A 210,420-nucleotide genomic window follows, 5' to 3' on the forward strand; every position below is an offset into this window, starting at 1 on the left:
CAATAGGTTTGAAATCAGATCTCAGTTGGTCTTTCTCTTACATGTTCAATTGGTGTGACCCCCTCCCTCCACTGAAATCCTGCAGGGATATATTTCAGTGAGCTAATTATAAATTCCCTCTGTCTTGCATTAGCTGGATGCAGCATGCCTGGTGGCATGAACCTCCCCTCCTTCATTTGTGTTGTGCACCTCTCTTGCTGCAGGCAAAAGTAATTTCCCCAGCCTGGAAATGTGATTTAATTTGACCTTGTTCACACAGGTTCTGCATCTTTTACATTCCCACCCGCAATGATAAAACAGAATCAGAGGAAATTGCTATGATTCACAGTGATGCTCTGCCTCAGCCTCCAATTCTTCTTGTTTCTTCCTCTTCCCCCATCCTCTGCTCTGCCTACCCACCACAGCAGTTTTCCTTACAGGACACTTTTGACTGTATGTGTAGGATGTAAGAGGGATGTGAAGGTGTGAAACCACACGCTTGTGTCACATCTCCGCTTCCAGGAGAGGCAAATTGCTTGTCTTTCCTTATGAAACAATTTGGAAGTGAAAGAAAAAGAAAAGGAGAGTGATAGTATAGAGGGAATATTAACAGAAACCAGGGGAATACTCTAGGGCTCTTTCTCAATCATTTTTGTAGCAGAGCTTTACTTGAAAGAATCACCCATGGTCCCTGCCTGCCTTGACCTACTCCTTCAGTGCACCGCTGCCTGCCCCACGGCTACAGTTGGGTGCCCATCTGGCCCTTCCTACTGGCCAAGGGCTGCTGACCCCTGGCATTCCCTTTTGCTCTTTTTTTTTGGTGATTCCAAGATGGTCAGAATAAGTTGTATAACTTAAATACCTCAGCCTTCGGCTCCCTAATAGGGGAGCATCTGTAGAGGTCCTTGAGGTCTCCTTGCCCAAGTTCAGATCTTGTTTGTGGAACTCCTTCTCCCTTGTTATGCATTTTGTCCTCAACAGTGAGACTAAACAGTGCATTTTGCTAGTGTAGGCTGTCTCTTTAGTTGTGCCACAGGAGTATTTATAATATAGTTGCTGCTCTGTGGAATTCCAAAGCATACAAGATGCTTGGGGAAGCACTCTCTGGCTGTGCATTGGTTGGCTCCACCAGTAAATTTGGGCATGGGAAGAGCAAGCCATTTTACACCAGCTCACAAAATCCATAATCCATGAGAAGGAGTGCTGGCTATCTGCTGCAATAAACTGCACAGTGCTATGGAAGCATGCTTACAATACTTTTCCAGTAATGGGGATGGCATCAATTGTCAGTGAAGCAGACAATCTGGCTGCACGTGTCATTCAGACTTGTTAGTGTTCTGCTTCTCCTCTGCTGGCTTTCCCTTTTGTGCTGAACCGTTACTAGAGCCTTGGAAAATCTGCTGAGTTCAGTGCCAGACTGAGAGGATTCTTTCTCTCCCAATGTAAAAGATCTTAATCTCATTTTAGGTGTGTAGGACTGTTACACTTTACACTGAGTTTCTGAAGGGGGTGAGAAATGTTTTGAGATCCCTTAAGAAGAGATCAGACCTATATTTGATATTGCAGTAGCTTTATCTACAGAAGGTCATACTTGCTCTTTCTATTTCTACTGCAGAAATTCATGTCAAAAATCATATGGTCTAAACAGGTTCTGTCCACCCCCAGGTTGTATTTGGGCTTCTTGACCAGATAGGAAAGACCTCAGGTGGTCTCTAAATGACTGGAGGTGTTGAGCTGCAAGCGTTGAGCTTTTGCAATAAGAAAAGAATGGGAAGGGGCAGAATGTAGGAGAAGGAGAAGATGTCCTCTTATCAGTACTCTATGCAGCTGGGAAACAGCTGCCAGAGCTGGAGACCACAGTGGAAAAAGCACAAGACAATATTTTAGCCCAAATTTAGACTTAGAAAGAGTCCAGTGGAAGCTGGTTGAGGTCCTCCAGAGTGTAGACTTTAAGGACATGTCATAGTTTGACCCCAGCTGGAAACTAAGCACTGCTCAGCTGCTCACTGAGTCTTTCTCCTCCAGGTGGGATGAGGAACTGAATCAGATGAAAATATTAAACTCATGGGTTAAGAACACTTTAATAACTGAAATAAAATATTGTAATAATAGTAATGAAAAGGAAGATAGCAAAGAGAGAAACAAAACCCAAGAAAGGCAAGTGCAATTGCTTACCATCCACTGACCGATGCCCAGCCAGTGCCCAAGCAGCAATCAGGCCCCTACCAGCCATCTTCCCCAGCTTATATATTGAGCATGACATCCTGTGGTATGGAATACCCCTTTGGCTAGTTTGGATCAGCTGTTCTGGCCATGCCTCTTCCCATCTTCCTGTGCACCTCCTTACTGACAGAGCATGGGAAACTGAAAAGTTCTTGACTTAGGATAAGCACTACTAAAAGACCACAGTGTTACCAACCTTATTCTTACCCTGAATCCAAAATGCATCACTGCACCAGCTACTAGGAAGAAAATTAACTATATTCCAGCTAAAACCAGGGCAGACCAGAAGGTTCAGCCCTGAGCATGGGGTAGGTTGTCTGCATATTGATGTCCTGAGCAATGACTCAGTCCAGAGGCACAGACGATGGAGGACTTTGCTTGTTCTCCATCAGCTTTACCCTTTCTCTGCCAACCAAAACAATATGCCTTGTTCTGTGGAGCTCTTACCTCTCACACAGAGAAAAAGGTCCACCTCTACCAGCCAGGCTTTAAGAAGTGGCAGTAGGAGCTCATTCCTGGTTAACTGGAGCTTTGCAGAGCACGGTTCAAGACTGCCCATGACTCAGTGCGATCCAAGCACTGCCCACTGCCAAGGAATGCTTCTGTGAGTAAGAGACTCCTACAAGCCATTCACGGTTTCCATTAAATTTCCACCACCCTCCCAGCTAGCTTGTGTGAGCCTGAGCAAATGCCTTGCTCTTTCTGCCTGCACCTAGACTCCCCTTCGTTACCGCACATTTTTGCTTGCTTTCTTCCTCTTCTGTTGTGAGGAGTTTGCCTCCATCCTTCATCTTCCAGCGGGCACGAAGCATGCTGATGCTCCCCTCCATCCTCTCACTCTCTCTTGTCTATTTAAACTGCAATGTTTTAGGAGCAGGGACATTAACCCTCGTCTGGATTAGCATCGCTCTAATGTAAATAATATTAGTTACATTATAGATGTTTCCGTAATTAGAGTTCCTACTTCTGCAGGCATTTAAACACCTCGTCTCCTCATTTGACAGTTATGTTGTTTGATTTGTGTTCTCCTGATGTGGAGATCGGTACAGAAACTCTTTTATCTCTTCTGACAAACGGGTTCAGACTATGATTGCGTTTGGTTTTCTTTGTAGCACCACGTGTAGGGATGAGCCCACAGATACCAGGTACGATTTGTGTAAGGTGGGGTACTGCCACAGAATATGAATGGAGGTTAAACAACGTGGCCAGAAGCAGGGTTTTAAACAGTGGGTGGTGGTTGGTTGTTTTTTTTTTCCAAAGAGCATGAGGTAAGGACAAAGCCTTTCAAAAGCAGGGCACTAAAAAGAAGAAGAAGGGAAAAACAAAGAGCTAGTCTGGGCATTGAAACCTTTTAGGAAGAAAACTTGGGCTCTCTGTCCCCATTTGCCTGCCTTTTGAATGGTTTGCTGGTACTCCGAGGGAAGCCCACTCATTAAAAGGTTTACCAGAGATGATTTTATCAGAGAGGCTTGCCTTGGCAGATGGCTGTGTGTTTTAAATTTGAACAGAGAGGCATAAATAGTAGAAAAGAAAAGGAGGTAATAAGAAAAATATTAAACTGCCCAGTGCAAATCCTTGGGGAACTTCTATTGCAATAACTGACCTCCCATATAGCACCATTTATTTCATACGCTGGCAGCTTTATAGGTGCTTGTACAGCTACAGACGAACACCAATTTGCCAGTGCAGTTTGTTTTGATAACTGTTGTTTTCAATAAATCTATATTAAAATCAAAGGGAAAATTAAATAGACCGAAGTCAGTGGCACTAGAGATAACGTAGCACATTACCACGCTGGCCTCTTCAGCTGGAGGAGCTGTCTCTACCTCCAGCGTGGGTCACAGGTGTGATGAATTTGGGTAGGCTCAGCTGGGCTTTTTGATGGCAGTCAAAATAAGTGAGAATATCGGGGGGGGGGGGGGGGGGGGGGGGGGAGGAAGGAATGATAGTATTTCAAAACTCAGCTACTTCAGATCTGTAACAATGGGGGAGGTCCAGGTGAAGATGCACCACTCATCTCAGGCTCTTTCTCCTGGGTTTCAAAGGACACTTGTAAGCACAGAGGCCAAGACTCCAGCATTTTGACCCCTCTGCGCTGTCTGCAACAACCTCTTTGGTGTTCCCACCCCTGTACTGAAATCCACATAGCTGATACCTGCAGATTGAAAGCAGCAGGACCTGCAGGACCTGCAAATGGTCCCCAGGCAAGTGGGATGTCTGTGTTTCAGCCTTGTCTAGACATGGCACATCCTTCTCCTCCTTTTCCCTGGCAGACTAGGTGCCTGCAGCAGCAGAAGAGGAAGTCCTGGTGAAAGAGAGGGAGGAGGGATGAGAGAATAGAAACTCCAGGAAGAGAGCTGAGAAGCAAGGAAAGAAGAAAGAAAGGAAGGAAGGAATGAGCTGGGGGCAAACGATGGGAGGAAGAGAGAGGCTGGAAAAGGAAAGAGGGTCTCCAAACACTGGAGAGGAAAGACAAAGAGGCAGAAAATAGAACAAACAGAAAGGGAGACGATGGGGAAATTAAAGCAGTGTAGACAGAAGGTATGTGAGAGCAAGGGTCTGATTCTCAGCCCCTCACACTAGGGAGTAACCCCTTATGCACCTCCCTTCTGGAGAATGTAGCTGTCCTCTGGAAGTGTGTGGCTCTGAAAAGAGAGGCAAGAATTTAAGTTTGGTGAAAGGAGTCACTTTGGCTTGACATTTAGGAAATACTTAAAAGATCTGGCCTCTGGACACTTGGAGCAGAAGTGGCTAGTGCTAGCCAGGTAATTATTTAGTTTCTATGGGGCAGTTTAGAGGATTTTTGGATCCAGGAAGTTTTGTATAGCCCTGAGCATTGCAGCTGAGTCCAAATAAATAATGAGCATTAGAAATTTCATGGTAGAGCAGATCAATTCTTCTTTTTTTTTTTTTTCCAGGAGACTACTTTTCTCCCACAAAATGCTGATTGGAGTAACTGAAAACATTTCCTAGGATGTATCAACATTATCCATGTTTTTGCTGAGAAATTCACCAACACGTTCATATGTTGGGTTTTTTCCTCACATCCTTCTGACTGCATTGTTTTATTCCTGTGTTGCACATTTATGTGCCTTTTGGTCCAACTGCTTGGCCAAGAACATAGGGTTTCCTGAGCTAAGGGAGGAGCCAGGTGCTCTCTGGGTGCAATATTTTTCCCTCGTGAAGTTTTGCTCCCCTGCCCACGGCAAGAATCAAACCACCAGTGACGATGGGCTTGTGCCAGGCCACTTGCCTGCCATCCATCAGCCCAAGAACTAGCTCAGCTTTTTTTCAACAATCATGTTGCCTCAGCTTGTTCAGGTCGTGTTGGGTGCCTCTCTTCTTCCCAGCTGCTCTAGCCTCTTATTTACATCTTTTACAAGCACTTTGGCAAAATAACTGTCAAAACCCATCATCCCCCCAGCCTGAGGACCTTTGTTGGATTTGATATCCAGTTTCATGAAGAAACTCAGCTGGTTTAATAGGGGGCTGAAAAAAAAGGGTACAGATTATGCCTGTCAATGTAATGCAGAGCATAAAGGAAACATAATAGCATGGTGTAGTGGATGGTTGGGACTTCCAGAATTATGTAATAATAAAATACAAGAAATGTCAAAGTAGTAAAGTGAAAAGAAACATACTATTTTTATTTGGGAACAGGTAATTAAATGAGGGGGGAAAAAAAAATCAGCAAGCAAAACTTTTTGTCCCAGCTTAAGTCAAAAATCACCTTTTCTTTCTTTTCTTTTCTTTAAACCTCAGAATTTCCCAAGGGACACAAATTCCTTTGTTATTATTTTTGGCCAGCTGTCTTCCATATGACTACTCACGAGAAGTATTTTATCTTGAGTCAAAAAATCCCACACATAAAAATATCTCTCTACCTTCCAGCAGGTGTGCTTGTCCTGTGGGAAGGTTTGCTTTATCAGCAACTTTGTTACTCCAGGAGAACTGCTTAATTTGAGATGTTTTTTCCATTTACACTTAGAGTTCAAGACACTTGAGCAGTGGCTCAGTATTGGGTGGCCTGTGCAGGCGTCAGAACCCTTCCTTTATACACCGCAACCCTACTAGCTAAAATACTGGGAAAGAGATTTTGGTGAAGTGGGTTTGGTTTTGGTGGTTTTGGTTGGTTTTTTTTTTTAGTGTCCCAATAAAAATGTTTAAAATGCTTTAAAATGTCCATATCACTGCTGGTGATGCTCTCACTTTGAAATACAGCTTTCCCATGACGACATTGCTGTAAAACACATTCAACTTTTTGGTTTTTTAATTATATATATATATATATAATTTTTTTTTACTAGTTAGCAGTGGAGTTTTGCTATAGCCATTAAAATATAAAAGAATAAACTGCACCCAACTGCACAATATATATATTTATATTTTTTTTACCAGCATTTATAGTGACAATATAAACTGTGAGGGTTAAGCCTGAATTTTTTTGTGGATGGCATTGGAATATCAAGATTAAGTCTACAGGGCGAGCACAAGGGGTTTATGACATGCAAATAATGTAAAAAAGGTTCTGTTTCTTTAGCAAACTCACATCACTGTTTGTCCTTCTTCCTTTGTACTTCCTGGGTTGCATTTTTAGGGGCGAGGTGGAAAAGGCATGGTAGATGATTCAGTGCAGCTCCCTTGAACCAGAATCGGGTTGGCACCAACGGAATGTTTTATGGTGCTTTAAGAGGCTGGTTTCACGGTTCCCACTGCTCCTCTCGGGAGGTGATCCCACAGTTTAATGCATTGTAGCCTCAGGAAATTTCTCCTGATGTTGGCCTATGTTTTTCATCAACCAAACATCTTGTGGAAATGCTCTGATGAATGGTCATTTTATTTTGTGCTTTGGTGCTGACAGCTTCCTGACGTGCACAGATAGTTTTTCTGCTCATCCTAAGTACAAAGCGGGGGTAAGAAGCAAAAACTGGATTCACTGGGCACTTTCCACCCTCCCTACATACCCAAGCCACTTACCCAGGTGTGCTCCTGTTTTCTGAAGCACACATACTGGTGGCAGTCTTGTGTCCAGTGCCAAGCCCCACGTGCCTGGGGCATTCATACCAGACCCATGCGAGAGGGGAACCGCAGTGGCGTGCAGCTGAAGTTACACAGTTGCTTGTGTTTGCTTTGCATTTCATTGCATCCTCTTACCCTCTTGAATAATGAGGGGTTTTGGGAGACAGGACCAGCCTGTCTGGCCAGGTTTGTACAGCACTTCGCATGTTCAGCCAATGTGATGTCCAGCGGAGACCATCATGTCCAACCCAGTTAAAAGCAGGTTAGAGAAATGTAATGCTCGCATGCATCAAACCCCACAGACCAAATCCAAGCCACAGGAGATATCCTACAAAGATGCCCTGTCCTGATTTGAAATGCCCAAGACTCCCTGGTTCTCTGTTAACATAGCCAAGTCAATAGCCACTTTCTGATGTTCTGCTACATTTTTCTAATGCACTTTATTTCCTAGACTGCCAAAGGCTGTCCCTCTCACCTCTGTTTTAACTGGGAAAGGATTTCCACCCCATGGCCCTGATTCCCGCTGAATTAATGGTTTTTGAACTGAATCAGCACATTTGAAGTTAAAACAGATCCCCACTGAGTCTGTACATTTTTATTACTGTGCAAGGAGTGCTTAGGAAAATAAAAGGAACAAGAAAGCCCTGAGACTGGACCACCCTGTTGAGGGGGGAAATATAGAAATCAAGCATGTTTATGTGAGTGATATTTATAGGGTCAAGTGACAAATATTGTATGAGGCCTTAGAGCCCAGCTCAGGAGTACCATGTACTGGTGTGGGCACTCATGCTCAAGAAAATTTAATTGAAACAGGAGCAGGTGCAGAAGAGGTCTACTAAGATGATGTGAGAAATGGAAAACTAAGGTGGTGAGGAGACACAAGAACAAAATGATTTGTTTAGCTCAGAAAACAGAGATGGCAAAGATGACCAGGATGTGAGAGATGCCTGTAAATACACTGCGGTGGGGGGAAGAAAGAGAGGATGGGGGAAGAGAGTGGAAAGGGCAGGATGTTAATCCACAAGTTAATCAAAGGGTCATTTTTCCAGAGTAAATTAGTGTAAACTAGCTATGAAGACATTTTATCTGGGAATTAGATAGGTCCCATACATCAGCCAGAGAAGACCTGAAGAAACTTTCTACTGGGGTTAGCATGGACAAAAAACCCAAACATATTTGAAGATGGAGGTGGATAGATTTATTGGGAAGTTGGATGGGGAATAATATTACAAGAAGGAGGAAAATGGCTTGGTATCCCTAGGACGCCTTTGTTGGCCCATACTCCTACATGTGGATTACTGTTGTGAATCTGTAATCCTCTTTTGCCTTTCCTTTGCTAAGGACATGAGCACCTTGTAAATCTCCGGTCCTTATCACCCAGCAGCCTGTAGCCCAGTCACACCCGCCCTGTGCTCATCTGCAAACCCGGCCCCACAGCGCTGCCGTTGCTGCTGCTCCCAAATTCATCAAGGGGATCACTGTCAAACAATGAGACACACTTGCTCCCACTGGGGTTAAACGAGCTGCTTTCTTTCAAAATACCCTTTAATTGACAGCTAGGAAGAGCTTTCTGTGATGACAAGCTGTCATGGGTATCGTTCACCAGAACGATACCCCACCCAGTGACAGTGTGTGTGTTTAGACAAAAAGTGTGAGAGAAATCCTTTCCAAACAAGCGTTTCAACAGAATACATGAACCGAGCTGTGGTTTCAAGAATGACAACATGAATTTTAAAATGTACGTTGTGAATATTAGTGTTCCCTTAAATATGTGTTCACGTTGGTTAATGAGTCCCACCGGTGGTGTTAGTAACTGCAGGATTTGGGTTGGCACGTTATTAACTTGTTAAGTAGAAAACAGTGATACAAGACTACTTGTCATGTGTATTGCAAGACATTTAAAAGTTGCATTTGGTGTCAGTAGCTGAAGAGAACTAAAGGAGCTGCCTTTTAAAAGGAAGGGGTGTTTCTGTATGTCATCATGACGTAAAATCCTATTGCTGTAAAAGGAGCCGTGGTCGGTGAGTCCTTGTGATTGAGGCACCAGGAGCAGGATTGGGCAGGCAGTCAATGGCTCCCTCCCTCCTGCTCTCTGCTGACCTAACAGCAGGCAGTGCCCCGGTACTTCATCCTGGGCTAGGGTGGGCACAGCCCCTTATTCACAGGGACGATCCCCTGGAGCTGCCATGCAGTTGAGGCAATTGATTCTGTATTTTCTGCCCGACCCTGCCCCACTGGTTTGCTGCCTTCTTACAAAGCCCTGTCCATTTGCCAGCCCAGACGTGGCTGCACATCTGTGCTGAATAAAATAATGCTTTGTTAAGAAACGGTTTCGTTTTTAAAACAAATAAAACTTACAAGTAACTCTAGACTAAGCTGCTGCATTTGCTAGCAGCAGCAGAGGGGATCCAGCCATAGGAGGCAGGAACAGCTGGAAGCTCCAAGCTGCCTGTTCCACCCAGGGTTTGAAGACAGTCCTTGGTGTAAATCAGGACATCCCAGACACCACCCCAGCATGGACCCTGTTTCCTCTGAGCTGCTTCTAGCCATCCCAAAATCTCTAAAGTAGGACAAGCAATTAAGACAATAGAGCTGTTCCTGAAACACACTCCCTTGCTCTTGAATTGACAGAGAGGTGATTCTGTCAATCCTGAGGCAATAGGGTAGAGGGACTGGCATGGGCTCTGCTACCAGGAATTAACCAAGTGACCCTGATCAGCAGTCATCAGCCTTCTTACCCACTTTTCCCCACTTGCATGACCCAGTTTCTCAGCATTGCTTGCCCAGGGTCCCATGACAGTTGCTCACCTATGCATTTCTTAACTCTGCCACTGACTGTGTCCCTTGGGAGAGGAACTGTTCCTAGTGAGGATGCTAGAGGAGCCATGTGCATTGATGAGGAGGCCACAGAATTTCTACTGATCACGCTTACTCATTTTTCCAGAAGCCTGGAATGAGCCAGATTAATTTGTAGGTGACATTTTCAGTGGCTGGCAGTGTTCATTTGAGACATGCACACTCACATAAGACAGGCTCACATATGAACACTACAGAAATAGTGACAATATTTAATAAAATATGGCTCTCCTCAAACTGGTTTGGATGCTTTCTTTGGCAGCTTATAGCTGTGCCAGAAAATAAAATCTCTTTCAACAGTGCATTTGCTGAAGGGAATCACATTGCTGTCCTGCAGTCTTTAGAGGACAACTTGTATGACTCTCACAACGGCCAGTGAGGCTGGCCCCTGGTTATTGCAGACACTCAGATGGGAAAAGGGTTTTCCTGCCCCCACAAAAAAGGAGGAAATCTCCTGCCTGCTGTGCTGCCTCTCCAACCTGGGAAACAGCACGGGGCTTGGCTGGTGAAAAAAGGACAGGCACACATCAGTGAGACAGTCATTGTTTGTCTAGACTGAGAAAAAATATTTTGTACTGCTAGATGCAGAGGTCAGCAGTGAAAAGGCCTCATCTCTCTCATCCTCCTAGGAACACAGGCAGGCTGTGAGCCCTAAATTTCAAGCTTTGGGGATGCAGTGTAATTTCAAGCACATCTCAGCCAGTTTCCATTCCTGATAAGGAGGGGCAGAGACGGATCACTCAAAGAACACACAGCACAAAGACCCTCAATTCTCTTTCTTGGGCTCCTGGCAAACCATGCATCAGCCACCAAAGGCTTGACAAATCACAGTGATACAGCTAAGCTTAGAAGTAAAACTTCACATTATCCTTGCTTATGTGGGTGGGAGACTGAGAGATGCCAAATCTAAGAGAGCTTAAAGGAACTCTTTCTATTATTAAATGGTTTACTGTTGGTATTTTTATAGCTCCAACATGCTACTTTCATGGTTCAAGCCTCCCAAGTTCAAGGCTTCATACAAAGAAAGCAAAAAGATGAATGCAGCCTGAAGACTTGTCAATGCAGCTAAAGGCAGGGGAACCAGGCAGATCTGGCCAGGCAGCCAGGGAAGTGTGAGCAGCTCACCTTGTGTGGAACAGCAGTCACTGATCTTCTGCACTTTCTTCCTTTCCTTTGTCTGTTTAAGATATGGAGCCAGAGGACAACAAGATGGTAGAGAGGTAGGACTGGGTGAGGTGCTCTCTAGGATCTCTCACAGTCCTGTTCATGTGAGTCAGTGACTTTGAGTTGGATCTTCACATGTGTGGAGTATCAGGGATGGTGCAAAGGAGCTGCTGTCTTGAGATGTGGAGGTGTGAATTGTTGTGGAGGGCAAAGAAGGAAGCAAAGTGTGGCATGGCCCTAGCTAGTATACTGGTCCCGGCAGCTGTGCTTTCCAAAGGTTATGGATGTGGCAGCAGGCTACAAATTAGGTATCATTGCAGGCAAAATGTGATTGTCCTGGCTGAGTGTGCCAGTGATGTGCATGGGGAGAAGATGCCATAGGCTAGAGGTGTCTATTAGAGACTGGGAACAGTCCAGTTACAGGTTAAGGATCAGAGATCTGCATTCACACAGAGAACTGTAAGATAGGGACTGATGTCCAAGTGAAGGGGAGGAAAGACAGCCCTAAGCTTGTTGAGAGACCTGACTTTGGCTTAATCCAAACAAAATGTAAGGTAACTACATACTAGCCAGCATCAGCTGCAGTTACTGGTGTGGCCTACCTAGGCACTGTTAAGAACAAGAGAAAGTTACCAGTGCTGGCAGCATTAACCTAATCCAGAACAAAATGGGGCCATGAGCCCAGCAGTGGGAATGAGGGGAGACCCATGCAGACATGTGGTGTCTCCCCATTGGAGCTAATGTGAGCTGTACACATTTATCGTCGGAGATAAATAATGTGGTCAGCACAATTAGGGAAGTGATTGTGACCCTGTACTTGGAACTGGTGAGGCTTCATGTTGAACACTGGATTCAGTTTTGGGTCCCTCACTACAAGGACACAGAGGTGAAGGAGTATGACCAAAGAAAAGCAGCAGAGCTGGCGATGGGTATGGAGGACAAGTCTTGTGAAGAGTAGCTGAGAAAACCTGAGTTGTTTAGCCTGGAGAAAAGGAGGCTCAGGGGAGACTTCATGCTTTATGACTACCTGAAAGAAGGTTGTAGTGAAGTGGTGGTTGTTCTCTTCTCCTAGGTACAAGAACAAGCAACAGAGCTTTCTGTACAGAAAGAGTGGTCAGGCATTGGAATATATTGCCCAGGGAGATGGCGGAGTCACCATACCTGGACAGAAACATGTGGACATGGCACTTTGTCACATGGTTTAATGGCAGTGGTGTTTGGACTCAATGATCTTAAGAGGTCTTTTCCAATGGAAGCAATTCTATCATTCTGTGACAAGAGGATATGGTCTAAAGTTGAGCCAGCAGAGGATTAATTTGGATGTTAGGAAAAATTTCTGCACCAAAAGGGTTATGAAGCACTGAATAGGCTGCGCAGGGAAGTGGTGGACTCTCCATCCATGGATGTATTTGAAAGACCTTTAGATGTGGTTGCTGGAGGGGCATGGTTTAGTGGTGACATGGCAGTGTTGGGTTAACAGTTGGACTTGATGATCTTAAAAGGTCTTTTCCAACCCAAATGATCCCATGATTCTCTGATTCTTTATTACATTTGCAGCAGATGCTGAGTTTGCTGAAGGCTGGTGTTGCAGGGGCCCGGGCTCAGCATAGAGAGGCCTCAGAGGACAGAGAGAGGTGGCACTGAGGGACAAGACAGGATGGGCCCTGGGAACACACATAGGGACAAGGGGTAGGCCCAGGGACACGGGGATGCGGGCCGGTGGGGAGGGGAAAGGGCGGGCAGTGGGCAGGCAAGCAGGCGGCCACAGCGGGAAGACAGCAGCAGACCCGGCAGGGCTGGCGCGGCTGCGGCAGCGTCGAGGCGCGGCCACGCGGCGCAGCAGGGCGAGAGAGGGAGGTGTGGGGGGGTGGGGGGTGGGTGGTACGGCCCCACCAAACCACAAGTCCCAGCGTGCCCCGCGCCGCGGCCTGTGGCGTGCGTCTGCGCCAGGGGGTGAGGAGGGGAGGAAGCCCCGCCCCCGGCGGCGGCAGGCGGCGCTGCGGTTGGCCAGCGGCGCTGCCGCTCAGAGCAGGGTCGGGGGTCAGAGTGCGCGGAGGTGAGTGGCGGTGTTGGGGACTCGTGGTGCGGAGTGTGTGCGGGGCGGGGGGGGGGAGGGACGGGACGGGGCGGCCCCCGCCGCCGGGGGTGGGGGGAGATACGGCGCCGCCGGGCAGCGGGCGGAGGCACGGCCGCGGCGGGGCCCGGCCGGCGCGGGGGCCCGGCAGGCCTGGCGGAGGCGTGGGGCCGTCGTGGCCCGGGGCGGGGGGTGGAGGCCTGGCCCGGTGGGGGGAAAGGGGGGGGCGCGGCCTTGTCCCCTGCGGCGGCGATGCCTGCGACGGGGCGGCGGCCCGGGGGCGTGGGGTGGCGAGGCGGGCTGCGGGCCGGGGCGGCGGCGGGGGTGTGGGGAGGCCGTTGGGGCCGGGGTCGGCCTCGGCCCGAAAGGAGGGCGCGGGGCGACGGTGGGCAGGCGTGGCGGCGCCTCTCCCTCTCGACGCCGACACTCGACGGGTCTGCAGGAGCTCGGGATTGCCAGGCCCTCCGCTCCCCGGGCTCTGTCTCGCGTGGAAGTCTAGAGGGTGGAGGTGGCAGCGGTCCTCCAGGTCCCAGCTGAAGCGGGATCAGTTGTTAGAGCTTGAGAAAGGGAAAAAAGGCCCAGGGAGCAGAGGGGTGCATGGGGGGACCGAGAGCCAACATGGGCGAGGACTTTTCGTGATCATTTTTGGGATGTGGAGGTTCATAGATGGAGGTGATGGAGAAGCAGGAGGTTTGGTTTATTATTTTTTTCCCCCCGTTTATTTAATCTTGTGAGACTGAACTTGTCTCCTGCCTGATCTAGAGACTGAAGTAAACTTGCGAAGGGTTAGAAGAGCAGTATCTGTTTACTTGTTTCCTGACTGGCAGTAGGAATTTCTTGTGTGCCTTTCTTGCTGCTGTACGGTTACAGGTGTTTCTTTTAAACTGAAATGTATGAAAAGGTGTTGTCATTTACTTCTTTTGTTCTGTCTTTACGAGTCCTGTGTCTGCTGAATTTACATGGTCATTGTTGGTCTGTTTGCTAATAAGTCTGACATTTGTTTTACTGCTTCTTCACTTATCTTTTACTGAGCTTTTGGTTTCAGAAATGAGTGGTTTGGCAGCTGCTGCTTAGTCTGAACTCTTATTATTCTTTCAGCTGTGATGTAAGGGACCAGCAAGCTTTCTTATAGGTTAAGGCTTGCACTGTGCCTTGGGAAAGATGAGCTGCACGGGTACATCTCAAACGTGCTTTCCCCATCAGATGCTAAGACAGTTGTTTGAAGTTTTCTATACATTTTTAACGTGACTTGAATTTATTTTGTCATTTAGTTGCTCTTTGCATCATTGTGGCATCTCATATCACTTGATGTTAAAGTTGGCGTTTGAATTTTTACTTCCAAGAAAATTTAAGAGTAGTTCAATGTGTCAGAAGTCTGGTTAGTTGCTGTTCAGTGTGTGGGCTTGGGAAATGTGATTTCAGGTATTTTTGTTTCCTTTTTCAGGTACTGACTCCTGGCCTTTGTAACCAAATTTTCATGTTAACTTATAGTGTGGACTAAATACTTGTCTGGTTACACAGAGTGGCCTTTTTGCGGTGCTTGGTCGTCTCAAACTTTGGATTGCTCTGCATGAATGGTGTGTTGGGGTTTGTTTGGTTTTTTTCTGTTACTGTTGGGTTATTTTGTTTGGTTTGTTTTGATTTTTTCAAAAAAGTTAGTGTATAGGCCCAGACAGATTGGAATGTTACCAAAATCCAAAAGAAGGAACTAATAAAGGAGTCCTTGGGTTGAGTATGGAGAGACATGACCTGAAGTTTCTGCTCTGCAATTGAGAGAGACTTAATTCCTTTAGGAGACCAAATTACAACTGGTTTGGTGCTCATCTGTGTTGACTTTGATAGATCTTAATGTTAATTATTTTATTTTATTATTTTTTTTAAAAAAGTATTATTTTTCCCCCTTAAATTTTGGAAATGAAGTTCTGGAAGAAACTTAAGTGTGCAAGGTTTTGTACTTGACTTTATCCCTGTATCGATCCAGTAGTGACCTCCAGTAAAGGGCCACAAGGCTGGTGATGTTCAGGTAAATGTAGGACCAGCCACTGTGGCTGTACTTGCAAGAGAACACTGAAGGCCATTGAGCAACCATGCCATTGTCATAAGCCTGTCCTTGGAACTGAAGCATGAGTATTGGTGGAAATGGTCATCACAGAGAATCCAGGTGTTTTACTGCAGTGGTGCTGAGCTATTGCACTAGCATGGTGCAATGGCAAGCAGGGGAATGAGGAGAGAAGAGGCTTTCAAAGTGTAACTTAGAGGTGCTACCTGTTTCTGCTATATACCATTTGACCACTTATTCTTTCCCCTAAAAGAAGTTAACTGTGCTGGCCAAGTCCCATCTCAGAAGTTGTATTCTCTATGATTATGTTGCACAGATGTACCAACAAACAACAAAGTGTGAGTGTTGGGTTGGTTTTTAATTTCAGCTGTATTTGTTACAGTTGCTATTTTTTCTGTGGCTGAATATTAAGGTCAGCATCTTCCCTGGTTGGTTTTCCAGGCACACGTGAGACTGGGTTGTGTGGACACCATGCCCCATTGTAGCTGCTGCCCTTCTTGAAGCATTTGCCGGTCTGGCAGGATAGAGCTTTGGCAGAATACAGGCATGCTTGTAACACTTCTGGAGTTAATTTGTGAAGATCAAAAGTGATCAGCACACTGAGCAATGCAAGTGTTGTCTCCTAGAATCCAGACTGAGAGTCATTTGGCACTCTCAGGCGTTAGCCTTCAAGTTCATTTCTCAAATAATGAAGGTGTGCAGCTGTATAAGTGGTTTGAACAACTATGGCATTCATGTGTATGAAAATGAAGTAATTATGCATGCTAGATTCCATTAAACAAAGGGTGGCCTGCTATGTCTCCCTTCCACTAAATTAGGCCAATATGCAGTAGTAGGTTTTACTGACTAGAAGCATGGTAGATACAAACCTCTTGCTCCTGGCTCTGGGAGTTCTACTGTGGATTGAGAGCCATAAATGTCAGAACTTGCTCTGAAGACCAGAGCTGGGAAAACTTGCGTGGAGACGACGATGTGTTAATTTTTTGACAGCGAACGGACTGACCATTGGAACAAGCTGTCTGAAGGCAGTGGGGAGCTTCTGTGCTTGATGCTGCAATTCAAGCCCAGAAACTTTTCAGAAAGATGTTCAAGCCTTTGGGCTCAGTTCAGGAGTAATTAAGTGGAAATTTCATGGCCAGCGTTATATGAGGTTCAGACAGGATGTTCCAATGGGCTTTCTGACTCGAGTCTTCTGTGTCGGTGCTGTTAGAGCCAAGACACCTTGTCTGTTTCCTGCAAAGTGCCATGCACACCATGCCAGGTCTGCTGTGTCCTGGTTGGAGTACATGGTTGGCTTGGTGAGTGGCTGAGCCCCAGTGGCTCATCTCCCTCCCACTTCTGCCAGTGTGGGCCCATCCTTTCCTTTGAGTTTTGGCACTCATCCAGCCTGGCCCCAAGTTGATTAGTCTCACTAAACCAGCAGGAAACTATCTTGTTTTAATTGTGTTTTATTCAGCTGCATTAGTCCTTTTATGGGTTCCTGTGGTTGAATTGGCTCACAGAGGGGCCAGGCAAGCTCAGGAACTGGTGGTGTAAGATAATCAACAGGAGATTAAGAGAGAGGAGGACATCAGGCCTGCCTTCTTTTGGCCTCCCAGAACTATTGGCTTGGTTAACCCCATTTTGTGTAGCTTCACTCCCGTACATTTTCTTTTGGCTCCCACACAGAGGCAGGAGACCAGAGGGAGGGTTTTTGGTCTGATTCTCTGTGACTATTATTTTCCTTAATGCAAAATCTGCTCTTACACTGCAGCTTCCCAGTCTTTTGCTGTATGCATCTCCACTATTGCCTCTTTGGTTTTATGTTTGTTATTTCCTTCCTCAACATTTCCTGTAAGTTGCCCAGTCCTTTACTGGGTGGAACTTTTTTCACACTCCAGCTTAGACCCCTTTGCCTATCCACAGTTACTCTTGAGAAAGGTTTAAAAATACACAGCAAAGCTTGTCTTAGGAGACCAGGCAAGGAGCTGACGAAAGTGGGTTGCCTAGCGGAGGTGGCCTAATAAAATTGGAGTGGAATTGTACAGTGCATCTTTGGGATGACTTCTGGGTGATCTGTTGGGACGAGTTTGTGTCCTGCTGGTGTGGAGTCTCCAGCGGGTTTCACTGTGTTGCCAAGTGAACTTAGATGTGTTTCTTTCCCAGTTTCATAGGGTGTGATAGCCCCAGCAAGTGCTTGCCTAAGTAATCAGTGCCTTCGGCCTCGCTCATTGTGATCTCACAAGCTATCACATCTGTGATGTCACAATGGAGGAGGTTCTGGTGCGCTGACGTACCTGGTGGTGCCTTTGACGTATCAGCCAAGGAATGCAGCGGGAAGAATGAGCTCAAGAAATGAGAGAGACGTTCCTTACCCCGAGGGTGCCCTCCGTCCGTTAGTCAACCCTTTCCATGTTCAATTGTCACTTTCATAATGGCCATGTAGAGGGGAGCCTGTGGAGTCACCATCCCTGGATGTGTTCAAGAGGGGATTGGACGTGGCATTCGGTGCCATGGTCTAGTCATGAGGTCTGTGGTGGTGGGTTGGACTTGATGCTCTTTGAGGTCTCTTCCAACCTTGGTGATACTGTGAGTAAATTATTTTTTAATTGAGCTATCAAGATACACGTGTATCCTGGATGAGCAATTGCCTGACTCTGCTCCTGTAACCCTCATTCTTCTCTGCTGTTACCCTCACTGGTTGTATTGCATCTACTTTTAGCCTGTAAGTTCTTGAGAACAGGGACCTCTTCATCTGTAGTGGGGAGATGCTGGATGCGATTGCGGAGTGCTGTAAAACCAAAATGGTTGATGCCAAGTTGTATCTGAGCTGGATCATGATGGGACAGTGGTATAGGCATCCTGGGGCAATGCTTGGGGGAAATTTTTTAAATTTCTTAATTTTCCAAAAGATGGGCTTGGTTGTCTAGCAGTGCTGGAGACTAACCCTGCCAGAATTGCAGGGAGTGCAACTGTGGGAGCGTACTGGATTCACGTTCAAGGGGTGGTACTGTGAGCTCAACAAATGAACGAAGCAAATCTACCTGTCTTGAAGTTGTTACATTATTAAAATGCTTCTAAAAGCTTTCTGGTTTATTGTTTGTTTTACTTTACTTTTTTTTTTTTTTGGTCTCCCCAGATTTGGACAGTGGCAGTGGATAAGCTGGTTTTGTTCCTAGTCTCTTGTTTCCTGCCTTGCAGGCTAGCCAGGTGTTGTCCTTTTTTGGGCTGTAGTTTGGCTAATGAAATATTTGGCTTTACATGAAGGTTGATTTTTTTTATTATTTATTTTTTTGAAGAAGGGGGGAAAGTGTTCTCTCTATTGTTCTTCAGTAATACCTTCACAAAACTGCAGTACAGACTCACATTTGACTTCTGAATATGCATTTGAACAGCTACCAAAATGGAAGTCCTGCATTTTTTTTGTTACACTCCATTCCAGGTGTTGCTACACACATGCAATTTTGCTCCACAAAAAGCATCTTTATTACTCTTTTTATTCCTTATAATTTGATAAGACAGTGTAATAAAAGAGAAACCTGACTTACATTTTGATTTGTTTTTCATTGCTTAAGACTTGAGTTCAGTTGTCTTTTGGAAGCTAGGAGTCACAGCTGCCCCTACCCAGGCTTTGCACTGGCATAAATTGAAGCAAATTAATCCCAAAGCTTGCTTGCATGAAAGGCAGGTCCTGCTTGACCAACCTGATCTCCTATGACCAGGTGACCTGCCTAGTAGATGAGGGAAGGGCTGTGGATGCTGTCAACCTGGACTTGATTAAAGCCTTTTATGCTGTCTTCCACAGCGTCGTGCTAGAGAAGGTGGCAGCTCATGACTGAGATGAACTCTGCTGGGTTAAGAACTGTATGGCTGAGCCCAGAGGGTGGTGGCAAATGGAGTTAAATCCAATTGGCAGCTGTGTTCCCTGTGGTTCAGTTTTGGGGCCAGTCTTGTTTAGTATTTTTATTGCTGATGAGGATTAGGGGATCCAGTGCACCCTCAGTAAGCTTGCAGATGACACCAAATTGGGTGGGAGTGTTGATTTGCTCAAGGGTAGGAAGGCTCTGCAGAGGGATCTGGACAGGCAGGATTGATGGGCTGAGGTCAGTTGTATGAGGTATAACGAGGCTAAGTGCTGGGTCCTGCACTTGAGTCACAAGAAGCCCAGGCAACACTATAGGCTGGGGGAAGAGTGGCTGGAAAGTTGCCTGACAGAAAGGGACCTGGAGATGCTGGTTGACAGCCAGCTGAATGTGAGCCAGTGGTGTGCTCAGGTGGCCAAGAATGTGAACAGCATCCTGGTCAGGAATAGTGTGGCCAGCAGGAGCAAGGAAGTGATTGTGCCCCTATTCTCAGCAGCAGTGAGGCTGCAGTTCAAGTACCATGTTCAGTTTTGGGCACCACAATATGAAAGAGACACTGAGTTGCTGGAGTGTGTATGGAGAAGGGCAATGAAGCTGGTGAAGGGTCTGGAGAACAAGTCTTCAGAAGTGTGCCTGAGTGAGCTGGGATTGTTTAGTCTGGAGAAGGGCAAGGGGAGACCTTACTGCTCTTTACAACTACCTGAAAGGAGTTTTTAGTGAGGCGAGGGTGTGTCTTTCCTCTCAAGTAACTAGTGATGGGACAAGAGGAAATGGCCTAAAGCTGTGTCAGGGGAGGTTTAGATTGGATATTAGGAGAAATGTCTTTACTGAAAGAGTGGTCAGTCATTGGAACAGGTTGCCCAGGGAAGTGGAGTCAGTATGCCTATAGGTATTTAAAAGTGCGTAGATGTGGCACTTCAGGACATGGCTAGTGGTCATAGTAGTGTTGGCTTGATGGTTGGACTTGATGATCTTGGAGGTTTTTCCCAACCTTAATGATTCTTCTAGGAGTTTTAATTTTTGGTTTGTCTTGTCCTTTAGATTAGTGTGGGATTTTTTTGGTCAGTTTGGTTTTTTGAATATGCTGGTGGGCCATATTGCCATAACAAAGTAATTTAACATGTAAATGGAGGCTGTGGTATAACATAGCATATCTTGAGTAACCTTCCTGACTGTAACTTGGATGTTTGTCTTCTTGCCCCCTCCCAACATCAGCTTATGAAACTAGACAGTGAAGGGAAATATTTTGGGGTTAAATGCAAGCTGTTAAAGTTAGGTCTTCTCTTGCTGCCAAGTTGTTTTAATTAGATGTGGTTGTAAAAATGAAATACTGCCCTTGTGAGCTCAAGTTCGTGGGCTAATTTTGCCGTCGATGAATTTGAATCCCCTGCAACTTGAGTTGTGGACAGCTCTGTGCATGGCTACAGGGCTGTCCACTGATGAGGAGGAGCACTTTTAATGCCCTGTTGGCACTGTCACCAGTGTCCTTCACATGGCAGGAGTTCCCCAACTTGTTCCTTGCTGCTTGTGGTTGTCCCTGAGTGGCTTTCCCGTTGGAAGCCTGGAGTGCAACAGCCGCTGGTGCAGATTCTCCACTTTGCACTCAGTGGGGCTCCTGGCAGGCTGTTGGCTGCAGCTGGCACTTGTCTTTCTCCTGGCATTCCTTATTTCCTGGTGACCAAACTGTTGTGCTTTAGAATTGTGTGCTTGGGCCACTAACAAGCAAGAGTTACGGTCAGCCTGAGCTTGGAACTCTTGCCTGCAGCCAGTGTCTGGAGATGAATTTTTTGGTTTAGTTATTTTTAAAAGACATTTTCTGACTGCAGCCAGCGAGGTCAGGAGTGGCACGTGCTGTTATATAGCATTTCGTGGAGCCCACCACACATGGCTGTTTCCCATGTTACTGGCTGTTGCAAATGTAAAGTCCTGTCACATTTTCCTGGGTTTGTGTACAATCTGTCAAAATAATTCCCGAGGTCCAGCCTCAGTTCATGGTCCCATTAAGTTTCATACGTATCTCTGTAAGGAACTGGAGCTGTGTGATATGAAATATTAACCTAGTAGGGTTGGATGCCATATGTGACAGCTTGCACTGTCTGAGATTATAATCTGACCCTGTGTGCATAAGGAATATATATGTGGTGTTTTATCTAGGGTTGGAATTGGAATCACTGAACATGTGGTTTTATATGGGTAGAGCCAGGTTTCTAATTTTTGAAGCTGTGTGGCTTGTGTTGTGGTCTGTTGGAAGAAAAAAAGGCAGGATAATTACTAGTGCTTCACATTGTCATAGCAGTTACAAATGCTTTGCGTGGCTTCTAATAAAGTGTGTTTGCTCACCAGCTATCTTGTGCTCTAAGGCACTCTGACCTTGCCAAAGAAGATGATGTGAGGTCTTCCCAGGGCACCTAGAGCAGTGGCTGGGTAAACATGCAGTTAAAACTTCATTTGGCTGAAGGTGCAGAGTTTGCAGTGGGGTTGCTCTTATTTGTATGCTGTCAGTGTAGAGGAATCGGCAGGCGATACCCACTAGTGCACCTTTGTTCAGAGCGTTGCTCCCTCTGCTACCTGGAAGAGTGGAAAGGGAGGCTGCTTTGAGGTTGGGGAGCCTGATCCTGTCCTTAGAAATGGTCCACCTGCAGAAGGTGTTAGTGTAAACAGGCACTAGATGTTGGCTGTTGTTTCCTCTATGCTGCTGTCCCATGGACCTCCTGGGCTCCGGAGTAGTGCTGCCATGTCCACATGGTGCCATGTTTGTCTCTTGCCAAGATGGCCAATTGGCCTTTGCCATGTGGACTCAGGAGCTCGAGAACTGTTGCAATGCTGTGTGTGGTGCAGGCCAGCCTGAAGCTTTGTGAGGTTCATGTCTGATGCCCTAGTCTTGCCAGTTAAGGTACATTAAGGAAGTACTGATCTTGCTGTACGTGGGTGGATAACGTATGTTTATTGCCTATGTTTGATACAGGGGTTGGAGCCTGTCTGCCTCCCCCACTCCAACTGTATATTTTACTTTTTGCAGTAGGCTAAAGACCAGGTTTTACTGCAACTAACTTACAAGCTGCTTTATTCTAAGCTATTATATTTGCTGTGATGGGCCTTTAGATTCATAGCTGGTAGCCTGAAGATTTAAAGCATGTATATCTTAAATACCTCTTATCTGGGGCAGGTTAGAAGTGAATATAACTAACTTCTATTTGGCTGTAATGCATTTATTAATGACAGTAAAAGCTGTAGATGGAAAAGCACTAGGTAGAACTGAGCCCCTTTAGGATGAATGCAGTGTTGGACTCCTCATTACGTTTTTGTGACTGGAGTTTTCTGGGTACCTGCTGCCTAGCACACTGCTTTAATAATGCAGGCAGCCCCCCAAAACGTGAAAGGCACAAGGTGAGGATGCATTTATGCCATGGAATTGGCAGTATGGGCATTGGCTCAGTCTTGAACATCTCAGCCCCTTTGATTTTTGCCTTTCACTCAAAACCTTGGGAAGGGAAGGTTACCAAACGCGTGTTTACTCGAAGCACACAACCTGCTCAGTTGCAATTATCTCCTAATCTGGTCCTGCCGAGTTTCTCTGGTCTCGCAGGTAAATACAGATTTAGCTGTTATTCAAGGCATATTATTTACCTCATTAAGTGTGTGTTTTGGCACGTGCATTATTTACCTGACGGACTAACGGATGGGAGAGAGCAAATGCTGTCTTTTGTGCAAACAGCGACTTTGTTCGCAGGCGAGGAGTCCTCTCGTTTGCGTTGCCTGTTTTGGCTCCATGTCTCAAGGCAGCGGAGTGAAAAGTGAGTGCAGATGCAGAGAGGCCAGGCTTTGAAACCAGGCAGGTGGGGAGCTTATGATGCCATGGAGCTTTTGCCCAGAGCCATGAACAGTAGGACCAACCAGGGGGATGGATTTCAGTATCTGTGTAGCAAGGGGTGTGTGTGTTTATATTTACAGTTAGAAGGGGTACTCATGTTGTTGTTCAAGAGGAATGGGTTGTTGCAGTTCACCTGTTTTTCCATACATAGCTGTACCCAGCTATGTAACACCTCCATGAGTTGGATCTGCATTCTCATCCAAACAAAGCTGCTAACAGCCCCGAGGTTGACTCACCTTGGGCAGAGACAGCCCTGTAAAGTTCTTTGTGCAATGTTTTAAAAGCAAAAGGGTGGAGGAAAATCCAGGTAGACTCATATGTAATTTGTTAAATAGCATTCATTAAATAGAAGCATCAGAAGGTGATGACTGGGTGAGGGTTTTTTTTGAGAGGGAGATTGTAAGCTATGGATTCCTGCTTGCATTTTACAGTTCCTGCAGTCCCTGTAGTTCACGTGGTCTTGTTGAACTGATACCCTCCTCTGATAAATACCTCTGAAATTGAGTGTGGGATTAGAACCACATCTCTGAGAAACCTCATACACAGAGCAACTGAGAATTTACTTTGGGAGGAACCTTCCAGACACCAAAGGCATGGATTTGCAATTGAAGTGGGAGGTTTTGGTGCAACTAACAGGTGTCTCAGGGCCAAGCTGTTTGGACGGGTTGTAGTGTTGATATGTGCATTGCTGTATTTAATTCCTACCATGTATCAGGTGTTGTATGTGAAGAATTGAAAGGCCTCCTCAGAAATTTCAAAAAGGTTTAGATCAGATTTTCTGTGTAAGTGGTTTGTATTGTGTTCTGCTATGATGAGGCTCATCAGGGGGATGTCACCTGGAGCCATGACCGTTGCATGTCTCATCGCTCTTAATTTAGAGCCGTTGGCAGAAGTTAATTTCCAGGTGCCTGTGATTCTGGACACTATGAGCGCAGTCTAAATGTCATCTGTTGTGCTTAGAGCAGGTTACTGTGTTATTTCAGGTTTGTGATGCTGGAACCTCCAATGGGAGGCACAGAGGCAATCCCTGTCAAGAGGAGGACAGTGAAGAGATACTAGCAGAGATGAGATGTATGCGTGCATGAGTAACACGAGTCTCTCTTCAGTTTCAGATGCCTCTGGATGTTCAATGATAGCACTCCTCCATACTGGAGCAGCAAAGTTTCCCCAAAACTTACTTCCAAGGGCAAGACAAACTGTGCGCTCCCTCGTCCCTGCTGCTGTTCTCAAAGTGTACAACTCCATTGTAAGCAGGAAACTGGCGTCCCACGGCTTTGGAGCTTGCATGGCAGCAATGTCATCCTTCCCTCCACAGAGATATCACTACTTCTTAGTGCTGGATTTTGAAGCTACATGTGATAAACCACAGATTCATCCTCAGGTAAATAGTCAATCCTGTTAATTATCCCCTTGCAAGTTGCTGCTGCTGTTCTGAGAGGTGGAAGGAAAAGGCACACTTGCAAGTGCTGGCTCGCTTGTTTCCTCTGGTTTGCCCCACTGCCTTCCTCTTGCTGGTCCTGCAGGGCTCCTGCCAGCTGCCTGCTCTCTCAGGAGCAATGCCATGACCATTCAATGGGAATGAAATAAAGGAGCCTGATTCCATCAAGGAAGTGACAATTCATGTGTTATCAAAAGCATCTTTAAGTCATGTATGCTTGTCATCTGCCTGAACTGGGGAGGGTCTGAACATTTTTGCCTGGGAACCTGCATTAGTAGAGTACATCTAGGAGCTGTGCTTGATTCTGCAAGGGAAAAGGCTATTGGTAGCCAACAGTTTTAGGGAAAGAGTCGTTCTGTTGTATTTTAAACTGGTCAGCATCTGCTTGCTTGCCGCCTTCTGCCTTGGGGAATGAGGGAGAGAAGTGGGGTAAAGGTAAGGAGACTTGTAGGTTGAGACAAGAGCAATTTAATAATTGAAATAAAACAAAATATGGTAATAATAATAGCAATAATAAAATACACAAAGGAGTGACACACAGTGCAGTTGCTTGCTACTTGCTGACCAATGCCTAGCTTATTCCTGGCTAGCAATCCCAGAGGAGAGAAAAATCTTGTAACTGCAATCCCAGAAGAGCCTGAGCTTCCCAGTCAGCCCTCATCTATATACTGGACAGAAAGCTGTTTGGTATGGAATATTCTATTGGCTATACTCCCTTCCAGCTTCTTGTGCACCTACACACTAGCAAGACATGGGCAGTTGAAGTCCTCAATTTCTTAGCAACAACTGAAAACATCAGTATATTACCAACATTCTTCTCATACCAAGTGCCATACTGAATCCAAACCAGCATTATGCTAGCTGCTAAGAAGGAAAATTAGCTCTATCCCAGCTGAAACCAGGACAAGTTTGAATGACAGGGGTATGTGCAACACAATGGTGTTTCTAAGTGGAGAAGAGCAACAGTTTGGAGTTCTGATCTCGCTGAAGTTATTTTGTCTGGGTGTTAACTCTGGAGTGTAATGAGACAGGAGGTGTTAAGATTCAGAGATTTTTCCAGTGCCCTACCACCTGAGATGCAGAGATCCAGATGAAGTACAGAGGTTTTTCTGCAGTTTTTCCATAGTAGTGTAGAGCATATTAATAAAGGTATTTTCAGTTGCCAGCAGTATGGGCTTGAGTTTTTAATTTAAATTAGGAAACTGCTAAAAAGAAGGAAAACAAAATAATGATGGGTTGGTAACAGACAGGATTTCTAAGGCTCTAAATTGAACATGGACTTCTCACACTCTGCCAAAGCAATTGACCTCTTATGGCTATAGCCAGTAATATTTGCACTGGGTCAGAACAACTTCAGCTTGCTTTGTTTCAAATATACTAAAGGCAGAGTGGGTTTCAGTGTTCATTTTCCAGGGCAGCTGTGGTTTCCCCTGGGCTTGTCCTTTCAAAGGGAGCTGTGAGTTGGGATCAAATTTGACTTCTCTGTTCCCCAGTAGTGCCTTGGTGAGTGCTGCCTGCCTCTTGTTTTTCTTGAGAAATGGACTCTAAATTCCCAACTCTTTTTCTGGGTATTTGTGGAAGGCTGTTGTGGCTTTGCATCTACTTCTGCTGGCAGGATCTTAACCATTCTCCATGTGAGATGTGGGGCTATTTCTCGCACACTCTGCCTCGGGTGCACAGACCTGTCAAAGCTGTAAATTGGATCTACCTTGTCCCTTTGGATAGCAGTTTGGTCTGTGCACATTTTGATGCAAAACCATGATGCATGTGGAGCTAGTTTACAGCTGGCAGTAAAAAGGAGCATGAGTGGAATATGATTACTACTGTTTTAAGGAGCTTTGTCCCCAAGTCCTTGCCAGGGAAAGTAATGGTCTGGGCCAATGCAGATCCGCTATATATTTTGTTGGTGAAATAGCAGCTTTAAGGTGGAGATGTTCTTCAGTGTTGTTTTTCCAGTCTGCTGTGTTCAGCGCTTGTCTGCATCATATTGTGTGTGGAAAGGACTGTCAGCCCATCACATCCTCACCAACAAATTAGATTGACAAAGGGTTGGCCCTTGCTCGGTGGTGATCAGTGTAGCTGGAAGGACCAAAGGTGCCTGCCAAAATTGGGCAACTTTCTAAAATGAGACAGGAGTCAATGCCCCCTGTACCTACATCTTATGTTTTTGCTGACCAGCATGGCTTTTCTCCACTGCTGGGCTATATGTCACAGTGAGAAGTCTGTGCTGTGTATTTCAGTGATGTTTTGTGCAGGTTTTAGTGGCAAGATCTTTAGCTGTAGCACTAGCAGACAGATTTTAGATGTTTGGGTTGAGTACAGACCTGGGATCTAGGAATAGCCAAGTGCTGATCTTTGCTGTGATCCTGATCCTTTTTCTGCTCTTAATACCTGCAAAATAGAAGTCTAGATACAATGAAATCAAAATACATTGGGATTTGATGAGGAGACTGCACATACAGAGTTAAGCTGTGGTCCAGGTTACTCTCAGTGGGTAGGCATGGCTGTAAATTTAGCTAGCCTAGCCTAAAGGTCTTGCAAAGTGCATTTGCCACTGTGCAGCACACTTCACGTTTCTCACTAACTGCTCTTCAAAAAACATTCTGGCTTCAAACCAGAATCTGGTGGAAGAATTATCTTTTTATTTACACTAAGGTGTGTGATTGCCACATGGGCTCCCCCTCCCTCTGTATTTACCTGTGCTTTTCTGCAGCTAGCAGCCTCACTGGCTTTATCTGGGGAAGTCCTTCATGCTCTTTTGGGAGCCCTGAAGATTCCTTCATTGCCATTCTCTTTAACACTGCCTGGTCTCTCTCCAAGGTCTTCTGGTATGGCCTCAGTAATGGGGATCAAGGAGGGTCAAGGACAGTGATGTTCTCCTGAAAAACTGTCTGCATTGTGGCTTCAGTGGCTGGGACTGCTGTCTGAGTGCCTTGTGGCTGCTGCCCTTTGCTTTTACCACTTTGGGGTCAGGCATGGAGAGTCATTCATATTCCCTTTCTCTGTACCCACAGAGAAATGATAGCATCCTTTCAGTCCTGACTTCTGGTAGCTTTCAACAGATATGCCCCTAAATCAAAGTGCACATTTATATGCACAAAGCAGCAGCTTAGCTTTAGCTTTTGGTGGTTGTTTTTTGTTTGGTTTGTTGTTGTTTTTTCTGGGCTGGGGGGATCTATTTTTATGAGTAGTGAGACCATCCTAGAGAGAAAAGGGTGGAGGGTTTAAGTGCATTGCCCCAAATGGATAGATGGGATAACCTGAAAGAATAGAGTCGTGGTCTGTGTCATGTAGTGTTTTAGCCAGCCAAAGGTCAGTAGGGGTTGGCAGTAAGGGATGTTTATGGCTGTGCTCTTGCATCTCTTTAAAGCTTACCTTGTGCATTTGGAATTTGATCCAAAGCCCAGTAGGGTCAGATGGGAGCTGTCATTGTGTGGAGGTCGCTGGACCTCGGACCATGGCGCTGGTAGTGTGCTTTATTTTTCAGCTCTCATTCTGACTTCTTGGGGTTTTTTATGCTTTACTATCTACTAAGAGCTTATAAGTACCTGCTGCTTTCATATGCTGTCAGCCTGTAGAGCTGGCTGCATGTAGTTCTTCAGCTGCACAAGAAAAGATGCATTAATAGTGGGAGTCTCACTCTTGTGTCCTTTTGTCCTTGCATGCACCAGTGTTTATGGTGGTCAGCCGCTGTGTTAAGGAGCTCCCTAGGCTCAGGTCTGTGGCTGCCTGTAACCTTATTTTATTATTGCAGTGAATGGGTGTGCCTCTTTTGGTCAGCAAGCCAAGTATCTGTAGATAGACAACTTCAGTGGAGAGGATGAAAAACAATGATATTTTTAAGTATTAAAAGTGCCGAGGTAGGAATTGGATTTGTTCAAAGCCGAATTTGAAATTAGGCTTCTACATCAGATGGTAATCTCTGTAGTAATCTATTAAAGCCACTTAAATGAAAACCAAATAAAATTCAGGCTTTGTATATCTGTGACCTGGAGCTAGACTTAGGAGTTGCTAAACTATCTTTTGATAATGATGAAGTTGCTTTTTCTTCATGTAATTTTTTTTCAGGTACTTGACTTCAGTCTCTCAGATTGGCTCAAATTTGATAATCAGTTGGGAATTAGAAATTTGCCTCTTCCAAACTCTCTGTAAGACAAAGGTATGAAGTGTTCTGATCTTCTAACTGCTGAAGGAAGTTGTGACCAGAGGCAGAAGAATAAATTGTTTACAGACAATACTTCCCTTGTTTTCTGAAACAGCACACTTTGAATAAAAATATTTCTGTTTCCCTTCGGTGTATCCTATGTATTTCAAGTTTGTTTAGCACACAGTTTGGTTGTTATTCTGGGGGAATTTTGACTTCTAATTGCTGTCAAATGAAACTGGACAAACTAATAAATACAGGATATCACTCACCATTTCAACATAAACCCATAAACACTAAGACTAATGAATAAGCATGTCACTTATTTATTTTTTCTTGTGTACAAACAAATTTGAATGATCATAGTACATTTCCTGATTGCAAGAGCATATTAAGATATGAGTGCCAGGCTTTCTGTAAGATAATGTTACATGCAGATGCACAACAAGGTTATGTTGGGTTTAGGCTGTGTTTCCTTTAGTGCTGCTGTGAAAGAGCATTCTTGAAGGTGTTTTGCCCTGAACCCTCTGCAGGGAGGTACAGCTGGAGTGGCTTCAGTCGTTGCTACCTCTTCACTGCCCATTACAGGGACAACTGAATGGTGTAACCCTGTTCTTGAGATGCTGTGATTTACAGACTGGCCTTGTAATAGGAATGGATGTTGATTTCTACCATATTTAAGGTCATAGCAACAGACATGCAGGCTTCCTGAGCTTCCTGTGTAGGATGAGTAAATAGAGGATAAGCAAGCTGCCATGGGAGCCATAGCCTGGGCTCAGAGGACTTAGATTACGGAGGGACTGCTGGTCCTCTGCAAAGTATATTCTGCATACTCTTCAAGTGGTGCTCTGTGGAGCCTTTATCCAGGCAATCCTACCTGAAGGCCAGGATGGGAATACAGGAGGTGGCTCACACAGTAAGAGAGATTGTCATAGTCCTAACCCAGCAGTGAGTAACGGGCATATGCTTATGTCTGCCTGTTCTGTCTGGTCATCTGCTCTTGTGAGACCCCACCTCAAATGCTGCATCTAGTTCTGGTGTCTCCATGGTAAGGACACAGAGCTGTTGGAGTGAGTCCAGAGGAGGGCCACAAAGACACTCCAAGGGCTGAAACACCTCTGCTGTGAGGAAGGATGGGCTGAGGGAGCTGGGGTTGTTCAGCCTACGGAAGAGAAGACTCTGGGGGAACCTTATAGCTTCCTTCCAAGACCTGAAGGGATCCTACAGGAAGGCTGAAGAGGGACTTTTCATCAGGATGTTTAGCAGTAGGGCAAGGGGGAATGATTTTAAGCTGAGGGGGAGTAGGTTTAGACTGGATCTTAGGAAGAAGCTCTTCAGTATGAGAATGATGAGACTTTGGAATAAGTTGCTCAGGGAGCTTGTGGATGCCAGGTTGGACAAGGCCTTGAGCATCAGAGTCTAGCTGAGAGGCATCCCTGCCCATGGCAGGGAGGTTGGAGTAGATAATCTTTAAGGTCCCTTCCAACTTAAGCTATTCTATGATTTTATGATCCCTGTGTAGCATCTTTCTTCTTGCATGGCTTTTTTTTCCCCTGTGTGGCTGTTGAGCTCAGCGCATTAAAAATCACCTGCCAAAAGCTTTATTAAGGACAATTGTGAATTGCTGAAAAGTGAAGAAATTCAGGCTTGTTTCCCATGGCAACTTTAACTCAGCACTCTTGTGCATGAGTATTACAGTGGAATATTAATCTGCAATTACCTGTCTTCATGCAGCTTAGGCTTGGGTGTGGTTTTCAATACCTGGTTCTCAATACAGCTCCTGACAGTTGTTGCTAGAGGAATGCTGTTGAAAATGCATGTAACACAGTGACTCTTTCCTTTTTAAATTATTTTTACTAAAAAATGTATAAATGTATATTATTTATCTATATCTATTAAAAAAAAAAATCTCTTTGCCCATTGTGGCAGCTGTTATGCCATTCTTCTTATGTTGAAGTGGTTTAAGTTCCCAGAGTGGCAGGAAATAGTTCTTTATAAAAGCCATTTCATATGGGTTTTTCTGTCTGCATTAACTTTTGAAACAGACTCCTGAAAAAAAAACTCTGTGAGGCCTTGTAGCCAGTTCCTCTGCACAGTGAAAAATTTTGCAAAGAGCACATGAATATTCATAGCTCAAGGCTCAACAAGGTGCATCTGAAATTAAAGAGATGCCGTTCTATTTTAGGAAGGTTTTCCATTTCCATGTGCTACACTGCAATTCTGTTGGACTGTTTGACCAATATGGAGAATCATGTCTCTGTTTTGAAAAACAGAGAGAGGAGACTAGTGTTTCAGGGAGGATTCTGCAGGGTCTGAGACACTAGGTGTGGTGTAACCCTCAAAAGCTGCACTCTTTGTGGCAGTCGTTTTGCCTTGGAGGCCTCTCTCTTTCTCCCAGTAAGTGGGGACAACCTTGCTGTGACCCATATGAATCTGACAGGGTGGGTTATGGCTTCAGGCAACAGAATTAGCTGTATTTATTTAAAACCTGATGAGCTGAAGAACATGAGCAGTTACTGAACCCAAGTCTCCTGGAGAGCACAACCACAGGACCACCAGGCAAGACATCTGATGTATGGGGGAAAAAAAAAAATTTCAAAGCAATTTCTTATTTAAAGATATAAACCCAGCATTATTCTAGCAACAAGCCTAAAATACCAAGGCACTCAGGTGGCCAATTGCTGCAGTCCTAACCTGACCCAACCTGCTTAGCTTTTGGCTGGTTATTGACAGGCCGATGAGATGACTACTTTAAAGCAATCAGTCATGTTGCCCTTTCCCTCGCAGCGTGCCGAGACCCCACATCAGTTATGCATCCCGGCATGCAGTTCCCCACCTGTGCTGTTTGAACACTGTATCCTTAGCTGTGCAAACATTATACATCGTTTAGGTGACAAGTTGCAAAGTTAAGTAGACTTGTTGTTACAGCAGAAAGTAGTTGAGCCGCAGTCACCCTGAAAAGCAAAGATCCAGGCTATCTCAGGAATGTGCAAGTCTGCTGTATCGTGTTTAAAGGTTTGTTCGCCTCTCCATCAAGGCGCTGCTGAGGGTAACGTGTGCTGCTGGAAACGTTCACACCGTGGGGATTTCTAACGTCAAGGCGAGGGGTGGACAGGCTTGCCCTGCGCTTGTCCTGCCGTGCGTATGGCCCTGTGTGGTCAGTGATGATTGGCATGGGCCTGGGCCTCTTGTGCAGCGGGGGGCTATTTAGCATCCCTCCCGGCACGGTGCTTTGAAAAAGGGGCAGCATTCTTCTGTGGCATGGCATCTATTTGGTGCTGCATGAGGACATTGTTTTTTCAGGCTGCTGTGGTTCCTGGGGAATGGGCTTTCGCTGAATTCAGGTGATCTTTTCTTAGTTTTGAACAAAACCTCCCTGATGAAGTGCAGCTTAGCTCTTTCGGTGAGGATGGCACACGACGTGCCCGGGTCGTGTGCTTTTCTTCCCCTTTGTGCCAAGCAGGCTTTGCAGCCATCCCTCTGTTGTCTTTGTTGGTTTGTGTGCTTGTTAGTTAGTTGGCAAAATAGCTCTTCGTGACGTGACTTAGTTCCTCTCTGCCGGGCAGAAATGCGCTGTCACCGGCAGCTACTTGCGATGTCTGTAACACCCTGGGTGTTCATTTACATGCATTAGCGTGCCCTTTCTCCCCATCCCAGATGTTTTAGTGTTGCTGGGAACATTGATCGCTTGTGCTACTCAATACCAGGTGAAGAGGTTGGATCTTGAAATGATTTGATAATTCTGCAACAGGGACTGCACAGGCTGGTTGCCTGCACTGGAAAGGAGCAGATGTGAGAAAGGACATTAGTGTAGTTGTCATCCTGCAGTGGAAAGGTAATACTTGGATATGTGTGCCTGCTGCTTTTAACCTAGTTTAAGTAGTAAACTTCCCCTAAACTGTCAAGCTTAAATTATTGTTGACTATGTCAGTGGAGATTTTCTGGGTGGTTAAATATATGTCAGTAGTGCTGGAAGAAACGATCTGAAGTGTTGATGCCTGTTGGTTTATATTTCTCATCCCAGGTGAGGAATGAGGAGAGAGGTTCTGCCTTATTCTGGAGGTCTGGGTGATGTTGGGAAGATCAGAATAGCTTTGTGGGTTTTAGCAGGTGAGATAATGCTGATGGTGAAAAGCAGGAACCAGCCTGAGAGCAAATGACTACCAAAAGTTTTGGTCAGGGTGGCAGGACAAGGGTTGTAAACCAACTTTCAACATTTTGGGTATCAGTGAAGGAAATCCCAAAGACTACAGCGCTAAGTTTAGAGGGGAAATGTCAGGGACAAGATGTCATTTGCAAGGCATGTGAATCCTCCTTTGCTTGGCTTATAAGAAAGGATCTTAGCTGAGGAAGTGCTTCACTTTGGAGTCTGTGCTTATTTGGAGAAAAAGAAAGAAAAAGAAAAGAAAGTTACAAATGAGTGTGACCAGGAGCTGTGAGTGCAGGCTGGATGGTGCTGGTATTGTGTTTAGTGCCCTGATGGTGTGGGGGGGTGTATGATGGGGTCTTCTGTTGCAAAAATGAGAAAGGCAGTGTTCTGGCCTGTGTCTGCTGTGGGTAGGAAGAGCAGTCATGAATTTAAACAAGGGAATGCAAGGGAAATTTTGATTAGACATTAGGAAAAACTTTCCAATGATAAGACTAATGAAACAGGAGGATAGAGTGCCTGGGGAGCGTGCGAGTCTCTCTTATTGGAGTCTGTAAAAACAGCCTAGACAAAGTCAGAAATTATTTAGGGGGAGGTGATGCTGCCCTCAGGCAGGTGCATGGACTAGATGTCTCTCTTAAAGCTCAAGCTCCTGGAGGCATGTGATTAGATAGGAATTTCAGCTTCTATTAAAGAAAGAGAAATGGTCTCTCACCCTCACAGTTGTAAGGAAGCACCTGGAAATAAGAGGCAGGCTTGATGCCAGTGCAGAGCCCAAAATGGATCTCAAAATTTATCTTTGAGGAAAGGGACAGAAGGGGACTTTTTGCAAGGGTTTGCAGTAATAGGACAAGAAGGAATGGCTTTAAGCTTATGGAGGGTAGATTTAGACCAAATATTAGGAAGAAGTTCTTTACAGTGAGGGTGGTGAGACTCTGGAACAGATTTCCCAAGGAGGTTGTGGATGCCCCTTCCCTGGAGATGTTCAAGGCCAGGTTGGATGAGGCCTTGAGTGATCTGGTCTAGTGAAGGTGGCCCTGCCTGTGGCAGGGCATTTGGAGCTAGGTTATTTTTAACTTCCCTTACAACCCAAACCATTCTATGGTTAAATCCAACATTTGACACGGGCCTCCAGTGCCTGACTGTTGGTGGTAGGTAGTGAGGTTCTCCTAAGAGCAGGGGAAGGAAGAAATCTTTGATACTCAAATCTGAGCAGCAGAATTTGTCTTCACATCATCTTCTCCCAGTTTCATGCGGTTTCCATGTGCCTGCCAGTTCTCCTGTGGTTTGATTTTTGATGTGTATTTCATGCTTTTGGGGGGATCTAACAGTTGTTTAAATGTATGAAATCGTTGTGTGCATGCACATGTGTACTCAAAGCTAGGTAGGGATGGAAAAAGACATTTAGGGGTCAGCTGCTTCCCCAGAGGGGTTTGAGGTTTTGACAGGGTTAATCAACACACAGAGTAGCCTCTCTGGTACAGAAGTGCTGAGAGACTCCTCACTGTGTGTTCAGGTAGGTATTCTTGGGAAAGCCAGCGTAGTCCCGGTTCAGCAGAAGTCCTGCTGTCCCCCACTGCGGAGGTGTTGCCTGTACGGTGCTTGTTTTGGTTAGTTTAATAAAAAATTTAGAAGAGGGGCAAAGACCCATGAGGTCATCGAGGTTACTGCCCCTGAGGGCCAGTGCAAGGCTGCTCACTTGGAAACTGCTTTAGTTAAAATAATAATTAAGGCAGGGGATGGAAACTGGGGAGGCAGATCTGTTAGGCTAGTGTTGTCCTTACCGTGTCCCTTTTCGATTTTAATTGCCTCGGAAAAAAAAAAAACGGGGGGGGGGGGGGGGGGGAGGGAGGAAAAGAATCACAAGGCTTTAAAAGCTCCGATTCTTCCTGCTCTTCAACCCCCCGCCCCCCTCCCCGATCTGGGAGGCATCAACTCTCATCTGTCAAAGTGTAAATCAGCAATTAAAACACAAACAGTGAAATGCCAAAGATGACCCGAAGCACAAAGCAACTGACAAACAAGTCCGGACAAATCGGCGGATAATTTATAAGCATTGCCCTAAAATCTAATTATTTGGCAATTCGAATTTGCAGCCAGCCAGGGCTGTGCAATAAATTTAACCCGCCATAAATTATTTAGGAGCAGCCCGTGGTGTAAATCAAAACCACGAGTGTTTGTTTAAGAAATAAGCTCCTTGTGCATAAAATGACTTCTTCTCCCCCCCCCCCCCCCTTTTTTTTCCTTTCTTTAAAGAGGTGGGGGGAAAAAAAACCATCCCTGAACGAAATGAGTTGATGCTGAGGCTGTGTCCGTCCCCCCCCCGCCCCCCCCCCCCCCCCGAGACTCCATTGCCTCTTCTGCCCTTACCTTTTTTGAAAGTGTAAAGAGGTCTTTTGGTAGGAAGCTTTATGCTTTTCCTTATCAGGGAAAAAAACCCCAAACCCAACCTTTCTCTCAACAGCCTCTGCTTGTTTCTATTGCATTTTGAACAGTCAGCTCTGGTTTTTATGGGCCCCTTTTATTCTTGTGTTTATTAAACTTTTTTTGCATGGGGGTGGGAGTAAGAATAGGATAGAATAGAATAGAATGGAGTAGAATAGAATAAACCAGGTTGGAAAAGACCTTCAAGATCATCATGTCCAACCTATCATCCAACATCAACTAAACCATGCAACCAAGCACCCTATCAAGTCTCCTCCTGAACACCTCCAGTGATGGTGACCCCACCACCTCCTCAGGTAACCCACTCCAATGGGCAATCACTCTCTCTGTGTAGAACTTCCTCCTAACCTCCAGCCTAAACCCCCCCTGGCGCAGCTTGAGACTGTGTCCTGGATAAATTATTCTCTGGTAGTTTTTTAATTGAATAGGGCCACGCAGTCTTCATCAAATATATAACTTCAGTGTCCCAAGGTGTCTACTTCATATGTGGGCTTCTGGATGGAAAGGTTTTGAGAGCCAGGAAGTTCTGTACAGTCCGTACACTGTATTCTGTTCTTTTTTGTCTAAGGATGTTACTGCTCCCCAGATGCAAAAGGATATAGATTCATAGAATGGTTTAGGTTGGAAGGGATCTTAAAGATCGTATAGTTCCAACCTCCCTGCCATGGGCAGGGTTACCTTCCACTTCTCTGAACTTCAGAGGTCTGGCCATTGCAGCAAATTATTTAGCAAGTATGCTTGTTCATTTATCAGCAAGAAGATCAAGACAGCTGAATTTGTGCATGCCTGCTCCAGTGCTAAAGAGAAGGGAGTTTCATTTAGGACTATTACATTAGGAGGGACTGGGTTGATAGCAGGGCTTTCACACACCCATCTGAATTTTTCAAATCCCTCTCTTAAGAGGGAGGTCCTTAGTTACCCTGCACCCTTTCCACCACTGTCCCTGGGACAGCCAGGGACCTCATATTTTTGGGGAATACCTTTTTTTTTTTTGGTTAAGGCAAAAGTTCTGAGCAAGCTGTCACGTAGATTTGCTTGAAGTACCACGAAATCAGAAATGCAAGACTGGTGTAAAAAGTGGACCCGGTGATGGATCTGCCTAAGCCTCCGGCTCTGTAGGTTCCTATTGTTGCAGCGTTTGGGGGAGCAGCTGAGGGGAGGGCCAGGGTGCCGATGCCTTTTTCTTTAAGCGTGTTAATATTGATTTTAGAAGCTCTGTGTTCCAACAATATAAATGCAAATGCCTGTAATTGGGAGCCGCGTGCAGAATTTCTCCACAGAAAAACATGCTCAACTTTTCACGACAAGGAAAGGAAAATAAAAAACAGCTTATTTATTGCTGGTGGTTTAAATCCTGGATTTCCTTTCAAGTTACTTTGCAGTGCTAAATAAAATACCTAATTGCAGTGCTCGCAAAATTCAAATGGGTACATTTGTTCTTCTGGTAGCTTGCGGCTATTTGCAGCCTCTAGACACCCTCAGCGTTATTTCAGCACATCCATAACTTCTGGTTGTGCTATAAGGAAAAGCTGGGGCGGGGCGGGGCGGGTGGGGAAGGGAAATACTTAGAAGCCCCAAACGCTGCTGGCACAAATCACTGCTGAAGTTGGAATGTGTCCTCGGTGTTGGAAGTGGAAATGGCTGAGGATATCAAGATAGTGCTTATGGGTGATCAGGCTCTGATAAAAGAGAGGAAGTGGCAGGGAATCTCTCCTTTGTGTTCCTCTCCTTGTGCCGCTCTGCTCCACCTTTCCCATCTGGGGAGAAGCGGCGAAGGCCCTTTGGTGGTGGAGATTGTGCTGAGCTGGTTGAGCTCACTGGGCTGCAGTGAAATGTGAGAGAGTGCCCGGCCGCCTTCCTGCATCAGGGTCTGTTGGGGGGTTGTGTGTGTGTGCCTAAGTGCTCACCATTTCATAATAATTACTAATGAAATTCTAGATCTGTAATAACATTTTGGATATCTAAAACAAACCATATGCTTGTAAAAGAAAAAAAAAAAAGAAGTGGAAACAGATCAACTTTAAGCCATAAATTCTTGGTAATAGAGGCCTCTTCCCACCCCCTCCTCCTTCTGTTTATGTTTGATAGATATTTTTGTTTCTGCAGGAATGTCAACTCTTAATTTCATGATGTATCATGGGCTTAAGAAAATTGAATTTAATAACGGCAAAAGATGAATGGCACCTTTAAAGGTCCCAACACTTGTCTTTATTAGCAGGACAAACTGCAGGGTCTCCAAACACTGCTTCTCTCCAAATGAAAGTTTAAATGAAAAGTACAGCAGTGTCACAGGTTAAATTTCATTGCAGGACTGGCTAACGTCGTTAGTGAGGAGTGGGGCTGATTTCATGGGGCTGGTATCTGTTGCCTTAGATACCAGCGGAGCAAACACTGCCAGAGACTGGAAAAATCTCTGCTATAGGAAGCGTGCAGATAAATGGCCTTTGGGGAAAGATCCCTTGCCACTTGCTTCAAAAACTGACCAAGTAAGCCCAGAAGAGTGGCTGTGCTTGCTCCTTGAGACACCCAAGTTGCTCTTGGGGTTCCACCCCCACTTCTGGCTGTGTGCTTCCCACATCCCTGTAGCAATTCTGCATATTGTTAAAATTTCTACTTTTAAAATTTTTTTTTAGTATGCCTTTTTAGTTCCTTCTTCTGTCTTAATCTGCCCCTCCTGGAAGTGCCTCTTGCCTTTGGTTCTGGAAGGCGAGCGGTGCCTCTGTGTATCAGATCAGCAGCAGGGCTGTCTTTCAGTCTTGCTCTGCATCCAGCTACTTGATGGCCCCTAAGGGTGTTTCTAGTCCCTTAGGACAAGTCCTGGTGTTGCAGCACAGCCCTGCTGTGCAATCCAGCCAATGTTTATCCCTCTCTGGGAGGGGGAACACTTGTCTTGCCCTGCCGTGGGCTTGATTCCATGGTCACCCTTTGGGTGGGACGCCGACCTAAGGGGCAATGATCCACCCCAGCCTTGTTTGAGGGATGGTGGTGTTATCCTGAGGTTAAGCCTGGCTCTGTTTTCATGTGCTGTCCATTGACTTCAAACTTTGTAGGCCATTTTCCTTCTGAACAGAAATTTGCTGCTTTCAGAGCCTATCTGTGGTAGTTCTTTTGAGGGAAGGATCGGCTCTGTCCAGCATTTCTTGCTCAGATTTTCTCGTTTCCACAAATCACCCGGGGTGGCTGCAGCCAATCAGTTTGGCTGCACCACAGCAGGCAGTCTGGGCCATCAGGTGTTTTGTCTCTATGCCCTCCTCTCCTTCCAGCTTACGGGTCAAGTTTCATCTCTTTCCTGGGGAAACTTCGTGGCAGCTGGTGGGGTGGTATGGCTGTGGGGAGGGAGATGCCCAACCCTTCGTTCTGCTTTAGCCTACAAAGCACACGCAGAGTGTGTCACAGCTGACCATGGGGAAAGCCCTGTGTCCTCTGTAGCTTGCCTGCTCAATGTCTACACGTGAGCAGTTCAGCACTGTTAACACTTCAGTTATTTTTTTTCCTGACTTTCCATCTCAGCAGCACATGCTCCCCACGTGCCCCACTCTGGGCTGTATGCCTAATGCTCCGGGGAGCTGCTGTGCTGTGCCCACAGGCTCTGCCCGCTGTGGAAACTGGGTGTTCCCCCTGGCTGTTTAAATTATTTGTTGTTTCCATTTATCCACCCAGCTTCTTGCCTGCCTTCTGCCTTGCTGAGGTGCTGATGTCATCAGCTTATGTCTATGACCACATGATAATTTCCATCTGCGGGTCATGAAGGTTGCAGCCGGGGTCTAAAACCTGTGTTGGTTTCTCTGCAACGACTGCATTTTCCACATGCTAATTTTACACACAGGAATTGGATATTTATTTATTTATTTATTTCTTATTTCTTATTTGTCTCTTCCAGATGTTTTCAGGCAGGGTGGGGTGTTTTGTTTTTTTTTTGTTGTTGTTGTTTAAACTAATTCCCATTCATGTTTTAAAAATGTATGAAAGCGCTAATAAAAATGTCAAAGTGGTAAAAATGTTAGCTTTTTTGCCCTGCTTTGATTAAATTTTGCAAACTGTTTTTGAATATTAAAAAGCAATATTTTTTTTTATTCTCTCTCTCTCTCCCTCTCTCTCTGTTTCTCTCCAGAAGTGATTTGAGAGGCTTGTTGCACGGATATCACTCAGCGGGCTCATTTGCACTCCAGAACCTTGGTGCCATGCATCTCTATTAAATAACATAGACAAATTATTCTTTAAAGACACCAAACAAATTGTCACTTCTCCTCTTGCATTAAACTGGAGGGAGGAAAGGGAGTGGGGAAGGAGGGGGGGGGGTGAACACAAAGGATTTTACTGCTTTTATTCAGCGCTCTTCTTCTTTAATTTCATGTATATTTTTTAATAATTGAGGAATCCATCACAGCTGGATTTGTTTAAACTTCTTATTAACAGGTCCATGTAAATTTTTGATTGCTGATTATACAAATAATTGAGCATTCTTCTGATGAAGGAACATTTTTATTTCTCTATCGGCGTGAATTGGCTACAAAGATGAAAAGGAAGCAAGGCTTGCTACTGTGCCATATTCCATAGGGATGGATTTGGGAGTGGCCTCCAGCTCCTCACTGCTGAAGGAGAGCGGTGCTCCTCAGCCTCTCCTGGGAAGGAGGAGCTTCATGAAGTAGCTTCATGAAGTAGTAGAAGAAAAGGCTCCAAGGAGACCTTATTGTGGCCTTCCGGTATCTGAAGGGGGCCTACAAGAAAGCTGGGGAGGGACTCTTTAGGGTGTCAGGTAGTGATAGGACTAGGGGGAATGGAACAAAACTAGAAATGGGTAGATTCAGATTGGATGTCAGGAAGAAATTCTTCACCATGAGGGTGGTGAGATACTGGAACAGGTTGCCCAGGGAGGTGGTAGAGGCCTCATCCCTGGAGGTTTTTCAGGCCAGGCTGGATGTGGCTCTGAGCAGCCTGCTCTAGTGTGAGGTGCCCCTGCCCATGGCAGGGGAGTTGGAACTAGATGCTGCTTGAGGTGCCTTCCAACCCTAACAATTCTCTGATTCTATGTTGTCTGTCTGGTGCTGTCCTCCAAACAGATGGCAAGATGGTTAAGGTGGGACCACTCTTGGGGAGGGCACAGCTTCAGGGATGTCCTTGCTAAGCAAATGCAAGTACGTGCCTGTGTTGCTGGGTAGCGTATGCAAGTGATGCTAGACCATCTTCCTTAGGTTCATCTTAGGCAACGATGTGTGCAGTTGCAGTGCTGAGCACGGAGACCTCCTTGCTGCCTATCCTGGCTGTAATGGGCATCAGCATTATTCTCTTCTGTGCTCATGGTGTTGGATGTGCTCTGGCACCATTTTCCCACTTGTATGTTGGGCTTGTTTTTGTTTCAGACTGTCGGGCCCCTTTTACAGGTGGCTTTCGAGGCAAGATCATTTCCTGCTTCATTTTTGGTTTGTTTTAAATGAACAGCTGCTTTTCTTTTTGTCCTATGCAGGAAATCATCGAATTCCCAATCCTGAAGCTGAATGGCAGGACGATGGAGATTGAGTCCACCTTTCACATGTATGTTCAGCCTGTGGTGCATCCCCAGCTTACGCCCTTCTGTACAGAGGTAAAGTGCAAAGGTTCCCTGGTGCTCCAAGAGTCTCCCTGGGAAGCAGGTTTCTGTTGCACCAGGGGTTGGGGGTTGCCTCTTCATGGTGTGGCTGCAAGGCAGTGTATCATGCCAGCCTTGTGTTGAGGGCAAGGCAAGTAATTTTCTGGCCCTGCAGTAGCATGTAAAGACCTCAAGTTTGGGTTCATGCTCTAGCTATGAGCTGCTAACTAAGGTAGCTGTCTGCCTAACAAACGTCTAACCATGAGGACAAAATGAAAGCACTCATGTTAGCTCATGCTCCAAGTGCTGTAGCCTTGGTGAGCATGTTGTGGCTTTGCCATGCTACACTTTGGTGGGGAGGGTTAGAAAAAACATTTTGCAAGGGAAGAAAGTATTATATGGCTGCCCAGTTCAGAGGCTTTAAATGACTGTCCTGTGGGCCTGCCTGTTGGGATTTGATGAGTCCTTCAGAGCAGTAGGATAACTTATGTCTGTGTTTTTAAGACATTTTGATGTCTGTGCTTGGGCACTTGAGAAATGTTTGCTGGGATAGTGGCCTCTTGTTACTTCATTATCCCAAGGACAGCTGCTCTTGAGCTGCATCCACCTTTCTGCAGATGCAGGGGAGAGGATGAAGGTAGTAAATGCGATCCCTGAAGGTTCAAAGGAATAGGGGAGCAGGGGTTGGTTTTTTGGTTGTTGGTTTGGGTTTTTTTGGTTCAACAGAAAAGCTAGCTGTTTGTGCAAGTGTGTTTTTGTCCTCTCTGCTATAGCCATCAAAACAAAGTTTAAGTTCCTTTTGCTGTGGGCTTTTTTTCCTGTCACTTTGCTGGTTTGATGTTAGCCAGCTCAGTGACTAAAATACTGACTAGGAATCAGGGTATCCAAGGTCTTTGTTCTGTCCCTGTCTCATCTGGGATCGTTGACACCGTGGCATGTTTTCCCTGACCTCCATGACTGTAGGTTTAAGCTCTTGAAGTGCTTGTCCTATGTGTACTAACTTGATGAAAAATGACTCCTCTGTGTTAGGTGGAGTCCCCTCCAGGACCAACCAGCCCCTTCCATATTTCCATGTTGTAAAAACAAATACTTTTTTTATTTTCTTGTAACTAAAAACCATCTGAAGGTATTTTATTTAAACTTAAAAAAACCTCCAACAACTAAGCACAGAGAACATTACTCCCAGGAGGGGAGCTTTCAAAAAGCTATAAATGTGTGAAAACAGAGGGTTATAATAGAAACAGTTTTGCAACATTAATGCTAGAAGGCTGGACAACTACTTTGGCTGTCTTTATCCCCCTGAGATGTGCTGGACATCTCCTTGTACAAATGTGATTAAATATCACAGCTGGCATCTGATTTTTGCTAAAAGCAATGTTATCTTCTAGAGTACAGCTGAGAGTGTCCATTTTACATGTCCTCTAAATTCTAGAGAGAAGTTGTCTTTTCTCATTAGCTTGTCCCAGAGTTCCTTTTTCTGGGAATTCCTGTGTTGTGCCCTTCCTCCTGCTGCTAAAAGTTGCAGCTCTGCTCTTGCATGAGACTTACTTGGTGTGGCTGTTGGAGCTGAATGGAGCCCCTGGCCTGCCACAGCCTGAGGACATTGAAAGGTTCTCTGGATGCTGAGCTTCTGGCAGACATTCAGCCTCTCCAATGCTCCTACTCTGTGGTGCTAGTTTCTCTGTTGTCTCTTGCTCATGGGAGCCTGGAGCAGCTGTTTGTATCTTTGCAGGTTTGTAACTTCTGCATGGAGCCTTCGAGCAAGTAAAGCCATATGTGTGTCTGCACAAGCTGTGTAGCTTGCAGGAGTCCCCAGGATGGATGTGATGTATCTCAGTTGCTTACTCTGCTGCTGACTTTGTTCAGGTGTCTTGTGTCCAGAGTTGAACAAAAATCAGTGCTGAAGCCAGCAGGCAAAATGATCTCAGAACCCCCACCTGTGTGTATTGGTGGCACAAAACGGTCCAACTTGCCAGGTTCTACAAGTTCTTTGTTGCTAGCGGTGTGTGTTAGGGAGCTGGTTTTAATCTGAGTCTGGAAACCACCAGCTCCTGGACAGCCCTGCAGCTATCTAATCAACTAAACCATGGCACCAAGTGCCCCATCCAGTCTCTTCTTAAACACTTCCAGTGATGGTGACTCCACCACCTCCCTGGGCAGCCCATTCCAATGGCTAATCACAGAAAGAGTGATTGGTGCCCACAGAAAGAGTGATTGGTGCCCACAGAGTGATTTGCCATTGGATTAGATAGTGTTGGGTGGTAGGTTGGACTTGATGATCTTGAAGGTCTTTGCCAACCTGGTTAATTCTATTCTGTTCTGTTCTATTCTATTCCCATGCTGGTTGGTGACAGCATTCTCTGTCTCATGGAATCACAGAATCATTCAGGTTAGAAAAGACCCTTGAGATCATCAGGTCCAACCATTAACCCTGCTCTAACAGGTTCACCACTAAACCATATCGCTAAGCACAACATCTAAACCTGTCTTTATGGTCCCTGTGCCTGTTGAGGTGCAGAGTGGGATCATTCTGGAGGGGTAACTGGCCTTGTGCCTGGGCCCTGTATTCAGGGGTGACTTTGAGACCCTTCCCTAAGAGCCACGGGTAAGCTGGTCACGCAAAGCACCTTACTAAGCAGTACAAAAATACCCTTTGGTGTTTGCAGCCACTTCTTTGCAGCCACTATAGCCTCCCACATAGGAAACCTGTGGGTCAGTGTCACTTGCTGAGCAGGTGCAGGGGGGTCAGCACTGTGCTCCTAATGTGTGTTCTGACGAGACCCTGAGGACACAGCTGGGACATGCTGTGTGTCCAGCTCCTGGAGAGCCGCTGCCCACACAGCTCCAGCCCTTGCCATTGACTTGCAGCTGGTTTATGTTTTCTGAGAAAATACCCATTTCACTAAATGCCAGTAAAGGGCTTTGTCTAGGCACCTCTGCTTACAAAGGGTGAGATTTATTGGCCTCTTTGTCTACAAAGAAAGACCAGGCCTGATTATCAGATTGTACACTAGAGACGAGTGCTTAGGTGATCAGCAAACTGCTTTGGAGTAGAAATACGATGGTTTCCCAGATAAACTCTGTAGGAAAAGCAGTGGTGTTGGTGTTACATGAGAACCTGTCTGCTCTGCTCACCTCTCTCCCCTCTACTTGGTGCCTTTGCTGGGAAGCAGTAGGTATAGATTGTGTCTGGGAGGATCATTTTGGTTGCTCAACTTACTCCTTGGGTCTGGAATACTTCTCACGTCCATCCTCCTTCTTGAAGAAGACATTGGAAGCACAGCATTGGAAGGGTGTTTGCAAGAGTGGAGAGCTCATGGTCCCACTACCAGCTACCCTTTTCCTTAACTTTTGGTGTGCCTTTGCTCTTGGTTGACTGCAGGAGATTATTTCAACCTCTTCCATTGCTGGCTCACTCTGTAGCCCTTATCTGGTCCCCTTTCTCTTGACCTGTTTCTGTGAAACAGCAGGTGGTGAGGCTTGGTTATGATGTGGGGTGTGTTGAACGTTTAGGCAGAGACAGTGGAAAGTGCTTGCAAGTAGTTAAGAGGTGTTGTTAGGTATATAAAGCTCATCATGACCTTTTGGAAGATGCAGGTGGTTTGTCTGACGCCCAAGAAGGTTCATGCTAGGAGCTTATGTGAAAGGCTCCCTCCATACAGAATGTGCTTGTACAGGCTTTTTCATGGTACTTTACTCTCTTTTTATGATTATTTTTTATTGATTTTTTTTTTCCTGAAGGAACAGGCAATAAAAGTAAAAGAAGATGAATGCCTTACAGCTTGTTTATGTTTCCAAGTACCATGTGCTTCTTGAGATCACCACTGAAACTTTACAATGGTGCCATTTTATGTTTTTATACTTTATCAAAGCTGCAATGAACCAATAATCCTGCACTACATTAGGATGTAACAGAGAAAGAATCAGAAAGGATGAGAGAGTAGAAGTTGGTCCCTTTTGAGCACTCCTCTACCTGTATTGAAATGTACCCATGGAGCAGGTGTATCCCTTTGTATTTGTGTGTGATTTCTGCAGCATGAATCTTGTGTGTGTGTGTGCCTGGTGATGTGTCCTTGTATGGGTAGGTTGGTTCTTTGGTTGGCCTGGTACTTTGCTTGGCCAGGCAGGGAAGTATTCCTGGGCAAGATCAAGCAGTGACTCTTCAGTAGGACCTCTCTGTTCACCTTCCCATCCCTCCCTCCCTCCTGATGGGAAATATCTGGATGAGACCACTTCACCCTGTACTTTGATGCCCATCAGGGCTACAGCTTTGAACAGGTGCAGTTGTGAAGGCACTTGAAGCAGTAGAAGCTGTTTAAATTGGTGCTGACCACGATACTGACAAGTTGCTTGTCATCCTTAGTAAAGACATAGACCTGTAGGAGTGAGTCCAGAGAAGGGCCACAAAAAGGAGCAGAGGAACAACTTTCCTGTGAAGAAAGGCTGAGAGATTCAGGGTCATTCAGCCTGAGAAGAGAAGGCTCCAGGGAGGCCTTATTGCAGCCTTTCAATACTTAAAGGGGCATTATAAGAAAGATGGGGACAAAACCTTTTAGCATGGTCTCTCGTGAAAGGACAAGGAGAGTAATGGTTTTAAACCAAAAGGGGGTAGATTCAGATTAAATAGAGGAAGAATTTTTTTGTGATGAGCGTGGTGAAACGCTGGAACAGATTGCCCAGAGAGGTGGTAGATGCCCCATCCCTGTGAACTTTCAAGGTCAGGCTGGATGGTGCTCTGAGCAACCTGGTCTAGTTAGGGGGTGTCCCTGTTCAGTGCAGGGGAGGTTGGACAGGATGACCTTTAAAGGTCCCTTCTAACCAATTCTATGATTCTTTCCTAAAAGCTCATCTTTCAGCCACTGCCAGGGGTTTGATTTGAGCTGTCCTCTGAGACAGCATTTTGCAGTAGGTGAGCTGTCCACCTGCTAGTTGAAGGCAAGGGGAGAAAGATGTCAATAAAACAATTAAAGGGACAACCTCCCCCCACCCCCCAAAAAAAAACAACCCACCTTTAAAACCTGCTCTAAAGAGCTATGTGTCGATCTCTCTGCCTTTTAGAGTATGGGAAGTCTGTAGGTAGCAGCTGTTCCCCAATTACTATACAGATTAATATAAAACCAGTTTCTGGAATATAAAAGAGTGTCTGTGTCCCTCCACTTCCTTAAAATTCCACCTCATAATGGCTTGATGAACTTAAGAAACCCAGCTAGAGGAACTCTGCATTCTTAAAATTAAAATACTTCCCCTAAAAGGTATATATTACCATTCCATGGAAGTCACTATGAGAAAATAATCTTTCCACTTACAGCTTATTCAGTGAGTCAGGTATTTGGTATTCATTAAATGTAATTACAATTTAATTGGAGTTTAATCTCTTTTTTTTGTTGTTGTTTTTGTTCTTTTTTCCTTCCTCTGAGTTCAGTGCTGCAAGCCAAGCAACCAAAGAAATGGAGAGGTGGAAACCACTGAGCTTCTTTCAGTTGTCACACATTTAATAAAGCAGAGCCCTGTGATTTGTGAGAGGGTTTGTTTTACAAGTAGGTTAAGATGGTCTGCGTGGAAGAGTTATTCTGAGTAGCGGTGGGGCTGTCAGCGCCTCTCAACTGGACACTTGGCTTCTGGAGGCTTGGATGCGTGTGCAGGCAGCAGGGCATGCTCCTAGATTCTGTCTGACCTTTATTTTATGAAAAGGTGTGAGATGTGTAGCGTCAGGAAGGCACCATATGAAGTGAAATCCTGTAGTGTGCACTTGTTTTAATAACGATTTTTTTAATTACTTAGGTGCATTGATGGCAAGCTACTGACCTCCAATATTCAATATGTTAAAAGACAGTTTTGTCAGTTAGAAGGCAGACAGAAAAATTATCTATTTTCCATGTGCCTCAAGCTATCTTGGGCAGACACAGGCAGAGGCCCACGAGACTGCCTCTTTTTATTTGCGTGTCTGGCTTTAAACAGCCGAGCGGTTTGGGTACAGTCAGTTGGACTGTCTATTGGCAGGACCTGTTTCTGAGGAACCTCCTGAAAACCAGAGTAGACCAGGGTTCTGAAAGAAAGTGGTTTTCTTCAGATTTCATTCAGTTGTTTTAAATACAGTTTCAAAATGCAGAGGGATGCTGGGATGGGAAAGCACAGGGGAGCACGACTGGGTCCGCTCTGGATCTCACCAGCTGTGGTCTATTCTGCTCACCTAACGCTGCAATTTAGGTGTCATCACCGTAGCAGGGAAACAGCCAGAGTTCCTGGTTGTTACTGCTGCCTCTCTCAAAACTGAAATGCATGTTGAAAAGGGTCCTTTTGGGTATCAGAGGGGCAAGGAGTACCACTGATCCTCATGTGGATCTTGCCCTACTGAGAGCTTACTGTTTGCTGGTGTGGGTAGGAGCCCTCCCCACATTTCTGTTTGGGATGATGCCGTACCCTTGCCTATGGTTGTGAAACTGTTGTTGTGTTGTGGCTGGCCCCTCAGCAATGTCCATGTGGGTCACAGGAGCATGTTTTGGTTGCAGCAAGATGGACAGGAGAGGAGACCTCTCTGATGATCTTTTGAGCGCTGCTCTGATGCCTGCTTTCTGTTTGTTTCTCATTTCAGCTGACTGGGATTATTCAAGGCATGGTGGATGGGCAGCCAAGCCTCCAGCAAGTGCTTGAGGTAAGCAGAGTAACCTTTGGTTCCTGAACTCTGACCTCTGATCCCGTTGTCCTCTCTTCATCTCTTTCCCTGCACCCTCCCCTTGCTGAGAATCGAACCGCGTAATTTGACTATGATTACAGCTTCATTAGAATAACATTTGCTGTCACGTTGGTGACACACTGCTGAGAGTATCGAACCATTGATCTGTCATCTCCAGCTGTTCATGTCAAGGGTGCTGACAAGATATCTAAACTCCTGCCAGTGGATAGGAGAAGAGGCAATTCTTGCTTGAGCCAGTTTTAAAGCATCAAGGCATTGCTTGAGACCACCGCTCCGGGAGCTTCTGCCTTAGTTTTCTTTCGCCTCCCTTAGCACTTTATTAAATTAGTTTTTTCTACCTGTTTAAATGCTTAATAATACATGTAGTATGGAAAGAAAATGCCTTTAAAATCTAATCTGGAGGATGTGTGAATGCAGATAGTGTCCTAATAATGCCATCTGCTTAATGCTGAATTCCTACAGCATTTAGGGCTTAATTAGCTGGGAAGTGTTTCTCCATCAATAGCTTTTGTTGGTAGTCAAATAGTGAAGGAAACCTCCTCAAGCAGAGTCTGCTTGAGCTGCAGGTTGGTGTTCAATGCATCGTCTCTGTCAGGATTTCCACTGCTGTGTTACCTAATTGTTCCTAATCAGAATAATTGCAACAATTGCTTATTTGAGAAAATCAAATTAAAGGCTTTAAAATCCTCCATGGAGACAGCACTTCGTGGACACTCACATCAGGGAATTTAGGAAGGTTACTACTGACTGTCCCTTCCTCTGGGGAACCTCATGCAGGGCTGGCTGGAAAGTCCCAGCAGCTCAAGGGGAACAGAAGTGTGGCAGAGAGGCTGCTCTGGGGGGGGAGCTTTACTCCAGAGGGTTATTGTATAATTGGTTGCAGAAAGAAGCACCGTCCTCTGTCCGAAAGGCTGCAGCCCTGACATGAAGCTGAAGATGGTGCTCCGCAAAGGTGACATCTTGCATCCCTGCAAACTCCCAACTCTCCCTGGTGCTCTCCAGAGAGCACGTAGCAGTGGCGCGTGTCCGTAAGCATACGGATGCCTCTGCCTGCTTCCCCAGGAGGAAGAGCCCTCTTTGTCTGGTTGGGTGAACGTGCACTGCTGCTGAAGTCTTGTAGAAAATGGTTCATTCTGTTTCTGTAGGGGCTTCTTAGAGTGGGGAAATAACTCTGTAGCTTGGTTGGTTGGTTTGTTTGTTTGTTTAACTGAGGTGTTCACACAGCAGCATGTTTCTGGCTTAAAATGCAGTTTGGGCTAGGCAGCTCCCAGGGCATGCTCATTTATGCAGGAGCTGAAGGTGTTTAGTGAGGGAAGAGGGTGTTCACTTGATGAAGCACTGGAAATGCTGTTAGTAAGACTGCATCTTACGTGCCACTGGAAGATTTGGGCACATAATTTGCTAGTATTTGCTGGAATAAGTGCCTGTGTAGAGGTTCTAGTCTAAGTTAGTTCCTCCTGGTTAATCCCCAAGGTGGATGTACATCCTCCACATAGATGTGGTCCATTTCTGAAGTGGATCCAGAACATCTGATCGCTATGGGATCAGGAATTGTGGATTCACTTTAAATTCACACTATACCCTGAACAACCACTTCTGCAGAACTGTAAGGAGGAAAGAGACTCCCAGCCTGGATAGGAGGGTGGTGTATGGCTTTGCCTGTCAGTGCAACACAACACAGTGCCTGTGTGTACCCAGCCCTTCCATTTCTCTCTCACAGCCCTTTGGAGCTGTATTGAGTTGGAGCATGTGAGAATCGCTGCAAGGTAGGGATCCCAGGATGCCTGTGTTTTCCCCTCACTGGAAGGGACACAAGTTATGCTCACTGTGAGCCCATTTGGTACAGGGAGAGGAAAAGAGGAGGAATGTCAGGTAACAGCACAGTTGTGTCGTCCTGTTAATGCTGCACAACTTCCATCCCTCCACGCACAGAGCTGCTGTGGTGCCTGATAAGATCATCTCTGCTCTGGTTGCCTGATGTCTCCTATCGGAAATCTTCAAAGGTCCAAGCGTGCTGTTGTTGAGATGGCAAGCAAAGAGAGAAGAGAGAGAGGGAGAGGGTGGATAAGATCACAATTTTCTTCTCTCTTGATTGCAAGCAGCTTATCTGAGTTTAACTGTTGTGGCTCGGCCTGTCTCTGCAAAACTCATCCCCTATTCTTGCCTTCCTTTCAGAGGGTTGACGAGTGGATGGCAAAGGAAGGCCTCTTAGATCCCAGCGTCAAGTCGATTTTTGTGACCTGTGGAGACTGGGATTTGAAAGTGATGTGAGTATGGAAGGGGAGCTATCTTTTTCTGGGCTTTTTTGCTCCATGTTTTTCTATAGTACATATGTCTTTGTCCTTACAAGCCTCTGACTGTCTCTAGTCTTTGTTTCTTAGGGAAATTGTTGTTTGTTATGCATAAAATGGAGGGTTATTTAAGATGATGTATGGGTGCTGGGCACAGTGCAAGATCGCTGCCTAGGGTATTCTTTGTAGCAAATGAATGCTTTTAGAAACCCTAAACCCAAGAAAGGTTTAAACTGGAGCTTTGTGATGTTTTTCCCTTTTATCCAATATGCTTTCCAAAGGGCTGGACGTTTCTGAACACATACATTGAACTGTATACACACCCAAATCAAGCAATGGTCCTTCTTTGACTTCTGCATGCAAGGCTTTTGCTCTGTGTCATCTTGGCACAGTAACTGGATGTGAATCACAGAGTAGTCTTTGGAAAGAGAGTATGAGCAAAGGCTGGCACACTTCATTGGTGTTCTTATTGTTAAGGTCATCTTTCAGCATCTCGGCAGCCGTATATAGAGTACCAGGTGGGGACTTGGAAGTGTCAGTTTATATGCATGCTTTGTTATGAAAATAGCTAGACTACTGACCTAAAAATGTATTTAAAGCTCAAAAGTTAACTGTCTAAGAATTAGTCTAATCTGTAAAGCGTTTGCAGATCAGTGTCACATTGTGCTGAATTCCCTTGGATGCCTGTAATCTTGCTACAGCTTTTCATTTCCTCGGAGTCCTGGATAAAGACTCCTGTTGTTATCACACCAGTAAAACATGGGCTTGACACATCCAGTGCTAAACTGACATCCACAACTCATTAGCAGTGTTACTTGGTTTTCGGTGTGACATTGGTTTCTCCAAGTTGGAAGCGTAAATGAACTGCATACAGCCTGGAAGCAATAAGCACCAGTTCTTCCCTGAGAGAGGTCTGGCAGACAGCTCTTTGGTTCCTCTTGGTGTGATTAGTGAGACATGAGGACCAGAGCAGCAGCACAAGCACAAGTGGAGATCAGAAATTTGCCATGCTCCAGACAAAAGTGTGGTATGGAAGCTTTTGAGTCAAAATCTGGGTCTCTGCTGGCACCATGTCCAGAGCTGGTGTATCTTGCCAATTCCTGTGTTTCTGGTTTAGATGACAAATAAGGCTTATTTTTCCTTATGTATCATGTTTAAACCTTTAATAAAGACCAGCAAAAAGACAGCTACAGGGACGTGCTAAACTTCTGTTTCTCATCTGTTCTCTTTCCTCAATTCTTTATACCTGTTTTGCTGTTCTGGGAGTCCAGTGTACTGCTATTGGTGGTAGTTGTGAGGAACAGAGTTATCTTTGTTTGATGACCATCTTCCCATCACTTGCACAGTGGGATAACAAGGTTCTTAGGTAATGACATCTTAACTTGGTGTCTGTATGGAGTGAATAGAATAGAATAGAATAGACCAGACCAGGTTGGAAGAGACCTTCAAGATCATCGCGTCCAACCCATCATCCAACACCACCTAATCAACTAAACCATGGCACCAAGCACCCTATCATGTTTCTGGATGGTTTTGTTTTTTTCTTCTACAGTGGACAGAAAGAGAGATGAGGTCAGTTTCTGGTGAGCCCTTGGGGCTGTGGGGTGAGCTGGCTCAGCAGGGCATGCAGTTGTGGAGCAGAGATACTCAGTTCACCATTTGCAGTGGTCCCTTGCATGGATTGTGTGTCCCTAGTCAGACGGAAAAGAAGACTCCACTGCTGGCCATGAGGTTGCAGCAAGTGCTTCAGTTCTCCTCCTTCCTTTTGAAAAATTGTTTTTAAACCATTAACTTCAGAATTCCATCCTGAGGCGTCTCCAGGGCAAAGCAGAAAATGCATTTTGTGTTTCCAGCCTCACGGTTAGCAGGAGTCTGGCTGCAGCCACGCGGTGAGGAGCGCATCCTGCCGCTCCGGCGCCGATTGGGTGCTGCGGCGTGCAGCGTCACATCTGATTAGCGGCGTGCCAGTGAATGAGGCTTGAGTGAGGACGCCCTGCCAGCTCTGACTTGTCTCATTTCCCATTACTTTTATCCGTCACCACGAATGCCGAGCCTCCCTCCTGAGCTAATTAAGTTTGCGTGTGTTTAGACACATTGCCAAATAGGGTTTAGCAAAGCAGAACTGAGCATCTCTTTTTAAAGAGGGAAGGCAGGGAGCTGAAACAAGGCTGCTCAGACAGGGAGATAGAGCCTCAGAGATGTGGAACATCTAGGAGGTATTCCAGGGAATCACCCTGTGCTTCCCTACGAGACCTGGTGCCTTTTGCTACTGTGTTGAGACACGGTGGGCACAGAAGGCACTGGGGCAGTGGGAAGGGGTGCAGTGCTGCTTGTCTGCATTTGGAGGAGTGTGTTGGTGGAAGCATTGCGTGGTAGAAACCCCACTGGGTTTCAGAGGAATTCAGGACAACGAGGTGAGTGCAGTGCTTCCTGACTTAGGGACTGGCAACTTGGGGCAGATCTGTTCCTAACCCTGCTACTCCTTTTCTCAGCTTCCTCTAGTGATGACAGCTGCTTGCACAGCTGCCTGCAAAGCAAGCTGCAGTACTCTTGCCCAGTGTCTCATGTTGTTGGGAGTCATCCATTGTCCATAGCTTGGCTGTTGGTTGGAATCCATGCAGCCTTGTTCCTGGCTTCTCCAGCAATGACTTGTGTATTTAGTTTGGCTTCTGTCTGCATGTTCTGTTGAAGAGCTGAGGCATGGTATCTTCTGGACAGGCCTGTCTACTGTGAGTGCTTCCAGGAGATACCAGTGGTAGATACAAAGACGCTAGGAGGCACAGCAGACTGAGCAAGCTGGATGGGAAAGAGTGGCTGGCACAGAGAGAAGTAAATCTAGAAGGCTGTCAGTGGTGCATGTGGGCACAAGGTGTGGAAATAGCCTTGTCAAAACCAGGAGTTACAATATGTATAGCACACCTAGCTCAAGGAAAAGCACCAGAGGAATACTGATTGCCAAAGTACTGCTCTCTGTTGATGGTGCCTGGCAGTATCTAAGTCTGCAGGATCCAACATGGAAACTCATCTGCCAAAGAACCTGTGAAGCCTCTGCTTGACTGGAGGATCTTCAGAGAACAAAGCACTGTGTGGCTACAGGCTTGCTTTTTCTTAGAGCTTTCTTGGAAGATCACAGAACTGTTTGTCTGGCATCCATCTGACAAGAGGGAACACTAGTCACAAGGAGCTGGGTGCCCAGGAGAGGACACCAGGCATCTGGGAAGCACTCATGGAGGTTCAGCATGAATTGAGGTCCTTGACCATGCCAGCAAAGGCTTTGACATAGGTGTCATGCACCATCAAAAGGAGAGTCCTTGTGGGAGGGATTTGGTTGCTGATGGAGAGAGCTCATTGCATGAGAAGACTCAGAGCGCTGATCCTCTACTGACTGCACTTGGATCAACCGTCTTTCAATGCCTGGTGTGTGTGAACCAGTAGGGGAGACAGCAGCTTTCCTGCCACCCCTCCTCTTCCCTCTTGTTAGGATGCAATTTCTTTAATGAGGAAAACCTCTTGAGTAGGAACATCACCTTTCTGAAGGCTTGTCCTGACAAGGCAGTTCAAGCCGACAGAGTCACATATCAACTTCAGCAAATATCAGTCACTCATTACAGAGACTCTTCTCCCCACCACCACCCCCCAGCAACACCCCTCGTTCCCAGACAAGGGAATGAATCACACTCCTGCTCTTGAATACATCATGACAAGTCATGGTTCTAATGAGAAAGGGCCATTCATTCTGGGTGGAAAGTTCCCTGTGTCAACACAGAAATGTTATTAATTAAAAGAGAGCTACCTGAAGCAAAAGATGAAAGGAGCACCAGATCTGCCAAGCTAAAATATGAGTGGGGATACAGCCTCGTTAGGCACACGGTCCTCGGGCCTCTGAGTGCTCAGAGGGAAGATTCTTTTAGCCTGTTGGAAGGAGCTATCCTCCAAGTTTAGCATCTCCAAGTATGAATTCTGATAGCTGGCATAGTCTGTTTTAGTGCTTGGAACTCATGCTGCACCTCCGGTGGAACTGCCACTAGTCTTTAAGCAAATTGCATTCATGTGGCATTGGGTGGTCAGGGTAATATGCCTCTAAAGGGCTGAGGCAGCCACCAACTGCAAGAGATGGTTTTAGTGGAAAAAGAGGGTACTTGGTGTCTGCCAAGGTTGAGCCCTTCTAATCTAAGCTCTTTAGTGTGATGTATCTCCTCTGAAATGTTACATTGCCTCCATCTGTGTATGGAACCCATTTGCCTGCTCTTGAGCACAGTGTGAACTAATTTTGGCAACTAAAGAAGTATTTTTACTGTGTGTTCCTAGCTACAGAGCTGAGATACAGGTTAAGTGATGTGCCTGTGGTTTTGCAGGCAGGCAGAGGCAGAGAAAGGAGCTGAAGCCACATGTGCTGAATTTTCAGACCTGAACCTTAACTTGCAGAGTTAATTCTTTCAATTTTGGATCATTCTGCAAATGCCTGGGTAACGATGCATGCAGACTTTGGACTGGATACCTTGGACATGAAGATGCCTGTAGTGTACTTGCTATGGCTGATGAGAATGTGCTAATTTATGTCTTTGCAGGAAGCTACTGCTCAGAAGGTTTTTATTTCTTTAAAGAAGTGTTAAGAGGCAAGTACTCTCTAATATAGTGATAAAACACAGTGAAGTGTCTTGAGATGTTTATAGCCCTTGGTGCTCTTCCTAGGTTGCATATTAGTAAATTCTGAGCAGTGAATTATACCATTGCTTAATTTTATCTTACTCTTTGTAATTCTTTCTCTGCAAGTTACCCAGGCTAGGAGGATGCTTGCCATCTCAGACCAGCTCTGAGTGTGGCAATGGGCTGATCTTTACAGCTTTGTCCTGGAGGCTTGGTTTGAAATCATTCTTGGGTCACGAATGAAGAAGGATGGATGGTGTTAGTGTCCCTTGTGCGTGCTGTTCTTTGTCACAATACTGGGAGAGGGTTGATAGTCTCTGCCTGGGGGAGAAATTGCAGATGGCCACTGAGTGGAGTCAGTGGGGCCGCTAGGGTAGCTGCGGGGAGAGGCAGGAAAAAGCATAGGGTGGGCAGGTAGAATGGCAGCAGCGCAGGAGGCTGTGTTCAGAGGGTGGCTTTGAGAGTAACAAGAAAGAGCTGGTAGCAGAAAGATAACATGGTAATTTGTGTTTAAAAGTAATAATTCCTTTACAACTAAGATCTTTCAATTAGCTTGTTGTTGTTTTTAGTGGGGATCAATTTGCTGACCAAGCCTATGGTGTCTTTCTTTACATGAAGGAAGAGGGTGGTGTGAACTACAGTGCAGGGATGGAACTGAGTATCCAGGGTCAGGAACCTTTCGAGTCAGCTTTGCTGATGGAGTCGTTCATGTAATTACATCCTAAAGTGCTTTGCCAGAGCTAAGCACTGCAGCCTTGTGAGCATGCTCTTCTCCAGCACTTACAGGGAGTAGCACTGACCCAGTTCACTTCTGCGACCCTACAGTCCAGCCTTCTGCTTTTAAAGGAAATGATATCACTGATGCAAGAATAAATTTTGGGTTTTAAGATCCCCTTCCTGAACACTTATTTAAAGTTAACATAGCACACTTCTGTTGCCCTTCTGCAGAGGTTCTCTTGAACATCTCTGCTTGCCTTTGTTTGAAATCCACTGGTTGCATGAGCTTCTGCAGGTTAGGTTGTCTGAGATGTATGACTGTGGGAATGCCCTTGTGTTAAGCCTTGGATGTGAAATCTTTGCACAGGGATCATGCACTGGACTGTCACCTTCAGGTCTGCTGCTCGTCTGGCGTGTCATAGCAAAGATGTGTGTCGTAGGCAGGGCCATACCGGCCCCAGATGTACTGAGCTCAATGCATTTTGGGGAGCATGGAATCTGCTGCCTAGGAATTAGGACCAAAGAAGTTAGAAGAAGTGTGAGAGATGGTGGAGAAACGTGGAATAAGCTTATAGTGTAGGTGGGAGCGGGACAGGAATTGCATCAGGTACTGTATTTCCAAGACTGGCCTACTGAGATGGGGTAATGAAGGGAAGAGGATTTTCCATCCCTGGGTGTGTTAACTCGAGTTGCATTTGAAAGCTGTCCCGCTGAACTGAATGCAAGCTGTTGATCTCAATGTCATCTGTTCATGCAGTAAGGAACCCTAATTCCCTCTGCAGCAGGAATTGCTAGGGTTAATTCTGTGTCCAGTGCTGTAATTTATTTGGGCAAAACAGTTTCAAAATCAATGGGTCTGCAGTGGTTATTTGGCAAAAAACCACACCTCCTTCTAATAGGAGCTCAACATTGTGATTGTCCTGTGCCCTGGGGAACTCAAAATTGGTTGGCTTGGGAACTACAGAGGATAAGTCACTGGAGGGCTGTTTGCCATCTGAGTTTTGTTGTCTGTGGTGTGTGTGAAAAATAGGATTAGCTGCACAAAGTGTGAATTTTCTTTATTACCTCAAAAAGTGTGATTTTCCTAGCATTGCACAGTTGTAGTGTTTCATGCTGGGGCTAAAATGTCAACTGTCTCCCTTTGGATCCCAGTTGTTGTTACTTCCCAGACAGAGCAGAGCAGTTGTGTGTTGGCACCAGTGCTGCCCTCCCAGTGGTTTGGCTGAGGGCGGTGCTCTCATGGCTTCTCTGCTTAGAGTTCAGCTTGAAAAATACTGCCAGCATGGGAGCAGAATCCTTCCCTTCTCACTTCCTCTGTTCAAGCCTTGTGTGAGTCGGTATTTTCCTTGAAAGACATGTTATTTTGTTAGCATGTTTGTTTCCTGTTGGGAGCCATCTTCCTGGATGGGTCCAATCCCTTTTCTTCTGAAGCTCCTGGCTGGCAAAGACCTACTGGGCCATCTTGAGGTCATCCTTGGTATTTTCCCTCCAGCGTATTCTCATGTGCCTTGGCCAGCAGCTCTCTGTCTCCTGAGGAGTGGATGTCTGGCGGTGTGTAAGGCTCTCAGGAGGGTGCTGGAGTTGCCGACTAACTTTTTGGAGCGGAGTCCATTCTGTACTGGACTTGCCTTTTTCTGTGTGTTTGGTCAGGGTGCTGCCCTCAGCCTGGCACCTTGAAGATGGTGACTTGTGCTCAGAGATTGCTCTGGAGCAGGTGCCAGCAATGACATCAGACACGTGGAGGTGGTACTACGAGAAAGAGCAGAATAGAGACAGGAGTCTGGGGGAAGAAGACTGAGGAAGCGGTGCAATGTGCTGGCAGGGCTGTGTGTGGGAAGCTCATGCTGCCTGGGACTTTGTTCTACCTTTGTCCTACCACCAGCTTTTTCTGCCTGTCTTTGAGCAGAGCCTTCTCCTCCTCTTTGCCCAGCATCTACATTCTAGGACACCCTTCATGTTCTCTCTGTAGGTGCCTGTTGGTCATCCCTACTTTAGTTTTTCCATCTGGATGTTGAGCTAGGTCTCAGTGCTGACCATCAGCCACTGTGCCGAAGGTGCTTGGGCCCTGACTGACTTTTCCCTTCCTTGAGTCACATGTGTCCCCTGCATACTGGATGGAGGGGAAGAAGCTGGTGAGAGGTTGCTGAGACCTCTCCTCCTGCTTGCTGTGCTTCCAGCTCTGAAGAGAATTGTTACATCTTCTGGACCATTTGGCTTCCCAATGGTCATCTTAATTCTTCTCAGTATGTATATGCTATTTCTTGGTTATTAAAAGGACCCCTGAAAAGCATCTACCCTCTGAGTCAGTGCTCTTCCATGCAGCTAATTGCAGGAGGGTTTTGCTTAGGCTGTGAGGCTTAATGTTTCCAAACTCTCCCTGTGCTAAGAGGGTGATTTAATACCCAGGTCTCCTTGTGGCTGCAGGGACTGACCTTTGTGTGCCATCAGAAAGAAGGTGGGGAAGAACACTTCTGCCAGGAGTAATTCAAACTTGGAATTACTCTGGAGGAAGTCCACTGGCTTTCTCTATCAAGCGTGCTTTAAGGGCTGTCTGGCCAGCCAGGTGTCTCAATCTTTCATCTCTACATCCTTACTTTGTGTGACACTTTAGGTGCCAAAATAGCTTGCATTCTCTGGAGGGCTAAGAAAGCTCCACACTTACTAGTGAAGGAGTGATTACCTTGGAATGACAAGTCAGCCAAAGAATGGATGACTGTGGTTGCACAGCCTGTGTGGGAGGGAGGGATGGATGGATGGTGGTTCAAGGGGAGGTTTTTGTCAAGTTGCTGCACTGCATATGAGAAAACAGAGAGAAAAAGCCATTAGACTGTGTATTTCAGGTGTGAGGAAGCTGCCAAGGTCTCCTGGCATTGTGAAATGCCAAGTGAAATGTTACTGCCATGTGAAGTACAGCAGCGTGTTGGAATTAATGAGGCTGGTGTAGGGAAAGCACATGTGGCTGTTGTGGAGGGTTAATGTGTTTGAGGGTGATAGGCTTTAGCAGGGGTTTGTCATCAGGGTTGCCATGCTCAGAAGTGTAGTCTAATGGCTGGACCACACAAAAAGAAATTGGAGGTTACGAGGAGAGCATTAAAAGTCGTGAATTGCCGAAGTTTTTGTGTTTGCTGCAGACCTGAAGCAAATCGCTGGCTTAAGGGGCTCTAAGCACCTGGGTCTTGCACTGGATTTGCAGGTAAGGTGCGGGCTAAGTAATTAATTCCTCTTGCTGTGACCAGGATGGGAGATGATTCTGACTTGCCACTTCTCCTCAGAAGTTTCTTCAGAAGCTGGTAAGGACTCTGGTTGTGAAACCCAGGAAGTAAAGAGGATCCCTGGGTGCCTGACAGTCCCTTTTCTCTGTTGGTTCTTTCTCGCAGGCAGCCTCGGGCTGCCTGTCTCTTTGTTAAGAGAGTGACAGCAATGTGACACCGTGAAAATAATTACTAACAAATCACGGTGGTGACTGCAAACAGCTCGCTGTCTTCAGAGGCATGTCAGGGAGCATTAGAGCAGGGCCGTGGGAGCGGCAGAGCGGCTAGGGGCTCTTTCTCTGCTCTAGGCTGAGGGAAGATCTTCGGAGACCTTTGGCGCCTGCCACCTCCACATCATTCACTTCTCGTTGGCTTTTTCTTTCTTACCTCCCTTCCCTGCCTTCGCCATCAATAATTAAGCCCATTAATTGCACAGTGACTTCAGGAAAGCTGAGAATGGTGAGACGGGGCTTCTGCCTTCCCTGGATTCAGCAACCAGCGACAGAGCAGTGGAGGAATTTCTGGAGGGATATCAAGGACACATGCAAGCTGTGTTTCCTATCTTGCAGCCCTTGAGTGCTGCCCAGAGCATGATTGTTTAGAATAGAATAGAATTAGCCAGGTTGGAAAAGACCTTTGAGATCGAGTCCAACCTATCACCCAACACTATCTAATCAACTAACCATGGCACCAAGTGCCCCATCCAGTCTTTTCTTAAAACACCTCCAGTGATGGTGACTCCACCACCTCCCTGGCCAATCACTCTTTCTGTGAAGAACTTCTCCCTAACATCCAGCCTAAACCTCCCCTGGCACAGCTTTATTAGCAGTGTACCCCTAGGAATTTGTGTGCTGCTGGTACAGTTGGAGAATGGCCTGTGCTCTTGTCCTTGGAGCCTCCAGTCACAGTGAACCCAAAAGTAAGTTTGTGTTTGTGTAGAGCATCATGGAAAACCTGCAGCTGACTGGCATTTGCAGGAAAAAAAAATGGGCAGGGGAGCAAGATATCCTTCCAGGATTCAGCAGGGATGTCACTGATGTCATTCGGTGTCAGAGAATAAACAATGGACATGCCATGGGTGAAGGAGGTGATTGGTACCCAACAGAACAGCTGGAGGAGTCTCTGTAGGGATGAGGCCGTTGTGGCTGTGTTGGAGTAGGAATCCAGAGCTACACGGACAGAGTCAGAGCAGAAGCTCTCTATAAAATCTTTCATTACACATCTATAAAGTTCCCTCCAAAGGGAGAGTCTAGCAGAGGTACTGATACAAAACTGGAAAGCAGCTACTGGCTGAAGTGTCCTTCAGCAGCATTGATAATCAAACCCCTGGGCAGCCTTTGAGAGGGGAGCTCGCAGTCTCCTCTCCTTGTTCTTGAGGGTATTTCATCCTCCAGTTTGACAAGGAGCTGTGCTGTCTGTCAGTTAGCTGTGCAGAGGAGCACCCTGCACAGGGAAGCAGAAGGTGCCGGTGGGAGCCCGTTGCCAGCACCTGCTCCACTGAGCAGTCCTCTTTCCCATTCTGCTGGTTGCTCAAGTGATTTCCCTGACTGTCACATCTGTAAATAATGTTTGTGGCATATCTAGCTAGATGCAGAGTGGCGATGGAGGGGGGAGGGCTGGAGCTGAGGGTGGCTCTAACAGCCCCTCTCCCCGACTCATACAATATTTATGCAGGGCTGGGAGTCGGCGGCACTGACCTCTGGGTCGTGCTGTTAAACAGCTCCCGCAGCCCCTGCATCCTAATTGCTGCACTTGTCCTTTGCTCTTGAGGATTCGCTGCTCCTTCTCTCCAACCAAGCAAATACTAATGGCAGCTTTTGCTTAGAGGTGGGGAGAGGTCTCTTCCCCACAAGGAAAAGACAAACTTGTTTCCCCTTGTGCAGGTGTTATTTGCAGCCGCACAGAAACCTGTGCTCAGACCCCTGACGTGCCAAGCTTATCGCCGCTGCCACCCTGGAGGTTGTGCCAGGAGCTCATGGAGCTTCTGTGTGTATAAATTTGGGTTGTGTATCATCAGAGGGAGTGAGGAGGGGGTCTACCCTGTTCCCCTGGCTCCTTATAGAATTTCTCTTTTCCTTTTAGTGGGGAGAGGGAAGAAGAGACAATTACAGAAGTCAGTTGAGAGAGTATACCTGGATGTTGTGGTGCTAGAGGAAGGCAGAAACGGTGCCTGCAAAGAAGAGGAGTTCAAACAGTGTCACAAGACATAATGGCATATTTTCTTGTGGATAAATGATCTGCTTCAGTGAGTGGGAAGAGTGATCATGCAGAAAGCTGGAGACCCTCTGTGTGGGCAAGGGGTTCCTGCCCTCCTTGCCAGCAGTACAGCTGTGGCTGGAGGTGGAGCTTTTTCATCTGGCAGACAGGGACTTTCAGCTGATTCAGATGGTTCAAGAAAGCCCGAAAGATAAAGTTCTTACATTGCTAGAGCTGCCATGTCTTTCCCCCATACTGTTTGGCTGGGGTCCATCCTGCCTGGGGCTTCACACCGAGTATCTGCAAGTCCAGTGACCTTACTGGCCACCCACGTCCTTTATCCTGCCTTCCTGAATTGGCAGGTCCCCTTTGTGACTGGAAAAGTGCTGTTTAGACTGGAGACTAATGGCCTTTAAGTGACATGATTGTATTATGTTAAGCGTCTATAGGCTTTACCATTAGGCACTAAAGAGTTTATGACTCATAGCAGAGAAGCCCTTGTCCTGAAGAGTTTATACTCTAAATGGTCTGGACAGGCAAAGCGTGGAGAAGGCAAGATTTCCTCCTGCCTGTTGCACAGAAGGTCTAAGGAAGGACTGGGGCAGGATGTGTCTTCTCAGTACCAGAGCAGTGCATTGTTAGAGGTCTTGCATGCTTGGGTTTCCTGGGGAGAAGTACTTCTGCAGTGGGAATTGTGCAGTGGGATGAGAAGCACGTTTAATTTTAGCTAAGTTTTTGTGTGTGTTTTGTTTTTGAGGGGGCTTAGACACGATGCATTGTGGGTGCATCCGTTGCATCAGATGTATTCCTTTACTCAGTGTGTAATTACAGTATTCTGCAGTGGGAGTCTGAATGCTTCTTAAAACAGCTTATATACAGAGGGCCAGGTGATGACTAAATCCATGTCTGCATGAAAGACTTCACAAGAGACCACATAGATGGAGAAGGGACATGCTTTGTGTCATCAGGCTCTGCTGCACTGTGAATCACAGAATAACTTAAACAGAGATCTCTAATCCAGTCCCCTGCTCAAAGTAGAACTAACGTCAAACTTAGATCAGGTTGCTCAAGGTCTTCTCCAGATGAGTTTTTGAGTGTCTCCAGGGGAGGAGATTTCACCACCAATCTGTTACAGTGCTTTGTTACCTGCACAGTGAAGTGTTTTTCCTGATGACAAATTGGAAGTTCACCTGCTGCAGCCTGTGGTCATGACAGGCGACTTTAACTGAGAACTTGCCTGTGTTGGTATATGTGCACAGTATCCAATCTTGTACACCCCTGCTCATAAGATGCTGTGTAATGTCATCTTTAGTAAGCAGATGGACTGTCACAGCACAGCAAGCTTGTGTGCAGAAATCTGGTTTTAAGCATTTTTCATCGTCTCAGGTTCCCAAGGCTGAGAGGGACAATCTCAGTCTTGTTCAGTTTATTCTTCTTTTGGAACGGCGTGATGCATTTCTGATGTCAAAGGGAAGTCCACCCAGTTGTCCACGCTGTCTGGAAGGCCTGTGAGAGCATTTGCTCTACACCAACACCCCTCTGGAGAACTTGGTATGGAGGAGTTCAAAGCTTCTGCCTTCCACACTGCTAACCTCAGCTGAACCGTGGAGCCAGCAAGCTCTGGTTTCCTGCATGGTAATTAAGTAGCTATTGAAAAATCAAAAGGCTCATTTCTGATCCTATTCTTGCTGGCTACTTACTCCAGGTAGTTACTCCAGATTTACTCCCACATGCATAGCAGCTGAATCAGGCCTGGTAAATAGAGCTATGAGTCTTTTTAAGGGAAGCTGTTAAGCAGTAGCACATAGATTTATTATAGCATCATGTGTGTGCAATTGTTGATGAACATCTTCTGTTGGAGGCTGAATACCTGCTGTGTTACAGCCTTGCTTTTTATGTTGAGATAGCATCTCTGCCAGCACCTAGCTGATGCACAGACAGATACCCATAAAAGGGCCAGATCTCTCATGGTGTTAAATGCCTTCATGTTTCATTAAGGTTGATGGCAGTGAAAGGCTTTGCAGGAAGAGCGAGTCACAATGAGCCACTTGCCCTGTGTGGGTTTTCTGGCAGAACTGTTTTCCTAGGGTCTGCATTGCTCCCTGCAGCCTGGGGTAACAGCTTTTTCCATTCCCAGGTGAGCTGCTGGGAAAGCATTGGGTGTTCAGGTTCTCCCAGTTTTCTTAGCAGTTAGCAGTAAATTCAGAGAAGAGGGCTCTAGCTGTTAGCATGTGGTGGGTGATGGGCGTTCAGGTATTTCAGCCAGGGCTGCTGTGAGTCCCAAGAATTAAGGCTTGCAGTTTGCCTTTTAAACTTCCTAGGCAGGATTATGCCTGGTGGAGAGAGAAAGCCATGCTGTCCAGAATGGGCATCACAGAAAAAGACAGGAGGATCTGAAAGTGCCAGGTATTAGCCTCACTGCTTAGCATGGGGTTTTTGGCCTCATTACACTAATCCAATTAAAGATTGATGGAAGAAGATAACACATACTCCAGTGAAGGGGTTTGTGTGATGACTGCTTTTCTTCCTGGGCAGCTGGAGTGGCCCTGGTTATCTTGTGCATCACCACACCTCCCCGGGCCCTGCAGACCCATTGGTGCCTCCACATACTGTGGCGTGTGCTCTTCTCCTGCATCGTGCCTCTCTTATTACTAATGGAGCATGGATGCATTTTAGCTGCTGGTCAGCCCTCATTAATATCCAGAGATGACAGGTTGACATTTGTAAAGAAGACTTGCATTGACCTTCATGTTGTGCATCGGTGCGGTTGCCATGCGGTGCCCGGTGCTGGATGCTTCTTCCTGAGCTGCCTCAGGAATGCGTTTGTGTTAGCAAAGGGACAGGCTGCTCTGTAACCCTTTGCTGCTACTGGGAGCACAGGCAGTGTGTCTGGATGTCTCTGCATCCCAAGGAGCAGTTCCAGCAGAGCCTCCATCCATTCCAGTGAGCAGAATGGGGGATGTTAGTGTTGCAGTCGTGGCTCTTTGTGGAGGTTGTTATTTGGGTACTGAGACCTTAATGGAGGACAGCTTTATGCCAACAGCAATGTCCCATCTACTTCCTTTTCCTAGCTCCTGTCTGGGAATGCATCAGAAGAAAAGGTTGCACTGCCCAGGCATCCTGAGCTTTGTCAGTTGCCTGTCTCTCCCCCAGCCCACCCCGTCCTGGCTTGAGGACTGCTGCAGCCCTCTTGGCAGTGACATTTATTAACAGAGGGGGCTTTGAAAACAGGCAGGCTGCTCCTGCAAAGGCTCCTTGCTGTAACTCCATCTCCTCCTATTGCCAGCCCGTCTGAGGCAATGGCTGCTGGTGTTGAAATTCATTAGTGTTTCCTGACAGGCACTGGAGGCTTGCTCTGTCTGTTCCTACTTCCCTGCTTCATGCATGCTGATATTTAAAGCTGATGTGTGGCTCATAGGCTTGTTGCATTGTGACAAGTTTGGGGGTGGTTGAGAGAACTGAGAGGGTGGAAGGAAAGAGAAGAGGGAGGGAGATGGGACTTTTCTTACAGTTTCTGTGAAAGTGTAGGGCTTTTCAGACCCTCTCCAGATCTATTGTCTTTCCACAGCTACTGCTTGAGAATTTTAAGTACAGCCATACTGAGGTGACCCATCCTGCGCTGGTGGGGGCAGAGAGGGACCCCTCTTGGTGTGTGCTTTGTGAGAGTGAGGTGCAGTTACCTGAAGAGGGCTCATCTGGCAGGAGGGCTCCTCCAGCCCCTTGGCAGCTCTGTAGGACTGAGGAGCATGTGAGGGGGGTGCCAGAGGGCTCACAGGGGGTTCATCCCTCCATCCTTCACTTTGGACAGAAGCATGAGGGGAGACTGGGTCAGCTCTTGCCTCCTTGCACTGAGTGGCATAGTTACTCCAGCACTGGGGAGATGTCTCCGACCCCCCCCAAGCTTTGGATTACACAGGAGAGCTGCTCCAGTACAACTTGAATTATTTGGATGGGGGAGTTGGGGTTTGGGGGTTTTTCTGGAGATTATAATACTTCAGTTTCCACAGCTGCAGCATAGCTTGGCTGTGCTGTGTGCTCAGGGCACTCCACCTGTGAGTGAGTGCTCTGAGTTCTCTTGGCCTAGCACAATGGTAAATCTCAGCCAGGCTCTCTGCCCCTCTGGGATGCTCCTGCAGCCTCAGTGCTTTGGAGCAGAGTCTCGCCCTTTTGCATCTCCAGGCCATTGAACCCAGCTGGCTGAGGCTTAACAGGATCAACCTAAGTCTGCTTCTTTTGGAGGATGTGAATTTACCTAAATTGCTTTAAATTCCTAGGTTGCCTCCAGCTCACACAAGGTTCAGTGCAAACAGATATGGCTTTGCCTGTCGTGGTGGCTCTACTAAAACATCTCAGGTGCCTTAGCACAGGATGTAAGTCCCTCTCTGTCTTTCTCTGCTAGGAGAGAGCACCTGCCTTACATCAAAACCAGAGTGGCACCTCTGTGCCACATGGTCCAGAGCACTACCTTGACCAGCCTTGCTTTGAAGTAGAGCACAAAGCTGGGATGGTTTGACAGCTCCTCTCTTTGGCTGTCACGTTGTTGCTGCTGTGTGCCGAAGCACCCAAGCAGGCTTTCCGACCCTCCTTCAGCAAAGGATTTCAAGGGCAGTAGCCAGCCTGCCCTCTTTGCAGTGGGGTTGGCTGGGACACAATGAAAACGTTCTGCATCTCTTACAACACAAGGTCCCCAGGGCATGGAGGTTTTTTGGAAGACTAAGACCAGGTCTATAATACCAAGATTTACTTAGTCCCTTTATCTTTCCCATAGAGGGGCTTGTTCTTTTAACTGGCTAGTGTGTAGAAAGTGGCCCAATTTCTTTGTCTCCTGACATGCTGAACCCAGAAGCAGATGGACGTTAACCAGCTCTGATGAGTTGGGAGAATCAAGCATTAATTTTTTATCCGCCGTGACCACCTGAGTGACGGAAATCAATTACGGCCGCCCCTCCCCCTCCATGTTAATGCGGTGGCTCTGAGCTGAGATGGGGGAACCTGTTGAAATGAGAAACCCCTATTTCTTACTTTGACCCCCTAGATAATTAGGGTTAAATTGATACGCTATCGCACCGGTGACACATTTTATCTGCCTCTGTTTGTACAAGAGGACACAATAGTGGAGGAAGGACCAATTTGTGCCCTGCTCTAGCTAACCAGACTGAGATAAAAGGTGTCACTAGTATGATAACGTTCTTTCCTCGTGCTCCCTTTATTGTTGCTCAATTTGCCTTTTTTTTTTTTATCCCCCCTCCTTTTTTTTTCTTTTTTTTTTTGTTTTAATCCTGTTATTTTTCTTTCAATACCCTTGGTCATATTTTAACTCCATGCCATCGCATAATGACACCCTGCTAAATGTGTGTGGAGATAGGCAACTCTGGCTGACAGCCTTCCCTGATAACCGAATTCCAGCCCATCCATCACTAGGCTGCTCTCCTTAACTTAAGGAAAGTGATAACTAAAGCAAGGCCGTTTATCACCGCCGAGCTGTGCGCTTCTTAGTGCCTTGGAGAGAGTCGGCTTCGACAGGAGAAATCCAGCCATGGCATCTCACCTCCCATTTGCATCCTGTTCATCTCCAGGACCCATTTACCCTGCAGAGTGGAGGAGTGGGGCTGGATGGATATTGGAGCCTGGGGTGATGAAAACTCTCTGAAAATGGTGCAGAGCTGCCACTGCTGACTGCAGTCCAAAGGAGGATTTGGACTTGCTTGGCTGGTGGAGAAGTACATGCTACCTGATGTCACTTGCTCCTCTGGCTAAAAGGGACCTACATTGTGGGATGCAGGTGGAGGTTGTGTGCTCCCGTGTCAGCTGCTGGGAGGACAGCCTTTACCAGAGGCTGGAAAACCTCACAGCTGGTTTCAAGTTTCTGTGTATCAAGTGCAGTCATACCCGAAGCTGTGGGTTTGGGAGCCAGCTTCTTTCCCAAGGAGTGAAAGCTTCAGTGTTTGGGGAGGCAATACATAGAATATACATACATAGAATAAACCAGGTTGGAAGAGACCTTCAAGATCATCGCGTCCAACCCATCAACCAATCCAACACCACCTAAACAACTAACCCAATGAAACCTTGTTCAAAAGCTGGAAGGATCATACTGGATTGAATGTGATGAAATGTGCCATCATTTCTCCTCTCCCTTCTCTGAGGGAGGACCAAATCCCAAACTCTATGTACAATCAAAGCTGCCTCCAGTGAGCAGCAGAGTTGCTTCTTGTGAGAGCAAGAAGCTGTACTGAGCATAAAAGCATACTTACCAAATGAGCTGCTCAAGTAAATGATGGCCCTCCTAAATGGAAATACCTCCTTACAAGGCCCAGGAGACCCATGCATGTGTCCTATTTACTTCAACTTGGAGAAGATGCTGGAGAAGCTCCTGCCTGGTCACCAGGCTAGGGGGACCCCAGTACAGGTAGTGAACTTAAAGCTGGGGAAGAGACATTACAGAGGTGTTTTCCTTCCTGTAGCTACCTGGGGACCTGGTTTCTGTGCAGTGAGAACTCCTCATTCCCTGTGCTGGGAACACTCTGTACCCAGACTAGACCAGACCCATATGGCAATCCTTTGCTAAAGGCAAGCGCATTGAGTGGCTGTATCCCTGCTGGGCTGGAGCCACCAGGCCTTCATCTTTCACCTTGAGGAGCAGACTGATGCTTTGGTCAGCATACTGCTGACAGCCTACCCAAGTTACAGCAGGAGCCATAGGTCTTCTAATGCTTGAAAAACTTGGTGAAGTCTCTCTGGTGCTAATGTGAAATGAGAGCAGGACAAGTGTGAAGGGGGAGGGGAAATGTCCCTTAGGTCACACAGCTTCACAGGCAGTTTCTGGGGTTGTTACTAGTTTGCAAAAATGCCTCATTTATTTAGTTGACATATTTATTTGGAGCATTTATTTTCTCCAATTAAAGACCCACTGTCCGACGCCCAGGGCACACTGCCATCAGTCTCAGGGTGGAAGTAGAACCAGACTGTCCAGTTTGCTGGGCCCTTTGGTCCCACAGGGAAATGCTCTAGATGTCATTCATTGCGCTGCGTGCTCAGCTGTCAATTCCTGTGGCTAACGAGAACAATGCTGTACTTGCTTCTTCCAGGCCCTATCCAAATGTTAGGTGAGTTGATAATTATTCCTCTAACTGGAGCTAGGCCGAGACCTGTGTTAATGAAAACTTCTTGGACTGGGTGCCTTTAGTAACATACCTTTTGCTAGCTGCTGTTGCCATCCCCTCTAACTAAATATGAGCAGTCTATGAGGGGTTGAGCTGATCATGGGTCTGTATTTAGACTCAAATGGTCTAAATTTGGTCATTTAATTCAGATGATTCCTTTCCAGTAGGAAGAACCTTTCCTGGAAGAAGTGCTTAGTGTGCTGGTTGGGGCTGTTCAGCTACAGGATGTCAGGGGCATATGTGCAATGGCTGTGAAATGCATGGCCCAGGCTGCTGTGTATGCGATAGCTGTGCAGTTGCAGGGGGTGACTCCAGGTGGTTTATTTCAGCACGATGGTGCTAGCAGCAGATGAGTTGTGCCCAGAGATGAGACTGTGCTGTCAAGTCACATTGCTTACCCTGCGCGTCGCCCTAGCCCTCGTGCTTGCAAGCTTGTTCTTTTGACAGGCTTCCTGCTTTCCAAGAGATTCCTCTGGACCTCCTTATTCAGATGTGCTTGCATGACATAAATTGTTGCTCCTACATGATGATGTCTTTTCAGGACCAGATGTCTGCTTTTGACACAGGGAGTACTATTCCTTTCCTAGTCCAAGCTGGGCTCACAATGTCAGTCCACTAGTGAGTCCCAGTGTGTGCTGTCTCTCTTGGCCTTCTGTTCCTGGGAGATGTCCCTGGATATGTTTGTCAGCTTCCTTGGGTTTTTTTCCCCATAGAAATGGAGGCAGCACTGAGATCAATCCACTCTGGTACTGCACACCCAATGTCTCACATTATCTACAAGTGTCTGTCCTGCCTCTCCCTCAGCTCCTTGTGTGGGAAATTGCTTGTAGATCTGAAGAGATGCTGCCCTGTTCACCAAAGGGTTTAGAGCCGGGCTGAGCACTCAGGTGCTGCAGGGGGTGCTGATGGTGCATACCCACATCTGACCAAAGCTTGTTCCTGAATTTCAGTCTTGAGCCTGAAGCCTAGTCTGGATTATTCCATCTTTTCCTCCATCAAGAGTGAGGGAACACTTTGCCCTAAGACCATGATCTGTTTTGGGATATTTGAGCAGCTGATACCGTCACTTGCAGCTCTTCCCTCATTCTCTACAGCCTCCCCCAACAGCCCCAAGTGCCCCAGAAAGTTGTGAGATTCTCCATGCCCCTGTTTGCAAAAGCTGATTTCAGGGGTTGTGGCTTTTAACATACACAAACAGCTCTAATTTAGTCATTTATTTAGTTGACATATTTATTTGGGATGTTCTTTTGCTTCAGTTAAAGATCCTGTGACCAGTGCCCCAGGCATGCTCAGCAGTATGTGAATGAACAAGATCCATCAATTACTCTTGATCAGATCAAACTGGCCAGGGAAAACTCACATAACTCATCTCCCTGACCTGGCTCAGCTGGAGCCTGCACAGCTTTGCAACTTGGCCTTCCCCTTCCAAGGGGCATGTTGCAGCCCCCCTGCAAGCACACTGGGATTGGCACAGAGTGGGAGAAACACCTTCCCAAATCCTTCTCTCCCTGAGGGCAATCCACCTCCTTGGTGCCAAGTTGTTTTGTGAGCCCTGTTCCAGCAGCTTAGACTAGGAAGGGAGAGTTCAAATGTGTGCTCACAGCTCTGGCCACTAGTGCTCAAACCCATAATGAGACAGTTCAGCACCTTATGTCTGCAGAGTTGTGACTGCTCTGTTCTTCCAAGCACCTGCTTGAAAACAGCCTCTGCTTTCTTAGCCCTGAAAATGAATGCATTGGTGCCTCTCTCCCTTGTTTGTGTCTCTTTAGGTGTTTTAACCATAAAGACCAAATGAAAAGGCAGTAGGGCATGACAAGTGAATTGTCAGTCCTTCTGTCTGCCCTGCAAGCCACTGGCTGGGCTGAGCAGGATGTTTTCACAGGAATTTGCAATGAGTTAACTCAGCTAGGGACAGCCTGCATGCTGCAGTCATGTTTGTGTGTTAGCCACCGTGGATAAGAGCTGCATGATGCACTTGCACACAGCTCCTGCTCCAAATGTTTGGTCTGAAAGCTGTCAGCAGCCTGGATGTGGCTGAATGTGTGCAAGTCTTCAGCCAAGCAGTGCTCTCCTGAGGTGTTTAGGGTTGTTTTGTTTTGCTGAGAGCGACGGTCCTTCTGATTTGCAGCAGTGTGTTACAGTAGACTTGAGGGTCTCTTCCATCTCAGAAACAAATGCCCTTAAGAAAACAGAGTTTGTGTTGTCAGGACACTGATTGAATCAAACCTGCTCTCTCTTCTCTCTTACAGGTTACCAGGACAATGCCAGTACTTAGGGCTGCCGGTTGCTGATTACTTCAAACAGTGGATTAATCTCAAAAAGGTACTTTTGTGCAAACTGCCGTAGTCTTCACCTTCCATTCTCCCCCCTCCCCTTGTCCTTCTCCTTTCCTCTTTAAGAAGGTGTCTAATAACTACTGCTGTTTTGCATTGAAATGAGTTATTTTCTCAGAAGCTGAGCGAGTCCTCCAGCTCCCTATTGTATCTCCTCTAATAGAGTCTTACTGTACTTGATGGGATGTATTCTGCAGCTGGGGAGAGTCCCATTGTGGCAGGCACAGTGCGGTGTCTCCTCATAATAGTGGGACATTGGGAGGCCTCTCTTCAGCGGAGGTTGTCTTGGCCCCACTGTTGCTGACTCTGTTTTGTTTTGCAGCTTTGTAAGGCTTCCAGGATCTCGATTCCCTTCAGATCACATTCTGGTTGATAAATGTGTGGAAACATTCCCAAATGAAAATCAGTATTTCTCTTTGTGCTGTAGGGAAGGGGAGCTGTCTCAACAGCACATCCACCTAAGAAACCACAGTGGTCACTTTGCAAAGCAAAATGCCTTGGACTTTACTGTCTGGTGCCTTGTGTTGCTCCACTGCTTCTCTGGGTGGTTAAAGAGCAGCCTGCTGTGCATCCACAGGGTCTCCTGGCACAGCTGCTCCATCTGCACAGAAAAATGTGGTGATGCTGTAAGCCACAAATCAAAGTGGGAAGAAAAGAGAAGTGCAATTGCAAGCAGTAGCAGGGTGAGCGGGGAGGGTGAGGTCTGTGCCCAAGAGAAACTGGGGTGGCTCTCCTTGCTAAACCTCTGGATGAGTGAGATTCCCTTATTTGAGTTCCTGCACATTTTCCTGATAAGTAGAGGTCTCGGTAAGTGGAACTTGCTTGCAAACAGCTCGTTGTACTGGTGGGCTTTTCTTTTGTTCTGCTATTTATTTACTGTTTCAAATGGAAGCGTGAGTGACAGGCTGAGGAGCCGCAGAAGGACAATTTGCATGATCTGTTCCGTCAAATAGGGTAGAACATGAACTTAACAAGGGATGCTGGCAGCACATTCCTGGCTGAACTTGTCAAAGGGTCTTGTATTTCCCTGCTGTCAGAGCAAATCTTTTGGCTGATTGCTGGTCCTTGGTAAATGAAATCTGAAAGCACATTGGGGCATTCTGCAGTTCAGTGACCATTAATGATCGCCATTTGAAGTTCACTAAACTTCCGGTGAATGGATAGCAGCTATATCACCAGCAGGTTGATGGCTGCAGAATAATAATATTTAAGAAGAGAAAAAAAAAAATATCTCTGTGTTCCATGATGTTCACTTAAAAGTAGGTTGATCCAGCTGTGCTCCTTCTCTGGACCTCAGGATGACTTACGACTCTTTCCCATAGTTTGAGGCTCCTGAATTTAGAATGTTAGGAGCTGGGATTCATCCCGATGTGGATATCCAGGCAAGTGATCATTCTTCAAGATGGGCGTTCATGTATTTGGCTTTAGCAAATATTGTGAATATTAAGTTGAGAGTTGATGAGCATCCATGAAGTACCAAGCACAGGGCTAAAGGCAGGAGGAGGAAAGTACTTCTCTGCAAGCTCTCTGGAGGTGGTCGCGGGCTGAGTGTGTAGGCTGGGGCATGTGGGTTGGACAGGGTGGTTCCAGGTTGCCTGTGCCCCTTTGGGAAGTGATCCAGGTTGAAGAGGAGAGCAGGAACCTCTTCTGTCCTGTGGCTAGAGAGCTACTTCCCCTAGGGCTTGCTTTTATCTCAGGGTGAGGATCTGTGACACTCACTGACCCACGGCTCTGGTGGTGCTTGTGGGAGAACCACCTCTGTGTTTTCATGAGAGAGGATTTCCAGCCTAGATAAATAATTCTGGCCAAGAAGCAGGACCCAGTAGGACTGCTGTGTATTTTGAGTGAGCTCCCAGTGTAAGAAAAATAAAGTTGGCAGGTCTCTAGCCCCCCTGCTCTTCCCTGCATAGCTCAGGTGCCCACTTTTTCTCCTCCCTTTGGCATGTTCCAGACTTAGAAACAGCCCCTAGGCTGAGTCTGCCTCTGACCTGATCCATGAAGTGAAAGTGCTGGGGAGGGGATGGTGTGAAATTGCCAGTTTCTAGGTCATGGATAATGCAGAGACTTGGATGTTTCAGGTGTTGAGAAAACAGTTCATGTGAGTTTAAATGGCAAGTGTGACTGAGAGGAGTTTCTTGTAGGATGGCCCCACCTGCATCTGTTGTGTGTCCTTCAGGTCTGTGCAGTGATACAAGCAGACCCTGGTGAGTTGAGGAACTTCTGCTGCAAACACAAGGCAATGCAAGAGAGTGGGATTACCTATGGAAAGCTTGGGGGGCAGGGAGAGCAGATGTGTTTGTGTACCTGTGTGCAATGAAGTAGCAACAAAATGTTTCAGATTCCCTCTGCCTGTGCACACATGGCTTCAGCTCCTCTTTGTAGCTGTTTTAGATCATCTGGAGCAAGAGTCCTTGTCTGTGCTGCCTTTGCCAAAGAATGGGATGCTCCAGAGTTCAGCACTCCCCCTTCCTGAGATGGTGACACAGGCTTTCCCAGGGTTTATTCTCCAATAAACTCCTTCCCTTGATACTTCTGTGCTGCAGGAGCAGTTCAGGTGAGCAACTTGTGCTTCCAGGTCTCTTTCAAGTATCCAAGACAAGTATCCAGGACTTGACTCTCAGGCAAGCTGAAGATGAGAGCCAGGCCCTGCTAGCTGCCATGCTTGTGTTGCCTCAGGAAATCTTTTTGGATTGATCTGGCCATGCAGGTGGTGGTGAGCTCCGCTGCTGCAACTGTGGCCACATTGTGTTGGGATCTGTGAAAAAGCCTTCTGTGGAGGACAAAAGGAGAAAAGCTGCCTGTGCACTTGACTGCATTTGCTGAAGTTTTACCTTGCCCTGTGCCCCCCCGGCCTGCTAATGCATCGCTTCCGTCAAGCCTGATCGGTGTTTGCTGACATTTTTAATGTCACTGAGCGATCTTGTATCTCTGGTGAACTGTCACTGTAGAGCTGACTCGGGGCAGAGAGTTGATCATATTCTTCTCTTCGATTAGCTCAGCCTTGTGGGAGGGCAGCAGAAAGCTGAGGAGGCTTTCTTTGAATGTTGCAACATTTCAGATGTCCCCTAAACCATCTCAGCAGAGAGCCAGCGTCCCGTCTGCCAGTTCTCCATGTGTGCCTGTCGTGTCGATCCACAGAGGCCCCGTGGGTTAGGACTGAGATGAAGAACCTGAGCTGCATCGTTGGAGCTGGATGCTCAGGATGTCAATAGCAGAGAGTGCTCCATGTCAGGAGCAAGGGGCACCAGTGGAGAAATACATGCAGAAGCAGAAGGCTGCTGGTCAAGATTTACGCAAAAAGGAAAGCTGCTGCAGCTAACAAGCCACAACCAAGCTGCTGCCCCAAGAGTATCCTCAGGTAGCTTGGATAAATTCATTAGTGCTTGTTGTAGCACAAGGATCAGCTCTCATTCGTGCTTCTTTTGCTCTTTTGAGAGCCTCTGTGGTTTATCGTTCCAGGTCTCACTTGAGTTAGCAGCATGCTTGGTCCCGTGATGGATCCTCACCCTGCAGGGATGGAGCCAGCACCGTGTTAGGCTGAGGACACAGTGCCTGCAATCATGAGGTGGCTGGGAGCCTGCGAATGGGAAAGCCAGTGAGCTGCAGAAGTGCCAGCACTGCTGGGTTTGAGACTACATCACAGAGAAGAGAGTGATTGTTGGAGGGAGGAGGTGCAAGAAGGGCAGTGAAGCCAGGCTTTCTTACAGTTAGCTTGTGCAAGAAACAATTGCAAGATGGTGGTGTCTAAATGGCCACCCCAGAGATCAAACCTAGATGTTCTCCATCCCAGAGGCCATCAGCATTTGCTTGCAGGTGTAACAAGGAGAGCATGGTTTGAATCTGCTTTCCCTGTGTGTCTTCAGGGACTATGAGCTGCAGCTGCCTGTGGACCACTGTGTCTAGCACCCACTGTTTTTACCATGCCTGTCTACCACAAACTTGTATGCCCTTTTCTGAATCCACTCATGCTTCATCCTGCAGCAATGAGTTTTGCTATTTGGTTATGCATTAATTATATTCTCTTTATTCCTATGTTATATGAACTTGCAGGTCCTTTTGCAGGGTTTTTTTTGGGTGGTGTGGTGTTTTCTTGGTTGTTTTTTGTTTGGTTGGTTTGGGGGTTTTGGTGGTGGTGGTTTGGATTTTTTGTTTGTTTGGGGGCTTTTTCCCCCAACCTACTGTCAGATCTTTTTTTTGAGGGGGGGCCTAGGTCTTGCATTGTCTGAAAGAGCAAATTCCAGTTCTTCTCTCTTGTGTAATTCTTGACTTGAGACCTCTGCCATACTCTTCATTGTCTCCCTTCCAGTGCAGCATAGCTTGTCAGAGGGCTGGCACACAGGCAGTTGTGGGCTCTGTAACTCTAGAGCTGGGCTGTGGAAGCTACTTTTAACACATTGTACAGTATCCTGATGTTCCAGATTATTCTCTGGATGCTAGGCAGTTAAAAGATAGGAATGTTTTCTGTGACAATTAAGAACTTGGTTTATTCCTTGTTTTCCCAATGTCTTTTTTTCCTCCTTTTTAAAGACAATCTTCATAGCCATCACAGAGTTGCCCCTTTCTCAGAGGTGCCCTTTCCTCAGAGGTGCCCCTTTCTCAGGACAGTTGTCATGGTGCCATGTCTGTGTGCAGAGCTGGCCTTTTCTAGGCCCGGCCTTTATTGATCTGTGGATACTTGTAGTTGAGAGCAAACTGTTAAAACACATGCACAAATGTTTTAAGGTCACCTACTCACATTGTGAAATCTGTCAGAGGAAGCATGTAATAGGATGTTTTTGTTAATATTTGGCAACTAGAAATAAACACATCCTAAACAAACAAAGATTTGCTAACAGCTTTTTGTCTCTCCTCTGAATTAACAATTCCTTCTGCTTTCAGGGTGGGAGGAGGAGCTCTGAGTGCCTGCTGAAGTGTCTTGAGTGCTTTGGACAAAGAACTTTGAGTGCAGCTGAGAAGTGGTTTATTTTTTGACCCATATGTCTGGAAGTTGCTTTCAGGAGGTCCAATTTCTTGAGGACTTACTGTGATTGTTATAAATTGCCTATTTATTGGGTTACTGCCTATAGGGAATATAAAATGCCCTGTAAGGTTAGAAACTGTGGAGGGGGACTCCTTGGGCAGAGTGTTTCACAGCCAAAGTGTCAAGCACCTGAGTAGATGTTAACACATAACTGCAAAGAGCTGCTCATACACCCACTTCATGCTTCACGTTTGCAGCACGGATTAGTGCTGTCACACCTTCCTTCAGAGGGAGCTGTACTTTCCTGGGCTCCTCATCCCTGACTGCAGAGCTCTTAGCTTTGGAAAGTCTCTCTCAGAAGACAGGAATAGGAGAGGTTGTGAAAGGAAACAAAGGAAGTGCAGCTCTAGGGTTAAGGGGAGTAAAAATGTGGGTTGTTTTTTTTCCATGGAGATTAGGAAAGAAAAGTGCCTGTGCAATGGCACTGGTTCATAGTTGGAAGGAAATGGAAGAATTGCTTCCCACAGCAAAATGACCATGTTTAATAAGTAGTTTGGTCTGTGTTTACAGAAAGGCAGAGGATGCCATGTTGCTGAGCAAGAGGTTTACTGGTACAAGACAATTTTCTGATAGATAAGTGGTAGTTTTCAATTGGCTTTTTGCATAGATGCTTTACAGGAGTTTTGAAGAGGTGGCTGAGAAGCCCCAGACCATTAATAAGTCTTTGAAACATGGGAGAAGTTGTAGAGGACTGGAAGAAAGCTAATGTTGTACCAGTAATTTAGAAGGGCAAATGGGATGACCGATGAAGTAATTATAGCCCTATCAGCTTGACATTAATTCTGGGCAAAGTAATGAAAAGCCAGATATCATAGTTGATTAATAAAGAATGAAAAGAGGGTAATATAATGCCAATCAATGTGGATTTATGGAAACTAGGTCTTTTTCAAACTAACTTGATATTTTTTTTATGAGACTGCATGTTTGGTTGATAAAGGTAACCATGTCAATGTAATATACTTCTGGAAGGCATTTGACTTGGTACCTTATGACATTTTGATTAAGAAACAAGAGTGATACAAAATCAACATGGCACACATTACATTGATTAAGAACGAGCAAACTGACAGCTCCTAGCATTTAATTGTAAGTGGGTAATCATCATGGAGTGCATGTCTTCCTGGTGGGGTCCCACAGGGATCTATTTCTCAGACCTCTTGTATTTAACACTTTTATCAATGCCCTGAAAGAAAACATAAAAATCATTTTTGATCAAGTGTGCAGATACTGCATCCAGGAGGTGGCTGCTGTTGGGTATATAAACAGGTGGTGGTGAGCAGGAGCAGAGAGGGTGGATCGTTTCTTTTTGAGACCGATTTGACTAGTATGGGATTCTGGATCCCATCTCTGCATCAGAAAGGAGTCTGAAAACTTGAAGACTGGATGAGGACTGCAAGACCCACAAGAACACTTGCCATAAAGAATCTTGGAGCCATTTAGGGTCCTGGAGAGAAGGGTAAGGGAGACGTGGCTGTAGTCCTGAAGGGTCTACAGGGAGAGGTGAAATGTGGTGAGAGGCTCCTCCAGTCTAGCAGACTAAAGCATAAGAAGCTCCAGTGCCTGGAAGACAAGGCGAGGTAATTGGGAGACAGATTGCTACAATGAGGGTAATTAACTGTTGGAACAACTTACCGAGGGCTGTGGTGGGTTCTCCAGCTCAGAAGGGAAGGTTTGTTCCTAAACAGGTCAGTTCTGGTTCAAACAGGAGTTAATCTGGGACAGCTTCATGGCCCCGGGCGGGTCAGGCCAGCCGATCGCAGCGCTTTCTCCTGCCATTATAGTCTTCAACTGTGCATCTTGGCACGGCTCTGGCTGCTCCATTTCCTTGCGGTGAGAGCACCTTTGAAGGCTTCTGCCTTGGGGAGGTGCAGGTGGCACAGATGCTGCGAGCCTGAGGATGGGAGGGGACGGCATCCTAGGGAGCGTGGCGTTGCCGGTGCAGGCAGGGCAGCCCTCCTGCTCCGGAGGGCTGGAGCGCAGCGCCCGCCCACGCCTTCTCCTTTAAAAATCTGTTGTGCAGCTGTCTGAACTCTGAAATTTCTTTCACTCTCTCCCTTGCCTTGTTAACATGTGTTGCCTTTGGGGTAATCAGGGAAAAAATATTATGTCCTTTTACAATTACCGGGTTTTGGAATATTAAAATGTCTCTCTGCATCGGCAGTGTTATTTTGATTGGTATTCTAACCTTTGACTAGCCCATAAAGCCAGCCGCTCTTCAAGCCAATATTGCAGGACTGAAATTTAATTCCAAAATGATTCCAGATAATAGGGAGACAGATAATATATGCATGAAGGATATTATGTTTGGACTAAATGCAGCAGGGCCAGGGCTTGGGAGTTGAATAATAGCCCAGAGTGAGTTATAATCTGTGGGACAGAAATACCTTACTGTCAGGGCCGGGAGAGGAACTCTTAAATCAAAGGGAAGGAGACGAGGGTAGTCATCTCAAAGGGAAAGGGCATCCAGGAGAGGCCTTAAAGGAGCAGCCCTCTCTGTCCTGCTGCAGAGGGCTGTCCTCCCTTTCTTATTTAACAAGGAGTGCTGAGTGAAAACACATTTCCAAGGAAAAAAGCAACAAGCAGGAGATAGTGCGGGGAAGAGATAGTGAGAATCTGCAAGTTCTTGGCAATCTTTTCCCTTTCCTCCTCCTGGACTTGGTTTAGTCATGAGGTCTGTGGTGATGGGTTGGACTTGATGATCTTTGAGGTCTCTTCCAACCTTGGTGATTCTGTGACTCAGCAGAAGGAGGTGCACGATGGGTGGATGCTTCAGACTTCTCTGTAGCTTCCCTGGAGGCTATAACCAGATGGATCTTAGGGTTACTGGTGTGGTGGGTTTGCAATACATGCTAAGGTAGGATGCTCATGTGGCACAGAGTACCCATCAGGTTTTGTATCAAATTTCACATAAAATGAAGGAAGTGGAGGCCTAGCATGGGGGCTGCATAGACAGTAGTTGCTCAGGTCCCTGCCTACCACCTCCCTATCCCCAGGAGTTCCTGGCAGGCAGGATTGTCTCCCTCCCCTCAGAGCCGCTGCCCAGACTGATGCCTGGAGGCGCAGAGTAGGAATATCCTACGTGTTGGTGAGGTACAAGTTCAGTGTCTGTTAAATATTGAGGTTTTAAGAAGCAGCACCCCTCCCTAGGGGTGGAAGGAAAGGAAACTTGGATGGGTTGCAATTTGCTCTTCTGCATCTTCCAAACATGGTAGAAGAGTCGGAAGGGTACTTTTTGCTCTGCAGTAGCTCAACTCTGTAACTTTGACCTGCTGGGCAAAGTGTTGGGCGATACTCTGTAGCTAAGACTCCACAGAGCATTGTGGGATACCACGCCAGCAGCTGTCCTGGAAAGAGGGGAGCTGTCCTGGAAGCGGAGATGCAGAATTATCTCTGCTGCTGGGGTGATGTGAACCCAAGTTAGTATAACAGGCTTTGGCTCAGTGGCACAAGTCTGTAGTTTCAAAGTAATGATCCCAGGCTCACATATCATATCCTTGTCTAGCTGGTCTTCCTACAGTTGGGAGGGGCTCTAGATGCAGCCTGGAGGCTTCACTGGTTTTGGATGACTTGAGTGTTAACATACATGACCATCTCAGGAGTGTCTGTCTTTGCCCAAATCAGATGGTTTAGTGTATTCCCTCTCCTTTGGCTTTTGTTGGTGTTCCTTTATTTTATTGCATCCTTAAAAGTGCAGTAGCAGTTTTTGGAGGAATATGTGTCTGTTCTGGGAGCAGACAGGAAAGATGTCATCCTCAGAGGGTTAATGTAACTTCTTGGTCTTGGTTCACCAGGAAGTAGCAAGGTTCCAGGCTTGTAAAATAGGGAATTAGTTTAATAATTCCTTCTGGCCATAAAATGCACAGGTGTGTGGAAAGAGAACCCTTCTTGCTGCCACACTCATGCCAAGCAGAAGGTTGTGGGCAGGGCACAGGCAGCCACTTCCTCTCTCAGTGCTGTTTAGAGTCTGACAAGTGGATAAAGACAATCTCCAACTAGGTCCTCTTAAATGGACACCATTTAGACATACTCCAGTCCAAAGGGGACATGTCAGTATGTAGGTACTATTAATAAGCCTTTCCTTCCCTCCCTTAGCTACTCTGCCTGTGCTTCTAGCATGTGCTCATCTCAGCATCAGGGCTTCTCCTGCACTCTCTTTCGCTCATACATGTTGAAGTTGTGCTAGGCACGTGTCAGAATCTCACCTCTTTTCCTAGCAAGTGTTTTGGTGGCTAGTTTTTGTCTTTGGAACAAACCAGTTTTGCATACAGCATTTGGGGAGGACCTGGCACAGGTGGAGGAAGCCCGGAAGAGAGCAGAAGAATGAGAAAACTGGAAGACATGACCCCCAGGGGAAGATTGAGGGATATAGGATGTTTGGCTTAGAAAAGACTAAGCAGAAATCATTTTTGTAGGAATGAAAGTGCTCAGAGAAAGGAAAACATGTGTTCTGGGTGGCTGTGGTGTACAGCTCTTGGCCATGTTCTTCCTTGCTCTGAGAGGTCAGTAAACAGTCTGTGTAGATGAGGACAGGGATGTGGGAGCTTTAACTCTGCCAGATTTTCAGAGTTTGGAAGAATATAGTGAGGATGATTTGGATGGAGATGGTCCTGCCTTTAAGCACACACTGTGGGTCATCACTTCCCTCTTGCTACTCAGTTTGCTGTGACACTTTGTGCTGCCTTGCGCTAGGCTTTCGTTGGGACACATCACTGAAACACAGACTGCCTGAGTGGGGAAGGAGGGACTGGTTGCCTTGGGTGCCTCATATTGTCTCCTCTCCTGATGACGTGCGCCCTTATCAGGATGTTTGTACTGGGAAAATCCCAAGGCAGCCTTTGTTACTTGGCAGTTCATTTGAGCTCCAGCTAGGACTAGTGGTGCCACATGTCGTACAGAGGGCTGTCAGATAAGGCAGAAAGGTGATGCTACAAGAGAAACCAAGGAATGTGATCATCTTACTTGGTTCTGTGCAGCTGGCAGGTATTAGACAAGCAGAGGGTAGAATTTGTTGCCTTCATGCCTTTATTTTTACTTTTGTTTTGTAACCAGTGCAAAAGCTTTGCCTTGGAGATAAAAGTCTAAGCACTGTTTTGCTGAGGGCACTTCAGTGCTTGCTTTACCAAAAACATCCTTGTTTGTGCAAGTGGTTGGAGGCAGGTTGGCATTTGGGTTATTGTGCATGCCCATGGCTATAGCCTACAGGTGAAAGGCAGAGAAGCAGCTGCTCATATCTCCTGTAGTGCTCTCCCTGCTGAGAGCTTGCTTGGTTTCACCTCGTGGTGCCCACATTCCCCTTGCTGGGGAATTTGAACATCTGTCCCCTGAACCAAGTGGCCTCCTGGTTCCCATCTGGCTGTGTGTGCACTGCTGGTGTTAAACATGCTGCTCAGACCTTTACACCATGAATCTGATTACTGCCTGAAGGTTGAGGAAGTAGCTGCACTGGCTTTCCTGGTATTGCCTTTTTATGGGGCAGTGTGCTGTAGGTGCCAAAGTTTTAGAGCATTTGAAAGCAAGCAAAATAACCCACAATGAAATCTAAGCAACTTGTGCTTTTGATAGGAAAACTTTCTGCAGTGTCAAGGTCATGCAGGCTGAAGTGGCCTGATGGATCCCTGTGATGGGATCTGGACAGTCAGGGAGTTGCTGCAGGGTCGGTCATGGTGTGGCTGGGACCTGTCAGCTGAAGGTAATGGTGTGTACAGTGTGACTGCAGCAGGGCTGATGTGCCACACACTTGCATCCAGACTTGCCTTGTAACATGCCCTTGGCATAGCAGCCTGGGAGCAAACCAGGGAAACCATAAGGATGGTCAGAATTAGGCCCTTAGTCTCCTGGCATGCAGGTGTCTGTCTGGCACAAGTCTGGTGTTTCACCTGCATGCAGGAACACAGCTGTGCCTGCATGGCACTGTTGGCAGAAGCTGGGGGCCTCCAATCTCATGTGCCTGCTTGTGTGAAGCAGCCTGTGTTTTCCTGTGTCTCATGCATACTGGGGTCAGCTGGGGAGGCTGGAGCCTTCTCCATGCTCTGGTATTGAGAGGCAAGCCTGACCCTGGGCCTGACATAGCTCCCCGCAGTCAATAGCAGAGCAGGGCAAGAGAAGGGATTAGAGGCAGGGCATGTTTTACAATAATCCTGCAACGTGTGCTGCATTCCAGGCCAGGAGGAGCTGGGAGGAGAGGGCACAGTGTGCGATAGGTGCCCTTTCCCAAAGTCCCACGGGTCAGCAGAGGGGCAGAGTATCACTGCATCCCTGCCCTCAGCTGGAGCTTTACAGAGGTACCAGCACCACTGCCTGGGAAAGAAGCTGTGTCCTCTTCTCTTTGCATTTAAAAGACAGGAGCTCCATGTAGGAGCATGAAAACAGACCTGTTCTGGGGAGGGTTGAGGAGTTAATCATATCTTCTAGACCTAGAGATAAAAACATTAACTGGTTTGGTCCTTTTTGTCCTACAGAGCCAGCATGGTTACAAAGAGGGAGGGTGCCTGCCACCTCCACCAGCAGCAGCAGGCTGGTTTGTGGTAGCATGTGGCTTGCCAGTAAATGGAAAGATGTTGTTTGTTTTTTATCAGTTGTTCCTGGTGCCCCGTTCTGAGTGTGATTCACTATCCTGCTGGAAGGGATGGGACTTTGCTACTGCTGTCTTGGCCAGGAAGGCGTGGGTGTGCAGCCTCTGGCCCATTGCACAGGCACACTGTGGCTTGGCTTCTACCTCTCATGGGCTCCATTTGAAATGGCAAGAAATGCTGAACTGGAAGATGGGAGATACAGTAGTGGAATTTGTGTATGAATAACTTACAGTGCTTCACACTCATTAAATTAATTAATTAAATCCCTCAGAACCCCAAGGCTACTAAGCAAGTTGATTTCAGGATTTGGATTAAAAGTCTCCTGATGCCCTTCCCCCATGCTGGCACAGCAGTTCTGGCTCCATCCTGGCTTTTGCTCGTTCCACTTGTAAGTTTCTTTGCTTGAGCTCTCTGCCTGCAGCCCATGGATCTATCACAGTGGCTTGTTAAGAACTGGCTGGAAAGCCTGCAGATACAGTCTGCTTTTGTTTAGGAAATAGTCCATCTTTTGCTCTTGTCTAGGCATAAACTTCTCCTCCTATTTTGTGGTCCATTAGAGAGGGCAGCTCTGATCACTCTGAAGCGTGAGCCCAGCCAGGGGCTATCTCACAGTGGCTGGTTTTCCCAGTTGCCTGGGCACTGTCTGCTACAGACTGGGACCATTTTCTCCTTGGGTGTTCGGATATGAATGTGGCTGGTGGCTCTGTGGGGCATCAAAGATCCTGAGCAAATGAGTGTCCTGAAGTTATACTCTGGATTGCTTCACTGCAGCCTTCACAAGCTTGCACAGTGCCCATCTAGTTCTCAGCAGCGCCCTTCTGGGTGTCAGTAGGCATGGAGCAAGATGCTTATATTTGCTGACAACATGCATCTTCTCTGCCTTCAATCTGATGCTGAAAAAGCTCAAAATGATGTTGTTCAATGTTTTCTTGGGCATCCTATCCACAGATGAATATGCAGGTCTCATTCATGGCTGATGGATCAGCTCCACCTCCCTCACCTTTCTCTGAGCGAAGACACTCCATCATTTCTGCACTGCACTCAATATACCTTAAAGCCACCAACTTCCATTAAGTCACATAGGACAGAATGTAGCTGCTGAGCTGGTATCTCTCCTGTGTGCACTGGTTGGCATCCTCATTAGGTTTCAGTGACATGGAGATTAAACCTCAGGGCTCCATTCTGCCCTGTTCCTGCATGCATCCTGCAGATGCATTTTTAAAGCAAACTCTGGATATTTAGTGTGTGGTCTTGTGCCAACTTCAGGAAAGCCTGCTCTCTGCGCTCTCCCAGTGTTGTAACCTCTGTCAGCCTGGCTCTGATTGATGCTATTAATATTTTAGAGATCATTTAGGATCTCTGCCTTGGCTGTGCTCCTTGCTGAGGGAAGGAGCTGTCCTGCATGGATGTCTGCAGCTGCCAGAGCAGTGTGCTTGCTGCCTGCCAGTATGTTTTGGAGGAAGTAGGTCTGCAGGTTTGAAGGGCCACCAAGATGAATGGGAGCACAGAGCCTTCAAAGACCTAATTGCTAACCTCCAGCAGGTCCCAGCTGGCCTTTTTCTGTAGATGAAGGTCTTTCAGCCTTGCTGGGACATTCATTTCTGTCCTTTCCTTTTGACAAAGGGACCAGCTTCCCTCTGGTCATTGTCTCACTGACTGCATTTGGACGAGGGATGCTGTGACAGGATGTCCTTATGCCTCTGTTCAGCCTGTGGAGTTCCCGGAGCTGGCCGTAGTGGAGCTCCCAAACTCAAAAGAGCTTTACATCTCTCCTGTGTTTTGGGTCTCCCTTTGCCATTGTACTGTGTATGATTTGACTACATGGGAGGTGGTTCTGCTGCAGCCTTGTCTGTCATTCCAAATGGAATGAAGCTGGAGGTGGGGAGATTCAGGCTGGAGGTGAGGAGGAAGTTCTTCACCATGAGAGTGGTGAAGCCCTGGAATGGGTTGTCCAGGGAGGTGGTTGAGGCCCCATCACTGGAGGTGTGGCTCCAGGCTGGATGAGGCTCTGGCCAGCCTGATCTAGTGTGGGGTGTCCCTGTCCATGGCAGGGGGGTTGGAACTAGATGATCCTTGTGGTCCCTTCCAACCCTGACTGATACTATGATACTATGGTGTCATTCAAGTTGCAGAGTTCATGCATGGCCCTTGTGGCACCCAAATCCATCCCTGGTGCCAGCTGGGAGGTGACTGACATCCTGTGCCAGTTCTCTGCAGTCAGTGTCTCCAGCTGCCTCTCACGAGCCACACACGGACCCATCCTGCACCTCCCTGCCATGTTCCCTCTGTCTGCTCTAAACAGTGAGCTCCCTGTGGCCAGTCCTCTCGGTGCAGGATTGTTCAGGTGATGCTCTGCTTGCTCAGCCTCCCCCGTGGGGACCAGCTAAATCCAGCTGTGGGAATGGGGCCGACGTGCTGCAAGGATGGGGGCTCTGGCAGATCCAGGAGACAGTGAAGCCGCCTGACTGAATCCCAGACTGTGTTTGCTCTGCCTAATTATCAAAAGTATGAGTTTGTTCTGCTAGGTGCACATTATGCCTTTATTGTGGTGTAATTATGCCAGCTGCCTATGTTTAGTGTCATAAAGAGGAATAAAATGCCCATTACCCGCCCAAAGAATTCTTCTTGTGGGGTTTTTTTATTTTTATTGCTCTGGAGTACACAGTGGGGATATCTTTGAGCAGCAATTCTCCATGTAAAATAGCTGGTGAAATACTGTGCCTTTCACAGAGCTCCTCCAGCCAGCAGCCTGAGAAGGCAGCTGGCCCACCAGCCTCACCTGGCGCTGCCTCTGCTGCTTACTGCCAGCCCGATCTGGTGGTCAAGATGGTGAAGCCACCACACTGCCTTCTCCTGCGGGAGCTTGGCTGCTTTCCAGCAGCATTTTCCTGCAGATATCCCGGTCCTAGAGCTCCCTCCTACTGACACAGCACCTGAGAGGTGTGGAGGGCTTTCCAAACCTGGGAGGAGAGGCAGCCTCTCTACTCGCTGGAGCTGTTCAGGAAGACACAATGGTGCCTGCGTCTGGCCAAGCTATTTTTTTGGAGAGAACAATGTCTCAAGGAGTCCTGTGCCCAGGGGAAGCCCCTAAGGTAGTCTAGAGAGCAGTGCAGACTGATGTGTGAGTGGGAGCCATTTGCTCCTTTGCCCTGTCTCATGTGGAGTGCCACACATGCAAGCAAAGGGGCATGAACCTGCCAACAGCCAGGTGTTGCTCTTGTGAGTGTCGGGATGCTAAGCCTTGTCCCCAAGCCAACCCATGGCCCAAGCAATTGAACTTGGGCTGCTTTGGGGTTTCTTGTGGTACCTAAGTATCTGGGGTTGTATTTCTGTGGTGGTGAAAAATGCCTCAGAGGAGCCACGTCCTCCAAGAGCTGAGGTGCTGTGCAAACATCAGTTATGGAAGCACATAGGGAGGAGCAGCAGGAGGCTTGCTTTGTGTCTGTAAATGCTGGGGGCATTTTGGTGATACTAAATAACCTCTGATGGGGAAAAAAATAATACAGAAAACCCCAGATCCAAACCACACATCTTCAGAGGTTGTTAAAAGCTGCCTCTGTGTTTCCTCCTCCTAATAGTTTCGGTGTCTCATTGGAAATGGACTTTATTAGCCTCATTAGAAGCAGTTAGTGCTGGCTGTAGATAAATCTTAAGTATATGGTTCGGGTGGGTGGTAAATCTGTTGGTTTAGTCGGCTTATTTTTCAACTCAACATTTTCAGCAGGTCCCTGGGCCCCTCAGTCTGGCTGTGCCACAGATACCTTGCACAATGTCCCTTTTCATTCCCTGCACTTATTTTTTACGTCAGGTGTTCCTTGAAGTGGCCTTCACAGCTCTCCACCCTTTTAGGCGACGACTACGTCAGGGAAGATGGACTTGCACCTCCCCACAGCTTCATTGCATATGCACACACCGTCTGCCCCGGCGGCACGATTGCCTTGGTGAAGAATCCAAGGGGCTGCTGATAGCAATCATTGATTAAGAGGGTAATTGTCCTGAAAATTCAGATTGATCAAAAGGCAGAAATGATAACTTGTGTAACTGTGTTTAAAACCACGTCCTGTCAATAGGGGAGACTGAGACGTGGCAAGCAGAAAGCAGGGAGAATGGGATGTGCGAGCGGGTGAGTGTGCCTGTGGTTCAGGGAGGAGGGGGAGCTATTCTTCCTTGGGGTCCACAGCAGGATGTTTCTTGTCACTGACGCTGGGCTATTGGAGATTCAATCACTTTTATCTTCCCCTCTCTCTCAATCCAAATGCCTTTTCATATTAGAAAATTAGAATCAGCTCTGCTCATGCAAGATTTATTAGCTCTGCTGAGCAATACCACAGAAGAGTAAATGATGTCGCATTTCAGGGGCTTTTTACACATTATGACCAAACTTGCAACTTCTTAAGTATTCTTCCATTGAGCCACTGCAGAGTGTGAAAGGGATGGGGAGACAAACTTCTCTCTGGAAATAGTTCTGCACCAGTCCCAGTGTCTCCTCTTTATTATCGGTGTGATTGAATTTGGTTACTAATAGGAATCCTTTCTTTAGACTCAGTTTCTGTGCTTATTGCTCTGGAAAGCTAAGAATTGAGCCTGTTTGTTGCATTTTTTTCTTGGTTCTCTTTGTGGAAACACTTTTTGGTGCTCAAATGTACGTCTTTGGAGCTCTGCTTCTGGCTGGCTCTCATTTACATCTGAAGAAGACAAATTTGTTTCCTGCTCAATTTTTTCCCCTTGTGCTTTGTACTGAGTGGCTGCTTTTTTAATTGTCTTCTAACCTTGTGTCATGCACAGCTCACATTTTTTTGTAGTGATAGTCCTTTGGTCTTCAGGCTGTGGATGCTAATGCTCTTCAAAGATGTGAATGAATTTAGGCTCATAATGCTCAACAGATACTGTTGTGGGGATACTGAGGCACAGGGGCTTGGAAGATTTTCCTATGAATCCGTATCAGAGATTGGAACACAAATTAGGGCTCATGTCCCCTGCTCCTGGACTTTAGCCACAAAGCTTCTTTGTGAGGCTTTTCACTTTCAAATTGCTTTGCAGGTGTTAAATCCACACAGCATCCTGGTAGGCTGGCTGCACTGGAGGGTCACTCCGCCACAGGAGTCAGAACAGCTGGCTTTTGAAAGCCTGTTCCTGAGGTGCCATTCAATTTTTCTCCCCATCTCAAAAATGTAAGCATTTTGAGATCCACAGTATTTCACTGATGGTGTACAAATCCCTGGTGCCCTGCCCTCTCACAATGGCTATTGTACATGTAGCACCTATACAAAAAGAGTGGCCATTGTCAAGGTAAGCACCATTTTTCTGCTAGTTCTGGTTTGGAATATTCCCCAAAGGGATCCAATTTATGCTCAGCTGTCATCAAGAAAGTAGAACAACACAGGGGTGCTGATGCCGCTGCTCAGTGTCTCACACCAAAACCAGCATTAAACAACAGAATCTGAAATCCAGTTGTGGAAGGAAGTAGTCTGTTCATAGCTTCATCTGCTGCCATTGGCATGTTTTGGAGCCCAGCTTCTGACTTTTCTTTGGCATGGATGAGCTGCTAGGAGGATTGCAGAGAAGACAGGGCAAAGGCGTGGCCCCATGGTAAGGGCCTCTCCTGTCATTTATCAGTGCAGCCAACATGAGGCATAGGGACATACCATCCAGACCTGCCTGGATGTGTTCCTGTGTGGCCTGCCCTAGGTGATCCTGCTTTGGCAAGGAAGTTGGACACAATAGTCTCCAGAGGTCCCTTCCAACCCTTACCATTTTATGATTCTATGATCTGCATGGCTCATCACTTAGGATCTGCTTAGCATCATCTTCTGCTTGGCAGGTTTAAGGGGACTTTTATTAACAGGCTGTGCTAATTACATTTAAAACAACATCATACTTGGACCTGTCCAAATGCCAGTCTGACTTGGCACAAAGTTTTGCCATTCATCTTAGCAAAAGGCATTTCTGAAGAGCTACTTAAAGCTATGGCTGGCTGGCATGGAGGTTTCTCTTAGAGTGTCAGTGCTTGGGAGATGTTTACACTTGACAGGCAGAAGGACTTGACTTTTTCCCCTTCTGTGTACAAGCACTATGTATTATTCAAGGTCTTCTTAAGTCAATGCTAGGTTATTAATTGGTTGCTTCTCTGCATGTTAAATTTGTCTACTCATTTGGAGGCTTGGGAGAGGACTGCAGCTGTGAGTCTGCACAGTATTTTCCCTCCATGAGGCTCTGTACACCTGTGTCTGCAGTCTGGGGTTGCTGCAGCCCCTTTCCTTGGGTTTAGATGATGTGGTGCTGCTTGTGTGCATGGGGAGGTGAGCTCCAGATTATTGACTTGTTCCCATTCCAGATATACACTGATGGTGAGGAAGGAGCAGGGACAAGGCCAGAGCAGTAAAAGCCTTGCCCAATTTTGAAGAGCCAGGTCACCCCAGCAAACCACTTCTTAAGGACTAGGGGTTGTGCAGTCCCAGGTGGCACTAGGGAGAGATAACAGTGGTGTCCAGGTCTGGGGCGGGTGCTGTGCATGGCTCAGGAGCGGTTCGTTCCACAAGGTAGGCCCTCCCCACTTCCCCTTGGCCCCTGCTTATTTTGTAGGCTGGTTTGGAGACAGCCTCTGTGTCTTGGGAATCATTCTCCCTGTACCCTAGCCAGGCTTCCAGTCTCTTCTCCCTGCCTGAGCTCTGGCAGTGCTGCCCACAGTAGGCAAGGCCCAGGAGCCAGCCGTGCCTGCACGTTCCAGGAATCACGTCAGCTGTCATTACTTACATTACCTTGATTGGGAACAGTCAGTTATGTCACCGTCCATCATTGTGTCTCTCCCAGGAGACGCTGAGGAAGGAGGAGAGGAGCAGGAATTATAAAGCACTTCTGCAGTGCTCTGCCAATCCCACCGCTCCACTGGCTGAACATCTGTCATCAGACAGCTTGAAGAGAAGGTGCTTTGTCTGATGGATCTTCCCATTGTAGCTCCGCAGGGAGGAGCCTTCTGCAGCACCAGGACTACCCCAAGGGAAGAACACTGGGGGATCTTGTGGACTTTTAACATGAAGGGAATGATACTGCTGCCTGGAAAGCTCTGGGGGACACCAGGAGAGCCTGATGGATAGCTGGGACTGTGAGCTGGGCTTTCCTGGCTGAGGGCTGCTTTGGACACAGAAAGGGTTGCTGAAACTGTCTCCAGTCTGAATGAGGCAGAGCTTGGCCTGTCCCCACGTGTGACTGCAGGGGATTCCTGGCCATGTCCCTGGTGGGACTTCATCCTTCCTTTGGCCAGGAGCTCCAAATTGTTCTAATGAGAATGAGATTTGGCTTTTGATGAAGGAAGCTTCTTATTTCCAATGGAAAATGGTCTGGAAGGTTTCGAGCCCTCTGCCCTGATTGATTTTGGACTCTGGCTCCAGTTCCGGCAACAAGTCTCTTTGACTTGGCTTCCCCTCACAGGCTGTGGGACAGCATCTGGCAGTAGCTGTGTCCATCTCTGGTGGCAGAGCCTATGGTGCCATGTGTGCTGGGGAGGATCGTGCATCTCTGTAGCAGCCTCCTGTGACTAAATTTGTGCTTGAATTCAAGATGGGTTTGAGAGGATCAAGAGGAACAGGAGCTCCATGGCTGTGGTTCAGAGGTGCTCCAGGGCTGTAAGGCAAGGTTTCCCAAGGCTTGTGTGAGCATGTGTGTCAAGGCTGAAATGGAGAGTGGTTCAAGAAACACACACTGCCCAGCAGGACAGAGTAGGAGGTGGGGAAGGCAGTAGTGCCTGCCTCCTGGGGCTCCTTGCTGTATGTGTGTTCATCCTGGCAGTGTGACTTTGGGTGAAATGCTGCCTATTAGGCACGGTGCTCACATTTTAATTTGTTAGCTGTGCAGGGAGTGGGGATAGATTGGCAGCAGCTGCATCTCAGTGAGTCCTAGGAGGTGGTTGCTCAACCCAGCTAAGGACGCAGTGGAGCCTCTCCAAAGATCAGGCAGCTGGAGGTGAGGAAAATCAGGACAGGAGAGGGCTGCACCTGGGGACCAAGGTGGGTAAAAGAAGTATTCTCATGATTCTGTACATTTCTTCTTGGAGCAGCTCCATCAAAGGCAAGAAGGTGGTTCAAAGGGAGATCTTAAAACACACAGAGGAGTTGGCTGGCACCAGCAGTGCCAACGGGTGTTGCACAGTGTGCATGTGGGTAGGTCATGGGTGGCTGAAGCAGCCTGGTCTCATCCAGGGCTGTGCAAGGCATCTTAGGCAGGTGCAGCCAGTAATGTCTGACCTGTAATCCATCCTGTCATTTAAAGAACTTGCACTATGCAAAAGTGATGCTTTATGTGAGCCTGTGGTATTATTGCTGTTACTCTTAGCTGAGTTTGAAGAGCTCTTGCTGTCCCCAGCTGCAGCTGTAGGCTTTGTTGTGCTGGATGGCTCAGGGTGCCTGGAGCTTTCTAAGCAAAGCAAAGATTGCAGAGGGTACATGGAGCAGAGGAGAGTTGTTCTGGAGGAATGGTGGGTTTCCATGGTGCGGGGGTAGCTAGTGAAGTGAGTAAATGCTTGCTATAAACATGTTCAGAGCATCTCTGTGTGAAGAGCCCAGCACAGCCTTTTTGAGTGAATAGAAAGAGAGCCCAGGTTCAGTTCATATGTCTGTTTTCTTTTCTTTTCTTCTTCTGGTCAACTGTGGCTGTAGATAAGAGTTTTCTATTTGAAGTTCAGAAGGGAAGGGAAATCCATTGTTAGAAGAGGAGACTTTCTTTTTGCTTGATGTCTATCTCCAGCGACACAGCGGAGAAGGAAAAGATTTGCTATGATAAAGGTAGCTTAAAAAAAAAAGCACATTGAGTGTTGCTTTTCTCTGTACTTCAAAGCCCAGAGTAATATGGAACAGTGTAAAAGAAGAGAAGGGGAAAAAAAAACCCAACAACCTAGCCCAGGCTCTGTACAGCCGCTGTGGATGCAGAGCCGTAGCAGAGCACCATCCTGGCCAGAAATGCAGCTCTCTGCCCGAGCTGTTCATCTGGGCTTGGCGTTGGTGGTGTTTGGTGTGCACAGCACCTGCCAGGACTCCGTGGGGATGGGCTGCGAGGGGGGAATGCTCACTGTGAGGGGAGCAGAGGAAATGTTTTGCAGCTGTGCATCCTATGGAAGGACTGAACCAAGGGAAGTCACTCGCTGGAAAAAAAAAATGGAGCAGGTCTGGAAGCAGTGTGGGGAAAATGTGCCAATAAACATTTAATTATTAAAATAACTTGGAGATTGCATGAAGTGTTCAATACAGCGTGGCGGAGCGAAAAAGCTGAACAGCACAGCTCTGGCAAAGGCGGTGGGTGGGAAAACAGCTAAATGTCTCCATCCTTATGCCCCAGAGCCAGTGGGATTGGTTTTCTGGGGTTCTAGACTGTAGGATCAGCTTTTCCTGGGGCTCAGAGGACTGCCAGGGAGTGGGTGCCTATGGCTGCCACTCCTTTGCTTGAAGCAGACACAACTGAGCTCTATGAGCATACGGGGGGCTTCAGCCTCTGTGATTGCCAGCAGGACTTGGGCATCCCAAATGTAGGTCTGGGCTGTGTGACATAGGCAGGGCTGGGAGCTCCCTGCCAGGGGACAAGGCAGGAAACAGAGAGTTGGCAGCCCAGGGAGCCAGGGTTTGTGATACCTCGTTGCAGTATTACTGTATCCATTCAGACTTCCAATTTCTTTTGGCCCTGTAGGTGTCCTCCAGTTGATGGCATGGGGCCCTACAGCTGCTCCGCTGCCATCGTGGTTTTGGTCTTCATCCCTATCCCAAGCTTGATCCGTGGTCCTGGCATCTGAGACAGCCCTTGCATTGCCAGCCCACTGCTGCTTTTTCAGCTTGTCTTGAACTTACTGAGCTGCTGGGGCACCCCTGGAGCAGACACCAGCCTATATCCCCCATTCACCTCCGAGAAGCTGGTGCAAGTAAAGAGAGAGCAAGTGTGCGCTGGAGGCTTTGCCTCTGCGGGGATCTGGGGAGGAGCAGGACGAGAAACCAACAAACTCATTTTTAGCACTGACCTGAGTGGAGGCTGGAAGTGAAAAGCTTTCCAGCAAACCTGGGCTGGTCAGGGTTGCTAACAAGCCTGTTCTTTGAGCAATGTTTTACATTCTTTAAAGATCGCAGGGAGCTCTCGGGGAGAATCTGCTAAAGTAAATGGCAGAGTCAAGTGTGCCAGCTCCTTTCTTTCCCTTTTCTTCCCCCCCCCCCTTTTTTTTTTTTCCTTTTCCCCTTTCTTGGTTCTCTTTATTATGTGGAGTTGCTCTGGCTCTTTCTCTCACTTCTGTTTCTCCTTTTGTTCTCTCTTTGTCTATTTATCACACTGTGAAGGTTGAAAGAGATGTTATTAATCTGGGAGAATGAAGGCAGGATTAGTGGTATGAATCGGATTTTGAGAGCTGTAATGATAGAAAGACTCGCTCTGCTGGCGGGCTGCGTGAGTTTGATAAATGGGGAGCACTCCAAACTGACTCGCGCCTTCCTCCGCACTGCTCGCTTTGCCCGCTGGGGCGTGCCATGCTCTCAGATCTGCCAGCCATCCCACACCGCTCCTACCTGAACCAGAGCAAAAAGCCAAGGGTAAATCAGAGACAAATATCTCCCATTGCACTTAAAGAGATCATTTCTTTCAACATCTTTTTCAAACAGAGTCCTGTCAAGTTCTTGGACAGCCTTGTGTGGAGGTAGGATCCTTCCTTGGCGTGCGGCTCGGAGCCGCAGCCCTACGTTATTGTCTCCTGCCGTGGCTTTGCGGAGAGCGGCGAGCAGTTGGTGGGGCTGCGGCAGAGCTCCTGTCCTGCACGGCACAAAGAAGCAGAATCGTCTCCGTAGGGCTGTACCTTGCCATGTTTGCCTCCTGAGGATTGTGCTAGGCTTCAAAGCCCTGTAGGGCTGGAAGAAGGCAGAGGCTGTTTCATCAAAGTTGGTCTGGGATCTCTGCCATGAAAGCTCTTGAATGAGGTATGCTGCCCTTGCATAGCATGAGTCAGGACCCCTGTTGTCAGGCTTGCAGGGGAACAAAGAGGCCTCTGGAGACAGCAGCAGCCTCCAGCTATGAGGCAAAGCAGGACAGGTCTTTTTCTGGGATGCTTATCCACCTCAATCCTTCCTCATCCCCACCACTGGATATGTGGTGGTCATGTCACACCCTACAGAGCTCACTACCCTGTTGTGTTATGCCACCAGGCATTCATACATGGGGACTGTGCCCTTGTCCTTAGGCCTTTCTTGATGATCTTTACTCCAGCCTGTGCTATGGCTTTTGCTGGGGGACATTGGGAGCAATCTGCTTGCTGTCATGGCTAGATTTGGATCTTGCAGTCCAGCCTGGGAGTGGGCATTTGCTGAAGTGAGATGTCATTGTATGAAAGCCGGGCACAATATGTTGGGAAGGTTCTGGTGCTTCAGTGTCACTCACCCCAGAGGCTGTGGGCATTGATTTAGCCCAACAACCCATCCAGGTGAACACTCAATGTCTAATGGTGGCTGGAGGACCACCCATCACCACAAGGTTTGCATCTTGCCTGAGTTGAGCAGATTATTGTTCGGTAGGTGGGGGGAAACAGCAGTATATGGGAGGAAACCTTCTTCGGAGGGGGATTCAGAGCACAGGGAGCCCAGAGTTACCAGTGTCCCTTTAACTACAAGGTAATGGACTCCCCCATGCTTGGGCTGAGCTCTCCTGCCTTTGCAGGAACAGTAATGATTGTCAAGGTAGAGCTAATGAGACGTGCACATCTTTAAAGGATTGTGGCTTCTGAGGCAAAATTAAAAGGAAAAAAAAAGAAAAGAAGTGATGGGGGAAGGAGAGAAAGTCCAACTGCACTGCCTTGGCCAGCAAGGTGTCCATCTGTCCTGTCTGCCTTGTGGCAGGATCACCCCTAACTGACCAGCTTTGCTTGTTGCTGCAGCTTCTGTTTGGCCCTGGGAGCCTTTTTCTCTCCCTGAGACCCCCACACAGCCCCTCTGCAGGTTCTGGTCTCTGGGATGAGGGAGCAGGGCAGTGCTGGCCATGTAGGAGCATTGTGGTCAGCAGGTAACAGGAGAGCAGACAGCCCAGCTGCTGTAAGGCACAGCTGTGGGGATAGCAGAACTGGAAGGTGGAATAGGAGGAAGGTGTGCAAGGAGATGAGAGAGAGAAATGTCTTGTCCTGGGCTGGTTGAAGATGTGGGAGTGACGGTGCTGCCAGTCCTGGCTGGCTGATCCCTCTCTCCATCTCTTGCTCCCAGGTCTGGGATGCTGCACTTGAGAGTTCCAGGCACACATAAAAATACTGTCTGGATGCCAGGGAGTTAATGATTCCCCCAAATGCCTGTCCTGCAGGGGCTCCCTGCTGCTGTGGGAAAATGGCCCATGGGCACTCCTGTCACAAGAGAGGCTGTGTGAATCATGCTGAGATGGGATCTGGCCCTTTGGGAAGAGCTGGTGAGGGAGTGGGGATGTTGGCATGACTGCCTGCACACACAGTGCCCCACGTTCTCACTGTTTCAACTTCAGAGGCTACGTTGGTACAGAGCAGCCAAACTAAATGAGGAGAGAAATGATCAGTCAAATATTTCTTAAATCCTGTCTTTAAGAGCTAAGTGCTTGGCTGGAACTTTAAGGCAGGTAATGAGGCTCTCTTCAGATCAGCTTGTGATGTGGAAACTGCTAGATTGACCAGGCTGCAACTGGAAGAAAGCTCTGTCACAGCCAGGGACAGTGCAGCGCAGGACTCCCCACGCCCCAGCACTCTGCCCCAGCCTGCTGCCGCCCACAGATCCCTGCTGCCTGCGCCAGGGATCATCATCCTCATCCTGTGAGGAGTAAAATACAGCTGCAACCAGGGGAGGCAGCCTGTTTGCACAAAACTGGGTAACTCCCTTCCACACAGGAGGACGTGTGTGCCAGTTGGTGCATTGGAACCCAGCTCCAGTTTGCTCCAGGCATGCATCCAAGAGCTTGTGGTAGAGGCGGTGTCCCAGCGGACCCCTGTGCCTCCCAAGGGATTTCTTGCCAGCTTTCAGTTTTGAGCTGACAAATTTGATTTGCTGTAAAAATCAGAGTGCCTTCAGTCCTTGCAGTGGCTCTGTGAGGCAGAGGGTTCTTAGCTTCATCTCTAGCTGGTGCAGGGGGAGAAGGAAAACAATGTCATTCTTCCAGCAGCATGGTAAGGATGTGTTGGTAGGACCGGTTCTTCCTTTTCAAGACACCATCCTTCCTGCTGTGCTAGGACACCGACAGTGCTTGTCTGCAACAGGACAGCACTTTTGCAAGGCACTTTCCAGACCAGAGGGGTTGGTTTGGGTTTTGGTTGCTGGGATTGTTTAGCCTGGAGAAGAGGAGGTTCAGGGGAGACCTTATTGCTGTCTACAACTACCTGAAGGGTGGTTGTAGCCAGGAGGGAGTTGGTCTCTTCTCTCAAGCAACCAGCACCAGAACAAGAGGACACAATCTCAAGCTGCACCGGGGGAAGTTTAGGCTCGAGGTGAGGAGAAAGTTCTTCACTGAGCAAGTCATTCGCCATTGGAATGTGCTGCCCAGGGAGGTGGTGGAGTCACCATCCCCGGAGGTTTTCAAGAGGGGACTGGACATGGCACTTGGTGCCATGGTTTAGTCATGGGGTCTGTGGTGACAGGTTGGACTTGATGATCTTTGAGGTCTCTTCCAACCTTGGTGATTCTGTGTGATTCTGTGTCTGTGTTTGCTAGAGGAAAAGGGGCAGAGCAGGAGCAGCAGAAAGGGAGCAATGCTGGACAAGAGAGAATGTACCAAGTCTCTCATCCCAGCTCCAAAACGCTCACTTCTTTAATCTGGGACTGGCAAAGAAACTGACCTTACCTGGTTGCTCTGCACAACACTGCTGGTGCCAAACTCATGGTGCTGTTGCTCCTTGTAGTGCCATGCCCTCCTGGCAGCACCTCACCACCTTGCTCTCCTCAAAGCCCCACCCAGGCAGAGCTGGGTGCCCATCCGAGCTCTCTGCTTTGCATCTGGGTTTTTTTAGGTTTTCTGTTGTTAATTATTGAGATGTAATAATGTGATTAGTGCACTATTAAAAAAATGGCTGATATGATTACCATGGATTTAATATCACATGATATATCATTACATTGTTACACGGTGACAGATGTAATTGAAATACACTTATTGGAGCCTGGGGTCGCGTTTCATTCAATCGCTGCAGCACCTCTGGGGGCAGAGCAGAAATGGCTGAAAAAAAAAAAAAAGAAATAAAAAGTCCTCATGTTTGGAAATTGTAATGAAAACAAAGAAACTTGTGGCCTGTTTCAGTCTGGAGCAACTGCTGCTTTGGCATTTCCTCCATAGGAATCTAGAAAGGTACTGGTTGAGAGTGCTGTCATGTGGATCAGGCAGAAAGAGAGCAGCCAGGCAGAAAGGTACCTGGGGGTACTGGTTGATAGTAAGCTGAACATGAGCCAGCAGTGTGCCCAGGTGGCCAAGAAGGCCACTGGCATCGTGGCCTGTATCAGGAATAGTGTGGCCAGCAGGAGCAGGCAGGTCATTCTGCCTCTGTACTCAGCGTTGGTAAGGCCACACCTTGAGTCCTGTGTCCAGTTCTGGGCCCCACAGTTTAGGAAAGATGTTGAGTTGCTGGAACATGTCCAGAGAAGGGCAACAAAGCTGGGGAGGGGTTTGGAGCACAGCCCTATGAGGAGAGGCTGAGGGAGCTGGGGTTGCTTAGCCTGGAGAAGACCTTATTGCCATCTACAACTACCTGAAGGGTGGTTGTAGCCAGGAGGGGGTTGGTCTCTTCTCCCAGGCAATCTGTGACAGAACAAGAGGACACAGTCTCAAGCTGTGCCAGGGGAGGTTTAGGCTGAATGTTAGGAAAAAATTCTTCACAGAGTGATAGGCCATTGGAATGGGCTGCCCAGAGAGGTGGTGAAGTCACATCACTGGAAGTGTTTAAAAAGAGACTGGATGAAGCACTTAGTACCATGGTTTAGTTGGTTAGATGGTGTTGGGTGATAGGTTGGACTTGATGATCTCAAAGGGTCTTTTCCAACCTGGTTAATTCTGTATTCTGTTCTGTTTACTGATGATCAGCTGGCAGAGATAGTTTGGCCACGTTGCAGCTGTCTGCTCAGGGGACAAACAGGAGGAGTTGTGTTATGGACCTATACCCAAATGCTTCCTGTCATCTTGCAGCATGGGAGGCTGGGCATTACGAACACTGAACCACTGGCCTGTCAGCCCCTCTTGGTTCCTTTTCAAAAGGCAAGTGGACTTGAAGATGGTACCTGCTGTGCTGTGGTAAAACCAGCCAGCTGCTCCCCACCTTCTGCCTAATGCTTCCATTTTTGGACTCTGATTGCTCAGTTGCCTGTGCTTGACATGGGCTGTGCTGCAGAGGACAGGTAGATAGCAGTGAGCTTAGCTGCAGGACTGTGACCCAGGTCATGTTTCCTTCCATGTCAGTGAGAAGAGGGGACATCTGTCTCTGCCATGTTATCCTCAGGAGGATCTGCATGTAGTTTCTGGGCAGCTGGGGTGAGGAGAGGAGCAGCTATTGGGTACCCTATGAAGAGGCAGTCAGCTAAACTGGAGGGTGAGCTGGGAAGAGAATTCTGCTTTCTCTGCTCACGGGGCTGCAGCCAGGCTTGGGGTGGCACAACATTTCTGCAGGGGAAGCACAAAGACCCTACCTGCTGCTGGCACAAACCTGCTACAGGTTCTTGACATGGTGGTGAGCGAGAAGCTGGTGGTGAACATGAAGGTCTCCTTTTCCCCCATCTCCTCCCTTCCAGAGAAACAACTGTTACCCACCTTCCCAGTCCCCCACAAGGCAAGTGATAGTTTGGGACATTGCCCTGGGCAGGATGGGGCTGTGGCAAGATCTCAGAGACAGAGCATGACATGCTTAATGCATGTTAATTGCTCTGCTCATCACCAAGTGCTAAGCCTCCTTCTCCTGTAAAGGAGGCCAGCAAGGGGATGTGGCCTCCTAGAGCTGTAAATAGGACTCAGGTATGCCTGTCCCCAGCTCTACTGCAGGTCCCCAGGTTTATTTTATTCCTGTGAGATGGTGTGTAGGTGACTTGGAAACTGAAGGTGCTGTGTTTAATCTCATCCTCATACAAAACAAAGGAAGGAGGAAGAATTTGTGGATGGAGTGAAGGAAGCTTTTCCAGCCAAGAGGAGAAGGGCAGTGTGGTGAGCTTGAGACATCTGGATGTTTGTATAATGATGCATCAGCATCTGACCCTACATCACTAGCCTGGAGTTCACGTTTGGTGCAGCATCACCCCTGCTCCAGTGTCTCTGTCCCACAAGCTGGGTTGCAAACCTTGCTGATTTTTGAGGGATCATTTCTATTTTGGGCTTTTGATTCTGTGTTCTCCCCTCTAAGAGTTCTTGCACCCATGTCATGGAGCTGGCTTGCCCACTGCAAGCCCCTGTTTTGCTGGAAGCTGTAGAAATTCATTTCTGGCTGGTGTGGGAGCACTCAGGCTGGCAATGCTCTGGCAAGCCTCTTTCTTCAGAGGTTAAAAATATAATTTCAGTCTAACCTCTGAGTTTCAGAGCATTTGTTGGTTTTCTCCACCCCCAGATGGTTTTTGTGTGTGATTTTAAAATAGCCTTCTTCTCTTGGTTGAAGCTAGCTGATGCATCCACTTCTCATTCGAGGATTGTTGTGTTTTATTAATGCTGTTATTATTCCATTACTGTCATTGTGCTCTTTTATAGCAAATAGCTTAATTTAGTTGAGATACACAGATGCTGAGAGTTTTAAGTGAAATCTTCAGCACTTGGTATGCTGGGCACTGAGCAGATATTCCCTAAGCACTTTGGTATAAACCTTTCACTTTAAGACAGATTGGCTGCTGGGAGAGTGCTGGGTAGCAGGAGTTTGGGAGAGATGAGAAGGGGTAGGGGAATAACCATTTAGCACCCTAAGGAGGACCTCATAGTCAACCATGACTGTAAGTGCTCAAGAATAAAGCCCCCAGAGAGGTTTTCTCTCCCAATATGCTGCAGGACAGGGGAATTAGACCACCAGTACTGCTTAGTTGCTTTGAGTTGGGTTTAGGGGTGGAGGGCCAAAGAGTGCTTTACTTTCTGCAATTGAAAGTAACTGACTGGGAGAGGTGTGGGTGGACTGGTCATGGTGTCCCCTTGGCTTGAAAGATAACAGAGTCATTGAAACCAAATGAATCTGGTTGAAGAAAACCAGGACAAGGTGTCTGCTGGAAAACGGGACTGCGCTCTAAATAATTGTTGGGGTAGAGGAGATCAGAAATAGCTTTGATGCCCACATGTCTTAGGCACCAAGGTTCCTGTTGTTAGGAATTACTTGGGTGCTTAAGCCTCCTGGGAAGCTGGCACAGTCTAGGCTTTGAAGTACCTTAGCTCCTTTTGAAATTTTACCTCTTACTGTTTACAGATGTTTATCTGAACTGGATGCTTCTTGCTCAGTGCCTCTGGGCATTCATTAATACTAGTGATAACAATTCCAGATTGTCTCCTACACCTCTTTGCCTGCCTCCATCCCTTACAAAATTACAAAGGTAAAGCCAAGACCTTGTTAGAGTAATGTTATTCTTACTGCCTTGGCAAAACCTGCTGATCTTGGTACCATCAGTGCCAAAATTACTTTGTGTGGGGCAGGGAAGGCAAAGAATGGAGCAAAGTAAAATGAAGCGAGTAGATGCTGCGCAGGTTGAGATGGTGCTGATGGCAGTGTTGGCTCAAGTGAAGGTGTGTTTTCCACCTGGCCATGGCAGAGGAGGGTGCCCTGTACCTGCTGGGTCATCCTTTGGGGAGCAGCCCACTGCCTTCCCTCTCTCCCCCCTGCAGCTCTAAGACACCTTAGGTTTCCTAGGGAAAGCTTTTCCCCCCTCTGGAGCCCCTCGGGGGCAGCATCTTTGGGTGTGGCCTGGCAAAGACTTCCTTACCCTTTCCCATGGCCGAATGAAGAGAGCAGCTCCCTCTGGTGCGAGGACAGGTCAGGAAAGAGGAATGTGCTGGCCTGTCCCTGGTGTGCAGGCTAATAGCTTGTGGATCTGTGGGAAGTTGTCAGGATCATTTTTTTCTCCCAGCTTTGAGGAAGCTTTGTGGCTTTATCTGGCTTCTGTGGCAACCAGGGTAGCTCACATGCACGGAGCATCCTCTCTGGAGGAGGCCGGGCGCCCGGTTCTGCTAGAGGTCTGCTTTACCACTTATGAGAAACGAGTTAACCTCCCTTTGATCTCGGTTCACGGCTAACCCTTTAACAAAGTCCTGGATGTGTGAGGAAATCGATACTCAAGGCATTGAATTTAACACCAGCCATCAACTCAAGCGTAGCACACACACTGCCTCACTCCGATTACAAGGAGCAGGCTGGTTTGAAGCTCGTTTCCCGGCTCTCTGGGGTGGTGCAGGGCGGCAGCGGGGAGGGCAGGTGCGCTTGCACAGCTTCTTGTCACTTTAGGAGGGGGCAAGAGAGTCCTGGCATGTTCTGCCGTGTCTTCCTTGTTGGCTCTGCCTCCTGGTTCCCTTTGTCTCTCCTTGCACCTCTGATTTGCAACCCCAGCAGCTGTTTCCCAACACGGGAGCAGAAAGCTTGGATGCAGACTGTGGTCACTCAGTGCCTATTTGTGTACACGTATAATTGCTCTTTGCTGGTGAGGAGCTGCAGCAGGACTCAAAGCAGGACAGATTCTGCTGAGGTGGACAAAAAAAGTACTGCAGGTTAAAAATCTCAAAAATGAAATGCTGCAGGCGGGAAAGGTTGAGTGTCTGGTCAAGGAGGCGTTTGTGTCATTTCTCCAGCTCTCATCCTCCCTTGCAGAGATCTAATTAGATCAGTGGAGAGCTAATTGGGACACCTTGTTCCATACCAGCCACTTGCTCTTTGCTGACACATTGGCAGGTTGTGGCAGGTGGGCTGCCTGGCACAGCTCTGTGGCCAGGAAAGCCAAGGCATCCCCCAGCCAAAGTCCTGTAGAGAGCTCATGCACCTCCTCCTAACATCACAGCCCTCCAGCCCTCTGCTGCAGACCAGCTCTCCTCTGGGGAGCATTTGTTCTCATTTGCTCTTGTTTCCACCAGCCATATCCAAAGCTAAGACAGCACATGTAGGTCAAGGACAGGTTCACAGGGCAACTGAGGGATGCTGAGAGGAGTGGGATGAATATCACATGACTCTACAGCTCTCTCCTTGCACTGTGGCTGTGTTGGGGCCATCTCTTTGCTACCCATGCTCAGTAATAACTCTGTTGGGTACATGCTCCTGGGACCTGCTCCTCAGGTCTCGTATCATCAACAGGCAGCAACTAAGCAAATCCCAGTTGTGTTTCCCAGGCTCACTGACAGGGAAGGGACAGCCAAGCTGCTGAATCTGGCCCTTGGCAGTGGCAAGGCAATGATGGCTTCTTCTACAGGGAGTGGCATCTGTGTGGACAGGTGTCACAGCCCTCCCCAGCACCTCACTGCAGGCAGAACTGCAGGCACATCTGAAAGCCATAACCACAGTGTCCCAGCACAGCCAGTAAGGGAATCCTGGGTGGCTTGAAGAGAGAGTGGTCACTGCTTGTGTGTTTGTGGGAGCTCAGCCTGGCTGGTGATCAGAGAGCCTAGTGGCACCAAATTGCTATGACAGTACCTTTGGCTCCCCTGGGAGACATGAGATAGAATCATAGAATCACAGAATACTTTTGGTTGGAACAGACCTATAAGATCAAGCCCAACCATTAACCTAACACTAAACCATGTCTCTAAGCACCACATCTACAGATCTTTTAAATGCCTCCAGGGTGGTGACTCTACCACTTTCCTGGGAAGCCTGTTCCACTGCCTGACAACCCTTTTGGGGAAGAAGTTTTTCCTAATGCCCAACCTCAACCTCCTCTGGTGCAACTTGAAGCCATTCTCTCTTGTCCTATTGCTTGCTACTTGTGAGAATAGTGTGACCCCCACCTTGCTCCAGCCACATTTCAGGCAGCTGTAGAGAGTGATAAGGTCTCCCTTGAGCCTCCTTTTCTCCAGGCTAAACAACCCCAGTTCTCTCAGCCCCTCCTTACAAGACTTCTGTTTTAGACCCACCACCAGCCTTGTTGCCCTTCTTTGGACACGCTCCAGCACTTCGGTCTCCTTGTAGTGAGGGGCCCAAAATTGAACACAGTATTCAAGGTGTGGCCTTGGGAACCCAAAGCCCTTCATTTCTGTCAATTTTGTTGTGGTCTCTATCACCACCTCAGCTCCTTAATACAGTGCTGGTCCACCCTTCCCAGCCCAGGCAGCCAGTCCTGTCTTGCACTTCTGCCTGGCCATAGCTTCTGCACTTCATCCCCCCACGCCTCCTTTAATAACCTCTTCACAGGACCTCACCACATTCTCCCCTCAGGTCCTTTTATTCTCTGCCTTCCTGACCTCTCTCAAAATAGATTCTTTCATGGCATGTTGTCCAGCCTCTCGGACCATCTTCTTCTGTTTGCTCTTCCATCAAAATTGAGGAGCCTCAATTTTGCCACCTGCCCTCTGTTAAGCTATACTGGCAGGGCCTGCATGCGTTGCCTGCTTGGCTGGTGTTTGCATCCATCAGAGCACTTAGAGGTGCCTCTGCTTTAACCTCCTCAGTCTTAACAATGACCTCAGTCAACAGCCATAAGGAAGAGCTGCTGCTTAGATGATCCAGTGTAAACTCTCCCTTTGATTAGACAGGTATCATCCTCAGGCACCAGCACAGCAGTGCCTTGTTAACTTTCGTTGGTGTTCCCTCACTGCAGCCATGAGAGCCTTCAATGTGGGCAAAGGGACATGGCCGCTGCCCTCGTAATCTTTATTGATCTTTTCCCTGATGCCTTGTATTGTATTGTATTCTCTTGCTCTCTTGCTCTTCCAGCTGCCTCTCCTATGAGCAGCTTTGCATCTTCTGGGAGTGCTGAGAAACTCTTTTATTTGAATCATGTAGAGCAGGAACAGTCTGAGGCCCCAGCAGCTCCATTGGGTTGGTGCTGTGTCAAAAACAAGACTGAGTTTTGCTCCCCAGTGTCTGCTGTCTGGGGCAGGGGAGGTAAGGGAGAGCAGGGCACATGTGTCCGTGCCCTCCATCTCGTTTGCCCTTTATGAGCCAGTTGCTCTGCATGATGCCAGAGGTGAGGTTTTGCAAAGGTTACTTATCTGCCAGATGGGGGTGTGGTGGATATGAAATTGTGGAAGGCCTTGTAGGATGTGAGCAGAGGGAGAGATGTATGTGGTAAGATGTGCAGGCAAGTCCATAGAAATGGTGAGAAGGTCCAGCAGAACCACACTGATTTCTTTCCCATGCCCCAGGAATGGCTTCCAAGAACAGACTGAAACTGAGATAAGAACCTGATGGTTTCCCAGCACCCTTCTTTTGCTGCCACCTTGCAAACACCTAAACTTGATCACGTCAGGCAGTGAAAAACAGAGGGTTCAATTACTTCGTCTCACGCTTGCAACACAAATGGACATGCAGTCATACATCACTTCCCCTACACTTTCCTCTTGGTAACCTGTCTGTGGGTCTCTGCCCTCCATGGTTCCCATCCTCCCCATTTGGCATGTTTGTGCACAGCAGCACAACTGTCACCAAACATGTCCCTTCCAAAAGCGTCCATAGCGCCGTGTGCTGAGACATGCCCGGCATGCTGCAAGGGAGCTGTGTGTCTGCGCTGGACAAATGGCTTTGTTTGCCCTGGAAAATCTGGAGTCAAAATGTCAAGTCAGTGTTTCTCACAGGAATAGATTGCTGCTTTCTGAAGGGCAGCACTTCTGTCACAGGGTTTTACTTTGTGGTTCCCAAGCAGAACTGTTCCCACACAGTGAAAGAAGACAATGTTTTGGCTTTTCCATCCTGGTTTAGGATGAAAGGCAATGTCAGAAGATTGGTGTTTCAGTGGGGTAGAGCACACTCCCTGCCAGGAGGTGAGGGTGAGTCCCAGGGATGTGCTGCTTCTGCTTTCTAGCACGTTTGATCCAGCCCAGCTCTTTTAAGGTGTGTGGAAATGAGCTACAATCTCATCATTCCTGCAGGGGCTTCTAGGAGGAGATAGCGGAAGGGTCACAGCGCCTCTGGAAATCTCCCTCCAGGCTATGTGCCACTGCATTTCACAGCAGACAGACAGAATAACCTTTAGGGCATGGTAAGAGGCAGCATTTTGAACTCCAAGCTGTGGAGCTCAGGAGCTCATTTCTCTGACACGTTGTATGTGCCCCTGTCGCTTCCTGCATCCTCCTGAAATACTTCTGTCCTAATCCATCACTTCCTTAGCTGGAATTAAAAAAAGAAAGCTGGGGAGTTGTGGCCGTTTGACGCTGTGCCTTTAAGGAAGGGGCACACTGGTGCCTTGTGTGCTGGCCATGCAGGAACCAGCCTCCCCTGCAGGAGCACACCCAGAACCTCTTGCTGTGGCCAGAGTGGAGGCGGGGGGCTGCCCTGCCAAGCCAGCTCCCAGCAGCAGCAGAGTTCCTGTGCCATCTCTCTTGCCTTCCCTGCATCGCAGCATTTCCAGAGAGGTGCAGTACTTGGGGCTCCCTCCTCCCCTCTCTGGAGTAAATAATGCTACTTTTTATTTAGCTATTATTTCCCAGTGGCAGATATCTCCTTGGCTGTCTGTTTAACTATCTTTATCTCACCCTCCTTCTCTGTTTGATATAGTTATAGATAAACAGATAGCTCCCTTAGTAAATAACATGTTTTTAAGAGACCGGTGGTATGGTTAACGTTGTGCAGCAGCTGTTGATTTGTCTTTCACTGTTGTTTTGTGGGTTGGTTTTTTTTTCTTCTCGAGGAAATGCTTTAAATAAGGGATACTTCATCTATTAAAAAAAAATACACTTGTAGCAGCTGCTAAGCCCATCCATAAGCCTGCTTTACGTTGTATTTGTGATGGGACTGACAGTGCATGGAGGAGCCTGATTATACACAATTCCATTTTAGCAAGCCCTGCGATGTAATTTCACAGGGCGATCAGTGTTTGAATGTAATAGCAGCCTGTGCTAAGGTGTCAGAATATTAAAGGCGCTAATGGAAAAGCTCCCTGGTACACAAGGGGGACAGCATTACAGGAGACGTCGCAGATGGCTGGGCACTAAACTAATGGGGCAGGATCCAAGAAGGGAAAAAAAGCCTCGAGAAGGGAGAGCTCACGGGAGCACGGGCACCTGCTTCCCTCTCACACGGAAATTAAACAGCGAGCGAGGGAGAGGCGAGCGTGTGTGTCTGTGAAAAGAGAAATAGAGGGGGGGAAAAGACCCCCTTTGGAAGGGCTTAAAGGTTCTGACAGCAAGCTCGGTGCTTGGGAAAAGGCACAGGTTTAGATTAAAGCAGGGCTGTGTTTGGGGGACTGTCGGGCACCTCTCAGCATCACAACCGCAGTTTGTGGCTGTGGAAAGAGAAGGTGGTTGTGATCAGTGAATGTTATTACTCATCCTCATGTAATATGGCAAAACTGTAGCTCTCTCTGATGCTTCTTAACCTCCGTCTAAGTCCAAGGAGGGCGAGATGTGTCTACCTTGCTTTGCCCCAACAGCTCTGGTCTGTGGCTTGGTGCATCTGATGGGGTCCTGTCAGACTGCTTTCTGTCCTCAGAATACAGAGGCTGACGATGTGTCTGATGTTGGGGCAGTGCCAACATTTACCTGTTTTCCAGCAGTGTTGGAGGCATCTTCCCCTTCACCCTGAACTCCCAGGTTTCTCAAGAGCACCCAGAATCAGACTGTCTTATCTGTGTGGATAGGCAACTGTGGCTGTCGTGAATCATGTATGAAGTGTGTTTGGGGGTTTTCCTCAGTGTCAGACCCAGTTTCCCTACTCTGCTGGCTGCGGTGCTGTGATGAGGAAAGGCTGTGCCTTCCTGGTTGAACTGACCACACAGGAGACAGGCAGTCCCTGGGAGATAGCACCACAGGATGTGAGCCCATTCTTCCCAGGACTGGAGGGATGAATCAGCCACTCATAGATATTCCCTGGTAGCTGTTTGCCGTGTCATTGGGTGTCCCTGTGCTAACTGGGAGCTGCTTGTGTATCTCAGCCATGGGAGTTAGTTGCACACCTTGGCAAAACCCAATCTCAGTCACCCTGTGGTGCAGCCAGAATGTTGGAACACTGCAAGAAGGCAGCCCTGTTCAAACAGGGCTTGCAGCTCGAAGGCAGGGCTACTTGTCCTGGCTCAGGAAAGGCGCTAGACATGTGTCCTCCAGTCCCCCCTTGGTTCCTGCTGTGATGCTCTGCTCGTCCACTTGACCCCAAGCCCAGCCCAGTCCTGCTAGTAGCCCCCATCCTTGAGCTGCTTACTTGGTGATTTATGGCTCTGGTTGTCCCTTTTCCTGTGCCATTGCTGGCTTATGCACACCCCAGCCTTCTAGGGATCCAGACCTGTAGCTTTGTTTTGCTTGTGACCAAACCCAGGGATTTGACCCAGGTCTCCATGGCATTAACCTAGTGTATCGCCAGCTGCAGAGCACACAGCAGTCAAGAACATTTTATCCAGGATAATCCCTAGCCAGGGAGCAAGGCAGAGACTGTTCTTGTTCAAACACAAGGAAATGTGAAGCCTAAACCACTTGGCACTTTGACACTCCAGAGTCAGGCACACCAGCGGGTTTCTGTTGTAGCCTAAGTTCCTTGAGCATGATGGCAGGGCCATCTCCCCACTGCCCAGCAGGGCCACAACATCCAAATGAACCCTGGAGAGGGCTTGTTGATGGTTGCAGGGATGAGGTTATGAGGAATTTCATTTGAATGGTTGTGGCTGAGTTGGGGTATTGCCAGGACATGGGCAGCCTGAGGCTGCTCAGGCGTGTATCTGGGTGGGAAGAAGGGCCAGGTGTGAGATCAGTGTGTGCCTCAGTCTCCCTTTTGCAGTGCTCCTATGGACACTGATGTCATGGGCTGCTTGTTTTAATATGGAGAAAGTATGCTGGACCCTCCACATCTTATCTGACATCTTGCTGCCTTCCCTTAAGCTTGACCTGTCATTTTTCCATGGACTGGGGACACCTTGCCTCTGTAAAGCACTTTCCAGAGTCAGGGAAATCCAGGCAGCTCCTGTGTGCCCAGAGCTCACCTTTCAAAATACAGATCATTCATCTTGTTATTTGTTCAATTTACTGCCTAATGTGAGGCATAAAGATGTGGCTGTTTTAACAAGCAGCTTTGGAAGTTAGCTGAGTTGGGCACCAGCTGGGCTTGCCAAAGGTTGCTCAGCAAGGCCACGTAGGGTTGACAAGGTGGCTTGTGTGCCAAGGGCTTCCTGCTAACCCAGGACATGAGGGGAGCTGGCTGCCTGATGCTGTTCTCTGAAAAACCTTTGAGTGGCCATTGTATGAAGGCAGCAGAGCACCAGATAGGGTCCCAGCAGCTTTTCATCAACGTGGGAGAGTTGTGTCCAGACCTCATCCTCTGCAGGGTGCTGACAACAGCATACATTGCTAAGGGCAGCACCTGCTTCCTAGGTGGGGCCAGGCCCATTTATGGTGTCCCCACATTCAATGTGTTGGCTCTTCTTTTTCTTCCTGCAACTCTCACAGGGTTTCTGCTCCAGAGAAGGATGTTCTTTGGAAAGAGACACCACTCACATCTTCTGCATTCTCCCATGACTAAACCACAACGAGACCACCTCCTGCTTGCTGGCCTTATAGATTTATTTGGCAGGGGGCAAATCTGCTGTCATCACCCCCGCTCCTTAACTATTAGCAGAGATGCTTAATCCAAGGTTTTGGCAGGTGTGACATTGGGCAGAAGTTGTTTTCCTATACCCAGTACCACTCAGGAGTGTTCAGGGAGCTGGGTGCACACTGATAAAAGTAATTAAAGGTGAGTGCTTTTAATGCTGTGCCTGGTCAGTCTGGAGACCCCTCTTGCCACTGCGTTGGTAAAAATTAAATGCCTGTTATTAGAGGTGCAGCAGAGATCTGTGATATGTGTGGACAGAAAGGCAGGGATGGATGGATGGAGTTGGTGTCAGGGCAGCAATTGCTTATCATGCCTTATCTGGGAATATGAAACTGTATTGCATGACATCCAGAGGCAGGCTGAATAGATATGCCAATTCATCTCGAGCCTGGGCTTTGACAAGCTAGACTGCCCTTGTTGAAAGGCATCAGTCAAACAAGAGCTGCTGGCTGCTTTTCCCTTTCTTATACTTTCTCTCGCTCCCTCTCCCTCTCTCGCTGCCTCCCCTCCCTCCACCTTTCCCCCCTTCCCCCCCCCCCCTTAAGCTTTTTCCACACAAAATTGAAAAGCTTTGGAAATAATAATAATAAAAGCCCCCCAAACTAATACCGTTTTAAGTATACCCCCCTCTCCCTCCCCAAATGGGATTGATAAGGAACCCCAGTGTATGAAGGCATGTTTAGATAACATTGAGAATATTATAGCGAGTGAGAGAAAGTAGGGGGAAAAGCTTCCTGCCGCCTCTAAGCCGGGAGAGGCGACGGCACCCTGGCTAATACGAGTGTTTAATATTTGATGTGTTGGGATAAAGCAGGATCACCTTCGAATTGAATTGAGTGTCAGAATGAGAATCTATTACTGAAATTCTTGTGTGATTTGACAGCAAAGCAGACGATGTTATTCTTCACTAGTTACCGCAATCTTCTCCCCTACATCACTTAAATATTTTTTTCTTTGCTTGAGTAAACACACATTATCCTTTTTTTTTTTTTCCCCTCCCCCACCCCCCTTTCCTTTCTTCTCTCCTTCTTTTATACTTTTTTTTTAGTATTTTTTTTCCCCCCTTAAATCAAGCCTGCCTTTCGCAGGGCTGATGGAGTAGATTGTTATTTCTTTATTTGTCCTATTAAATGGAATTCCTGATTGTTTAATCCTGCTTTTGTAAGTGATTTAAAAATACTTGAAAAGCTGTGAATGTGGCAGCACTTCTGACTAAACTGCTTAAAAGGGACATGTTACACCTGGGCTTAGCTCCTGCCTCCCACCAGCCAGCATGGGGTAGCAGGCTCCGGCGCTGCTGGGGCCGAGCCATCCCAGGCTCTTTGCCTGAGCCATCCCAGGCTCTGGGCCTGTGACCCACCATGCAAGCTTCCTCCACATCTACCCTTTGACACAGGAGCTCTGCTGTTGTCAGTTGGGGCTTGGCAAGCTGCTTATTCCTTACCTTCCTCTTCTTTAGTTGTATTCAACTCCCATCCACCAGCCTCACCACTAAAGGATTTGGTAGTGGGCTCAGGCCCTCAGTGGTGCTAAATTTGCCTTGTGTCATGCTGGAAAGTTTCTGTGGCAAGAAATCCCAGCAGGAACTGTTCACCTCCTGTCCCTGAACTGCCGTGTAATTAAAAGGGGATGGCAAGGGACCACGTTGGAGTGCCCGATCCTCAGTGCTATTCAGGGATGCCCCCTTCCAACAGCCCCAAAAACACAGGGTTATGTGGTGAAACTGAAAACATTTAAAGCTGTGTTTAAAAGTCCCCTTAGTCGTAAACATGACCTCTTTTTTCCTCCCCACGATACAAAGTAATATAAAACCTTGACACCTTGTTGTGGCTGCAGCAAAATGAGGGGAATCAGAGGGGAATGCTTGTTTTGGGTGGACGTGGTGCACAGCTGACATGGCAAGAGGGGGAAGATGCTTTTGCTGTGGCAAAGTCATTTTCTCCATTGTGAAAATGTCAGGCAGGTCAGCTCCCATCAGCATGGCTCTGCTGTGCCTGGCCTGATCCTGGGGGAGCACAACTGGTGTCTGCTGCTTGCCCAAGCCAAGAGCAGCTGGAGAGCTCTCATAGACACTTTCTATCTGTTTACAAACACATTTTTGTCAGGTGTCTTTCTGAAAGGGAAACTTTTGGCAGAAGACCACTTCTTTGTATTCCTGAGTACCCACCCTTCAGCCTTTTCTCAAGCTGCTGAGCCCCTTTGCTCCTGGGGGGCTTTTCTTCTCCAAAAGGAAATGTTTTCTCCCTGCCTGAAAGTGTCCATATTAATACTAAAATTGCAAGTAGTGGGTGAGACGTTTAAAACCTCTTGTGTGACGTAAAAAACAACAGAGTTCCTGAGTTGGGCATGGCAGGAGGAGGCTCTGTGCCAGTCCTGGCAGTTCCTGCTGCTGTGGTTTGTGGACATGCTTGTGTTGTTGCAAAGCACAGAGCCCTGCTTCCCTACGGCCCTTCAGCTAAAGCACTCAGGGCCGTGCAACGCCAGCAGCTTTAATGGGGGACAAAGAGGCTGGGACTGGGCGAGCAGCCCACAGCATTCACACACGGGGCTGGCTCTGCCGGCAGCCGTACATTGCCCTAGCAGAGCTCTGACAGCTCCGTGAGGACCAGCCCCGGGCCTCCCTGAACGTGTGGGAAGGATTTGTGGGGCTCCTCGTGGAAGTGAGCATCCTGACCTCTGCCCAGGTGCTCTGTTGCATGATGCAGGACGTTAAATCTTGTCTTAATGTGACTGCCGAACACCAGTTTTTGTGAAGTGTGCCGGCCACTTCCCCATAAATAAATGATGGAGCATTATTCAGTCCACTTAGATCAATACATCAGCTTGACAGGTTCCAGTTCTGGGAATTTTCTGACCCTCCAGAACATCTTCTTTGCAGCTGCAGTGCTTATAAACTGCGATGTGTAGACCAAACAAGCTCCAGGGAGCACGGTGTCAGGACCCAGCTGTGTTGCTGCTGCCATCTTGCTAGCCCCAGCATTGCCAGGGACAGGGGCTGGCTTGCACTGGCTTGGACTGGGGCAAACTGAGTGCCAAACTGGACAAGTTCTTCCCCCTGCCAGCAGCACTGTGGCACCGCCCAGCCCTCCATGCACCCCCGTCCCAGGACAGAGGACCATCTCTAACCCCCAGTGCTACCAGAAGTGGTCCAGATTGCTCTTGTTTCAGGCTCTTTGCAAATTGAGGCAGATGCAGCTTGGCCATTGGGAGCTTTCATGACCTGATACAACAGGAGGATGATATCAGACCCACTTTACTGTAAAGCCATCCCCAAATGCTGTGACTCTGTGCACACAGCATCCCCCTGCCTGGGCTTGCTCTACCCCGTGTCTTATCCTCTGCTCTGGTTTTTGGATTTTCTGGGGGTTATGTGAGGTACAGGTTACCTAAGGACTTTGCCTTCCCATACTGCCACTTTCATCTGGATTATCTGGTGCTGGCTCCATGCGTGGAAACACAGTATGTTCCTAATCTCCTGTGGCTGTTAGCTCACATTTATCACAGGAGTAGCTGCTTACCTTTGATTTGAGATCCCTGCATCAGGGACCCAGGGTGGTATTTGTCTGTGAACTGCTGCGTATGCCTATGGGATTGTATAAGTAAATAAATATAATTAATAATCATCTGACTTCAGGGCAGTGTTGGCAGGGAGGTAAATGTAGCCTTCATAGAATTACAAACAAAATCAGGCAAAAAGGGGCCTTTCTAGGAGCTGGTTTGAATGGCAATAATTGTGTTCAAGCTGCTTGAAAATTATTCTGCAAACACTGAGTGGTTTTAAGCAGATCAGAAGCACTCAGCTCATCTCTAAACCAGAATTTTTACCAAAGCCATCTTCACTCTGTTGTCTTTGAAAACCAAAAAGCTGCTTCTAAAGATGCCCCCATTTTTAATCAATTACATGCAAAGGAAAATGAAATGCCACAGGCTCCTGGCACTTTTTTCAGTGTCCAGCCTAGAAAGAAGGGAGCAACCCAGTCCCTGCAGCACCAGGGCTGAACCAGAGGGAGGGGCAGATTGGTGTGATTTACTCACAGGAAGAGTTTTGTGGTGTTTTGTTAAATCCTTTGGCCTGTGAGTGAACCAGGGGCATCTCGGGCTTTACCATGGCTCGCCATAGGGAGAGCACTGAAGGAGCAAGGGTCTGCTGGTGGCTGTGAAGGGCTGGAGCAGCGGCAGAGCTGACAGGAGAGAGTGGCTGCAGTTGACATCAGTGTCCTGCTGGCCGTGATGAGCCAGGGGTGAGCCAGTGGCCGTGGGCTGGGTAGCCCTGTGTCAGGGAGCCTCCAGCACTTTCTACCTCGCTTTAACAGTCAGAAGAAGAACTTTCCTGTTTAAAGATTAAACGTTGTCTTTAAATATTAAACAGCAAAGCTCCTCAGTCTTGATTGTGTGGCTGCTGCCGGCAAGCGCCTCAGAATTGCCAATTTTAATTAAAAAACTTTATTTTCCAGTGCAGCCCAGCAATGGCTCCTCCTGCTGGCTGGGGCCATCCGACCTGTCCCCTGGCTTGCCTGCCTCTCTGCCCGCATTTCTCTCCTCCTGCAGCAAAGTGACGGTCCCTGCCAGCCCTGAAGCGCGAGTGGCCTCGTCTGGGACTGATCAATGCCCCTGGCACTTCCTTCCAAAACCCCAGGAAAAACAATTAAAACCCAATCGATCCTGCAGGCAGCTTTGAATATGCATAAGTGCACACTTGACCTTCAGTGGTCAGGCCAACTTCCACCCTGGCTGCTTAGCTAGTTTGCTCAGGTATTGCGACTGTACCGAATGACCTTGACTAGGAAAGCAAAACGCGATGCAGAGATGGTCCTGGGGCCGATCCTGGGGCCGGGGCACCCACTGATGGCTCCCTGCTGAGGCTGCTGGCGGGCCAGGGAGGCAGGCTGGAACTGGCACCAGCACCCAGCTGTCAGAGGCTTTCCAGAGCTGTCCCTGTGGCTTTCCCAGTATCCTGCCAGTCTCCTGCTGTGATTCCTCTGTTGCTTCTGGCTGACTTCCGAGGCTCATGTCTGGTCTGGGAAAGCAGCCTGCAATACTGGAGCTCACAGTATGCTTTGTCCCTATGCAGGGACAGCCCTGCTTCCTCCCAGTCCCACACATCCTCCCCCAAAATGTACAGGGACACCCCTTCCCCAGGGATGCCCACTACTGCTGGTGACCCCAGGTCTGGACTTGCTGGTGCTGAGCGTGAGAACCTCCCTGCACCGTGCCTGGGCTTGCTCTGTGGGGTGGAGCCCAGGAGAGGGAGCCACATGCAGAGCCACTGCTGCTGTCATGTGGGGCCACCCAGCAGGTGGGTGGCAGGGTCCTATCCTGCACCTCGACCCCGGGGTCCCCTCTGCCTTGCGGCTGGCCAGTCTTCACGCCAGCCGTGACAGTGCAGATAGCAGAGGGTGTTTGTTGAAGGCAAGGAAACCTCCCTGTTGTGTACATGAAGTGTAATTTCAGTGAATTATGCATAGACTTAATTAGGAGTTTTAATTGCTAATCATCTCCCAACAGGATTAGCAATGCTGTCTATTAATTATCTGTGGAGCCCTCTGTTTTGCTAAGGCAGGAGTAACACAGCAGCATGAATGGTTGCGTAGGCCACTAATAAATTAACTTCCCCAAGCCCCATCACTCCTGGGGGGCTGCTGGCAGCAGGGGCTGTGTGACAGAAAGCCTGTGCTTGGCAGAGCAGCAGGTAGTAGGGCAAAGTGACTGGCAGCAGATCCCAGTGGTAGGCAGGCGGGTGCTGGGCTGTTGGGGTGGACCACTCAGTCAGTGCTCAGCCAGTTCAGCCCCATTCCTGCTACTGAAAACATCTTCCCCAGCATTTGGAGCCTGCAGAGGGTGTCAGCAATGCCCTGCCACGCTGTGGCCATGGTTAGTGATGATCCCTGCTGCAGGAGGGAGATAGGGGCTGCTGGATTGACCTGATCTCATCTGGGGACAATGGCCCTCATGGCAGCAGAGATAGCGGCGACGTGAACGACGCTAAGCCCACGTGCCCTTCTTACTGCTCACAATGCAGCGCTGAGCTTAATTCCTCAAGATGAAGAAGATAGGTCTGTCTGTCAGGCTGTAATTACAGCACTGCTGTGATATGTGGGTCCGGCTGCTTTCACATTTGTGTTGTCCAGGGTGGGTTTTTGTGCTGCTCGGACTCCCAACTGCTTTGCCCCTGGCTGGGAGCCCTGCAAGGGGACTCAGCAGGGCTGGAGCAGACTCCATCTGGCCAGACTGCGGGCCCTGTGTGTTGGGGTGAGCAGTGCTGGCTCCCACTGGGGTCTCTCCCAGTGATGCAGAGCCCTGAGGCAACTGGGGGTCTGGGGATAGAAAGGAGAGAGGAGGCTGGGAGGGCTGTGCTTGCCGGAGGGGAAAGGGACTGCTGTCCAGGCCTGCATGGGCTTGGGCACACTTTCTGAGTCCTCCTGACTCCTGCTGCCAACTCCATCCTTGATGAAGCAGGAACAGGGGCATGACGTGGGAGTAATGCCAGTGACAGACATGTGGAATGAACGTGCAGCCCCCAGCTCACCCCAGTGTGCCAAAGGTGGCTCCAGGTGCGGCCAATCTGGCACAGCAGCCAGCAAACCTCAGGAAGGTTTCACCTATGTAAGGCTCAGGGACAGGTCCTGGACACCTCCTCATTCTCTGAGGAGCATCTGGTGGGACAGCCAAGCTGAGGGTGCCTCGTGCAGGTGGCTCCAGGAGAGCTGCTGTGTGGATGATGCACAGCTCTGCACTGAACGTGGTGAACACAGACCCTTGCTGGCCCTGGGAGCAGCCAGGCCTGGGCAAGCACAGCTGGCTGCCAGCGGCGAGGGACACCCCAGAATATGTCTGCAGGTGGGCTGGGCACTGCTTTGACCCTCTGCTTCTCTCTTGCAGGCGTACAGCTTTGCCATGGGGAGTTGGCCAAAGAACGGGCTCTTAGACATGAACAAAGGACTGAACCTACAGCACATAGGGAGGCCTCACAGCGGGATAGGTGAGTGATGCCGCCCCGGGCCCTTCCTGTCCCCCTGGCAGCTGCTCCTGGTGCATGGAACATGCCTCAGCTCTGGAGAGCCGGTCCTGGCTGGGGTGCTGAGAGCCAGCAGGCTCTCTGGCTGGTGAATGGGACAACTACATGTCAGAGCAGGATGAGCTCTCTCTCGCTGGCACATCCCCGTGTGCCAAATACACCTGCCAGTCCCCCTGGTTGGGTAACTGCTCTCCTCCTTGGCTGCTCTGGCAGTGCCCAGGCTGAGTGTGGATGTGAGTAGCACCAGGGCTCACACAGTGCCTGGAGCACAGGGCAGTGGTCCCAGAGCTGGGTGGGATGTTGTCCCTGTTGGACCAGTCCTCCAGCTGCTCTGGATGCTGCATGCAGCCCTGAAAAGGAGGCTCTGCCAGGCAGCACAGCCTCAGGAGCTGGCTGGAAACATGCTACAGAGTGAAGATGTGTGGCCCCAGCTGGAGAACTGAATCAGCATCCTATTTGCTCATGTGTGTGATGAGTTTCATAGTCCTGCAGCCTGCTCCAAGGTAAAAAACTGAGACTTCTATGCACAGTGCCAGAGCTCCACATTTCCCCTAGCTCCTCTGCACCAGGGATCAAAGTGATATGTGGAGGGAGACCTGGCCTGGGACACTGAGGCCATAAATCTGCCTGCTGCTTAACGCTGAGGGCACAGAGCTGGGGCAGCAGCAGGTTGCAGTATGGGCAGGAGCTCAGATTTACTGGGCTGTAGGCAGGGCTGTAACTCAGGGCTGCATTGCTCTTGCCTGTCTTGTTTCTTTTGCGGGGGCACTTGATTGCCTCTTGGACACCAGCAGTCAGGTATTCCCTCTGCCTCCTAGTCCTTCATCCACAGTGACTCATGAGCATTAAAGTTCACAAGGAGGTAAGATTTACTTGGAAAAGTCACCAGCTACCTGGGCCTTGAGAAGGCTGTTTAATATTGTTTCAAGACTAACCATTAAACTCTCCAATCAATCCAAGTTAAGGAGATGAATTATTTAAAGCTCACCAGCTTTTAATTAGCAAGCTCCTTTTGAACTATGGATCTGGTTGCATTATTGACAGAGGTAGCATTAAAATTTGCTTCCTTGCCTGGGAGCAGATTTGCCTTGCTTGTGTGCCTTGTTGGGGGGGGATCACAGGAAGGGAGCAGGGACTGCAGCAGTTGCATGTGTATGTCCTGCTGTGGAGGCTTGGGCTTTTCCTAGGGTCTGCAGGGTTGGTTTGTGCCTTGTCTTTCCTTGTATTTTTATGGCCAGAACTCCCTGTGGCTGTCTTCTCTTAGTTGAACAAACTGTCCCCAGCTCTGGAGTATCATCTGTCTGCCGCTGATTTCTGCCTGTGTTTATCTCAGTGCTGTTTTCTTGCACAGATAGCTCTGCCTGATGGAGTTCAGAAAGATGCTGTTCATGTACCTCTCCACTCCAGTTCTCTAGGACTCGAGTTTTGCTTCTTCATTTCTGCCAAAATTCCTCTATGGGGGAGCACTCCCAGCTCTCTCCAGTGCAGGGTGAGCCATGGGTGGATTGCCCGTGGAGAATTAAGATCTGGGTGCCAAGCTTCCCTCTTGCAGTGCTCTGTGCCGGTGGCAAGCCTGCCCTTCACTCAGTTTGGTGGGGGGGGTTATATGGGTGCTGTGGAGGATGCCAGGCCAACAGTGCAATGGTCTTCATCTCCCCAGCACTGCCAACAGTGCACACATGCCCTGTGTGTTGCAGCCTGCTGCCTGCTGTCTTTGGCTGGGTCCAGAGCAGCTCTGCCCTGGGCACCTGCAATCCTTCTGCAGAGCCAGCAGCTACTGGCACCCTGTGTGTTTCCTCAGACTGAGCCTCCCAGAGTGAGCTGAAGGAATGGCTCATTGATGGCAGCTGGGGAGAACAGCTTCTCCTTCCAGCCAGATTGGGAGCCCCCACCACAGCTGCTGCCCACAGCTTCTGGTCTGGGAGTTTGGTAGCCCAGTGCGCTCCCAGGGAGAAGGCTCAGGGCAATGCTGGTGTCTGGAGACATGCTTTGCTTGGCATTTTGTCAGGGCACCAGCCTCCTGGCCTGCTGACTTTTCAGGTCCTAGGCATGAGTCAAGTGTTGACTCTAGTGGCAGCCTGAGAGATTCCCAGGCCAAGGACTGAGGAGGTGCTGATCACTGCAGGGGCAGCCTGTCTTCCTTGGGTCTGGCTCTGCTTCCTTGTCCTGGAGCAAGTGTTGGTCCTTCACAGCCCAGTCCTTTCCCTATCAGCCACTGGGACTGGGCACAGTCATCCCAGTTGCTGATGGTCACCCTGTGACCATCTGGTCCTCATCACTGTCCATCTTCATGCTCAACTGTTCTTGCTTCAAGACTGAGAGGAGCCATCCCTTTCCCTGCCTAGCACTGCCCTCCCCTTCTTGGCTGTAAGAAGCCTTGCTCCTGATATAGCCTTCCCCACTCAGCCGAGTAAGTGACCATTCCTCTAGGACTGCTGCTGGAGAAGAGAGGGGAGCACAGCACAGCATGCTACCTGCCTGCTGTCCCTGCCCATGGTTAAGCTGGGAGCAGCTGGCTGTGACTCTGGAGTCTGGAGCCTTGCATCTCTTCTGGGGCTGGTCCTGGTGTGCAGCAGGGTTGAAGGAAGTTGAGGGTGCTGTGAGGCAGGATTTCTAGGGCTGCCCTAAGCAGGTGTAACCAGGTTCAGCCTCTGATTTTCATGGCTTTCATGGGTCACCCATGTCCAGAAGTCTGCAAACCAAAGAGGGTTGAGAAGGGAGCAGCAAGGCAGTCTGTTTGCCAGCCACACCAGCTTCACGAATACGATGCCATGGGAGTAAGAGAGAGCTCCTTTCCTGTCAGTGTAGGGAGCAGCCTGGAGTGAGGAGCACAGGTGGTCCTGTGAAGCCTCAGCTTGCTTGTGCAGAAATGTGCAACATGGATGTTTCCCTTCAAATGTGACAGAAAAATTGCAGTGGATGGCCACTTGTTTTTGTGAACAATTTGCAAGGCATTTGGCCATCTCTCCTGGTGGGTTATGTATTATCTTGTTTTCAAATCATTCCCTGATTCACTGTCTCAGCAGATACCTGCTCCAAAACCCTACATTTGATACAATCTGGGACCAGTCCCACTCTGTGCTTCATTTCCTCTCCTTCATCTTGTTCAAAATCTGCAAGTTCAGGGTGGGTAAGAACCTCACCTGTAGCACCTGGTACATGTTGGAGGAGCATGATCAAGTCTTGGACCACATCCTCTGGGACACAGAGCTAGGCATACAGAGCAGCAAACTTCTGGGTCTCATGTTCTAAGTTTATCTGGTTTCTACTCACAAGCAAGCAAGCCACAAATCTTGTTGAGGCATTAGTAAAGTGCTCTGTGTCACCAAATACAGCTGCCTCTGGGTTAGATGGGTAAGGGTCTGCTGCAGGTATTTTCTTGGGAGGGAAAAGGTAAAGGAATGAGGGAAATGTCAGAATTTCAGCCTGCTGAGTAGTGCCAGGCAGAAGAAGGAGGCAGGAAAGTCCTGCTCCACAGAGTGAGTGGAGGAAATCTTTGGGCAATAAGAAAGGAGCAAAAGGAGAGTGTTACCTGTTCTGTCATGCCTTTTCTTGGGTTGATAAGGTGTCTCTGAGGACCAGAGATAACTTTCTGCAGCTTCTCCCCAAACATGGATTAAATTAATGTCAAGTCTAGCATGGGCTGTAGGATCTTGGTCTGAGGAACTATTTTTTTGTCTAGTGTTTTCTTCACCCTCAAAAAAGTGAAGTTGAGTCTTGCCAAAGAGTTATCCATCTTACAGACATGTGCATGTTGCCATTCTCAAAACATGTGTCTGAATTAGCTGCAGCATGTAATAGGTGTTTTAGCACTTCCATGCAAACACCAGCATTCACAGGCTCCACATCAGTGAAGCTGGGTTCTTGCACTTCAGTCTCTTCTGTTTCAGAGACTGATACAAATCAGAAGGATTAAAATCTCATCAGATCACCTGGATTCAGTAATTAATGTTCTATTTTTGCCTCTTTTTCTATCTGTTTCCTTGAAAAAGGTCAAGTTTTACTGACCAGCAGCTATCAAACCCAAGTGCAACTCTCCTTACCACTGCCCAGTTGTTACATCTGGTTATTCTTTTATTCATCAAATACTCTCTATTTTTGATACATTTAGTCTGCTTGATTATGTAACAGAATATGCCTTTAGTCTTAGTTTTTAGATGCTTGTTACATCAGAAAACCAGTGATTTCATATTTGTTCTCAAAAAGGGGGTGAGTAAATTGTTACTCATGGTTGCTCTTTTGGATGAAGTTGGAGTGCCATGCTAAAGTGCCTTAGCAGCAGTTTGAATTGGCTTTATGAGTAAAATCCCATTTCCCTTGCAGGTACTCAGCAGAGAAGGAAAAGTAAATTTCAGAATACTTTCTAGGTTCATGAAACCAAATGAAGGAGTGCCCAGTGAGTTGCAGGAGTGTTCCTGGAAGCCACCCTTTCCAAGATTTTAGAGTTAGCACATCTTATCCTCTCCCATCTCAGTTTGTTGCTTGGTTTATTTCCCTGATTGTGGAAAAGATAAAAGACATTAATTTTTTTCTTTGTTTCAGTCCTTTGTTGTTTCTCAATTCTGCTCAAGCCAGTTATTGAACTGAAAATACAAAAAAAAAAAGTTAAGTTTCCAAATCTGGAGAAGCAGCCTCTGCTGGGAAAGCTTGTTCCTCATTTGCCAGCTCTGCTTCCACCTCCAGTGCATTGACTGGCTTTAAAACACCTTTGTTACCTCTTGCTACTGGTCTTTTTTGAATCTAATTTAATTTAATAGGATCTTTAAAGTTCAGGCTTTAGCACTATTATGACTTTAGATTTTGTTCTAAATATCTGGTTTGGAGTTTCTTTCACTTTTGCCTGGAATGGAATGGAATGGAATGGAATGGAATGGAATGGAATAGAATGGAATAGAATAGAATAGAATAGAATAGAATAGAATAGAATAGAATAGAATAGAATAGAATAGAATAGAATAGAATAGAAACAGAACAGATTAGAATAGGAATAGAATAGGAATTGAATTGAATTGAATTGAATTGACCAGGTTGGAAAAGATCTTCAAGATCATCAAGTCCAACCTATCACCCAACACTATCTAATAAACTATACCATGACACCAGGCCTCCCACCCAGTCTCTTCCTAAACGCCTCCAGTGATGGTGACTCCATCACCTCCCTGGGCAGCCCATTCCAATGGCCAATCACTCTTTCTATGAAGAACTTCTTCTAACATCCAGCCTAAACCTCTCCTGGAAGGAGAGTAACCAAGCCACTGTGTCTCCTACTCATGAAGTACCCATCGCAGGTGACCAGCAGATGTGGACCCATAGTGGCACCTGTCTTGACACAATGCCCCTTGCTGGCCTCTTTTACACCGTTCAGTGTAATCCCATGAGCTGTCAGCCTCTCTGCAGGGCTTCACCTTCTTCCCTGTACCATGGTCCTCCCTCTGGGGATCTCTGCCATGCCAAGTGGAAAAGCCCTACCTGCCTGGGCAGGTCAATAGCCCATGCAGTGAGCGACCCAGCAAGCCACCGTGCTTTTCTGGCTCCATCTCTCTCTTTTCATTCACTGATTGGAAATCTCGGAAGGTTAGGCTGTGATATTGTTCCTGATCTAGAGCATTAATTAGGCCTCAGAAAGAAGAAGAGGAATTGCGTGTTTTTAACAGTGAGGTTAATGGGATGCTCGCAGAGTAGACAGTTTTAATGAGCTTCAACTCAATGTGCAGTGAGTTTACTCTTTGTGTTAAAAGGGTCACACTGCAGTAGTTTGATGTGGATTGTCTCCTGGCCCCCAGTGTCATAGGTGAGCGGCTGTCAGAGTCCAGTCAGAGCACATTTACTTAGTGACACGATTCTAATTAACTACTTTGAGCTGCCACCACGGCGGGGAGCAGGGCCAGCGCCTGCCAGGGTGCCTGCTGCCTGGCCAAGCCATCCCTCTGCCTGCTCGTGTCCTGTTGCATGGGGCTGCTCTCCAAACTGACATTGAAGGAGAGGGCAGTGAGGGCCACGCTCACTAAGAGCAGTGGCAGGCAGCTGGCCACCCACTGTAATGGGGGCCTTTGGCTGTCAGCACCAGTTCACCCCTCTGGGAGCTTGGCAGGGGTTGATGAGGCTTTTCCTTACCCTGTGAGGTGCTGGGAGCATGTGGCCCTGGCAGCTTGCAGTCCTGGGAGCTTGCTGGCTTTATTTCAGCTTCCTCTCGCCCTTCCCCTCTTCAGTTTTCCTGACTCTCACAGGGGTGCAAAGCAGCTTGCAGCCTGCCCAGTATCTGCAGGATTGCCAGTCACCTTTGATGCCCACTTGCCTTCTCTGCAACAGGGCAGGGGGCACAAGGGAACAAGGACATCATTTTGTGGAAACACACACACACACCCCCCACACCCCCGTTTTTTGACCACTTTCTATGCCAGCTTGCTTGTGCATGGCTGGCAGAGCTGGTCCCACCCTCCTTGTCCTTCCCAGGAAGTGGGAGAAGCCTTGGAGAGCCCCACACTCCCCTGGACCAGGCAAACCTTGTTCTGCTCTTCATTTCTCAGCAGAGGTGGCATACAGCTGGTTCTGTGCCTAGGGGCAGTGCCATTTCACCACACCATCCTTATGCCAAGGCATGCTGAGAGCAAGAGCGGAGCACAGGGCTCACTGCTGCAGAGCTGGGCACGGGGCTGCCTCAAGGCCACTGCCCCGCTCACAGCAGCCCCAGCCCGAGGCAGAAGGGGAAAGACTCCAAGTTAAATAATTAAAAGAGACTTAAGTAAAAATCAACAGAAATGTCATCAAATGAGCAGTGTCATTTTGAATTAGTGCTTGTAAAGGTCAGGCAGATCCAGAACAGGTGGAGCGGCTGCGTGCCGGTTGTTGCAGCCAGGCAGCATGGCCTGGCACCCAGGCAGGCAGGGTGCAGGGACCAGCCCGCTGCGCCGGGGCACCTGCCAGACGCTGGGTATGGGGAGAGGGAAGGTGGCATGGAATGCCACTGTGAGCCCGAAGCCCCACGGACCCAAGGAGGGGTGGGGAGGGAGGACCGACCGGAGCGGCCAAATGGAGGATGCGCGTCTGTCAGAGTCCAGTCAGAGCACATTAACGCGGTGACATGATTCTAATTAACTACCGTGAGAGGTGTCACAGCTGGAAAAGCACTGAGCAGAGACAAGCTTTTAAAAAAAAGAAAAAAAGCAATGTGACAGTCTTTTTTTTTTTTTTTTCCCCTCTTTCTTTTTCTTTTCTTTTCCTTTTTTTACTCTTGTGTGCTCTCTCCCCTCCATGTGGGAGTGGATCTAAAGATAATTAGGATGTCTGGCTGCCTGGGAACCTGAGCCGGGGCTCTTTTGCTTTCAGTCATTTAAGTTTTCGACATCTCTCTGAAGGGACTTGGTGGCGCAGTGGATTACTGCGTGCCAGAGTGACAGAACACTCTTCTAATCGTAAACCCTTTTTAGAAAGGATTCTGCTCTCCCTTTTTCCCCAGGAGCAGCAGGGGGTATGTTCTGATCACTGCGGCTCTGTTCCCATACATGCTACAATGGGAAACTCAAGGTCTTTCAGCTGTTTCCTGCAGCTAACAAAGGAGGCACAGAAGAAAGAAAGGAAGGATGATTGAGTGTTTGTGTTGACTGCACTCACCCCTCTGTCCTACCCTGCCAAAAGTTGGTCTTGTGTTCGCAGGGGTGGGGACCCCGCTGCCTGATCAGTGTGTGATGGGTTCCTTACACCTTACTCCTCACCTGAGGGCTCATGGTGCCTTAGAGGGGAGGCTGAGAGGGACGTTGAGGCTTGGGCAGCCCAAGAAGAGTGGGGGAGCCACTGTGTGCTCCTCCCAGCTGTGCCCACTCTCTGGGGATGCATGGAAGGTAGGTGCAAGCCTCTCTGCTGGCTGGAAGTGGTCATGTTCGCAGCTCCAGTGCCACACTGAGTATCACTGCTATGTTTGGGAGGCCCAACTGCAGGTCAGGACAGATCTGTCTCAAGCCTCAGACCTGGTGGACTCTCAGCAGGATATTGTCCTGGAGTGGCCCTTTGGCATGGCTGCTCTTGCCCCACCCTTTTTCTGGCTCCTGGCATTAGGACCAGCCATGGGGACTGGCAAGAAGAGCAGATCTTCCCTCCCTCCCTCCCAGGCCAGTTGTGATTTTCAGCCCAATGTTCAGCCCGATTCATGTCTCCAGTAATAGATGAGAAACATCTTAAATTTATGTTCTTTGAATCACTCTAAACTGTTGTTGGCATACTGGGAGCACAGGGAGAGGCTGATGGTTTGTATTATGTGGGATGTGTGCTTTATCTTGCCAGTCAGACAGTCTCAAACCCAGAAGCACGCAGACTTGAACTGGTTAGTATTAGAGAGATCCTTGCACTGCCTTGGACCCATCCTGCTGTTGGCTATTTGTCCAGTCCTGTGGCTGAGCCTTGCAAAGTATCCCACACACGAACACTGCTGGTAAAAACTCTTCCACTGACCAAGTCCTGTCACAAGTGGTACCGGGAGATAAAACAGCTTTGCTAGCACTTGCTCTCCTGCCCCTGTAACAAGCATCACTTCCCGTGCACCGTGATGCATCCTCTGGCACGTGATGTGAGAGGCTTGGAAGATCATTAGCTTTCTAGAGAGCCTTTTCTGTAGAAAGCAGTGACGTAAAACACCGAGTGACATTTTGATTTCCCTGTGGCTTCTTTTGGTGCCTTGGTGTCTCCCTGCAATGTGTCCCAGACGAGGCTGAATGGTAACACGTCTTCCCTGGCCTGTGAGGAGGGAAAGTTTCCTGTTAATGAACGTGAACATCTCAATTAGGAGCAAGGATTGCCTGCCCTGCTCTGCAGTGGGCTCCAGTGGAAGGTGTCTTTTAGCATCGTGCTGGCCTGCGACAGCAGTGTGTCCCCAAACCTACCCTCCCACACGTGCATCCTGGGGGATTGCAAGGCTGCTGCTGTTCCCCTTGGATTAGCCCTTATCTCCAGGGTTTGGGTATCCCATGTTGTGCCAGCTCTGGCAGCCCTAGGTAGTGTCAGGCTGTAAGCACCATGGTTCTTCTCTGCAAGGAGGAGAGACTCCTGCCCAAGTTTTACCAAAGATCTGCCTCTAATGAGGGTGGTGGCAGAGGTACAGAGTGAGGCTGTGTCAGCAAGGGACACCAGGTTTAAGCTGTCCTGCTTTGCCTAATGGGAGTTGATTGCAAGGTGCAACAGGGGAAGGGGTAGCAACCAGCCAGAGAGACTTCACCACAGTTTAACAAGTTTCCATTCCCCTGAGTTCCCTGGCAAGAACCCCCTCTAAGTCTGTGCAGGATTCATAGGAATAGGATAATTAGGATGTTACAAAGCTGCGACCCTCAGAGGAGTCCTTGGATTAATCTGGTTTTTCCCTTAAAGACATCTGTAACTACAATCTTTGTTTCTCTCCTCTTCTTCCCCCCTCCCCTTCTTTTCCCCCCTTGTCTGTCTCTGTATCTCCTGTCAAACCGTTGCAGACGTAAATGACAAAGAAATCAGAAAGAGAGATCAATGCAGTCCAAATTAGCACTTGGAGATAGACTGTGCTGGAGATGTCAGAGCCTGACCCCAGTTGATCTGCCAGCCTCTGCCGGTGATATTATGTAAATTGTATCCATCTGGCAGAGCCCAGTGAAGGACTAATGTGGCAGGGAGGGGGCCGTGGCCGGATGCCTTTGGGAAGGGGAGAGAGCTGGGGGTCTTTGGGGAGGTGGGTCCCTGATTGATGGGGGAGATAACATACTGCATTGGCTTCATTTGCGCTCCTGGGCGGATTAAAACCCAAACTCTAGATAAGAGATAACCAAACTTCATTTAGCTTTTTATTTTATTCCTTATTGCTATATCCACACAACCTAGCACCAAAAAGAAAGGGGGGAGGGGGGGAAGATGGTTCTCAGTGCTCGTTTCCTGCCCGTCATTACCACTGATGGCAGTTTGAGGGGAGAGACAAAGTCAGTGAAAGAAAGCAAGGGAAGGGGAAAAAAAAGCTAGCTGCTTAAAAGACTGCTGTAACAGGAGCCTGGATAATAGAAATCTCAAATTACGGTGATCGCCTTGTTAAGAAGTTTGAAAATACAGCCAGATTGTCTTTAATGAGAGAAATATGGCTGTTAGTTAGTGAAGGAGGAGGGAATGGACCTTGTTTCAAGATCTGTAGCTCACCCATCAAAGAAGCACTGGCTGTTTCATTTCAAAATCCTGCTCCTCTGCCTGATATTAAAAATAGTCGTTAAAGGCTTTGACTAGCAAGACGGTTCTCTTTGGCTTCCTACTCTCTCCACCTCCCCCCAAAGACTTTGCTAAGAGAACTTCTGCTTTTAAAAAATGGCCAAGCAAAGAAAGAAGGGGAGGAAAATGTTGGGCCATGGAGTGATGCTGTTTCTGGCACCCAGGAGTGCCCAGGGCCTTCAGACCGAGCACCACCAGCATTCTGGTTGTCTCTGCTGCAGCAGAGGTGAGCCCTCTCCATGCTGTGTGCCTGCTGTGCTGAGGGCTGCAATGTAATACTATCATTCTCTCCTCCTGGCAGACCTAGCCCAGGCTTCTTTGGTATCCAGATGCCTGTTAAGCACCATGGTGCTGCTTTCCTTCACCTCCCCTGTGCGGTGGTAGGCCAGGGATGAAGATGCAGAGAAAGGCTCTGACAGAAGCCAGGTCTGGCAGCTGCCCATGGGACCCCCACCTCTTGTTAAAAGCTAACGGGCACCTCTGTGCTGCTAGGCTCTGACCCGTAACTCCTGCCTCACGCTGCACTGACAATCCCCTCTTCATTCTCCCCTGAAATCGAGGGATCACATTAATTGGTTTAGGGATCGCTGCCCCATGTCCTGAGTGGCCTGTTTAAGATAACGAACTTGGGCTGTGTTAACAACTGGTATAACTCAGCAGAGGATCTTGGGATGAGGCCTGGATGGGGAAGATGCTGCTGGGTGGGGAAGATGGGCACTGAGGCATCAAAATTCTGTCCAGTGCTGTCCTTTTCCCTGTCTTTACACAAATCAGTGTAATTCTACCCTGCTCCCAAATTGCTAACGAGTTGAAATCCCAAGGCAAAGGCCTCTGGCAGGAAGGGAGAGCTGCACCAGCCGAACTGCCACCCTTGCTCACTTTGTGGGTCTGCAGTGGGATCGTGGGGGATCTGCACTCCTCTTTATCCTCCATAGCATGAGGTTCTTCCCAAAGCTGCCACAGGCTGATGCCAGCTGTGCCATTAACCACCTGAGCTCTGACTTGTTCCTGGTCCTGTGTCAGAGCCCTGCAGCAGACATGTGTTGAGACAGCAGGGTTACTCTCTGTCCCCAAAAGGCTTTGACTAGTACTGTTCCAGCTTGGAAGCTGAATTCTTCAAATCCAGTAGGAGCCCAGGCAGCTCCTCTCAGCCTGGGCCCCAAACTGAGTGCCACCAGTGTGCAGGATGTGGGCAGGAGGATAGGGTCATGAGTACAGTTTAGTGTGAGCCCAATGATCCACGCTGCTGGGACCAAGGCTCCATGCCCTGTGCTGTGGTCTGACATGTTTGCCCTGCATGTTCAGAGGTCTCTGAGGGCATGGCATGAAGCAGGGGCTCAAGAGCTCCCGACAGTTTTTGGCCAGGTGGTGCCAGAGTTGCAGCAAGATCACTGGGGCTGGGCTGCTGTCACTGCCAGATTGTGCTGCCTCATCCCTCCATGATGCTGAGCTGATCTTTAACCATGGACAAGCCCCTAGCCCATGATGTGCTGCAAATCCCCCCAGGGATGGAGGGCACCTGGCAGTCCTAGGTAAGTTCTCCAGCTGCAGTCAGCCTCACTGCTAATTGCACTTAGGCCTGTAAAGTACACAAGTAGAGGCTCCTGGCCAGGTCTGTCTCTGCAGACTTCCCTGCTGCACCCCAGCTCTGCATTGCCCCTTACTTTCCTGCTAACCCTCAGCATCAGGCATGGTGCTGCTGGTTGCCTGTGCTTAACAGGGTGTGCGTGTCTCTATGCCCACTGCTTCTCTCAGCAGGCAGGGAACCCACACCCCAACACTGCCACCTCTGGACCCTTCACCTGGGATAAGCCTGTGGCATGCAGAGCCCCCAGCCTCATCTCCTGCAGAGACCACAGCAGCAGCATCTTGCTGGGAAGCCCTCTCCAGGCAGTAACTCCAGCTCCGTGGGGCCAGCCTCCTGGTGCCAGGAGTACCGGGGTCGGGTCTCCTTTCCTGCCCTGTGCGTTTCCAACCAGGAACCGGTGATTTGGCTTTCTTTGCATGCCATGGGCACCGAGAGCTTGACAGCTGAACCACCACCAGCACCCACAAAGCCCTCTGCTAGTGCTCTCCCCCTCCAGAAGTACATATATAACAGGCGAGAGAGGGAGAGAAAAAGAGAGACAACGGCTTTGCCTCCACGCTTCCGTCCAGAGCAGTCTCCTAATGAGAAGAATATGGCTGCTAGTTAGCAGAGGGGTGTGTCCTGTAGGCTAAAATGAGATAGTTACACTGCACTGATTGAAGGTTGAGGTTAGAGGGCAGCACAATTATGTTCAGGAGATTCAAGGGCTCTGTTTGATGCGGCAGTTCTAAGCTCCCAGCCAGTGTCAGTAGTTTAGCTCAGGGTTTCTTTTTCTTTTTCTTTTTCTTTTTTTTTTCTGGTGGGCTAAAGACAGGAAGGATAAAAACTATGGGAATGAGTTGTTACTATTATTATAAAGTGCTGTGAGGGGTTTTTTTTTTCCTTTCTTTTCTTTTTTTTAAACCATCAGTTCACCCCCCCACCCCCCCCACCCCTTTTGCTTAACTGTTTCCTGATCATTATTTTTTCAAGCTGCTCAGAGGAAAGAAGAGAGCATCCCCTGCCCCCAGAGAGTGGCTGTGAATATGCTCTCAGATGGGGAAGGTGATAGTTTTCTGTGCCCATGTTTTGGCTCAGTTCTCCGACGGTGGATCAGGAAAGCAATTAGTAGTTCAGATTATACCAAGGCCAAATTCTTTGTCTCAAAATGGCAGGTTAAGAGTTGGAAAGGAACCTTAATTGTCTGGTGCTGAACTAGGTATTTTTTCTGAGAGCATTTCCAGTGCCTAGGGCTGTTTATGGGGGAGTCTCTTGTGTTTCAAAGGCCCTGCAGCGACACTGCCTTTTCCCAGAGCCTGCAGGAGTGTCCAGGCACTGCACCCGGTCCAGACACCCCAGCAGCATTTCTGGCCTCTCCAGCCTCTCCCAGCAGCCAGCTTGCTGCCTTGCAGGCAGCTATGCACCCTCTCACCAACCCCAAGACAGTCCTGGCCTTCTCCACTGCCCTGTATTCTAACCCTTCTGCAGCTCTAGGTGCAGCCTGCCTGCACCCTGCCGCTGCTGCCCACACCCCCCACCAGCTGGCCTCAGTGCATGGAGGCAAGGACTGCGTCCCTAGCATCGCAGCTCAGCCCTCTGCAGCCCATTTGCCAGAGTGCCACGTGTCCCCACCCCAGCCCCCCATCATCCCGGCTGCAGCTAGGGGTTGATGGATCGCCCCCAGGCTGGAGTCTCAGGATAGCCCCCCGAAGGGGATGCAGCACACATGGCGCTGAGCAGGGGCCTGCTGGGCTGCTGGCCTCCAACAACAGTTTCTAATCTTGATTGGAGAGGAGAGCAGCGGGCTGGGGGGGGGGCTAGGAATTGGAGATAAATGTTAGCTCATTTCTTAAGTAATTAGTTACCTCCTCATCCCCATGTTGTAATTGTGAACAAGCTGTAATGTTTAATTAGTGTGTAAATGAAACCCCAATTTCATAATGGCTGCGGTGACAGCGCTAAGTGAGACAGGCACAGAAGGGGCTGCATTGTTTCAGCGGGAGATGAAGCTGTCGCCCAGCAAGCCGAGCGTCTCTGGGAGAAAATGGAAATGATAAACGAAGTGAGGCTAATTAGCAAAATCATACAGGCCCCACTGATGGTTCTCATCAAGAGGAGGTAATGAAGCGGGCGGGCCGAGCTGAGGGGGGATTAATTGGAGCTGATTCCTGCACATGCAGGAGCTGTAGAGCAATTGACGTAAGGATGCAAACTTTACTGCTCTGCTTCTCTCGCCCTTCCCCAGGCCTTGGCTGTGGGCAGAGCCTGTGGGGACCGGGGAGCAGTCCCTGGGAGCTGGTACTGGAGCGGGCAGGACGTGGCTGCAGGGAGATGCAACCTGCCGGCAGGTGTCTGGGCACATGGACACCACCCCACAGAAAGCACAATGTGAGAACTCTGAAACACTGAGGAGCTGCTGCAGGGCTGGTTGGAACTAGATGATCTTTCAGGTGTCTTCCAACTTGGATGATTCTGTTATTCTGTAGTAATCCTTAGCTCCTTTCAAGTCCCTTCACCTCCACTGGTTGTAGTTTGGGTGTAGACATTCAAAAAGTAAACAAACACCTCTGTGTGACGGGTGCTGGGAAAGGGGTGAATCTTACCTACTTGCCCTCTGGGCAGGGGTCTTTAGAGACCTGGTGCCCATGGCAGTGTGGCATGGCAGCCAAGCTGGAGCTTGCTGCAGTGGGGAACCTGGGTTGTAGTGGAGCTGAACTTTATCCTTTCAAGCTGTGTGAGAAATGCCCTTTCTACAGCTGCTGATGCACAACCCTGATCGCATTGCATTACTTACTGACATTTCAGGGAGTGTGTGGAGCCCTGCTGCCACTCTGCTTGGCCCCAAATGCCCCATCCCTGCTGTAGCTGGGAGCTGGCTGCCTGTGGGCCAGGCTGCTCCCGAACCTGCTCTTTACCTGCCACCGACTCAGTAACAGAAGAAGGCAAAAGCCTTGCCAAGCAGAAGAGAGGACAGCAATACCCATCTGTCTGGGCTTGCATGTGTCTGTCTCTTAAAGCAGGTTATTCCTGACTGCACATGAAGCTGTGGGACCATGAGCTGATCTTTTCAGTCTTTCAGCCTCCTTTTCAGCCAAGGAATGGTGGGGTGAGCTGTGTACTTGGCAACTGCCAGTCTCTGGGATGTCCAGTGCCTGCCCGGGGTCACCGCGTCCCTCCCTCACGGTGCTTCCAAGGCCCTCGCTGCCTCTCCTGCTGAGTAATGAGAGATTTCCCTGGGCCTCTGAGGGCTCTAAAGAGAGGCTGAGCAATATTATTTATTCAGTTGTTTACAGAAGCATTTGATCGGGAATAGTTCTTCACTGCCAGCCTGTTGTGTATTATTCATTGCAATAATCTCTGCAGATTGTGATAAACTGTGGCGGCGGCGGCGGGGCAGCGCGTGGCAGGGCTGCACTGCCCCCGCCGCCCGCACCGGCCGCGGAGATATCGGCAGCCGCACTCATAAATCTCAATTTACAAGTGGGACTATTGCACGGGGAGTTATAGTTATACTAATGATTACTTCTCTGTCTTATTTTTCATGTTGCAGCAGAGCAATAAATTTTTAAGAACAGCCTGGGCACGGCGCTAGCGACGCCTGCGTGTCCTCTCGCCACGCTGCGCGGGCAGAGAGCACTGCGCCTGGGCTCCTCTGGGCAGCTCACCAGCAGGGTGCCAGCCCCGCTGCTCAGGGAGGGCTTTGTGTCCCCACACTGGGAGAGGTGCAGTGGCAAACTTCCTGCGGGCGTGGTGGGGCAGCAGGCTGCAGCATCGCTCTGGGCTCAGCTCTTGACATTTGCTGTCCTGGAGAAGACACTTCACCTCCCTGGTTGGGTTTCCCCACAGGGAATGGGGGCTGAGCCTGTCCCTCTGATGCAAATCTCGGTTAAATTCAGGAGGCCTTGGGACTGACAAGGCCAAGGGATGGGGATTTGATGACTGAGTGCAGAAATGATGTTTGAGGGGTGCTTTCTCTCCCTGCAGCTCATCACCTTCCTGGTGCTGGGACTTTCCCAGAGACAGAGGAATGGGAGCTGCCTTTTTACAGATAGTGAGCCCACAGCATGGCCACAGCAGGGAAACATCAGGCTGGGGTGGTCCCACCTGGAGGAAAGCCCCCTTTCCTGGGGGACAGCAAGGGTCAGCAGAGGAGGCTCTGGCTAGAGGAACCGAGACCCAGCTCCTATCCTCATCTCTGATCAGCGACCCATGAGCATCTGGTGGCATGCCTCCTGGAGGAGTCCCCACGGGGGCACCCCCCAAATACCAAGTGTCTTGCCCAGAAGGCAGTGGTGGGACATGGGGTTCAGCGAGCATTTCCTGAGTGTTTATCACCGCTCCGAGGTCTGTGATGTGAGGCCTCTGATGGATGCCTCCATTCACAGGCTTGACATGATGATGTACAGGGAGCCTAGAGACATATAGATTTTCAAAGTGGCCACTTTGAGCATAATTATAAATATCCAGCCTCTTTACATAGTGAATTACTGCCAGGAAGAGAAGGCACCCAGAAGGGCTGAAATTCTGGCATCCAGGCTTTCTTGAGAAAGCAGCTTTGGCAGAGATTCCCCCACCCATTTTGGGGTGCCAGGAAAGGGTGGGCATTAAGGGATAATGCCTTTCCCCACCTGTGCTCCTCTGACAGCTCCTCTCCCTTTCCTCTCCATGCTGGCAGTGTCTCTCACCAGGGGACATCTCTCAGGCACTTCTAGGTCCCTGTCTTCCCCTCCTTGTCTGCACCAGAACACCGCAGCCTGATCTTAACCACTTCTGAGTGGCTGGCTTCCCTTCCAGATCATGGCACAGAGCATGAGGGTCATCAGGGAGCTAATGGCCCCACGGACACTGCAAAAGAGAGATCTTGTCATAGCTCATGGCCAGCTCATCTCCCTCCACTTGCCTTTGGAGCATCCCAGTCCATGCAGGCTTGGAGCTTGGCATTGAGAGAATAGTTTTCAGTTGTGCAGGAGAAAATCCTTCCAGTGAGATGGCTGCTGGATGCCAGCTCTGCAGCTGAGACCTAAGCACAGTTAAAAGCACTCTCACATGACTCCTTGAACCCACAGCCTCCTAGGAAAAAGGCAACTGTCCTGGAGGAAACCATCTGGAATTCCCTTTATTATGCTTTTTTCCTGTGGTTTGGGTGACATCAGAGCATCACTGCTTCCCTCTCCATGCTGGAGCTAGGGTGAGCATTCCCTGGGGAGGGCATCTGCAGGCAGCAGCGTGTCTGTCCCTGTGCACGAGTGAATAGGCTCAGCCATTGGTCATTGCCTTTCCTGATGTGGGACTGAACCATGATGGAATATTGCAGGGAAAAGCAAAGAGGATCTTCGAGGCTTTGTGGAGGTCAAAGAAAAAAACTGAAGCTGAACTGAAATTAATGGCAGGTAGAGATTAGCATTGTGCCCCAGTTAACTGCAGTGAGCTGAGGGGAGGCTGGGGGAAGGTTCTAGCTCGCCAGGTCAGGATCTCCCAGGAGCCCCTGTTTCTGATCTGTGAATGCCCCAGACAAACAGGAGCAATAGCTGGGGACCTGGGACAGGGACACTGAGTCAAGGACTTTCTGGTAGGCAAGAGCTGGAGTAGCCAGAGGCTGCAGATGGCAATGGGAGACCTCGGTGGTCTGGTGTTGGATTAGATTCCTCTTTCTCCTTCCTTCTCTGCACGTCTTGCCAAACTCAGTATGCATCCCTAGCCCTGTTGCAGCTCTTTGTCCTTGTTCCCTTGTCCTGGACCCTTCCCCCATCTCTGGTATCATCTCAGCCACCAGCCCCACTAACTCCCCATCGCTGTTTCCTCCCTGACTCCGGCTCTTGTTGGCTCTAGTGTTTCAATGAAGCAGTTTCCTCCCTTGCACTTCCCAGGGAAGTAATTGGGAGATGGGTTCCTACTCCCCACACAGGTGCCTGGAGTGGGTGCCAGTGGAGTTTGAGTAGCTGGGAGCAGGGGGCCAGCTCAGGGCTGGCTTCCAGGATCCACAGACGGGGCTGGGTTTGCCCAGAGTGGGTGAGATTCTGATGGGAAATCCCAAACACTCCCTGGCCTGAAAATCACCTTCCCAACAGACTGCAAGGCTTTGTTCCGAAACATCTGGGCACACACACCAAAACCTCACAACAAGAAGTAGCTGGAATTTAAGGGAAATAGTGACATACTTTTCATTCTTGTTGATGGCAAGGTATTAACAGTTTGGGCTGGAATTTCCTGGGGAAAAGAATTGAGTGTAAGTCGAATTTCCAGCATGGAGCATTTCAGCCAGATCACTAAACCTTTGGGGGAAATCTGGGTAGGTCCTGCCAGAGCTCAGAGGAAGCACCAGCCCCTCTTTTTCCTCAGCACACACCCGCCCCTGTGCTCCTGGGGCTGGAGCCGCCAGAAACCCAGCTCCTGGTGGCCCCAGGGATCAGGCTTTGCTCTCTCCAGCAGCCCTGTGCACTGCAGCATGTTGCATAAGGAACATTAATTAACATTACTGGAAGATCTTAGGAAAGGTGCAATTTGAATGATCAGGCACTGCAGTCATTCAGATGCTGAGTTAATTCAATGCTTGCACACAGTGCTCCTACAGATTGTTGGCTTTAAACAAACAGCAGTGACAAATTTGTTGCTGCAGAAATGTGGTCATTAAGTTGGGAGCGTGTGTTTGACCTGAAAGCGATTGAGTGATGGATGCAAGTCATTTTAAAGCTGCAGCAGCCAAAAGGATGCTCCTTTTGGAGAACAATCTTGCATCTGAGGCATGTAAATAATTTAAACTAACAAGTAAAGTAAGGTGAAAGCACTGCCGTGGGCTGCCCTGTTGTGTTACAGCTCTAAATGCAAAGCAGGGCAGTGCTGCTGGCTCCACAGTGGAGGAGAGCTGGCATATGGAGGTGTAAGGTGCCAGCTTTGGGGCTGTCCCCAGAGATAAATAGTACCAGCTGAGCTCATGTCACTTAATAGTCACTTGTGGGAGCCGTGCACCCACCGCTTTCCAAGTGCAGGCAGTGCAAATACCATGAGATCCCCACGGAACATGGACCAAAGCGGCTTGGTGAAGGTCACCCTGATGTTGACAGGGCAGGACTCGGGCGTCCTGCATTGTGGGACTGTCCTGTTCCAGCCACTCCTCTCCTCGAGGCAAAGGAGCCTGACATTCCCTTCACTTCCAGATGCCCAGCTCTGGTTCATCTGGTCCAACAAAGGTGCTTAGGGGAGCCAAGAGCTCAGCATGCTGTTGGGCTGCTGCTCCATGCCAGCCTCGCTCTGAGCCACCCTCTTCACTGCTGTTGACGATCCCCTCACCCGTGGACTGTGAGCTGGGAGGGAGCGTTAGAGCCACACCGGTCACGTCGCATGGGTCTGCGCCTTCCGCTGCTGGAACTGGCGCCCCAGTAATGAGGCTGGTAGTTACTGTGCACGGGAAGCAGCCTCAATATCTCGGCCATTTAGTTTAATGGGGGGTTTTAAATACCAAAAGCAATTAAGTTCACATTGTGAGCTAATCGCCTACAAAATTTCATTTCAAAGATGTCAACCTGTTTGTGAGAGAGTTGCTGGAAAGAGATCCCAAATATGCCACCATGTCTGTCCGTTTGTCCTTCTCTGCCTTCCCTCTTTCCCAGCCAGAGCCAGGTAGGCTTGTCAAAACAATCACATTCTCAGTCTTCTGCTTTTCTGGTAGTAGGTTTTTCCATGGTGTGAATTTCAGACATGTAAGTTAATGCCAGTGACTGTTGATGGTTACAGTGCTTAGCTGGTACCACGGGAGTGAAAAGGAGGGATTAAAGGGCTGGTTGATGGGCAAGAGCCAGCTTGATGTTGTAGGGGAGCGGGTGGGCACACAGCCATGTACCCAGGCCAGGAGGAGATGGTGGGTGCTCTGCCCTGGGTGTTACCTGCAGCCCTGGGGCCTGTGTCTGTGCTGCTGTACCTGGGGACATAAGTGGTGTCAGAGCAGGAGCACCCAAACATTGCACAAGCCCTTTCACCGTGGCTAGCTGTATCAGGCAAGCTGCTGGCAGCATTTCCACCCCATTCCTCATCAGCTCACCCCACGTGCCTGCCTCTCCACTCTTCCTCTGGCCCCAGCAACTCAAGCCCACGGCATCCGTGCGTGGCAGCCCCAGAGGGGCCAGCTTGCCCGTAGGCTGCGCAGCTTTATCAGATCAGAGAAGAGCCGGAGGTCTTTGCCAGAGATTACTTGTTCTCCTAAAGAGCCGTGTTACTGAATATGGAATAATGCCCCTTGACAGCCAGCTGGGGGTTTCGTTTCCTGCACTGTAGCTATCCTGTTAATGCTCTCTCCTTAAAGCACCTTTGCCAACTGAGCCACCCACGTGCTGCCTGTCACCCCACTGGCACAATGGGCGGGGGCATACGCCACGCTGTTCCCCGCCAAGCTGCCAGCTCGCGGTGTGCCCCACTGGGCTGCACGCCGCCGCTCCATTTTGCATGCAGCGTTGCTTGGTCCAGACCCCCCGTGCTGTCCTCCCCAGCCGGTTTCCCTGGCCAGCAATGGGGAGGTGATTTATGGAGTCCCCCACACACCCGGTGAGTCCAGCTCTCTGCGTTTCAGGGAGATCCATCGCACGGGGAGGGGAGGTCACTGTGTTGCAGGTTTGCTAACCTTGCCCGCTTATTAAAAATGGTAAAAGCCTCCCTTAGGACTCGTGAAGTATAGATCCAGAGAGCTCCATATGCTGTTTCCCTTAATGAGATGTCTGCCTGAAGAGCAATAGCAAAACACACCATCCAGTTCAGGGTCCCTATAGCTAGATGGCCTGGCTGTAAACAGAGCCGTCCGTCTTAATGGGCTATCGTGTAAAAACTTCTCCCAGTCAATAAATCAAAGGGGCTCCATTTATATCATGTGCTGCCTTCACTATTAGGCTGCCTCTGGTTGGCATGTTCTGATACAGAGCTCCCCAGGACTGCCAGGTGAGGCCAGAGGCTCTAATGGGCATTTAGTTTAGGCTTCCCCTTGCTGATACCCATGTGGAGCACAGCGGCTAGGGTTTGGCGGGGGATCCCCCCCGTGATTTGGGATGGCCTTGCCATGCGAAAAAGGGCACCCATGGGTCAGGACCTGACTGGCATCTCTGCCCCTGCCCTTGGTTATATAGGGGACACCCAGGCCTGGACTGCCCTGGGAAGGGGTACATGGGGGCTGGCAAGAACCTCTGTGCATTCGGGAGCAGCAGCAGCAGCCTGGCACCGGTATTTATTTTTCATTCCTTCCCTTGTGCTGCTCAGTTGCCACCGGAGGGAAGTTCCGCTCCAGCCACCATCCCAGGCAGAGATATTAGTCCTCATTACTAATTAAAGGAAGCAGGAGTAATTGACGGATGGTGGATGGCGGGGGAGCCGCTGTGATGAACGGCCCCTGTCCCTGTGCCGGGGACGCATGCTGAGCGCTACCTGTTAGCTACAAATAAACAAACCTGATAAATAATAAATAGTTTGAGAAGAGTGGCCGAGCATTATTTAAATTAATAGGGATTAGAGGGAGAGGCCTGAAAGAGCATTCCTCTGGATGAGCTATCCCCGGATGGGCAGGGGCTTGTTTGTTGCAGGCTGGAGTAAACAAGGAAATGGGGAGGATTCATCACGGTGGGACCTGCCGGCGCTGCTCAGGCTTGCTGTGCCACAGCCATGCTTTTCCTGGCCACCCCTGTGCCAGGGCTCCCCATGTCCCTGCCACTTGGCTGCTTTCATCTCGGGTGTCAGTCTGGTGCGTTGGGTGTGGAGGGAAGCTAGGGTGCTGTGGCAGAGCAGTGGGGAGCAAGTGCTCAGCTCTAGTGTGGCTGCTGGGGTCCCACACTGTGACAGAGCACCCCACAGGTTTTCCTGGGCAGCTTGATGGGTACCTGAGCTGTGCAGTAGCTGCTATCTGCCTGCCTCTAGGCACTTGCTGCCAGACATGGTTTGAATCTGGCTGCCCAAGGTGTCTCCTCACCCCCTGACATTTGACCAAGACCCCTGCCTGTCAGGAGGCTGCGGGTGGCAGAGGGAGGAAGATGCTGGGGAAGAGGGAGAGGGGAGAGTGGGCGCTGTGCTCGCTATCACATCTGCTCCATCTTATCTCCACAGTAATTTGATGATAAAAAATAATCCGAGGCTGGAAAGGAAACAAGTGTAGTGGAGTAAAGATTGAATGGAGGTGGATTGTGCCCTGGGGCGGTGGCTGGGAGATAGAAGGAAATGTCCTTCTGTTCGACATGCTGCGGAGACATGGCCCCCACCTCGCCAAGCCCTGCCCATGGCATGGGGAGCCTGCTGACACGTGTGCTGGGTGGAGAGCAGGAGGGTGCCTGCTGCAACACCCTCCCCCACCTCCCTACTCCTCCACCTGTGTCCCCTGGCACCCCATGGGGTGCTGCCCTCCACCCGTGGCCCCATGACTCACTCCCAGCATGCTTCTATTTTTTTTTCCCCTTTGGTTATGCTTCACAACTCATTTTATCAGCTGTCAGTAGCCAAATGTCTTTTTTAAGGAGTGGGTTATAGCCACTAATGTACTGAATGCTATTGCACTGGCTGCAGTTAGTGTTCCACGGCTAAATTACTGTAATTAATGTTCCACTAGGATTGTTTGTAACAGGCGACTGGGGGAGCCCTGGGTCTGGGCTTTCACAGCCACTGAATTATCTCTCCTCCCCAGAGAAGCAGCCTCTCACGAGGGAAGGGCTGAGGTCAGCCCCAGGACAAGCAGGCAGGAGCTGGGCCAGGCTCCTGCAGGCAGGGGTCTTGGGGGCCATTCCCATGGCACACACCTCTATGTCCCCCCCCCCATCGCGGGTGCAGTGCCCCATGGCTACATGTGCAGTGGGCTGCAGCAGTGCTCCCAGCTGGGATGTGCCACAGCATCACCCACCAGCCCCAGTCCTTTGCTCGTTGTCTGGTGCAAGTTGTGTTACAAAGATGAAATGCAGTGCCTAGAGAAAAACTCCCCACAGCTCACCAGGGATGGTTGCCGGAGGTGTTTCCCCCATGCACAACAGCTCTGCCCACGGCATAGCCCATCAGGATAGAGCTTGTGCTTACACCAAGGCTTCACCCAACACTATGCCTTCGCTCCCGGCTCCCCCTTCACCTCCCAGCAAGGCCAGAGGTGCAAGGGAGAAAAAACCTGTCCGTGCTCCTCAGGCAGGGAGGCTCGCACACACCCCTTGTTTCACTAAATGCATTCGTTCAATACCTGCAACGAACAGATTAGCCGGGGCTTTATCAGGGACAAGAGAAGGGAGAGCGATGTGATAATGGCTTTCAGCAAATCCTCGGGCTGTCACAGATTAGAGTGGCCGCGGCAGGAGCATTATCAGCCCTTTCCTTCTCTCGCCATCACCTCCCCCTTTGTCTTCTCTCGCCATCGGATTTCTCCAGCCAATCTATCCCGGCGAGAGCCGGGCAGATACAAGAAGCAGTCGGTTTCCATCTGATCCACGATTGGTTTTTCCCGGCAGCCGATCCGTGTTGCGGCATCGATCCGCGGGCCCCCCGGTGCTCGTCACCTTGCGTGTCTGGAGAGAAAGGTGGCAGAGGGACGGGGGCTGGGGGGGGCACTTCACACTTGCCACGTGCCATTGATCCACGGGCGGGAGCGTGGCCAGGCTGGCCGCGCCAGGCAGCGGGGACACGAGTGCCTGCCCTCATCAGGGGAGTTTAAATGTCTGTGACCTTCTGATTAAATTTGAGGAATGGCTTTGAGGGGCTGGTGGGAGGAGGGGGCTCAGCTCTGGTTCCTGGTGAGGGCGGCTGTGAGCTGCCCAGTCCCCACCATCCCACTGAGGGGTGGCTTCTTGAGACTGGCACTGGGCACTGGAGCCTGCCAGGAACCTTCCTTTCTTGGAGGGGACACCTGCTGCAGCCACATCCCCTTTTCTGCTCCTTGGCAGTGCATCCAGGCACAAGCTGGGACACCGTCCTGGCTCTGCAGCGTGCCAGAGCGTGCAGGAGAGGTGTAGTCAAGTGTGAGCTGTTAGGTTAACCCCAATGAGTGGGCAGTTTTCTCAGGAGACCTGAAGCTGTAGAGTGTAATTTTTTCCTTCTGGAGATTGGGGACAAGGGTGCCCTTAGTCCTGATGGCTATGGCCAGGGCTGGCTGAAGGCTGCTGGCAGGCAGCCAGCAACATTGGCTACCAGAGTTTGTTGAGACATTTGGAGACTGTCAGTGCCCAGTGGGCAGGGCAGCAGTGCTGTATCAGGCAGGGCCCTGCACTCTTGAGGTCATGCTGGAATTTCCCAGTGTGACAATCAGTGCCCACTGCCACTCCCCTGTGCCAGCTCTGCCTCATCTTGCCTTTCCTGGGTCACCCAAGGGACAGTGTGCAGATGGGTGGAAGGGCAGGAGGGGATATAACAAGTAATGGCCCCAAGTGTGGAAACAGTGTTAATAAAGTGTATTTCACTTTTAATTTTGGCATATAATGTAATGATCTTTTTTAAGGCCCTATCATATTATCTGCATGACTAGATTATTGAGTCTTCATCATCTCCAGATAAATTTATGACCAGGATGATGCTTGGAATTTATTATCAGTCAATAGAGCTCAATACTGTAACAAGGCGTGTAATAAGATATACATATTTAATGATCCGGAGTAAAACAGCCTCACTAATGGGCAGGATGAGACAGAGGCTGGAGTGTTAATTCCCATCCCCTGCCCCCTTCCACAGAAGCCTGCACTGGACAGGACGCAGCCCCAGGGTCCCACAGATTGCTTGGCACAGGCTGGGAGCAGAGACCAGCTTGGGGATGCAAGGGAGCGCAGCCCTCGTGCTGCTGCTGGGAGCATGTGCCTGCTGCACATAGGTGGTGGTGGGCAGGCACATGTGCTAGCCCAGCCAGTGGGCAGGGTACAGGTCTGCCTCACACGTAGCACATGGGCCCCTGACGTGGCTTTGCAAGTCTGGCCAACATCCCTGTCTGCACCAGGTATGGAGTGTGTTTGCCTCTCATCAGCCCGACAGTCAGGGTGAGCGTCACACAAAGCTGCTGCTGCTCCACCAGCTGCTGAGATCGCCAGCAAAGGCTCCCTGATACTTCTCATGTTTCACAGGCAAGCTTGATATCCTGCCTCGGGGAGAGTGCAGGGCGTTTTGGCTGACAAGGGAAGCCAAGCCATGCAACTGAGGTGGATGGACAGACTCCTTCCCCGTTGTGCAGTGTTGTCTCTGGCCCGGCAAAGCCCTTGGTGGAGACACAGTCCTACACGAACTGCAGTGGCGGTGCCATCAGGGCAGAGGCCTATGCTCCTGCTTGCACAGCTGTGTCCCTGGAAGAGGAGCAGGCAGTGCCAGGGCAGTCACACTGCAGGGAGCAGGGCAGCTCTGTGTGCCAAAGCGCCCCAGCCCCGCAAGCAGCTGCCCGCAGATGGAGTCATGTCCAGCGGGGGCCCATCTCCTTCACCAGGTCATATTTTGAGCTGCTGGTGCTGATTTTTCCAGCCCATTGGGATGTTATTAAATTAGTTTCCTAGGACTTTTAATAAGCACTTTCGATGCCTTTGAAGCATGCGGCTTTGTGGGAAGATTACAGTCCCGCATCCATCTCGCTGGGAGAGAAACAATGGCAACAGGGCTGACGTTTGATCTCTCCTCCAGAAGGCGAGAGAGGGTTTGTGAGAGACAAAGAGGTGAGCTGCTGATTTGGAGCTAATGTTTAAAAATAGGTAGGTCTCCCTCCAAGATAAAGAGACCTGCCCTTCTCTGTGTAATCGCCTGCCTCTGCCTCGCTGGACCTGCAGAAACGCAGCTCGCTTTATTTGAAGGCTTCGAGTGCGGCGCTGCAGTTTGATTCTGGGTCCTTTTAAAGCAGTAACTAGGCCATCTGACCAAGCTTGAAAGAGCAGGAGAACTTTCCATTAGGACTCACCACACACTCTCAGCAGCGCTAGAATTGCATCCTTGCCTTTATTTCCTTTCTCTGACATCTCGTGTCACTCACAGGCAGGAGAAACTCAGCTTTATAAACTCTCCCATTTCTCCCTTGGAATTTCTCCCTAATTAGAGTCCCAGTCCCACCGGTGGGACTGGGTGTCAGGAGCTGGACATGGAGCATAGCTGATGGCTGGGTGGTGTCACGGGGCTTCCTGGGTTCGAAAGGCCCTGAAAAACCCCAAAGCATTTGGTGTTCTGCTGCCCTAAATAAATGCTCCATCAGAGCAGGACATGGCAGCATGCATGGATACAAGAGGCAGGGACAACTCCACTGGTGCTGGGGAGCAGCAAGAAGGTAGAGTGAATTGCTCCCTGCGGCCTGGGGACCTCCTGGCCCCCAACAGCATCAGTCAGTGGCAGGGAGATGGCATCTTGCACATCTGTCCCTACAGCTGCCACACAGCAGAAGCAGATCCCTGACCTGCCGAGCATCCACGTGCCTGGCCCCAGCACTGGCTCTGTCAGGGACCATCGGGTGAGTTACAGACCACGAGCGCTTGGCTCTGGCCAGGCATGCCTTTGCCACAGGGAAGAAAAGGTGTCAGGGGAGCCAAATTCCCTTTATCTGTGGATAACTACTGCTGCCTTTAACAGCCTGGAATAAACTAGCCATAAATATCATGATCATAAGTGCTTAGATATGGCAACTTTACACTGAACAGAGGTTTTAACCTTCCCTGTGGAGGATATCCAGCTCTACATCACTGACTCTTTCCATCCAGCCGCACAGCCAAAGACAAACGCTAGGTGAACTGCTTGGGGCAGCCACACCAGCTACCAGCCTAGCCCTTGCCCCAGTTTTGCACTAGGACCTCTCCCTTCCTCTCAGGGCCTGTCTGCTGCTGCCATGCAGCCTCCTGGAGGGGCTCTGCCCTGCCCCATCCCCAAGTCGAGCTGGATCTCCCCAGTCACCCCAGCTGCAGCAGGCAGGAGCCCTACTGCCCTCTCCTTACTGCCCCCACCATCCTTTGCTCCTTGAAGGAGGCACCAGTGCTGGGTGGCTCTCATTCCATTCCCCTTCTTGCCCACGAGCCCTGGAGAGGGCTGTCGTGAGCCACCGACCTCTGCAAGAGTTTGTCACCGTCACCTTGTCCCTAAGCCAAGCCAGGGGTCCCATACCAGCCCTGGAGCAAGGGGCATCCTGCGCCTAGCCGGTGCCCCACCATGACTTTGTTTGGCACGGTGACTTTCAGGCGAGCTGTAAAACACTGGGGGGAGTTAAATAATACAGGACAGTGTAGGGTTTAAATTGCAGGGAGCCTGCGGTGGAGCAACATTGTATACAGAATACATTAAAGGCTGCCTGACTTACAGGCAAGATTGATCTCCAGCTGAGCATGTTGTTTGGTGACGTGCCTGTCATCAGGGAGAGCTAGTCACGGGCACGGGGGTGTGCAGCTCCAGCACTGGGGACTGTGGTGTGAACTGGGCACTTGAATCCCAGCGGCATCCCTGCACTTCCAGGGTTTGCTCTTTCCAAGGCTGGCCATGCACTAGGACCTTGTTAGCTGTGTGCCACCTCTGTCCTCAGGGTCATCCAGCTCCATCACAGCCCAGGGTGAAGGACTGTGCTGCCACAGGCAGCTGCCTTAATTGAGGGCACACAGGAGCTGTCCTGGGTGAGGGCTGGCATTGAGGCTGCTTCAGCGACAGACTCACAGAGGGATAGAGGTGTCCCAACCCAAGCCTGTTCCCAGTGGAGCAGAGCCATGCTTCCCATCTTCAGGTCCTAACACCACTCACAAGGTGACACAGGACTCCCCACTAATTGGGGAGACCCAGGGCTGGCTGAGTAGTGGAGCTGAGAGTCACAGGGCTGATTTGGGGGCTGAATAGTACAAAATGGCAAATCCTCACTGGAAGTTTGGAAGGGATCTTGTAATAGTAGGATACTGCCACGAGCCACCAAGGGGAGTTTCTTGAGGGCATGGTTTGGGCTGGATAATTCTGAGGAAGATGTGCTTTACCTGCAGGGATGCTGAATTTGGGTGAGAGACTGGGGTGCAGCTGAGTGCCCAGCTGCTGACTTTAATGTCATAGACTCATAACATCAGTAAGGTTGGAAAAGACCTCAAAGATCATCAAGTCCAACCTGTCACCCAAAACCTCATGACTACTAAACCATGGCACCAAGTGCCACGTCCAAGCCCCTCTTGAGCACCTCCAGGGACGGTGACTCCACCACCTCCCTGAGCAGCCCATTCCAATGGCTAACAACTCTCTCTGTGAAGAACTTTCTCCTCACCTTGAGCCTAAACTTCCCCTGGCACAGTTTGAGAGTGTGTCCTCTTGTTCTGGTGCTAGTTGCCTGGGAGAAGAGACCAACCTCCACCTGGCTACAACCTCCTTTCAGGTAGTTGTAGACAGTAATAAGGTCTCCGCTTAGCCTCCTCTTCTCCAGGCTAAACAACCCCAGCTCCCTCAGCCTCTCCTCATGGGGCTTGTGCTCGAGGCCTCTCCCCAGCATCGTTGCCCTTCTCTGGACACATTCAAGTGTCTCTGTGCCCTTCTTAAATTGAGGGGCCCAGAGGGGTCAAACTCAGGACCAAGTTTGGAGGCTTGTCCTGCTGGGCTGCGCTCCTGTGGGCAGCAGAGCAGGGTGGCTCCCTCGCAGTGTCTCCCCTGCTAGGAGGTCTGTCCCCACTGCTCACACAGCTGGGTGATGCCAAGCAGGCGGTGTGCCATCAGCAAGGCCATGGCAGAGGCTGTGACACACAGTCAGCAGAGAGGAGACCTTCCTGGGCTGCTGGTGTCCGGAGGCTGTGCTCCGGAGCGGGCTGGCCGGCAGGATGCGCTCCCCTCCGGCTCGGCTGGGCCGGCTGGGCGGCTGTCTGTCACCCGGCGGGATTATGAGTAGTGAGCGTAATGCATCGGCGTATGAATAGGGTTGTCTGGTTGATGGTGATGTATCGTTTTTCATTACTGCCTCTCAAGCCCTCCCTGCTCCACGTGTGGAAATTCTATTTATTCCCTAATTTGTAAAAATTCCCTCCTTATCTGATACCAATCAGGGAGGGGTAATTGGCTCTCCAGGGCTAGCGGCTGGGGTCCTGATGAAGAGATATGTGTGTCTGCTCCGGCTGTCCAGGCACCCTGCCCTGCTGCACCAGCGACACGGGCCACAATTAATAATGATTTGCAAATGGCAGACAAGCAATAACGCAGAAAGATGTCCAGCCAGCCTCCTGCCCGCCCCTTAATTTCCTTCTGTAATATAAATGGCACAGGAACGAAAATCCAGCGCTATAAATTCTGAAATTAGTTATTCACCGTAATAAATGGCTCCCTTTTTGGTGCACATCCCCCCCCATCCTTCTCCCCTGACCCTCCCCTACTCCCTCCTCTCCTCCCACCCCCCCTCGCCCTCTACCTACTTCATTTGAGTCCCAATATGCAAATGCTGTAATTTAATGGGATGGTGAAGTTGATTTTCATGTTAACTTAATTACTTTGATTTATGGAGGGCTGGGATGCAGACACGGCTCCATCCCTACCCACCTCCCACCCTCGCCCCTCCGCGGTCCCGCTGACCCGCCGCCTCTCTTCCCTTCTCTTCCCTTTTTCTCGGTCCTCCCTTCCTCTTCTTCCCCAAGTTCGGTGTTTTATTAGCTGCCTTTAAGTGGACATAAGTCCTCGCGACAATCGCATGACGCGGAGGACAAATTCCCCATCCTGCCTTGTTTAATCGTGCCTGGATAATGGATGTATAATTGACTCATTTGAATGCTTTTGCCTACAGGAGTGCAGAGCATTAAATGTTTGATTGCCTTAATTTCCAAACAGATCATTATCCCCTTCTTACCCGCTCTTAATAAACACTTTATGAGGATTTTTTTTGTGAAGGGAAAAAAACCCTCCACTCCTCGTACTTCTCAGAAGTGATAAACTCTAATTAAGTCTAATATTTAAAAATATGGTAATGGTGACTTGTTTGAATAAGTGGCCTGCATTTCCATAATTTCATTATTACGTAAAACACGCTAATTATTTGAAGTGTGCTTATTACTAAAAGAGAAATCTCCTTCTAATAAAGATGAAATTGGCTTTTTTCCCCCTGTGTTGCCGCACGTGCCGCTCCCCTTCCCTCCTGGCCAGCCGGGGGGCCGCAGCCGGCAGCGGGGTGATGGCAGCGCTCGCTTCGTTTGCCCAGGGCTGCCCGCCAGGCTGCTGGATGGGTAGGGATGGGCACAGGGCTGGCAGACAAAGCAAGGGCTCAGCACACCCTCTGCCACCTTTCAGCCCACCGCTGCTGGTGTCCTTCAGGCTTGTGGGCTCCAGGAGCGACGTGGGATCATGCAAGAGGCCTCAGCCCTAGCTGCTATCCCCTCTGCCAGAGACAGGCCCTCCCTGCTCCAGCATCCTTGCGAGGGTGAGACGGATTTGGAGGCCTCGCTGACCCCAGTGTGCTAGGGGTGGGACAAGCTTCCTGTCCCTCCAGGACAGGGACAGCAACAGGTGGGAGGTGGATGAGGTGGGAGGTGTTCAAGAGGAGACTGGACGTGGCACTTGGTGCCATGGTCTAGTCGTGAGGTCTGTCGAGACAGGTTGGACTTGATGATCCTTGGGGTGTCTTCCAACCTTAGTTATACTGTGATACTGTGAGTATTAATTCTGTCCAGACCCCCTTCAGAGCCCATGCAGGCTTTTCATGGTGGGGCAGGCAGAGGAGGCACTGGGATGAAGTCAATATAAAACTAATTTTCTTTTCTTGGTGAAGAAATGAGGTGTGTGGCAGTAACGTAATTGCAGATAATGAGGTAAGTTATTCTTAATATTCTGCGTGTCACTGTCAGCTCCACCTAATCTACCTGCTGGCTGTGCGGGGCACTCAGAGCCCCTCGCCCCGCGTGCAGGATTATGAGGCCATTCATTTGGGAGCGGGCTGGCAGGACCATCCCCAGTGTCCCCACAAGATACCTTTGGGCTGTGAACTCCGGGCTCTGACGGCTCCTTGTCACCACCGCATCCGGGCATCCTGGTGGCCCCACCTCAGCCAGTATGTCATGGTGGGTCTGGATGCTGACTAGACGTAGCCTCCTCCTGGTCCCTGGTTGAGCAGCCACGGGAACCTGGCTCTGCTTGCCTGGCAAACAGTGTCACTCCTTGCCCATGATGGCTCTGTCCCCTGCTGGGGACATGTCCACTCAGCGGGAGTAGCACAGTGTGCTTTGGTGGACACAGCACCGCAGCAGTGTCAGGCTGCATGGGGACTGCACAGTTCCCATTGGTCACAAGGCTAACCTACTGTCACCCAGCAGGGCCAGCAGCAGGGAGACGAAGGGCAGCAGCGGCCGGGCGGCCATTTCCGCGTTGCAGGGAGCTGTTATACAAAGGCAGCAGTGATATTATTCATTAACAGTAATCTGCCATTAGAACATTGACAAATGGCCCCGCGTCGCCCGAGCATCAGTTCTTGTACAGCCCATAAAGCATGGGGACAGTTTAAATATGGACCTGCTCAGCTCAGGCCGGGGGTGATCCGTCTTCCCGGCCACAGCACAGGTGCGGCAGGGCTGCCTTCAAATGAGCACATTGAGGGGGGCCCCGTGCTCCCCAGGACACTTGCAGTCTGCCTGGGCAGCCACTGGGTTGGGAAAGAGCTCGCTCCTTGCACCACTGGCATCTCAGCACAGCACACACGGTCATAGCAGTGCTCAGCCCTCCGAGTCCCTGTGTTGGTAGCACTCAGAGGATCCGCTCCTTTGGGGATGCAGGAAGGTGTGAGAAGTGGGGAAACTCCTGGCAGGATGGCATGCATGAGGACATGGCCCCTTCCCTTCTCCTAGTGGCTGAGGTGGGTGTGGAGGTGATGCACTCCTCAACTGAGCATCACTCCTCCTGGCATCCCATTCCCATGACATGGCAGCATTGTGCCCAGGCTGTGTGCCAGACTCTTGCTGCCAAAATCCTTGAGCTCATTCTGCTGCTGCTTTGCAGCACTGTGAGCTGGGGGCTTTCTGCCTCTATCCCAGCAGGGGAGCACAGTGGGAACATCTGTCCCCCCTCCACGGACAGGGCCAGTCAGTGAAGCTGAGCAGCAGCAAACTCCAGTCCTACCTTGCTAGAAGACAGATCCTATCACCCCGTGCTCATGCATGTGCCACTGTCCTTGGCAGTGACCATGGCTGAGAGTTTGGAAAGGTGCAGAGAGGGCTGGGCCATGAGTGTTAGAGGTGGGGCAGTGGACTAATCTAAGATGCTGGGTGGAAGGGCTGAAGCTCAGCAGGGAAGCTCAGGAGGTTGAGATGGCACATCACCCCCCACTGCACTGCTGTCCTGGCTGAGGAGGGTCCCAGAGACAGCTGGGACCCAGCAGCTCAGAACAATCTCATCCCGATCCTGGCCATCCCGGGGCCACCATGGGGGATGTGAAGCAATGCTTGGAAATGGCAGGACAAGGCGAGGGGCAGGAGGCAGGGCAGCAGTGCCGCTGGGTTTGCAGGAGGCAGAGTAACCCCAAGCTGACCCCTTTCACACACACCGCACAACACCCCTAAATCAATTGCATCTTATTATTACAATATCAATATACAATATTCCTACAATAACACCATTGATTTTCTACTCAGAGGCTGCACCTAAGTCTGTTTTAAAGAGGAGGGAGTTAATAGTGCTCTCATTAAAAATCTATAGATTACCCCCCACCCCCAAAAAAGAAAGAGCCGTTTATATTCATTAGGGCTATTGAATATAAAGTAATATGTTTGTGTAGGACATTGGAGTAATGTGATAATCCGTCCGCATATCAGGGAGAAATCCACTTAGCAACCCTGTCAGCTTGACAAGAAAAATGTGCCCATAAAGTCAGGAATTCATTGAGGGAGCGAGCGCAAGGAGAGCGGGGCCGTGCCGGCGCGCCTGTGCCGCACCCACGGAGCTGCCGTCGTCACGGCCGCACGACCCTGGGCTCGGGGACACCCGCGGGCGCCGCAACGGCCCCGGGAGGCGGCCGGGGCCGGGGGCACGCCGCCTGCGCTGCAGCGGGAGCTCTGCTCCTTGCCGGCCTCCATGGCCCCAGGCAGGACCACCCTGATGATCTGGGGTCAGCGGGTGCCAGCCTGGGTGCCAGGGCAGCCTTGCCACAGCCAAGTGGCCGCCGAGAATAGCGGGGGGTGGGGGGGCACAGGGTGGGCAAAGGCTGCACGTGCCCCCACCACGTGCCCCAGACCCCGCGCACCCCCCGGCCCCGTGGTCACCCTTGCGGTGGCTTAGGCGCCAGAGGAGCAGCAAAGCAACCCCGAGCGTGCTCTGAGGCCATCAGTTGCCATCTCCGTAATAGCAATTCCCTTCACAAGGTAACGAGGGCCAGATTTAGAGGATTTCATATTGCTAATAATTCCCCAAACAGCCATCTGACTCTGTTGTTTTAAAAGCCGCTTAGTTTTTTGCTTTGGAGTTTATGAAAATCTCCCACTCTAATATCCCGAGAGCCAGCCTATAATTGTGTTATTAAATCAATCGCAGCGGATTACATTGTAAAATCAATAGATGGCTGTAATTGCATATTAGAAAGTTGTTCTGCTGTTGTTGGGTTGTGGGGTGTGTTTTTTTACATGGATAATTGTAATAAGCATGTTTACCTTAGTGCTGATTTGGAATGAGGCTCACTAAATGACTGACGATGAGCTTGGCGCCCCTGCCGCCGGGGGGCTATGGCATCGTGCGGGATAGTGAGGAGGATGCAGGTGTGTCTCGGGGGCACTGACCTGCTGAGATTCCACTGGCTTTGCAGGGCAGCAGCCCGGAACCCTCAGCAGCTCCCAGTGCTGGCACCTGTCACAAGAGTACATCCACACGGCTGATGGAGACCAGGAAGCAGCTGGTGGTACTATAGGGGCTCGCTGGGGATCATTTCAGGGGTCCCAGGAGGTGCCATGGGGTTTTGCTGCCAGTTTTGCCACTCCCCAGGTCTCTGCCCAGTTCCCCTTTTAGAACTGTGGAGTAATAACCCAAATCCTGGTGGCCCACCCTGACCTAGGGAAATGCTTCCTGGGGGACCAAGCCAGGCCTGGGGGTGGGGTACTTTGGCTGCAGATGGTTGCACTCCCCTTGCCTTGGTTTTATGCAGCTTTTGAGCCACTGTTTCCATTAGGTTCTACTGGAAGCTGGCTCCAGGGGCAGGTCTGGTGCTGTTTTCTTGGAGCTCAGCTGGCTGTGGGGTGAGATGCATGGAGCAGGGGGGTCCCAAGGATGGTGAGGGGCTCTCTTGAGCAGGAACAAGTGGCACTGGGGAGCTGGTGCTGTGGTTTGGCCAACCAGGACACCTGTAATCACCTGGGCCCTTCCAGAGATACCAATGCTATCTTGCTGAGCAGAGAGGACAGGTGCATAGGAAGATGGGCTCATTTCTGCTCTAGCAGCAGCTGCTGATGCTGGAGACACCTCTCCTTCATCAGGCTGTCCTCATGCCTCCTTTCCCTGGCCTGGTACACTAGCAGGAAAAAGGAGTGCCATGAGAAGGGCTGTGGGGAGGCACTCAGGAGGCACATGGTAACAGGGACGCTACCTCTCCCATGGCCAGGCATCAGCCAGGAAGGTCCCTGTCAACTCAAGAGCAGTCCCCCAGGTCACTGCATGCAGGAAAAGCCCCCTGCACTGCCATCTGACACCGTGAGGGGGTTTGGGGGGGTGGCTTTGCCACAGGGTCACCAGGCACAGCAGAGCTGGGTAGGGCTGCTGTTCTGGCAGGGAGAGGCAAGGTGGCCTGGCAGCCCCATCCCCGTGGGCAGGCGCCTGGCAGCAGGGCAGCGCTGCCCGCCTGCACGGGGCCCTCAATCCGGCACGCGGCACTGTCAGCAGGCAGCCTGCTGTCTCCTAGACAGTGAAATATGGCCACAATTAGCCCGGATACAGTTCAATTATGATAAACAGCGTTTGCACCCTTTAAGCCGTGATTAAAAGGCCTCCTCCCGTTGATAGAGAGACCTAATTTCACATTATTATCGCTGTAGCTTGATTATAAAGCACTCCCTGGATTTACAGTTGGGAGATGGATGTGGAGGCTTCTTTATCATTTACACATCAGTAATGATGCAGCCTTCCCTCCACCACAACATCCATCCAGCGGTGGCGGGGAGAGAGGGGCCCTGCCTGCGCCCCCCCGCTTCCCGGGGCACCCTCTCTCCGTGTCAGCCGGGCCCCGCTGCCACATGCAAGTGGGCAAAGTCACCCTTACGGTAACAGCTTGATAAATGGGCGGGCGGTAATGAAATGGAGACATCAAGGCGTGGGGCGAGGAAGAAAGAGTGGTAATCGGAACGAGTGGAGCTGTCCCGAAACGGAGGGGAGCGGGAAGAAGGATCGCCTCTGTGCCGTGTGCTGTCAAGGGAGAAATTACACATTTACTCTTGCTTTTTCTTAAGGAGACGGCCCTCATAGATCAAAACATGGATTTACAAGCCAATTTTCAACATGAAATATAGACACCAGGAATCAATTTAAGCCCGGCTTCTATTTTAGCAAATGGTGCCTGAGTTTAGTCCCAGGTAAATAACACCAGCCAGAGCCTTCCCCCGCCCCGGCTGGCTGCCTCTCCACTGCTCACTCTGGCGGCTTCGGTGCTGCCAGCTGGCCCCCAGCACCTGCTTCTACCCCAGCCCAGCATCAGGGACAGCTGTGGCTTGCCAGCCCAGCCAGCTTGTCAGTCCGGGGGCAGCAGGCATGGGACAGCACTGAAAATGACCCCAGATCAAAGCAGTGAGCAGACCAAGCTAGGTGCCAAGCAGCCCCTGCCTGAGGAGGGTGAGGAGAAGGAGAGGACGCTGCTCTTCGGAGGAGGGCAGCTCTGGTATCATCTACGATCCTCATCTCAGTGCAGGGCCAGCCCCTTTGCTGGCCACTGCCATCAAGGGACAGGCATGCTGGAAGAAGAGGCTGGAGTGACTGACAGCAACTTGCAGGGAAGCAGCCACTGGCCAAGAGCCTGTGCAATGCTGCTGCCTCAGGCAATCCAGATCTTGGCCAGGGCTCTGTCCCAGTGCAGCTAGACTGGGATGCAGGTGGGCAGTGGCAGGAAGCTGGGGAGCTGCATTGCCCCACAGCACTGCAAAGCACTTGGGACAGAATGTCTGGGCTGGTGGGGACACAAGGGCTGTGCCGAGAGCTGTACACACCCATCTTCGGGGGGGACACAGGAAACCACAGCGCTCCAGGCACAGCCCCAGCATGGGACTTGGAACTCGATCTGGCGGCCCCTGATTGGATCGTGGCTCTAACCTGGCACCTGTGCTCTCTCCGCAGATGACTGTAAGAACATCGCCAACATCATGAAGACACTGGCCCATAGAGGCTTCATCTTCAAGCAGACCTCCAAACCCTTTTGATCCCCAAGGCAAGCCAGGCAAGGGCTGCATGCGCCCGGCGCCGGCGAGGCGGGGAGGACGGGCTCCAGCATTAAAAAAACGGCAACCGAGGCCAGAGGAACCGACACAAAAAATCTCAATTTCAGCTGTTAACTCCAGTAGAGGTTGTATATATGGGAAGGCAAATCTGTGTAGACCTGATGTGACTCCCTCTCTGGGCTGCTCCGGACATTATGCCATGCTAGCGGACAGCCGCGTAGGGCGCTTGCACCACATTTTAGACTCGTAGTTTGTTCTTTTTCTTTGGCTCCCGATTTCCGTCCCTCCCTCCATATCCCGCCCCGTCCTCCCTCTCCCGCCCTGTAGCCAGAGCATCCCCCATCTCCTTCCTCCCTGGCATGGGCCGTCCCCGCCTTCCCTTCTTTCTTTTCTCTGGTTTTGTTTTCAGGCCTCATCGGCTGCTGCAGCGAGTGCCCGCACCCGGGTAGCGCTCAAGGAGGCTCAGCAGTGTCGAGAGGGCCCTCACCCTCCCCGCCAGCCCCCCCGCCTCTCCCCTGAGCGCCTTTTCCCCTTTTTGAGTCAACACTAACCCCTCTCTGACTCCTGTATGTGACAAACGCGATCCGTCTCTTTATGTTCAAGGTGAAGTGCCTGTATTCTCCGCTGCAGAGCCCCTGGCAGCCCCGCTGTGGGCTGCAGGGCCCCGGAGGGCTCCCTTCAGTGGGGCAGGGGCCCGGCGGGAGGACGGGCAGCAGGAGGGAGGTGACAGCATCCACGCAGAGCCCCGTCCCGTCCCATCTGCTCGTGCCTCTTGTGGGACCGGGTGGGATGCCCAGTCCTGCCCCGGCCCTGCCAACCGATTCTAGCTCCACCGGGACAGTCCCGCCGCAGCACCACGTCCGTTGCCGGCAGTGGACGTGCCAGCATGCGCTGGCCCCCAGCCCACAGGTACTCGAGCAGGGGAGCTGCAAATTGCCCCGCACCCCTGACCCTGCCCCACTCCGATCCAGTCCAGTCTCCCTTGGTTCCCAAGCTGAGGCTCAGCCCCCCCCCCACGTGCCCACGATCCCTGCGGGCCATGCTGTGCCCCTTCACAGGTCCCTGCAGATGCTCAGCAGCAGCTGGCTTGTTGCCTGAGAGAGTTGCCGAGCACATCCCCTCTGGCTGGGTGGGCTCCCGGCTGGCCAGGGTGGTTGGGAGGCAGCCGTAGGGCAGGCTGAGGGCACACATGCCCCCAGTGTCACCCAGCCCCGGGGCCCTGCTGAATGGAGCCCTTGTCCGGGCACTGACCTGCAGGGAGGCTGCAGCCCTGGGCCTGTGCGTGCATGGCCTGGAGCGAAGCCGGTGACGGCAGCCAGAAGGGCAATACAGGCACTGAACTTGGCGGTACATGACTGCATGGTGTGTGGTGTTCCAGTTAAACCAACCGATAATGCAAACCCAGCATTTTCATTGTCTAGTTATTCCAATCCTTGCTGTAAATGTGCCACATGAATAAAGTTTGGGGGTAAAGGAGCCCAGGCTGTGCCCATGCATGTGTGAGTGCGTACAGGGGGCAGAGGTGGGGGGTGGCACCTGGGTACGTGAGCGCAGGGTACCCCACCAGCAGGGCTGCCCGCCCTGGGGTATGATGCCCCAGCATGTCTGTGACCCTCCAAAAAAGGCAAGCCGCCTGCCTCTGCAAGGGAGGCCCAGGCTCCCTGCCCCTGGGAGCACTGGCACGCTCTCCAGAATGGACACTTCAGGTGAGCCCAGCAGGCTCCCCCAGCACCTTGGATTTGTTTGTACTTCAGGATGGCTCCCAAGGATGCCACCAGCCTGTCGCAGCTGGGCTGCACTAGGTGTGCCCCAGCCCAGCCTCCTGCACAGCACAGAGCAAGTCACCACCATGCCCCACTGGCATCTGTTACCCTTTTCCAGCCCTACAGCCTGGCATGCTCTACTCACACCTCCCCTGCTGCACTTAAAGCATCTCCACTAGAGGCTGAAGCCATGCAGCATAGCTCTGTCCCAGGCTGCACAGCCAGCACAAGCACAGCATCGTGAACGCATGGGAGCCAAGCCCAGCTGTGCAGGAACCACCACATCCACATGCCCAAGGGACCTGCCCAGCATCATGGTGCCACTGCATTGCAGGACACAGCTGTCCAGCTGGCACAGAGTGGGCAGCTCCTGGAGGCAGCCCCAGCCCACTTGCTCAAAGCAAAGGTCACAGGGGTTTTAATGGCTCCCTCTTGCAGCCCCCTATCAGCTTTATTGACCTACCTTCAATGGAGTCATCTAATTAGTTTTCTATGAAAACTAAGAACTTGGCCTTTGCCCTTTTCTTCTGCAGACACAAATGTGACTCAGAGGACATCAGGGCAGATCGATTGCCAGTCACACTTGAAAGGCAGGTGGAGGGGATGCAGAGGGCAGCGGTTGAGAGCACCTGTGCCCACAGTGGGCACTGCACAAACCCAGCCTCTGCAATGCCTCAGCCCTTGCAGGGTCCTGCAAAACATGAGGCACAGGAAGCAGGGGCTCCCCTTACTGCAGACCAAAGTCAGAGGTGTCTACCTGCCTTGGGCAGGGCAGCAGGAGGAGGAATTGGGTCCAGCAGGGAGGGGTAGGAACAACAGAATGTTTCCCAGCAGGGGCATCCCCACACCCCAGTGAGGCAGCCTTGCAGGCATAGGGCACACATGAGCTGCTGGAGGACAGCAGCTACACAAGAACAGGGCACATGGGATGGATGCCAGAGGGAACTCCCCTGCCTGGAGCAAGCAGGGTTGCAGCAGCCTGGAGCAGGGCCTGGCAGCACCAGACAGCAAGGGCTGCAGCAAGCCCTGCTGTCACCCCTCAGTCGAGGCAGATTGCCTCAGGGAGAGCCACTGGCAGCCAGGGCTCCCAGTAGAGCTAGCAGCACCCAGCCTGCCCATGCTAGAGGCCAGACAGCTCACACCATCTCCTCCTGCTCCATGTTAGCTCACCAGGGCTAATGATGACTCTGCTCCAGTACAAGTGCTGGGTTCTGTATTTACAGGAATGCTCACAAAAATCTGGCATGTTAAAAAAAAAACACAACAAAAATCCAACAAAACCCCCACCAGAACAAATGGCTGCTAGCACCAGCAGCCATGGGGCAGCCATGCACAGCCTTAGGTGAGCCCTGCACAGTCCTGGAGTTGACCTTCAGCACCTGCTGCAAGTCAACATCCTCCAAAGATGGGATGGGGCTGGGCCACGGTGCTGGGCAGGGCATGGCTCCTGCAGCATTCACCCCACCAAGGCCCCAGTCCTGCCAGCAGCCTCAGCTGTTCCTGGGGGCTCCGGGACAAGATGGCACTGACCCTGCACCCAGCTCTGCACCTCCTCCTCGCCCAGCGCAGGAGGCTCACGGCTTCTTCACCTTCTTGGTGGAGGAGGAGCTGGAGGCTGACTCTTCATTTTCTCTGCTCCAAGAGGGAGATGGGAAACAAAAGAAAAACCAGGGTCAGTGGGTGGGAGCACTCAGGTCACAGCAAACACACCCACCTGTCCTGGAGGCTGTCTTGGAGCTGGCCACAGCACTCCAGCATCATACCTGGCAGCGCCCAATGGACTTCAGTGCCATCTGCCTGGCAGAGCTAGGTCCCTGTATGAGAGGAGAGCAGAACTAACCCAGCAGTGACAAGGGGCTGGGCTATCACCCTCTTGGGGGATGTCACCTCCCTGACACAGGGCTTTGGGATGGGTCATCTTTGTGGCACTGGATCTGTGAGCAAGCAGGAGAAAGAAGCTGAACTCTGCAACAACACAGTGGTCCCAGAAGTCCTGACCAAGCAAGCTGGCATGCAACAAGCCCTAATGAGTAAGGCCTTGAGAGAGAAGCACAGCAGCTCTGTACTACAGCCAGCCTTGGAAATGCTCCTCCACCATTCAGACCTGCCATCAAGTGGCCTAGGAGCACAGTAGAAGGCTGATACTTGACCACAGCTCCTCAAAATAACACCTTTTTTCTGGACAGCACACTCCAATAAGCCTGAGAGAGACTGGTGGGCTCTGGTGAGCTTCACCCTCCACTAACGAGGTCCCAGGGTTGAATCTGACCCTAGGAGAGACGGGGCCATTTGCACCAAAAGGAGAACATTGCCCTATCCCTGCTGCTGCACCGTGGTGAGACTGCCTAGCACTGCTCAGATGCTGTGGCCAAGACCACAGCAGGGTCATCACAAAAAGCTGGTCTGTGTGTGTGGGGTGCCCCAGGCATGCCAGAGCCGTAAGGCACTCCGGGTGCTGTCAGGACACAGGGTGCCAGAGCCCTAGGGTCCCCGCTACGTAGTGCAAGATGGCATCTACTTTGCACACCCCACGCACAGCCACGATGACTGACCACGGTCATGTCCCTGCTGTGCCCAGGCCGCAGCCACCCCATCCCCAGGGGCCGGCAGAGCCACTGCCCGGGACAGCGAGCGGCCAGGGGACGGACAAGGCAGCGCCGACACACTCTCCAAAACGAGCCAGGCCCGCCCATCCCTGCCCCTACAGGGCTGTGGTCCCCGTAGGCTGTGCTGCTGGTGACAGCGGCACGGTGGGAGGCTGCACCGCCTCCCTCAGCAGGAAGGTGCCCCCCTGCCCGTCCCCCCCATTCCCACCAGGCGCTGGGCGGACGGCAAACAGAGCATGGAATTTGCACGGCTGGAAGTCAAACACAAGACACACACGGAGCTCGGCAGAGGCCCTGGCGCGGGAGCCGATTAGCAGCGGCGCAAGGGGGCCGCAGGACCCACGCAGCGGCGCGAGCAGATGCCCTGCGAAAGCCAAATGGGTGGCAATCAAGGGGGCCGAAAGGTACAGCCTGAAAAACAAGAACCACCCCCCCACCCCCCACCCTGGAAACAAAGGAGCTGGGCTTTGTGGCTTTCCTGGGGAGGGCTGTGGAATTAATGGGGGAAGAGCACATGTGTTTGATAATCTTTATATGGCAAAAGACCCATCTTTCAAATATGTCACAAACTCGTATTAATCACCTTCCTATTGCCCTCCCTGGCGCAGCTATTCCAGTTGCCTTGGGCAAAATGGGGAACTGTCTGGTTGAAAAAAAAATGTTTTACATTATAATTTACAAGAGCCTGCAAGTCTAGCTCCTTTTAATGGAAAGAACAATCTAAAATAAAGTAAAAAATAAAAAAGGAGAGAGGAATATATATATATATACACACACCCTGGTATATATACACTAGATATGTATTAATATATATATATATATAAAAGACAGATATTGTAACTCCATCTGGAAAGAGAGAATGTTTGATCTTAACAATGTAACTTCTGGCTTTCAAACAGGCTCAGAAAACAAGAAGTCAGCAGGAGTTCAGATAAAGGAAGCTTAAAAGTCAAATAATTCTGACTCTGAACTCGAGACTTCTTAGACTCAAGGTCCTTTCCTTTACCCATTAATGGGCTGACTTGTGAGCTCAGGAACAAAGTGCTGCAATGTGAGGATTTCTGAGAGTCACTCATTACAGATCACTGAGTGGAGTCTGAGTTGCGGAAATCAAAGCATCCAATCTGGAGTAACTGGCTGAACTTCTGCTTGGAACTAATTTGTTCCGAGTTCGGCTCACCTTTCACCTCCCAAAGGCCCCGAGTAAAGTCCCTACCGGGGTCAGCAGCAGACGGCACCGGGGGGATCCCAGCTCAGCTTTAATGGTCAGCAAATGGACACCACAGCCCCTAGGAGAGGCTGGGCAGGCTGTCTGGTAGGAGGAATGCAAGTGGACACATCAGGGCAGAACAGGGCCAAGCTTCCTGTGGCCCCACAGAGTCTCGCTGCTGAGACATGCAGACACCTCTCCTAAACTGGCATAAAATGCCCTGCTGAGAAGTCCTCTGTCCCCACTGCTGGCCAGTGGGGAGGGTGGCAGCCAGCTGGTGCCACAACCAGTATCTTAAGAGCCTGGTGTGTCTTTGCCCATCTACTCCTATACCTGTGAAGAAACAGAGGCACATCAAGCAGGGCTCAGGAGTCAGGACTCCTAGTCCTATTCCTGGCTTTGCCACTCACTCCCTCCAACATCTGGAGCAAGATACTCTTCTCCAGGGAATCAACTCTGGCTTCAGGGGAGCAGCTGGTTTGGAGGCTGAACAAATCCAGGCTTAATCCAACATGTGGAGTGCCATGGAGGCAGTGCTAAGCAGCAGGCTTCTCCAGCTCAGAGGAATTTGAAGCAGGGAGATTAAACGATGCCCCCAGGGGCCTCCAGCAGCTCAGTTGTAAAGCACACTCTTGAACTGGGGAGTTCAAGGTTGGCATGGCAGGGTCAAACCACTGAAGCAGCCTCTGCAAGGGGAAGGGCAAGGTGTCATCCACAAGCACCCACAGGCAGAGCTGCAGAAGGCGAAGGAAGGAAAGGCCATCACAGAACACACTGCACTTGCTCTGCAGAGAGCTGCTTAGTGCACTACCAATATTGCTACCCCAGCTGCAAGCACTCCAAGGCATGGGGGAAGCACTGGGCTTGCAGGGGCAGGCTGCTTTCTCAGCACTATGCCCTGGGCCCCCCTGCACTGTCCCCATCACTGCAGGGCCTTGGACACCTCAAGGTTACTGCTGTGCAGGGACACACACACACACTCCAACCAGCCAGCAACCCCACAGCCGCTCCACTTCTCAGAGCTGACCCTAGCCCACCAATGTTTCAGAGAGCACAATGCTGAGCAAGAGGCACTGGGGTTGCTCCTGCCAGCTCTGGACAGGGCAGGCAGCATCACCAACATGCAGCCTCCACCAAGCTCAGCCCATCCTTGGAAAACCTGACTGTGGGCCACAGGCTGCTGGTCTCTCCCAGTGCCACTTTGTTCAGAACCACAAGAAAAGCTCAGGACAAGAACAGTACCAGGCCCTGGCTAACTCCCCAAACATACCTGAGCCAGGCAGAACGTGGGATAGCAGGCCCATTCCCCTCCTCTCCAGGATATCCCTCCAGCTGGGATGTAATTTTTCCCCCCCTCAAAAGGTAGCATAAAATGGTCACAGTGTGAATGTGCTTGACCTTTTGTCTTGGACTAATCTAATTGTGTCGTCTTTGTGTAATCAGCCGGTAAAGGTCAGTGCTGTATTTAACATGGGGGCCCTTTAGGTACTGAATTTGCCTTGCAGTGAATTAACTTGATTATATTTCTTTCAAATATGTCAGAGACCAGGTCAGTTTAACCCTCTCTATGCTGCCCAGGCCCCCCTCTTTGTTCCCAATTCCAGGAGGTGGCACCGAGGAACAAAGTGGTCAGAAACACACTCGTGGGCTCCCTCCTCCCACAGCCCCAGCCACCACCATCACCTCTGCCACCTTCCCAGCGAGCAAAGGCTTAAGGGAGAGCAAGCATATTGTGAATCAACCCAAACAGCCTGCAAGCCAGGACACTCCAGACCACAGGGAGGGGTGAGATTTCAGACTGAATGCAGTAAGAAGGAAAAATTCAGAAGACTCCTTTGCAAACATGAACCTGTCTCAGCAGAACACTTCCTTTTCACAATCAAACAGGACATTACTCAGATCCAGATTAAACGTGTGGCCTCTGCCATGGACAGATAAGGTGTTCTTGACAGCCTGCAGTACAGTGTACATCTTAGAAAGTGAGGGTCTGTGCTTCTACCAGGAGCAGCATGTCTGAGGCATTGGGGATGCCACTGTGTGGAGACGGGCAGCTTTCACCAGGGAGTTCAGCTCAGCAGAGCCAGGGGACTGCACAGAGGGGAAAGCAACCCCAGGCACATCCTTGGGCCTGAGGCAGCGGTGAGGGGCTGGGTAGCCTGCCCACATGGAGGCATGGAGGAGAGGCTGGTGATACACATCCTGCAGAGGTACATGACCAGGACATTGTTACAGGGCTTGCAGTAGAAGAAACCCTAGCTTTGACTCTCCTTTCTCAGCCATGGAAGTAGGGTACAAAAAGATCCCTTTGCTCTTCAAATACCTGTACTTCCCAAGCTTCCTGCTCCAGGCAGGGCTACTGTTTGATTCCAAGGATTTGGGCAGCTCCAGGCTCATCATCTCAAACCTGCTTTCCCCGCTTGCTTCCCTCTTGGGGAACCCTTATGGGGCTGTGTCTAGAAGGAAAATGCCTCAGGCCTGCAGCTGTACTGGCATCACTTCTGTTGCCCTAGGGCAAGCTCTCCTCACCCAAAGCTTTACTTTGGTCCACAGTAGCACGCACATCAAGCCATCTGCCTGCATGCAGGATGTAGAAAGCACTGCTGACCCCACCTTATAGCACCAAGAACACTGTCCAGAACAGGAGACATGCCCAGAGAGAAGCACTGGGACCTGGGGAGAAGAGGCGTGCTGCACTCCCCTGGACACGCACGCCTGGAGGGAGAGCAGGGCAGCATCCCCAGCGCTCGTCAGGGCATCTGCGTCGGAGACCTGAGTGCTCCCTGTTCTGCCCCCCCAACCTTCCTTCTCACCGAGTTGGGGGTCAATGGCGCTCCTACTACATCAATGATCTGGTCCTTGACATCTCCCTTGCCCTCCTCCATGCTGAGCCCTGCCTGGCCATCCGGATGGGCGCCTTCTGCACTGAGGGAGCCAATACTGCCAGCCTTGGCCAGGGCCTCATAGCGGTGCCGTAACATCTGCAGCTCGTATTCGCAGTTGGCGAAGGCTTGCTTCAACTCGTACAGCAGCACCAGGTCGCTCCGCAGCTCATTGAACATCTGCACAATCTCCTCTGTCGGCATAGGGTTGAGATCTAGGGAGAAAAATGGGTTCTGTTAAACACCCAGACCTGCAACCCCACAACAGCAGATGCCTGTAAAGGTCCTGGCTGGCCATTCACTCCCACAAAGACACACAAGGAGCCTCACTCCCACCACATGGATCACGTGCTGGCTGAAGACCTATTATTTCTAGGCTGTGCTTTGGCTCTGACCAAGGACTAAGGATGAACGTTTGGGACATGGTTTAGTGGTCATAGTAGTGTTGGGCTGACAGTTGGACTTCATGATCTTAGAGGTGTTTTCCAAGTTTAATGATTCTATGAAAGCCCAGGACTCAAAGTGAAAGATGATGGAAGAAGCAGATGAAACCAGATGACTGAACCCTGCTACCCATTAGGTCATACAAAGGGAACTCAGACTTGGAAACAAGTCCTCACACGCTGCTGAAGACAGAAGAGCTCCTGCTGTTTCCTACACCTCCACCAACAAGAGGTGGACAGGCTGAGCTCCTTTGCCTCTCTTGTTGGTAGGACTGAGGCAGAGAAGTGCTCTGCTGCTGTGTTACTGACATGTTTTAATGCAGACCTGAGCTGCTTGCAGCAGAGTCTGGCAGATCACTGCCCCACACCTTGCATTCTGCTGCAGTCCATCACCTGTGCACAAAGTCAGAAAAAGCTGCATGTTCTGGAAAATAAAAGGATGAAGCTCTCTGTGTTTGGCTTGGTATTACAGCAGTAGCCCTGTGTCCACAGGGCTGCCCTCACGACCCCTTCCCGCTAGCACTGTGTTCACCCCCACAAAGCCCAGGAGTGTTTCCGCACTCTAATGCGGAGCAGAGCTGGAGCACCAGGGAGCCCTGAAGATGCCTGTGTTTTGTAAGGCAGGAGTGGCGAGTCAGGAACCCTCCTTATCTCTGTGGAAAGTGAGCTCTAAGAGGCACTCCTTCCCCAAGGCTTCCCCAGCAAGCAAAGAAGGTAACTGGCTTATTTTTAGTGCAGAAAGGGGAAACCACCCTGGCTGGGCCACTTCCACCAGCCACATAAGGCCTTCAGAACTGCGCGCAGTCTCTGAGGAGACGACGTTATCAATCCATAAACCAGCTGGCCCAAAAACCTAGCAAGAGTTAACAGAGGCAGTGCTGGAAACAGGCTCAGTAATCTCCTGTAAATCAGCAATGAGCCTTTTTTGATATTTTTTTTTCCTTTTTTCTTTTCTTCTGTTTTTAAAACTCCCCCCAGCCACAGCGGGGGAAAAGGGGACCATCAGGTGTCTAATCAAGGGGCACTGCATGCTGGGACTTGTAGTACCTGCAAACTGTACCCACTGCATGGAGGGCAGCAGCTAGCCATGGGCTGCACTTCCCCTCTAGCTAGGAGCGAGTGGGTACTGCACACGTTACGTGAACCCTTCTTTCTGCTGCTAAGACACTGGAGTTCAAGAGTGCGGGGGGGTGTTTACTTGCCTTTCAGCAGAGATGCTCCAGATTTTCACACAGCAGGCAACCTATAAAGGGGGGATGAGCAGTCCCAGGCGCATTTTGGACTTGCCACCGAGAGCAGTAAATTAAGAGGAAACGAAGCTTGAAAAGAAGACAGGGCAGCCCTGAACAATGCATATGCCGTGGCCACTAACACACTTAGAAGTACCTCTCCTGGCAAGGCTGAGATTTGCCTGCCTAATACTGTGCTGCTTCTCTTGATGGTTAAAAAGGGCCCAAACAAGAGAGAAACAAAGGCTCTTTTAAAACATTTTTCTACTGGGAGGAAAAAAAAAAAGAGCCCTGTGCATCTTGTTCTGGCTTTTACCCTCTCTCTCTCTCTCTCTCTCTTTTTTTTTTTAAACACATAAAATATTTTAAAAACCATTCACATACTGTTATTCAAGAAACTGGCTGTATTACTAGGGGGAAAAAATAGCCCATCTCGAGAACAAAGGCTAGCTCTGTGTGTCTCTTTCTCTCTCGCGTGCCCCCTTTACTCACCTACTCCGAGTTCCATCAGCATCTGCTCCAGGGCTTTAATCTTCTTCTGTCCCACCGAGCTTGGCAGTTTCATCTGGAACACAAAGGTAACAGAGCCACACAGCTCAGAGATAGCCCTCACTCACAGCCGTCTAGTTCAAAAGGCAAGAGAGCTTTTCTTTTTATAGTGCAGGGGGAACAAAAAAAAGAAAGGGAGAGAAAGGAAAATCAAGTGGTGAGAGAGGGAGACAGGGGCTGAAAGTTTTCTGACTGGGTCCGAGGGCAGGTATTGAAAAGCCCGGTCGCGATGGCTTTTATTTTCCCTCTCGTGTGTGTGCAAGACACGCTGTTTTACAGCTTCCATGTGTCACTGAATTAACAACAAAAGTTCTTCTTGGCTTCAAACCCTCTCCCGCGGTGCCCAGCCCATCAAAGGGCTCATTTACACAGCAGCTAATGTGCAACGCTGCCCTACTTTATTCGCTTTAGCCGGCCTGATTAGACTCATGCGCTAACAGACTCACTTCTCCTTTTACCTGCTGAGCCCCAGACCTGTGGGATTCATTTACAGAGCAGGCTTTATAACAAAGGGGAGAGACAGAGAGAGCACAGTTACTTGACTGGCGGAAGTGTGAACACACATTTACATCGGAGCTAAGGGGCTAGGTGAGAGAGGAAGCATCAGATGTGAGCTATGAAAGGGAATTGGAGCTGGCCAGGAGAGGAAGAATGCATACACTTAGCAGGGTCCTTCCTCTGCATTCATTTGGGCTCTAGCAGGAGTGCTAGCTGCTCAGACCAAGCATTTATTAGATTACAAGCAGCACAAATGGTGCTGGCACAATATGGCAGGGAGAAGAGGTTTCTGAGCCCTGCAAATGTACCCAAGAATGAACTAAATCACTTACTTTCCTCAGCAATGCTAGAAAACAGACCAGGAAAGAAACAACCCTTGACACCACAGTGTCAAACACCCTCCTGCACACAGGCATAGGCTGTCCTTCCACATCCAGATGAGCTCATACCTCCACCTGAGGATCAGCATCACCAGTCCGAGCTGCCCAGCAGGCCACTTGGCACTGAACAGCCCAGAGGCAAGAGCATCCCACAGCCATCCTGCACACCACTTACTGGTCACTAGTACCTACCAACCAAACCTAACACTGGATTAGGAATGACTTGAAGGAAAAGCCATTTTTTACTGCACCTCAAAACTAGCCTCTGAGGTGAGCTCACCAGAGGGTCCCATCACTACCTTCCTTACAAGCCACAGGCTGAAGTTCCCCAGAACAGACAGCCCAACATGACTCTTCCAAATCAGGCCCATCTTCTCCAGTGTCCACTGCCCCAACACACAAAAAAAGCCCCAACTAAACAAACACACACACCAAAAGAGACCATCTGGAACTTCTTAATGCCTCTGAAGGCAGGAGCACTGCACACATATCCATATGGTGAAAGACCCAACTTTAACTGAATGTCCCAACAGCAGCTCCACTACCCCAATGCAGAGCCTGCTGTGAAAATTTGCCTTCCCACCACGGAGCTCCCCAGGGTATGCAGCATGCAATGAGAAGCACCTAGTCCTTTTGCTGGATATTACCACAACCATTAAGACTCCAGCAAAGCCATCAGGAAGGCTGTCAGAGGTGGATTTCTAAGAAAATAACCTGATCCAGAGGATCAGAAAGGAGACTAGGAGAAAAGGAAAAACCCTCCTTGTGCAAACAGCCAGCACAGGTAAGGACTGCAGCACACCTCTGTTCTTTTCTGTACCCTGAGGGTCTTTGGCTTATAGCTGAGGTTTGTGCATAGCAGTCAATTTCATACTTCAGAAACTGAATCTTTACAGTTGATCACAAAATGATTGTTTTAGCAGAAGAAAGGCTGCCAAAGGTACCAGGTATTTGGGTTTAAGTCAGCTCTTTGGTCCCCGGTTTTAACTTGAGCAAAATCTCACTAAAACATGTTTTCCCAGAAGGCTCTGCACAGGCTTTGCAGAGAAGCAGCAGGACAGGGTAGAACCCTGAGATAAGGAAGTCCAAACCACTGGGACAGGGACTGGTTCTGTTTATTTGGTGGATGCAATGCTGCAGCCAGCAGTGGAAAGCCAAGGAAGGAAAGGTCACTTAGCACATCTTAGCAGGGCACAGAATGGGTAGCCTGGGGCACTGGAAAGAGATTTCTGAGGCCTTGGTCCAGAAAGATTCCCTGCCCCACAGGGCATTTAAAATGGTGACTTACAGGTTGACATAGTCAGACAGTGCCAGCCTTAACTTGTAGAACTCAAATTGCTACCAGAGGCCAGCATCTCCTCCTCACTGAGGAGCTCTGGACACACAATCCTTGTGTGATTATCACAGCCCTGAGAGACTGTCTTCCCTCCTGCCCCTAACACTGATAGCACGCTCTTTCTGGCTACGGGCAGGATTCCCTTCTGTTAAACACCAGCTGGCAAAAGCATGCTGTACTTCAAGCCAGCTTCAGGAACAAAGAACAAGAAATAGGAAAAGCTCATGCTTGGCTAGGCTAGCCAAGACCTCCTTGTCTGGGTTTGTTGGTCAGAGGAAGAGCACAAGCTTTTCTCCTAGGAGGTTTCCACTAGCTCGTGGAACTAGCGGCAACACAAAACCTGGCAAAGCCTTCAACTGTGATGCTACTCCCCACAGGATTCTGGTCAAGGAATACCAAACCAAGGTCTTCCCTGACACTCCAAAAGAGGATGGAGGCAGGACAAATTAATTTAACTTCAAAGAAAGGAATGCTGGAGATGCTCAGGAGGCGCAGGGCTGTGAGTTTAGTTTAAAAACACATCAATTAAGCTTCCTTTTAATTCAGGCAGGAGGATCTGGTCTGCAAACAGGAAGGCTTCATTGGTTTCTCAAAGCAAGAGTATATTTTAATTTTGCCATCATTAAGAAAATGTTATGATTTATGTGGCTGCTGTCAGACTAATATCTTTAGAATTTAGCTGGCTAAGCCAATTCATCTCTAAGACTGATGAAGGCTGATTGCTCTCTATGCAAAATGTATTAAAACTAAATGAGCAGTCTATTACTCAAATGCTGCTGATAATCTGTTAGCCAGGGTCCGTTAACTGGGCTGGTGCTAGCAGGAGACAAGCCTTCACGCCCTGCACAGCTCTGATAAGCCCAAGCTTACTTCAGCAAGCCCTTCTTTGTTTGAGGCTTTGAAATAGCCATCCAGAGATGCACCCAAGTGCTGGAAGCAGCATATCACCTGCCCTCATTCCCGAGGAAGGAGATAATCTGCAGGAGCAGAGGTCCCAGCCAACGGCACAGAGCAAGCTCTCTGCCTCGAGATGCCTGCATTGGGATGTGTGGTCTCTGTAGGCCATATCTGTGTGTAATGAAAGCACCACTCAGGGCAGTATCATTGCTTACACCACGGCTCCTGGCATCTTAGAATAAACCAACCAGGTTGGAAGAGACCTTCAAGATCATCACATCCAACCTATCATCCAACACCACCTAATCAACTAAACCATGCAACCAAGCACCCTATCAAGTCTCCTCCTAAACACCTCCAATGATGGCAACTCCACCACCTCCCAGGCAGCCCATTCCAATGGACAATCACTCTCTCCGTGTAGAACTTCTTCCTAACCTCCAGCCTAAACCTCCCCTGGCACAGCTTGAGACTGTGTCCTCTTGTTCTGGTGCTGCTTGCCTGGGAGAAGAGACCAACCCCCACCTGGCTACAACCTCCCTTCAGGTAGTTGTAGAGAGCAAGAAGGTCTCCCCTGAGAGCCTCTTCTTCAGGCTAAGCAACCCCAGCTCCCTCAGCCTCTCCTCATAGGGCTGGTGTTCCAAACCCCTCTTGGTGTTGTCATGTATCAAGTCCTCCACAGGGGCTGAGGAAAATTATGTCCCTCAAAGAACTCCAGCCAGCAGCCACAGCTTCTGAGGTGAATGGCATTTGCCCTTTTCTTTCCTTCCTTATACCAGACTATTATTGTTATTTATTATCTTTAGAGTCCCTACATAATAATAATACCTGGGAAACAGATTGCTCCCGTCAGAAAGCTGATTAGACAGGATTTTTGAGGTTACTATATTTTGGATGCTCTTCTCCTCTGACAGCCTCTCCCCACAGCCCTCTTTGCAACACCAGCCTGCGTTTATAATTACGCCGGCATCGCTTTTGATTTAAGGACTGTAATCCTTTGTCCTCGCCATAAACAACCTGCATTAAACACAGGAACAGCATCTACCAAGAGAAAAATAAATAAGGAGCTACAGAAAATTGTGTGAATCAACACAATGAAGCCACAGTACCACAGCCTACCTATGCAGAGAGAAGCCTCATGTCAGTGCCATGGACAGTGGCACTGAGTGCACCCTCAGCAGGTTTGCTGATGACACCAAGCTGTGTGGTGCAGCAGACAGGCTGGAGGGAAGGGATGCCATCCAGAGGGACCCTGACAAGCTGGAGAGGTGAGCACAAGTCAACCTCATGAGGTTCAACAAGACCAAGTGCAGGGTCCTGCATCTGGGTCGAGGCAACCCCAGGCACAAATCCAGGCTGGGCAGGGACTGGCTGGACAGCAGCCCTGAGGAGAGAGACTTGGGGGTGCTGGTGGAGGAGAAGCTCAACAGGAGCTCTCAGTGTGCACTTGCAGCCTGGAAAGCCAATCAGATCCTGGGCTGCATCAGGCAAAGTGTGGCCAGCAGGTCAAGGGAGGTGATTCTCCCCCTCTGCTCAGCTCTGGTGAGACCCCACCTGGAGTACTGTGTCCAGTTCTGGAGCCCCTATTACAAGAGGGATATGGAGGTGCTGGAAGGTGTCCAAAGAAGGGCCACGAGGATGATCACAGGGCTGGAGCACCTATCCTGTGGGGACAGACTGAAGGAGTTGGGGCTGTTCAGCCTGGAGAAGAGAAGGCCCCGAGGTGACCTAATTGTGGCCTTCCAGTATCTGAAGGGGGCTACAAGAAGGCTGGGGAGGGACTTCTCAGGATCTCAGGTAGTGATAGGACTAGGGGGAATGGAATGAAGCTGCAGGTGGGGAGATTCAGGCTGGAGGTGAGGAGGAAGTTCTTCACCATGAGAGTGGTGAAGCCCTGGAATGGGTTGTCCAGGAAGGTGGTTGAGGCCCCATCCCTGGAGGTGTTTAAGACCAGGCTGGACAAGGCTCTGGCCAGCCTGATCTAGTGTGGGGTGTCCCTGCCCATGGCAGGGGGGTTGGAACTAGATGATCCTTGTGGTCCCTTCCAACCCTGACTGATACTATGATACTATGAACTGATCCTGGGACGCACAGCCTCTGCCGGCATGCACTTGGACTGAGAAGCAGAGAGCACACCAGCACCAACCCAGACTGCTCTTCCCTGAGGGACAGCTGCTCAGGGCTAAGCAGCTTCAAAAGATGGACAGAGCATCCACCACGCTTTCACAGCAGTCAGGAAGCTTGTGGTTGCCTCTGAGCAGTTCAATTTCTACAGAGGGTCTCACCACAGAGCACCCTTGAGGTTTTGAATGATGCAGGAGTTTTATTTCATGTGTGAAACATTCTGCCAACAAAACCTTGCTAATTCACACTAATGACTAGGAGACCTACTGCAAATTAATTGCTAATTGGCAAAATTCATTCAATGAACAAACATGATAAGAAATAACTGAAGAGGTAGCTTCCCCAAACAGACTTGGTTCATTTATTTTTGTGTGCCATTCGGCTTTCATGGTTTATGCTGGCACTTCTAATCACAGAATCAGTCAGGGCTGGAAGGGACCACAAGGATCACCTAGTTCCAACCCCCTTGCCATGGGCAGGGACACCCCACACTAGATCAGGCTGGCCAGAGCCTCATCTGGCCTGGTCTTAAACACCTTCAGGGATGGGGCCTCAATCACCTCCCTGGACAACCCATTCCAGGGCTTCACCACTCTCACGGTGAAGAACTTCTTCACCTCCAGCCTGAATCTCCCCACCCTCAGCTTCATTCCATTCCCCCTAGTCCTATCACTACCTGAGATCCTGAGCAGTCCCTCCCCAGCCTTCTTGTAGCCCCCTTCAGATACTGGAAAGCCACAATTGGGTCACCTTGGGGCCTTCTCTTCTCCAGACTGAACAGCCCCAACTCTTTCAGTCTGTCCCCACAGGAGAGGTGCTCCAGCCCTCTGCTCATCCTCATGGCCCTTCTCTGGACACCCTCCAGCATGTCCATATCAAGCACAGCTGCAAATGCTTTTGAGTATATTTTGGAGGAGTTAGGAAGTCTAAGTAATAGCAGAGCCTACAGCACAGTCCCCTGTTGTGTCTTACAGCATCTTCACCTGGCAGGTAGAGACTGTCACAGTGATCTGCACTAGGAATGGAACAGGTCTGCAAGATGTACAGAGATTCAGCTAGGTCCCATGTGTGATGATACATCCCACGTGTGAGGATACATACATGGCCACCTTAAATGACCTGCTCTCACGTTATTGCTTTCTTCATAAATGCTCCATTTCTGGTGCTCTTTACAAAGCAAAAAGATAATTCTTTTTTAAATCCCAATTCTGTGCTGAAATCTTTCCTTTGGTCTATCACCAGAATAGAATAGACCAGACCAGGTTGGAAGAGACCTTGAAGACCATCACATCCAACCCATCTTCCAACACCACCTAATCAACTAAACCATGCAACCAAGCACCCTATCAAGTCTCCTCCTGAACACCTCCAGTGTTGATGACCCCACCACCTCCCTAGGCAGCCCATTCCAATGGGCAATCACTCTCTCTATGAAGAATTTCTTCCTAACCTCCAGTCTAAACCTCCCCTGGCATAGCTTGAGACTGTGTCCTCTTGTTCTGGTGCTGGTTGCCTGGGAGAAGAGACCAACCCCCACCTGGCTACAACCTCCCTTCAGGTAGTTGTAGAGAGCAAGGAGGTCTCCCCTGAGCCTCCTCTTCTCCAGGCTAAGCAACCCCAGCTCCCTCAGCCTCTCCTCATAGGGCTTGTGCTCCAAACCCCTCCCCAACTTCGTTGCCCTTCTCTGGACACATTCCAGCAAGTCAACATCCCTCCTAAACTGAGGGGCCCAGAACTGGACACAGGACTCGAGGTGTGGCCTAACCAGTGCAGTGTACAGGGGCAGAATGACCTCCCTGCTCCTGCTGACCACACTGTTCCTGATGCAGGCCAGGATGCCACTGGCTCTCTTGGCTGCCTGGGCACACTGCAGGCTCATGCATACATGGGGTTTAAAATGAATCAGTGGTTATTTGGATATTTCACATGGACTCCCTTCCAACCTTGGTGACACTGTGGTACTCTCCCTGATGCTGCATTTCATTTTATTTTCAATTTGAGACAATCTTTTCCTTAAGGAAAATCTTTCCCAATACCTCCTCACATCTGACCTGTGTCTGTACAGCTATAAACTCTGGGTTTATGCAGCAGCACTGGCATTGCTGTTCAGCACTGTCCTAGTCAGCTCACTGACATTGAAAACCACCTTCTGCATGGATTTCAGCAGCAGGAAAACTTTCTCATTATGAATTTTCTTCATGGACATCTTTAGAGTACTGAATTGCTTAGTGGGTTTCTGGGAAGCAGTGCTAAAGCTTCAGATGAATAATGTTTTTTTGCATTTTCTGGCTTAAGATGGGGAAAGAAGGTCAACCCTTCCCTGACTGCATGGCTCTGCTGTGCAGAAATAGAGAGCCTCCACTCCTGCAGAGTTTCAAGACTCAAGGAAGGAAAGAACTGCACTAAGTACTTTAGCCTTAGAGCTCTGGACTTCAAAAACAAAAACATAAACCAAACAAAACCCAAACCCCAGAGAAATTCCATTTCAGATATGAATGTGTACATCCCTGGAAATCTGAAGTGCTTAACTGCTCAGAAGGGAAGTTCTGCAATGGAAGGCAGATGGGCAAATGCAATGGAAATATGCAAATGCTAGAAAAGTCTGAAACTGCACAGATTTGCTCTGCCTCCTCAAACATAAATGCTTCCTCCTGCCCCAGCTTACAGCCATGGACCCCATGTCTTATATCAGTGCCTGCTGACCTGCCAGACCAAGACTGAAGATCAATAAAAACAGAGTCACACCACTATGCCATCTCTACTGTGCAATGTAACACATGAAAGAGCCATCACTCTGAAATGGACATGACCATCATCTTGCTCCATCAATGATGCTAAATAGCAGGAGCAGGGAGGTCATTGTGTCCCTGTACTCAGCACTGGTTAGGCCACACCTTGAGTACTGTGTCCAGTTCTGGGCCCCTCAGTTTAAGACATTGAGACTCTTGAACACGTCCAGAGAAGGGCAATGAGGCTGGGGAGAGGCCTTAAGCACAAGTCCTGTGAGGAGAGGCTGAGGGAGCTGGGATTGTTTAGGCTGGAGAAGAGGAGGCTCGGGGGAGACCTCATTGCTCTCTACAACTACCTGAAGGGAGGTTGTTGCCAGGTGGGGGTTGGTCTCTTCTCCCAGGTAACCAGCACCAGAACAAGAGGACAGTCTCAAACTGGGAAGTTTAGGCTTGAGGTGAGGAGAAAGTTCTTCATAGAGTTGTTAGCCATTGGAATGTGCTGCCCAGGGAGGTGGTGGAGTCACCATCCCTGGAGGTGTTCAAAAAGGGATTGGACATGGCACTTGAAGCCATGGTTTAGTAGTCATGAGCTCTTGGGTGACAAGCTGGACTTGATGATCTTTGAGGTCTTTTCCAACCTTATTGATTCTATAAACCAATCTTTTAAGAAGAAAATATTTCTATACTAACTCATGTAAATGGTTGGTTTGGAGTGAAGTTAGAGAGATCTCATAAACTGCCAAATCAACTGTGCAAAAATGCAAATGCTGTACTTGAATCCTCCCAGTAAATTAAACTAGTTTTATTTGTTGGAGGAACATACAAAGTGACAGCTCTATCAAGGGTGAGAGAGGCCAACAGATCCCAGAGAAGCACAGCACACTCAGGCACAGGGCAAAGTAGCAGCTCGTTGATCCTAACACATTAATGCCTTGTTATGCACCTATAGTGCTGATTCAGGGGGTAAAGCTAAAAGATGCTTCCTAAAGGAACCAGAAAGCCTGAAGCATCAATGTCTCAGCATGACGAGCTGGCTTTTCACCAGTGCAGGTAACAAGGTCTTCAAGGTTTTTATACTCTCCACCCTTTCACCCCTAAGAAGGGGGAACAGATTTTTCTGACTCAGCACAAGCAGCCTAAAATGAGAACAACTTGAAATTCAGACAAATGACAGCTGATAACCTGGAAGGAGCCAGCTTTCTCCCAGTTTGACATATAGGTTGTGACAGGAAACAAGACAAGTGAGGAGACAAGAAGAATTCACACCTTGCCATGACTGCCTGACATTTAGAAGATGGTCATCTTCTGGCAAACAAAGTATTACCTGCCACTTTCCAATCCTGAGATTTCCTTACTCTCAAATACATCTTGCCTTAAAGACAGTGCAAGCCTGCACAGCAAATGCAAAAGAGCCACAGGAAGTTTGTATAGAGGAAAACAGCCAAACACCTGGTGCAGGAAAAAAGAACCACACTGAACATTTTTACTGGAGGGTGCTCTGTGTTAAAGCACACCATCTGTGTGACACTGCAGCACTTTGCTCTAGGACATCTGCAGATGCCCAGGTAGCGCTACCCCTGCGTCTTACTACAGGCACAGCAAGGGAGCAGAGACCTGCAGAGACAGCTGCAGAAAATGGAAATGGCTGCAGCCTCTGATTTGCATCTCACTGAAACAAGACAGGAGCACAGACAAGTGTGCTATGATCACAGGGTGAGACTTACAATAGGCCACAGGAGGGAGAACTCCACGGGCAGTTTCCTATAGTGTATTAAGTAAACTTCCAGATCAGACACAAATCCAAGAAACTGTGGCCAAACGTGGATCTAGTCTGGAGCTGATGGTGCCTTTCTCTTAAATAATTTACCTGCAACTACATTTACACACATACCAAAAACCCCACAGTGACTAATTACACTCCAATCATTATATTGGTTGCACTAATGAAAGAAAAAAAGTAATATAGATGGTGCTCTGTGCAAGCTACAATCAGATTACCTGATGAATGACACCTAAGACTCTGTCACTATGGGTACACAAAGGTAGTAAAAGCTTCTCAAATCAGTCCAGGACTGGCAGACAAAGGTCCCCAAGGCCTCATACTGCACAGACACTGTTTGGTACCTGACAATTCAAGAGAAGCAGCAACACAGCATGTCCTTTCCAGAACTACAACTTATTTAAAAGACCCCATTACCATACCCAGAGAGCTCTCTCTATACCCAAGAGTCTACTAGGGCTTTGGTCCAGATGCTCTCCCACGCCAAAGAGGTGAGGGATGCATTTTCTTTCAGCAATTTCAGCATTAACTGCCTTTCAGTCTAGCTAAAAAAGAGAATGGAGGAAGTGCTGGATTCACCTTCTCCAGTTCATTCAAGATTTCATATCCTCTGCCGTTCTCTTCAAAAATAAATACTTCAATATTTTCATCTTATTTCATTCTCCACAGGCAGGAGTTTGATTAGTAAATGCAGCAGCACTCTCTTGGCCCTAATTAAAGGTCATGCAATACAACAAATAGATGGCGATGCCACAACGTGAATTCGATCCGGCCTGCATCATTTGTTCGTAAGTTTTACTCACAGAAATGAGAGCACTGCTCTCCTCCACACCTCTCTCAGGCTCCCCATGGAAATTACTCTCAGCCACTCTCTTGCAGAGTGCAAAACATACAACTCTGCTGATGAAAAATCGCCAGCAGAAGCCAACAAGCACATCTCAGCCAACTAATCCAGGGGATGTTCAGATCTGGAAACGTAAACTTTCCTACCTAATAAGGGTGTGCTGATCTCCATCAGATTGGTGTCAGAATGCCTTGGAGTGCAATCAATACACAACAAATAAATTATTAATTGCTCCAAGTAATTAAAATGTATCAAATCCAAATAAAAATAACTGCTGGTTTATGGAACTGCTTCCAAAGCTGAACCTCTGAAGGGAGAGTATTGATCACAGGAGGACAGACAGATGTTTCACGTGTTCACAGCCGGCGAGGTCTGGGTTTGCATTAATGACAGGGAAGGAACAGAGCCTGTTGGCTCGATGCAAAGTAAACAGGTGGCGTGCTTGGCCATGCAATTGTGGGTCAGATCAAATATGGAGAATAAACATGTCTAAACACATACATGCAACCCCATCTTCCTCTCGAACTACCATTCACCTTGGAGCTGTGGAATGCACTCAGTGAAGAGAAGAGAACTCACACACGTAACCAGGTAAACTCTCACTTACCAGTCACTGCTAAAAATGTGCTCAGCAGGCTAGTAAGTATTTAAATGCTGGGGAGCATGGATATTTGAATAGAATAGAATAGAATAGAATAGAATAGAATAGAATAGAATAGAATAGAATAGAATAGAATAGACCAGGTTGGAAGAGACCTTCGAGATCATCATGTCCAACCTATCATCCGACACCACCCAATCAACTAAACCATGCAACCAAGCATCCTGTCAAGCCTCGCCCTGAACACCCCCAGTGACGGCGACCCCACCACCTCCTTGGGCAGCCCATTCCAGTGGGCAATCACTCTCTCTGTGTAAAACTTCCTCCTAACCTCCAGCCTAAACCTCCCCTGACGCAGCCTGAGACTGTGTCCTCTTGTTCTGGTACTGGTTGCCTGGGAGAAGAGACCAACCTCTGCCTCACTGCAACCCCCCTTCAGGTAGTTGTAGAGAGCAATAAGGTCACCCCTGAGTCTCTTCCTCTCCAGACTAAGCAACCCCAGCTCCCTCAATCTCTCCTCATAGGGCTTGTGCTCCAAGCCCCTCACCAACCTTGTTGCCCTTTTATGAAATCCTGGGGCAACAAAGGTGGTGGAGGGTCTGGAGAATAGATCTGGTGAGGAGCAGCTGAGGGAACTGGATTTAGTATCCAGTTAGTATGGATACTATCCATTTAGTAATGGATACTAAAGCTGTACTTGTGATTTTCCTTCCTCTGCTATTTTAATTGGCAAATTGTTTACAAGATCCCACTTAGCAGATCTGCTGGCTGAAAGCTGTCTCTGAGGAGAGGGGACCAGCTTTGAATGACTAAGCTGGAGCATCCCTTAGACCTTTCTGCAGATTGAGTTCTGTCCAAACTCCTTTTCATCCTGGAGTTTCGTTTTGTTTCCAGATGAGACATCACTAAATCGATTCTCTTCCAGTGCCTTTTGTTTCCAAACCCGTGACAACAGAGCAAGGACACAGACTTGTGCCTCAAGATGCAGCAGTGGGGACAAAGGTGCACCCTTTCCCATCCATCATCTTCTTTCTTAAAAGCACTACTGCAGCAATTCAGTAGCATTAACAAAATCATAACCTCAAATTCACAGATAAGGCTGAGAGAAGATAAGCAACTTAAAAGAGACTGGAGAGATGTTTAATAAGCCAAAGTCAAGTGCTCTGAACAAGACAAAGACAAAGGTTAAACTTAAAAGAAAGCTGAACATACCATGGTACAGAAACACTGGGGTGAATTCAAAACCAGCTGAGCTCTGCCCTACAGAAGCAACACGATGCTGCACAAACGTTTGGTTACTGTGGGTTTGTCTGGGACCTGGAAAAGATTCAACTTCAGCATCTCCCCTTTTCCTCTCCTGCAGGCAAATCCTCAGCAAAGCTTTCCTCCCTCATAGCTCCCTGCTCTCCCTTTAGCCTCTTCCTCTCCTTTCCCTTTACAAATTCCCTGCACACCTCTCCTTTTGCCTGGCTCTGGCTGTCTGCCCTGCCAGCGGAGCAGATGCAGTGTAACAGGAAGTTTTCAGGAAGTAACACTTAGGATTACTAACACATTTCTGGTGTTATTTTCCTCACACTGTTTTACTAACAGCAAAGGCAAAGGCCTAAAATCCCTTTTCAAGATACTCATGAAAGGCTTACCCCCTTCCAAAACATCTGTACAGCCTCCTGCTCTCAGCGGCACCAAGGCAATACGCTGCCTTGAATTAAGACGACCCTTTTCATAATGCCCAGCTTCCTACTGCCTTAGAGACACTTGCAGTCTGTGCTGTCAGGAGGCAGAGGGGAAATCCCACACAGAGCAAGGGCACGGGGGCTGTGGCCTTCTTTGCCTGTGGCCACAGTCCCATGGAGAACAATGGGAGACTGAAGCCATTGTGAGAGAAGGCAGCTTGTCTAACTCACTGGAGAAGATTACTCTTCAGTGTCTGCTGAAGGAGAAACTTTCAGTTATGAAGAATAATGGCCGTAAGTGACCATTAATCCTGGGATGGGGGTGGGAGGGAGGGGAAGTCTTCAAATTCAGCCTGTGCATGAGATTTTGTAAGCTTTAACAACAGGAGGAATTTGAAAAGCCAGGACTACTGTCACAAAAACTACTGGGAACAAATTAAGTTGAACGCAGATTGCTAACTTCTTCTTCAAGGATTCACTTCTATAAATTAATTCTAACTCAGATTTTCAGACTAATTGTAAATCTTCAAGGGGAAAAAATAGCCCTAATCAAAAAGTAAGTGCTATTATCCTGGGGATGATATGGTACATTTTTCACATGTGACAGAGGTTGAGTCCCTGATCTCAGTGCAAAATCCAACTTCATCTAACTATGAAGGCGTAAAGTACAGTAGCAAAGTACAAAATAAAGGAGGACAATAGCAGCCTTAAGGTGAGGAATCCTTTAGGTCCTCAGGCAAAAGAACTTACTGCAGGATGTCACAAGCCTTTAGAAATTATTTTCCAATGTGCTCAGGGCACAATACCTTACCCTGAATGTTACCCAAGTACAAGTTCCCAGCATAGCATGCAAATTCCTCACTTAGTTCTAGCTGGCTCCCACCCTTAGGAATTTCACACCACTGGGGTGTGTAGGGGGTTTGCAACAGAAACCCACAAGTAAAATAATGTGAATTAGCATGGATTGTCAACACTGCACCACTGAGCTCTTCAGCATCTTTTACCAGCTCAAAAGGACCATACTGACCTCATGCACCCCAACACCCTTATGTGAAGCATTAGCTCCTGTTTCAAAAACAAGGAAGCCAGGTGACTGGCTAATAGACACAAATTCATTCATCTTGCTGGGTTGGAGGCAGGTTTCACATTTTCAAGCAATGAAGTGCAAATCACCTCTACCAGTGCTTTGCAATCTCTTTCAATTTGCTAGCCATTGGTACTTCTAGTAACAGCATTTATCGCCTTACAAATTTCAAGCAGAGCAAAGAAAGTTGCTCTAGGTCATCCCAGCAGCTTTGATACTGCAGGCTGAAAGCTGCTGAATCAGACTGCCATGCCTCAGCTCATCATTGCTTTTTGTGGGCATTACAGAAAACAGGGAGAAGCATGTAGCATCCCATTTTCACAAAGACTAGGATTCAAATTGCCTGCTTGGCACACAAAAAGGCTGCTGGCTGTGCCAGATGGCTCCATCACTGATAGGTTATTGCTCAGCTTCTCTTCCAGAAGGGGTAAAAAAAAAAACTAGACAGATCAACCACCACTTACTAGTTTGCAAAATCCCAATCAGTCTCCATGAATTACTCTATTTATCTCAGTGCCAGAGAACACATCTGCCACATCTCCATACATCTCAGCACCTGCACGGCAGTCTTGCCTGTGACTTCCTCAAGGCTCTAGTCCCTCACTCCAAACAGGTAGCCTGCAGGCAGTGGCTCCAAAGGGGTCCCCCAGCAGTGACATTGCTGAAGCATACCACATCTAATGTGCACAAGCACCCATACAATGAAGCAGCACGATCCCAGACACATTTTGTATCAACAGTTTCAGTGTGTTTCCAGCAAGATCTGAAACTCTTCTGACACCAGAAGAACATTCACAAAATAGTCTTTAGAAGTGACCCAGAAAATTGCTATACCAGGTGAGGGTGTCAGAAAGGAACCTACTTCTCCACCTCTGCTACAATGAAGAAACTAAGGATTATTTCATTAGGCTGGGGGGGACAGGGGGAAGAGAAGAGGGTAAAAAAAGAGAAGGAGAAGAAGAAGAAAAACGAAAAAGGCAAGCACTTGCACTGGGCAAACAGGATTTTGTTACCCAAACCCTTCTGAAAACATTCATGCAGCCAGGCAGGTTTAACTTACTCAGTATCACAAAATCTGTCGCTAAGAGACAGGCATCAAGTCTCACAAGGCTTGATGCAGCAAGGAAGTCCTTTCCTCAGGGGTAACAGAATGAACAAAGGGGCTTTTCCCCAAAGTATTTGCTGAAGATAATGGAAACAGGAAGGCTTAAAGTTGTGCTTGTCTCTCTTTTTCAAGACACAACCTGCACGTCCAGTTCTTAGAACCCACCTCTTAGCTATTAATGCCTGTGCTGTATGAGGCCTACTGTGTTTGGCTGTGAGCTGTTTGGACCAGACAGCTCCGTCCTGGGTCTTTCACACGTGTCTAACAGCGGAGCAGGCACACCGGTAACAAACACCAGCAAGTTCAGGTGACGCTGCAAGGCAACAAGCTGGCTTTCACACAGCCAGCATTCCAGGTTTCTGAGTCTCCACATTTGTGGAATTCCTTTCTTATTTTAGAGGCAAGAACTTGACTTTCTTTAGCTATAAAAGGATAACAGATGAGGAGAGACAGGCAGACTGAAAGACATTAACAGAGATCCCAAGGGACCAGGACAACAGCCTACCCTCTGGCTTCGTAGCGTGACACCTGCAGACTTGAAGTCAGGAAACTTGATGCCAGCAGTCTCAGGAACAGCCTGAAAGAGATCGAAACAGGATGTGTTGATGAAGGCAACACAGGAAACACAAGATTTCATACAGAGACTATCTGAAGGGGAAACGCTGCTTCCTATGACAGAGAACCACCTGCCACAGCCACATGTCAGAGCTGAGGCAAGAGGAAAACCCCAAGCAATGGGATTGAATGGGAAAATCCCAAGCAATTCACTGAGAAAAACACCCAAGTTCAAGGCATCTTTGGAGAGCTCAAGCATTTTTTATGGTCAACCTACATGCACTGGTCTATAGAGAGCCTTACACCCATCCTCATCCTCTTAAACCCTAAGCCTAAATGGTTCTCCTTGTACTAACGGATGCGTATTTGCATAATCCAATCCTTATTTCACTGATCAAAACAGTCCAGGACTTCCCTAAATCTTGCCTTTTGACTACAAGTCCTCTAAGGAATGAGCTGAGAAACCTCTGATCTGTACAGACACGAGCCCATTAGTGAGGATGTAAGGACTGCACCCCTCCAGGGAGGCCTGCTGTTGATACACGTTTTGTCATTTTTCCACTCGTTAGACAGTTTTCTTTCTTCCCCACTTCACACTTTAAGCACAGCAATAAAAAAGCAGCAAACTCCCAGTGCTGCTGCTGCTGCTAGACAGTGGAACATTTGGTTGCATTTCAAGAATATGGGGTGTGGGGGGGGGGAACCTACATGTGATCTTTTAAAGATCTGAGCTTCTGGGCAGAGTACGAGGTGAGCAAACTTTTAAATTATTAAACCAGGCTACCCGCAGGGTCCTGTGGCACTGAATTGTGTGGGGTCCCCCCAGTGGGTCAGCAATACTCAAGGTTCAATCTAAGAACAGCCACAACCTCTGCAGAATGCATGCTCAATCACACATTTCCAAAAGGAGCCTCCTCAAATCTCCAGGTTTCTTTGGAGATGGCCTTTGCCTTGCAGCTCCCACACTTCTCTGCAGAGAGGCTCTGCAGCTTGACCTTTTTACATTCCAGCCAGGAATGAGCTAACCCAACTGCCCCAAGATCATAAGAGATGCTGAAGGACAGTGACTCAATTCCTTGAGTTCCCTGCCAATGACTTTCACATCTCTATCAGCTGTTTCTCTGTGTCTTGGTGTTGAGGTGGCACCTTGCAAACAATTCTCTGTGGCAAGGCATTAAGGTATTTTTTTTCAGCTCTTTGTGGTCAGTCCAATAAACAGAGGCCTCAAGAAGAGATGTCTAAATATAGAATCAGTCAGTGTTGGAAGGGACCACAAGGATCACCTAGTTCCAACCCCCCTGCCATGGGCAGGGACACCCCACACTAGATCAGGCTGGCCAGAGCCTCATCCAGCCTGGTCTTAAACACCTCCAGGAACAGGGTCTCAATCACCTCCCTGGACAACCCATTCCAAGGCTTCACCACTCTCACAGTGAAGAATTTCTTCCTCATGTCCAGTCCGAATCTCCCCACCTCCAGCTTCATTCCATTCCCCCTAGTCCTATCACTACCTGAGATCCTAAGAAGTCCCTCCCCAGCCTTCTTGTAGCCCCCTTCAGATACTGGAAGGCCATAAGGTCACCTTGGAGCCTTCTCTTCTCCAGACTGAACAGCCCCAACTCCTTCAGTCTGTCCTCATAGGAGAGGTGCTCCAGCCCTCTGCTCCTCCTCGTGGCCCTTCTCTGGACACCTTCCAGCACCTCCACATCCCTCTTCTAATAGGGGCTTCAGAAATGGTCGCAGAATATGACCACAGTGGGGAAAATACTAACTACCAATAGGCCTCACAAGCTTGCAGGCATCACATTTACCTTTGGATGTAGCAGCCCTGCCTGGATTATTAGACAAAGGCAGCTGCAACCAAAATCCAGTCCTCTCCGCTGCCTTTCAGACTCCGCACCCCAGCCTGTTGCTGAACACCTGACAGAAGCAGCGAGGGTAAATCATCATTGCTGGCTTTGCCCAGACAGCTCTGCCTGCTCTCAGCACAAACAATTAAATGGGTTCCTCTGCCTGGCGCGCCTGTACATGCTGTAAATGCTTCAACCTCAATTGACTCTTTGGTAAATGATTTTCTTTTGTTGAAATGATGCTGATGCAGCTCCCGATTCAAATTCTTAGTTAAAATGCAATTTTTTTCTTAACATTTCCCAGCCATAGTTGGTAATTGACTCCTAATGGACTCTGTCATGGTTGAAATGATGCTAGTGCAACAACAGAAACTGCTTCCCTGCCCACCCTGGCCTGCCTATCCACTATATGCCTGCAGACAGGCACCAGCCAACAAGCAGTCTTTAGGGCTGGATTCCCTCTCTTTGGTATCCTCAGCATCCTTGTAGCTCCATTCTTCATCACCACCCCCTTGGGGTCTTTTTTTAGTTTGTTTTTCTTTTGTTACCACCAACAACTACTTGCTTTCTTTAGAAGGAGATATGCTAGCCATGGTTGAGCTTTAGCAGCTCAAGCCTCAAGGGAGTTCAATCCACCAGGTGCCCATTGACATTCTATTAATTACATAGAGAGGCAGGGGGGCAATCAAAATAATGTTTTAAGGAAGTGGTGGCCATTAGACACACTTCAACAAGCAATAACTGTCCAGCATTTACTGCTTCTCTCCTCTCCCTGCACAGACCCTTTTGGAGGACAACGACACCAGCGCTCTCTGTTCACGTGACGAAGGGACAGGAGATCCGAGGAGCTCACTGGAACCATCTGAGATTTTTTAACAGCCCTTTCCTACTGAAGCTGCTCAATTTAGTTCAGTCCACATTGTCCTCTTTCCAGAAAGGTAAATTGAGGTAACATCAAATGTGAATTGAAACCTGTGTTCTGGGCTCCTTAGACTTAAGCTCAGCTCAGGAAGAAATAAGAAGCAATCGCTTCTTGAGTCCCTCAGCAGGGTTGCTCTGATCATAGTAGAGGATCAGGAGAGGGGCATGTACTGAGCTTGTGGAGATGCTGGTGAGACCCAGGAGTGGGAAAGTGAAGTCTGGACTAGAATAATAATAATTTTTTTTAAAAGGCAGGTGAAAGACACATTTGTTGGACAATCCTGCAGAGCAGTACCACAATACACTCGGGAGAAGCAAGGAGACAGATGTTTCTCCCTGCCATGACTCATGAACAGCCAGCACCACTTCATCTGATTTCTCAGGCAGGGAAAGGGAAACAGGCCTTACACCAGCAGTTTTCAAATGGGAGAGAAGCAGGCATCACACCAGAGGACTCTGGCAATGGCTGCCATAGACTAGTCTGCCTTCCAAAAAAGCATCCACATAAGGCATCCAGCAGATACTTCCTCCAGAAGAACTGAGAGCCTGGTCCCAGCAGAAAACACATTACCCAGGCACAGCACAAGCAGGAGAAGGGAAAAAAAAAAAAAAAGAAAGAAAAGAAAAAAAAAAAAAACCAACCAGATAAATGTTTACAGGCTTTTCTGTCTCCTTCTTCTGTGGCAGCTTCTTCTTGGGAGCCTTGCGCTCAGCACGTCTCTGCTCAGTGGTGGTGTCAGCGGCTGTGATGAGCTTCTGCAGGTCTTGGGTTCTCTTTTCTCTCTCTTTCTTCCTGGTTTCGATTTTGCGGAGCTCCTGGATGAGGTATTCTTCTTCTGCCACCTGCAGACCAGAGCACGTAACGCCAATCAGACCAGCAGAAGAGGCCCAGCAAGGCAAGAGGGCCATCTACCGATAACAGCTCTGCTCTGGGTCAGCCGGGGAATGACTTTCTGCTGCCTTGTTCCATAGCCTTACCCCCATGCACGGCAATGCCACTCTACAAACTGGCAGGTGCTGTATCACAACAACACTGCAGATGCACCCTTCAGAGGCATCCATAAATGATTAATCCCATCTCCAGACAAAGAGCATGAACAGAAGGGCAAAATCTTCAAATACACTGTGGGTGCAAATGCAGCGTGGTGAAAAGCTGGCTCCCCTCTCCAGACATGTAGAACCCAGACCAGCTATGCCTATCAGAACACCTGCCAATGGGGGACAGACAAGTAGAACTTAGGAACTTGTCATTAGAGAGAACTACTAACAGAAAAGGATGCCCTCCCCCAGCCTTTAAGGAACACACAGTTTCATAACCTCTAAACCCTGGGACCATTACACAGAGGAGGAGAATTAAGCATGCAGATTTACAGTCTTTGATGTCTTCTGACAAGATTTTTACTCTAAAGGAAATAATTCTCTCCCAGTGGAACTCAGGAACTCATAAGGAAATTGATCTTAGATTTTTTTCTGTTCAGAGGACTAGTACATTAAGTGCCACAGAAAAGGTATTGACAGTTACCAGAGACCATAACTCTGCTGCTCATCCAGCCCTCTCTCCTGTAAAATGAGACTACTGTCCTTTCATATCCCTTAAAATGACATGAACTCAACAACAAAAGCAGGGCTTAGGTGTTGCTCTTTCCTTACCCATTCTTTCTTTCCCTTTCCCATCCTCTGGCCTGCTTCATCCACCTACAGACCCAACTTAGCAAAACCTTCTAGAGCAGTGATGCTCTCTTCCACGAGTTACCTGCTCTGGTGTCCTATTGTACAGCCTTTCCAGCTGTTCCTTCCTTCGCCTCTCATGGCCAGCATCAAAGACTGGGATTTTCAGGTCCGTTCCCGGAGCTGCACGAATATTAGCCAGTTTGGCACAGATGTGGTAGTATCGTTCCTTCAGGTCCTCCACTGACCTTTTCTACAGAAGACATCACAGAAATAGGGAAGAACTAAGTAAACACTTGTGCAGGAGTCAGCCAAGAACCACTGGCTGAGGGATGTTCCACAGCACCCAGGAGGAAGACTAACAGGGAGCCTTGCCAGTCCCAGTGGAATCACAGGGAAGGAGAAGTTTTGCAATGAGGAGTGTGAACTGTCATGGGTTCATAGCTACTGTTTTAAAACACACCAGAGGGTCCAACAATACAGTCAAGGGTTAGAGACAATACAGCAGTGAAGCACTTCCAAATAAAAGGATGCAAGGACAGTTGTCCCAAGAGAAGACAATCTGCAAACAGGAAACTGTGACAAGCGCATGGGAGGCCTCTCCTGAGCTACTCCAGATAATGGCCATTCAACTCATAACCAAGCAGGTATCAGCTGCAACAGTTCATCACCCACCATTACATGGAGCCAGAGCTGTTCTCTTGCTTCAGCACCAAAGGTGTTTGGGCTACCCAGCTGGGCAGAATCTTGTCATTTCACTTTGCTACAGGCTCTTCAGGTGAAGATTGCAGAGGGCAACAAAACACTCCAGCATTTAGAGCTGTTACGTAGGAGTCACATCATTCCCCCGTCACCGGGAAGTATGGAACCAGCAGTTACAGGAGATTTACAATGACAACACCAGGGCTACTTCTTCAGACCACTGATGGTCCCTACTTCACAGCCGAGATGACAGAAACCCTGAACCAGGTTAGACCAGTCAGGACAAGTCAGGAGCAGCACCAGGGAAAATTCAGTCCCCAAGGACCATTAGCAGATCCCTCTCCCTGGGCCTAGGCTGGAACACAGGACATCTCTTCTACTCAGCTAAACAAACTCCCCGGTTGCAAGGCGTTACAGTGTGCTCCAAATCCCCCTTCCCCCACCACCATCAGCTGAGGTTTGAATGGGGAAAGACAAAGGCACAAAATTGCCTTCCAAGGTGCAAAACTGCCATCAGGGCTGAGGTTCCTTCCCCATAGCTTTGGGAGCCATGATTAAGTGGGATGTTCCACGCCCATCGTATATTGGCCTTGGACACATTGTCCAGAAATGCCTTAAATAGAGTGACCAGAAAGCGACAGGAGCTCTCGCCACCATCTCACTCCTGCTCTGGCTCCCACCTTCATCTTGCTCGCTCCACTTGGAGCTGGCTTCTCCCTAGGCCCTGCCTGCCTGAGGTCCTGCTCCCTGCCTGCCGTGAAACCTGCGGCTTTCCTGCAGCGCTGCTGCTCATGAGTTTTACCCCGCAGCAGCCGTGTCTATGGACACTTCGATTCTGGCGGGTCCTTTTCCTTTGGGTCGTGCTGCATTATCCACCAATGGGATTGTAAAGCCTGCAGTTCCTGGGGCCTGCCACTGACAATACCTAGGGACCGTCGCCAAATTCCTGCTCCGGCCTGGTGAGTACAACCTGGTGTTCTCATCGGCTTTCCCTAAGGCTCCTCTCTTGCCTCTGATTACAAGTGGGGTGAAGCTGTTTTGTGGCTTAGCCTTTTCCATTTTCTGAATTCCCTAAATTGTACTGAAGTTGCCCATAAGCAGTCTGGTAGAATTCACAACCAAACAGAACCTGTAAATAATTTAGTAAGTTTTTATGCCTAATTTGGGGGTGGGGGTTGGGGGGGGGAAATAAAGATAACTCTATTTTCATAATTCCCACCTTGTTAATTCAGCCCCTATCAAGTCACCAGGAGCAATGAGTTCCTCTCCTGGCAGAAGCAAACCTTCTAACAAAACACAGCAAGGAATGAGCACAAGTCAAAGTGGATTTAATTACAAACAAAGCAAGCAGCAATGCCCTGTGCTGGAAATTCAATATTCCTTGCTGCCAATAATTCATTATTTTCCCCTAATGAAGTTGATACAAAGGGTAATTTGGTCTTTGCGGTGCAGCAGGCCCTGCACGTGCCACAGCAGCAGGTGGCTAGCAGCGCCGGGGCCCCTGGGACTCACCTTGAACTGCTGGTGATCGTAGCGGTCATGAATCACCACGAAGCGCAAATCGAAGCGCCGCGCCAGGTCAAAGAGGTGGTCCGTCTCAGCTTTGGTCCACGCATCATCATGGAGATACATCTGGTACTCCTGCTCTGAGTAGACAGGGACTTGCACTGTCTATGCAGAGAAAAGAAAACCGTGGTAGGTCTCTTGCAGCACCACCCTCCTCGCTGCCAGCTGGCGTGGGCAAAGATACTTCAGCTAAGAACAGGAGCAGGGCACGGACAGGAGGGGGCTGTCAGGGCCCTGAGCAAAGGGTTCTGCTAGGATATGTGATGAGCAGGAAAAAGACTCGATAAGGAATAGTGCATAAACTCAGAAGCACAAACAACATTTTGGGGAAGTCTACTAGGAACTGCTGCCTGGGATGCTGAACCTCTTCAGGTGGCTGGCACAGGCAGAGGTTGGCAACTCACATCCTGACTACAAGTATCAAAATTATCAGGCTAATATGACAGTGAAACCAGGGTTCAGCCAGCCTCCTTGCACTCCTCACAAATAGCAGCACCAATACCTTGACAAAAACTGGTCTGACAGTAGACTCTTTACTTGGGGTGGGACACTCTGACTTGTACAGGAAGAACGGGAAAGACAAGGAGTGGTAGCTCCTAGCCTTTGCACACCTTCTGCTTTGATACACAAGCCACTTCTTTCATGTTTGGTGCAGACAGTGTCATGAAGATATGAAAGGCTGGGTGCTGTACAACTGAGGGCCACAAACTCGGCAAACAACTTTGTCCCTCCCTTCCTCATCCACCCTTTCTCCAGCAGAGCTACAGGGCCACACAACAGCCCAGCTCTGACTGTCTCAGGTGCCTACAAGGCCAAACCTTCGCCTCCGGCCCCAGCCTGGAACTGCACTGCAAAGGTTCTATCCAGAACGTAAGTGTCACATGGGCACTAAAGGAACAGTAAAAACACTCAGTGTATTAGGGGAAGTCCCAGCACATGGTAAAGCAAAAGGGTAAACAACCCCGTGCTTTCCTCTTACCCTCTTCCACCACTCCTGCAGTGGAACTTTGCTCAGCCTGGGGAGATCCTGCCTCTACAACAAAACATGGGGTGCATGCAAGCAGTCCACTTGCTTCCACGTTTCTATGCCTTCCTGAGTACTACACCAGAAAAGTCATCCTCATCAACTCCATACAGCTAGGAGGAGCATTTCTGAGCCTCCAAATAACATCCTCTTTAGGTCCTGCTGCCCTTCTTTCATCACTTAGATTTAAAAGTGAAGCAAATCTCATGGGGACACACTGCATCTCAATCTTCAAGTACCACTTCTGCCAGGAGAAAGCCAGTCTACTAGACGTTCTACATAGGATGTCCTGTGTACATCATGGAAAGAAAAAAAAACCCAGAGTAGCATACACAGATGAAAAGAACCAGCAGGACCCTCCACAGCAGATTGAAGGGCAGGTGGCAGATGAGTGATCAAAGAATAGAATAGGACAAGAGCAAAGAGCAGTCCCCAGAACACTTCCTCAGCCCCAGGATGCTCAGGGGAGAACTGCTGAGAAGTGAGAAGGTGGGAACTTGTCAGACAGAAAGTTTGAGGCAGCCACAGGATGGCTGTAAGTTCAAATACAACATAACCAAGAAAATGCAAATATGATCCCCAGAGAGGGATTTCCAGCAGAACCTGGCAGCATTTCAGTTGTACAAGATCTTGGCAGGAATACCAACTACAACTGTACTGACCCCTGTTCAGGAAAGATGAACTGAAATGAGAACAAGAGCAATGAGGGTGACTAATGGGATGGGGAGCTTGGCTTCCCAGAGCAGACTGCGAGAGAAAGGAGCCTAGCAAAGGATGTCTGGAAGGGAATCTGACTGCAGGCTTCAAGTATGCTGGATGGCATGAAAGGACTATCCACAGGAAGAAAAGAACAACTGAAATAAGGACAAATAAATTGGCTTGCAAATAAATGCCAATTTAACACGGAAAATTTAACCTGGAAATGAGAAATGCAGCAGAGACAGTCTGGAACAACTTTCCAAGAAAGCATGGGAGCAGGAAAATCCAAGTGCTTTTCAAAAGGAACTTGATCAGTTTATGAAAGGGACTGGATGGTACAGCACCTGAAAGAGCCAAGAAGAAGATTCAATGGCCCAGAAAATTCCTCTCAGTCCTGCATTTCACACTATAAACTCACACAATGATGGGCATTAAATTAGCTGAATCTGCTCAGGAAAGATCCTGGAGCTGTGAGACAATTCAGTGAACACATCAGCACAACACTCAGTAGTGGTGAAGGCAAACTGAACAGTAAAAATTACCATAGAAATAAAGAGAAACACAGCCAGTGTACAAACACATCACGCTTCCATAAGTGAAACAACCACTCCTAGCCCACCATTTGAAGAGAAATGGTATTTGAGAAGAACAAGGGTGAGGCAAGGCACAGAAGAGCACATGACTGTCAATTATGGAAAACACAGTACACAGTAAGGACAGTTTAATACATCACGTAACACAAGATCTCAGAGGCACCCAAAGAAACCCCAAGGCAGCAGTTTAAAATGAACAGCAGAAAGCACTTTTGCACAGCACACAAAATTAACCTGAAGAACTCATTACCATGGGATATTCACAAAGCAGCTTTCTGCCCTGAATGTACCTAGCACAAGTTATTAAAGACAAATTTCAAGTTAAGAAATCCTTAAGCCAAAGACCACAAAAAGCTAGGACAAAATGCTCTGTATTTGCCCCATTCTCATGCTCTTTCTCTAAGCCTTTACCAATGGTAGCCAGAAACAGAGTATCAGCTGAGAGAGACCTTTGCTCTGACACCAGTGAAGCTACTTGGATACTCCTATTTCACACCCCGGATCAAGGCTCGGTGTACACTGTGAAACCTAAGTTTACATTTTGGATCTCACAATGAAGAGAAGGGATTTGGTTTGGAGACTGGAAGTACAAAGAGAAGGAAAACAACTGAGCAGTGACGTATGAGGCAGGATAGAGTTTGACTGACTGACAGCACAGCTACACAGGAAAATGGGCTCATGCCAAGGAAAGCAAGAGATTGAGGCAGAAGCATCAAGTACATGAGAAGGAACCCAGAGATGAGTCTGGAAGAGGAAATAAAATTCCTCTGACAGAGCAAAGATCTGTAAAACTCCTCATCAGTGCCTTCCACCTTCTCAACCATGCATCCACAAGCTTGCTCCTAATATTATGTAATTGTGCATGTGCAGATGGCAGAGATCTGTACCACTAATCTCAAGGTTGCAGCCCTGCTGAAGGCTCTGCTGTCTGTCAATTCATGGTACATGATAAAGTTAGGGAAATGAGAATCATATAATTACAACAGCCGTGCATGGCCTCCTCTGATAAACTTGGTTGAACTCAGCCAAAAACTCTAAGAGCAGTAGAGCCTCAGAGACAATTACACTCCAAAAGTTTCACTCAGACAGCTAGGTAGGTACCTTGACAAAATGAGTCATGCTTCAGACTTCCACCCTAGACATCAGAGAAGAGATACCACAGGAGGCTCTTACCAATGTCCCCGCAAGAAGAAAAGCATCAGTCAGAACCTGAGCCTTCTAATACGTAAGGTCAGCCAACCACTTAACTCTGCAGGAAGCCAGGCTTTGTTAGAGCTGGTGCTCTCTGGGTTACAAACTTGAAATGTTGTGCACAGTTGTAAGCAAGCAGAGCTTTTGAGGAATCATGTTAGCACTGACGTTCTTTTTCCCCCCTTCATTCAGATTTGCATCGTGAAGGGGGTTAAATTACATTATGGAGGCACCCTAACTCTGCTCCTTCCTGACTTAAGAGATCCTGACTTTGAAGTATAAATCTTGATGTAGTTTGCTTTGTGCATACACATGAAAGCCCCAGCCACTCAAAGCACATACATCTGGGACAAAAGACAGCAGGAGATTACAACAACATATTGTGACAATTTAATATGAGACACAGAGAACAGGGTCCTGCCCCACGCCGATACCGCAGGAGCAATTTCAGAGGGAACGCAGTGTAATTCGGCATCTGGGCTGGAATGTGGCCAGGAGGCTGCAAGCCAGCTTTTTGGCCACAAAGCTCAAGCAATTTTTTTCATACTGGGCGAAATAACAAGGCTTGTGACTTTAATGTCTCGGTGAGAACTGAGTATCTTTTACTACCCAGAGCCTGTAATCAGCGGAAGGATGTTGGTTAGAAACTCGGTTGGATGGCAGAGCGCCTCCTTACCAAATCAATGGCTGCACACCTGAAATGCAGAGGTCTCCAGCAAGCTCTGACCACATACTGAGCCCACTTAGCTTGAATGATTTGGAGGCATCATAGTCTTTGGTCACAAGGCAGTAATGTTGCAATTTGAAATGCAATTGCCAAACCTAACTCAGCCTTCTCTTGTTGAAAGACAGAACTTCCTGTCTGGACATTCAAGAAGCTGGCCAGAGGGTATTTTCCAGATGCTATTTATATGCTTTTGTTTGAAAGTGCTCCCACTTACTTTATTGAACCTGGCAAAAGGGTAGTCCTTCCCTTCCTCTGCTGCTCTCCTCCAGTGGTAGAACATCGCTCCATCCTTTCTTGCTGGATTGGTGAAAGGCATCCACTTCCAGGGCCGGACTTTCTTGGACCCCAGTTTTGCTTTGACTGTTCGATAACCCTGAGTTGTATCACTTGGCAGCAGAGGGGGTGCATCCCTGTGGTAGAGAAAAACACTGGCTGACAAGAAGCAAAAAGCAACCAAGGACAAAGCCAAAGAGATTTCAGCCTGAGTGGGATCTGTCACCACAATGTTCAGGGTGGGAAAATCTGAGTTTCAGCTTTCTTGCAGGTTTTGCCCTTCCCAGACTGCAATGCTTCCTGCATCGGAGCACAGAATACAGAGCATGGATGGGCTTGGATAGAACCATGTGGAAAACAAACCATGCAAGAGACCTCTGAAGCAAGGACATAATGCATAACAGGCTGCAGCACAACTCTTTTTGCAGCAATAAAGTAGATGCAAGTCCTGGTTGTGACTAAAAGCCAGATACAGATGGGTAAGAACACTTCCTTGTCTGCACTAGGCTGGTGTGCTCATAGCTAATTGATGTTCTACACAGAGCAAACCCCTAAAGTTCAGAAGACAGAAGACAGACACCGTTCATGGCTGTCTAAGAGAGAAGGGCACAGGCATGGGCAAAGCACAATGGGGAATCAATCCAGGAAGCAAGTCTGCCAGCTTGGTTTCAAGAGGATGCTGCCCTGCCACCACAAGCCCAGGCTAGCCCACAACCTGCACAGATGCCCACAAGCTCTTACTTTTTGTCAGAGTAGAGGAGTGCATAAACTTCTCGGTGCATCCCCTCTGGTCTCTTAAATGTCAGTGTCTCTGAAGATTTCTTGGATTTTTTCTGAAACAAAAGAATTTTAGATTCAAAAAGCAGCAATCCCTGAGGGAACATCAAACCATGTAAGCTGGTGCCCTGTGATGGTTTTCACCTTTATCTGGTTTCAGACACCTTGGGTTTCTCCAGGAAATTGCCTGTCTTGGTGGAAGACACTGACAGACAAAGTGTGTCTACTTTCAGTGATAGCACTCACCAGTACTCAGACACTTGTTGCTGCTGATAACACACACTCACATTCCAAGTTGAACATCTGGTCGTAGTGTTCAGGGGCTGGTACACTAAGCCTTTTTTTCCCCACTAGGCAAGCATTATCCTCACATGAAGGTATTATAATGTATTTAGAAGGTATTTAATGAAGGAATTCTCTACCTTTTAGAGAAGACAATAAAAAATGTCTTTGCTTTCTTTCTTAGTTTTTGTCACTTTGTTCTGCAGCAACCTCAGCATTCACCAGTTTTAATCAAACCCTTGCCACAGCCCTATGTCAAAACTACCAGTATCCCTTACAAAAGTACAATATACAAGATATGGGAACCCCCATTCCTGCCTCTGCTCTCCCATTTATACAGCAAGGATCCTTTTTTAACAGTTTCTTCATACTAGGAATTTAGTGATGTGTCAATCTGGCCCCTAAAGCAATATACAAGATATGAGAACCCCCATTCCTGCCTCTGCTCTCCCATTTATACAGCAAGGATCTTTTTTTAACAGTTTCTTCATACTAGTAATGTCTCAATCTGGCCCCTCAAGCATTACCAGACTGTTGGTTTCTAAGACACAGACCACCTCATAGCACATACATAAACTTGTAAAGTAATCAGCTTTTGTTTCAGGTAGATACAGGAACAGCCACATGAACAAGGTACACTTGATGTAAGTGGGCCAAGTTTATCAAGTAGCCCAGAGCATTCAGCCTAACTGTACCATTTTAATAAGCTCCTAGCCACACCACTACTGTTAAGCATGTATTTACCATATCACTGCCAACTTTTAAACCAGAACCCTTCATAGTAGTAAAACTAACACTGTATCATAAATTGTATTAAATCCATAGAGCCACCTTTGTCAAGCAAATTCAAAACCCCATTAAAAATACAGTAATCTATCAGCTTGGACTACAAGTGACTCCCATAAAACTTCATGGCAGACATTCATTGTATTAATACCTTTTCACTCCTAATCAAACACCTTTCTCCTAGCATGTCCATCACTTTGTCCAGACGCAATGTAAGGCCAGCCGAGGAGGTCGCCCACGTGTTACCATACACCCTGCTTGAACACAGGCTTGTGGAATTCCCTCAAAGTTCACAGATTTATTAGAAGTTAATGTCAGCAGGCCAGAGATCAGCTCAGCCACCTCTTTTAGGAGTTCAGAACAAATTACATGGTCCTGCTGATTTAAATGTTTTTATGCCTAGTAATTTTTATTTTAACACTCTCAGTCACTAATGGACTGGAAAGTACTTCATGGTTCTCTTGTGATTTAAAGACATCAATCTGTTTCTTTTCTAATTGAGAACAGACCTATCTCCTGAGCAAGTGGCTGGACTGTTATTAGCAATTTTGCTCTCTCCATGTGATAATGGCTTGTATCTTTGATTTAGCTCCTGTACTTTGTAGAAATTCAGGTGTTTCACATATGGCCACAAGTGGTGCCCTGCACTCCTCTCAAAATCTCTCACTGTACCTCCCCTTCCTCTCCTTTTCCATTACAGTAAATCTGAGGAGAAATCCATCTTATTCCCTGCTCCAAAAAGAAGAGACAGCCACCAGTACAGCTCTCTGATAGCTAACAGACAAACACATTTAAATCAAAGAACCTGCAACTCCAAACATTCAGTTGCAACATCACAGGCTGCATCCAGCCAACAAGCTGCTCACCAGAGACACGATCCCCCAGTGCAGCTGATAAATCTGATTTTAACATTTAAGCCTTTAAATAACTGAAGCTTATCAGTTTTCCATTACAGCAATTATACATTCTGTCCAGTTGTGGAATGCCTGTGCTTCTCTTCAGAGATGTTTCAGTGGAGGCAAAGGCAGGAAGTACTTTCAGGAATATGGTGGTTTGCTTTGGTTTGGGTTTTGTTTCATTGGGTTTTTGTTCCAAACAAATACACAGGAAGGCTTTACTTCAATTCAGACCATCTCTGTGCCAGAGAGCTCCTGGGAAATGGATTCTATCAGGTCATATGGAGAGCAGTTTTAGCCTTGAGAAAAGGAGGCTCAGGGGAGACCTTATTGCTCTCTCCAATTACCTCAAATGAGGTTGTAGCAAGGTAGGGGTCACTATCCTCTCCCAAGTAACAAGTGCCAGGACAAGACAAAATGGCCTCAAGTTGTGGCAGGGAAAGTCTACACTGGACATCAGGAAAAAAGTCTTCACCAAAATGATTATCACACATTGGAAGGAGCTGCTCAGGGATGGGGTTGAGTCATCATCTCTGGAAGTCTTTAAAAGACATGTAGATGCAGTGCTGAGGAACACGGCTTAGTGGTGGACTTGGCAGTTTTAACAGTTGGACTTGGTGATCTTAAAGATCTTTTCCAATGCAAATGATTCTATCATTTCATCTCCCCCAAGCACCTTCACATCTCAGAACTACTCACGAACTAACCTTCCCAACAGCTTGCAAAGCATGGGACAGCCAAGATCTTGCCCAAAACTGAAGTGCAGAAGGCAACAACATACTGTGGCATACCACCACACAGAGCATAGCATGATGCAGTATGTCCTTAACAGAGCTTACCAACTTGTCCACATTCCCACAGGCAACACACTCCAGTTCTCCCAAACCCCAGCCACACACCTTCCCCACACAGGGACTGCTCCCATGGTTTGTTCAATTAAGTCAGCCTAAAAACTGACTTTGCTATATTATTTCTACCTGCTTGGGAACTAGGCACACTTCATACTTTCTATACAAAATGGGAATTTTAGAGGCAGCTGAAAATATCCCGGGCAGAAGCCCAGTTCACCAGAACACCACTTAAAAAGCCCCAGCTTAAACACCACCCCAGATGCCGTAACAGAGAACAAGCACCAGGAACCCTGGAGTGGGCAACTCCAGGCATTTCCAGATACTCCTACAAAGATCAAAAATAAACAAACTATGGTGGGAACACGCTTTATGCCATCTCTTTTTTTGCGATATTCACCCTAGATACCACACACGAGGTCATGCAGTGCCTAGAAACGCAGCAGCAGACCCTTAGAGCAATGCACTCACCTTATCCGAGTTGATGATATCCTTTTTGTTGATGGTGCCTGTGTTCTCTGACTCTACTCCTCCCAGTTCCAGGATGTCCCGCACATCCGCGCCCGTCGCCATCTCTCTGCCTTCCTGCCGGCTTTCTCCGCCGCTCTCCTGTTAGTCCACTCCAGCTCTAGAGAAGGGAGGGAAACCGAGGGACCGGGGTTAACGTGCACCTCCTGTGGGTGCTGTCCCATACACACATACACGCACATGTGTATATATACACACACACGTGCACACATACACACATATACATATGCACACAAACACGCACATGCGTACATACACATACACACAGACGTGTATCCACGGACACACACACACACTCTTAGCCGCCTCCCCATCCCCCCTCAGGCCCAGCAACGCGGCCTTGTACCCAGCCGGTCCGGGGGCTACGTACGCCGAACCCGCGGCCCGGAGCCTCACGACGGAGTTCGGGAAAGTCCGCGGGAAGACAGCCAGGACGAGGCGGCACGGCGAGGCCACAGAAGACCCAAGCCGAACCACTCCCGCGCTCACCCAGCGGCGCCGGCTTCGCAGCCACCGGGACAGTCCAACCAACACAGCGTCCCGGGCAGCGCCATTTCCGCTCCCTCCGAGCCGTGCCCGGAAGTGCCCGGAGCCCTTTCGGGGTCGTACCGAGTGGGGGGGTTGGTGGGGAGTACGAAGTGCGGGTTCGCGCCTCCTGCTCTCGGCAGGTCGCGGCCGCAGCGGGCCCGGCAGCCCTGGAGCTGCTTCGTCAGCGGCTCGGCGGCAGCGCCCGGCCCCGCTCGTGGCTGACGAACCTCTTCCCCGGCTCGAGTGGAGAGCCCGCTGCAGGCGAGGCATCCTCCTGTGCCAGGAGGTGGCGGTACAGCTGTACTGGGCCCGGGCACCACCGGTGTTCCCGAGCCGGCCCGCGGGTGTCCCCGTGTGCGGGAGCAAGAGCCTTCGCGTGTGCTCCCACCCTCGCCCCTCAGTTGCCCGAGGTGACAAGCCAAGGGGTACCCATTCTCCCGGGGTCTTGGTGAGAATCTGTTACACTCTTGCCTCGGCCGTAGACACCAGCGCTGTGAAACAGAGCAGGGACAGGCCACCCCAATCCTAGTGCCCACCAAGCACGATGGCAGAAAGCAGGCTGGCACAGTGCCTTGTTTTCCTGGGGGTCTTGGTGTTGAGCCCAGTTCCCCGCAGGGATCAGGAGAGGATTTTGTGTCTCCTCACTGGGTCCCAAGGCTCTTGCAGCTGACCCGACCTCCCCAGTTTCCAGTAGAGCTCATAAGGAGTTTTCCCAACTCCATGCTGAATCCTGAGACACTCATTCATGGCTGTCACACCCTGCTGCTCTCCACGCCAGCCTGTGTCAGTCTCACCAGTGGCAAGCCAGCCGTGCCAGGTGGCTGCCAGCCAGGCAGGCACTGAACCATGTGGCACGTTCAGGCTGCCTGTCCTGGCTTCATTTTACAGAGTATACTCCTCACCTTCACAGTTGGCAAGAAAACCCTCCCAATGCACTCCAGAACTGCAGCGTTTACCTGAAGCCACAGGCAGCAAGGAGTGAAAGCCTTGTTAACAGGACTGTCCTTCCTGCTCTTCCCTGCAGGAGGAAAAGAAAGGGGAAGCAGGGAAGGGGAAGGAAACAGCAGCGTGGACCCAGGAGGGCCATTGAGAAATCACCTTCCTGCTGCATTGAGGCAGGAGTAAGGCTGTCTGGCAGAGGTTTGTCTGAAGCAGAAGGTTTCAATTGAGGACACAAAAGTCCACGGGTATCTGACAGCCACCCCAGATAGCCTGGGAGTTGGGGTGTCTCTGAGTGATCTGCTGTCCTATGCAGCAGCCCCAAATAAGCCAAACCTCACTGCGCCAGGGTGATGCACTCAGCCCCTCAATGCCAGCCAGGCTGTGCTCAACTTACTGCTGGCCCCATCCCGCTAGCAATTCCTTTCCACAGTAACTAGCACATCGCCTCCACACCAGTGCTCAGCAAGTGCCACTGTGTCCCAACAGGAACTGGCAACACCCCCAGAGCGACATCTATTATTCCCAGGAATCATTTAAGCTCTTTTCTGCCCCCTCCCATACTTCCAAGGACAACTTTTAGCATCCTGTCCCTTCCTTCCTCAAGGACAAAGCTGATCCCAACAGTATCACAGTACAACTAAGGTTGGAAGAGACCCCAAGGATCATCGAGTCCAACCTGTCTCAACAGACCTCACGACTAGACCATGGCACCAAGTGCCACGTCCAATCTCCCCTTGAACAACTCCAGGGACGGTGACTCCACCACCTCCCTGGGCAGCCCATTCCAATGACGAACAACTCGCTCAGTGAAGAACTTTTTCCTCACCTCGAGTCTAAACCTCCCCTGGCCCATCTTGAGACTGTGTCCCCTTGTTCTGGTGCTGGTTGCCTGGGAGAAGAGACCAACCCCTTCCTGTCTATAACCACCTTTCAGGTAGTTGTAGAGAGCAATGAGGTCACCCCTGATCCTTCTCTTCTCCAGGCTAAACAATCCCAGCTCCCTCAGCCTCTCCTCGTAGGGCTTGTGCTCAAGGCCTCTCCCCAGCCTTGTTGCCCTTCTCTGGACACGTTCAAGTGTTTCAATGTCCTTCTTCAACGTTTCTCCTGTCCTGCCCCTTTGCTCTAGGCTCTTCAGCTATCCTCAAAGTGGACTCCATGGTCCCCTCAAGGTGGATCTGCAGAGGGAGACGGGGCTCTCCCAGTGCTGCCTTCCTCTGCCTTTGCAGTCTCTCCCTTGCTCTGCCAGCCTGGCAAGCCTGGAGCTGCTGCACTAGGAAAAGCTTCGTAAGAGCAGAGAAAGATGAGCTCCCTTTTTGCCCCTCACTGGCAGGTCATTCACGGTCTGTTCACACTGATAAACATCATTTATAGAAAAAACAAGCAGTCCCAAAATAAAATCCAGAGACAGGTGGCCACTTGGTGTCCTTGGGTTTTGATTGTATCTCCCACTTTTAGGCCTGTCCTGACCTGCCCCAGTGCAGGCTGATCAATTCACTCCTCCTCAACAAGCTAAAGCTGCAGTGTATTTTGAGCTCCTCTCCCCAGGGCAGCAGCTTCTTAACCCTGTGAAAAGTGGAGGTTGTTGGCAGCTGGGCTGCATCATTCACAGACCACCTCTTCCACACTTCTCTGAGCCTGGGGATCACTGCAGGGCTTCACCCCAGCAGATGTGTGGACCTGATTATCTGGGTGCTTCTGCTAATCTGATCAGTGCTGGAGCAAACAGCACTTGCTTTCAGAGGGACCCAGAGATGTTACTGGCTGGAAGCTGCTGCATCCCAGATCTCACATAGCCTTCAAAGAGCAAATGGGCACAGCTGGAGACCTTGGTCAGCCTGCACAGACTTGGGCCATCCTTGAGAGCCCTGCATAGGGTCATGTGCCCAGTTCTGTCATCTCCCTGGACCACCAGGGTTGTGCCTTGTCAGGGCAAGCCCAGGGAAATGCAGCGGGTCAGGGAAAGACAGCACTGCTGGATAGCTCTGTACTTCTGTGCTCTGGGGAGCTGGCATGGGGGAACACGACACTGTCCTGTCACTGCAACCCCATCATTCACCTCCTGCTGTCCTGGAGGCACAAAGTGCCAAGCCTGGATGACCTTATTGTCACCTGATAACTGGGAGAGGGGTGTCCCCCGACATTTAGCCCTGGCAGGAAGGTAGTGCCTGCCTCCTCCAGGCCAGCTGCCCAGCCACCCCAGAGTCCTGGAGGAAGGATGCACATCATGCCTTCTGCCTGTGCTCTGGCTGCCAAGCGTGGCCAAAGGTGGACCCAGGCCAGAGATGTGTGTCCCTCCAGCTTGGGGCTCAAGGCGTGTGTGTCTCCCGGCCTGGCACCAGCGGAGGAGGACAAGTGCAAACACTGGGGCCAGTGGGGTGGGAAGAGGTTATCTGGGGCCCAGCAGTGGAAAAACTCTCAGTGTGTGACTAAGGCATGATAGGACCAGGTGTGGGTCCAGGCATGGCAAGCTAGCTGGGGAGTTATCGCTTCCCCATGGGTTCAGGTGCCTAAAGCCAAATGTTTCCTAAGGGTGCGGTGACAGCCACAGCCCCGTTATCATGGCGCCTGGCCCACCCCAAGAGGCAGACATGGGGGGGCAGGCCGCTTGACCTTCCCTTTGTGCCATGGATGGGACACTTCCCACTGTTTCACCAGGACTGGGGATACCAGCCCTTGTAGTGCTTCACCAGGGACACCTTGGCCCTGAAAACTAAAACTCCCACCTCACATTCTGGCAAGGAAGGATCTGTGTCAGCGCCTTTTAGCCCCCCTAAACTGTCTCTCCCACCTCCAGCACCCTCATTTCCTCCCCAGTTCTGTGCTGTCCCCGTGGACTGCAGCAATCCCATGGTCAAGCCCTGGGCAAGGAGCCCTCCCAGACCTGCATCCCCCTTTCTCCCCACAGCCTAACAACCCTGGGACAGCTCCATGGGGCCTGTTGGCTGCAGCATGAGGGAACCTCATGAGATGGGTTATCTCCAGAAGACAGAAACCTGGTCAAGCTGCAATTTCACCTCCACTCCAGCTATGAAACCCCCAAGGCCTTGCTCCTGCTGGCAGGTGACTGCATGGTGCCAGGCCATGCTGTGGCCGTGACTCACCCCTCTGTTAGGAGGTGTTTCTCCATGCCTTGCTTCTTCCCTTCCCTTCCCTTCCCTTCCCTTCCCTTCCCTTCCCTTCCCTTCCCTTCCCTTCCCTTCCCTTCCCTTCCCTTCCCTTCCCTTCCCTTCCCTTCCCTTCCCTTCCCTTCCCTTCCCTTCCCTTCCCTTCCCTTCCCTTCCCTTCCCTTCCCTTCCCTTCCCTTCCCTTCCCTTCCCTTCCCTTCCCTTCCCTTCCCTTCCCTGCTTGACTCCATGCTGTGATGCTTTGGCTGCACCCTTAAGCCATGGGGCTGCACTAGATTTACAGCATCACCCACCACAAGAGCTCCTGGAGGCCTTTTTGCCAGAAGGCAACCAAGGGGAGAAAGAAAGGCCAGGCAAGTAGTGGGGAGATACGGCCAAGAAAGGCATCTGCACAGCCTTGGTGTGGTCACAGTGGTGTGAGCACTTGCCAGCTAGCTTTCCTTCCACACCATCCCTGCAGCAAGCCAATATGTGATCTGGAACACCAGGACTTACCCCAGGCTGACAGCCAGAGACCCAGGGTTTGTACACGGGTAAATCAGCTCTTCAGACACCAGTCTGGCTTCTTCAGAGCAACCCCTTTCTTCAGCACAGCCACCACCCTGGACACACTACTAGTGCCATGTCTCCTGCAAAGCACCATCCCACCCAGTTGATTAGCACATTTTGGGTCCCCATATACTCCTGCTAGGCTGAGGCAAAGGGCTTTCCAGCTGACACAAACCACAAGCAGGGGTTGCACCTCAGCCCTGCCTTCCTCAGTGCTGCCAAAGGTGTTTTCTTGCTACCCTCATGGCTTTGCAGGGCAGGTTTTGCTGAGGACAGGACTGGGCTCCCTCCTCCAGTGTGTCTTGGCTCAGGCAATTGGAAGAGGGTGGTTTTTATTAACAACAAATTAACTGTAATTGCCTTTTCCACTACAGCTGTTCTTCACTCAGGTGAGGTTCCCAGCCATGCCAGTCCAACCAACGGCCATGCCTCATCATGTGCCCAAAGGAGTGCCCGGGGAAGCAAACCCAGAGCAACTCTGCCCAGAAAAGGAGCCAAAGCACCTTCCCCTGCTCTTGCCTCCATGTAAGGCAGCAGCAACAGCAGCAGAGCTGGACCTTGCTCCCGCCCTGGTGCAGCGATGATGAAAGGTGAGGAAGAACTGGTTTGTGCTCTGAGCTCAGAGCTGAACCTCAAAACAGCCGCGGACCGTCACCCCAGCTCCCAGGATGCTTAGGGAGGACAGGACAGCAGAGCCAGCCTTTCCAGTGGGACAGGATGGTTGGAGAAATTCATCGTTCCCCTGGAAATAAAAATAATAATCATAATAAAAACACAAAGCCAGAGATTACTTATATGCACACAAACACGCAGGCACGCACTCTCTCCCCATCTGGCTTTGCCAGCCTGACTCATCGCTAATTCAAACAGCCCACACCTTTCCCTCTCCCTCTATGTGACGTTCTGAACGAGTCTCTGGGGAAGAGGCAGCAGTTTTGCTCTGGTTACCCTGCCAGCATTGGGCACCTGCCCATGGGTACTGGGGGTCCCAGGAACAAGACACCCTCCATACCCTATCATAGAGGTCACCTGTGTCCCAGCATAGTCACCCACACACAGGCACTTCTCAGAAACTGGGGCAAGTGCAGGGTGGAGGCAGCTATGGAAAGGACAAGTGATTGAGCCTAGTGGATCTGTGACACCTGCGGATGCAGTACCATGCCCAGGCCCACAGGCACAACACAACATCCCAGTATGCTGCCACCCTGCCTGGAGACACCCACACTTTCGTACCTGCTCAGGGCAGACCCCAAGGCTAGGTGCGCTGGGCCCAGGGTATGGAGTCCATCCCCAAAACACTGGCTACCCCTCAAGGGGTCATCAGCCCCACTTTTCTGTTCCCATCTTTTTCCAGCTTAACTCTCCACAAATGCAAGTAGGAAACAGGGAAGGAGTGGGATCAGCCCTGCCTGTCCTGGCAGCGCAGCTCATCCTATTTCAATTTACAAGGCAAGGAGCCCCAGGGCATCTCCCAGCCCAGGCCAGGCACCAGGGGCTATGGAAGTGAGCACAGGAGAAGGAAGCCACCACCAGCACCACTCTGGGCCAGGACACCACACAGGCTGTACAGCAGGCTCCCTGCACTGCCAGCAAGGTGTCAGGTCCAGACAAGCCCCAGCCTTCAGAGGGATGCGTGCATCACGGGTAATCAGCCGTGGGAGGGAGGGATAGAGCCAGACCTGCTTGCTGAGCTCAGGACCTGCCAGCACGCTTGTGCTGAGTCACACCTATTAACACAGGGAAGCCTCAGCACCTGAACCCCACCAAACTGCTGGGCCACTCCGAGGACAACAGCAGGAATAGAACAGGAGGCTGCCACAGACCTCCAAGTTGTGACCACAAGGCAGGTGCCATAGAGCTCCTGCTGCGAGTGACAGCATGACAGGGCTGCCTAGGAAGCTAGGACCAGTGAGGCTGCAGGTAGAGTTTCGGCTGCCGTTCCCCTCAGGGATGACTCACCGCGGGACCAGTCACGCCATCCCAGAACCATAATTGCCCCATCTACAGATTAGGGAAACTGAGGCACGGGGAAGTGGGGTGACTCAAGAGCTGTTGCACAGGAGATGCTACTCGGATGCCGAGGCTTGGGCGTTCCCCATCGATCCTCCACAGCTAACTTAAGCAGAAATGAACATCGATGTAAATATTTACTGACAGCAAGCCCAGCCTCACCCTCTCCTCTTAGAAGAAAGCTTTAAAGTAAACTCTTCTGGCTCTTTCATGTTTACACCTTGTTTATTTATTATACAGCAGATCACAATATTTCAACAGTTTGCATATAAAGAAAAGTAACATTTCAGAGTGCAAGAGACCTAACGTGCCCAAGCAGAGAAATGTTAATTAACAATATACACAGACGGGAACAGTGCACTTCCCAAAGCCGAGACTCATCTGTGTTCCCAGCTGGAAGAAAAATATATATTAAAAAAAAACCCAGAAACATTATATATTACTGCTTTGTTTAATTTACAACTTGCTTTGCAGAAGCTGCACATAAAAAGACTCATTTTCTTTTGAGTTTTCTTTTCTTTTCTTTCTCTCCCCCTCCCCCCCCTCTACAAAAGTTTCAAGTATAGCAGAGACCTGGGCATTCATAGCTGGACTCACTGTCCTTTTACACACTAAATTAAAAAGCAGCATGGGGAAGGCAGCTGCAGCAGTACCTGGTGTCATCCTGAGGGGAAGAACAAAACCAACAAAAGCAGATGAGAGCCAAGAGTGCCATTTTAGGCTCCCTAGGAAAAAAACTGTGGGAATGGCCAGGACTGGACTGTCCAGCAGGGTCCCAGGCTGGCAGCAGGATCATTCCCACTCCCTGTGCAGGGTGAGCAGTACTGCCAACCCCTGCGAACCTTTATAGCCACTAGCTACAATCAAGTCCCGCCCTTGCCCCATCCACCTGGGGCTTTTGGGTTGGGAAGTTTGTTCTGATGGCCACAACCAAGATGACCAGCAATCCATTTCCCGGTGCCAAAACCTGGCCAGAGTCAGCCACCACAGCTCCTGGAGCCAGGGAACTGCCAGGATTTGTGGTGAAAAGATTAAGCTGATGCCAAATACAAGCCAGGAACTCTGCGGTCAGATCCCTGCTGCACCAGCACCTCCACTGCCCACCCCACCCCCTCCATTCACCAGATGCCTGGCTGGTGGAGGTGGGGGGGGACTCCTCAGGCACAGGTAGCTGAGTGGTGACACCGGGGCAGGGGGTGAAGGCACTTCTTGCAGCTTTGCTCCCCATCTACACCCCAAAGAAGCCCTTTCCCACCACTCGGCTGGGGCCAGCTCTCACAGCAAGGACAGGAGGAGAAAAGTAGTTATCAGCTACAAGCGGAGAGGGCTGGGCAGCCGGGCTGCTTCCCCAGTGCCGCAACGCTATTTACATCATGAGCTGGCTCCGGGGACACCAATTCTGGCCGCGGCCCACCGCTCACATGTGCCGCTTCATATGGAGGGCGAGGTGGTCGGAGCGGGAGAAAGCCCGCTCGCAGAGGTGGCACTGGAAGGGCCGGTGCCCTGTGTGCTTGCGGTAGTGGCGGGTCAGCTCATCAGAGCGAGCAAATTTCCAGCCACAGCCTTCCCAGGTGCAGTGGTAGGGCTTCTCACCTGCAGAGGAGAGGGAGTGTCAGTGGGCTTGAAGATCCCCCATCCTTCTTGTGCCTTCACCCTGGGTGTTCCCCTGCCCAGCACTCCCTTTTTCGTAAAGATCCCTGCCTACCACCCTTAGGAGAAGAGAGAGCTGTTGTGTGCTCATCCCCTGCACACCTCTGCCTGCCCTACCTTTCCTTTTGTCCCCGTCTCCCTGCCCTCCCCCATCTGCTCCACTGTCCCATGTGCCCTGTATTGGGCTCCTGCTCTGGGCACCCTTGCCCCACTGAAGCTCTCCTTTATATGCCCTTGCTCCACTTCAAACTGTGGGTGCTCCCCCGTCCCTCCCTGTCGTTGTGCCGCACCACGTGCCTTTTCTAGTTCTGACGGGGCGCTCACCATATACCCCCAGTCCGTATCCCCACTCCGTTCACCCCAAGCCCAGCTGAGCGGCTTCTCCACGTGCCCCCACATATTGCCCCTTCAGGCACCCCTGGACCTCGAGGCGGGGCAGAGTATCATGGCGTATGGCCCCGCTGTATGCTTTACTCCCCGTGTCCCCCTGCCCGACGCTGCCACCGCGGTCCTTCTGAGCGCTCCGGGGACATCCGCACTAGCAACCTGCCCCACACGCAGAAGTGCAGCCCCGCGCTGGCTGTAGGGTCTTTCCGGGTGTCCCCACCCACCCCCAACATAAGGGACTTCCCCCATGCACCTCCTAATCGCGGAGGTGACTTCTCCATGCATGCCAGGTGCCCCTCCGCAAGCCCAGGAGCCACGCCAGAGCAGGCTCGCGGGTGTCACGGCGCGTCCCTGTACCCTCCGCGCATCCCCTCGGCGCGCCCTTACCAGTGTGGGTCCGCATGTGCGCCTTGAGGTGGGAGCTCTTGGTGTAGGTCTTGCCGCAGCCCGGGTATTCACAGTTGTGCGTGGCGGTCCGCTTGCGCGCCCACGAGCGGCGGCCGCGCTTGGGCTTGCAGTCCTCGGGGGCGGCCCCCGCTGGGAAGTACTCCAGCACCGGGGAGTTGGGCGGCGTGACCAGCAGCCCGGGTAGCCCCGCCGGGCCCGGGCCCGGCCCCTTCAGGGGCTCCCTAAAAACACTGAAGTGTCCATGAAACTGCGGCGGTTGCGGGGCGAAGTGGGGCGCGTAGCGGTGCGGGGCCACAGCGTAATGGGGCGGCAGGTCGGCCAGGAGGTGGGGGTCAGCACCGGGCAGTGGTTCCTCGGGGGGCCCTAGGCGACCGTGGGCAAAGCCCGGGTAGGGCAGTGGTGGCCCCGGAACCGGTCCCGGCCCAGGACCCGGTGCCATGCGTGGCTTGTGCTCTCCGCCGCTCGGCCCCAGATATTCGGCAGTGGGCAGCCCCAGCATGCAGGCGCGCTCCTCCGGCTGCTCCTTCTTGATGCGGAGCCCAAAAGGCTGCGCGGCGTCCAGGGGCAGCGGGCGGGCCAGGGCCGGGTGCAGGGGCGGGTGGTGATGGGGTGGGTGGTGCGGAGGGGGCCCGCCGGGCACCCGCAGCTCTGTGTACTCCCTCCGTTGCAGGTCGCAGTGGCCCGGCAGGTCCGGGGTGAGCAGCTCAGCCACGTAGCTGTGGCCCTGACCCTCAGGGTAAGGCGCCGGGAACTTGCCCGGCGTAGGGTAGGAGCCGTCGCTGTCGTAGGTGGTGCCACAACTCTCGGGGGTTTCGGGCAAGGGGTAGTTGGAACCGGGTGCGGGCGGCCCTTGCCCGCCGCTGCTAGTGTGTGCCAGAATGAAGTCCAAGTCTACGAACTTGCCCAAGTCGTCCTCCTCCCGCTTGACAGCGGCGGTGGCAGCGCCGTCGGCAGCGCCGTCCTGCTGCAGCATCCTCTGCGGGGAAGAGGGGCGTCAGGACCGGCAGGGGAGCCTGCAGCTCGGGCACCGCGCTTCGTGCCTCCTGTTCGGGGCGGTGGCTCCCCCCAACCCGTCCGACGGGTCCGCGCCTCTTCGGCTGCGCCCTCCGACGGCGGGAGGGGGCCCGCCCCCAACAGCCGGGCTGAGCCTCAACCTGGGACGCTCTGCCTCGAACCGCCACCCCCCTTTGCCGCCCTCCCTCCCTTCCCGGTTGCCCAGTGCTTACGTGGAGCATATCGGCGGGTCGCTCTTCCAGCGGCAGCAGGTTGGCAAAAGTGGAAATGGAAGGCAGGGTGCTCTCGTCCACGGCCGCCGCCATGGCGGGCCGGGAGGGGGAAGCGGGACCGGGGCGAGCTGGGGGGAGCACGGTGCGCGGAGCCCAGCCCGGCTCCGCTCCGCTCCGCTCCCCGCGGCGGCAGCGCTGCTCTGCGCCGCCCCGCGCTCCTAAGCTGTTAACAGCATGGCTGCGCCCCCATTGGCCCGGCCGACATTGATACTCACCGCCGCCGCCTCCCATTGGCTTTCCTGTCTCCCGAGCCACTCCCCCTCCCGTGGGGCTGCCCCGACGGGCGGGGGTCGGCGGCCGTCTCTGCCCCGACGACGTTCCGCTGCTCGCCTGCCTGCTGCACCGCTGGCCCGGGTCAGAGGACCATTGCTCCATGACGGACAGCGGGAGAAAGGGGAAGGGGTACTGGTGTGGATCGCAAAGCCAGGGGTCCCCCCTGCCCTTCTGTCCCCACGATGTGAGTGAGGCAGTGTTGTCCTGATGCCTTGCCCCACACTGAGAGTGGGGAAGTAAGTGGAGTATAGGTCGTAAATGCAGGTCCTTTGGTACCCTGTCCCGAGTGGGGCCGGGGAAACGACCGTGTTGCGTGGCAGCGTGCTGGGGAGGTCAGGTCTGGTGATAAAGATGAGAGCATCGGGCACAGTGCTTGCCATGAGGGACACCAAGTGCATCAGCAAGCAAAGATGTCATCACGAGAGACCATTATCACCCAAGGTGCTAGGCTGGGGTGGCTGAGCCCTGGTGCCCCCACACCACTTGTTTCATGTAGCAGCACCCGTGAGGCCACGTCTCCCCCGTGCCGGTGCTGTCGGTGAAGCAATCAGCAGCTCAGAGCACACCAGCTCCCATCTGGCTGCACGCAGAGTGCGTGTGTGAGCAGAGATAACTGCCCGGCAGACCCTGCCGGGGGGCTGGCACCCTGCCTGCATCTCCTCATCTCGCCCCACAGCCCCTGCAGGACGTTTGTCTGCCCTGCCGCAGGACTGGTGCCATAGCCAAGCCTCTGACCGCCCTACCACGGTAGGCACGGGCTGACTGACCCTGTCTGCCCCACAATCTTCAGGACAGTGCTGTCCACGGGCTTTCCATGCCCAGGGCATAAGAGGGCTGGGGCGTAAGAGGACTGGGATGTCCCACCTCACAGGAGACACTCAGGTACCCTAGTCCTTGCTGGTGAGCATAAACACCACACAGGGTCCCAGGGCTCTGAGCAGGCCTCCCCAGGGACTCTCTGCTACTGTGTCCAGCTCACAGAAAGACCCTGTCTTCTTGGCCCCGATCCAGCCAGTACCAGGAATGGCCTTGCTACTGTTGTGCTTGTCAAGAAGCAATGGCCCTTATCTCCTGCAGCCTGTCTCCCTGCTTTCTGGGGCTTTCCATCCTCAGATACCTTTCTAAGAACTGGGGCTGCTGCTTGTGCTATTCAGAAGCAAGGAGTTGATTAAAAAAAAAAAACACACAAATATAAACACCAAAGGTGAGGTACACACACAGAGAGAGACACACACACACACACAGAGCTTCTGGATTCAAAGCTACTCTACCAGTTGCTTTCATCACCGCGCTTTAATTATAAGGGTGGAGCATTGCAATAAATTATTTCAGTAATCCAGTGGAACAACAACGATTCAAATCTTCCCCCTTTTACCAAGAATCCCTGCCCTGGTTTCCAGAGCACATACTGGGTCGCTGCCTGAGCCCCATGTGCCAGCAAGGGAGCAGGTTTATTAGAATGCCACCCAGCAGGTAAAAAGATATGGGCTGTAAAAGTCCTTCCTCGGACAAATTCGCCTTCAAAGCGACAAAGAAGCGTGTGGGCATCACTCAAAATCCTTTTTTAGCCTGCCCCCCAGAATAGCTTATTTAAGTCACTGGTTAATCCTATTATTTGTTTCTTAGCCAAATAATAATTAATATTGAGGCAGTTCCTGCTCCAAATTTGTATAGATAAGTGAGAGCAGATGCCACAGGAGACAAGCAATAATTCCACTTGGTTTTCCCCTTTTCCAGGCAGTTTTGGCCTCCGCACCCATACAGTGCTGGCTTGTTTTAAGAGAGGCGTTGCCAGCAGATCAGGTTCGTTTTTACAGCCAATATTTGTTGCAAATGTGGGATATTCCCCGGGAACTTATTACTGATGCTATGGTGGGAGGGCAAGGGTGGAGAGAAGTGGCACCATGCCAAGCACCTCACCAACACAAGCGCTGCCAGCACTGAGCGTACGGGGAGCTGAGGAGGGCAGCATGGGAGGGGTTTGCCCACTGTGATCAGTGGATTGGGCAAGGAGAGGTCCCTGCAACAGCTCTGCCAGCCCCTCAGCCATGAGAATCTCCTCTGAGCCAAGAGTGAGATGAGTGGGAGCAGACGGTGTGCACACAACCCGCTGTTGACAGAAGCCCGTTTAGGAAACGTGGATTATCTCCTGCGCCACTACAGCAGGCTGTAAAGTTGCTGGCATCCCAGGAGATCAAACAACGGCCCAGCAGGAGAGCAAACAGAGGGTGGGAAGGGCTGCCTGCCCAGGCAGTGGCTGAAGATGAAAGGGTTAATGGTTATCCCTGCTCTTGATAGCAGAGGAGTGTGTCATGCCCAGCTTGGTGGTGTGATGGAGTTGGCTCCATCAAGCCTAGAGCACTGGCAGCCCTGCTAACACTGCCACAATGCCATGGCACTCTTCTCGTGGTACACAGCATGAGTGGAGTGGGCAGGGGGGGTGATGCCCCACAGCACTGCTGGAGAGGGCATCACTGCCTAGGTTGTCCAGCAGCACCCTCACTGGACCCAAGGGAGTTCCCTATGCCATAAAATACCCATACTGTATCCTGCCCTGTGTTCCACCAGCTGGAGCTGGGGGCCTGGCTTGAACCAGGGGACTTGCCTTTGAGTCATCTCTAGTGTACCCTATCTGATGGGAACCACGGAACCGCTCCAACATCAGCAACGATGTCACAGCTTCTGCTTTGGTGGAAGGCAAAACTGAAGGCCCCAAAAGCTCTGTAGGGGACCTCATGGGGAGGTGCCATGGGGACCCATGCAGAAACACACCCTGGGGTTCTGTGATGTTCCCTGGTTATGTCCCTAATAGCATAAAACAAATCTGCCTGGGTTATACTCTCTGCCCTCCCCTTTGCACAGGCTGGCCTGCCTGGAGAGGGGTTCGGGAACCCTTGGACCTACCCACACACCCTCCCAAGCCCCCTTCCCCTCCTGAAAAGAAAAGAGGAACTGAAAATGAAATTAAAGCATAATTCAATCCGGAGCAGGTCCAGAGTAAAGTCATCTGTTCTTATCGTGTGCTGGCAGGCTCTTCCCGCTCTGCAACAAACACAATGTTATCAGGGCACAGAGGGCAGATTCGTTTGCACCGTCCATGTGAGCTGCTGTGTCCGCCCTGCCTCTCTGGGTTTGGGAGCACCAGGATGCATGGCCAAGGACCAGGACTGCCTGGGGCTCAAGGGAGACAGGCAGCACCCCACCAGAACTGGCAGGGAGCTCAGTCCCAGGATGGGGTGCTTTGCCTGGAGTCCAAATCCAGGCTTTCCACACAGCTCCCTGGACAGGGGAGGCAGTTCAGGTTCCCCCCAGTGAATATCACCACACTGTGGAAAGACAGGGCTGCGGAGGGACCTGTCTTAGGGGTGACATCTTTGTCTATGGGAATATACATAGCCTCATCTCCCACAGGTAATGTCTAATGTCCTCCTGCCCTCCAAGGAAGCTGCCAAGCCAACAGCTCTTAGCATCCTGACACCTGGCACGGCAGCATGGTGGCAACACAGCGCCCCCAGACCCAACACACGCTCCCGACCCCACTGCACTGCCTGGACCGCATCCTACTTTGATCTCTGCCTGCTGCCTGGCTGTGCCCTGGTGGCTGCGGGGCCAGCACAGCCCTCTCTGTCCTTCTTTATATACCCCTGTTATTTTTAACTCTGCCTACGCAAATCCCAAATCCGGAATGAGCAGCGGCCGGAGGCCAAGGGGAAATGGACATGGTGCAAATTTCCTGCCCTTTTTACCTCTCTTCCTCTATAACACACAGCAACGTTTTTCCTCCACTGCTTAACTTTCACTGGTACGGGAAATCTGAAGACACCAGGTTCTACACAGAGCCACAGGGTCCTGCACCACAGCAGGCACAGACTCCCCCGCTCACAGGGGATGTCGCCCCCGGCACGATGCTGAGAGTTGTCCCAACACATGATGCATACTGCACCCTCCATCAGCCCTGCAAGGTGCTCAGGCATCAGGCCAGCCCTCACAGCAGCAGCAGCCTCGTGTGCAAACACATGCAATCACGTGCCAGCCCAGGGCTGCATCCTGCCCCCTGGCCCAGCAAGCCAGGCCTGGACTGTGGAGATGAAGGCCACTCACTTTGGCTGCCACCTGCAACACCACTGGCGAAGAACTATGCCACCCTAGCAGGTCCAGGAGTAAAGATAATTGCTGGGGTTTGGTTTCTTGTGACCAACAGGGGAGGCCAGGGGGATCACAGAATGTTTTTCCCAACATCTCTGGTTTTTTGTTTTGTTTTTTTTTTTTTTTTGGGGGGGGGGGGGGGAGGGGCAGGGAAAGCCATCAGCCTGCACAGTGAGTTTTGCAGTGGGCATCATGGTACAGTTCCATAGCACAGGGGAGGTGCACATTAGAGTCTTTCTCTCATGTGTTGGGGATTAATAGCTGTCCCTCATGTATGAACAATACAACTACAAAAGTTTCAAATAATCGAGGTAAAACTCCCTGCCACTCTTTTCAAGAAGCCTTCATCCCTCCTCTGGCAATACTCCAAGGGAGTCAGCCTCCAAGGAGCCTGGACTCCCAATGGGAAAAATCTCCCCTGCCTGTGCACAGACACAGAGAAAGTGCAGGTGCTGAATCCAGAGCTGGTCAGCCCTACTCTGTGTAGGTCCACACCATTTCCCAGTCTGAAGAAAGCTCATCTGGCCCCAGAGGCTGGGGACTGATGTGTCAGTGGTATGTGGAGCACTATAGCCCCAGCAGGGGAGCAACTTTCTGACGGGAGCCATGGTGTAAGCCTGAGTGAGCAGGCTGCACCATGAGTCACTGGCACCCATGGGGACATCCCTGGTGTGAGGCAGTGGGGGACAGCCCAGGGATCACCAAGAGAAGCAGGGAGCTGGGTAACTGTCCTGCTCGGAACGGAAACTGTCTTCCAGGACATCTGATTTTGGTTTTCCTTCCACACAACTACCTGCATGCAGCCACCTCGCCGGCATACATCACACACCGTGGAGCAGTGCATGGAAAATGACACTGCGCTCCCAGGACACTTGCTGCACTGAAGCCACCCACTCCAGCACAGGACACTGCCCCCAGCTTGCAGCTGGCCACGCACAGGTGCTGTGGTGCAGCTGCACACATGCAGCCTGCGAAAATGCATCCTCCTGCCTGCGATGCGCGGCGGTGTCAGGCAGGAGCGGCGGCGGCGGCCCCGCGTTGGCAGCGAATCTCTTTGTGCCAGAGTTATTTAAACCTGCTCCATTCTGCTCCAGGAAGTGGCATTTAATTATCCAGCCTCCCTGCTAGTAAATAGGTTTGCAACACATTACAAAAGGCTGTATTTATTTTTCTTTTCTTTGTTTTTTTTTGTTCTCCAACCGCACTCATGCTCTGCGCTGGTGAGCTCATCCCCCGGGAATACCGGCTCCAAAATAGATTCCCTTGTTGGAAATACTCAAATGGGAATCCAAGCTGGCTGAGCCCAAGCCCAATTCCTCCCTTTGTTCTGGGGCTCTGGCAGTGAAGGGGTTCGAAGCGGGGTGACAGGAACTCGCCTGCTCTCTTTAATTGACCTCCGATGATGAAACAATCAACCAAACAATTTAGAAATGTGCATCCAGTGAGATCATCAGGAAAACTTCTCCAGGAAGGAGCCTGGGGAAAGGAAGGTGGTGGTAATCCACCTGCTCCAGCCACCTCGGCAGGCTTCACTTCATGGCACGGTGTGGCACGGCACAGCCACTCAGAGCCCCTTGAAGCCACCTTGCGATGATTTCATGACAGCCAGAGTCAACAGCAGGGAAGGGAGCGCTGGCACCTGCCCCAGCAGGGTGAGCTAAATAGGGACAGGAATTAAATGGCACCTTTTCCCATCCACCATGGTGGCAGCACTGCTGGCAGGGTCACAATGTCACCAAGCCCATCCCAGATGCCCTCCAGTCCCAAAGGCAAGAGGGTGGCCAGAGCCACCTGCTCCCGTGGGACTTAGCTGCTGGGTGCCCATTTATCCCATGCCAGCACCAAGAGGCAGTGCTGGCCATCTCCAGTCACCCCAGCCCCACTGCGAGTGCTGCCGCCCCAATGGGCTTTTATAGGCCAGGACCTGCGATTCCAGGGCACCGCAGAAAGCAAACCCGCCCATTCCCATGAGGGCTGTTTCCCTGGGGATTTCCATCCCTGGCACCCTTTCCCCAGCTTCTTGCAGCCCAGTGGGAGGGCAGCCACCCGGGAAGGGCTGGCACAGCTCCCTGGCCCCAGCTGTGCCGTCAGGGCTGCCCCGGCTTCCCCAGCTCCAGCAAGAGCAGGCTTCAGCTTGGCATGTGGCAGGGGCTAATTTTGGCCCAAAGGGTTTCCCTTCAGCAGACTCTGCCACCAGCGTGGTTTTTGAAGACAATCTTAGCTGGAGTCTTCCTTCCTCGGCTGCCAGAGACCCGGAGCCGGGCTGGCGTGTTTGTGTTGTGTGTGCATGTGTGTGTGTGTATCTCCAAACCACAACAAATATTTCATATTCGTTCTCTTTCTTTTCCCCCGTGTTTTTTGTTGGTTTTTTTGTGTGTGTGTGTGTTGGGTTTTTTTTCCCCTCCGAGCCTTTGGCTGTGGTATTTAAATAGTAGGTGTGGTCCCGGCGCTGCATGCCAAAACCAACACCAGCTCCAGAGCAGATAACCCTGTGAGCAAACGCAGCAGTGAAACCATGCTGAGCTGCCAGAAGAACTGTGTTGGGATGGGCAGTGGTGCCATGGCACGGCCACGGTATGGCCCGCAGGCAGGCAGTAACTGGGTACTGTGGCCACATGTCTCCCTGGCCCCTAGAAGGCGACTCCCTCCAGAGGGAGGAGGCAGCAGAGGCAGCGTGTCCAGATGCAGGGCCACGCACTTAAGTGCTTGATGTGCGCAGCCAGGAGTTGTTTGGGATGAACCCAAATGCTCTTCCTTACTTCCCCCCCCCCCTCCCCTATAAATTGAGACGTTTAACTGACTTTTAAAATTCTCCATGTTATAAACAAGAAATTAAAAAATCTATTCAAAATGCTACTTTCCTCTTAAAAAAAAAAAAAAAAAAAAAGGTAAAAAAGTAGAGCACAAGCAAGTGGGAGGAGAAGTCCCTCCAGTGTTTTAAGAGCAGCTCGCAAAGAAACTTTCTTACGCCCTGATGTTTTTCTCATCCCGGCTGAAAGCCCTGAAATATGGTGAACGTCATCTATTGCAGCATGAGTCATTCAGAGAGAACTGGCTGTGCCTACCCTGGCGGTGCTGGCGTGCTGGTGTACACCAGGGACGGTGAGGATAGCAGGGATGCAGGGGATCTCTAGG

At 49.6% G+C, this 210,420-nt stretch overlaps 3 protein-coding genes across 6 annotated transcripts; 1 reads left to right on the forward strand and 2 right to left on the reverse strand.

Annotated features, from left to right (window-relative positions):
• The first annotated feature begins 13,220 nt into the window (after positions 1-13,220).
• ERI3 (ERI1 exoribonuclease family member 3) lies at positions 13,221-151,867 on the forward strand. 2 transcript variants are annotated; one of them, XM_054165542.1, is made up of 8 exons: positions 13,221-13,297; positions 24,194-24,468; positions 40,726-40,842; positions 47,420-47,479; positions 49,697-49,788; positions 70,036-70,108; positions 114,194-114,293; positions 150,265-151,867. In XM_054165542.1, the coding sequence occupies exons 2-8, from the start codon at positions 24,217-24,219 to the stop codon at positions 150,345-150,347; spliced, it is 777 nt and encodes a 258-aa protein (XP_054021517.1). In that variant the 5' UTR covers positions 13,221-13,297; positions 24,194-24,216; the 3' UTR covers positions 150,348-151,867. The 2 variants fall into 2 exon arrangements, with proteins under 2 accessions (XP_054021517.1, XP_054021518.1); XM_054165543.1 differs by lacking the exon at positions 13,221-13,297 and adding an exon at positions 13,310-13,323.
• A 5,731-nt stretch (positions 151,868-157,598) lies between these two features.
• DMAP1 (DNA methyltransferase 1 associated protein 1) lies at positions 157,599-192,596 on the reverse strand. The gene is made up of 10 exons (XM_054165197.1): positions 192,352-192,596; positions 191,925-192,081; positions 188,606-188,697; positions 187,806-188,001; positions 183,304-183,462; positions 181,175-181,342; positions 180,079-180,264; positions 176,601-176,672; positions 160,988-161,060; positions 157,599-159,038 (listed from the first exon to the last, which is right to left on the reverse strand). The coding sequence occupies exons 2-10, from the start codon at positions 192,024-192,026 to the stop codon at positions 158,692-158,694; spliced, it is 1,395 nt and encodes a 464-aa protein (XP_054021172.1). The 5' UTR covers positions 192,027-192,081; positions 192,352-192,596; the 3' UTR covers positions 157,599-158,691.
• A 4,491-nt stretch (positions 192,597-197,087) lies between these two features.
• LOC104301617 (KLF transcription factor 17) lies at positions 197,088-203,024 on the reverse strand. 3 transcript variants are annotated; one of them, XM_054165486.1, is made up of 4 exons: positions 202,807-203,024; positions 201,560-202,556; positions 200,506-200,728; positions 197,089-197,867 (listed from the first exon to the last, which is right to left on the reverse strand). In XM_054165486.1, the coding sequence occupies exons 1-3, from the start codon at positions 202,897-202,899 to the stop codon at positions 200,553-200,555; spliced, it is 1,266 nt and encodes a 421-aa protein (XP_054021461.1). In that variant the 5' UTR covers positions 202,900-203,024; the 3' UTR covers positions 197,089-197,867; positions 200,506-200,552. The 3 variants fall into 3 exon arrangements, with proteins under 3 accessions (XP_054021462.1, XP_054021461.1, XP_054021460.1); XM_054165487.1 differs by lacking the exon at positions 200,506-200,728 and having other exon boundaries at positions 197,088-197,867; XM_054165485.1 differs by lacking the exon at positions 197,089-197,867 and having other exon boundaries at positions 199,335-200,728.
• Between the last annotated feature and the right edge of the window lie 7,396 nt (positions 203,025-210,420).

This window comes from Dryobates pubescens, chromosome 11, assembly GCF_014839835.1.
Source record: "Dryobates pubescens isolate bDryPub1 chromosome 11, bDryPub1.pri, whole genome shotgun sequence".
Taxonomy (NCBI): Eukaryota; Metazoa; Chordata; class Aves; order Piciformes; family Picidae; genus Dryobates; species Dryobates pubescens.

What these genes read in the sequence shown, in the direction of transcription:
- ERI3 (XM_054165542.1), top strand. Translation starts at nt 24,217, where the DNA reads ATGATAGCACTCCTCCATACTGGAGCAGCAAAGTTTCCCCAAAACTTA. An exon ending in GACTGGGATTTGAAAGTGAT is followed by an intron (nt 49,789 to 70,035) that starts GTGAGTATGGAA and finishes TCTCTCTTACAG; the next exon opens with GTTACCAGGACAATGCCAGT. An exon ending in GAGGCCTCACAGCGGGATAG is followed by an intron (nt 114,294 to 150,264) that starts GTGAGTGATGCC and finishes CTCTCTCCGCAG; the next exon opens with ATGACTGTAAGAACATCGCC.
- DMAP1 (XM_054165197.1), bottom strand. Translation starts at nt 192,026, where the DNA reads ATGGCGACGGGCGCGGATGTGCGGGACATCCTGGAACTGGGAGGAGTA. An exon ending in CTCCTCTACTCTGACAAAAA is followed by an intron (nt 188,002 to 188,605) that starts GTAAGAGCTTGT and finishes TCTCTACCACAG; the next exon opens with GGATGCACCCCCTCTGCTGC. An exon ending in GCTGATGGAACTCGGAGTAG is followed by an intron (nt 159,039 to 160,987) that starts GTGAGTAAAGGG and finishes TTTTCTCCCTAG; the next exon opens with ATCTCAACCCTATGCCGACA.
- LOC104301617 (XM_054165486.1), bottom strand. Translation starts at nt 202,899, where the DNA reads ATGGCGGCGGCCGTGGACGAGAGCACCCTGCCTTCCATTTCCACTTTT. An exon ending in GACCCGCCGATATGCTCCAC is followed by an intron (nt 202,557 to 202,806) that starts GTAAGCACTGGG and finishes TCTTCCCCGCAG; the next exon opens with AGGATGCTGCAGCAGGACGG. An exon ending in GCACATGCGGACCCACACTG is followed by an intron (nt 200,729 to 201,559) that starts GTAAGGGCGCGC and finishes TCTCCTCTGCAG; the next exon opens with GTGAGAAGCCCTACCACTGC.